The following is a 227,500-nucleotide window of genomic DNA, read 5'->3' as shown; positions in this document are numbered from 1 at the left end:
ACAGTCTCTGCAGACGTTTACTGTTTCATCCTTCTCAAAATTTACACCTTTATTTAAAAAAAAACCTTAAATATAAGCAAAACCTGCATATAACTTAAAACGCAGCTAAAAATGCTCACCAGGACTGTTGAAACAAAGGCAGGAAAACTTCTCAAAGTTTTTGGGGTTTTACCTTTGAAATCAATCACTTAACTTCCTGTTTGAAGCCCATTTCAAACAAAAGCATCGGTCAGGTTGCTTGTTAAACAAAATCATCAGTTTTCGTTTCATTTCTATTGGTCAGAAGAACCGTTCTGGATCTGATACCTTTTTTTAACATCAATCCTCATTTTTTTAAATGTGTTTTCAAGTCTTTCAAGCCATAAACCAGCCATAAACCGACCAATCAGATGCCTTAATGAAAGTAGGAGGAGCCTGCTTGGCCCCACATTCAGCGTTCTATGTTTGATTGACAGATTTGGTGTAGCTTTTCAAGTGGTAGGGGTGTGGCCTTCTAACTAGCTTCCTCTGATTGGCGAGAGTGGTTACCATAGAAACGTTGACTCAGACCAACTTGGGACAATCACTGCTTACTGATCACTGCTTCCAACATGACAGAGTCCGTATTTTTTTAAAAATGGCATCTAAGTTGACTAAATTTGGTTGGAGCTAAAAGCAAAGCATTTTTTTATGGATGACGTCACGCAGACTCACTCCAGTTCATCCTATGGGTTCCTTCACTTTCTGGTTTGGGGAAAATCCGGCTTCAGTTCTGCCCAAAAGAAACGAAGGAGCTGCGTCACACACCTGCCGCTCTTTTACATAAAGTCACAGGGCTGAATTTTTGCTTCAGCTCCATATTTGTTGCTGTTTTTTAAAAAAAGATGCTTTATCGTCATTGTTGCAGAAACTGTAAGAAAGCGGCTTGGCATCATTCTTAATAGCAGTAAATATAGATCAGAAAAAGAAAAAAAAGACAGAGAGATTCAGCATCACCAGCCATGTTCTAAAGGAACAGGAAGTGAATATGCAGTTACATTTCAAAATAAGAGTTTGGGACAAACAACTGCCTAAAGAGTTGCTGGTTCAAGTTCTTGCACCAAACTGTTCTGTCCGTTTTTTTAATGATCAATCAAAGTCAACGTTCGCTGATCACTTAGAGTCCAGAAAACCCCCACAGACTTTAAATTAGAATCTGTGGCTCCAATTTCTGAGGAGTTCTGATTGGTCAAAACGGTTCTGTGGGGGTTGGAGAGTGAAACCCACCGACTGTTGAGCTCCACAACTGGCTTTTCTTCTTCTTCTGTGTTTCTCATCGTGCACAAAGGTTGAGTTTCTTGGCATCTGGAAGACTTATTCTATTTTTATTTTTATTTTCAAATAGACAAAGTCACAGTGGAAGAGTTATTCTAATATATCTCATTATACCATCTATAATGACAATAAAAACGTTCTATTCTATTTTATTCTTCGTTTTAACTCATGCAAATGGCTTTATCACAGTGAAACATTTCTAAAAAGAAGATTTTAAGTCCAGATTTCATCCAAAGGTTTTCATTATAGTTTCCTCTTTATCATTGGGAGTCTTTGAAAACTACATTTTTCTGCTGTAACCCTTGTGCTATACTAGGCACTTTACCATTGGGAGTTGGGTCATCTAGACCCACTAGACAGAGCTCTGAACCTTTTTTCTTCAATGATTTGTGATCTTCACTGGTGTCCATGGATTACATGAAATCCTCTCCACCTTTATCCACCTTTGTCATGGTAGGGAGAACATATCAATGGAAGGGAGGGGGGGGTTTATCTGGACTCCATAGGATAGCACAAGGGTTAAAAATGGTTGAAGCTTTTGAATCCAAGAACACGTCTTTAAAACTCTCCTTCTTGGTCGGATTTTTACCATTTCTGTAATCTGTGGAGCCACATGTAGGAACTTTCCCATTTTCCTCCTGATTTTCTCTCCAGAGGGTTGAGCCGAGAATCCTAAACACAACTCCATCACTGTGGCGACCTCCAAGGAATTCTGTCTGGGAATACGGATATTTCCAAAGAGTTTCTAGGAGAAATAAAACGTTTTCCTCCACGCGTGAGAAGATCCAAACTCAGACAGTCGTATGCAACAAACCCCAAAAAGCCTGAGATAACGCGGAGAGTCGGCAGGTCAAGATGCAAACTAAAAATAAAAGTGATTAATGTGTAACGTTAATGTTGCCCAGCTGTGACCTCCAGGTCACATTACATTAGTGCTCAGCTGTGAAAAGCAGGTTGTTAGTTTGATTACTTCACATAAACCTCGGATAGGAGCACAAGCACACAATGAGGATTAGTGGGCCTTCATCCACTTTAGCACGAGCGGCTGAACAGCCTGCAGCGCCACCTGCATGTCATTCCACGTCAACGCAGCCTCCAAACCGCAGAGGATGAGCTTTGTGCTGCAAAAAGAAAATATCTTCCGGAAACTGAAAATAAAAAATTTAGGTCTCAGTTCACTCCTGAATTTTTTGAAATAAACCAAAACATCTAAAGAATTATGACGTGAATAAATTTCTAAAGCTTAAAATTTTTCTTTTTTTTAAGTTTAGGGATTACAACATAAAATATCTACAAATATTAATAGATACCTACACATTTTTCTTGGTTGATCTCAATTTGTCCCACAGTTCAGAGTTTGGACAATATGACGATAAAATCCTAATAACCACTCGAATATTTTTTGTTTTTCTGCCAAGTTTATGAAATAATCTGCAGAATCGCTCTTCTTCTTGCGATTGAATTCTTGTTGGGATTCTGCTCAGTGGCTGACGTGACTAAAACGTGTGAAAGTTCAGAGATGCCTCTGGTCACTTCCTCAGCGACGCTCCTGAACCATCAAAGCCTCCTCAGGAGCCAGGTGACCTTCAGACCAGGTCACCTTTCTTTCAGCCGCCTCCCCAGTCCAGTCCATGCGTGTCTCGCCCTGTAGAGACGAGCATTTTACATGAATCAAATAGAATTGATGAGATCGTGTCTCCTGTTGTTCTCACTTCCTTTTGCACATAGTGCCTACTATCCAACTGGGTCAGGACCCAGGGCCGTTTGACCTAATGTGACCCCTCCTTCAAGGCTCCTCTGACCTTCACCTCCTACCAGACTTCATCTGGATTCCATCTGCCTTTTTTGGATCATTTGAATCTCTACATGGAAACATTCGAGACTACAAGAAAAAACAAAAGCAGAAGCTTCCAGAATGGCTTCCATATAAAACAAAAGTATAGTTTACATGTCCTTTCTTTGCATTTTCCCATATTTCAATGCAATAGATCAGGTATGGAATTATCAAGGAGTTCTATAACAATGCACTGGTATCAGTTGACCATTTCATTTTTTACAGTGCGGCAGTCAATTTTGCTGTTTTTGTCAAACTGTAGTTAATTTGATATTTCTAGGAAAGATGATCATTAATAAATACACCCAAAAACTCAATTGCTGTTACTCTTTTGGTAGTAATACCATCAATGTCATCTGTATTGCTTAATATCATGCAGCAGGAGGGGCAAAACTTCCAGACATTTCCACAGACTGTGCTCAGACAAAGCCACAAACGGAAGCGTTTGGCGCCCCCTGTAGGTTGATGTGAGGACTTCACTCAGGTCAGACGCAGTTTTAGTCGAAGGCGTTTAGTGACTTAAAACACACAGACTGTGGAGAAAAATCACTTCATTTATCTGGAATTTCAGACTAAGTCTCTGTCGTTTATCCTTATAGATCTGTTTTTCTCTCATGCGTCCCATCGGACCTGTAGTTCTTTGACGATCACACACTTCCTGAAGGTTTCTGGTCCCATGTTTGGATTCCACAGATCCTCCTGAAGCATCTTCTTTTTTTAGGTCTCAGTCTGCTCTGCTCGTTGCTACAGATTTATGCTTGGTATCATCGCTTTCACAGACAAGTTTGGGAGATATTTGTTCCTTTTTTTTTTATTGGTGCCACGGAGAAGTGAGCAGAGGAACTGAGAAGAGGATTGAGGTTAAACAGGACGGAGCAGCAGAGCCTTGAGCGAGAAGATGAGCCTTCAAGCTCTGAATTGGTTGGTCGGTTTGCTTTCCTTGTTTATTATTCTTATTCAGACCTGGAATATGCTGCCTCTAGGAATAATGGTATAATAAGAAGGCATAGTAGTTTTTAAGCTAATCCTAAGAAGTCAACGATTCATAATAAAACTACATTCAATAACTGATTTATCTCTTAATTTGTCTCATATGTTTTACTGCTTCGCCTCGAATGTTTCTCTGGAATTTTGAAGACTATAGTTATGCTAGGTGTTCATGTAATCCTTATGCAAACTCTGTCATAATGTACGTATTCTTGGAAGTGGGCCCCAGGAAGAATGCAATTTTACATTTGCAAAGACTAATGGGGATCCTTAAATAAACCATTAAAGAAATACCACATAAAATGCGTAAAATGTATTCAGCTGTGAACATTTTACTTGGTAAAAAGCTAAAGTTTGACTGTCGTTGAAGTCTGAAGACTAAAAGGACGTTTTCTGCACATGAATTTAAATTCTGTTTCTGTGTTAACAGGCGCCTGAGGAAGAAAGTCTCTAAAACGTCTAATGTTCTCAGCACAGACTCGTCTGTGGATTTCAACAGCCCTCTCTGTCACTCTAGAGCCGGCTGTGGTGCAGCGGTAGAGCGTTTCACCCACAAAGCTCCTGGGGTTTGAACGTTGATGTCATGTTCTGTGGTCCATCTCTTCACATGTACTGCCTAATCACACAAAGTTTCGGTCCGTTGAGAATTACGCAGTTTACGCATATTTTATTACGTGAATCTTACGCAATTACGCGTGTTTTTTTTGCGAGATGCATACACAAATTAGTGTCTTTCCATGACCGTTGCACGTATGTCTACTAAACATACGCATGCACCTATGATGTATGACATTTATATCACACATACGCCGCACGTCACAGTCAAATTGTGTAACTGTCGCACAAATCACTATTGAACTGGATATAAACAGAACAATAATTACGCACGGTTCATGTTCTATGTTTAATTCAATTTTCTTTATTTAAATAGCGACCCCGAATGGGACCAAACGGCCTACAAGATGAATGACTGTATTTGTACAGCCCAGTGTTACAACAATAGTTGTTGGTTTACGTGTTCTTTGCGTGGTTTATTCGTACTTCTTCTGTGGTTTTAATGTGGTTCATTTGTGATACATCTGTCAGAATTTCACGTAAAGACCACGAATTTTCAAACTTTTTCCACGTATGACGGATTTTCGTGACATCTTCAAATGTGAGTAGCAGCTGTGTGACACGGCCGTAACCCTTGTGCTATCCTGGGCACTTTGACGTTGGGAGTTGGGTCATCTAGACCCACTAGACAGTGCTCTGAACCTTTTTTCTTCATTGATTTGTGATCTTCACTGGTGTCCATGGATTACATGAAATCCTCTTCACCTTTGTCCTGTAGGGATAACATATCAATGTAAGGGTAGGGTCATTTTGACCCCACAAGACAGCACAATGGTTAATTCACAGCCCAGCTGCTCAGTTTTTTCCCAGGTATTTTTGACCCGTTTCCTGTCCCTGATTCCAGTTTAGTCCGTCTCCCTGGTGTTTTGGTCGGCCTTATTGGCTTCAGAATCTTAGACTTCAGATTTGTTTACCTTCTCTTGTGGACCATCTTCAACCAGGCATTGGATCTCCATTGCTGCTCTTCCTCCTCCCTCCTCTGAGTTGCTGAGGAGGCTGACCTCTTCTTACTCCCTTTTCCACTGAGATCTCCGTCTCCTAACAGTGTTCTCAGCATAAGAGGGGTCAGGGTGATCTTAAAACTGGACTTTTTTTTTTAATGGTTTCAGGTTCCCCCTATTCAACTGGTGGTGCAGAGAACTGTTCACTCCTTCGTCTCAAACATATCTGTTCATTCCTCTATCAGAACATTACCATTGTAAGACAGCAGGGCCACAATCAGAGTGTTAATGGGACGGACTGTGAAGCTTTGGGCCTTAAAGGAAGGTAGAAAAGTGCTAAACCAGAAGACTTCCTTCCATGTCTATCTGAAGTGAGAGCAAACATCCACTTCCTCTCAAATGAGTCTCTCCAGTTATACATCAAAATGTTTATAGTGTCTATAGCAGTAGCATACTTATCCGACTGAAGTAACAGAAACTCCGACTGTTTTATTTTAATTTGAGGATATCCATCTTCAGAACTTGTGAATCCCTATCAGGGTCACATGGTTGCTGGAGCCTATCCCAGACGGGCTCACCCGTCTGTCACAGGGCCACACACTCACATGCACACCTAGGGGCAATTCAGAGACACCAATGAACCCATGAAGCATGTTTTTGGACTCTTTTGGAGAAAACCAACGCCTGCACGAGGAGAACATGCAAACTCTGGGCAGAAAGGATTTAAACCAGAGCCTTCTCCCTGCCAGAGTGCTAACCACTACACCACATAAGCACTATAAAATATCATAAATTTCATCTCAGCTTCAATCTGTATTGAGGGGAAAGTTGGTTTCAAATAAGTTTAGGAGAAATTAAAAGAGGAAACGTGTGTCTGATCATAATCCACCCATTAGTCAGCATGAAATCCCACTTTTCTAATGAATTAATTGATTAGTTAAATTAAGTCGATTTGAAGAGAACGTGGATCCCAAAGCAGCTGAAACTAACACAATTCCTGTTTCTTTGTGTTGTTGTTTTGTGTTTGTTGTTGTGTTCTGTGGGGAAATGCCATCAGCAGCACAGAGTCACCGCGAGGCTGAGGCGGGAACCCAGTCTGGGATGTTAAAGCGCCACTGCTGAATTTATGGCTCTCATCATTGGTGCTCATGGAGCGGCGTTACGGGCGGAGCGGGTGGGGCCTGGCTGGGAACCGGGGAGGCAGACGGCGCTCGCTGACCGGAGACTCCTCTGTTTTTGAGTCCGGGAGCCGGAAACCAGACCGCATGTCTGACCCGGGGCCGGCCTGCCGCCGCCGGGAGCGAACCGCAGTCGTTTGTCCGATCATTCACACATGGATGCTGCCCGGTGGTAGGAGAGCGGGAGGGGGGAGGGAGGGAGTCGCCTCCGATCCTTTTTGCGCTCGCAGACCGCGCGCGCGGCAGCAGCGGTTTGGCCCTTTCTTTATCACCGGAGCCACATCCCCGCGGTGAGCTATGTGAACGCAGATCGACGCTAATCCGGATCCGCTGTCGAATAATTATGAACAACGCGCAAGATATGTCGCCCGACTTTGTGTTGATGCGCCTGGTTTCCGCGGCCGAGGACGACCGCTTGGACGCAGAAAACGGGAATGTGCCGCCGGGAGGAGTCGTGTCGGGGCTGGGGAAGGAGGTCCTGGCTCACAGCGGCGTCAAGGCGGGCTTGGACATCGGCCGAGACCCCGCGGGCCTCGAGCATCCCAGCGGATTCCTGAACAAAGCTCCGCCGAGCGGCGACGGCACGGCTGCACCTGACGCCGGGGGCACGGAGGGCCGAGCCCCGCTGTCCGCGGCTCCTCCTCAGCAGAGCTCCGTGGAGGCCCAGGGCTTCGACTTCGCCCCCAGCTCCGGCCTGCGGCCTCAGCTGCTCGTTTTCTCCAACATCATTCGGAACGGGGAGGGCATTTTGGAGCTGAATCCGCCGCGGGATGCGCTGGAGCAGAGCGCGGGCTCCGGCCCGGCCGCCAACAACAACCCCCGCAGCCTGACGGACGCGCAGCAGCGGCAGCAGGACCCGCAGGACCCCGGATGGAGAGCCCCGCCGCCGCTCTCCGTTCCGGCCGAGGGACCGGGAGCCACGGAGCTGTGCCGCCGGCATCGGCTCCTCGCCTCCCCGCCGGAGTGGCCCGTTCTGTCGGACAGGTCCACCCCGCTCACCGTGGTGAGCTCCGCGTGGGGATGCGGCGCGGCGGACCGGGACGGGGCCGTGTTCGAGCTGGCGCGGAGGTTCGGGGAGCTGGGAGTCGGCGCGGTCCCCAAGATGCTGTTCAAGGCGGGGGAGCTCCCGCAGTGCTCGTGTCAGGGCGCGCACAGGTCGGGGGCGGCGGGGGTGCCGCCCGGAGACGACCCCACGGAGACCAGCGATGCCCTGCTGGTGCTGGAGGGGCTGGGCAGCGGGGACGGGCTGGGCATGGACGGCTGCCCGGAGGACCAGGCGGAGGACGAGGACGGACGCCGAGACTTTCTCCTCCACCGGAAGCGCGAGGTGGTCCAGAAGATGACCGGAGCCTTCTCCATCAGCAGCTTCCAGGTGGAGCTGAGGAGGCAGGTGGAGGAGCCCGCCCCGGAGGCGGGGGCGGCGGCTCAGGTGTGCGCGGCGCACCACCCCGCCCCCGTCCGGACCCCCCCCTGGGCCGCGAGCCCGAACCCGAGCCAGGCGTCGACGCCGGGCAGGCGGCCCGAGCGGTGCGCCAGCGCGCCGCGGACTCCGACGCTGAAAGTCCCGGGGAAGTCCAAAAAGGGCTCGCTGAAGCTGCGGCTCAGTAAACTGTTCCGGACTAAGAGCTGCAGCGGCTCCAGCCACCTCCTGGACAAGAGGCCGTCCGTGGCCTACTCGGTGTCCTCCGCTGGGAGTCTGGTGGACATGGCGGGTTCCCCCTGCGGAGAGCACGACCCAGACAGGTGGGACACTCAGAGGACACCCCCAAAACGAGCCTATCACTAATGCATGTCACAGTGAAATATCTGCTCTCACTCATTGGTTGAATGCTCCGTTGTTTTTCCTGTTTCTCTTTCTTTATTCTAGTATCATCCGCCATTTTTTTTCTTTTTCTTTTGGTGCTTAACTCCTTCTACAATTTTTCAGCTATTTTAACATCCAACTACTCAAATGTTCAGCTCTTTCAGCTTTTTCCAGCTGTGACTTTTGGTCCTTCAAATCCTTGAACTTTTCAAGATATTCCAGGATTTCCAGGATTCTTTGCCTCCATTGAAATTCATGGGGAATCCTGGATGCAGAAGCTCGCGGGTTCGAGACCCGGCTCTGGCATTTTTCACAAACTCATATATTTTTGTTATTGTACTGTTTTCACTTTACTTATGGTCAACTTTGATCATTTCTTTCTTTATTTTGTGCCAATTATTACCCTTTAAGTTTCATTTTCATTCAGTAATACAGCATCAATCCTGCATGTTCTTCTGGAAACGCAGCTCCTTCTAGTTAGACAATAGATTTCAGGTGAGTTTCTGACGAGTCGATGCTTCTGAGCTCCTCTTCTATCTACTTTCCAAACATTTTCGTGCTGTCAGATGTAGGGAGTTTTTAGACCTTTGTGGTCTGTCCTCCTGTTAAGCAGCACACCGACAGAAGGCTGCGATTAAAAAAACATTTCTTCAAAAGCCTCCAGAGTCAGAACTTAAGAGCTTCAGCCAAACAGACGCTGCAGGATTGATGCGTATCCTCCCAGGCTCTGCTGCTGCTGCACTAACGCTCCTGCTGTCTTCTCACATTCTTCTTCTTCATCTTCTGGATGTCTCTCCTGCAGCCACATCCATCCCAGACTGACCAGGGCCCAAAGTGCCTTCAACCCTGCCTCCCTCTCAGCCTCCCTCTCTGCTTTCACCGGTAAGAGCCGCTCCAGCTTCCCCTCTGCACTAAAACCTGTGGCTGATGCATGAAAACTTTGAAGAAGTTGATCAGATCAGCTCAGTTCAAGAGAAGGAAACAGAAGGTCTGACAGTCGCTGAGCTGCAGGAAACGATTGAGACTCAAACCAAAGATGAGAGGAGCAGATAAAAACGTACTTAAACATTAAAAAGGAAACAAACGCTCAGAATGGGATGATGTAATTACACAAGAGTGTCTAAAGTGAACAGAATTTAAAAACGTGAACCAAATGTCCACATCTGAGATGGACGTAAGAGACGTCAGATATGTCCGTTGGTGGGAAAGTTGTCCAACTATTTAATGACTTTAGTCCAAACTTGAAAAAGTATCAAAAAGATTCTGAGGAATTTCTGTCAACAGTGGACAGAAACCTGTTTCTGTTCCTCATTACTTACTCTCAGGAATTAAGGTGCAAGTTTCAGGACTCGGTCCGGACCAACAGGCTTTTCCAGTCTGAACACATCCTTAGATTCACCGCTGCTCACAGAGAGGAATTCGGTTTCCTCTTCATCGGGAGGATGAGTGTGCTGTTGGGACACGGAGCTCTGCTCTCACAGACTCTAGTCCTTCAGCTGGACTTTCACGGCCTTTGCAGGCTTGTTCTCAGCGACACATATCTGTTCTTGGGACGGCTGAACAGCGTCCAGGAGTTTTCCAGGAGCTTTTCTCTCTCATTCCAGTTTGTCAGGACTGTAAGACACGTTGAGACTCTTGGCGGACTTCGGTTATCTCTGTTTTTTGGTGATGAGGAGTCATGATTATTGCTTCATGAGCTTGAAGTTTCAGACTCGAGTTCTTCCATTCATCGTTAAAATGACTGTCATCTTTTTTTGGGCAGGGGTTTCACAGAGTTTCAGGAGTTTATTTCCTTCTGATTTCCTGCAGATGTGACTCAGAATTTCCCTGTTCACTTCCTCTGGAGGTAACAGTTCTTTTAGCATCATGTTTCTTAAAGTTCCGGTCAGTTGCCAGACCTTCTCTGCTATTCTAAAGATACGTTGTTTTTTTTTAATGAACCTGCTGTGAGCTCTTCAGACTTTTCAGTCTGATTCAGAGCAACCGTCCAAATTCTGGAGTAGCTAACAGTTTGGGTGTCCAAACATTAACGCCTTTGTCACCTCTGCCCTTACGGGTGGACAGTTACGCGGTTTTCTGCAAGTGCAAAATGGTCAAACATGTATGAAATATCAAGGTCGCCGATCGCTCGTTGACCCTGTAGAGAGAAAATGTTCGTGCACAGTATGGATGGAAGGCAGGCGTGTCGCACGTATGGATATTTCATCTTTTCAGCCCAAATCTGCGGACTGTGATGTGCGCATACGGCGCACTTCTCACGCTCAAATTGCGTAATTGTCCCACGAATCAACATTGAATTGGATTTAAACAGCACAATAATCAGGCGTGGTTCATGTTTTACGTTCAATTCGATTCAACTTTATTTAATTTTATTTATTTATATAGCGACTCCGAAAGGGACCAAACGGCTTAGAAGATGAATGAATGTCCTTAAACAGCCCAATGCTACAACAATAGTTTAGGTGTTGTTTGCGTGGTTCATTCGTACTTCTTCGGTGGTTTTAATGTGGTTCATTTGTGATGCATCTGTGAGGATTTCACGCAAAGACCACGTATTTTCACACTTTTTCCACATACGGTATGTATGTTCACGTATGACGGAGTTTCCTGTCCCTGATTACAGTTTTATTTCTGATAATGCACACCTTGAAGGCCATTAACCCGCCTATATAAAGAAATAAATATTCAACCAGTTTTCTGTACTTTATTCTTGGTATTTCTTTGGTTTGGATCGCTTTTTTTCACAAAATGTGGACGATTTGTGGTGCGGCGCGTTGTCACGGTAGCTTGCCAGCGCGGACCTCAACAAAGGAAAGAGATACATGTGCTTACTTTACTTAACCCATCACGATGGGTTAAGTAAAGCATCAGCTCAGAGAGAAACAGAAAGTTCCCCTCTAACCGCTTGTTTTTGTCCAGACGATGAAGCTAAAGTTTGTTTTGTGAGAAGCCGGCGCAGTGATACATGTGACCGGAACTACTTTTTTTCTGATTGGCTGCTAGGTGTGCATTAAAAAAGTGAAAAAGAAGTTCCGGTCACGTAATTTAAATGTTCTGTATCTCTGTATCATCTGGACAAAAACAAGCAGTTGAACTCATCGTGACCATCAACATAGATGTTGCTCTCCTTTGCTACTGCACCCGAGGTAAAGGGGCACCACGTAACAAATAGTCCGCTTTTTGTGAAAAAAGGCGATCCAAACCGTAAAAATAACAAGAATAAATGACTACAAACTGGTTGAAAATGTATTTCTTTTGTAAGTGACCATGGTATAGGCGGGTTAATGGCCTTCAAAGTGTGCATTATCAGAAATGAACTCACAAGGGGGAAGCCTGAACCGCGGTTCAGGCTTCCCCCTTGTGAGTTCATTTCTGACAATGCACACTTTGTCATACCACACGCGTGACGATGGTATGTTCCATTTCCACCTTGAGGTGGCCGTACGACCCTCATGCATGCGTGCATGTGACTCAGGCTTCAGGAGTGGACTCACAGTTTCTTTTCTTCAAATCCTCTCCATGCGGAGAGTCTGCAGCTTTTGATCCAAACTTTTTGGTGATGAAGTTCAAAGCCCTTTCTGTTAGCGTTCATTAAAATAATATTCCAGTGTGGGATCACATTCAAAAAGGTGTAAATAATTGTTTGTCTGCTGCAGGAGTTTGTGATTTTATTCCCCCTGCTGTGGTTAAATCCTGACTAAAAAAACCACACAAAAACAAATCCAGAAGCTTTTTTTTTCTTCTTCCAGTTTTGCGGAGCTTCTTTAGGAGAAGTGGCAGCTGGACTCAAAGGCAGGACAGCAGATTGAAAGTGAAAAATAAAAGCCCCAGCTGTTTTCCTGGCAGAGGTGGAGAAGTCAGAGGTGGGCGGCAGATGGAAAGCCGTGCCGCGTTTTTTATTCATGCAGCAGATTTCAGCTTGGAGACGTCTCCGTGGGGCTTCACAGTCTTTCAAACACAGATGACAGATAAGCAGCAGAAGAACTTGATGGACGTATGAAACGGTTCAGGTTGGATCTGAAACCAAACCGGCTGCAGTCGGTGGACGGTTCTCTTTAGTGGCGTTTTGCTCTTAGCGTCTGATTTGGCTTCCTCTGATGCCAGAAACCGACTGCTGAACGCCGTTTTGGTAAACAGAGAACCTGCAGCGTCTCAATTAACTTGGGATTGGATGTGTTTCTTTATTGCAGTCATTTGTGCTGATTAGCTGGGTGTAATTCTCCATAAACATCCTGCTTGGTGCACTTTCAGAAAATCTCTGCATAGAAAATAGGATTTTTTTCCATTTTTCCCCTGCAGTTTACGTTGTGGTTTTGCTTTTCATCAATTCAAAAAAAAAATCTGTTTCTGGCTTCAGGTGAGACCGTTTCTTTGGTGGACGTGGATATTTCTCGGCGAGGGACGATCACGCCACACCCTCCGACTCCTCCCCCTCCTCCACGCCGAAGTCTCAGCCTGTTGGGTACTTTTTTTCCGTCCTGATTGAATGTACATGTCCGCGTTTTTGTCATTCCAGCGCAAACATCCCGACAGGAAGCGGTTTCCTTCACCATTCTGCTCCGTTCAGACGCAGACACGTTTTAGGAATCTGCTGTAATCTGATTGGTGGAGACCAAACTTCATTTAAACCTGGAGGATTCAACGACAGAGAGATGAAAAAGAGAAAATCTAGCTTCTCTTAGAGAATTGGTTTGAATAAATGTATGAGAGTGTGACGGGTTGAGCCCTGGGTTAAGGGCAGCAGAGGAATATGTAATGTTAAATTCCTGAAACTGTTTGTTTTCTGACCTTTTAAAGGCGCCTTCTCACTGTGAGTCCCACACATGATGTGGATGCCTCATGATGAATATTTACTGATATTTCAACAATAGGAATTCATCGTTTTGTTCTGCCGTCTTAGCTGCCATGTTCGTGTGTGTCAGAGGTTAAATAAATGTCTTTATGGTTCTGAAGCCGCTGGAAAGTGGATCGTTGGATCTCGACTGCATGCCAGTACTTTTACTTTGACAGTTTCAAACACATGTTGTGGTTAATTTAAAAAATAGGTTTTATGATTTAGGCTTAGTATTCACTGTTATTTGTGATCTGCGGTCTAAAAATGGATTTTTGTAGCTTTTTGTTGTAATTTTGTAAAACACAGATCCAACCCAAACAAAACAAAACCCCAAAATTAGAGATTTGGCCAAATTGTGGTGAAAGTGAGTGTCTGGATCCCCCGTAACCGGACGGTTTGGGTTCGGTTTGTCTGTCTGACGCTGATGCTGCTCAGAAATCCTCCTCTCCTGACTCCTTCCTTCTTTTGTCCCGTCTCTCCTCCGTCCCTCCTGTCATCCTCACAGACGACATAGCCGGGCCTCAGCCCGGCTCCTTCTTAGTGAGCGTCATGGGCGCCTCCCTGCAGTCCCTCCCCTTGCCTCTCCCGCCTCCCCCTCCTCCCTCCCACGCCACCATCCAGCACAGCCTCAGTCTCAATGGTAAGATGTGGGCTGATGTGTCAGAGTTGAGGGGATTTTTTTGGGGGGGGGGATAAACTCTAAAATTGTGATGTTTTTGTTGGTTAGAAACTCTTTTCTTGTGTCTTTTTTACGTCTCTGAATCAGACGCTTTCCTGCGAGCCCTCCCTCATTCCAACCCGTCGCCTGCTGACGCTCCACTTCCCGCCAGACAGGCTCCGCCTCCCGTCCTCTGTGCGCTGCGGCGGTCTGAAGCCAGCAACTTCACTGCCAGTCTAAGAGAGCTGGAAAAGGTAAAACAGTTGCTGCTCGTCATGTGTTGTAGTTTTTAGTCGGAGGATTTCACGTAACAGACCGTCTACTAATGATTATAATTTTATAATAAAAAGACTTAGATTCAAAAATGTTCTGATCTGTCTGTGAGCTGCTTGGACTTGATTTTGTGAAGGCATCAGCCAATCACAGTTCTTGGTGACAGTCAGCTCAGATGATTCTTTTTTCTGTCTGAGCTCAAAAACAAACCGCGTCAGGAGACTAAGCAGTCGGTCAGGGATGTTTTTGCTTTTAGCAAACGCCTCGGGGCTGATCAATAACCAAACTGTAAGAATTGAACAAAGTTCCTGGAAACGAGGCGAGTGAAGCTCTGGTTGCATTGAAGAGGAGCGGACACGGCGTGGGTGAAAACCAGAAATCCAGATGTTCGGTCAGAGCAGAACATCGCGATCCAGAAACGTCGCTTCTCAAAGTCAGCAATCCGCTCCAGTTGTGCCTTTTGTTTAAACAGATCTAGGGTTGATCCGCTTCACTTCACACAGAGTCTAACAGGATCGTTTAAATCTATAAAATAACACTTTTTGTTTAGTTTTGTTTGAGAAAAACTCTATAACTCCTTAAGCTCAAATAAAGAGTAAACCAAAGCCTTTTGTCTTTTTAAAAATCAGTTTGGAAAACACCAATCCTGTATAAAAAGGTCACCATAGCAACTATGGTGATCAGACTTTCACATGATGGGATAGATGGGTGGTCGGATGCTGTATTTTTCAATAGGTTGTGTGTTTTTATCCAGAATATTATCTTAACTTTGACAGGAACATTATTTTCATGCAGCAATAATCACTGACAGAAAGCCAGAATCAAGACTAAGATCAGTCTCTACCGAAAAGACGTAACTAACTATAAGAAACTGCTGAAATGTGCAAAAGCAGAAGCCAGGTCTGACAAACAGGAAAGAGTACAGACACACGGCTTCCCTTCAAAATAAAACAGGAAGTTAGTCTGAACTAACTCAACAAAAGAAAATAGCATTAGAAGTTAAAATGAGACAGAAATGAACTTTCAAACTCCTTCAGGAAGACAAAATAAAGTTTATATTTGGCCAAACAAAAATTTACAAAAACTGTATAACATTACAAAAAGAAATTAAATACATAAAGCCATTCTAAAAAGTTTAGTGTTTAGTTGACATTTGAAACTGTGAAAGTCTGGTGTCATGCACAGTTCTGCAGGAATATTATCCATAATGAGGCCGCCACCCCCCCCCCCCCCCCCCCCCCCCCAGTGTTTCTGTCCTGACCTGCAGGTACATTAACCCTTGTGCTGTCTTAAATGACCCCACCCTCACATTGACGTGTTCTCCCTACCATGACAAAGGTGGATAAAGGTGGAAAGATTTCATGTAATCCATGGACACCAGTGAAGATCACAAATCATTGAAGAAAAAAGGTTCAGCGCACTGTCTAGTGGGTCTAGATGACCCAACTCCCCATGTTAAAGTGCCTAGGATAGCACAAGGCTTAAGCAAATGTTGGCTGTCAGACCTTAAAAATCTAGAAAAGCTGAGGACAGTTAAAAGGAAACTGGGTCAAGAACCCATTATAATATATTATATTATATTATATTATATTATATTATATTATATTATATTATATTATATTATATTATATTATATTATATTATATTATATTATATTATATGTATTTATACTAACTTATATTTACATACATGTGATTTCTTTAAAAAAAAAAAAAAACAGGAAGTTAGTCCAAACTAACCCTGAAAAGAACTGAAAAGAGACTAAATAAATGTTCAAACCTTTCTCGCTGAACGATTGCTGGTCCGTCTGCAGTGCGGCTGGTACTGGGGTCCAATGAACTGGGAGGACGCCGAGATGAAGCTGAAGGGGAAACCGGACGGGTCCTTTCTGGTCCGGGACAGTTCAGACCCAAGATACATCCTGAGCCTCAGCTTCAGGTCGCAGGGAGTCACACATCACACTCGCATGGAGCACTACAGAGGTGAGAGGCGTTCACACACACACACACAAACACAAACACACCTGTTTTTAGTGTTACTAATGGAAAACCAGGTTTGCAGCACAGAGAAGGTAACCTGTTCATATGTAACATGATATAACTTGAGTTCATGATTGTTAGATGAACTAACTCCATGTTTTGGTTAATTTGAATGTGAAATAATATTTGATTGGTAACCGCAGAACTAGAATATGACCTTATGACCTTCAGTCATGTGGTCAATGGGCCGGTGTGAAGGGCAAAGCGGTGGCCCAGGATGCTTCCCAGCAGATTTTCTGTTAAAAAGCCGTCCTCCAGTTCCATCTGGATGAAGCCCGTCTGCTGGACTAATAAAACATGTAGTTGTAGAGTTAGACACGCTCATTCTTTTTTACATCGCCTGTCCGTCCTGGGGGAGGATCCCTCCTACATGTGGACACCCCTGTGGTTTCTTCTTTTTCCCCCCTGGAATCTGTTTTTTTAGGAGTTTTTCCATACGGAGGGTCTGAGATCAGGGATGCTCAGTTACGTTTCGTCAGTTTGACCTGGCAACCAGATGTTGTATTTTATATCTGATTTCATGTTTTGGACAATTAGTGACGCCCATTAAGACAACTGTGATGTAATATTGGACACTTTTAAACAGAAATGAATTGAAATAAAGAGCCGTGAAAGGTGGTCTGTTTTCAGGTGCTTCTCATGTAGCGCCTTAACATGACAGCAGTCAGACAAGCCGAAAGAAAACTTTAAAAACTTTAAAAATCAAAACAATGAAAAATTAAGATAGTAAAAATATAAAACAAAATAAAAACCAATCAAAGCCATGACTGGTGCCCCCTCACTGGCTTCTACACACCCCTCACTCAATTTCTGCACCTGCCACCCTCAGAGCTCCATGTGATACATGGAAATATATACACATTTAAATAAAATACGTTTATATTATTATACATTTAAACAAAAATCCGTCAAAAAACCTACAACATGTTTTTCAAAACAAAGGCTTTTCGATTGGATTTATCTCTAAAGTATTAATTTTATGTTTCGATTGCCTGGAGGTGACCAACAGATCTATGTTTTTAAAAGAAAAAATCAAAGTACGTTTTAGATTTCCTTGGCAACAAAGATTGTTTTTTGTAACCCAGAGCAGACAGCTGGTTCCAGTTGCAGTAGTAGTCCACAAAGCTAAACCCAGGTCAGGCAGGGGTCAGTGAGGAGCGTGACGAGCGTGGGAGCATCAGAGAGGATACTAGAGTCTAGTCAGGATCCAAACGAGAGTCGGGGCAGGCGGCGGGCAAACGGAGTCAGAGACAAAACGGAGTCAGGAAACAGAAGCTCAGGTCCAGAAGCAACGCTCAGTAATGCCGGCTGAGAGGCACAAACCATACGTTGCAGTGAGCGAGGCTCAGCGCAGAGCTGAAGGAGACGGGGAGTGACTGCAGATGAGAGTCAGGTATCCGGAAAATGTGGGCCGGGGTTGCTGGGAGATGAAATGAACTCAGAACTCTGAAGACGGTTCCCGCCGGTGACCGGAGGGGGAGACAGAGTCCTGACATCTGACACCCAACAAGGGAGAAACCACTACAACGACCTCGCCACGCTAACGCCATTCAAAATCTACAAACTTTAGAAACCAGTTTTATGTTTGTAGCTGGTGCTAAAGATGTTTTTTTTCTTTTTCAAGATGGTTGTCTCCTCCTGAGGTCAAAGGTCAATGAAGCTTCGGTTGTGGTTTTAGGCTTAACCTGACAGGATGTGTGTGAAAGTTCGTGGAGATTGCTTGGATAAACGTTTTCTTTTCCCAGACTGCGGAAAATGTGAAAATTACCAAATTTCACACTTTGCCACAAATGGCTGCTGAGTTTTAGGTCAACTGTGGCCATCCCATAATGATTTCAAATCTTTCTTTAAATACCCACGCACCTGCGCTTTGGTTACATTTTTTAATTTTTTGTTTTTTTGAGCCTCTCACCCTGGCCGTTAGAGACCTGACAAACCGAAGGTGACGGTGATGCTGGTTTCAGGAGGTTTAACGCGTTTTATCTGTCAGCGCTCACAGTTTATATCACTGTTGACGTTGATTTCAAGAGCTTAGTGGACAAAAAGGAGGGGGGGGGCTATTTTATTGTGCAATAAAATAGGAGGAAGACGGATTACGGAACACAAACGGAAGTTTTTATATGAATGAAACTGAATTTTCCCGCAGCAGCATTTGCAAACAGAAACGCGTGTTTCAGGATTTCACCACATTACACTAAAGAGCCCCCCCCCCCACACACACACACACACTCAGCTCCCCATGCTCCACTGTCAGCGCCTCATGCATGTAACTTGGCCTTGCATCATGTGCTCTGCGCGGGCATGCATTACCCGGGTGAGTCACGCTAAAACATTCGTGCAATAGGGCAGAAGAGGGGGGCACATAAAACGCCGCAGAGCTGCAGGTCACTCTGGAATCAAAGACGTCCGCAGACAAAAGCAGCTCTCCGTTTCCACGAGCGACCCTCAGGAGGTGAGCGGAAATGGGCCACGCGTCCTGCTTACTGAGCGACGGCAGCGTTTGTGAGGATCGTTCTGAACGTCCAACAGGGATGCGGTAGAGAGGCTGCCGGACGCAACCTGCAGGGACAGGAGGCCGCATGCGCACGCGAAGGGGATCGTCCCGCAGTCATGCAAAACTTGAAAATGAAAACAATAAATAGTTGCTCCATATAGTTCAAAAACTGTTTCTTTGCTTTCAAAAAATAATTTTGCCTCAAATGTTTTCGCATGCGTAGTGCCTCATCTCGCTTTTTTCCTATCTTTGATTTTGCTCTCATGAGTTTCAGTTTAGCGTAACAAAGCCGCCATCAAACAGCTGCTGATTGGTCCAGATTGGTCCAGATAAATTGTAAAGTTATCAGACGTTGTGCTCCTGCTCCCCAAAAGATCCCAGACCTCCCGGAAAGCTCCTGAACCACAGAACACTTTGGCTATAAAAAGTAGCAGCGTCACTGTTGCCGGGTAATTTTTACCCGATATAATATACTTAACAAAAACATACTTTTACTAATAAATACATCAAAACATGACAAAACGTGATAAAATTGAATGGGTTTCTTTTATTTTCAACTGTGGTCTGTGTAACAAAATGAAAAGGAAAAACACATGAAGTTCCTAAAAACAAACTCAAAAATCACATAATTATTTAGGAATTTGAGAGCAAATAATTCCTAAAACATAATAAAAGGAAACATGGTCTTTGGTCCTCCCAGTCCTGGCACGTGTGCGACGTCCCTGATGAAGGCACAGACTCCTCGACACGCGACGTATTGAAATGCATGTAAATAGTTCTTCTGGGGTGAAAATCCCCCGGCGATGGCGCTCTAGGGTTAAACAAACGAGTTCCTTTTTTAAAAAGAGTTTTTATTAACGGGGATTTATGGAAATGTTGTTTCTACATCTTTATTTTTGATCAGATAGAGATGCATAAATGCTGATAGGACACACTCGGTCCTAGGTGAGTGCGCGTCCCCACCCCGACCAACAGTAGCTGGGATAGGCTCCAGCAACCCTGCGACCCTGAAAGGGCTTCAGCGGGTTCTGACATTCATTATCTGTCACATTTTTACTCTTCTTTAACATGTATTAAGTATTTTTTCCACAGAAGTCGTCATTTAAATGGAAGTGAAGGCAGAATAATACATTTTAAATTCTTGAACGGCTAAACAAAAATTGTGTTTTTGCCTTAAAATTCAAGATGTTCCCTGCAACAAAATATAGATTTGATAAATTGATAATTGTTTTTGGGTTTTTTTACGTATCAGAAAAAGCACAATGAACTCGTCCCACATTTGACCGATATCAGCTCAGTGGTCTAGTGGGAGAGTGTCCACCCTGAGTCAAATCCACAGTGGGGTCATACCAAAGACTCCTCCCTGCCAGACATCTAGCTGGCTTAACAGAGACCATGCTTTACCTGCTGCTGATTACCTGGACCAGGTGTGTTTGACCAATGAGAAGCCTTAATGGCAGGTTAGTTTGAAAACATGCAGGGCAGCGGCCATCGTGGCCTGGGGTTTGACCCCTGTGGATTACGGTTGTTGGGACTGCAGCTCATCACTCCTCAGCGGAGGGGTCAAACTCAGAACACGAGACGCTGCATGACCGCTGATAAGCCCCCACTTGTGTGTCTCCAGGGACCTTCAGTTTGTGGTGCCACCCGAAGTTCGAGGACCGCTGCCACTCCGTGGTGGAGTTCATCGAGAGAGCCATCATGCACTCCAAGAACGGCAAATTCCTCTACTTCCTGCGCTCACGAGTCCCAGGTGTGTCACAGACGCCAATCACAGGAAAAAAGGCTGTAGGGGCGATAATGAGCTACATTTACTCAGTTACCTTTAATTAAGGAACTACTAACTTTTCCGTGTTATGTAATGACTACTTTGAAGACAGTTAATCTTATTTTAAGCAATATTTTCTAATGAAACACGTTTTTTGATGATAATTCACGTATAATTTAACAACTTTATCTTAAAATTTGTAATTCTAGTCTTATTTTAATTATATGGTCTAGGAATAAGGATAGAATGTGACAGTATGTGACAATGTAACGGATTTGTTCACTTATCACAAAATATTATCGTATATGTTTTTAGCTTATTTTTAGCAGGACATTGTTTCTTCAGTAGCGTTTCTTGAAGCTCTTATTAGAACACTTGAAGACGTGTAAATAAACACGGCAGATTGTGTTATTTGAAGCCGTTTACATGTACTCCAAGCATGAGAGGGAGGCGTGTCATGATCAGCATGATTGGCTTGAACCAGGTTTGACGGTAAAGTCTGAGTCTGCTCTGAATGCTGCGGAGCTGCAGCACTGCACACGCTCTGCCTTTTACCTTAACTTTTGACGCCGTTGTTTGAAAACATTCCACGTTTGCGCTGAAGCCGGAGAGGCGTAAAGTGTGGCTAATTCCAGCAGAACGAGCAAATGTCATGTTCATTTTTAGAGCCACAATGGCCTAAATTCACTGCATCTGCAGCTTCCCCCTCCACATTATTTAGCTCTAAAACGGGATTCTATTTTTGTGTTTGTGGCTCTCAGCTGCTGGGGGGGGGGACAGACGCTGCTTTCAAAGACTAGCAGAGAGAAAAAAAGGAAGATAAATCTATAAATGTGAGCAATAGTCAATTCCACTCTGCCTTTGATTCTTTTTCCTATAGCACGGCAGCAGGAACGATGGGTTGGCCGTGGGTTCACCGTGATGCCTGCGGCCCGGGGGGGGGGGCTCGCCGGCCGGGTGGGGATGTGTCAGCGAGTAAAGTGCCGCTCTTTGTTTCAGGGCTTCCACCCACTCCGGTCCAGCTGCTGTATCCCGTGTCTCGCTTCAGCAACGTGAAGTCGCTGCAGCACCTCTGCCGCTTCTGCATCCGACAGATCGTCCGCATCGACCACATCCAGGAGCTTCCACTGCCCAGGTGAACAGTCCAGGACTTCCTTTCATTATTGACACACTTCTCAGGGTCTTCCTGTATTTTTTTATTTTTTTCACATACCTGACATGTTTCAAACATGTCAGGTATGTGAAAAATAAACACACAACCATGTCTGATAACAGAAGTGCCTAAGAACAATCGACTGATTTGATTTACTGGTTTATTTCCAGCATTAATTGTCGACGATCAAGCAGGAATATTAAAGCCATTTCGGAAAAAAAGAAATGCAATTGTTTAAAAAAAAAGAACAAAAATGTTAGAAGAAGAAGATCATTACTCATAATATTAAATAAATATGTTTGCAGTCATCAAATCAAATCAAAGTTTACTTGCGGAGCACTTTTGTTACTCAAAGTTTTTTACATAAAAACATAATCCAATTTTTAAAAACTTAAACGCAAGAAATCTGTATAAACCCCATACGATGCCCACCATGAAATAAACATAACATATAGTGATTATTAACTCAATTTAAGTAGAATTTGATTTACTGCTTTAAAGGTAGTGGGGACAAGCAAACCTATGTGATGCCACCCCCACTGACTTATTTCCTGTGATATTTTTGCATAATTGTCATAACAATAAATGTCAGGGATTGAATCTGCTGGACCCACAAGCAGACCGGGACTAGGATTGAAGTTATGCGGTTCATTAAACGTAGAAATGAAGGACTGGGGGGGGGTCAGTGTTCGTGGATTGTAGATCAGGTGAAGCGGCCGAACCTGCAGGAGGACAGTCGGTCCAGAGTGTTCTTCCTGGGGGAGGATGATGGCGAGGAGGAGATGAATCCAGAAGGTCTTGACGTGGTTTGAAGAGACTTGGCTTGGCTTTAAGTGGCTTGGCTTGGCTTGGCTTGGCTCAGCAAGGGTTTAGCAGTGATTGAGAAGCAGAGGAAGCGACATGGATGGACTAATAAAGGTTGTCTGATTGGATGCAGAACAGGTGTGACTGTGGGCGACCCCGGCACCTGCCTGACAACAAAAGTGGTTTAAATCCTGTCAAACTGTTCACGTGAAACGTGCGCGCTCTCTGCTGCAGCCTGACTGTGAGAAATGAGGACAACCAGTGTGTATTTTTCGTCGACGTCCTACGGGCAGACGCTGCACACGCACCCCGTGGTCGAGGAGCCCCAACACGTCAAAGAGCGTGTGTTATTTAGGAGTCGCAGGGGGGTTAAGCTCCTCCCCTCGCCGCTCCACAGACCCCAACATCCAAAAACCTGCAGAACCTGTAACGGGTCACCCTCATGCGGGTCGATTCTGTCTGGCTCATTTAAGAAAGTCTGTTAACACTAAAGCATGCCTTACCAAAGAAATAAAAAATAACCTCAATCTTCTTTTCTCTACAAAAAAGAAAAAGAACCAAATGAAATTAGTTTGTTTCATTTTTTAAATTGTTTTGTTTCTCTGCATATTTTCTTCCATAAATATATATTTTTAATTAAATTAAAATGTGGAAAAACCTGATAATTTCAAGATATCTTAAATAAACCTTACCTACTAGCTGATGCATGTGTCTGCAAACAGGTGAACATTTGCATTAAATCCAACTGCTGCCTCTCTGGATCTGATGGTAAACCATAGAAAATTGTTCCTTTTGTTCTTCTGCAGACCCCTTATCTCTTACCTGAGTAAGTTTTATTACTACGACCCGGAGGAGGAGATGTACCTGTCCATCAAGAGCATCCGTGGGGTGGTGGGGGCAGAGCAGGAGGCGGAGCCTCAGACGTAGCAGCGGAGATCGCCTCAGCATCAAGTGAGTCAGTTCTTTCTGCGGTTTGGAACTATTTTAGGACTTAGAAGAAGGAACTTCTCATTTCCCCATTCAGTTTTTCTTTCAGTTGAAGAAGCTTTTAGCAGAAACAGAAACGCGTCAGAGTTCAGATGAGGCCATCTGCAGCTGAAAAGGATCCTGTTTCTGTTCAAAGTCAAAGCTGCAAAGTGTAGTTTAGCTCAATTCATTTTGAAATATCGTCAGGAATCGTTAGAAACCCCAGTTTCTGGTGACCTGTGTGCAGGTTTCACACGGGGGGCAGATCTGTTGGGGTCTGCCGCTGTTCCAGCATCAGCCAATCAGGGAGCGTTTCCTGTTGGACTGGGATGGAGCTCCTCTGTGCTGATTTGGACTCCTCAGAGGAGAGCTGTGTGTTTGCTGTTTGACGCTAACGCTGCTGCTGCTGCTGCTGCTGATGCAGAGGACTCACGCCGAGGAGCGCCTGCAGAGACGTCCTCACCCAAAAGAAAGACTCGGAGCCCGAATCACAAACTCAACTTTCCTATTTCCTGCTGGACTTCTAAAACACAACATGCTGGTCAGTTTGTACAACCGTTGTTTGCCAACATTTGTTTGTTTTTCCTTCCATTTTGTCATATTGGAGGACTTTGGATTGCAAGATGTCTGCAGCACAGATATACACCCAGAGGCGGCGAACTGCACTGAACGCAGAACCCCAGAATCTGAATTTTACAAGCAAAAACATGTTTGTTTTGTATTGAAGACATTGATGTGCAAAAGTTAGGATCCTTTAAATGTGTTTGTGCAAAAACTGCAGATAATTGACTTATACATTATATAGAGTTTAAAAATCAAACAGGTGGTGCTCACTTACAGCTCCTACCGCCTCAGTGATCTAATTATCAAGCACAGATCTCCATAAATGATTTGTCAGTTTGGCGTTCTGGAGGATCCAGCAGTTTTTTTTTTCCATCTAAAAAAATCATTGTCACCTATTTCCAAACATGCAGATGATTCTCAATCTTCCCAGGAGTAAAGGTTCGAACCAGATTAGCTCAGGATTTGCAACAGTCTGACAAAACAAAACAAGGCTGCAAATCAGACTCAAATTTGGCTCATGGAGGATCTTCAAGACACTAAATAAAAATAATTGAACCACAGAAAGAGAGAAAAAACAAAAATACACTTTAAGTGGTGAGTCTGAACAACAACAGGAGTTAAGAACATTTAAATTCGTCAGTTTCTCTTCACCATTTTAGATAAAAATGTTGAATTAGCTATCAAGCACGGCAGTGGAGGGTTGATAATATGGGCTTTTTGGAGCCACGGGTACGGTGGCCCTGAAGTGCAAATCAACAATCACCCAACTTAAAAACGTTTTAAAGATCACAACAACAATTCAAAAAAGAAAAACAAATACTAAAACATTACATTTACAAATTCAAAACAAAATTCCAGAAACCAAAATGTAAACAATTTTGACGAACAAAATAATTTGAAAACAAAATGTTAAAAAATGAAACAAAATAAGAAAAGTTGGTATAATGGGACATCGTGATTGGATGATGATACGTTTTTAAGAGGAGGTAAAGGATGGAGTAAAAAAATAATTACACAATCACCAAACCTTCCCGCTTACAAATTTTGTTTCATTGTTTAATGTTTTTATTTTAAGTTTTTTGGAAATTTCCTTTTGTTTTCTGAAATGTTTTTTTTTTAATGTTTTGGTTTCTGGTTTGGTTTTTTTAAATTTATTTATAAAATGTTGCTTTTTTATCACCATATTTTTTTGGAGTATAAGTTGCTTTTTTTTGCATAGTTTGGCCAGGGGTGCGACTCATACTCAGGGGCGACTTATTGTCCGAAAAATAAGATATTTGTTTATTATTTTTTAATTGTGATCTTTAATATGAATTATTTGTTGATGTGATTAGAACCCTGACAGGGGGCCATAATGACAGATCAATAATAGCAGCCATAAAAGACTCCTAATCATAAAAAGTGGATCAAAGAGCCGCTCCAAACTGGACAAGCGTTTATTTTTATTTTTTATCCATCATCAAATTGTTACATGAAAAGCTGTTTCTGATCTGAGGTATGTGTTAATTACTGGGCCTTAACTTTTGCACATAACTGAGAGTTCTGTCATCCTATACAGGAGATGCATCCATTTATTTTTTATCATCAGATTTTAAGAACAGTTCTTTTTTTTAAACCAAGTTTGACAAAATGTCAAAAGACAAAAACGCCAATTAAGACTCGATGAAACTGAACAAACAAACCAAAGACAAATCCTGTTTATGACCACAGAAAACTTTAATCTCTGGTGGGAGTTTATGTTTTTTGATTTCCCTTTTTTCATTTTGAACAATATTTTAGTTATGAATGTTATGGATATGTTATGGTTGCAGAAACCTCAGCGTCCCTTTCAGAGCACAGGTCAGTTTCTTGAAGCAGCACATTGTTGGTAGAGGGTCCAGGAGTGGCGCCCGGAGCCCAAAAGCTGACGAAGTTCAAAGGTCAAAAGATGCACAGAGTTTTTCATTTTCAGAATTGAGCTTGTCCGTAGTCATCAAACACTTTGCTACTATTACGGACAACTCAAAAACCAAAGTAAGGGGATGTGATTCAGCGTAGCGGTTACGTTGATATACCAGACCCATCAGGCATTTTGTGGCACCAGCACCAGATTTGCCATGGAAGGACCTCAGGACCCGCTCTTTCAGATTAAAAAACACGTTCGCCACGAAAAAAATCCAAATGAGCAAAAACGAGCAGCCACATGGACCGAATCTGAGAACTGGGGTGAGCGAGTGTGACGTCACTCAAAGGCTTACTTAATGATGGAACGATGTCAGTTCGGTCGTCACGTTTTTGCCGATCAGGGTGCCGCGGCGATTGGTCTAACCTGGACTGAGTCGACGTCGCTATGGCAACCACTCTCACCAATCAGGAGTGAGCTTGTTAGAAGGCCACACCCCTACCACTTGAAAACAGGGCAACAAAAAATATCTGTCAAACATTTAAAAACTGGATTGGGGGGGCCAGCAAGCTCCGCCTACGTTTATTGAGACATTTGATTGGTCAGTTTATAACCGGAATAACTTGAACTAAAGAAAAAATATCATGAAGAAAAAGAGAGGATGATCAAGAAGATTAAAAAAAAGGTATCAGATCCAGAATGGTTCTTCTGAGCAATAGAATCACAGCAGTTGATTTCTCTATAGAAGTCTGTAGGACTTTTGATGCTCAAAGCCACTTCCTGTTTGGAACACCAGGTGGGAGGGGCCACTCAGTCCAGTCCTTATTTAGAGTCAATATGGCAGCAAACAGATTTGATTTCTATTGGCCCCAACAATATTAGTGCATAAAATGCCTTTTTTTTTTTTACTTGAGGGGTACCTACAGAATACTAGGATGTATACATATATACTTTATATATTTTCCCATCTTGGATTTCCTCGTGGCAAATAGGATTTTCTAAAACCGGGGCCCATCAGCTACAGTCGATTTGGTGCTTGTACCACAAAATGGACTACTTAAGTAACTAGCCCCACTTTGCCCCCCCGCCCCCCCCCCCCCCCCCCCCCCCCCTGCGTGCACACCACCTCTCTGGGTGTATGTCCTCCGTGCTGCCCCCCTGCCCGTTTTCTTTGTAGAAATGCCCAGGTGTACTTTGCCCATTCTCAGTACCATGACGCTGGCCGCCGGCTCAGCGCTTTCCGTAGAAAAAAAGAGGAAAAATAAACGTCAGTGTGTGGCATATTCTTTTTATTCTAAGTATTTTTATTGTAAGATTGATGCAGATGATTATGTAAAAAAAAAACTGAACAGAAACAAAGTATGGAAAATTCAAATTTTATGAAGGAAACCTTTCTGATTTACCTCTTGTTCATGAAATAAAGGTCATTTCAGGGTTGAAACCAGGATGTATTTGAGCTGGAAATGAAATAAAAACATTGTGCTTAAAAAGCAAACATTTTTACACAATTCGTTGTTGTGTTGAATTTTCAAGAATAGTCAAGAATTTTTTCACACAGTACGTTTTTAACATACTCAAATAATGTTCATCCTCTGTAAACTTTAGATACTATGACTCTAAAAGTCAGAAAATACAACCTTGTAAATATTTTATATATAAAACTACACATACTTCTTTCAATAATATGAGTCTAAAGGCAGGAGATGAGCAAACGGGAAGACTTTTTTTCTATTTTCACGATCACTGTGAGCTTTGAGTAGCCGGTTTGGATTTTTTTCGTTATGTGATTGTGAGATTTTCTCGCAAAGTTTGGATTTTTTTTCTGGTTTGCAGTGTTGATTTAGTATGTCGCTAATCCACAATTTACCATTTAATTTACCAAGACGCCACTTAGCTTCACCTTGGACAGAAAAAACACTGAATGACTTTTGTATGTACAATTGGAGATAAATTCAGGCATGTAGGGGTTCACACAACGTCAAGAACAACGTCAACCGTAAAAAGGAACTGGAACGAGTGAGCGTGACGTCATCCATAGAAAATGTTTTGCTTTTGGCTCCAACGGCTCCATCGCCATTTCCTCGCAATGCAGATCCCGCCATGTTGGAACCAGATGTCATCAGTAAGCCGTCAGAGCTCCGAGTCAGTCTGAGTCACCGTTTCCACGGGAACCACTCCCACCAATCAGTGAGCGTGTTGGAATGCCACTCCCCTTACCTCTTGAAAGCGGGCAACACATAGGATTTGTCCTAATTCCCTGCTCCCTATAACAGCTAAAAGACTAGAAAGTGTGGCGTTCTGGATTTTAACAGCAAGAATATGACGTCACCGATTTAACGAAGTAAAAACCTGATAGATACAAACATTTTACGACAAATTTTCATGAATCTACTGTGTTTTGGTGATGAAAACTTTCATGTTTATCTTAAAAAAACACACATTTATACACATTTTTCCCCGGCAGAAAATTGTTTAGACACAATGCATTGTGGTCTATATTCACCAATGTGGTGTGCGTTGATGCTCACTGGCTTTTTTGCAGACTTCTGGGAAATTTTTTGGGCACTGGATTCAGGCAGCTTTAGAAAATGACGAACGCTCTAAATAGTGCACTATGTGGTGAGTAATGAAAGAATTTGGACATTTGGAGCTGTTATAGGCTCCAGCAGCCCTGTCAGCCGGAAAGGCAATCAGCGGGCTCTGAAAATGGATGGATGGCATAGTGACACCTATAGGATGAAATGATTCATCCTGCCGAACACGGCGTTCGCACTGATCTGCTTCACTTGTTTAAAACACACAGGCCAAATGAAGATGTGAAACTGGTCCTCGCCCCGTCAGACTCTGACTCACATCAGTTTTCTGGAGTGACAGGAACCTCCAAGTTCTGCTTCTAATGCCCAACAGGCTGGAACCGCTTTAAGTCACTACCTGTGATGTGTGTGAATCACGCGTGTCATGCATTCGTCTCACATGACCATCGGGTTCAGCGCCATGAACCTCCCGAATAATGTCTGTTGTGAGGCGCTTGATCAAAATCCATGACATCAACGGGTGACATTGACACCACACACAGCCATGACCTGTGACTTGTGAGGAAGGATGGACCAAAATGAGTCTATGCAATAACGAAGGAGACAAGTATGATCAAACAGAGGGCTGGTAGGAATCATGGGAATTACTGAGTCTTCACACACGACTTCATCATCCGTGTTTTGGTGAATACATGTTAATGCGGGGCAGACGGTTTGAAGACCTCCAGCATACTGGACTCCAAAGATTTTCACAGAAGATGCCGACATCCATCCATCATCCATCCATCCAGGCATCCATCCATGGATCCATCCTTCCATCCATCCATCCATCTATTTACTTCAACATAATTTGAAAGGATTTATACCGTTTGAAATGACTAACTGCCCAAAATGAGAAAAAAAAGTGCTGTTAAAGTGACATCATGGATCAATAAATGTCCAACTAAAAGCTAGTTTTGTTTTCTATTCTGCTGAGCAGAAGATGTGTGGATAAATGGTTTTGTTTAACCTTTTAGCTGCCAGAGGTTTATCTACAAGCACATTTGATCCTTAACATGAAATATTCAGTAAACTGTCTTTATAAACCAAAACACAAAGGGGGGAGAATGTGCAGCAAACACAGAGAGCCGCTCAGCAGGACTGCAGCAGTGACATGTTTTCTGTGGAGACGCTCCTCGCCGTCTGTGGGGGATTCTGCGCTTTCTGTCGTCAGCTATTCCCTTTGAAATGTCTGAGGCTGAAAACTCTCCAGCTGCTTTGCCGAAGCTCTCGGTTAAATTATGCAGCTCTTTGTTTCAGCGGCCCTCCGACGAGGAGCTCGGGGAGAAAGTGATAGATGGCAGCGTATCGGCATTTTGCACAGAACACTCCAGGTGAAGTGGTGGAACGGCTTTGGCTAAAAGCAGGACTTTAGAGGCCCAAAAACACGTCAGAACTCCTACAGAGAGGGATGACAGCACAGGAAACGAGATGTCTGTAAGGTCAAGAGCACAAAAAAAGTATCTGCATGGACTGTGGATGTGAACAGTCATGTGGAGTGAGCTAAAGAGAGAAGAGTCACCGTTGCCTGCATGTTGGCTGAAGGTTTCCGGAGGGCCGACTCTGCTGAAGCCGACGACAGATGGGACTGACAGCCATGACGGGAACATTTCCTCCACAGGGTGAAAGGCCTGCTGCTTCAGAGCCGGGATCACGTCAGCACAGCTCATTGGGTGGTTTAAAAAAAAAAGACAAGATTGTAAACTATTGCCTTGAAGGTGCTTTGTTTTTTTGTTTTTGTTTTTAGAGAAATTGCGAATGCGAATAAGTCCGTATTTTTTCAGGAAAGCAGCCAAAGTCAAGTCCAAGATCAGAGAAGAATTGAAAATGAAAACTTAGCATGGACATTTTTTTTCTTTTAAAGTGTTTCATAAGAAATCAGAGGGCTGTGACAACTTACACTCATAAGTTTAATATTTTAAAGGAATTGTCAGAACACTTTAACACTTTATGAGCCTTTTGGGTCCATTTCTTTCTGGCAACAACCCAGTTGGAGCCACAAAGACGGACTTCATCCTGTAGATTATTGAGATGTATTGATGTCGTTGTTACTATTATGATGGAAATCAATGAACTGTTCTATTTTGGCATAAATAAATGTTAAAAATACTAGTTGCCATCCAGCACCACCAGCAGGCCACGCCCACTATCAGCTCAATAGTGATCACCTGTGAGACTCAGCCAGGAACTTACTTAACTCAGCCAGCTTGTATTCTCTTCCCACTCCAACCTCTACCAGGAGAAGAAGCAGTCCCAGCCAAATGCTGCCACAGATCAGTCTATGTCCAGCTAAGTGGATGCGTCACAGACAGATGTTTTATTCTTATCTTCAACCAACAATGGATGATTTATCATTATTGTCTTTTGTTTCTGCATTTAATTACAGGCAAAATCCTCCCCAACTCATCAGCTCAACTCAAATAAATGAGATGCCTGTGGAGTTTTGGGAGTTCAGTGTTTGAATGTGCCCCCCACCTAAGATGTTCGATGACCCAAACCAACTAAACAGTTTTTTTTCATGAAACAGAAACATAACATGGGTTCTCTCTTCCTTAGCTTTTTTTTTTTTTTTGTCATTCTGGCCCGCAGCAGCAGTCACTGACTGCAAGGAAAACATTGTTTTCGCAGTTGGAACGATTTCGGCACCTTTCAGCGAAGATTTGACCCCCGCAGCAGTACGTGTCTTAGCAACGCCCAGCAACCGGCAGAGGTTCTGAATCCTCTCTGCTTCAAACTGCCGACCCTGGTTGCTGTGCTGCACCTCAGGGACCCCGTGCACCAGCACAAAGACAGCGGGCAACCGTCTCTGCAGTCTGGTTGGGCAGAGCATAAACATTCACAAATTTTGTGAAGTAATCCTCTACTACCAACACATATCGGTGGCCAACCCCAACAGGGACAGAGGGATGCGTTTGGGACGGCGCCTGCATCCTCCCGCAGTGGCAGGATGGCGCGTGCTCCATCACGTTATCAGGACTTTATTAGGATGTAACAACACAGGATTATGTCACAGTGATTTTTTATTTTATTTTGGTAAAGAAACTATTATTTATATGTTGTTTTGTTTTCCCTCCTTGAAAGATACTGTTGAATAATATCCTGTTGTTTGCAGGCAATGTTGTATTATTATTATTATGGCCCGCAGCACTCACAGAGTGCAAGGACCATATTGTAACTGCTACGAGGGTCGAACACTCAAAAAGGTCCAAAACGTCAAGAAAACGCGTCAAAACGCCAAAAAATGGGGTCAAAAGTCGCCCAAAGCACACAACAACACGACAATTGTGTAACGCAACAAAAATACACACACACACGCACAACACCATCGCACAAACGACAAAATTGTAGTCGCAAAAATGACGACAAAGACACAAAAAAGCCCCAAAAAGCCCTCAAAGAACGGGTTTAAAGCCAAAAAGACATGCCCAGCCTATAGTAAAAGACAGGCCGCATTGAAATACATAGGAAATCCTAACCGCAAAAACTTCTATATTGTTTCTGCTTCGTTTCATTTTTATTTTTATTTTTTTTTTTATTCTTCTTCTTTCTTTCTTCCACTTTCAGCGAAAATTTGACCCCCGCCCCATACCCGAAAACTCACCAAAATTGGCGCACACCGAGGATAAATTGAAAATGAATTTTCGGCAAAGAGAACGTCACCCCCCCCACGATGATGACATCACGGCGAGCGTTCCCGTAAAAAAAATGAAGGGGCCGAAAATCGCTTATGGGGCCAAAAAAAAATATTTCGAAATACAGTTACCAAACCAAAACACACGTGTTGGACATATCCCAAAGAAGTTATGAAATCATTATGGGATGGCCACACGACTTACGGCTTGGCGGCCATTTTGTGGCGAACTCAGTGAAATGGCGATTTTCGTGTTTTTTGACAATATGGGAAAACGACACTTTTGTTTGAGCGATTTTAGCGAAATTGCACACACAAGCCACCAGCTTGATTCTACAACTACCAGAGAAGTTTCCTTGACTTTTGACCTTGGGAAGGGGCAGCCATCTTGAATTTTCAAAAAAAGCACCTTCAGTAACGGTTACAAACGAAAACTCGTCCTAGGGATTTTTATCGATCTTTTTGAAACTTCTCGGGCATCAATGGCAAGCTACTGTGGACAAAATGTTGGAATTAGAAGTTGTAGAATTTGAAACGCGTGCGCGTGGCGAATTCGCAACCGTCGCCGTTTTAGCTAGCTCGCACATATTTTATCAGAATAGCCTGAAACTGAAATATGCGATACCCTGGTCCACACTGAACAAAATGATGTCACATACGACAAAATCCATAAAGGAATGTGGCCGTGGTAAACAAAAAACGATCGCAAAAAAAAGTGCTGACTCGGCAAAAAAAATTTTTTTCGGATTTTATTTTTAAGAATCGGCTAACGAAACCCAGATAACTTTGTCGGGTATATCCAAAGAAAGTTTTGAAATCATTACGTGATGGCGACACGACCTACGGTTTGGCGGCCATTTTGTGCCAAAATCGGCCATTTTGAGTTTTTCGCGTTTTTACACAATATGGAAAAAGGAACTTTTTTTTGAGCGATTTTCACGAAATGTGACTCGCATGTCCGTAGCATAAGTCTACAATCACCTCTGGAGTTTCGTCGACCTTTGACCTCGGGAAAAGGCGGCCATCTTGAATTTTCTATAAAAAACACCTTTGCCACTGGATTCAAACGTAAACTTGTCGTTGGAATTTTTATCGATCGTCTCGAAACTTTTTGGCCATCAATGGCAAGCTACTGTGGAAAAAATGTTGGAATTAGAAGTTGTAGATTTTGAACGGTGTGCGCTTGGCAAGCTAGCAAAGTGGCGCACTGTTATAACTCCCATGCATTTCAATACAATACAGTGAAAATTGAATGCATGCATTCATGCCTGAAACTGAATACATTGAAAAACACTGGATATGGACATATAAGGAATGTGGGCGTGGTTAGCATAAAACCACTGTTGCTAAGGACGACAAAAAGTTTACTTTTACCGATTTGTCCGAAACTGACGTCAATCTGTTCGTCTTCTCAAGGGGAACAAAACATAAAATGGTTGCTATGGAGATAAAATAAACAAAAAAGCCGCCATTTTGGAAAAAGTGGGTTTTTTATCAACTTATGGCATATAGCTCTCACCAATGGAGGAATGTGTTTTTCTGAGTCAGTTGATGATGCCGATCGCTATGCTAGCACTTTTAGCCACATTAGCATAGCTAGCATAGTTAGCATAATTAGCATTTTAGGCAATGTGTTTTTCTGAGTCAGTTGATGATGCTGATCGCAATGCTAGCACTTTTAGCCACATTAGCATAGCTAGCATAGTTAGCATAATTAGCATTTTTAGTAATGTGTTTTTCTGAGTAAGTTGATGATGCTGATCGCTATGCTAGCACTTTTAGCCACATTAGCATAGCTAGCATAGTTAGCATAATTAGCATTTTAGGTAATGTGTTTTTCTGAGTCAGTTGATGATGCTGATCGCTATGCTAGCACTTTTAGCCACATTAGCATAGCTAGCATAGTTAGCATAATTAGCATTTTTAATAATCTGTTTTCCTGAGTCAGTTGATGATGATGATCGCAATGCTAGCACTTTTAGCCAAATCAGCATAGCTAGCATAGTTAGCATAATTAGCAAAAGCCGTTTTGACTAGCCTTTATCAAAAGTGGGCAGTGAGGGAGGCGGTGGTGCGTAGAGTTGGGCGTGGAAGGCGGGTTGCGTCTGCGGGCCATACAACGCCGCTTGCGGCTTTAATTATTATTATTGTTTGTCCTCCTGTGGTGGGATATTTGCCTGTGGGTTTTGAAAACTCATGTAGTTCCTGTTTGGATGACTTTTGTTATCGCCATATGTAGAAATGAGGACATTTCTTTTGAAAGGGTGGACGTATGTAACAAACTTCTTGGGTCTTTTATTTTGGGAGAGGTGTGTCCCTCCCGGGTTACCGTAGAGACCAGAGGGGCGTTGCAAGTTTTGTGGATTTGGAGTTGAAGAAGAAGAATAAAGGAGTGGTGAGCAGATTCACCAAATGTGACCTCAGAGTGATAATTGAACCTTCCCCATCGCTATGCACACTAGCATATGCAGCTTTGACTAGCCTTCATTAACGGTGGGTGGTGAAGGCGGCGGTGGTGTGTCGAGGTCGGCGTGGAGGGCGACTAGAGCCAGCTCCTCAAAATACTCCTTCCATCTTTTCTGTACACTCTCCTAGGTTGTTAGCACCTTTCCATCTCTGTCCTTAATCACCCTTATCTGTTGCACGTCCTTCCCATCTCTGTCTCTCTGTCTGGCTAGCCTGTACAAGTCCTTCTCTCCTTCCTTTGTGTCTAACCTGTCATATAGCTCATCGTAAGCTTTCTGTTTGGCCTTTGCCACCTCTCTCTTCACTCTACGCTGCGCTTCCTTGTACTCCTGTCTACCTTCCTCAGTCCTTTCTACATCCCACTTCCTTTTAGCCAACCTCTTCCTCTGGACGCATTCCTGTACTTCCTCATTCCACCACCAAGTGTCTTTACCGTCTTTCCTCTTTCCAGATGACACACCTAGCACCTTCCTACCTGTTTCCCTGATAATCTCTGCTGTAGTTTCCCAGTCCTCTGGAAGCTCACCCTGACCACCCAGGACCTGTCTCAACTTCTGCCTAAATTCCTCACAAGTTTCTTCATTCTGTAGCTTCCACCACTTGGTCTTCTTTTCTGTTTTCCCCCCCTTTTTCTTCCTGACCTCCAGAGTCATCTTACACACCACCATGCGGTGCTGTCTGGCTACACTCTCTCCTACCACCACTTTGCAGTCATTAACCTCTCTCAAATGACCTCGTCTACATAGGATGTAGTCCACCTGAGTACTCCTACCTCCACTTCTGTATGTCACTCTATGTTCCTCTCTCTTCTGGAAGTAAGTGTTGACTACAGCCATTTCCATCCTCTTCGCAAAGTCCACCACCATCTGTCCCTCCAGATTCCTTTCCTTCACACCAAACCTGCCCATCACCTCCTCATCACCTCTGTTGCCCTCACCAACATGCCCATTAAAGTCTGCTCCAATAACAACTCTCTCTCCTCTGGGGATACTCTCTATGACCTCATCCAACTCACTCCAGAATCTCTCTTTCACTTCTAACTCACAGCCAACCTGTGGCGCATACCCACTGACTACATTCACCATCACCCCTTCAATTTCTAACTTTAGGCTCATCATCCTGTCTGAGACTCTTTCTGAGACTCTTCCCTTCTCTCTCTGGCCCCGGACCCTTCTGCCTCCCCTCTTTCTTCGACCAACAGTAGTCAAATTTCCACAGACACCCTGTAGGTTAACAGCATCGGTGGCGATCGTTGTTAACCCGGGCCTTGACCGATCCGGTATGTCTAAAGTGTTGTGGATGATTCGCATGCTTATTTTGGCAAATTTTACGCCGGATGCCCTTCCTGACGCAACCCTCTCTATTTATCCGGGCTTGGGACCGGCACAGAAGTAACTGGCTTGCAACATGTAATTAATGCTGATAAAAGTTGAGGAATGTGATTTAAACTGATCTTTGATTCATTTTAGCTACTAACTTATATCTATAGCCAAATTTTACATTTTATATTTGCACCACTACAAAGTATGTTTTATATGGTTTATGTATGGACAACTTTGAAAACATAAAAATGATGATGATTTTTAATTAAGTTTTCTGGAGGGTTCTCACAGTTTTTCTCAGTCGCTTTAGTACAATTCTCAGATCAGAATTGAAATTTGCAAATTCGTGTGTGCATTTCTCAAAACAATTTGTACAAACAGCAAAACACTATGGATTTCTTGCAAAAGCCTGTAACTTGCTCAAAATCTTTAGTTCATCTCTCAAAACTAAGTCTTTCTATCAAACATGTCAGTGCCATCAGAACGTCAAGTCCTTGTGTCGTTGTCTACGAACAAGACAGTCAAATGACTAAGTCATGTTGTCAATATAACTGTGTACTTTAGAGGGAGGTTCTGATGGAAACTATGGCTAAAGTTTGGATGACAATTATTGTAAAATGTAAGTTACATCTTTTCCAGGACTTCCGGGTCCGGAAGTTCAGAACCGGGAAAACGTCTACAGGCCCTCGGCGGTTCCTTTGAACATCTCTGCTTCATGACGTCATTTCACAACCAATCAATCAATACCACTGGAGTATTGATATTGATCGATGACGTCCAGAAACATCAGAATTCCTCTCGTTTGCGCAGCTACCGCTGGTCGAACTGCGACTCTGTGAAGGAGCCGTCAGCACGCATGCGCGAGCAGGAAGCGGTTCTGTGGAGGAGCCGTCAGTACGCATGCGCCAGCAGGAAGAGGCTCTGTGGACGAGCCGTCAGCACGCATGCGCGAAAATTAAGCGCTTCATAAATCCATAAAATCATAACGTTTGCGACGCAGCACGTGACACACCGTCAGAAAATGTCACATTAGGTCATTCAGACAGATGACGGCATATTGCGTCATTACCACGATTGTTTAGCAGGTCATCATGATTTTTTAGCAGGTCATTCAGCGTCAGATGAGAGCATGTGACGTCATCTAATGTTGTCAGCAACATTGTTTAATATAACCACCTGAACTCACAGAGACACCGAGGGAAACGACGGAAAGAGATTTTAAAAAAGAGCAGAAGTGGCAAGAGAGACACAAAGCATCAAAAGAACGATTCCAGAAATTCTAAAAGAAAGTTTGAAAATGTCTCTGAAAGAAATCAGCCAAAGTACAGAGACAATCCTGACCCAGAACTCCATCATGGTCAGCCAAATGGAGAAGATTGGCAAAAATCTGTCTAACATGAAGGATCTGGAGAGCACCCGCAAGAACCTGAAGAGGGAGAGGAAAGCTGCTGCTCAGAGAAACAAAGAGCTGCTGAAATCCCTGCAGACCCTGAACACACAAGTTCAGCAGCAGATGAAGATCCAGGAGAAATGTGAGGCAGAAAGACAGACAATCGCTGCCTTCTCTGAGAACATCCGTGAAAGCAAAGAGGAAATGGTGGCTCTGAGGTCCAAACTCTGGCTGGACGAAGAGCTGAAACTAGAGCAGGAGCGGGTGAAACAGGAGAGGAAGATCATGGAGAAGAAGTCTGCAGTTCTGAAAGCCGAGCTGCAGAAGCTGCAGAAAAAGGTCGGCCACCAAGCCGTCCTGGAAATGGACTACAAACTGGAGTTCAACCATTTCCACGCTCTGGAAGAGGAGACCGCCGCTCTGAAAACGGAGCTTCAGAAGCTGCAGACAGAAATCCTGGAGCGAGACCAAATGAGAGAAGAGTTCCCCGCCATGGTTGAAGAACAATACCGTTTGGAGGAACTCAAGAAAGAGCTGCAGGCAGAGCTGTCCCAGCTGAGAGAGCAGCCCAACGACGCCATCCAGCTCCGCATGCTGCACCAGAGACTCAGCCTGGAGCTGATGCAGCTCAGAAAAGAAACCAAAGACCTGCAGAGGAGACGGGAAGGAGTCCAACGCTCCTCTGAGGAGGTGGAGGAGCTGCAGTCTGCATGTCAGAATCTCCAAACTAAAACCAGGAAGGCGTTCCAGATCAACTCTGACCTCACAGAGGAAATCACCAGACTGGAAAATGAAATCTCACAGCTGAAAATTCAAGAAGCTAGAGGTCAGGAGTGGACTGAAGAGTACAACAAGCAAAAGGCTGAAGCAGATGTTCTTCAGCTGGACTACCAAGAACTCCAGAAAACCAAGGAGCAGCTGACAAAGTCCATCAAGAACATGAAAGCTCTGCAGTCTGCATGTCAGAAACATCAAGCCAAAAACAAGAAGGCGGTCCAGATCAACTCTGACCTCTCAGAGGAAATCTCCAGACTGGAAAATGAAATCAGTCATCATTTGGATTTGGAGGACAGAGTCTGTGCCGCCAGAGAGGAAAGAGAGAGGATGGAGAAGGAAACTGTCATCCTTCAAGGAAAAATCCAAGACCTGCACCTCCAGATGCAGCAGTTCCAGCAGCAAACGGAGGTTCTGCAGGAGGAACGTCAGACGCTGCAGGACCGACGCCACCAAAGAGACCAGATGAGGGAGGAGTACTCCAGAATGCTGGAGGACATCTGCTGCCTGCAGAACCAGCAGGCAGGTCTGGACACGGAAATCTCACGCCTGAAAGTGGAAGAGATTGAAGCTCAGGAGTGGATGGAAGAGTTCAAGAAGCAAAAGGCTGCAGCAGATGTTCTTCAGCTGGAGAACCAGGACCTCCAGAAAACCAAGGAGGACCTGACAGAGTCCATCAGGAACATCCTCACAGACCAGGAGGAAGCAAGCCTGCACGAGCCTTCATCCTCCTCTTCATCAGGCATCCAAAATGATGAGGACATCAGTTCTGATGAAGAGCTCCAGAATACTTCAGATGATGAACAGTCTGTGAATTCCATTAAAGGAGCAGTCTCCATCAAAGAAATGAAAGGTTTTGTCTCTTCACTGACTGAGGAAAATCAAGAGAAACATGAGGATGATGAGGAATGTGAGGAAGAGGAGGAGGAAGATGACAAAGTCAGTTCTGATGAAGAGCTCCGGAACACATCAGACGATGAAGAGTCTGTAAATTCCATTAAAGAAACAGTCTCCATCACTGAAATAAAAGCTTTTGTCTCTTCACTGACGGAGGAAGATCAAGAGAAAAATGAGGAAGATGGTGAGGAGTGTGAGAACATTAGTTCTGATGAAGAGCTCCAGAATCCTTCAGATGATGAAGAGCTCCAGAACACATCAGACGATGAAGAGTCTGTAAATTCCATTAAAGGAGCAGTCTCCATCAAAGAAATGAAAGTTTCTGTCTCTTCACTGACTGAGGAAGATCAAGAGAAACATGAGGAAGATGAGGAATGTGAGGAGGAGGAGTATGAGGAAGAGCTCCAGAATCCTTCAGATGATGAGGAATATGAGGAAGAGTGTGAGGAGGAATATGAAGGGGATGAGGAAGAATATGAGGACAACAGTTCCGATGAAGAGCTCCTGAATCCTTCAGATGATGAAGAGTCTGTGAATTCCATTAAAGGAGCAGTCTCCATCAAAGAAATGAAAGTTTCTGTCTCTTCACTGACTGAGGAAGATCAAGAGAAACATGAGGATGATGAGGAATGTGAGGAGGAGGAGTATGAGGAAGAATGTGGCGAGGATGATGAGGATTGTTCCGATTTTGATGAGGAGTGGTCCGACTTTGAGGATCAGGTTGAGGATCTCCTGGTTCTGTAAGGGTTTAGGTTATATTATTAGATTGCTAGTAGGAAATAAAACATTAGAGACATTTTAGATTATTAGAAAAAAAAATAGAGACATTTTTAGATAACCAGTAGGAAATAAGAAATTAGAGACATTTATAGAATATTAAGAAATAAATATGCAGGAATGTACAGGGTGCATTCAGCCTCTAAGTTTAGTTATTAATTCCAAACAGGATCAATTTCTAAACAGTTTTTATGATATAGTTAAAAAAATACCTTTTTGTTCATTTAAATCTTTTTGATTTCTTTTTTTTTTTAAATCCATTTGGGACTTTAAACCAGATCCTCTTCCAGGGAACCTTCAACCCAACCTATTTAACTAAAAATGCCGTCACTATGGTAACCGGCAAACACACTGAAGGTTCTTGTTGAATGGAAGTCACAGCAGTCTTTCCCGCTCTAATGCTCTTTGGATCAGCGCTGTGGCTTCACTGGAAGAGGATCCAGTTAGCACGGGTTCTCTCCGGGCGCTCCGGCTTCCCCAGATCTAAAAAGAATTGAATACGTTTGAGAAAATGTAAATGTAAAAAAGTAAAGCAAGGCATGAAGCGCTGGCTGCTTTATCGCTGCACCACCACACACCTCTGCTGGAATGAGTGAATAGCCTGATACATCATTTGCAAAGTTATGACTGATTTCTGAATCAGGTGTTTTGGTTGTAACAGCATGTTATGAGGACAAAAAAATATATTTATTTTTTTATTGTCAGCAACAAAGATAGCTTGCTTTGATATGTTTTATATATTATCAATCAGTCAATCAATCCAATAAATAAATGTAAATAAACGAAAAGAAGAATAAGAGTAAATAAAAAGGACGCACTAACTACAATAATGTCACTGAAAGTCAGCAAAAGAAAGAAACCGAACCCACACTTACTGCTGGAAAAAAAAAAGTGCTGCTGTTTTAACCACCAGACTACAGCAAACATAACAGCACGTCACCCATATGTGACGCAGAAAAACAGCGTTTTGGATGCACAGCTTTGAACGCATTTAATGCTGCTTTTTACGCCCGTCCTGACTGTGTCAATTATGTGCTACTTTTAAGAAGTGCGTAAAAAAATGGCGCTTTTGATGGCCAAAACCCTGTTCTTTACATTACCTCTGGCTTGCTGTAGATTGCGATTGCATTTACTTGTGGGGCACAGATGAGAAAGCGCTGAAACCAGGCCAGTGCAGACGGAACAGAACGCGATCACGTCTGCGCAGACTGTGCATTCGTGTCACATTTGTACTCCATCAATTAATATTTATCTTATGAAGGATCTGCTATACTTTTTTAGGATTTTTTTTAATCTTAGTATTAAAGTTTGTATTGTTTGTTTATGTTGTAATTAGGCCTGCACAACATATCGCAAATTTATCATTATCGCGAGATCAATCTGTGCAATATGCAAAAAACGGCGAAAATTGCAAGAAATGGTTACCTTAAATGTGCTAAAAAAATCTCATGGCAGCTTGAAGGATTTGACGAGTCAAATAAATCCATTTATGCTTTTGACCAATCGGATGGACGCCTCCACGTTGTTGACCAATCAGATGGAGCTCTTTTATGTTAGATGCTCGCCTCCTATGCAGACGAGGGTCATCTGGAGTGTAATTTTTAAACTGTTCCAGTGAAATGGAAATATGTTTTTGGTTGTTTTGCTATTTGTGTAAATACCGCAAGTTATATCGTCATCGCAATATTGATCACTTAAATCGTATATGGCAAGTTTTCCTCATATCGTGCAGCCCTGGTTATGGCCCGCCACGGCACTCACTACACCTAATTCAACAAGGACCAGATTGTTTTCGCAGTTGGAAAGATTTCGGCGCCTTTCGGCGAAAATGTGACCCCTGCCGCATGCTCGAAAACTCACCAAAATGTGCACACACCTAGGATAAATTGAAAATGAAATTTCCTCAAAGTCAACGTCACCCCCCCCCCCCCCCCCCCCCCCCCCCCCCCCCCGAAGACGTTGACATCACGGCAAGCGATCCCGTAAAAAAAAATGAATGGGCCGAAAATCGCGTTTGGGGCCGAAAAAAACTATTTCAAAATACAGTTACGAAACCAAAACACACATGTTGGGGATATCCCAAGGAAGTTTTGAAATCAATATGGGACGGCCACACGACCTACGGCTTGGCGGCCATTTTGTGGCCAACTCTGAGAATTGGCGATTTTGGTGTTTTTCCACAATATGGGAAAACGACACTTTTGTTTGAGCGATTTTCACAAAATTGCACACACTTGCTGCCAGCTCCAGTCTACAAACACCACAGACATGTCGTTGACCTTTGACCTTTGGAAAAGGCCGCCATCTTGCATTTTGAAAAAAAAAGTACTTTTAGTACCAGATACAAACCGTAACTCGTCCTCAGGAATTAATCGATCGTCTCGAAACTTCTTGGGCATCAATGGCAAGCTACTGTGGACAAAATGTTGGAATTGGAAGTTGTGGATTTTGAACGGCGTGAGCAGGGCGAATTCGCAACTGTTGCGATCATAGCTAGCACATTTATTATCCTAATGTCATGAAAATGAAAGATGCGATTCCCTGGCCCACGCTGAACAAAACGATGTAACATACGACAAGATCGATAAAGGAATGTGGAAGTGGTAAACAAAAAACTGTCGCAAAAAAAGTGCTGATTCGACAAAAAAAAAATTTTTGAATTTTTTTTTTTTACAATCCGCTAATGAAACTGATATGACCTTGTCGGGAATATCCAAACAAAGTATTAAAATCATTACGAGGTGGCGACATGACCTACGGTTGGCAGCCATTTTGTGCCAATATCTGCGATTTCGCAATTTTCGCGTTTTTACACAGTATGGAAAAATTAACTTTTTTTTTGCAATTTTCACGACATTTCACACAAATGTTGCTAACGTAAGTCTACAACCGCCTATAAAAGCTTCGTCGACCTTTAACTTCGGGAAAAGGCTTCACCGACCTTTGACTTCGGGAAAAGTCCATCTTCATTACAGGATACAAACCTAAACTTTTCAGTTGGGATTTTTATCAATCGGCTCAAAACTTCTGGGGCATCAATGGCAAGCTACTGTGGACAAAATGTTGGAATTAGAAGTTTTAGATTTTGAACAGCGTGCACATGGCGAGCTAGCAAATGTGGTGCACTGTTCTAACTCCCATGTCTTTCAATGGAATTCTGTGAAATTCGAATGCATGCATCCATGGCTGGAACTGAACATAATGAAAAACACTGGATATAGACATATAAGGAATGTGGGCACGGTTAGCAATAAATCTCTGTTGCTAAGGAAACTCAAAAGTGTTCTCTTTCCAATTCATTTGAAACTGACACTGATCTGTTTGTTATCGCCAGGCGACCAAAACATAAAATGGTTGCTATGGAGATGAAATATTTTCTTTACATGAAAGGTGCCTTAAAAATAAAATTAATTTGAATTTAAGAAGAAATTAGCCTTTTTTTCAAATTATTTGATGACTTGACAGACTTTCACATGACTTCCTTTCAAAATAAAAGAACGTTGTGTCATATAGAATCATCTCAATGCAACTTAGTAGTCCATGGTGTAATGTTTGTTGCAACTCTGCCAGAAATATGTGATAACTGCACTGAACAGAGACACGAAAGCAACACTTTTGTTTTTGCTCCCATGAGATGAGAATATCTGAAACATTTTCCACGAACAAAACAACCATTTCTCTCAAATAGTGTTCGTGAATCTGTCTAAATCTGCGACAGTGATCACTTCTCCATTGCCGAGATCTCCCCTGCCCTTTATTAAAAATTAAAGGACAGGGGAGGCTTCTTTAACTGAACATTACAGCTGTCGGCCTTTTCTTGTTTGGACTGCCCCTCAAAACCCATATTGGACGCTAAAAATGTCAGTAAATGCGTGTTCTCGCTGTTAATAGGGCGCTTACTTGCTTGCGGTTTATTGTCTAAGCACCGCCCCGTTGGAGCATTCTCCTTATCCCATTGGCCGAAGTTTCATCCATCGACCACTGTAAATATGTCCCGCATTAAGATTGGCTGAATTTGGTGTCAATCTTACCAATCCCTAAAGCCGATTGGTCGTCTTAGACGTCACTCAACCCACCATTGTACGTGGATTGGTGTAGCATCGCGGGCGTATTCCTCGGTGGGCTCGGTCTTCAAGGCTCACGGAGAGCGAATGTCGTCATGAGCGGTGGGTAGGAATTAAAACGTTGATGTTTATATTACATTCTACTTCGTTAAACATTGTATTTTATGCAAAGAGATAAGCACTGGACATATATGTGCACGTATACGTGTGTTGCAGGGGAGCTCGGATGGTCGAGCTCACCAAAATAAGCGATGCACTTCCGGAAAAGGGCTGCCTTTTGCTGTAACGTTATCAAAGAGTTTGACTTGCTAGCTGTTCATTAGCTAGCTGTGTTTTTTTTCTCTCTTTCCACTTGTTTCCCCCCTGACTAGTTATGCACCCTCACTAACACTATAACCCAGCAAACACATGGTTTTATTTTTTATTTTTTTCTGCAAGTTTGGATCCAGTTAGGACAGAACTGAGGGCAAAATCTGGTTGAACTACTAGTCTGTAAAAATGTTGCTCGGTTTTGGTCAGTTTCTTAGCTAACTGGCTAGCTAGCTAGCGTTAGCGGTTTGCCTGGAACTTAGTTTGTTTCTGGTGGTGACGTAGGGATGGTGGAAACAAACACGTTGCATTATTATTCCGCATACGCGGGGCCCGAAATTGCATCACGGTGACGGGGAAAACCACCGAGCAGGGTCCGGTATCCCGGTGTGGAAAGTTTCAGGTGAAGGAGTGTAGTAGTGAGGCAGGCAGCTCTTTGGACAACAGGTCCTGGTTGTGATGCAGTGCAAACACATCTATTGGTATCATTTGTGTTAATAAAGTTGGCAGATAGTGCAGTTGTGTTGATTGACCTATATGTGTATTTTTATTTATCTTCCTGCAGTTTTCATCGCTGTGGAAAAGCAGCCGAGTTAGAGGTGTGTGTATAATAATACATTTTAAGTTTGCATATTAGTACAATATATTTTTCATTTTTAAACTAAGTTCTGCTTCTACCTCATTCAGCGTAAAGCAACTCTTTGTTTTCCTTCAGGGTCTAACCATGCTCTTCTTATTACTTTCAGAGTTATCTGTATCCCTATATATGATAATATATTACTTTTGACACTTTAAAGAAGGATTTTTTTATGAAATATAAGTTATTTTCGGAGTTCATTTTCCTACCTAAAGTAAGATGACTGGATATCTGAGGCTCTGCCTTTCGTGACATCATCCTAGAGGCGGCCTTGGTGGCGTGTCCGTTTCTCCCACAATAACAAACAATATCCGAGCTTTTGCAAAGATGGATTTGCAGATTGTTCATGTAAAAGGAAAGTGTTTGGCCGATCACCACTAGCCCCACGGAGAAAGTTAAATATTGATTTTGCATGAAATAAGCCCTTTAACTCATTGCTTAGCGATTATCTGGACATTCGTTTATTGTTCCGTTGTGTATTGTGGATTACTAGTTTTGTTGGTGTGTTCATTAGAACAAGGGGAGGACTGTGTTGCCACGTGAAACTCTGAAGGATTATGGTCTCTCAGGAGGAGCACAGTTCTGATTTTCTGAATTTCTCTGACGTGAAGCGAGTCTGTGTCATACTAAACTCATAGAGGCATCAGATGCCAACACAATAACTTGTTTAAAAATAACTTCCAATAAACATACCACATTCTGAATTTTCCTAAAAGCTGAAATGTCAAGGAAAAACACGTTTTTCATGAAATTTCTGGCGCTCTGTGATGCTGTGAGAGATGCGAGTCCTGCTGTTTGCAGTGATTTCACCTTCTTATTCATCCATTCATCTCTCCAAACAGCTTTTAGGTCTGGGCTGAAGCGGGCCTTCATTCATCAACAGAACTCTCCAACCTGTTTACATCTGGATTTTACCCAGAGCCATACGTCCTCTTCTTCTTTTCCTTTGAACCGCTGGAAAGCTTTTGCTGTGAGACAGAAAGCTTCACCTCTGACAGAAAAAACACGTATAAAAATCAAAGATGACACTCAGGAACGGATGATGGACTAAATGCTCAAACCAGGAGAACAATGCAACCAAATGTGAACATAACTTCAATTTGTTTGTAGATTTTTAAAAAATCTAATTGTTTTTTTTTAAATCTGCATAACAAATACATTTCTGTTGGAACTTTCTGCACATTTTTTTATCATTTTGCAAAGGGAAGCAAATATAAATCGATATATTTTTATGAGAAACAGGATATAAAGTGAAAAAGAATAGAGAAAGAAAGTTCTCTTTTTATTCAGCTGTTTGTTTTGAAGCTGAAGAAACAGATAAACAAGTGACCTTAAGGTCAGAAGTCCTCCTTTGTATCCTCGTATTGATTCCTATAGAACAGACACCAGTTTTCAAAGTGCTGCATTAGATTAAGGATAAAAGGGGAAAAAAAGAGTTAAATCCAAAACCAATTTATAGCAACATAAATAGATTTATTTTACTTAAAAAGATTTTTTTAAATGCATTAAAGGGCAGCAGAGGCCTTATTTGAAAGGCTTTCATCTCTACTTTTAAGATGCACCTTAACGATTATGTCTTAACACGTCTTCTTCTTGACTTCTTTATTTTGTTTCTTTTAACTTGAAACTTTTAGCTTTTTTTGTGCCTGCAAGTTTGATCAAAACATTGTTCATTTTTGTCTGTTCATTTCCATTTGAAAGGCATTTTGGCCTTTCTTTAAATGCCAGAACAGAAACCTCCTAAAGCTGTGTCAGAGTTTGTTGATTTGGGACCTCCAGCCTTGACTTCTGCTCAGATCTTCAGTAGCAGCGCCGCCGCTGAATGTGAGAACGTTTGGCTGAAGCTCGGAGAGTTTTGACCTTCCAGTAGCTTCTGGAGTTTTGAAAATAAGACGCAACCAGTCTTTATTCATTTTGATGCGCTGTTTTTGGTTTCAGATAAAGAAGGAAGTATGGCCACCACTGTTGCTGTCAGCCCCAGTGAATACCTTCAGCCCTCCTCTGCTTCCACGCAAGTGAGTAACAGTCGCTGCTAAACACTTAGATTCATCTCAGTTTTTGGTTGGGAACCTTTCCAGTGGACATTGTTCTGCTATTTTGTCACATTTGGTTCAAACTAAGGTTTTGCCATTAGCTGAATGTGGCGAGTTACTGCTGTCTACTGATTTATTGAAATCGTTTTACAAACAATCTGACCATTTCTGTGAGTTTATTATGCTCCGTCACAGAAGACAAGGTCCAAATGATCTCATGACATCAGCACTTTTCAGGATCTCCTAATCTCTCCGGACCCCACTGGGCCTTTTTTCCACATCTTCCCTTAGATCCTCCGTTAGATCTTCTTTCTTAGCTGCAGCAGCACTGCAGTGCTGGTTAAAGCTCCGCTCACATCCGGTCTTTATTGAGTCTCATGCTTTTCCCTGTGGAGAACCACAGAATCCGTTAGGTTCTACTGGACCAGAGGTTCCCAGCACAAACCTCCATCCACACTGGCTCGTGTGGTTTCTGCCCTTTTGCATAAGCAGCTTAAACAGCTTGTTTGGTGAGGATCATTCAGCAGTGAGCCGTCTCTAATTTCTGAATGTGGATCAGTTTCAACATGTCCGTTTTTGTCCTAAAAAGAGCTTTCTTTGATTTTACAAACATTATCTGGAAATGAGTCATTGACGTTTCCCGTCAGTGAAGGATTATTTAACGACTTTTTTAGGATATATTCAGAAGTTTGAGAAGTTTTTATTTTCACGTGTCTCAAAGGTTTTTCTCCAAAAACTTTTTCTGACCACCATGAAGTGTCAGTTTTCCCCCATTCTGTTTGTTTTTCCCTTTTTAGCACTAGCTTTACTCTGTTATTGTTGCTGATTTCAGTCTGGAAACTAGAGAAATTCAAAAGTATCAACGTTTTTATATCTGATCAATAATATTGTTTGTTTGTTTGTTTGTTTTTGTCAGAAATCTTGAAGTGAGATATTTTCTGTGGATTCAAGCAGAAATCCTGTCAGCTCCTTTCTTTACTTGGATCATCCAATACAGATTCATCAAATCTATGAATGATGTAAAAACTCACAATTCTGAGGCACGGCGCACATTTTGTGCATTTTCCACGTGTTATACCTCATTCATTTGTGTTTCTTGTGTTCGTCATCCGTCGAGGCTTTCAGCCATCTGCTCTAGACGTTACTTCAGTTTTGAGCTGTCAAAACTTTGGTTGGTTGAGAAAATATGCAGTTTACGAGTATTTTACGTAGTTTATGCACAATTATTACGTTAATCTTAAGCAATTGCGAGTATTTTTTTGTGAGATCCATACACAAATGTGTGTCTTTCCACGACTGTTCCACGTTTGTCTTACAGACTTTTCACGCACAAACCATCAAAGTATAACTTTTAGATCGCATATTCGGCGCACATGTCACGTTCAAATGATACAATTGACCCACAAATCACTAATGAATTGCATATAAACAGCGCAATAATCACACACAATAATCCAATTTTCATCCATGCCATATGTGTAAAACATACATAGTTGCTGTTTGACGGCCTGAAGTCACATAAACTGTTAACTTACCTCCAGAACTGCACATGAAATCACATCTGGGCAGTTTGAAACACCATCGTCAGACACGTCTGTTTGAAAAAGCTTGTAATACTCAGTCGTCCATGGCAGCTTTTCTTCTCCTACTAGTTCATGTAGTTTATTTCCCTGTATAGTTTTATGCTGTAATTTTAATACTTGTTCATAATTTGCTCTAAGTTTTTTTTTTTTTTTTTTTTTTTTTTATTTTCTTTTTTTTTTTTTTTTTTATTGTGTAGTACTTTGGTGCCCTGATGATGTTTTTAAACCTGTATAAGATAAGATAAGAGGATGTCTTAACAGAGGACATGAAGTTGGCTAATGTTAGGGTAGAAGATGTCCATGATAGAGTGAGGTGGAAAAGGATGATTCGCTGTGGCGACCCCTGATGGGAAAAGCCGAAAGAGAAAGAAGATAAGATAAGATAAGACTTTATTTATCCCACAATGGGGAAAATCTTTTGTCAGCAGCAGCAGTGACATTCAGTACAGTTCAGCAGTGTAATAATAAAGTTCATTCATTCATTTTTGTTTAGTCTAAATTACTTAAATTTACTTTACACCAAACAGGTTTTGGATTGTTTTTTTTTTGAGAAAACAAAGCGATCAGTTTATCTTCTTGTTCATGATCTGATCATCTTAGCCTCCCTAGAAGGATCTCAGTTCAGCATCGTTTCCGTTTTTTTGGTCAGAACATGAATTTGATCGTTTTTCAGGTGTAAAGACAAAACACATAAAGGTAGTGTGATCCAGATTGGTCCAGGTTTAAATGTAGAAAACTCTCATCCTGTTGCTTGAGGACCAAAGAGGAGCACAAAGGTGTTACAGGTGGAGTAACACCTTTGTGCTTTTATTTCAGCCGCTTGGCTTTTATTTTGAAACTGTTTTTCACGGAGGTGTTTGTTTCTCACAGCAGGACACCCAGCCGTCCCCTCTGGCCCTGCTGGCGGCCACCTGCAGTAAAATCGGCCCTCCCGCCGCTCAGGCCCCCGTCACCTCTCCGCCGGCGCAGCCGCAACCCCGCAGGCTCCTCCCCATAAAGCCGGCCCCCATAGCCCCAGCTCCTCCCAAAAACATGGGCTTCCTGTCAGCTAAGGGGAATGTGATCCAGCTCCCCGCCGGCCTGGGCTCCAGCGCTCCCGGCAGCCCCATCGTCCTCACAATCCAGCAGAGTCCTTCCCGCTCCAGCGCCTCCGGCCCGGCTAACATCCAGTACCAGGTGGTGCCGCAGATCCAGGGACCGCAGACTATCCAGATGATGCCACAGGGGGGTCAGATCCAACTCATTCCAGGCACCAACCAGGCCATCATCACCGCTCCTATGACCGTGCCGGCTCCGGCCGCCGCCGCTCCGGTCACGCCGCAGAAGACGGTAGCCATCAAGCCGTCTCTGAAGGCGAAAAAGGCCGCTTCTGCGACGGTGGTGCAGCTGCCCGGCGGCCATACGCTTCCGCTCAACGTGGCCACCGGCGAGGTGGGCGTGGCGCCCATCCTCACAGAGACGCAGGCTTCCCTCACGGCTCCCGAGAAGGGCCGACGGGGCCGGAAGAGGAAGGTGGTTCTGCCGGCCGAGCCTCCGCCCCCCGCCCCCACGCAGGCGGCCTCCCCGACTCCGGACCAAATGGAGACCATACTGATCGAGGCTGGTGACAACATCATTCAGGTGCGTCTGCGATGCAGCAGAAGATGAACTTCACTGGGGGAGGGCATCGTTTGGGTTTTATTTGGTGCTAAACATCTAAAACAGTCCCGACGCAGGTTTAGAAAACTTGATGGTGGTAAAAAAGATTCATAGATGCAGAGATTTTCACTTAAATTAGCAGTTATCTACGCGCCGAACTGAGAGGACCGGAGGAAGTCACAAGGAACGTTGTGCCGTCTGCTGCAGGATGCTGGTTTCAGGAAGACTTGTTGGATCTGGATCTGGATCTGGGATGTTTCTGTCTTTGCAGGCGGGAAACAACCTACTGATTGTCCAGAGTCCCGGTCAGCCGGCTGTGGTGCAGCAGGTTCAGCTGGTCCAGCCCAAAGCCGACTCGCAGCTGGTCCAGATTCCCCAGCAGGCCTTGAAGGTGGTTCAAGCTGCTTCGGCCACTCTGCCCCCCGTCCCACAAAGACAGCCGGTCTCTCCAAACCTGCAAACCTCTCCAACAGAGCCGACGCCCACACAGGTATCTGCCAAAAGTCAGTCCAGAGCTGCCTTTTCTCTGAATCTGATGGTCAAACGTATTTATATCATTAAAGACGTACACTTGGGGTCGCCTCAGGACGACATGAAATTATGGAAGTGACTATTCGCACGCCATTTCTAAAATACGTGTGGCCAGCGCTGCACTTTTATTTTGGTGTGTGTTCTGAACCGTGTGGCTACTGACCAGCCATGAACTTTTGCTCCCCCAGTAATCAAACGTCACACTCAGAAGGTTTTCTATCAACTTCCCGGTTAACTTCAGCAGTAAACAAAACATAAACATCACTGTTGTTTTGGATCATTTAACACCAAATCCTGAACATGTTTTCCACCGTTTTTCCATCCTCAAAGTTCCGATTGATCGGATAGATCGACGACAAGAAGATGCAGCTGCAGCAGCTACATAGAAATAGAACAACTAGAAAACCCTCACAGTCCTTTACACTAAACTTACTACAGTGTTTTTAACAGAAAACATGATTTGCAAATTAAATATTTTCATCTTTAGTGGAAAAACCAAAAAAAAAACTCCCCAAACTTTAGATGATCATTTTACCGACGTGTTTCGGTACGACTTCTCCACCACGCTGGCAGTCACGTCACATGACATCACAGTATTGAGAGCTTTTCCTAACGTTCGTACTTTCATATCAGTTCTTCTTTATGTCAAATTGTCGACCACTGTATATCTGCCTTTAGTTTGTCAGCCGGCATTTGTTAGAGACGATTGGAAACTCCCAGGCAGAACGGCGACGGCTAACGGGTTCATCTTGCGGTGAAGTTGGGTCACAAAATGCAGAAAACAACACTAGATGAACCTTTCAAGATTCATTGAAAGGATGAGAAAACATTGTATGATGTTCTGATTATCTCTGGCTGTGAGCGTTTCTTTTTCTCTTTGAAGCATCAAAAATCCTCTTGGCTTTCACGCGGATCGCCTTCCCTGAGACACGCCCACCTTTCCGCCTTTGCTCAATAATTCACGCTCAAAGCAGTTTGTTAATTCGTTGCTCGCCGTCTTTGCCTCTCCACCAGGAAATCGTCGTCTCAACATCATCCATCTGCTCACGCCGCTCTTAAGAAACGCCCCTTAATGCCGTGCAGATTCCTCACCAGAACGTTCTTCGGCGGCTGCCGCCTCACGGAATTTAAACGCTAAACCGAATGACCGTGTCTCAGGCGTCGCCACACTGACTCGCAGCACAAACGGCACAGACACCCGGCGTCTGCACGAGAGCGCGTGGGAGGTGTGTTTTCATGACGCCCGGCCACGACTAGAGACCGGCGTCTGAAGTAACGAGCACCTCCGGCGTAAAATCACACCCGACACCCACACTTTATTTTGAAAATGTATTTTCTACTCTACTTTTTGTAAAAAAAGAAAAGTCAGCCATCGTTGAGGATGCAAATATTTATGCTCCTTCATCACCTTGAAGTCGCTTTTTGATTTATTTTTGTTAAATGACAATTTTGAAGAAGTTCTGGTTAAAAACAACAAATCAGGTCAAACTTTTTTTTTAAAAGTTTCCATTCATAAATATATAGTTCTCTGCAGTTTAAAGCTTTTTTATTTATTCCTTTTAGCTGCAAACATACATGACATTTCTGTTGGAAAAAGCTGTAACAACAGTTTCAATGATGCATTAAAAAAAAGGAATTTTAATGGTTAAACTCCAAATCTCATTTTTAGATTTCACCTCACGTGTCTTTATTCAGATCATCTTTAAGACAGCGACGGGCGAGTGGCAGTCCGTTCAGCTCCAGGAGTCCGTTTCCACGGTAACCACCCCAACCACCTCGGTGGCCCCCGCCATCACCTCCCCGTCAGCCAACGCCAAGAAGCCGGGGGGGAAAAAGGAGAGGACGTTGGCGAAGATCGCCCCGGCGGGTGGAATGATCACCTTCAACGCGTCCCAGCTCCCGTCGGCGGCACAGGCGGTCCAGACCATCAGCATCAACGGGGTCCAGGTCCAGGGGGTTCCCGTCACCATCACCAACACGGGAGGTGAGCGCCCACGGGGGCTCCGCCCCTCACCGCCTCCGGCTGGTCGGAGACACGCTTTTAGACTCAGCCGCTTGAATGCTCGTCGTGAGGCCGGCGTTTGGAGAAAATCGGGCGTGTCTTTTGTGATTCTTGAAGCACCGTTTATAAACCGGAACAGTTTCAAAAGTACCGGTTCAACACGGGATAAAATCCAAACAATATCTGCAGTTTAGAACATATTTGACTGATGGAAAAACGTCTAACGCTCTTGTTTCACGCCTTCTGTCGCTGACGTTTGCCGTTAAGTTCTGTCCATTCTCTTTATCTCAGTGTCTTCATTTAAGTGTGAGCCGTTTGTGCTGTTTTATTGTGAAAAGCCCACCACCGTTGGTTTCCTGTCAGCTGACACTTTGCTAATTGAAAAAAAAATATTTGCAGTATTTTACCTCTAGATATAAACTATTAGATAGCGAGCTTTACGGTTGTATTTGGAGAAAAACTGGTAATATTTTGAATACATTGATCCAAAGATTGTGGTTAGAAGATATTCATGAGCAGGACGGTTACGGTTTCTCCAGCTGGTTACTGGTTATGAGACGCCGCTTTCCCCCCAAACACGCCGAGGGACGTGAAAAGGAGAATTTAAGTGCTGCAGCATCACCCGTTCGGCTAAAACGCCCCGGAAATGCTCCTTGACTGCAACCGGTGTTCATTTCTGCCCCCGTCAGGCCAGCAGCACCTGACGGTTCAGACCATGCAGGGCGGGGGGCTGCAGCTGGCGCCCACCCAGGGTCAGTCGGCCATCCAGGTAGAACAGACCTTCACGCTGGAGCTGCCCAGTCAACCCGGGGAGAAAAAGCGGCGCATGGCCTGCACCTGCCCCAACTGCAAAGACGCAGACAAAAGGTGAGTCTGCGCAGCCGAGGACACCGCAGGTCTGCGGTTTGAAAGGTTCCTCAACTGCAGCAAAACCCCAACCTTTAATTTAAGCGGGTTATGTGAGGATTTTTAACAGGATTCCTTTATAATTTATGCTTCTTAAATCCTTTTTGAAATATTTTTGGAGGATTTTCTTTTATTTACAGCTACACAAAAAATATGTATTGGTGTCCCAACAACACATGAAGAGAAGCAGAAGGAGCATCTTTCTGCCCTTTTAAACCAAAAAAGCATTTATTTTGTATTTTTCTTTGCAACATGTGCTACCTTGCATCTCAGCAGTGTAATATTTCAGCCACCATTGAGTTTGAAATGGGATTTTTCTGAGCAGATGTGATTTCTGTGCGTTTCCTCTGCAGGCCCGGCGAGGTGGGCAAACGGAGACACATCTGTCACGTTCCCGGCTGTGAGAAGACGTTCAGGAAAACGTCGCTGCTCCGAGCTCACGTCCGGCTGCACACGGGGGAGCGGCCCTTCGTCTGCAACTGGGTTTACTGCGGGAAGCGCTTCACGCGCAGCGACGAGCTGCAGCGGCACGCCAGGACGCACACAGGTGCGTACAAACACGCAAACGTTTTGAAGGCAGCAAACTACCGTGGTTTCCATCACCTGTTGCCGGGCAACATAAAAAACCTGCTTCCATCACTTTATTTAAAGAAAATAGTCAGCAAATATATAAAGACAGACTGTGGATATGGAAAATATCACGAAAAGTGACTAAGACGTTTAAATAAAAAAGACCCCGTCCTGTGTTGCATTTCTGCAACAAAGACACCTTGGGTCTTGTCTGGTGTGGTAGATCTACACCTTGGGTCTGGTCTGGTGTGGTAGATCTACACCTTGGGTCTGGTCTGGTGTGGTAGATCTACACCTTGGGTCTGGTCTGGTGTGGTAGATCTACACCTTGGGTCTGGTCTGGTGTGGTAGATCTGAGCCTCTATGGCTCTGGTGCTCTGGGCTTGTTCCTGAGCTGCCAGGATGAGTGCTTCGGTGCTGTCCTGTAGGCCAGCCCTTTCTAGCCATTGGTAGGACTTCTTGATATCAGCCACTTCAGTTATGGTCCGGTGGTACATCCCATGCAGGGGTTTGTCCTCCCATGAGGATCTGTCCTCCAGCACTGTATCCTCTGCTCTCCATTGCCTGAGACATTCACTGAGCACACTGTCAGTTGGGGCCTTGAGCTTGATGTACTCATGCATCTTGGATGTTTCATCCTGGATAGTGGCTTCTCGACTTGCACCCGTACGGGGGTCCACCTGTACAGGTGCTGTTACGAGGAGCACAGGTGTGTCTCGCAGCTGCCTTGAGGCTCGTACGGCCACCGTAAGTCTATCTGTAAGGCTGACGGAAGTTACACACACCTATGACGTACTGGTGATGCTGTCGGACGGCTCTAGTCAGTCAGGTGTGAGTACTGGCTCCATAATGACCACGCACAAGTGCTGCGCACCTGATCTATAAGGGCGCCTGTAGGATGTCCACACGGATCGACAACACGCCTGCGTCTTCTTCACTTGATATTTTGTGTGAGCCTCGTACAGCTTTGACCAACTGGAACGATTACGTTTGTCTTCCTTTCACCTGGCCTACTTTTGCAGATTTATGAAGCGATGTTCATCCGTTTTGCCGGCGCTTTGCCGAACCAAAGCCCGGCTCTCACGTTGCCTGTTGTCGTCCTCAGGAGACAAGCGCTTCGAGTGCAGCCAGTGTCAGAAACGCTTCATGAGGAGCGACCACCTGACGAAGCATTACAAGACTCACATAAACACCAAGAACCTGTGAGCCCGGCCCGGCTTCTACCGGAACAGAACTGTTACAGGAAAGCCGTGGGGGGGGGTTATGCCTGACTCAACCTGATGTGGAAAAACAAACTGGTATTTAAGCCCCCCGCTCCCCCTCTGCTGCTCCAGGACGCTGCTGTGGTGTACAAAGAAGTCCTTTTTCCAACGGATCCAGTCCTTCACATGGCTTTATCTTTCTTTTCTTTTCTTTGTGTTTTAATGTTCAGAACTGGCACGACTGTGTTTATGTTAATGAGGGGGCGTGGCTTCAAGCACTGATGCAGATCCCTCCATTAAAAAAAAAAGATCTATAACCTTGTGTGAAGGTGGGAAACGGAGGCGTCGGCGCTGGAGAATCCAGGACGGGTCCCAAACTCCGGCTTCAGTGGTTTGTTTAACTCCAAACTATAAAGACGCTAAAACAACAAAACATGCAGATTCAGATCCGGATTCTCCCTTTTCCACTGAATTTGAAACTAATTCTACAGATAAATAAATCACCGTTCTGCTGGATCCTCATCTTCACCTGCGATCATGGAAAAGTAACTCAAAGATCAGAAGCAAACGTTTTAAGCGGCTTTGGAGCTGAAGATGAGATGAACTCACATTCTTACTCCATGCAGTTTTTAGTTTTTGAGTTAAAATGGTTTTTATGACTAAGAACTCTTACAGAAACTTAATTGGAGAAAAAGAAATGAACTTTTTTGCACACATCCAATCTGAAAAGTTTCATGTTGAGTGGAATTCTGGGAGGTTTAGTTTATAACCTCTTCAGACTTCCATTTGAGCTGACAGGCACAGTCACAGGGCCCCAGAAAAAAAAACAAATTGGGTGATGTACCCCCAAAATGTGATGTCACGTGACACGTGGACGCCATCTGCAGAGGTTAAAGGTCAGAATCAGACTTTTAATAGCAGCTTTGGAGCTGAGGAGGAGATGAACTCACATTTTAAAACGGAGACCTACAATAGAAACAGGAAACCTGAACACCACCACACATCAGTTTCTGAGAAGCTTCCTGGTGAGTTGAATTCTGGGAAGTGTAGTATATTGAAGGTTTTCCATGATACTGTTTATAAAGTAACATTTTTCTGTGGGAAAGCTGCTAGCTGCATCAAACAGGTGTGCTTGGCGTCTAAAGTCGTTTGTACTGATATGTTTTCAATCTTTTGACTTGATTTACTTTCAGACTGTTGGAGGGAATTACCCTAAAACATTCGGGCCTCTTCAATAACCTGCGATGGCGTCTTAGGGCCACCATCACAGCTAAATAAGATGAACGGAGGAAAACCGTAACTATTTTACAAGAATAAAGTGGTAAACGTATGCTTCATAAAGTTGTAATTTTACAAGGAAAAAGTTTTGCTTTTTTGATAATAAAATGTTCAACAATCTCAATAAAGACCATCGGAAATTACCTGTTAAGTTGACGATGGAATCTCACTAAATGGAATTTACTTTTTATAGAATTTAATGACTTTATTTTGATCGAAGTACAACTTTATTTCGAAGCTTTGAAAGACTTTTTCCTTGCTGAACTGTAACTTTTAAAATCCTAAATATACAACTTTATTCTTGTAAAATGTTGACTTTTTCTCATATATATATATATATATATATATATATATATATATATATATATATATATATATATATGGTGACCCTAATGCTCTGTTGTAATAACCATATATGTATTTATTCACGTTTTTAAACTGGCAATGACTTTTTAGACTGTATGTTCTAGAAAGGAAGTATTTTCCATAAAAAATTACGGAAATGAGTTTGCTTTAAATGATGTACTGAAAAAACAAAGTTGTTAAGCAGCGTTTTCTTCTGGTTTAGTCGTACGTTGCTGTACACGAGTGAATGACTTATTATTTTGTCTATTTGACAATCATTTCACAAAATGCAAACAGAGGAAGAAAGTCTTTCTTTCTTTTTGTTGAAGCTTTGATGCAGAGTCGACTCCTGACAGGTTTCCATGTTGAATCACAGACCAGCAGCTTTGTGCTGTTGTGCAGCGTTCATTGTGTTTCTAACAGAAAACCCGCTGATCTCATCCGTGTTAGTCGCCTGAAGAACCTTTGAACAGACTTTTATTTTTGGGTGAAAGTTCCCCAAACTCCCTTTAAGCTCTGCAGCTCCCCGCTGCTCACGCTTTCAAGATGAAATTTACATTTCTGCATCTCCGTTCTTAGGTTTATGCTAGAAACGTATGACCAAAAACACAAACACACCCTTTTAAAGTGCTTTGTGAGCCCAGACGGCTCCTTTTTTTTGTTCTTTATTTGGATTAAAAAGACTGTCTGGAGACGTGCCACGGCATCGGGACGGAAAACAAATTCATATTTATGCTTTTCATGTTTGAAAATGTAAATAGTGTGTGTCAAGTGACACGGTGTATGTAGAATAAAGTTAATTAAGCTGCATAGATTTCAGGCTGGGCAGCCGGCCTCGAAGGAAAACACGTGTACAGTTTGTAAGAAATAAAATAATGTGACATTGTATAGCTTCATTCCTGCTTTCTATAAGGTGTCTTGACCTTTTTCTATTGGATGAAAGATGCCTTAGACAGCCACACCCAGTATTTAACAGTACCCCCCCCCCAGTCAAAGTGTTAACATTTGTAAGTTATGTTTTAAGCTTTTAACTTAAAACCTCACGTTCTACAGTTTGTAAAATTACCATGTAATTAGAAATGTGGGCTTTTACTTTTTTTCTTTCCCCAAATGAAGGCATTTCTAATGCTTGGCTTCTGTGTATTAAATGGTTCTGTTATATACTGTCACACAGCCCCCCCCCCGGTGATTATCAGGAGAAAACCTAAAACCAGCAGCCGATTTTATAAAAGACTTAAAGGTGCTAGAATAAGCTTCGCTCCTTTTCTACCATCACCTCCTCAATAAAAGACTCAAACCGTTTTCGTGGCCTTTTCATTTGTTTTTTTCTGATTCCAACGTAGCTGGAATGATGACTTAATGATGACTGTGAAGGATCTGGGCCCCCGCTCCTGACAGCAGGTTGTCCGGGTTCCCTCTGTACGTTTGAGGATGAGGAAGCGAGAATCCCCAGCTTTCGGTTCCAAAGGTGGAGGTATGTGTCGCCATGGCAACCCGTGCTCTGAACACAACCTGGTCTGGGGCAGGTGATGTTGGTGTTATGTTCGTGGATGAAGAAGCTCAGATCAAACTTTTTCCCGCCGTGAAAGGCTGATAAGTACGGAGCCCTCCACTGGTTTAAAAAAAAACAACAAACATCGGATTATTTATTTTGAACACTGAAGGGCTCCGTCGATAAGACCACGCTTCGATGTTTTTTTTTATTTTTTACCGTAGCGTTATCGTTTTACTAGACTCGTTCATTTTTTTGAAGCCGCTCATATTGAACGTCACACGTCGTACAGCAGCGCTGAGCACATTTTATGCATCGCCCTTCGTTTTTTTGGACAGCATAGGTGATGAACACGTGGGAAAGGCGACTGCGTGTAGGACAGCTGGGACAAGATGTCTACCAATCAAACTCCTCCTAGGAACGGTTTCCTGTCCATAGACCACTGAGGGTCATTAACCCTTGTGCTATCCTAGGCACTTTAACATTGGGAGTTGGGTCATCTAGACCCACTAGACAGTGCTCTGAACCTTTTTTCTTCAATGATTTGTGATCTTCACTGGTGTCCATGGATTACATGAAATTTTCCACCTCTATCCACCTTTGTCATGGTAGGGAGAACACGTCAATGGAAGGGGGGGGTCATCTAGACCCACTAGACAGTGCTCTGAACCTTTTTTCTTCAATGATTTGTGATCTTCACTGGTGTCCATGGATTACATGAAATCTTTCCACCTTTATCCACCTTTGTCATGGTAGGGAGAACACGTCAACGTAAGGGTGGGGGGGTCATAGGATAGCACAAGGGAGGAATTCCACAGAATAGCAGCTTTGTCCTATTATTTCATTTGACAGCACTGCTTTATCAAATATCCATACTGTTTACAGTCACATTCATTACAATGTTTCTAATCATATATCCTTCCATTTCAGGGTTCCCAAATGTGATTGATGGAACACACGTTCCTAGTACAACAATGTAGTAAACTTAAGTGTCCTAATCATACTGATTACTGTTCCCAGCTATCCAGGTCATAAGTGATGCCACCCACCTCATCACAAACATTGAAGCCAAATGGCCCGGATCTGTTTGTGATGCCAGAATTTATGGGGAGTCATTGTGCCTCAAATTTCACCAAAATTTCCCCGTCCTGGGGGAGGATCCCTCCTTCATGTGGACCCCCCTGAGGTTTCTCCCCCTTTTCCTCACTGAGAAGCAGTGTCTTAAGGACAGGGATGCCCATTTTTGTTCAGCTATTACCAATGAATTCACGTTTATTACACGGGTATGAAGCTCATTGAGACGACTGTTGTAAATGTTGGGCTATCTAAATAAATTGAATGTGTCGTTCTTAGCATCGCCACCACGAGAGGTGAGAGGGCCCCGCCCCCTCTCGATGAAGACGGCCAAGCGGACGCCCCATTGAACCCAGCTGACCACAGAGATGGCAGGGACATGATTATCCACAATTATATATATCAAATGAAATCAAGAGTCAAAGGCGGATTGTTCTCTTTATTTCTTTGTTTGCTGTAATAAAATAAAAATACAAATTTATTGCTTTATCCTCCATTCATCAGATGAAATATTCACCAAGTGTTTCTCACCTTAAGCTGACGCTCCAGCAATTCTATCTCTAGGCTGGTCTTTTTGGCATTGAGTTGTATTAGGTCCATCTCAAGGTCACATTTTTTTATTTGCCTTAGAAGATGGACTTTATGCAGCTCTGTGGTAGGCAGCTACAACGACAAAGCCATTCCACATCGTTGAATTAGACGTTTGCAAATGTTAAACGTGAGAAAAATTGTAGCTGCAGGGATGTTCTTACACTGCCGAGATTCATGGTGGAGGGACACCGACCCTCATCTGCACTTCCCGCCCCAGCAATATTCTGTAAAATTGCAATGGGGGCATCATGTACCTCCATGGGTCTCGAAGAGTCAAGTTCTCGTACAGCAAAAGCGGCCTCTTCTTCATCTTCATCCTGCAGTGTGAATATGTGAAGAAGATGCTTGATCCACCAAACAGAAAACTACAGATCTAAAATAATCACTTACAACTTTGACAGAGTGTAGTGATGCAGGAGGCTCCATTAATACGAACTGACCATCAGCATCTGCAATTAAACCAATAAGATACTTTCAGTATATACTTATACAGGAAAAGCAGTATACATCATCATACGCAGTAATATAAAGTAAAAATGCACAAAACATTGAAGTAATGACTAAGAGGCATTCCAAATAACTCCTTCATATGGTGATTTATTTATTGAAAGGTAAAATCGTCATGACTCATGATATATACCCACCTATACATTTGACTAAGGCCATTGTGTTTGTAGCAGAGTCTGATGAACTGCCCCCTGGAGTCCCATCAATGGCAGGTTCTCCTTTCAGGGGTAGATCCAGCTCCTCTGCCGGGGGGAGGGACAGAGGACCCCCACCTGCTCTAAGGGCCTCAGCTTTTTTTCTATTGGCTACATAAACAACCAGATTACATGAAATATTGACTTAAATATAAGTTGGTAAGTTGAGTTTGGATATTAAATGACCTTGTTGGAGAATGTTTTTATGTTTCATCTTGACTTGGCTCAGAGTTCTTCTGGTTCCAGGAGTATTACACCTGATAAAGCAAAACCACACATTACATATTTGTCCTTTTGTCCTAAAAACACTTTACATCCCAATGAAACAGGAAATCAGATCAGAGACTCACGCGTTGACTCTGTCCGTTATTTGTTGCCAAGCAGAAATTCTCTCTTTTGCTGATGCAGCCGTGTTACTTTTTTTGGTTAAGACGGGCTTATACTCCTCATACGCCGTCATTAACACTTCCAACTCCGTCTCACTGAAGTATGAAGCTCTCTTTTTGTCTCCACGTGTTTCCATTGTTGCTCCGGAAATCGGCAATTCGTTGAAAACGCCTTTTTGTGGCCGCCGTGCACGCGCGTTAACTCAGGGGTTGACCGCGAGGACGTTAATTGTCCGAACTGATAACCGCTGTCTTACACCGGAACCGACATACCCAGAGTAAGCTAGCTTAGGGTTACTTAACCGAGAGTTCCGGGTTAAAGTCAGGGTAAGTTAACCTTGCTTTCCGGAAAACCCCTGAGTTCGTAGGTTTTATTTTGAAAAGCTTGCTTTGCCTCGTCACCTGTAACGCTGTGACGTATTTCCTGTCAACAAAATCAGAGCCGGTAAAATTTCGAAGGTTGCTTTTCTTTTTAAACCTATACTTGTTGTTTTTTTATTTACATTTCTGACTAAAGCTGATTAATATTTACCTTTTTTTAAATATACATGAAATATCAATTTAATTATTGCCTCAGATTAACCGAGGAAGCAGTTTGTTCTATTTAGCTAACAAGTTAGCTAACTTGATTTGTTTACATGATCAGGTTGAGCTTACTCAGTTTGTTTTTGACAGCTTTGCTTATTTTGGGGGAATAATTGAAACCACACATTATAGCGTAAAAACATTTTAAAAACTCTTGAAGAAATCTTAGCACGAGCAGAGATTATCAGTTTTTAAACGGCAAACAAGTCATGAGTTTAGCAGAAGCTATTTTTTTCAACGAAAACCTTTAGTGTATCATTTTAACTGCTTATAAACACACAAAAAGTGAGCAATGAATAGACAATAGACAATGAAGAGACTGTGAATATTATGTACTATTTTACAAACGAGGAATTTTGGTCTTTATTGTTAATAAACTGTTCAAAATCTTCCTATTGTCTTCTGTCAACCAAATACAATTTTACACATTAGTACACATATTTGATACACGTGACTGTAATCCAGTTGTACGGCCAAACTTATCGTGATTCTTTTTCCTTTCATTTTACTCATTTTGCTCCAGCTGTGTCCAACAGTGTTTAAGGGGCTCAGTTTCACTCCGACATCGTTGAATCAAATCATGTTCCAGCTGATTTATGTCTTCTAGCTTCATGTTTACAACCTTTCTTCTGTTCCAGGTTAGGAGTTCTGGCTGTCCCTGAGGACGTTCCTCGCTGGATTTTCCTCCTCTGCTTCAGCCTGGGAGACCAAGGAGGAGTCGTCTCCTCATGACATGGTGGAAAAGCGCCGCTGCACGCCGTCAGAGTGAGTCCAGCCCCCTCCTCGTCGGCCTTGAGGACTCCCGGATTGTTCCTCCGCCTCTGCTGTCTCTGCTGTGTGAGGAACCCCCCCCCCCGGCGTGAGCTGCTGTCTTTCACCTCGGACTCTGAATCCAGATTCATCTGAACTTTTGCTTACCTGACCGTCAGACTCACCTGTGGATCTGGCAGCAAACCAACTTCCTCCAAACTGACAATAAAGACTAGAACTTTGTCCTGCGCATGTCTCAGCGTGGAACAAGTTAAAGGCGGCGAAACATCACTGGGTTTGCATGAGGAGGGGACCACCAGCATCAACACAGAGGACCGCCCCCAAAGCCAGAAAACCAACAACCTTCCTGATGTGCACAGCTGACGGGGAACACACTGGTAAATGTAAAAATCTATAGACTAGTAAGAAGGGAACGGTTTAAGAAGCTAATGTCGTGCAGTTTTCCAATTATTTAATCCTAACCTGTAATCTATTTTTATATTTAAATATTTTTAACCTAATAATTGCAGTCAGCCTTATTGTAATGTATTTTAATTTTAATTTGTGACTTTGTTTGGCACAGTGGAAGCTAAAAATACAACAAAAAAAGTGGCTTTGTGAAGTTTATTATTATTATATTATTATTATTATAGACTTCTAACTTTACTTTTACATCACCATGGGGGATTTTGTTGTATCTTAAACAATTTTAGAATAAAATAAAAGCAAGCAGACAGTAGAAAACACATGATGGATTTTTATAATTTTCTTTAACCACTTTGGTAAATTTGATCATTTTGAAGACTGGGATGAAGCGGCAGGGAAAGCGGGAATAATAAATAAATAATAAAGCGGGAAGGTAAGGAGGAAATGTAACAACGAGGAAGTGACAGCAGAGGGAAAACTCTTCAGACTTTGTTTCTTTAAAACCAACTTTTGCTTCATCATCTGGAGAAAAAAAAACACGGGAAGAGCTGAACTGTCCTGCTAAAAAGATGTTTTGTTTGTTTTTTTCATGACGATCACTTCCCTCAGAGAAGAAGTGGCGAGAGCAGGGCTGGAGCCGTTACCATGACAACGCCGAGCACCGCATTTTAAATAGTCCGCTTTTTGTGAAAAAGTATTTCAAATTAAAAATATAACAAGGATGAAGTTCTAATATTCAATTTTAAGTCATCATTTGAAAAGTATTTTTTTTCTTTTTCCATAAATAAAATGTTACGTTTAGATTTTTTTATTTTTTGAAACTTTTAAGGGACAATCAAACCTAACGTGTTTAACCAGAGAAATCGATATGGACACCGTTTCATCCCAGTCTAAAAGGATGACACACAAAGGAAAAAAACAACAGACTCAAACTTTCTCAAAATGCATAAATGTAATCCGATTACAACCTAAAGCCGGTATGAACAAAGAGTAGCTCTGCCATCTGGAAGAGTCGTGTTTGGGTTTTCCAGATGAAAAAAGGAAAAGAAAAAGTACAAAAACTCAGCCTGAACAGACGTCACTCTGCTCAAGGATCTCGCTGAATCTGCTTTTCTTTTTATTTTCAAAAGTTTTTTTTTCTCGTAAAGTTACGACTTATCACAAATGTGCTAGATTTATTTACGTTCTTTCACGGTGGTTCTTTGACTCCGTCGTAGGATTGAACGGGAATTCTGGGCTTTTGTTTGATCTTTTTCAGAAGGTTTTCAGTCCAATCGAAGGCGATGAAGGACTCGGCGCTGGCTGAGCTGCTGGCCTGCCTCTGCCAGACGGACACGGAGAACCCTCTTCCTCTGTGGCAGCATGGACTCATCGGCCCCTGCTTTAACCAGCTGGTCCTGGGGGCCCTCCCTCATGCTGGGATGGCGGTCGTCAGCGCCTACTATCTTGGCATTGCGAGGTAAAGTGAGGAACGTCAGCAGTTTCATGTTTCTCCGATGAGGTCACCCGTTGTGAACGTGTTGTCCTTCCTCTCAGATGCAGCGTCCCTCAGGCCTGTCCTCCGTGCGGTTGGACGCTCAGGATGGTCTCGGCGCTGCTGCTGGCGTTGCTCTCCGCTGCGGATGTCCTGCTGGCGTCCGTCCTCCAGCGGGGTCGCATGTACCTGGACGTCCTGACTGACGGCTGTGGAGTCCTGGCCTGGCTGCTCCACCTTGCCGCCCTGCAGGTCCTCCTGAACACGGCTCACAGGAGAACCAGAGGACCTCCTGTCCTGTTTTTCATGGTTCTTCTGTTGGTCCCTAACCTCGTCCTCACGTTGATGCTTTACTGTGACGATGAGGACTTTCTGAGTCTCACCAAACCTTTCAATCTGGCCAGATTTGTCCTGGCCTCCACCCGGGCACTGTTCTTTCTCCTTTACCTCCTGGCGTTTGCATTTCCGTGCGTCAGGGATGCCGGATACTCGCTGCATGTGGACGCTGAAGACGGCTCGGCAGTGGAGCCGGGGGGCAGCCGGCCGAGCACCGGGGAGATGGTGGCGGAGGACGGCAGTGGCTGCGTCTCGCGGCTCTTCTACCTTTGGCTGAGCCCTCTGCTGGCACGAGGCCGTCGAGGGGAGCTGAACAGACCGGCCGACGTTTACCACCTTCCGTGGAAACTACGGACCCGCGTGGTTTGCGGACACTTCCATCAGTGCTGGGAAGCCTGTCGGGGGGTCGGGATCAGGGACCGTGTGGACCAGTGGCCCAAACCGATTGCCAGAAACTTCAGGAAAGACGACCAAAGCTCCCAGTTCCAAGGGGTTCTGGAGCTGGAGGGGGATGTGGGATTTCTGCGCGTGTTGCACAAGGCCTTTGGTTTGAGGTTTTACCTCCTCGGTGTCCTGAAGGTGGCGGTGAACGTGTCGACCTTCGCAGGTCCGCTGCTCCTCAGCACTCTGGTGAACTTTGTGGAGGAAAAAGGAGCCCCGCTCCAGACTGGGGTTTTATGTGTTTTGGGACTTTTCCTCAGCGGCCTCTTAGGTTCTTTCCTCCAAAACATTTTTGTTTTTGAGGTTTGTAAGGTGGCGCTGTCGGCGCGCGCCGCTCTGGTGTCGGCGGTGTACGGGAAAGCCCTGCGGGTCAGCAGCTGCAGCCTGGCCGGCTTCAGTCTGGGCGAGGTGGTGAACCTGATGAGCACGGACACGGACCGCGTGGTCAACTTCTTCAACAGTTTCCACGAGCTGTGGAGCCTGCCCTTCCGCTTCGCCGTCACCCTGTACCTGCTCTACCTGCAGGTGGGCGTGGCTTTCCTCGGAGGACTCTGCGTGGTTCTGGTTCTGGTGCCTCTCAACAAGTTCCTGGCCTCCCGCATCCTTCGCAGCAACGAGCGCATGCTAGAGTGCAAAGACAACCGCGTCAAGGTGAGACTTTTATCAAGCAAACCGCATTTATGTGACCGTTTAAGACACAAAGGGCTTTGACCAAACCTCGATTAATATAAACAAAATAAGAGGAAAAAGAAGTCAAAACAGAGGAGATGAAATAAAAAACGGGAAAAGATCAAACTTTCATTTTACATTTTATTTTCTAAATTGTCCTCAGTTGATGACGGAGGTGTTGTTCGGCATTCGTGTCATCAAGTTCTATAACTGGGAGGCTCACTTCAGCCAGAAGGTCGCGGCCTGCCGCAGAGAAGAGCTGAGCCACCTGAGAACCCTGAAGTACCTGGACGCCGTCTGCGTGTACACCTGGGCCGCCCTGCCCGTGGTCATCTCCATCACCATCTTCCTGATCTATGTGCTGCTGGGGCACCAGCTGACCGCCGCCAAGGTACCGGCGTGCTGCGGCGGGTTTTCAGCAGAAATCGGTTTCTGTGTGTGAGAAAGAAACCTTCTGCACCCGAACGCCTCTTCAGACTGACGGGACCGAGAATCACGGATAACATTGAAGTTATTTTAGTCTCCAGAATTCTGGGAGATTTATTTCCAACATGCGAATCACAAAAATGAAGATCAAAAAATTCCTAACATCTGAGCTTAAACGACAACAGTCACAAATATATCAGATCAGAGCTGCATGAAGCAAATTCATTTAAAAAGTGGTTTTATCTCCATAGCAACCAGCTTAACTTATGGTCATCTTGCGGTGCCAAACAGGTCGATGTCACTTTTAGACGTTTGGATTTCCTCGGCGGCAGAGGTTTGGGATCATTTCGTTCGGCTTGAGTCAACGATCCACGTTTTACATTTTCCACCAGTGAAAAACATGCGAGCAACAGAACGCCACTATTGCGAGTTTCCCCCCCAAGTATCTTCCCATGATGCTCGAGGAGTCATGAGGCGGTGGATTGAAATCCCTAAAAGGGATTTAAATCTGTAGCAGGAAGTGGAAATGAAGCTGGTGACGCAGAAGCTCAGCGTTCTGCGTCACGGCCCTGAAGACGAAGCTCTCATTGTTGTTCCTGATGATGATGATGATGATGCCTCCTTCCCTGCAGGTGTTCACCACCATCGCCCTGGTGGGATTGTTGATCATTCCCCTCAACTCCTTCCCCTGGGTGCTCGGCAGCATTCTGGAGGCCAAGGTGTCTCTGGAACGGATCCAGCGCTTCTTCAAACTGACCAATCAGGATCTGCAGGCTCACTACGCCCTGGGTGTGTGGCAGCTTCATCGCTCTGGTGGTTTTTCCTGTTTTTGTTTACAACCTCTCAGAGCATAAACGCACGAACATTGACCTTTTTTTTTTTTTTTAAGAAATGTTTGCAAATCAGTCTCAAAGTTTAAGCAGAGCTTTTATTTTCGGCAGTTTTTACAGCAACCAGACGTGTGATTTATTTAAACGTTTCTAGCAGTAAACCTGTCAGAAACAATAAAGTTTCAGAAGCTTTTAGATTCAATTACCTTTAGTAACTTTGGAGTGAGAGGACTCTCTCCACAAAAGGCTGATTTTATTCTCAGACAAACATTTGTTTTTTCTAACTTATCAGGTTTTGGAACAGTAAACAGGGGGGTATTCCAGGAAGCATGTTTAAACTACCCCGACTTTAAGCCTGAACTCTGGCTGAAATCCGCCTGAACTTGCTTACTCTGGGTATGTCGGTTCCAAAAGACCGGATATGAGTTAGCGTAATTACGCTCCACTAACCCTGGGTTAATGCACGTGCACAGCAGGTACATAAAGACATTCTCAATGGATTGCCGATTTCCAGAGTCGCCATGGAAACACATGGAGAAAAAAAGAGAGCGCAATTCTTCAGTGAGACGGAGTCTGAGATTAATGACGGCGAATGAAGATTATATGTCCATCAAAAAAGTAACACGGCTGCATCATCAGCAAAAGACAGAGTTTCTGCTTGGAGAAAAAGAACAGACAAAGTAAACGCACAAGTTTCTGATCTTCTTTACATTTTCATTGTGACGCATACCGTATATTATATATATATATATATAACTTATCCAACTTAAATGAATTACTTCAATTGATAACAAGTAAATAAGTTAAATTTTTTCAACCTAATTCATTACGTCTACCCAACTCATTTTTTTTTAAAACTCAAATTTACATATTTATCTAACTAAATGTAATTTTACTGCAATTCAATTAAAGTTTTTCCATCTTAATTTATTATAATTCTTGAACTCTCATATGTCTAAATTTGAGCCTGCAGATATTCTCACTTTTATAATAATAAAAAAGAAGCAAAATGGATTCACTAAATGAAACACATCATCATTTACTATTTCTCCGACTTTAACATTAAACCATAGAGCACTAGTGGTGCTGAATATCTCCTCATCCTCTCCCTCCCTCTCACTCATGGTGCAGAAATAATTAAACATAACCGGACAAATAACTCGGTAAAACACAGTAAAACAACTAAACAACTAAACATATTTGGTCAAAAAGCCACGCTTTAAACCCAAATCCGTCCAGACAGGCAAAGGGAATGGTATCCCACAATCCCTTGCGGTGCCGATCTAACAGCAGCACCGAAGTTACACCTACTTAATTGAATTGATTTGAATGAAAGTAAAATAACTGTATGAAAACTACGTGTTATTTTTAAGCTGACTTAACAAAAAAATGATTTATCTTACCTGAAGTAAATAATTAAGTTAGATCAAAGTATAAATTTTATCTTTCCAACATCCATATGTGGTCTTATCACCCTCTCACGGTGGAAAAAGTATTATCTGAGCTTCTTCATCCACTAAATCATCTTCAAATGGACACGCCATGCTGCTGCACCTCTCTGTAAACAAACTAAGCTTCAACTAAACCTGCTCCCGACCAGGTTATGTTTAGAGCATGAGTTGCTATGGCAACTTGACCTACCCTGAAACATACCTCAATTTCTGGAACCGAAAGCTGAGATTATCAACTTCCTTAGCCTCAAACTTACCGTGAGAGCTAGCATAACCTGCTTTCTGAATACCCCCCTGGAGTCCAGCTTTAGTGTCTCCTGATGCCTCAGAGCTTCACAGTTGCCATAGCAACATGTCCTATACTGAAGTTTTTTGTATTCATTCTGTCCAAAATTTGTCAATTTTGATGAAATTTGGTCGTGTTTTTATGTAAATAAAAATTATTTTAATGATTTCAAAAGAGAAAAATCTGCATATCATGAGAGGAAAAAATACAAGTTTCTCTCAGACGAGGGAAATTGCAGGTCTTTCTGAAGTTGTGAGCCATTAAATCCGCTGAAAGGACGCCGCATCTTCACACAGTGTCTCCTGAAGACGCTCGGATCTCGGTTCTGCTGAACCAGGCCGGATTCTCCTGGACCGGACCCAACGGCGCCGCAGAGGGAGGAGCTGAACCTGCAGCTTCCAGAGGAAGTCTGCAGCTGCACAGTCTGAACCTCAGTGTGACAAAGGTACAGCGATCACAAACACACACGCCGCTTACACACAAAGTCCACGTCTTTATCACGAATTTAGAAGCTAAAGAAAAAGCAATCCCTTCTAGAACCAGAGACGGACACTCCTCAACATTTATGCAGTTTTCTGAATTAATAGAAATATATTTTCCTCCAGGTCACACTACATCGTTTACAGAATAAACTTTGTTGAAACTATCCATTCATAAAAATGTAGCTTTTCAATATTTCTAATATAATTGAGTTGCATAGAACAAACACAAGGACAGAGGTAAGCATGTGTGCCCTGTCTGGGCTACCCCACCTTGGTGGGACACAGCCTGGGTATATAGCTGGATAGAACAAATTTAAGTTCAGTAGCACATCCAAGTTCCTTTCAAAATAAAACCCATTCCGTGTCAAAAGAGATCCTCCCGATGCAGCAGATTTCTTTGAATTTCATTTCTTTTCATACATAAACATGATTACATTGGTGTAGAATCCAATTAGAAAAATATAAATACAAATCTATAGTTTGAAGAACAACTAGACACTACTGTTGTGCAACAGAAGATGAAAATAGAGGCTTTAAGCTCATTCTAACATCATTTTACTCAGTTATCTGACATGGAAACAACCAACAGAAATGACAAAACTTCATTGAAACAAATGAACCAGAACCATTATTTATTTAAAATAAGCAACCCTTGATAATGTAAAGGTTTTTATTTATTTATACGTTTCCACACTTGAAAATGAGACAAATTATAATATTTCTGACCAAATATTTATTTAAATATTACTTCACGATATCAATTCAACATCACTCACTGGAGACGTTTTATCTTAAATGTATTGATTGTTAAATCTAGAAGTGCGACTAAATCTTGACGTCAGTGACGACTGTTTCCCGTTCCTGTTGGATTTGATGTGAATCATCTTGTGTTTTTATCTGACATGGTGCTATAGAAACCAGCTGTGCTTACCTGTAGAGTGAGCGTCCACGCTGCTTTTCTGTGTCTGCTTCTTTCAGGGCTCTCTGGTCGTCGTGGTGGGAAAGGTCGGCTGTGGGAAGAGTTCCTTGCTTTCTGCTCTGACTGGAGAACTTCACCGGTACGCAGGAGTCTGTTTTCTTTAGCTGCTCAGCGTAGAGGATCTGACCGACTGCTGGGTTTGCCTGCCGTCCCTGCAGGCTGAGCGGCGTGCTGTTCGTTGCAAACAGAGAAGCTGGCTTCGGCCTGGCCGCTCAGGAACCTTGGATCCAGCACGCCACCGTCCGAGACAACATCCTGTTTGGAAAAGACTACGACGCCGTCTTCTACCAGGCTGTGATCGAGGCCTGCGCGCTGCAAGATGACCTCAGTGTATGAAATCCTTGATTCCCTGCAAAACAAAAAAGATCTCTCTAATTAAGTTGACTCCAAATGAGTGACTTTCTTCTTAGTAACCGCATGTTTCGTGTGAAATCGGTGGGAGAAAAATCAACCAAAAGGTTTATTAACTGCACTGAAAATCTTTCTGCATCTGCTAACATTTTCAAACTTATGTTTCCTGACTTAAACACTCAAACCAGCATTTTCCTTCATAGTAGAAACACATCCTGTGATGTGTTCATGGTCAAAGGAAATCTCTTTTCCTGGTTAATATGTGGCGTTTATTGTGCATCCTCAATGTCATATTAGTTGTGGCATCGTATGTTAAGTCTACCGAGTTAATCTGACGGAGAGTTTAACACATTTATTCAGATTCAATCCTGCTGGGTCTTGATTTGAAGAGTCTCTCCTCTGCAGCAGCTGTCAACCTCCGTAAAGAAATCCCTGTATGACTGGGATGGACGTGTGAATCTAGCCCCGCCCCCTTCTCTTCATTTTCCTTCGGGTTTCAGAAAGTGTTTTGACCCTTTAACAGTAAATAACCTCCAATCAGTCGTTGTGGTTTTCATTGGGAGGATGATTCACTCCCTGTTGGTTCCAGGCTCCTTCTGCCCTCTGAGGCTTTGTGCTGCTTGTGCTTTGCAGGAGAAAATTGGACTTTTGTCCTGCTATTTGCCTCAGCGACCTGCAGAGCAGGGCTCAGTCAGGATTGGGACGCTTCCTGGATCAGCTGTGGTTTAGAAAAGCTTTTCCTGACTCTCACAGAATCCCTCCCATGTGGGGCTTTCCTCACAGTCGGAGGCGCCTCGTTCTTCCTTTATTGTCTCCACATGAAGTCCTTTTTTTAGTTTTTTTTGTCTGTTTTGCTGCAGATTTTACCCAAAGGCGATAAGACGGAAGTGGGTGAGAACGGAGTGACTCTGAGCGGAGGACAGAAGGCTCGGCTGGCCCTCGCCAGAGCTGCTTACATGGTAATTCATTCATGCAAAATGACAAACGCTACTTATCTCTGTGAAACTGATCTTTTACTGAGCCTTTAGGAGGATGTTTGCTCAGTGTCGGTTCTGCTCTCCATCAGGACAAAGACATCTACCTCCTGGACGACCCGCTAGCCGCTGTAGACACGGACGTAGCCAAACACCTCATGAAGAAGTGCATCCTGGAGCTTCTGAAGGGGAAGACCAGAATCCTTTGCACCCACCGCATCGAGTTTGTGGACCAAGCGGACGTGGTGGTCCTCATGGACAACGGGACCATCATCCAAACGGGTATGGAGCTGCCTCAGAGAGCTGTAGTGATGCATTAAAATACATTTAAAAAGGTAATAACCCAAAGTGAAAAAACGTTTTTGTTGTTTTGTTTCTTTATTTTAAATATTAAGAAAACACAAAACAATAAAAATAAAAGAAACAGAAAAGGTCAAAGAACATATTTACTGTTACCTCATTAAATTATATATAAATATAAATACTTTATCTCATATGATAAAAATAAATGTGGTTTACGTTTGTAGATTTTTATTATGACACAATAAATGTTTCATTTGAACATTAATACTTCATAGCTCCTCTAAAATACTGAGTTGTATTTTTTACAATAAGGGTCGCTTTGTTAGTGATAATATATAATTAAGCATTAATTAACTATTAACAGCTACTTTGAAGCATTAATAATTTGCAGTTAATTAAGGTTTATTAACAGTCATAATGGATAATGAAGCATTAATAAAAGTGTCAGGTCCTAGACAATAAAGGAAAACCCTGAGGGAAACCACACCACAGGCAAAGGTTCAATTCCCGAGCACAGGAGCAGGAAGCACTGCAGAGACACTCCACCAGCCTTTTCCTCAAAGGTTAAAACATACAAGCAGAGGTCAAAAGGTAATTTGTCTATCAGTCAGATTAATTATAATTCATTATTCCTAGTTTGGGACAAGAGCAGGAAATAAAACAACTAAACTGTTGCTGAGGAGGTAAAAAGGAAGAAGACTGTAGTTTCTTTCACACAAGTGGAAATGTTTAGCATTAATTACATATTTGCAAAGCTCTAATGTCTAAAATAATGATTTACTTTGTTCAGAGTCCTGATGGTTTAATGTTCTGTTCTGAGCCTGACTTAACCCTTAAAAAAGTCTGCCTTAGTTCATAATTATGAATTGATTGATGGAGCCTTCTTATGAACAATTATCACTTTGGAAACTCCTAATAAACGCCAGACAACCTCATTTAAATATTTATAGTGAGTAGAGATGCCAGCCCTCGGTTCTGATCCGATCCAGACTTTGCTGGCCGTTCTTTTGGAACACAGAGTTAACACTTTGAGTTTGCTTTCAATCTAAAAAACTAAAATGACACAAACTCAAAAAATCAGCATTTCAAAGAGGAGAAAGTGAGAAGTTCAGCACGTTTCACACCAGAACCACAGGATCCCAAAGTCCAGATCCAGGATCAGGTTTTGCCTCTTACCTGTTTTTGAAACAGGAACTCCGGCAGAGATTCTTCCTTTAGTCGCGACGGCGGTGAAAACGAGGGCGAGCGAAGACGACGAGAAGAAAGGTAAGATCAAAGAAACGCTTTGGTTTTATTGACAGTCGTGTTGGTTGATCTGGGAAAGAACAGTCCAGAACCGGCGTTTGTGTCCGGATCTCTTCTGTCCACAGATGGCGTCAAACAGGACGAAGACGATGAGCTCAGCTCTCCACCTGATGTGCGCGTTGAGGATGACTCCGATCCTGTGGGCGGCGAGCAGAAGCAAGCGGGCGGGCTGGCGTGGAAGGTTTACCGAACCTACTGGACCTCCATGGGGGGGGTCCTGGCCTCCTCTGTCCTGTTATCTCTGCTCCTCATGCAAGGTCAGCCTCTAAACTGAACCTCACGGCTGAGAGGCTGAGCATTTTCTGCAGAACATCCATTATTAGAAAGTAATCGCAGCTTTTGGGAAGAAACGTTTGATGAAAACATTTGAAAAAGTCGTCATCCTTCGTGTTTTACTGTCGTTCCTGTGGTGGTTTTTTTCTTTTTTTCAGCCTCAAAGAACATCTCTGACTGGTGGCTCTCCTACTGGGTTTCTTCACTGCGAAGCAACGCTTCCAGCTGGATTAACGGCTCCTCTTCATCGGCCGTCACATCCCCTCATCTGCTGCTCTTCTCATCTGCTGGGCTGCTGTAAGTCAACCAATCAGCTGAAGCGATTCCACCCACATGTTCACCAGCTGACAGCGCTGGGAATCTGACTTTAGAGTTACTAGTTACTAGTTACATCCACCAAAAAAACTCAGTTACTGCATCTTTAAAGTAATTAGTTACTTAGAAAAATAACTCCAGTTCATGTTTTTTTAAACACAGCAATACGTTTAAAATAAATACAAATGAAATATTTTTAATCAGAATCATTACACAACAAAAAATGCAAGAAGCAATATTTAAATATCCATAATAAGCATGAGATACATGAAGAAAAAGAAAACTTTGCATTTAAATCAACATAAAGGTTTCAACATATTTTACCACGGCCACATTGCTGATGTTGTCTTATTGTGCGTCGCATCGTCTTGTTCACCTTTAGCCAACGATTCATGTTTAACATTTTCACAATAAATTCCATATAAAAATGTGCGAGCCACAGCGGGACGCCACTTATGCGACGCCGCCATGCTAACGCCGCTCTACAAACGTCTAATGCCAACATTTTATTCCGCCCCAAGTAGCTTTTCAATGAGACTCGAAGACTTGGGAGGCAATAGCCGGAAATCCCTATAGAGGAGTTTAAATTGTTTTTTTTAATTCAATGAAACTTTGGTTTCATGGCCACTAAGCTGTAGGTTCTGGGGACATCCCATAATGATTTCTAAACTGCCTTATCCCTGACATGTGCTTTAGTTTCGTTTGTTAATTTTGAAATATTCTTTTTAAACCTCATAAGATATTTTTCAACCCCGTTTTATTTTTCTGATGGTTTCTCCCGCTATGATGTCATCATTTTTTAGGCCCAAAATTCATTTTCAACAGGTACGAGGTGTGTGCACATTTTGGTGAGCTGTTGAACACGTGATGGGAGAAAGTTTTGCTCAAAGGTGAAGTCAGAAAGAGGAATTATGAAAACAACCTTGTCTGTCAGTCGTCCAGAACGTCTGAAGGTCAAAATAATCAGGAGGTTTTTTTCTCTTCTTTCATTTGGACAAAAAACAACAAGAAAGAGCTGCAAAGGTTTTTCCAAATGCAAACATAAAATGAGACATTTTCATAACATTTTTCTGAAATTTGTGTTAAAAACACAGAAGCTGCACTAGAAAAACATCCATTCTTTTTTAAAGCAGACATTTGTTAAAGAAACATGCAGATGCAAACATTTAAAATAAACTACATATTTAAATAAAACATCGACATCATGAAGCTTGAAGGTTAAATTTCCCATTTTCAAATCATAAATCGCCTTCTTTTAATGAGGCGTCTTTTCTTGTGCAGATCCGCTCCGCCTGTGCACGGTCCTCTCTCCAACGACACCAGCCGGGACGTCCGGTTCTTCCTGACCGTCTACGGTTCTGTTGCAGCAGCAAACACCGTCTTCACGGCGCTCAGAGCCTTCCTCTTCGCCTACGGAGTCGTCCGCGCCGCCTCCGTCATCCACGACAGACTGTTGGACCAGGTCCTTCAGGTGCGTCCACCTCAGAGCGCCACACTGAAGACGTGACTCGTCTTCATCTCTCCGTCACACAGACTGTAAAAACAACGGAGGTGTGACGTCACCCGTAGACAACGCCTTACCTCCGGCTCTCGCCTAATGAGGTCAAAACCCTCACCGTGGCTTCCTGATACGGGCGCCGCCATGTTGAAACCAGACGAGAGTGATTGGTCGAGTGTCAGAGCGGTCCGCCACATCCGCCAATGGCAGATTCAGAAACTGTGGCCTATAAATTAAGCCCCGTTTGGTCTGGTCCGGTATTTTGAGCTTTTCCATTATAAAATTGACCCATTGAGCCAGACCCAACCGTACCATTTTTGGAACCCCTGTTAGCTCTGGGTTGATAGAAAAATGGAACGGGCTGTTAGGGCGGGGCTACTGTTGAAACCCATTGATTGGCTGAAGATCATTAGACAGAATAAGGTGTTAGAATACTCCTGTAACCCTAACTGGGTCTAAGGTTGAGTGGAAACGCTCGCCTGGATTTCCTGGACCATTCTGAACCAGACCGGACCACTCAGCGGAAACGAAGCTTTAGGGTTCCCCAACCCTCCGGGCTGCGGACCGCTACTTCCTTAAAGCGGCTGCACCGACCGTTAAACTGAAACTCGCAAACTAGCAGAGCAAACGTATTTGGAAAGTTTCTTTTGGCAGAAAAGAAGAAACAGAAGAAAAGTCTTTGATTTCAAAATAAAAGGAATCTGCATTTACCTGACAAAAACTGTCTTTACTCCCAATGTGGATTTATTCTGACAGTTGTTCCCACAGACCATCATAATAATAATAATGCAGAATATTCAGACACCGGCTGGCTACTGTTACCAGGATGCTGCTAATAAAGTTGCGAGTGGGACTTTAAACTTGTTTTTGTCGGTTCAAACCCTCCGCTTTTGCTCTTTCAGGCCACGCTGACCTTCTTTGACACCACTCCGTTGGGGCGTGTCCTCAACCGCTTCTCCTCGGACTTGTACACGGTGGACGACAGCCTGCCGTTCAACCTGAACATCCTGCTGGCCACCGTCTTCGGGTTCCTGGGCTTGCTGGTGGTGGTCTGCTACGGCCTGCCGTGGGTCCTGGTTCCTCTGGTCCCGCTGGCTCTCATCTACCACCGCATTCAGAACTTCTACAGACACACCTCCAGGGAGCTGAAGCGCCTGTGCAGCCTCACCCTGTCGCCCGTCTACTCGCACTTCTCAGAGACCGTCACCGGGCTGGGGACCATCCGGGCCAGCGCCAGCTCTGCCAGGTCCAGACAACAACAGAAGTCTGTCACTACGAGCTCCTCAGTTCTGTAGAGGAAAAACGTTTCGTCTCCCTTCAGATTCGAAGAGGAAAGTGCTCGCTGTCTGGAGCAGAACCAAAGGTGCCTGTTTCTTAGCAACGCAGTCATGCAGTGGCTGCAGATCCGGCTGCAGCTGCTGGGCGTCGCCGTGGTGACGAGCCTGGCGGTGATCACCGTTCTCCAGCACCAGCTCAGCTCCGTGGACTCAGGTGAGGCTGGTTCTGGCGAGCGTGCCGGAAGCAGAGCGGCGACTGGTTGACCGTCTGTGCTCCTCCAGGTCTGGTGGGCTTGTCCCTGTCCTACGCGCTGTCCATCACCACTCTGCTGGCCGGCTTCATATCCAGCTTCACGCAGACGGAGATGCAGCTGGTCAGCGTGGAGCGGACCGAGGAGTACTCCTGCGGCCTGCAGACCGAGCCGCAGGGTCAGAACGCTCAGGTCAGACCAGCCACGCCCACTTTTCCCACAATGCCTTCTCTCACCACCTTTTTACAGAAGATGGGTTGTAGATCATCCACAGGGTTCTAACGGAGGCTTCCAATAGACAACAGTCACAACTTAGAGGTGAAACTGATGTAGTTTAGGGGTTCGTTCAGGTTGGAGAAAGAGAGCCAGAACTGTTTTAGTTCTATTTCAACCTAACAGGTTATTCCTTCTGCTGGGATCCAAAACGCTGCTGCTCTTGGAGAAAGCGCTGCTTGGATCAGAATCCTTTGGAGGATGATGGAACCTCCTTTTTGGAGGTTCTTTGATCCTGGAGGAGTCGCCTTGCTGGTCCAATTCTCAGCAAACTTACACTAACTGTTGGTCAGTTATTTCAAAGGCGCTTTGGAACAGAGTCAGTGCTGCTCCACATCAAAGAGGAGTCGGCGTAGACTCAGACGCCGCCTCAGACGCCGCCTCTCTGGGATCGAACGGTTATCCCGATGAGCTGTGCCGGAGACGGACCGGAGAGTCTCAGCTGACCCAGGAATGAGTTGGAAGAAGAGTCCAGAATAGTCCCAAGGGGTCCAAAGGAGACTAGTCCAGAAGGGTCTTAAGGAGTCGGGGGGGGGGGGGGGGGGGGGGGGGGGGGGGGGTCTATATGAGTGTTAAAGTCCAGAAGAGTCCATAAGATAGGACCCGATCCAAACCTGATCCAAACCAGTTCTGACTCCTTCTGTTAAAGTCGCTCCTGTCTCTCGCTCTGTCCTTAAACCAGGAAGTTCATGCAGCAAAGATCCCGCCCCCTCTGATGGGTGTGGTTTGAATTGATCATCAGGGCTGTTTTGTTACAAGGCTGACCCCCTGTCTATTTTCTTCCCCCGTAGCTGCCCCCCTCATGGCCTGAGCGGGGCATGGTGGAGTTTCGAGACGTGGTGCTGGCCTACAGGGAGGACCTCCCCAACGCTCTGGATGGCGTGAGCCTGCTGGTGCGGCCCGGTGAGAAAATCGGCATCGTGGGTCGCACCGGTTCTGGCAAGTCCACCATGTTTCTGGCTCTGTTCCGGATGGTGGAGATCAAGCAGGGCCAGATCCTCCTGGACCAGCTGGACGTTGCCACCGTGGGCTTAGCTCAGCTCAGGTGGGCCAGAGCAGCTGATGTGCTGAGCGTCAAACGTGTGTTGAGGTTTTTTTTTAAACTGTGTACCCTATTGCCCCCCCCCATAGGTCTAGGCTGGCCATCATTCCTCAGGATCCGTTCCTGTTCAGCGGAACCATCAGAGAGAACCTGGACCCGTGTGGGCGGCACCAGGACCAGCAGCTGCTGGACGTCCTGGACCAGTGTCACCTGGCCGCTGTGGTCGGCAGGATGGGTGAGTTTTGGTGTTGAGACATTCATGTGCAGTGATGATGATGATGAAGGTGAAGAAACAAAGAGTCAAAGCTGAAAACCCGAATGGAGGGAGGAGCAGAAAACTCAGAGGACCTTTCGTGAACAATACAACATCATCGGCCAATCAGAGCTCTTGATTTTCAGGGCCACGCCTTGACGTTTTTGACAGCCTAGTCTGAACTATAAGCAGGAAACTGTTCACCATTTAATGAGAGTTTTTTATGTAACTCTACACATTTTGGAGTCACAAAAACATTACCAAAAACTTGACTTTGGCACATTAAGCCAAAAGCCGTATTACTTACTGAGCCGGTCTGGAAAAACAACAACGGTTTCCTCTGGTTTTTTCCAAGGTTCTGCTTGGAGCGGATCCAGTTTGGATGAGAAAATGGTCACATCCATCCTCTTGGTTGATCTGTTCTCTGTCACCCACTGTGTGTGTGTTTGTATCTGGAGCCTAACGCTGACGCTGCAACAACCCAATTTCCCAAGCTGGGATCAATAAAGTATCTTATCTTGAGTGGAGAGAAATGGGTTTAAATTTGCCTCCTGGAGGATTGAGGACAGAAGAAAAAAGAAGAAAAATCACCAAAATCCAGCATGAAAGACATTTATGGCGTTTTAAAAACAGCGTCAGACTATAAAACAGATTTTCTGTTTTTAATGTAAAAAATCATGATTTAAAAAAAAATTAAAGTTCAGTTTTTGTTCTTTTTAATTCAGTAGTTTCATAAACTCGTTTCAACCCCAAAAAATGTTTTTAATGGGTTTTGATGGTTAATTGGATCAAGAATCACTTTCACAGTAATCATTAGGAAGCCAAGATTTCTTCTTAAGTATAAATGAGTCGCTGTGTGGACAGAATATAAAATATCATAATCTGGAAATGAGGAGTTCCACAGATCAAATAAAAAAGGAAGAAAAGTATCTTAAAAATGTGTCAGTGTTACTTCAAGTTGAATGTCCTACAACCAAATATATGTTTGCTAGATCTAGAAATGGTTTGTATTTTTGAGTTTTTGTGAACCTAATTTTGATTAGTGACAAAAACGAGTGTAATAAGTGAAAATGATTCATTTTAGACCAAAATGTGAACAAATTCAAGTTAATCCATTTAAGTAAATCCTCATCAAATCTAAAACTTCCTCTTAGAACATATAAATCTACATTTTGGTTTCTAAATAATGACATTGATGACATGAAAACAACATTTATTGAACTTTGAAATAACATTTTTAAAATTAGACCAAAAATTACAGTAAAATTCAAGTTTTTTTGTTTCTTAAATCCCTTTTTTTTTTTTTTGGCAAAAGTTTGGAGCAAAAGTACGACGGTTTTTCAGGGGAGTTTACAAATAATTATTTTTTAATTATGACTTTTGAATCGTAAATTCAAGAGAGATTTTTTTTCTCTTTCTCCTTTTTTTTTTTTGGGTGGCCCTAAAACTCTGTGTACAAAATGATTTTGAGTCATTTTAATAATAATTTCCTCATAATGAGACAAAAACATCCAGACGGTGCTGCTTAGAGAAAAGCTTAGAGAAGTAAAATTAAACTTCAAAGCTGGGAAATCATCTTTAATGTCTGCAAACAAGGATTGAAATCTCTGTTGGAGCCCAGCAGCCCTTCAGCTTTGGGTTTCTCCGTGTTTTCTCCTCTCCTCACATCGTCTTCTCTCTGCTCCGGCGTCCAGGCGGTCTGGAGGCGGATGTCGGGGAGCGAGGGAGACGCCTCTCTGCAGGACAGAGGCAGCTGCTGTGTTTGGCCCGAGCTTTACTCACCCAGGCTAAAGTGAGTCCCCCTTCAGACGGGACCTCCCCTCATCTCTGCAGGGTCTCTGGTTCAGGAAGACGTCCGTCCGTCCGGCTGTGGCTGCAGCACCGGCGCCGTTTTCCCATCAGGCCTTTCAGGACAGTTAGAGTGGAGAACGCTGTTTACGTCAGGGGGCAAAATTATCTTTTTACTGTTTTCTGTCCTCAGTGTTTGTGAAAACCTGCCTCCTTCACCATTTAGAGATAAATTTAGGAACATTTTTAGGTTTTTGATATACATTTAGTATCAAGCAGCTGAAAGAAATCCGGTTTGCTGCAGAAATTCCTTCATACGAGCTAGAAATATGAAAATAAACATCCATAAAACGGCATAGAGCTGAACCAGATTGTAAAACTAGACCTAATACAGAGATGTTTACGGCTGTAAAAACCTTCCCCACACACTTTATCCACCTTTCTCAGGTAGACGGGAGCATTTTCACTCTTTTCTCTCTCGTTTAAACTCTCAAAGCTCCGTAGAAAAATGCTCCAGGATTACAGAATAGAAAAACAAAGATCTGATCGCGATCAAACGTTCATGTGAATTTGTCAAACTAAATGATTCTGTGCAGGAATGACAGCGAAAGGCAAACCGCCATAAAGCCAGAGAACAGGTAAAGAAACGGCTTTAAACTCTAAAGTAACAATGTCAACCTGAGAGAAATATTAAAACTTAGAATTTAAAAAATTAAATTAAAAGAAGAGATTGAAACGTGAAAAAATGTAAAAACTTTTACAAGCAGAATTAATTTAAAATATGCTTCTAACTTAATAGCTTGCAGCTCTTTATCTGTTGAATTCTCCTCTGGTTTTATTTTTTAAATCCTTATTTGTGTCTCTGACCTGCTGCTGTGTGAAAACGGCTTCACAAAACAGTAAACTGAAAACGCTGTGACGCTGTCCAATTAAAAAAAAAAAACACTTTATAAACATTTATTTGATTTCCAGTTTGTAAAAACTGCAAAAACAAAACAACTTGTTTTTGATTTTAAGGAAAACAAGCAAAAAAATTAAATTCTTTAACTTTTATGAATAAAGTTCTGCTCCTAAAATGACTACATTGAAACAGTCATAAATGTTCAATATTTCTGTGCTTTTAAAATGTGTTTAAATATAATGATATATTTCTAGATTTAATAAAAAATCTAGAAATATATATTTTTTATTTGTTTAAATGTAAAAAAACTGCAAAAACTAAAGTTTCCTCTTGATCTCTGGTCTAAACCTATGACGTGAACATGTAATGCATGTTTGTCATGAATGATTTTCTGCATAAATAACGAGGCTTGTTTGTGTGCAGATCCTGTGCATCGATGAAGCCACGGCGTGCGTGGATCAGAGGACGGACACGCTGCTGCAGCGGACCATCAGGGAGAAGTTCCAGGACAGGACGGTGCTGACCATCGCCCACAGGTGAAGCTTTGACCCGCCCCGCCCCGCCCTGCAGCTGCACACCTGTTCTCTGGACATTTGAGGACAAACGCTTCTGTTCCAGGATCAACACCATCATGGACTGTGACCGGGTGCTGGTGATGCATGCTGGGAAGGTGAAGGACTTCGACACGCCCGCCGCTCTCGGCCAATCCGACACCTCGGTCTTCCACGGGCTGGTGGGAGAGCTCGGAGAATGAAGAGACCAAAAAAACCAAAAAACGGAGTCTTTCTTCTTTTTCCGGGTCCGGCTCAACGCCGTCACGCTTTGCACATTTATGTGGAATCCAGACCATAAGGTCAGAGGTGAAACCGATCCATGCTGCTTTGGTCCGCAGACTCTGGACGAGCCAGAAAACTGTCTTAAAGCTAAAATAAGTTTTTTTCTGTTTCAGCTCTGCTTCTGTTTTTCTGAATCACTGATCAGCTTTTGGTGGTGAAAACGAATGACGGTCAAAATGTGCTCTTCTATGTCTGATGATGCTGTTTTTTTTAGACAAAATCCAAAAACTTGTCGTTTTCTAGGACATAGTTTCTGCAGAGCAGCAGGAGTTCATTTGAAATCCACCTTTGAGGTTTGGGTGCGGAGCAACCCCGCCCCCCTTCCCCTTTTTTTTAAGCTTTATGTTCTTTATACGTGTCCTCCAGCATCACAAGAACAAGTTAGAAACACTGTTTTCATTGGCTTTAAATTCTCGTCGAGGATCCAGAGGAGGATTTTTTTTTTATCTGGTTTTTCTACAAACGGCAGAAGCTTTGATGAACCGGCTGCACGTAGTTCTGAAGACACGGCGATCAAATCAGCAGAAAAGCCTCTAAATGTCAGAAAAACTTCCATTCATGTGTTTGCTTTTGGGGTTTTGGGGTTTAAAAAACTGTAATTTTATAAATTATTTCCAAAGTGGAACCAAGAGTTTGTTTACATGTAAACACTGGAAGACGAAGTAAAAAACTCAAGTGTTGAGCCGGTGAGTTTGAAAAATGAAGATTTTTGACCCAAAAGTGAGAACCAACAGAACCGATGTGCGGATCAGTCGGGTTCCTCCTTAAACGGCAGAGCAGGAATCTGACCCAAAACAAAACAAGCCTCTGTGCTTCAGAACCGGCAGACGTTGGTTCTGGTTCCGATGTGAGAGACCTGATGAAAAGGGTTCTGGTCCACACGGATGATCAGGTGTGCGGGCAACACTTACCTGGGAGGCAAAAATGCCAGGGTGCATCATGGGAAAAAGCCATACAGGTGGTGGAAGTGTGATGATTTGGGTTGATCTTTATTTAAAAGACAACAAATCCATTTTAGATTTTTGTTTTTATTTTAATATAAAAATTCCTGTTTTCAATGCAAGTCTCACATTTGTGACGTTTACATCAACAGCTTTATGAAAACTAAACAAAAACAACCTTTTAGATGGAAATCTTTTTAAATCTAATTAAACCAGAATTTAGCTTCAAATGATTCGATTCTGTGTTATAGCAGAGATGCTAGCTCTATATGGCGCCTCATGCGGACCGTGTTCACTGAAACTGAATGTCTATTGGCTGTGAGCAGAATGATGTCAGAACGTTTGGTCCATGGAGACTCCATCCACTACAGAGCAAGCCGCCATATCCGGACTGAGCGTGACGTCGTCCGTAGAAAACGGTTTACCTCCAGCTCCAACCAAATGAAGTCAGTTCAGTCGCCATGTTGGAGCCAGACTCATCAGTGATGGTGATTGAAGGTCTGAATCCAGGTTTCTATGACAACCACTCTCACCAATCAGGAGTGATCTTATTGGGAGAACACACCCCTACCACGTAAACAGTGTATGTGGGGGGCAGCAGGCTCCACCTACTTTTATTGGGGCATCTGATTGGTCAGTTAATAACTGACATGACTTATCTGAGCAAGAATGTTTCTCTTGACCAACTGATTGACAGCTGTGTATTTCTCTATAAACGTCTATGGGATTTAGGTTTCTTGGAGCCACTTCCTGTTTAGAACGCCATTGGGGGGGTGGAGTCACTCAGTCCAGTTCTCTTATACAGTCAATGATTCCTACTGAATTATGCAAATGAGGCATTTCAAAATAAAACATGCTATGAACAATTGGACATAGATGTTATATCTGCTCTTTCTTCATAAACACAAGATGACAACAACAACAATTTGAATTGGCCTAATACGTTTCCATCACTGTAGTGTATTTATCAAATATTTTTTAATTAATAATTTGACTATTTGACCATTTGACTTTTTTAGACAGCCCTGAGTTAAAAAGTGTGCAAAGATCATTAATTTTATTATTTTTATAACTTTTTTCTAAATAAAGATTGTAAACTTGCTGCTTTTATTCAAATCAAAGAAAAATGTTGACACGATTCTGAAAAATGTACAAAGACATTTTTAAGTCTGTCATTCATCACGCATTGAAATTAACCAGCAAATGTGGAGAAGCTACCAAAATGAACCACATGCCTGTCCTGACCCGGGTCAGAGTTCAGGACTCTGAACTTCCTGAACAGAAAGACCAGAAGTCAAAGAAACATCTGGATTCTCCTCAGAACAACCAGAGTCCTGCTGAGGGAGCATCCCCAAACTCCTGCAGGATCCAGGTGATCCAGTCTGAAAACCAGCAGGACTTTGGAGCTACAGACAGATGCTGGAAAATCCACAGCGACGTCCACACAGGGATTTTTCCTTCAATGAAGAAGATTGTGGTTTAAATAGAGTTTAAATGTACTCCGAATACTTTGATGTGATCCTGAAATGCTGACAGGAAAAGACTCTTTGTTGTGACTGAAGTGAAACCTGTGGGATTAAATGAGAATGCGTCGTCTGTAAAGCCACTCTTTGTCTTTCATCTGCTCGACTCTCAAACCATCAAGCCGGCTTTGCTCGGACTGGTTGTCATGGAGACGGATGGTGTGGAGCTGCAGCTCTCGGTCCGGATTGTTCTGCTGTGAGTTCCAGCCCAGTTTCCCTCAGTGAGTCACTCCGGGAACGCCGGCCGCGCCCTCGGCCTCAGGTGGGGGTGTTTGGGTGTCACCGTTATGACTTCAGAGCGTTTGGTTCCCCTGCGGCCGTCTGCTGATGTTCTGACAGCTTTGTGTGTTTTTGTTGCTGCAGAGAAGTTTGTGCTTTTTCACAAAGAGAGATGCTGCTGTTCCACTTTCGCCTGTGTGTTGTTGTTTGTGCACAGGCATGTGGTAGTGAAGGTGTTTGTGCAGGAGGGTGTGTGTCTTGTGACTGTTGTTGTTGAGGTGAGGCGTTGGAAACCAGTTTTTCTGCTCCAGGTGAAGTACTCCTGCCTCTCCTCACTGACAGCCTGCAGAGCTTTCAGGACAGACGGCTCTGAACCTTCAGCGGCGCTGAAACCACGTCCTGATGGACCTGAGGTCAGTTTCCACGCTCACCTTCCAGCGACTCGGGCTCAGACCTTCATGCTTGAAGGGTTTTATCCTGCTCCTGTGGAAGCAGCGGCTTCACGGGTCACCTCCATGGTCTCCTCTCCACTCAGAGAAACTCCTCTGATTTTTCTTTCACTCTGCATGTTTGTGCTTCCTCTGCGCTCTGCGGAGCTCATGTTTGATTCTCTGTGCATGACACCAGAGCCGTGGCTTCATCTTTGGGGCGTTTAATGTTTAACTCTGTAAATCAGCGGCTGGAGGTGAACTGTAAAATCCACACAAGAAAGGAATCAAGATTGAGACTAAATGGATCTGTTTCTGATCCTCCAGGAGTCTTTCTCAGAGCAGGACCACACTGATACTTTGATGTTTACGGGAAACAAACTTTAGAAACACATTGTGATCCAAATCCTTCTTTTAAAGGGCTGGGTGCATGTGCGTTCTGGATTTGTGAATGTTTTTCCACTGCTCTGCTGTGATTCGCCTCTAAGGGGTCCGGGACGATGGGTTTAGCACGTTTTTGTTTGGAAACTCTTCATGAAGGATCAGGTTCATTATCTGAAAATGAAATTTGTGAAAAAGATTTGAAAATCTGGTTTATAAAAGCCAAAAAAAAATCAGAAAAATAACGTTTTCAAAAGCTAAAGATGGCAAAAAGTGATTCTTGAAAAAGTTAAAAAACTTTTGTTTCAAGAAAACAAATTGTCTTATTTTATAATTTAAAGGGAAAATAATCATAAAAACGTTTTTTTTCTTAATATTAGAAATTTAATCCCAATTGAAGAGTTTTTTTACTTATTTCTAGGGGTTTTTATGTAGGAGATGTTTCCCTTCATAATAACACAGATGTTTATCCCCATGTGCTATCCTATGGGGTCCAGATGACCCCCCCTTGGATTGATGTGTTCTCCCTACCATGACAAAGGTGGATAAAGGTGGAAAGATTTCATGTAATCCATGGACACCAGTGAAGATCACAAATCATTGAAGAAAAAAGGTTCAGAGCACTGTCTAGTGGGTCTAGATGACCCAACTCCCAACGTTAAAGTGCCTAGGATGGCACAAGGGTTACATAGACTCTTTGTTTTTGACTTTGGTGAATGCTAGAAAGTGTGGGAAGTTGTTAACTTGTTCTTGGTTGACACACAAAAGCGAAGCGCTCCTTCTCAGAACCCTGGAGGAACCTGTTCAGGTGTTTCCACTCTCAGGCTGAATACCTGACAGACGTGCTGACTCGGTTTCCAGGGCGTCGCTCGTCCAGACTGTACAGAACAAACAGGACCTGCTCCTCATCCCAGCTGCATATTTTCACGAAGCAGCGATAAATTCAGAACGAGTGTTTACCAAAGTGTTTTCTGAAGGAATTCCCTCCCTAAAGTCCTCCTGGTGTTTAGGAATAACTGGATTTTTTCTGAATTATGCTGATCTGACGTTATCTCGCAGAGATCTGCATCGAGACTATCTCTGCCGGAGTGCAGCTTCCTGCTGTCATTCTTTGAAAACCTTTGCCTGCAGGGAGCTGAGAAAGAACGCAGAGCGTCACATTTCTGAATCTGGTCAGATGACGGCCGTCCACGCCGTTTAACTCTCTCTTTGTCTCAGCCCAAAAACCTCCATGTGGAATCCTGTCTGCACGCATGAACGCCTTTTTCTGTTTGTCTGTAGGCTTCAAGAAAACATCTGATCTTCATCTTCATATTCATCAACCACAACAGTCATGGTAGTAATCACCTGTTTACAGTTTTCATTGTTTGTCCTGTGCACGTGTGCATCTACCTTCTCTGTATTTCTTGTCTCCATTAAGATGCTGTTTGTGGATTTAACAGAAAATGAAGCAGAAAAAAATCCTTTATCCTTAACTTTATCTCTCCAATCTTAATAAACATAAATACATATAGATTTATCAGCCTATAGTTGTCAATAGTTACTGCCTCTGCCATCAATCAGTCAAACAGCGTGTCACACTTCTACAAACGGCTGCATTGAACGTTCCACACCAGTTCCAAGCGTTGCATTATTTTACTTCAAATACGATTTTTAAACTTTGTGTTCAGCATTTCCAACATATTCAAAACCAAAAACTGAAAAATATTAATTTTAAAATGATCCCAGCACTTCAATGTTTACAACAAACTGAATTTCTTTTAAATATCAAATGTTCTAAAAGTTCATCCATGTTCCGGTTCGCTGTTCTGTTTGGGCTTTAAATGTCTTTCATCTTGAATTTATATGAAGGAAATCATTATTAATAATAATAATCTTGATTTAAATAAATGGTTTATATCATGCTATTGTTAATCCTTTCAGAGTGAACTACATCCATATATATGATCATATATTACCTTTGCCACAAAAAAGAATAATTTTTTTAACGAAATATGAGTTATTTCAGAAGTAAGACCATTTGATCTCTTAGGCTCCGCCTTTCTCTCCTTGTGGGTGCCGCCCATTTCATGACGTCATCCTAGAGCCGGCCTCTGCAGTGTGTCTGCGTTTCTCCCACGAAAACAAAAGACATCCAAACTTTTGCAAAGACGGACGTGCAGATTGTGCGTCTGACATGAGAGCGTTTTAGCCGATCACCACTAGCTCCAGGGAGAAAGTGGGCGTGTGTGTTAATCTGGGGGCGGAGCCTGTAGAGCAGGCTCTTCCTGGAAGGGGCTGTCCCTCAATTTGTGACATCATTTGTGACACCCACTCGATTTCTTGGATTGGGAGGGGCTGGTGTTCAGAGCGCAGGTTTTTAGAGAAACTCAGAAATGTGTTAACGGATCGAAATACCACTTTGGGTTGTACTTGTGAGGAATTAACATTATAATACACTTAAAAGCTACTCAAAAAGTTGATTTTGCTTGATATAGGTGCTTTAATGTCTTGTAAATATGTTCTAAATTTATACTTTTTTTATTTTAAAACTTGAATTCCAAAATTAACAATAGGAAATGTTGTTTATTGTGTATTTATATTTTATAGTTATATTATGTGTTTACATTAAGGAATCTAAATTTGTTGGTGCTTGCTGTCTGTTGGATTTTTAATTTTGGTTTATTGTTTTTTGATAAGAGAAGAAAATGTGAACCAAAAGGGGCAAAAACAAGTTTGTGTTGAACTGCTTTGTTTTTGTTACAGCTTTCTAGCAAACACTGAGGCGTTCTGTTGGTTTTATGTGCATCACCCCACACTTGCATAGGATAAGGCATTATTATTAAACTCTGAAATATTTTCATTGTGTTACAAAACCTGAAATGACCTGAAATCAAATGTTCTTGCAGCCACGGCACCGCAGGGGGAGGAGCCTCTCCGAGGCGCTGACCCTGGAGCAGCTGGAGGAGGGAGGGGTCTTTGTTTCCAGCATCAGCAACCCCAAACACAGCCAGGGCCTGAAGGAAGGTGAGCTTTTGTCCGGAAACATGGGCGTGTCCCTGCCGTCTGCTCACAGATGGGACTCGGGTCGACGACTAAACCTTCAAAGATCGAGGAGACGTCATTAAAACCTTTTCAACCATTCCAAAAACGGTCGTTTACAAATGAAAATGTTTTTATTTATTGTTCCTCTGTTTGATTCGATTTGCACCAAACAAAATTCCCAGCATGCACAGCGGCTTCGCCCTGATGCTTTCGTGCTTCTGTCAGTCAGTTGGCGGTCGTACTGTTGAAGTTCCTGCTCTGGAGGTTTGACTTAAGTCGGATGAATCGCCGTCCTCCGTGTGGAACCACATGTTTCGAATCCTTCCTGTTGTTTCACAAGGACACTTCTGAAACAATCAGACAACAAACTCACATCAGGAGCAAAACATCTTCTCTCATGTCGAGCCTGTGACATTTCATTCAACAGTTGGTCTATAAAGTGCCAGTTTACGACCGAAGTCATCTCGAACACATAATAATAAATCAAGTCAAAGTAAACTTTATTGTCAATATCTATAATGTTTTCACATACATAGAAATCTAAATTGCGTTTCTCTCAAGCTCCAGTCTAAACAGGGAATCTAGCTTCATAATACAAAATAAAATACAATAAGACGAAAAAAATAAAGTGACCATGAAAAGAGAAAAATAAAGTGACTGAATAAAATAATGAATAATAATAATGAATTGAATTTATCTGCATCTTACCAGACCCTCAACGTGCTTACAATGTATCTCCATTATTCATTCACTCTTCATCCATGTTTGGTGATAGTAACTACCGATGTAAGCACAGCTGCCCTGGGGCAGACTGACAGAGGCGTGGTTGCCAGTAAAACATCAGATGGAGTTTAATTGCTTGTAATACCAGTAATTCCAGTTCAGGCCAGATGATCTGAATTATATGATCTAATGACCTGCGTATCTGACAAACAGTTTACATGGAAGAGTTTTTGGCAGAATCAAGCAAAAAGGCAAATGTGTGTTTCATTGACTGTGTATGAGAACTGGATTGAGTGACCCCGCCCCCATGGCGTTCAGAAGAGGAAGTGGCCAAAAACCCCATTGACTTCTAAAGTGAAATAAACAGCTCTTACTCAGTCATTCTACTGGTCAGAACAACAAGAACCATGATCTGATACCTTTTTTAACATCTTCTTGATAGTACTTATTTTTTTAATGAAATCCTTCTGTAGTTCAACTTATTGTCTGACCAATCAGATGCCTCAAAGAAGGTGGAGCCTGAGGCCCCCAAGACCAACGTTCAGAAAGTTTGATTAACGATTTTGTGTAGCTTATTTCATAAACTGTATCCTCTGATCATTTCTGGTATGTTAGAACTTGTCCGTTTGATTCAGTTTGTCATTTTGTGAACTGCAGCTGTTTGAAAGTAAATACATTTGTTGAATTTTTTAGGGGATGAAATTATGGGTGCAACAATAAATTTTGATCAACTATCAAAAGAGGAAGTGTTGAAAGTACTGAAGCTAATGGAGCCGTTTGAAGACAAAATCCAAGTTCACACTCGAAGCAACTTAAGCAAGAGCCTTGGCAATCTGGATGAATGTACCAGGGACCCTGAGAAGGTAGGCGTCACACATCTGTACTGAAGTATCAGATATTTTCTGAGCTCCATTTGATGTTTCTGGTTTTACACACCAATCAACTGATTAAGGCTTGTGCTTTCAGATGCTCACCGATTCCTACAGCAAACTCTACAAGACAAAAATAAAGAAGTTTTTGAAGGACGACTTGCCCAGTGCCGAAGGCAGCATTGGGAGCGACGAGTCAACAGTTCCTGCTGCATCAAAGGTCAAACCCAAAAACTACACCGAACTTCCTCGTCTTGGAGTTGACTTTGGACTTGGAAAATCCAAGACTCCAAACAGAGATGCCAATGTTGATTCAACAGATGACACCAGCATGAACCTTCCATCGCCGAGTCTCGGCTTCAACGACGGCAGTCAAAGTTACATCAAAGAACCAAGATTGGAACTTAATACTCCAAAGACTTTTCCAGAAGGTCCTACAGTTAAGACTGTCAGTGATCCAGAAGTAGATCGAGATTTGGAAGTTGGAGTTCCCATGGTGGGGACAGACCTGAACAGAGGAGAGATCCCAACCACCAATGCTAACAGTCCCCAACTGAACATTGAAGGAACAAGCCCACTATCAAAAGTGCCCAAATTCAATTTCCCAAAGCTGTCTATCTCAGGACCTTCTCTTAATGGCCCTGAAGGTCAGATCAGTCTACCAGGTGTAGCAACTAAAGAGGAACCCTCAGGAAAACTCAGTCTCAAGAAGTCTAAACGGCTCAAACACCCAGATCTAAATTTGGACGATCCCTCCAGTTTTGTGGAGTTTTTACAAATAAAATCTGGAGATTTAGATTTGGATTCTCCATCAAATGGTCTCCCAAACCGGGAGTTTTCTTTCAAAACACAAGGGGATGTTAAAGGACCGGAAAAAAAAGCAACAGACCTATCCAGGATTAAAGGCCCATCTAAAAAATACAAGCCCCCTAAGTTTGAGATGCCCAAATTTGATTTGCCAGATATTCCAATTCCTGATTTAGAAGAAGACTTTAAGATGCTGAACACACCTGACAAAGGAATCGCCTACCCAGATGCTGAGTTAGACATTCAAGGTCCATCTGGAAAAGTCAGTCACCCAGATGTCAACCTGAAAATGCCAGAATTTCAAGGTCCAGACTGGGATGTCAATGGTCCTTCAGGCAAACTGAAAATGCCCAAAATGAATCTTTCAGGAACATTACCCAAAGGACCCAATCTGGATGCAGATCTGACATCACCAGATTTCAATCTAAAAGCTCCAAAGGTTAAGGGGGGAATAAATACCCCTGATGTAGACCTTCCAAACGTGGACCTTAAGAGTTCAAAGTTGAACATGAAAACACCAGATGTTGACATTGGTTCACCAAAAGGAAAGTTTAAATTTCCCAAAATGAAAATGCCCAATTTTAACCTCCCAACCTTTAAAGGTCCTGAAGTTGATGCCAAATTGGATCATCCAGACTTCAATGTAAATGGTCCCAACTTAAACGTCAGAGGTCCAAAAGCAGATCTAGATGCAGATGTTTCAGGTCCATCCGGGAAATTCAAAAAACCCAACTTTGACTTGCCTGAATTTGATGTCTCTGGACCCAAAGTAAAGGGTGGAATTGATGCCCCAGACACAAAACTGCCCAAGATGGACCCCAAGACTGCCAAACTGGACTTCAATGCCCCAGATGTCAACCTGAAAATGCCAGAACTTCAAGGTCCAGACTGGGATGTCAATGGTCCTTCAGGCAAACTGAAAATGCCCAAAATGAATCTTTCAGGAACGTTACCCAAAGGACCCAATCTGGATGCAGATCTGACATCACCAGATTTCAATCTAAAAGCTCCAAAGGTTAAGGGGGGAATAAATACCCCTGATGTAGACCTTCCAAACGTGGACCTTAAGAGTTCAAAGTTGAACATGAAAACACCAGATGTTGACATTGGTTCCCCAAAAGCAAAGTTTAAATTTCCCAAAATGAAAATGCCCAAATTCAACCTCCCAACCCATAAAAGTCCTGAAGTTGATGCCAAATTGGATCATCCAGACTTCAATGTAAATGGTCCCAACTTAAACCTCAGAGGTCCAAAAGCAGATCTAGATGCAGATGTTTCAGGTCCATCCGGGAAATTCAAAAAACCCAACTTTGACTTGCCTGAATTTGATGTCTCTGGACCCAAAGTAAAGGGTGGAATTGATGCCCCACACATAAAACTGCCCAAGATGGACCCCAAAACTCCCAAATTGGACCTCAATGCCCCAGATGTCAATCTGAAAATGCCAGAACTTCAAGGTCCAGACTGGGATGTCAATGGTCCTTCAGGCAAACTGAAAATGCCCAAAATGAATCTTTCAGGAACATTACCCAAAGGACCCAATCTGGATGCAGATCTGACATCACCAGATTTCAATCTAAAAGCTCCAAAGGTTAAGGGGGGAATAAATACCCCTGATGTAGACCTTCCAAACGTGGACCTTAAGAGTTCAAAGTTGAACATGAAAACACCAGATGTTGACATTGGTTCACCAAAAGGAAAGTTTAAATTTCCCAAAATGAAAATGCCCAATTTTAACCTCCCAACCTTTAAAGGTCCTGAAGTTGATGCCAAATTGGATCATCCAGACTTCAATGTAAATGGTCCCAACTTAAACGTCAGAGGTCCAAAAGCAGAACTAGATGCAGATGTTTCAGGTCCATCCGGGAAATTCAAAAAACCCAACTTTGACTTGCCTGATTTTGATGTCTCTGGACCCAAAGTAAAGGGTGGAATTGATGCCCCAGACACAAAACTGCCCAAGATGGACCCCAAGACTGCCAAACTGGACTTCAATGCCCCAGATGTCAACCTGAAAATGCCAGAACTTCAAGGTCCAGACTGGGATGTCAATGGTCCTTCAGGCAAACTGAAAATGCCCAAAATGAATCTTTCAGGAACGTTACCCAAAGGACCCAATCTGGATGCAGATCTGACATCACCAGATTTCAATCTAAAAGCTCCAAAGGTTAAGGGGGGAATAAATACCCCTGATGTAGACCTTCCAAACGTGGACCTTAAGAGTTCAAAGTTGAACATGAAAACACCAGATGTTGACATTGGTTCCCCAAAAGCAAAGTTTAAATTTCCCAAAATGAAAATGCCCAAATTCAACCTCCCAACCCATAAAAGTCCTGAAGTTGATGCCAAATTGGATCATCCAGACTTCAATGTAAATGGTCCCAACTTAAACCTCAGAGGTCCAAAAGCAGATCTAGATGCAGATGTTTCAGGTCCATCCGGGAAATTCAAAAAACCCAACTTTGACTTGCCTGAATTTGATGTCTCTGGACCCAAAGTAAAGGGTGGAATTGATGCCCCACACATAAAACTGCCCAAGATGGACCCCAAAACTCCCAAATTGGACCTCAATGCCCCAGATGTCAATCTGAAAATGCCAGAACTTCAAGGTCCAGACTGGGATGTCAATGGTCCTTCAGGCAAACTGAAAATGCCCAAAATGAATCTTTCAGGAACGTTACCCAAAGGACCCAATCTGGATGCAGATCTGACATCACCAGATTTCAATCTAAAAGCTCCAAAGGTTAAGGGGGGAATAAATACCCCTGATGTAGACCTTCCAAACGTGGACCTTAAGAGTACAAAGTTGGACATGAAAACACCAGATGGTAACATTGGTTCACCAAAAGCAAAATTTAAATTTCCCAAAATGAAAATGCCCAAATTCAACCTCCCAACCTTTAAAGGTCCTGAAGGTGATGCCAAATTGGATCATCCAGACTTCAATGTAAATGGTCCCAATTTAGACCTCAGAGGTCCAAAGGCAGATGTAGATGCAGATGTTTCAGGTCCATCCGGGAAATTCAAAAAACCCAACTTTGACTTGCCTGAATTTGATGTCTCTGGACCCAAAGTAAAGGGTGGAATTGATGCCCCAGACATAAAACTGCCCAAGATGGACCCCAAAACTCCCAAATTGGACCTCAATGCCCCAGATGTCAATCTGAAAATGCCAGAACTTCAAGGTCCAGACTGGGATGTCAATGGTCCTTCAGGCAAACTGAAAATGCCCAAAATGAATCTTTCAGGAACGTTACCCAAAGGACCCAATCTGGATGCAGATCTGACATCACCAGATTTCAATCTAAAAGCTCCAAAGGTTAAGGGGGGAATGAATACCCCTGATGTAGACCTTCCAAACGTGGACCTTAAGAGTTCAAAGTTGAACATGAAAACACCAGATGTTGACATTGGTTCCCCAAAAGCAAAGTTTAAATTTCCCAAAATGAAAATGCCCAAATTCAACCTCCCAACCCATAAAAGTCCTGAAGTTGATGCCAAATTGGATCATCCAGACTTCAATGTAAATGGTCCCAACTTAAACCTCAGAGGTCCAAAAGCAGATCTAGATGCAGATGTTTCAGGTCCATCCGGGAAATTCAAAAAACCCAACTTTGACTTGCCTGAATTTGATGTCTCTGGACCCAAAGTAAAGGGTGGAATTGATGCCCCAGACATAAAACTGCCCAAGATGGACCCCAAAACTCCCAAATTGGACCTCAATGTCCCAGATGTCAATCTGAAAATGCCAGAACTTCAAGGTCCCGACTGGGATGTCAATGGTCCTTCAGGCAAACTGAAAATGCCCAAAATGAATCTTTCAGGAACGTTACCTAAAGGACCCAATCTGGATGCAGATCTGACATCACCAGATTTCAATCTAAAAGCTCCAAAGGTTAAAGGGGGAATAAATACTCCTGATATGGACCTACATTTGGACCATAAAGGTCCAAATTTTGGTGCTAACCTTCCAGGTGTCAGCACTGCCTCCCCAAAAGCAAAACTAAAAATGCCTAAAGTTGGTTTATCTTCGATGAAGGGACAGGAGATTGATGGTAATTTCGACAGAGCAGGCTTACCAAATGCTGACATAAAACACTCCAAAAAAGGCTTTGAAGTTCCTGAAGTTGATTTTGGAAAGCCATCGCGGAAATTGAAAATGCCAGATATAGGATTTTCAAAACCAAAGTTTGATAGCCCAGATCTTGAACTAAACTCTCCAAGTCTTAAAGCCAAGATACCAAAAGAGTCAAACATGAAACTGAGTTCAGATTTTCAAACTCCAGATTTAAGCCTTAAAATTCCAAAAGGCTCCTCCGATTCCCCCAAGTTGGGTTTGCCAGATGTGGACTTCAAAGCTCCCAAAATGGACATCTCCACTCCAGATGTTGATGTTGGTGTTCCTGATATTCAGCCAAAAATGCCCAAAATGAAGTTGGTGAAGGACATGAATGGACCTGACATTACCGTTCCAAATTGGGATGTTTTTGAACCAAAGCTGAAAGGGCGTGGTGCCTTAGATCTACACGGCACTCAAGTCAAGGGTCCAAGATTAGACATTCAAGACAAACAACCTGATTTCCAGATGTGGGGTGATATGGGACAACCTAACATCAACTTTACTTCCTCCAAAATGAAAGATTTCAGAGGGCCAAACCCAGGTATGAACTTCCCATCTGCATATGTTCGTGGTTCTCAGCCTGACCTCAAACTGGCAGATAGAAAGTTCAAACTTCCCTCTTTTAAAATGCCTCAATATGGCGGCACAAATATTCACAACATGGGCTGTGACATTGACTTTGGGGAATCTCTTCAGCCAAAAACTCTTTCTCCTCCAAATGCAACACTTAACACGAGATCAGGGACCATGCAGGGAAATCTCACAGGTCCCAGGGTCACGCCGCCAAACATGGTCTATAACATGCCCAAAGCAGTGATTCCCAATTCACAGCCTCACTACAGATCCTCAGGTTTGGATCTAGACTATCCCCCAACGATTTTCCAAAGACCTCCCGACAAAATGTACCCAAATGTGAGCATGACGAGGCCTGGCCTGGACATAGATCCAGGCGTCAGGCTACGCACTGACAGAAAAGCTTCTAGAAGCAACGTCAGATCCAGTTATCCTGCAGCGAATGCTGCTCTACAGCCACACATGGACGGTAGACGTTTGGACCTCAACATCGATGATTTCACTGGAAAAGACCATGTGCTTCGAGCCAGGGGTTCAAATCTGGATCTCTACGGAAAACACGACTATGGACAGATGATCCCGACTTATGTGGACACAAGAGATTACAGAAAACCCAGAACCGTGCCAGACAGGGGTTTCGGTTTACCGGCTTTGTCTCAAAATTCACAAAAAGTACCACCTCACAGTTCAGATGGATACCTCGTCACTGTTTTCCCCAATCAAACTCCAAATTCAAAAATGCAAAACCTTAAATATAATTCCCCCAAAAGGCAAAGCTTTCTGCCGGGTACTCTGGATCTTGACGTTCCATATCAAAATAATCCAAAAGGCTCGACGTTCTTTTTCTCTAATGTTGTTTAATCATGGGAGCTTTGATGTTTGCTGTTTTTTTAGTCTCTGTTTTGAAATGGCTTTATTTATTGTGACTTTTTTCACTTTTATTGTGTAAATGTTCTCATATGTACGTAAAAATGTTTTAAAAAAACATTCATGCATGGAGACCAGTTCAGGTTTGGAGTGGGGCAGATTTTAAAAAAAAAGTCTGATTCTTGCACTTTTTCTATTAAAAAATGTATAAATTTAAACTTTTACATTATTTTTTATTTTTACAGGCGGTACATTTTTATTTTTGTATTCTGTAGTTAAAAGACAGAGGGAGACTAATTTTGGATTTTCTTTGCATTTTAATTGTTTGTGTTTTGCAAAAGATTACAGAAGGAAGTTGTTTTGTTTAATATTTGATTTGCAAGATATTCATGATTTCTTCCATTTTGGATCAATTTGCTCAGGTCTTTGAACTTTTACTGTACTGTTATATTTAAGATGCATTTTGTTTTACATTTGGACAAATTAAAAACTTTGTTCATTTACTTAAAAAATAATGTCTGGTGACATCTTAACTTTGTATGTTTGTCCCTGTAATTGTGGGCGTTTTGATAAAAGCTCTGCATGTATAATTTTGTTCTACTGCTCAGGAAAAAATACCATCTTTTACAATTAAAAAAAGTCTCTTGAAATGAATTATAAACATTGTTTCAATCTTTAGTTGTTGCGTAAAATGAATGTTTGGTTTGTGGCTATTTATTTATTTTTATGTTCATTTATTCATTAAATAGCCATCTACCTGATGCTGTGTTTGGTACTTCGGTATACTGTTCAATAAAGTAAAAAAATAAAAATAAAGGCTTCTCATAAAACCTGTGAAAACGGCGCCACCTGTTGATTGTAGTCAGTAAAATAAACAATGAAAAAAAACCATCAAGGTTCATAAACTGGCCTCCGGTCAGCAGATGGCGCCACCCGCAACGTTTATGACGTCATCAACATGCGCCATCAAGGCGCCACACACCACGGTGGATCCTTCACGACCTTTCACGCATTTTTTTGATAAACTTTGCGTTAAATGTTACTTTAAAAATAGTCAAACGTTTGTGTCACAGAGAAATTCATAGAAATGTTTCGGTTTTCAGTCGCAGTTTTTGGCAGAGGCGTCGCTAAAAGGGTGAGTTCAACGAAAAGAACCCGATCAGTTTTAGCAGGAAATCATCAGTCATTTTGATTTTAGGATAATTTAGGGCAACAATAGTCAGACAAGTATTCTTATTATCGCAGGAAAAAACATTGAAGAACTTCTAAGTTTGTTTCTTTTTGTCAAGAATGCACCAAAATATTGCTGGTCTTGCTTGTTTTTCATGTATTTTCTTCGACAACATATATATATATATATATATATATATATATATATATATATATATATATATATATATATATACACGATTGTAATGTGTATATCTTAATTCAATTCAATTTTTATTTATATAGCCCAAATTCACAGCAACTTATGTCTAATATTTGAAATTTTACTGTTGAAAAATGTAAGAAAATCATCAGAGCTGAGAGAAACAGGAACATGTGGTTCTACTGAGCTCTGACTGCGAGTTAATTTAGCTATAGTGCTAAAAAGAAATCTTGGATTGTTTCCATTCTCTGATATTAAGGTTGAATAGTACTGGCTTCTAGCTCTACGCAGAGCTTTTTTATAATTTAATAGGCTATGTTTCCAGATATCCAGAGACTGCTCTGAACCGGAGCGGCGCCATTCTCTTTCCAACTTACGGGTTTCTCGTTTAAGAGAACGAGTTTCAGCGTTAAACCACGGTGCTACTCGGTTTTGTCTGACAAACTTAGGTTTCAGGGGGGCAACAACATCGAGTGTACTCCTGAGGGCTTGTAAGGCATCATTAACAAAGTGGTCATTTATACTAGGACTGATACTATGGGAGCTGGACTCAGAGTATTTTCTCAGAATGTCACCAAGCACTGGCTGAACTGTGTGTTTAAACTCAGACACAGAACGGTCAGTTAAGATTCTTCTAAGCTGTTTCTTATTCACTGGGGCAGAAGGATGTTCCAGTGTAAGCTGGAAGGTAATCAGAAAGTGATCAGAAATGATGGGGTTAAGAGGAAGGACACTCAGCTGGCTGATCTCTATACCATGGGTTAGAACAAGGTCCAGGGAGTGCTTATGACAGTGAGTGGGTTCATTCACACTTTGGGTGAAACCAACATCATCTAATAAAGCTGCAAAAGCCTTTCCTAGACAGTCACTGGGGTCATCAACATGAATATTAAAATAATGTAATCATCTTACTTACTTTTTGGGATCAAATGAAGTTTGTCTTATTGTTTTATTTTGTTTTAGTGCAGTCTTGACTAAACAGACAGATTAAAATAATCTGAACGTGTCACATTATTTGTATTATTTTTATCTCTTTAAAAATCTACAGCTGATTTTCTCTCGTGATGTAAACTTGTTTTCTCATTTCTAACCGCCTGTTCTATTTAATTGAGCTGCATCTTAGTGATTTTTTTCAACAGGACTTTTTATAAATATTTCTTAAATATATTATTTCTATTCCTTGTTCATATAAAAAACAATCATTTGTATTTTCAGAATAAAAAAACTTAGAATGTAAAGAAATAAAATGACGACCATGATGTCATCCAGTCTTATATTTAATGCTTATTCTGTGTCTTACTTTATAGTTTATTAAATCTCCATCGCAGCCTTTTTGTAAACTGTTTTTTTTTGTTGCAATAACTTTATATGGAAGCATACGTGTCTCATATTTCAAAATAAAAGTCGATACCGGAAATGCTTTTCGTTTTCACAATAAAGCTGCGTTCGTTCGGGGGGGCAGTGGTGGAAATGCATCAAATGACTCAAAAATAAAATTAAAAGTCCATCCGCTAAAATACGTTTTCATTTTCTTCCTCATCATCCCCTCTTTGATCATGCAAAGACGGCATTTTTGTTTTCACATCCAGCTGCAAAAACTGTCACAGATCATTTCCGGTCAGCAGTTCTGGGAGGGGGGCGGGGCGATGACATCACTGCTCGCTCTTCTTCTTCTGTCACTACTGCGCGTGTTTGGCGCTGGAAAAAGAGGGACGAAGCAAGAATAGAAGAGTGTGGACCATGAGGTTGGGAAATGTCAGAAGCTGGAAGGTTCAGAGTAAAGTAGAAAATGAAAAAGCATTTTGAAGGATTGATTTTTATTTTTGAGTCATTTGATGCAGTTACATTGTGAAAATGAAAAGGCATTTGTGTAAATTCATTTTAATTGTTAAATTAGACATTCCTAGTTGAACTTTGCTACACATTTACTAGAGAACTTTTTGAATATGAAATGTGTCAAATACCATTTTCATTATCATTTTAATTAAGTGACAGAATAAGAAAAAAAAAGCCGTGTGGAGGATTGATTTTAGCTTTATCGCATAAAATTAAAAATCCTTTCCGGTATTGACCTTTTACTTTGAAATATGAGACACTTATGCTCCCAAAACTTTATTGCTTGGCTACTAAACCAAAAATGTGAATCCCAAACAGAAACTTTGTTTTTCTTTCCTCAGTTTTCCTCCTCTTTCCCAGCAGAGGGCGCTCTTCCTCCAAACTTGCAGCTGCCTGCAAACCTGGTGGATCCATCCAGACTGAGTGAGACCAGAACGTTCTGTCTTTAAAGTTGCAGCTCAAACACCAGAACCTTTCTGATCGACTTGGTCTCTGCAGAGCGCCCTCCTCCCCCGGCAGACTGCCCCCTGCCCCTCCTGAGGAGGTGTGAGGCTGTGGTCCCTGCTCACCTGAGCCCCATGCAGACGTGGGTGGAGAGTCTGCAGATGGAGGACGGCGAGCCGCTGGGGCGGGCGGAGCTCCACCCAGACGTCTTTGGAGTTTCTCCAAGGTAGAAACGGTTTTTTGGTTTGCTTTCCGGGCGTCAGCAGAAAGACGTGATCATATTTCTGTTTTTAGAATCGATATTCTGCACGACGTTGAAAAATGGCAGAGAAACTACAAAAGAATCGTAAGTTTATTGTTTTATTCCACATTAAAAATAGTAAATATTCCAATTTTTCCCTGTTTTTCTGTGTAATCTTGTCTGAAAAGTGGGTTTTAGTTCTTTTCTGCTGCAAGTTCTGACAGAAATCCTGTATCTTTGACTCGTTTTGTCAGAGCTACGCCCACACAAAGGTCAGGTCGGAGGTCAGGGGTGGGGGCAAGAAGCCGTGGAGACAGAAGGGGAGCGGACGAGCTCGCCACGGAAGCATCCGCTCACCGCTATGGAGAGGAGGTGACCGATCGCTCCTCACAGACCCTTCAACCACGCCGCCGTCCTCCCCCGCCGCTGACCCTTTGACTCCCCCGTGTGTTCCTCAGGTGGGGTGTCCCATGGGCCTCGAGGACCGACCAGCTACTACTACATGTTACCCATGAAGGTTCGAGTCCAGGGGCTCAAAGTGGCTCTGAGTTTTAAGATGGCTCAGGTAAAACAGACACTTCACCTTTTATGCACTAAATCCCCCCCAAAAATGCCCGCCCATGTTTTCTGTTTCTAATTTAAAGTCAAAATCCTGAGAGACTAAAAAAACCTTTTAACGATTTCATTTATGCGGAAAACAGCAGTTTCTGTCTGAACCAACAGATTTTTTTTCTTTCTCTTGAGACTTTTTGTTCTTTGCAGTTTAATCCTGCAGAATGATCTCAACACACCTCAGATAATCTCAGATAACACCCCAGAATCAAATATCAAAAGGTTTTTATTTCTGGGGCTTTTTGGTGGGCTCAAGGGCTCCACCTGCTGGCAGTAAGAAGACATTGCAGGATTAATTCATGAACCAGAAATGGATGGAAATCTTTTTATATCCCAACTACCAGAGAAAAAAAATAATCATTTTTTTTACAATCCTAAACTACAATTCCTAGAGCCCCGCCCCTTCACATTTGGTATCATTGAAAAGCCCCAAATGTCCTCTGTAAAACCAAACCGACTTCATTCTGGGAGAAATGGTCTAATCATAAAGGACTCGAACATCCTCTGGTCCCTGCAGGACTACCTTCACGTGGTGGACTCTCTCCACATCCCCACTCCAGACTCTCAGTACCTGCTGGACCTCATCCGGCGCCGGCACTGGGGGGAGTCGGTCCTCATCGTTGACGTGTGAGTATCGTCATGGCGTTTGCGGATGCGGCACCTCAACAGGGCTGATGTCGGGTTTCTCTGCTGCTTTCAGAGCTGAAGAGTTCCCTGAAAACATCCTGCAGGCCGCCAGCGACCTGAAGAAGGTGAACCTCATCCCGGCCATCGGTGAGTGGGCGGGGCTCCCGCTGACACCCACCGGATGATCTGGATGTTTGCTGATGATGTGTTGCTGTGACTCTCAGGGCTGAACGTGCACAGCATGCTGAAGCATGAAGCCGTCGTTCTGACGCTGGAGACCCTCAAGTTCCTGGAGGACAAGCTGCTGTGGCACGACCAGCGCTACACGCCGCTGTACCCGTTCAAGCTGCCCTACCGCGACTTTCCCTGAGACCCGAAACCCGGAGACGGGAATCTTATGAACAGTAAAAATTTATTAAAAAGATCCTAAAAACTGTGGGACAGCTGGAGGCTCATGGCTGGGAGCTGAACCGCTGGAGGTGGTTGGCCAGCTGGTTCCTGACCTCCCAGCGGAGCGCCGAGCGCTTCTTCTCCGTCGGCACGACGTAGGAGTTGGGCACAAAAACTCTGCGAGGTTTAGGCTGAAACGAGGAAGAGGAGGGGTGAGGGAGAAGTTTGTGGAGGAACCTGTTTCATGCACAAACTGCTGTGGAAAATGTTAGAAATAAACAAATCGGTTCCAAACAGAAAACCGTCTTCTTCTTCTGAGGATTTTCCTGCACAGGAACCTCAAAACTCATCTGTATGACCCATGAAAGCACCTTGAGAATACTTACAGGTGGAGGCTGATAGGCAAGCCGCTCCTGGAGAAGGGAAAAGTCTTTTACTTTGAAAAGCTCCACAGGAAGTAGTCTTTATTTTTTTGTGAAGCAGCATTTCTTACCCGTATCTCCCAGCGAAGAGCTTTCCTGTCCTTCTCTCCAGGAAGTTTGAACATCTCCCAGAGCTGTTTGTACTCAAAATACCTGCAGAGACATGAAAACGTTAAACGTCTGCTTTGAATCGTCAGATTCTTCCTCCTAACTGAAACATTTCTGATCCATGACATCACAAATGTTTACCTTTTAGGGAGTAAAAAAAGTAAACCCATATTCCAAGAATTTGGAATTTAAAATGTGTTTTTGTGTCATATTTTCACAATAAAGGTCTCAGAACCCTAATAACACTAAATATTAGGATGTGAATAAATGTGCAGGTTTCATACGTTCATATAAGGTGGTGGAGATTAATAGTGCGATTTCCAGGTCCTCGAGACGTTTGTAAAAAAATAAAACCCAAATCTGTAAAGTTGGTTCTGAACTTACTTTGCCACCGGGTCGGACTTTTTGAAGGCCTGCTGGTTCCTCACGGGTCGGATGACTGAAACGGAGGAATTGAGCACACGTGAAGAAACCGCGTGACGCGTCTCAGGAACTGAACTGCATGTCCGACTTACAGGACTTGGGTTTGGGTCGGAGGTCGCCCTCGCTGCGGGTTCGGGTCTGTTGGAGGGAAAAACAGCACCAGAACCGTCGCTTAGAGATGCGGCTTCATTCTGGGACGTGGAGGAAACGTCTGGAAGCTCACCATGGTTCTCCTGTAAGATTCAAAGGCGCTCGTTGAAACGCTGTCACTCTCCTCCGAGCGGGGGGAGGGGCTCCAATCGCTCTCCGACTCCAAGCGAAGATCCGCCAGGCGTTCCTCCAGACAGCTGGCTGCAGGAAAACATCCAACGTTTAGTCCTAAAGACGGTGAGGGTTGGAGAACCAAACCGCCGCCTGCAGAGGAAACCGTTTAGTTTCTAGAAAACAACTCAAAGCCTCAAAGAAACAAACTAGAAACGTTCAGGAGGTTTTAGCTTCTGAATCTGACGATGGCGGAGCTCCTGCAGATATTTCCTCCAGAGGTCAGAGAAGACCCGGAGGATCTCCGCTCACTAAAGTTTACCCTCCTCCTGCCGTTGCTCCTCCCACTTCTGTCCGTACGGCGTCCCGCTGAAATCCAGGTTACGTCTGGTGATGTCTCTGCTGCTCGAAGACTCATCTGGATCTTCAGCTTCTTCTCTGCTCAGCTCAGATCCTCTGCCCTTTTTCAGACAGACCTTGTCCTCCAGGCGCTCCTCGTTCTCCAGGCGCTCCTCGTTCTGGAGGAGCTGATGTTTTGGAGCGGCTCTGTGAAGCTCCTCTGATGGCATCCCTTCACGCTGGCGTTTCTCCTCCTCTTCCTCCGTCACGCAGATCTCCTCTCTGACGTCAAACTCCTCAGAGCTGATGAGAGACCGCCCCTCCTCATCTTCCTCATCTTCGTCCCTCGTTTCGGACGCATCTTCTCGGCTGGATCGCTCCTCTCTGCGGTCTCCTCCGTCCTGCTCCTCCGGTCTCCATGTTCCGTAGCCAGAGGTCATCAGGCTGACGGCGGCGCTGTCAGACCTGCTGACTTCATCGTCACCATCATCATCATCTTCAGAAGTTTCCAGAGCCTCAGCTTTGGATCTCCTTCGGTTCTTTGGCTCCTCTGAAGTCTTTGGAAATAATCCTCCGCTTTTGTCCAGAGGGTCTGAGCCGGCCATCCTCTCGATCTCCTCCTCTTCCTCGTCTCCTTCCCTCTGTTCTCCATCAGACCAAAAGGAGGAGCCGGCAGAACTGGCGTCTTCGTCGCTCTCGCCTTTACACATTCTGTACATGGCTCCTCTGCTGAGGAACTGTGAGATCAGTGAAGGCCGAGGACTTAAGGAGGGAGCTAAGAGGATTAGCCGACGCCCAAGAACATCACGGTGGAAACGGCTCCCCCTGCTGGTGACTGAGGCCTCTGCTGCCGCTTTCCCTCCAAAATCCTCCGTTCAAGGGAGGTTTGGGTGGAGAATCCTTCACGACTCCACGGAAAACCAACAAACAGAAACTACAAAAATCTGGAAAAGCAGCGACGGATTTAGGGTTTTCCTGGGAAAACATTTTTACTTTTATGCTCCTTTTTCTAAAAGCAGCAGAATTTAGGAATTGAGTGCAGAGAAGCAGCTCAGATGTGTTACGATTTAGCCCACATGAGCATGAAAGGCTTTCTGATTCTAAACTTTAAAAAGCATCTGAGGATTTCAACCCGTAACAGTTCAGATATATTCTTTTCCTGGCGTTTCTGAAAGAAGTCACACAAATACCTGAGTCTTCTTCGCTGTAGATCGACTCATCGCAGACCAAAGACTGACCTCCATGTTTTCTGGAAAATGACAAAAAGCACACAAGACACAAAATTCTGTGAGCCAGGAGTTTAGACCAAAGGTTACGCGGTAGAGTCGGGCTGTATTGTTAAAAACTAAACTGACTGAAGTAAATCGGCTTTTTAAAGTTTAAAGGTTGAGCAGTAAAAAGAACTTCCCTACAGTTTAAGAAACTTCACAGAAAAAAGTTCCTAAAACCTGAAAAAAGTATTTCCTTCCTGGAAAAATGGGTTTAATCCTCATAATCCAACATTTCTGCATCGCGTTGAACCTCTGGATTCAAAGAACTTTGTGTCAGAAGTCGAACCCTTCCAGCATTTTCCTTTTCCTGATGCTGCAGCTTCCGGGTGGAACCGACACCTCCGAGTTGGACCGATAGCTTCTGTCAGCGTCTGAGCTTTCCCTTTTTTAATTGATTTCATTTGACATCCCTGTGTTCCTGCTGTGAAACCTTTTTAACTGTAGATAAACGGAACTGCAGAAGAAGAGAACCGGACCCCGGCGGGACCAGAACCCACCTCAGAACCTTCCTTTTGATGAACCGTCCCCGCCGCGAGTCCCAACACGAGCTGTCGCTGTCGGACGCACGCGGGTCCGTCACGTCCTCGACATCCGGTTCCGCCTGCAGCCGGGTTGGGCCCCCCGCCGGGAGGCGGAGCTTTGGAGCCACAGAGTTTTGAGCGTAGGAGTCCAGAGGTTCCTGCTGGTATCCAGAACCTCTGGGCTGATGTGTGCCGAGCAGCTGCTTCACAGAAAACATCGTTCAGTTTTTATCCAAACTTCATGTTTGGGATTTTACAAAAAATTAAATAAATAAAAAAGTGTATCTTCACCTGTCTGTCGTGGTCGGAACTTCCTTCATGTAAGAAAAATCCTCCGGAGTTTCTAAAAAATTCCTTACTTACTGGGAGAAGAACAAAAACTCAGCTGAAGGTTTGACATAATTTCACGGATTCTTGTAAACAAACTTCAGACCTTTTTCTTTGGTGAAAGCCGGAGGACTCGACTGAGTTTGGTGGTTTGTCTGAGCGGAGGAGTCCGGGCTTTTCCACGAGCCACGCTGAATGACTTCCTCAAGGTCTGAAACAAAGGAAATGCAGCTTCTGCTAACAGGTTCTCCGTTTTAGGACAGAAATGAAGCACTGAACCGTTTTTGAAATGATGAGACGGCTGCGGAACAAACAGCAGCAGACACTTCAGATCAATTCTAACCCAAAACATTTGATCACCTTAATATAAAAACGAGGTCAGATTAATGTGTAAAACAACCCGACTATCAGTTAGGAGGAAAAGAAAGTCCTTTGACCCCCCCAGCAGCAGCAGCCCCCCCTATTCATTTATCTATTATGTTTCTGAATATTTTAGGTGTTTTGTTTTCATGTTCTGGACTTTAATCTTTAGACATAAATGTGTTTTTATACAAACATGCAATAAAGCTGGAAATCCAAATGTGGGACACAAAAAGAGACACAATGTCGTCAATTTTGGAAACTGTGGCCACGCCCACAACAAACAGCTGATTTGTGAGGGAGACTGCAGTCCATACATGTTAAAGAAACGCAAACATTTTTAGAAAAAGGACAAAAATCAGCAGGAATGTCTGACCTCTCTTAAATTCCTGCAGTCTGTGTTTGGGAATGTTCCTGTAGCCGAGGAGCGCCAGCTGCTCCCGGATTTCCTCCTCTGAGAAATCCATGCAGTCCATCATGTTCTGCTAAGGGGGGGGCACAAAATTAGGAGGTAGAAATAATAAATCACATCAAACCAATGTTTTCAAATATTAAAATAAAATAAAAAATATTCTAAATATGAAAAATTGAGAAGGTTAACTGAAGCCAAGTGTGATCAAGTCTGTGAATAAAACAGAAATACAAACTACCCAAAAAAGATAATATGAATAATAATATAACTATATAATAATAATAATGTTAATGTTAAATAATGTTTGAATCTGAACATGAGTGGAGAACATCTGTGAACGAAATACTGGATAAAAATAATCAAACAATCTTTGGAAACATTGACATAATATGGTTAAGAATAAATACGTTTCTCACATTTCCACATATTCATGCAGGACTTTTTAAACTATAGTAATATGATCTTAATAATAATGATTAAATATTGTATATTTTGCATGCGTATATTTATTTTATGCACCAAACACATCTATAAATGATGTAATGTTTCTGAATCTTTTACATGATAAACTGTATTGAGACAAAAAAAACAAGCAAAATGATGATTAGCTTGCTTTGTTTCCTGCTAACGGCTAATCTTCAGTCACAAACGGACGTAAAATGACCGGCGGATCTCTTACCGGCACGACGACGGCGTGCTTTAATCACCGGGAGTCCATAACGGCGAAACGGGACCACGCGGGACTGTTTTTTTGTTTTAATGTTTGCAGGTTCCGCCGAACAGCACCAAGACAACCGTTAACGAGCTTTAAAAGTGACGCCAGCAGAGGTAAACATCCGGCCTTCTTCTTCTTCGCTTCTCTGCGACGGAGGGCGTGGCTCACTGCCACCTCCTAGTGGAGCGGCCAGACATTACATGTACATTCAAATTAATATTCCTTTGCCTTTTGCTAATTATTTAGGCAGCTATTCTATACTCCGTCGTATATTAGCCTTTAGTTTTATTAAGAATGAAAAAATACAGACGAACAGGAGAGCAGATTGAAACAATTATACAGGAGTTACATCATTTATTTAGTTACGTAATCAAGGAAAGTGCAGTAAGATAAATTGTTTTTATAATTCTTTATAAGCATAGTTTTTTTTCTGTGATCCTCTGTGATCATTGTTTGCAGAATAAAAACAACATAACCTGCTTCTCTGGATTGAAACATTAAAACTGTTAATTTTGCATAAATCTCACCGTGTAGTTTTACTTTTTTGTGCTCGTCAAGATCCTTATTGGTTGTCATGGTGACAACTATCTGGACCAGTACCTCCGATGTACCTTCACGACTGAAAGCAGGTCATGCCCCCACCCCTGTGAACAGAGAACCCCTCCTCCTCGTAATCGGGTTCTGCCACATTCTCCTCCTCCTCCTCCTCCTGCAGGCAGTAGGGCTTTCAGTTGGGGAGACACTGGCAGGTGGAGAGTCCGAGGGCCCCCATCTGAACTAGGAAAGTTGGGATGTTTGTGTCTTCCGTGGAGCGCAGGAAGACCATGGCTCCCTCCAGGATCTGCAGAGTCTCTCTGCTGGTTCTTCTGTTGCAGGCGGTGCTGATTTGTTCGGCTCAGGTGAGAGAAATCTCTTCTGTTTTTTTCCTGAAAGAGCTAAGAGCCTGCTTATGGCTCTGAATAAGGATTAAATAATCTTATTTGAAACCTTGCTTGACAATATTTTCAAGTTTTCTTTCCAGTCTGGCCTCATTTTTCCTGCTTTTCTAGAGTAAAGTCGACACAACACCTGCAGAATACGCTCACCAGTCTGACCTAATATCACAATCTGCCTTTGATATTCACCTAGAAAAAGCCAATTAAATCACATTTTGACATTTAATCAAACAAGTAAAGGAAAAATGACTTTGTTAAGGTTATTCACTTCCATGAGATCAAAGGTTTCAGCTTTTAAAACCCTTATTTTTGGTGTTCAGTCACTTCATCTCAGTGTGCACACCTGGCAGAGGTAATCTGAACACATGTTTTTACTCAGGACGCATAAGAGGTTCATAATGGGGGTCCAGATTTGGTTTCTGGACCCACAAAGAGCCTCTGTGTGAGCTGCAGCGGCGGCGGCGGCGCTGCCCACAGACGGATTTCTGATGAAAACTGGGGAAAGCCGTTTTTTGTGTTTGTTTTAAAGAGAGGCCCAGTCGGACCCAGAGGCCCCCCAGGACCACCGGGTGTGGCTGGCGTGCCGGGAGTGGATGGAATCGACGTGAGTCTGACTCTGTGTCTGTCAGGATCAGTTTTCTGGAGGAACGTTTGTGTTTTACGCTTTTTTCGTGCGTACTTGAACGAGACGGTGTTTTTTCTGCACCGTGAAGGTCGTGACAGAGCTCGTTGTGTTTTCAGAGCTCGTTGTGTTTTCAGAGCTCATGTTGTCTTTTCTCACTGAAATCTCTGTGGTTCCTTCAGGGGGAGAGAGGAGTGGACTCCACGGTGACCGGTCCACCAGTGAGTCCATTGTGTCAAGAAGAGAACCTTCAACTGAAGCTGAAGTTCAAACCCATGAACTCAACAGAGCCTTCTGTTTTCAGGGTCTGGACGGAGACGACGGGAAAGACGGATCTCCTGGAAAGCCGGGTCTTCCGGGTGCAGATGTAGGTCAAACTGAAGGATGATGATGTTCCCTCTTCTTCCTCGGGGTGTTGAGCTGTGAAGGATCAGAGCTGCAGATACAGATCAGCTGTTGTGCGGACGGTTTGTCTTGGCCTCCCGTTGGAAAAACTGCAGAGGGAGAAAAAGATCCCTTGAATAAATCAATCGGGCTATTTGGAGGAGCGTCTAGAATGTCCTCCTGACAGGAACAGAGCTCTTTTTGTGCGGCGATGGCCGACAGGAAAGAGGTGGATGCTGGGAGAGGCGGCGGCGCTCACACTGCGTTTTCTGTCTGCCGCGGAGAAACTGTTGGCTCTGCTAAAGATCTGCAGCAAATTTATGAAACAACAGATGAGGTTCAACACATGGAAACAGACAAAGGATGAGCAGAACAAGGGACTTTTTATTTTTGCTGCATATTCTTAAAGAAACGACAACTTTATTTCTTTTTTGGTCCTTTTAGTCATAAAACAAACTTCAGTTAGAAAAGTAGAATTTATATGCAAAGATCAATGTAAAGGCTACTCCCAGTTAAATTTCTTTAAGAGGACCTGCATGAAGAATTCTGCAGGAACAAGTGATTCTTCTTAAGAAAGACTCTTTTTAAAGTTACTCTGATGAAACAAAAATGGTGTTTTTGGTGTTTTTAACATGTTCTTGTGGCATTTTTCTGATGATGGAAGACATCTCTAAAAAAAATTAGGCTTAAAATTGCATTTCTGAGGTTTTTTTATTCAAATGGTTGGAATCAGGAGCAGATGAAATGTGATGTAGGACCCTAAATGGGCGGGGCCACAGCCTCCTTGCTCCGCCCCCTTCTGATGCAGACAAACAGATCCATGAGCGTCTTTGTTTTTTCGGTCTGAGCTGGGATCTGGATCAGAACTGGACAGATGGATAGATCTGATGTTAGGTTGGGGGTGTGAGGGGCTGTAAGCCAGCAGGAGAGAGTGTAAACAGATGGATGATGGGAAGGGGGGGCGGGGTTGCTCTGCCCCAAAAGTCCCGCCCACAACTCAGAGGTGAAATTCTAATGAACTCCTGCCGCTCTGCAGAAACTATGTCCTAGAAGACGACAGCGGGTTTTTGATTTGGCCTAAAAACTGATCAAAAGATGATCGCAGTGGAACTTCAACACGTTGATTTCACTGATTATTGATCCAGAGACTCTGAAACACCAGTTTGACTAAACAAGAGCAAAAAAGAACTAAACGATGCTGCAAAACCCCAAAAGCTGTGATTCTGTGTTGAAGTTTAAGGAAAACTTTCTCACAGCAAAGTTGTTCCAGAACAAAAAGCGAAACTTCACCATAAACTTAAATTTAACCTTCAAAGTTTTGATTATGTCTTTGTTCCTGGCGTCCGTCTCCTCCTCATCGTTTTTCTGAAATAATTAGACAACTCAACGCTTTAAACCCGCTGACCTTTTCAGGTTAGTCGGTGCCGAACCGCCTCCCTCTGCTGGTTTTCACTCTGCAGCCTTTTCTCTGCTCCTTTGAGGAAAGCAACAGATTTCCTTCCTCCTGTCGTGATTGGCGAGCGTTGGCTTTGGCGTTCACGGCCCGCCACGGCTCTTCAGTCGGCTTCACGTGTGGACTTTGACTCACTGCGACGGCCTGATTAGCGTGATTAGCTGTGGATTAGCGTCCGCACTTGGACCACCGGGGCTGCCGCCGGACCCGCTTTCAGTCGAACTCGTTGGTCTTCAGCCGAGCAACACATTTTCTAACCATCATTGCTCCTCCGCCGTGCTTTACAGTGGATTTGAGGCTAGACTTGTTTGTTCAGACAGAGAGAGAGAGGTTTTCAGCATTTCACTTCAAATCACTTTAGTATTTCCTGGAAGAACATTAATAATATTTATCCGACGGGATTTATGAATGCTGGAAAATCCTTCATGAACTTTTTCCTCAGTCATGAGCAGCTTTTTAAAGCTCCAACAAAAACTTCATGGAATCCTTTGAGACTTTTTTCTTGTTTTCAAACGCAAAACAGACCAAAGTTAGTGATCATTCCGTCTTTTTTTTTTTTTACTTTTCATTTGGTTTTGTATTACAGGGACCCGTGGGACCTCCTGGAGATCCAGGTCCGGCTGGAAAGAAAGGGTCAAAAGTGAGTAATGTAGCAGAAACTCCGTCCACATCAGCGTTATGACTGGAGCTTTAGTTCATGCTTCTCTTCTCGACGGGGTTTCAGGGGGAACCTGGAGCTCAAGGACCTCCTGGAGAGCCTGTGAGTAAAAATGTGATGAGTTTTAAATCCTCCGTAACAGAGGAGAAGCATGAAGTGACTGAAAAAGACGGATTTGTCTTTCACAGGGGGTCGGACCCGATGGGCTCGATGTGAGTATTATTTTTTCAACTGAAGGTATCTTGGAGTTTTTCTTCATGGGGGGGTCAGGACAACCTGGAATAGCTGGCCTTGAAGCTTCTTCCTGTCTCTGAAGAAGAAACTACGACATTAGATGACCTCTCAGCGAAAAAACCTTGTGCCCCCACCCAAGTCCATGTCCTGAACCTGCTTCCCCACCTCCTTCAGCTCCTCTCTGGGGAGTTCACAGAGCAGCGAGGAGCTCAGATCCTCCAGCGTTTCCTGGATCTGCTTCCCGTTCGCTCTCACATCTCAGCAGGAGCAGGAGGTGGAGGAGGCGGCTGAGGAGGGACCTCCTCAGCCGCCTCCTCTCCAACGAGATCTTCTCTGTCCTGACTGAGATCATCGTCTGGGAGGGAGCTTCACCTTTGACTCAGCAGGGGGCCACGCCCACACGTCTGCGGAGCTCGCCATCCTCCATCGACCGTCAGAGAGGCGAGAACTTTATGCTTAAAACTCCAAAAAATCCAAACCCACGAAGAAGAGTCCAGCTGGAAATCTATCCCATTAAGCCTGAGATCCCACAAATGTCCTGCAGCGCCTCCTACAGGAGGAGCTGAGGCGGGTCAGAACGGCGAGGATGAGATGTGAAACAGTGTAGAAGACGGTTCTGTTTCTACTGCATGTCTCCCGTTTCCAGGGCATTCCGGGTACCGATGGGCTCCCAGGAGAAATGGGACGGGCCGGCCCCCCAGTGAGTGCATCAACCAGCACCTCCTCCTGATGGAGGTCTGCATCAGGAGGCCTTGATGGATAACATGTCTGCTCTGTCACAGGGAGCGAGGGGCAGGAGGGGTCAAGTCGGTCCTTCTGGTCTGGTTGGTCCTCGGGTAAAACGCCATTTTCTCACTTTGGACTTTCCTCTGTCCTTCATGCTTTAAGCTCCTCCCCTTTGTTTTCAGGGACCTCCTGCGGTCTATAACGGAGAATCCCCGGTGAGTGCGATTCCATTTATTTAAGTAAACAAATGTCGATCAGACGGCTGTTAGACAGGAAGGAGGAAACGTCACAAACTTCCTCCAAACAAATCTGAAGACTGAATGCTGATGAAGTGACTTTACAGACACTTTCTGTTCCTCAGGAGTTCATTTAGAAAAAGAAAAGCAGATTTTGCATAAAAGTGATTCAGAATCGGATTAAATCAAAGCAAATCACTTTTCATACACATGTGAAACCAAGTGCTTTACATAATTATAAAAAACATTTATCAACGTAAAAGCCATAAGTAAAAACAAAGACGCTGACACACACATATATAAATAAATCCATCAATTCATAAATCAAAGCTGAAATTCAGACCTTTCTTCTGAACTGCATCACTGCCTTTCTCTGCCAGAATCCACCATTTCAGCAGAAACTTTCTGTGTCTTCTGATCAGAACCAGTTTCCGTCTGAAATCTCTTTTCTGTGGCTCTGAAAGCGGAGACGCTTTGCTGAAGTGCAGCATCGTAATTATCTTCAAAACGATTCAAACAAATGTCTGCAGGGAGCTTCAGGTTCCCCTTTCAGAAAACCGAACCTACAGAGGAGGTTTTGCAGACGTCATGTTGAACCAGACGAACCCGGAGAACCCAAGAACCGTTCTAGTCTGGAATTTAAAGGTTTATGCTGAACCTCTTTTTTTGTTTAATATAAGTATCAGCTATTATGGGGGCCAAACATAAAAAAATGTCAAAAAAGTAGGTTAAAAAAAAGGCGGCCAACATGGACCCCACGGGTTCTCCAGGTTTTTCCAGAGGAGGATGGATCATCCGTGTTTAGTCCGTCCTAAAAAAGTCCAAAGTAGAAATGTCTGACGGACTCTGAGGTCGCTGTGATGGAGGAGGATCGGAGAATCCTGACGGGAGCCGCACGGATTCTGCCGAAGGATGTCGGAAAAGCTGTTCTGGTTCTGGAAAATCCGCCTTCCCACCCGGAGCTGGAGATGTTCTGGTTCTGGGTGGGAGGGGCGCCCTGAACCCAAACTGCTGCAGGGAGCTGAGCTGTGAGCTCAGAGGTTCTGCCCGAGAAAAAGCTGAAGACGGGGAGTTGATCCCCACACCTGAACGCATCCGGGCAGGAGAGGTCAAAGGTCAAATCCTCACAAGTTTAGGAGATTCGTTTTCCCTCCTGATTATTCCCACTTTTCTCTGAGTGAACCCCCCAAGAAAGTCCTGGAAGAACTCTTGCATGACTTGACGGGGGCTGCTGTGTCTTTCAGTGCCCCAGTGCCTGCACCTCAGGCCTGTCGGGATACTCTGGACTCCCCGGCATGAAGGTGGGTCCTCCTGAAAACTCCAAGCCCTTTTGCTCTTTTAGCTGCAAACGTGGGATCTTCTCGTTGGCAGGGCCACAAAGGAGCAAAGGGGGAATCCGGAGAGCCCGGACGTCAAGGGCACAAGGTGACCCCTGACCCCATTTACCAGGTCAACTGATCATCAGCTTCTCCTCATTACTGACCTTTTTATCTCCAACAGGGCGTGGAAGGTGAACAAGGACCACCCGGAGAGACTGGCACTCAAGGATTACCAGTAACAAACTTTACCAGAGTTTCTAAACGACCAGATTGTCTTTCAGGTTTCTCAGCAGATACTTTCATCCAGACAAACGTGTTGACTCTCCTCTTTCTGCTGAGTAATTTTAGGGTCCAGGGGGACCCAGAGGCCTTCCAGGAATAATGGGCTCCAAAGGTGACAGGGTAAGAGTTTTAGCCCAAACCGTTTCCACTTCAGATCCTGACAGAGGTTCTGCAGCCTTTAATACCGAAAGAGCTGTTTGGTCCAGTTTCTGACCGACCAGAACCCGGCGAGAACCGCAAAGTTCCGCCTCATTGTTTAGAAAATTACACTTTATGTTTTAGTGGTCATTTATTTTAAATATTTACAACAATTTAATTATAGCAGCTCTATACATTTCTATAGAACAAATGTAACTCTGTTTGCTTTTGACAGCAGAAAATCCAAGTTCCTTTCAAAATAAAAGACATCCTGTGTCGAATAGGCTCCTCCTCCTGCTGCAGCAGAATGAAACATTTCAAAAGGCCAATCAGACGGGGTTCTTCTCTATCATTATGACTTTGCTGCGCCGTCATCCTTTTTCTACCTTTGCTTTTGAATACATGCTGTTTTAAAAAGATTGCTTTTGTGTAGAAATATGCTGGGCGGGGCCACAAGCTTTCATGCTCCGCCCCTTTCTGATGCATCCACTGTCAGACAAACCGATCCTTCTTTGTTTTCCTCGTCTGAGCTGGAATCTGGATCAGAACTGAACGGCTGGATGGATCTGATATTTGTGACACCGCTAATGTTAGGTTGGGGGTGAGAGGGGCTGTTGGGGAGGCGGGGGAAACAGAGAGCTCTCAGCAACTGGGAGGGGGTTGCTTTGCACCTAATTCACTCAGAGGTGAATTTCTGATCAACTCCTGCCGCTCTGCAGAAACTATGTCCTAGAAAATCACACAGGTTTTTGGATTTTGGCCAGAAATGGCAGTACCATAATGACAAGACCACCGGGAACAGATCAAAAGATGATTGGAGCGGGACTTTAACTCAAACTATTTAACCCTTGTGCTATCCTGTGGGGTCAAGATGACCCCCCCCCCCTTCCATTGATGTGTTCTCCCTACCATGACAAAGGTGGATAAAGGTGGAAAGATTTCATGTAATCCATGGACACCAGTGAAGATCACAAATCATTGAAGAAAAAAGGTTCAGAGCACTGTCTAGTGGGTCTAGATGACCCAACTCCCAATGTTAAAGTGCCTAGGATAGACCAAGGGTCAAACAAAACTACAACCTTTATTTATTGAAATTGTCAAGATTTTTCTTCAGAGCCAAAGAACCACAATGGAGGGATAAAAAAACCAAAGTAGTTCCAGTTTCTAGATCTCGACAAAAGAAAGAGGTTAGACCTTGAAGTGATCAGAGGGCAGTTGAGGCAGGAACCGGGAACTGCCCTGGAGGGAACTGCCCTGTAGTGTGTACCACTTCATTTTAGCGGTCCAACAGATTCCAAACGATCAATATAAGAATCTATAACTACATAATGTCTATAAGTCATATTTTAAGAGCAGGAAGTAGTGAGGGTTTCAGCAAAAATGATGGCAGTTCCAACTGAGGTTCAGCTGACTTTTCAAAATAAAACCAACAATGACAAGAAGAAACGCCCCAAGAATAACCAGAAGACCCTTAAAAATCAATGAATGTGATGAAGTCTTTAGTAAATAAATAAATGCATTTAACGCATTTGGTTGTGTCTAAATTGATGTACAAAGTCAAGTCATTTTGAAGGAAAAAGAAAGAAAATGAACTAAGTTTAACCCTTTAACTTCTGTTTCACAAACCAGCAAAATGGTTTCTGGACTTTCAAAGTAAAGTTCATGAAATGTAAACTTTATTCTTAACATATTTCTGAACATCTTATGTTAATATTTCTTTAAACGACACATTTTTTTCCCCAAAAAAGGAGATGTTTGTCAGCTTATGCAGCTTTCTACCCCCTTTGCTGTCGCCTTAAACAGGGACCTCGGGGAAAACCTGGCGATGCGGGCCCTCGAGGCGTCCAGGGAGAACCGGTGAGCGCAGATCTTTGTACCCTCAGAGCTCCTTGACCCAGAGGGCTGATGGATGCTGACGTGTTTCAGGGGGATCCGGGTCAAAGAGGCGCCGTGGGCGAGGCCGGACCGTCAGGAGGGACCGTAAGAGGTTTTATTAAATCACACGTCAGGTCAGAGCTGCTTCTAGCGGATCAGAACCTGAAGCTAGAAAGGTTGATTTTGAATAAAGATGGAGAACTGGTGTCATTTATTCAATGTTTTTTAAAAAGAATTATAGAGCTGCTTCTAAACTTCCTTATCCTGCAGCCTTTTTTTGTTTTTGTCCATTTTATCTTCAAAGGGGGATCCAGGACCTGCAGGAATCAGAGGAGTTCCAGGTCCAAAAGGAGAACCGGTGAGACTCCCATCCTTTCACCAACATTTTGCATCAAGTTACTCACAGAAATACATCAGCTGTTTGCCATAAAATGCCATCAAGTCTTAGTCTGGATAAAGTTCTCCTTTTTTTTCCTCACAGGGTCTCCCGGGTCCTGATGGTCGTGAGGGAATACCGGGTCTTCCTGGATCCAAGGTAAGGTTCTGTTCAGCTGTGACGGGTTGTTACGGTGCACGGATCCTCAGAGCTGCAGGCTGCAGAAGCTCCTCCCACTAAATGTGAAGCCGTCTGCACCTGTGGGTCCAGGTGAGCGCGGCTCGGTCTGGAGGCCCAACATGACGGGAACCGAAGAAACCGAGTTTCTGAAGATGTTGAGAAGAACCTGGACTGGTTGGAAATGAACCAGAGTTCAGGAGGATTTGTTCGGGTTTTCGCCAGCAGAGTTTTGAGTTTTTAGCAGATCTTTGCTGCACTTTTGTTGTCAGATTTAACGATTGTACATTTCTGGAATTGTTCATTTTGAGTCCCGTTCACTAATACTAACAGATAAAAATGTCCCGTCCCACACAGCGCACCTGATCTGAGTCACAGAGGGATTCAAGTTTTAATATAACATTTAAAAACGAAACTTTTTATTTATTATTATATTTTTTTAAAAAAAAACTTTTTTTAATGACCTAAATTCTTCTTTCTGTTCTTTTCAGGGTATTGTGGGGAAAAGTGGAGCTCCAGGTGACCCCGGCCCTCAGGGTCTTCATGTGAGTGACCTCTGACCTCTGCTCCAGCCATCAGCTCTTCGTTCAGTTTGAGGCGTGACATGATTTTTTTTCTGCAGGGGGTGCCCGGTGGGTACGGCCAGAAAGGACACGGGGGCGTGAAGGTACGACTGCATCCTGCATCACTCATGAGTCAAAACGAACAAAAATGAAAAGAAATACCAGATAAATGAAACAAAACTACAACCCCCCCCAAAGAAAAAGACATTGAAAGAGCCTTTTCAACCGAAATCTCTCAAACAGAAGTGGCTAAAGGGATCAAAGCATGAGTGACAGGCGTGTTTTGGGATCCGCTGCTTTTCTCGCTGCAGTTTCTGATTTAAGCAAAGATTTTTAGACGCATCCAGATTTTCTGCTTTAAAAACGAGCGTCTTCCCAGTTTCCTGAAGGTAAGGATTGCAGACGGGCGTCAGTCCAGCAGCCTTTGAATCGTTCTTGGCCGTGATCTCCACACGCTGTCAGACAAAAACCGGCAAATTTTTCCTGCGTGTTTGGATCAGAAGGTGATGCTTTTGCCTTCAGGGTAACTCAGGAGATCCGGGAGTCGTGGGTTTGATGGGACCTCCAGGGAAACAGGTGAGTGACGGTTCCTTCAGAGGAAAGGAAAAGAACCCCAAGAATCCCAATGGAACATGCTGACAACTTGGAATGTTCCATTTGCCTCCAGGGGGAACGAGGAGATCAGGGAGAGGTGGGACCGGCTGGACCCAGAGGAGGACCCGTGAGTCACAAAGAAAACCCAAACTTCCTGATATTCCACCTCACTTCTAGATCCCAAAAAACTTTATCTATAAAAAAAAGTGAAACAGTTACAGTGACGATGTCATCCTATTCGCTTCAGTTTCTGCAGTTTCTATCAAACTTAGCAGACTTTCTGTTCCCGGTTTTAGGGCGAGCGTGGAGAGAGGGGAGCTGACGGACCTCCGGGACCACCTGGAGCCCGGGTAAGAGCTGCTAATCTGAGGGAAACCCCACCAGGAAACTCCCAGCACAATGTAAAAATGGAAACCCTCCAAAACAACAAATAAGCCTAAAACGTTTTCTTAAAAAAAAAAGAAAAAAACATGTCAGTGGGGGGAAAAAATGGTCATATCAGGAGTTCCTATTTTTATGAAAAACAAAATTCTGGTCACTAAGTCATGTTTTCTTAAACTAAGATTACTTTGCTGTTAAAAACTTTCTTAATAAGATTAATTTTCTAGAAACAAAGGTTAAACTTTCTTAAGATTCTGTTTTTGCTGTTCAAAGCGGCTGGAATGTGACAATTGGCAATTAATTAGAGCCAAAAAATTGAAGAGAAAATACAAAAAATTCAATAAAAAAATCGGATCAACTTCATTTTGCACCGAAACTCCAAACAAAATTGACTAAATATTTGACATATTTAGTGAACCTGTGGGCCTACTTTCAAAGTAGTAGTAGTTGAGATAATTACCAAAACACATCGTAAAAGTTCTCGATGGGAGAATTGGTTAACTCCTAAAAGAAACTGTGGTCCAAATACAAAACCCTGTGGAGCTCCAAACTCCACCTAAACTCACTCCAAACTGGTTCTGAGTCCCCGCCTAAACCCAGAACCAAAACTATTAGAATGACCAACTTAATTCAGTAGGAATGTGAATGCTTTCTTTTTTAAGATTTCCTTTCAAAACTAGTTTTATTTTGAAAAGAACTGAGGCACAATGAATTTAAACAAGCACTTTTTTTTTTAACTGCACCAAAGGAAAGTCGATCAAAAGAGGACGAATGTGTCTCGTACTTAAAGATCAATCAGAAGATTAAACGGGGATTCTGATTTCTGGTGTCTGATGATATAAAATTGAATAATTTGGGTTATTAAATATTGGGAAATGACTTTTTTTCCCACTTTTTAAAATAAAATTTCAACAAGAACTTGAAAAATCTAAATTGAGACAACAACTTTGTGACGTCTGACCAACGTCTGAGGCAGGAACGGCTGATGAGCGGCGGTTTTATCCACTGCATGAATGGCCTCCAGTTACTGTGTCTCTGTTTTTGCCAGAACTCTGGGGAGACTCGGGGCAGGAAAAGAGGTGGGGGGGGGGGGTCTGAAAGAAACCTCTGTTCCCCAGGAATGGAACGTTTGAGGGGGGGGTCTGGATGGTAGTGTGGCTATGGGGGGGGGGGTCTATAATCTCTGTTCGTAGGCAGTAAAAGTTCATTTTTTTATGAAAAAGGTCAGATTTGTGAGGAAAAAGATGTTTTGGGTTCTGGTTCTGAAGTGTGTTCTGTTTTCTGACGTCTGCGTTTTCAAAACAGGGAACAAAGGGGGATCCGGGTCTTCCAGGACTTCCTGGACCTGCTGGTTATCGAGGCGAGAAGGGGGACAGGGTAATCCACGCTAACCCTCGCCTTAAAGCAAAGCGGGAACTGAACAGACGAGTCGTCCTGACAGACGCTGTACCCCCGGCTCGCTGGGAAGCGTCCCACACTTCAGTGTTTCTGCAGTCAGGCTGACAGAGAAGGGAACACTGTCAGGAAATGTTTCAGGAGGATATTTGTGAGGTTGGAAACACAAAGATGAGTTAAACAAAGGCGGGTCCAAGTACTGAACCCTGTGGTGCTCCAAACTTCACCTCAAACGGAAGGAAATGTTTTCATTTAGTCAAACATCCTTTCCTGAAACCTACCAAAATAAAAGTCTTTTTATTTTATATATAGCGCCTATTATATAGGAGTTATATTTTTGGTGTTTTTTTTCAATTTAAGGTGAGGTTAGATTAAGTGGATAACGTGTGAAGGGATGACCTTATTTAATGCTTTTTTACGTTTCCCTATTTTTAATTTGTTAATTGGACAAAATATAATCAGCGACGTGTTCAAATGATAAAACTGAATGAGAAAGAATCCGAGCAGAGGAGTCAGGATTATTGACGGTCGATCATGGAGAAATAATTCTTCAGCTGTTTTCACCTTTGTGACGTCATTCTTGTGTTTTCAGGGGGCGGTTGGCGTTAACGGCCCAAAGGGAGAGCAGGTATGTTCATGGCGTTGTTGGTCCGCTCCAGCTGCTGTGGAGTCGCATCTCGTTAAAAAACCATAATGTGTTTTTATCAAAGGGGCCTCCAGGAGCTGAAGGAACGCCAGGAGACAGAGGAGACGTGGTGAGTGACACGCAGCCCGGACCATGACTCAGCGGTATTCCTGAGGAAAGATAAGAAACAGAAAAAAGTGTCCTGAAAACAAATGTGTTGCGTTCTTCTTCAGGGGGATCAAGGAGAACCAGGCGAGAAAGGATCGGTACGTAGAATGAACTGTACAGTGTGGCACTATGTAGTGCCCTGAAGTTTAAAAGCAATTTGGACGCCATGCTTAGGATTAACACTCTCTGGGCTTGCATGGGCTATCTATCTATCTATCTATCTATCTATCTATCTATCTATCTATCTATCTATCTATCTATCTATCTATCTATCTATCTATCTATCTATCTATCTATCTATCTATCTATCTATCTATCTATCTATCTATCTATCTATCTATCTATCTATCTATCTATCTATCTATCTATCTATCTATCTATCACTACTTTTATGACCTCATCGATTTCGCAAAGTTAAAATCTGATTGATATGCGCATTGACGATTATTTGAGTCCACTGTCTTCTGAAGATATTACTATATTAAAAAAATACACTTAAATACATTTCTTGGCAAAAAAAATTCAGATGCAATGCATTGTGGTCTATATTTGCCAATCTAGTGAGCATCGAGGCACACTGGTTTTCGCAGAGACTTCTGGGAAATTTCTAGGGCTCTGGATTTTGGAATTGTAGATTCAGACAGAACTACAAAATAGAGAAGCCACTATGTAGTGCGTTTCTGCTGCACTGCATTCTGGGTCGGTGTAAGCAGGTTTTATTTTGAAGGGTCAAAGGGGGAAGTGGTTTCTCTTCTCTTTGAGTTAATTAACCAGTTCTAATTGAACAGACTGGGTTGGTTCTGGTCAAAGCAGACGTGACCCAATTCACTGCATTCGGGAACAGAACACCAGTTAAAGCATATATATAAATAAGTAAACCGTTTCTGTTGTGTGATGATGCTTTGGGGTCACGTAGTAGTTGCTCCCGGGTCAACTGTGACCCAGGGCCTCCTTCTACCCACAACCTGTGGGAGTAACTCCCCACTTTTGTTGTTTTTTTTCTGTAAGGGAATGTTTTCATACTATTGTGACGTCCTCTGAGGTTTTGTTTCATCTTTTTGTGTCTCATCATCATCATCATCATCATCATCATCATCATGTTGTCGCTGAGCGCAGACGGGCCCCCCAGGAGAGACGGGAAACAAAGGAGCTGAAGGCAGCCGAGGAGTGCCGGGCAAAGAGGGCAAGTCGGGTCCACCGGGTCCGCGGGGCATGCAGGGGGACATGGGGGTCCCAGGCCTGCCTGGTGTGCAGGGGCCGGCGGTGAGACGGTTCATCTTTGTTCAGAGCGTCCTTCAGAACCGGAGGACCAACAATAAAAGGCTCACGGTCCCCTTTCTGTGCAGGGAAAACCCCCGTCGGACTCCCACATCAAACGGGTCTGTATGCGGGTCATGCAGGGTGAGTCCCACCCCTCAGGTCCGTTTGGATCCTCTAATCCGTTTCCAGCGTGACCTGCATGTCCCTCTGTGTCCCAGAACACTTGGCCCAGCTGGCTGCAAGTCTCACCAGACCAGAATCCGGCATCGCTGGAATCCCAGGTCCTCCGGGTCCTCCTGGACCCCCAGGCCCCACCGGGGAAAACGGTTTTCCTGGTCACATCGGATCGAGAGGCCTGCCGGGTCTGAAGGGCCCACCTGGGTTACTGGGTCAGAAGGGACCCAAAGGTGAGATCTGGAGAAGGAGGACCGTCGCAGCCGTCAGTGTGTGACTGTAAAGATATAGAAGCAAACGCCATTTTACACATTACTTACGTTGAATTAGGATTAATTACCTCATTGGAATAGGTGGAATTGAACTGGATTACATTCATTGAAAACTATTTTTAATGTTTTTATTGCATTTTCTTTATATTTTTTTGTTAATTGTTGCTTTAAAAGCAACTAAACAAAATTAATTTCTTTCATAAATTAGGTCAGAAATGTTTGTTTGAACCACGTCGGCCCCTGATTTCCCAAATATGTTTAAAAAGCTAAAACATGTTCTTGAGTAGAAAATAGAAATAGATCCAAAACTTTGTTTTTATGGTAAATTAACCCAAAATCTGTTTTTAACAGAAGAAAACAGATAAATCTTCTTTTTCTGTCCCTTCAGTGGCGCATTACTGCCCCCTGCAGGCCAAAGACAGGAAGTGTTCGCACTAGAATAAAACCAGAGAAGCCAAATCTGTAAAAATGTCAAACTTCAGCAAACTATTCAGATATTTTTTTCTGTCGGGCAACAGCTTTATGAGTGCATACATTTGGGAAAAAAATAATGCAGATTAAATTGCATTAAATATGATCATTCTGATTATTTTATATATATATATTTTTTCTTTCCAGGTGACCAGGGGGACAAAGGAGACCGAGGACCCACAGAGAGGGGACCCAAAGGAGAACCAGGGGTACCAGGTCTACCAGGTAAACGTCTGACTCAGGTTTCAGTTTTTAAAAGTAAAAGACCAAAACTTGTGACTTTAAGGAACTAAATCCTTATTTTTCTTTTACCTGGGAGGACCCACCGGGTCAAATGTGGCCGTTTGATGTTTATATTTTATTTTATTTTAAACTGCTGATAACTGCTGTTGCCCAGAATGAAAAAAAGAATTAGTTCTTAAATGAACTTTAAAATCTCAGAAGAAAATGGTTCCTTACTACTAAAGTTGGGGCGACCTTCATGGCTGATCATTTATTGTTTATGAAATTATAAATAAGAATAACACATTTTAGCTGAAAAGTGTCTTTGGAATCATCAAAAAAAAGAAAAAGATAAAACGAACATTAAAAAACCTGAAAAACCGAAGCAATGCAGAAACATTTGATGGAAGAATCAGAGAACCGTCTGATCGGAATGGAACAATTTGATTGGACGACAGGAAGTGACAGAGAGACAGAAATTTCTATTTTTTTTTAATTACTTAATTTATTTATTTATTCGTTTTTTTAATTATTTTATTTATTTATTTATTTTATTAAAAGTGTTTGTATAAATTTATTAACAGAGTAACAGATAAATGGAAAGATTTTTTTATTAATTAATTAATGTATTTATTACGTATTTCTTATTCTATTTTCATTTATTTATTTTGTTGCTTTTATATTTTTTATATAAACTTTATTAACAGGGTGACAGAAAGATTTTTACTTTTTAAATTATTTTATTCCTTTTTTGTTTTCTATTTTAATTTTTTATATTTTGTATTTATTTATTTATATCCATCACCTTTAATAACGCATATTGCACATCCAAAATACCCAACATTAACACTCATTTTCCCATTTGGGACGGGAGGCGGGTGGGGGTCTGAGAAAGGAGGTGGGGGTCAGACAGGTGTGGAGTGGGGAGGTGAAGACCTACAGGAGCAACAGATTTCTGAGGTGACCCGGAGGTCAGGGCGTGGTCTCAGGATGGGGGGGTGATGGCGTTGCGTTTCGGCTGATTCACGTCTTTCTGAATCGTGATGATGTCGCCGTTCCTCCTGCAGGTGAGCCCGGCCGGCCGGCTTACGGCGCCCACGGCCGCGACGGGGAGCCGGGGCCTCGTGGCGTCCCCGGCATCAACGGCGTGCCCGGGCCTCCTGGCCCCCCGGGTCAAAACGGTTACTGTGAGTCGTCGCAGTGCATCCTGGCCATGGTGGCGTCGCCGGTCTCTGCCAAGGACTCCGGCATGAAGGGCCCCAACGAGATGTGAGGGGGCCACAGTGGCAGAAGAGAGTAGAAGAGCCCCGAACCCCCCAGACCGGGTTTGTATGTTTGGCTTAAAGATCTCTGTGGATCGACATGGACGCCAAACACCGGTCACGCTTTTGGAGACAATTTCAATTTGAATCACGGAATGTTTATCATGAAAGCAACCAGCTCCTGTTTTCTCATGACGTTTCTGTAAATGTGTCAATATGCAAATGACCCTTCCACCTCCACATTACACAGGACACGTCTGACCCATCCTGGACCGGCTCTGTGTGACTGATTATTTATTCTATCCAGTTTTGACGTCTTCAAGTTGTACAAAGGAGGGAATAAAAACATTTTGATAATCTCTGGCATGTTTTATCCAAAGACCCCAAAAACGAGACGAGATCTGACTGATGGATGTAAAACTGAGAGTTTAGTGTTACACAGGATGTTTATTCGAGTCCTTTTATCTGCAGATCTTAAACCTTAAATTTGATAATTGACAGTTTTCTTTACATTCTTCACAAAATATTTGAAGACTTCTGTGTTTCTTTGACAACATTTATGTTTCACACTTTAATCTCCTCCAACTTTCCAACATAAATGTGCGTTAAGGCGGACCAACGGATGAACCTGCCTTAACTGAAATGTAGTTTGACTTTAACTTTCCCCTTCGTTGTTGAATAAAAGTTCCTCAAGTTCACCTCAGTTGTGTAGAGTTTGGACTCACACCAGGTGACCCTCAGGTTCAGGTTCTGAAGACTCTGGCGCCCCTCAGATACGTGCCAGGACTCGAGCAGCAGGATGTCAATCACATGATGACATGATATTGAGGGATTCTTCCTTGCTTATAGGTCAGAGGTCAAACAGTTCTGGTCCGTCCGTCTTCACGTTTTATTTGACCAGTTCAGAGCTGCTGGTTCAAATTCCAAACCGTTACTGAGCTCAGGAAACTCCTCGTTTGGTTTCGTGATGATATAGATGATCTGGACTGGGCAGCAGAGACGGGCTTAAGGGGGGGTAATGGTGGTGTTGGGGGCGGGTCTTTCCACGACTCGTCCTGCAAGTCTGGACCGAGTCTCTCTGACCTAAACTCGCCGCGCCTCAAACCTGTTCCCCATCGCTGACGATGTCTCGGTGTGAAACTATCAAACTCCAGTGTACTCCAAAGACAGACCATAATGAAAAGTAGGAGGGAACACTTCAAACCATGGACTGTAAATCATAACTGGACCGAGTCGGTGTGACGTCAGCCACAGAAAACGGTTTACTTCCATCTCCAACCAGATTCAGTCGCCATCCTTTTTGCGGTATGGACGCCGCCACGTTGGAGCCAGACGTCGTTGGTAAGCAGTGATTGGTCCAAACTGGTCTGAGTCAACGTTTCTATGGCAACCACTTTCACCTATCAGGAGACAGTGGAAGGCCACACGCCTACCACTCGAAAGTGGGCAACACCAACTTTGCCAAACATTTCAAACATTGGATGTGGCCCCACCCACTTTTATTCCGGCATCTGATTGGTCAGTTCATAACTTGAATAATTTAAAAAATATTATGGAAAAAAAAAGATTCTCAAGAAGATCCATAACGTTTATTCTGACGGAGTAACAGCTGTTTATTTCTCTATGGAAGTCAATGGGACTTCGGCTTTTTGGAGCCACTTTCTGTTTGGAAGGCCAGGCGGGGGAGGGGCCACTCAGTCCAGTTCCCTCATACAGTCAATGCTTCAGGCTCAGAAACTTTTTAAAGTACCCATGAGCCTTTCTTTGCTTTATAGGTGAATGTTAGACTCATTGAAAGCCTAAAGACCACCTCCTGTTCTAACCTCCATCTGCTGAACCCCGGGTCGTTGAGTTGTGGGTTCCACCTGAAACCGGACCGGTTCGGACACCCAACGGGAACCGGACTGTTCCTGCTATACAGCAGACGAAGCGTTTGAACATCCAACCCGGCGGACGGATGTTTTCAAAGTCTTGGTGGTCAGCGCCGTGTGGCTGAGATCGGTTCCGCAGTGATCTAGTCGATGTTGGTTAGAACCCAGAGCCAGTTTGGTTTCACCATGAAAACAGGACAAAACCCAAAAATGGAAGGACTGCAGAGATGTTTTCATCCTGATCTTAGGACTGAATAGGTAACAACAGGAACCTGCTGGTTTTTCCAGAATAACAGACATCCGTTAATCCTCCCCACCAAATAATCAGCCTGCTAACATAAGATCATGGCGTCTACCGTCGTCCAAAACTGTTGCTCAACAGCAAAAGGCGACAAAAACAGACGCGGGTTTCCTTTTCAGTGCTTCCTTTAATGAACTCTCACAAGTTGGTGAACAGGTACAACTTTGTCGCTCACTGTACTAAATCACACATCCATTGATAGTATAAATAGCCAACCTAATGGTAATAGTACACATTAGCAAATACATAAAATCATCAAGTATCCAAGTCTTAAGTTACAGACACCAAATAAAAAGGCATACAAAATGCTGCAGATGTTGGAAGTCCAGTTAGAAGCAAAAAAACAAAAAGATCACATTTTGGACGTGGCAGTTTAATTGGTAAACACAAGGTTTGATAAAAAAAAGAAAAAAGAGGAAAAACGAAAAAACTTGCAACAGTTAAGCCTCTGATATTAAAACGAGCTTCTGAAAGGGCATCAATGTAAAGACTTCCTGCTCAGGATGAAGGCAACGGCTGAGGATTTAGCTCCAAGTAGAAAATGAAACCGTTTCGTTTTTCCCCCAAAATGCCGCCTGGAGGGGCTCCTGCCTCGGTTGCCTCGTTTCACTTCGATTGTAAGGCATTTCTGGAGGATAAATCTGATTTGGAGGAAGGCAGACCTCTTTCTGGTCACTAACTGAAGCTTTGACCTTTGACCTTTCAGGTGAGACCAGGGGGGAGGGGGGTCTTTGGGATCTAATTGCAAACGACAGTTTTCCAACATCTGACGAGGATACGCGACTCATTCCCTTGGTTTTTATTCTCCTTGCCGGGCGCTTGAAAACAAAAACACACATCGCTCACACAACTTTTTACCGTTAAGACGTTTCATTTCGGGGAGGGGGGGGGGGGGCAGCCAGATCACCAAGAACAGTTTCTCAAAGTAAGAGAACACAATAAAGGGAATAAAGAGAAGCCTGCCAGGTGATCAGCTAACAGAGGTGGGAGGAGCTGGTCGGCCCGGCGCGGCGCAGGGCGGGGCGGCGTTTGGCTCTACTGGATGCAGCAGTTATTGCGGTGGCCGTTGGAGTCTTTGAAGCGCAGGCGCATCTTTGGACGATATTTCTCCAGGTAGAAGAGCTGCTTGCTGTTGAACGCCCCCCGACGCTTCCTGGAGAACACGGGGGAACAAGTCAGAAGGGGGAAAACAGGCAGGAAACATGGAGGACGGGGGGAGAAACTCACTGTCGGATGAACTGGACCGCGTCTTCATATTTCATTCCACATTCGATCAATGCGAGCGCCACCAGAACCGGAGCTCTGTCCAAACAGAAACACGTTTCAGTAGAAAGTAAAAGTGAAATCTGTGAGCAGAGAACAGGAGAAATGCTGAGTCTAGCTATGTAACAACACACTGATCCAGGACCAGCAGTCATGTGACCCCCCCCCCCCCCTTTAGCATGTCTACCATAGAATTAACGTAGTAGGATAGTGAAGACCCCCCAGCAGTCACCTCCCCAGCCCTGCCACACAGTGGACAGCGATGCAGCAGCCAGGCTCCTCCCTGAACTTCAGCTTCAGCAGGTTCAGCCAGTCGTCCACAATCTGGTTGGAGGGAGGGGCTCCGTCGTCAAACGGCCAATCCTGAAGCAGAGGAAGAGGAAAATGACGTCATCGTTTCTTGGAAACCAAAACAAAGACGTGTGAGGGCTGGCACAGCTGCAGGGAAACGGAAATGTTGATGCAGGGGGGGGGGCCTGGGGAGTGTTTCTGCTTCACGTGCCGCTGAGCACAGAGGCGTGTAACCCCCCCGACAGGAAATGATGGGGTGTAAACTTATGGACCAGTTTGTGAAAAGAGGATAAATTTAAACCTTTGGGTTTCATCTGCACCAAAACATCAGAACCAGAGCTGGGTTTGAACTGACCAGAACTTGGATTCCCTCCTTCACCACCAGGGCGGCGTCGTAGGTGGCTTCACAGACTCTCACCACAGTGGTGACTCCGTATTTCTTCAGTTCCTACAACAACAAGAGTCGGTGAGCAGAAAAATGGTTGTTGAGAAGCAAAGGAGACTTTTCTAAAATGAGGCTCACCTCTATAAACTTGTTCAGCGTGGCGTTGGTGGGATTGTGGGTAATGAGGAACCTCATGTTCTTGTAGGTGATCTCAACGGGGGCGGGTCTGTTCATTCGAGCCATCGTGAGAGCGTAACAACGTACAGATATACCAAAAGCCAAAGGTTTTCCACGGAGTAGAAAGACTTGTAAACAGTTTGAGTTGGAGGGAATGTCAAACAAACGTCCAGAGAGCTCCGTGAAGCCCGCTAACAAAAACCCTCCAAACTTCTCTGAGGTTGGCAAAGACGGAAATTTAAAAAATGAACGAGAATCAAAAACTCAAAAACAACCGGCAATGAGAACGAGCTGGCAGCCAGGAAGGAGCAGGTAATTGAAAAAGTAACGTAAACCTCTCCTCTGAAGTAAAACTAAAGAAAAAGGAAGTAAAAAGGCTGGTTCCACCTTGATTCTGGCCAGGTGGAAGCCGACGAGGGCAGTGTGCAACGGCTGAAGTTACCCCATCCAGGCCAAGTGATCGCTGGTTCTGGGAGGTGCCCCGGTCCTGCCAACCTTCCGGGGTTCCTCCTGTGGCTCAAGTGCGTGGGATGGATGGCGAGTTTGCGCGTTCACTCGTCTGCATAGGCAGCGTGCTGAGCCTGGCAGTAGTCTCCACTGCCCTTCAGAAACTCCATAAATGTGTGACCCAGAACACCACAGAACTGCTGCAGAACACAGGAGAGGACACACAGGCGCCGCCGCGTCAGCCACAAACACCAGTCACGTAAACACATTCAGCTCACGTTTCCTCTTTTTGGAGGATCCAGGTTGGCGCCAAGTGTGGCAGAGGCGCCGCCATCCCCATGTGAGCGTGGAACTGAAGCCCTTTGGAGCTTCATGAAGGTGGAAAAGTGCTCGACAGCGCTAACATGGTTTGTTTATAAGCAACAGTGCATTTTGTTCTGCATCCTGATTGGCTGGAGGCCATGCATGTTGTGTAAACTGTACAGGAAACGTTCGTCATGTCGTTTTGACATAAATCTTTGATCACAAGGCGAGCGGATCTTTGCTTTCATTCTCTAACGCTGGAATTATTTTTCTATGCAAGCCTTATAACCCTTTAACACCTGTAATGTCGCCGGGGACGGCCGTATGGCTGATCGGAACTCGGACCGTTTACAAGTCACCGGGAATCAAAGGACTCGGGTGAGGAGAGAAGCGACGTTGCATTTGGTGTTTGTGTGTTTTATGTGTGTCGCACAAAGCCAGCTTCAGAACCCGCTGGGATTCTGTAAATTGTTTAAACGGTTAGGCTGAAAAACACGGCCTTTGTTTAATTTCAGATAAATACAGCAAGTTGCAGAAAACCTGACGTGAAGCATGAGGTGAACGGAGCAGAAGTGTTGTAAAAGCCACCAATCACGTTCATGTGTTCACTGGCTAAACAAAGAAACACATTCAACACATGAAGGCAGCTTTACGGCAGTTTTACAAGATGTTTGGTTGGATTTTCCCCTGAAGAACCACGCAGAGACGTGGCTGCAGAGCCAAGTTCAGCTTTCAAGCGTAGAATGTGTGCGGATCCAAACGTTCTGGCCCCGAGCGGAACAGAGCGTTCGGCGGGTTTCTGCTGAGGCCAGGACAGCCTGACATGAGCACACGGCGTGCACACGGCGTGCTCAGGATCCTGGTTACAGCGTTCTGACACATTCTGAGTGGAAAGAAACAAACACCAAAAAATATCACCAGTCATTTCTGCTGCAGGGCTGACATTTTGACCCTGAAAAGGTTATTTTTTAGAGGTAATTGTTAACGGAAGAACTCTACAGATGAGTGAACACAGCAGCTGCTTTTCTTCTCAGGGTAATCGCTGTTCCTGTTGGAAACTAAGCGGACACGTCAACCAACCCATCAGCTAAATTATTCTATTCACTTAAGCGTATTAAAAACCATCAAAAGTGCTGGGGGGTAATAAAAATTAAAGCATCTGGCCCCTTTTCTCCCTGATTTGTGTTTATTTAGAGTCATTTGACTCTACGGGTGCCTGAAGGTCTCATTTCCAGTTGGACTCGCTTCAGCTCAGTAGTTCTAAGTTTGGGGCCAACGCTTTGTTCACTCGGCTCTTCAAGCGTCCTTCTGCTCCGAGGCTGTGGTTAAGGCGGAGCCCCAAGATGCCATCCACCCATTGGCTGAGAACAAAACGACTGGGTCCAGTGCATCATGGGAATCAGACGTGTGTAAACACACTGTGGTTTGTGGCTTTTGCAGGGTGTGATTCCCTGCAGCTCTTCAGTCTGTTTCTTCAGAGCAGCGGTGCAGAATCCGCTTGGACGGGCTTTCTGAACCACAACCATCTGAACGCTGTTTTTGAGGTGGAGCTAGAAATGGAAAACACAGACTGGAAAGGTTTGACCGTCAACCAATGGTTGCCCTCTACCATCCAGCTCCCCCTGTTAAATGATCCAGTTTATTGTCAGTGCAACAACCGGGATTTGGTCAACATTACATGTTGCAGCAACACAAGACAGAAGTCCTCAAAGTGTGTCATCCAGACTAAAGGTGAACTGTTCCACTCAGTCCCAGCCGGACCAGACTGAACCGGTCTCCGTGGACAAAAGCTTCTGATCGCCAAACTGCATGGAAGTTCCAACAACACGAGCACCAAGCCAGCCGATAAAGGAGACACAGAGCGCCCTGGATGAAATATTAAATCTAGAAAGAGTGTTGCTGCAGGTTCCCTGTGAACTCGTTCTAGGGTGTAGAATGTTCTGGTATTCCAGGTGATAAATGCCCCCCTCCCTCCTTTGCTATCAAACAGGGGGTTTTCTGGAAAGAAGCAAAGATCAAAGCGGACCCGACCGCCGGAAAAGAACCACCAAGCAGCTGCTCCTCTGTCCAAAACAAGAACAAATTCACTTTGAAAATGTTTGATTTTATTGGATAAACTCCTCCAAAGAAAATAAATGTATAGATCAAAATAATGAATTTTGCATTATCTAAAGTTAATTAATTTTTACACTCAGTCAAACCTGTGGTGAGAACGCACCTTAGGTAACTTAAAGTGCTTTTCCTGAAACCTCAGCCGGAATTTTCCCAGAATTCCCTCTGTGAATAAGAGGAAATCTTTGCTTTTTTAGATCACTTTAACGGCCTCACGTGACCACATGCTGTGTTTTCTCTCTCTCTCTCCCTCTCTTCTACGCAGAGCTGACATGGCGCGCGGGGCTGTTCGGTGAAGACAGGTGGGGCTTCTGCTGCTTCCAGCAAACCGCACCTTCAGTTCGCAGAAAGCGGCCAGCACCTCTGCCGCAGCTCTTTTCCCCCGCGAGGCCCTTGGCCCCTTTTTGCCTCCGAAAAGCCCCGGTCTAAATCCGTGACCGGTAACCAGCTGGAGGAGTTTCCCACAAATCTGAGAACTACGGCCTAAGCTGTCCAAGTATGCCGGCATAATCCGCTACTTTCCGGCTCAAACAGCCTATCGCAGAAAATGTTCCGGCGCGCGACCAAAACGCCTGGATCATTCCAAAAGAACTAAAGTGTGGGGGGAGGGTTTCGACGATAAACGAGCGTTAATGGAGCCGTTTTTCTTTTTGTTCCTGAAGCCGGTTTCACGTCTGTCGGTTCAGCCGCGTCCTTTGTGTCGGACAGACTGAGACGCCGCCATCACTGCGCGTTCGAGGCCTAAAAGACGCCGGACTCACCGCAAGCTCCGCGTCAGGGCGGAAAATGCGACGGCCCGCGTCGTGCCGCGAGGACACTCGGCGGCCCCTCCGTCGGGCGAGATGCTAGAAACGTCCGCGAGCGGTTTTCACTTCAACCCGCGGCCATTTTAAAAGACCAAATCCTTCGAGGCCAAGCCCGAGCTGCGCATCTAAATGCCGCTTCCCGTCCGCCGCCACCACACCGCCCTCCGAGTTCCCCCGCGAAAAAAAACAACAACAAAAAACGCTGTAAAAGACGAATTAACATCTACGTGTTTGGGCAGACAGTTCCTGAGCACTCAATGCGGTTTTTATCCAGAGGTTTCACCGAAAAACGTGAAGGCCAGCTGCTTGGTACCGATAAGGTCCTAATTTACATCAGTCAGAAGCCGGAGAGGAACTGAAGAAACAAAATGGCAGCCAAGCGACAGAAAGGATGGTTTAATAAAGACGTGATACTTACTGGGATATGCTTACTCATTGAAGATTGTAGCTTAATCATACAGCCGGTCCCCAGAAACTGGTAAACGCGAGAAACGGTTCTCCACCATACAGATCGGTGTGGTCTCTCCGAGCTGAGCCGAAGTCTGAGGATGCGCCAGAGACGCTGACACGAACAGAGCCGACTGAGCGGCGAGCGACACTTCCGTTCTGACCTGTCAAAATAAAACTCGCTCTGCCGTGAATGCGGGGGTGGTGCTACAGGTCGTTAAGGGAGTTAGAGATAATAGAATGGTAGAAGCTTTGTGCCTGACAAAGATAATAAAATATCTCACATGTTACAATACTTATAAATATTAAAATTGGTACATCTTGACTCATTCTCAAAAAAATGGGTTAAATCCAAATGACTGTAATAATCCTCTAGGGGATTTGAAGATCTGGTTAATCTTAAGAGACCAGACCATTGTAAATATATTGTAAAGGTGAGATGATCAGAATACAAATAATCAAATTTGGTGAGAAGTACACATAATGGGCATTTGAGGATTATTCAAAAGGTTTGTGAATGTCAGTCAACATCTGCATTAAAGACACGGAGTAAAAAAAAGACGTTTTTAACATGTTCTTTTTTGCCATTATGGAGGACAAATGCATACTAAATTCAGTAATTTATTCAAATCGTTAATCCAGAGCAAATGAAATAAATGTCATTTGTAACACCTGCAGCCCTGCAGAAACTAGGTCCATGAAAGCAACACTTTTATTTTAGTTGAAAAAGTCCCAATCCTAAAAAAACAGACGATTTGGAAAACGATTGGAGTGGGACTTCAATAATCCCTGAATGGAAACTAAGCTATTTTATATTGTTTATCTACTTGTTGACCTCCTGAAACACATGTAAATGTTTGAAACGGAGCCAACTTTAGAGTCAGCGTTATATCATTATTCTGCCGTCATTAAAGCCTTTTTTTCTCTTTAAAACTATAAAATAATATTAAAAGCTCAGTAAGATACATCATATTCCTTTAAGCGGCTAGTTGTAAAATATAACGTTTGTGTTTTATCTACTTTGATTTAATTTTGTTGCTGATTTCTGGAAGGTACAACTCTTATTTTGAAGATGCATTTTCCTGCTTCCGGTTTCTCCTGGATTTTAACGTGACTTTGATGGAAGCCTGGAAACCCCACCCTGAAAATGTGTGGCGTTATGTCCGGACATCTCTCAGCCTCAAGGCGCCAGATCAGGCGCTGATCATGGTTGCCAGGTCCGTCTATTTTAAGCAAATCTGCTCTCAATTTTTCAAAGCTCATCAAACGAATTTGGCAGTCTGGTTATAGTATTTTTCCCCCCAGTTTTTTGCTTGTTTGAGGCTTCAACAGAAATGTGTCAAAAGAAAAGTATATATGTATACATGGTTCCGGTGCTTTTGGGGGTCTGTCCTGACCCCCTCCTCCTCCTCCTCCTCCACCCGTCTTCATCCTCCCAGTGTCCTGATTACACGGTACAGCAGAAAGTTGGTGTTGAGCGTTCCCCCGTGTGATGCAAAAACTGTATTTGAGGAGGAAGCTCCGCCACGTCAGGCCTCCGGAGTTATCTAACCCAAATGCAGCAGAATCTGCGCTGGAGTTCATAACAAACTGCAAACAAAAGAATCCCTGCAGCACGGCTGGAGTTTGCAGAGCCACGGGGGCACGTGCACGCACACGCAGGCACGCACGCGCTGCACACGTAGAACTGTTCAAGTGGGCATTTACTATGTTTTCAGTTTTTGAGTGTCAGGGGAACGTCTTTCATTCTTCATCCCTGCACAGAATCCCCTGTAATGCAGGTCAAAGGTCGTCTCTGCCCGCTGCAGACTCGGTCTTTGCATGCATGTGGAAGCCAGCACATCTCCACACAGACTTTCATCGTTTGGATCTAATCCTGAAGTCACATGAGCGACCTTCTCCACATGACTGTACATCTCAGTCTCGTGAACCTCCAGAAAAAAAAAAAAAAAAAACAGCCCAGAGACTTTGAACTGCAACCTGGTTTGACGGAGCCGCAGGGAAGCAGCAAAGTGGGTCAAAAGAAACCGACTGACCTTTCTGCCCCACATCAGGGTGGAAACGCTGTCACCACTATAAACCCACAGGTAGAAACCAGTTACATTTACTCAATTACATTCACTAAAGTAACTTAAAAAAGTCGTTTACAGGACCTTAAGGCCACTGCAAACATTTGGCACGGAGGAGAATTGGTCATAAGAAGTGAGAAAATTTGTGGTCTTATTGTGAAATTTTCCCAGATAGATCACAGATGAACCCCATTAAAACCACGAAAGAAGTAGGAATAAACCACACAAGAAACACGTAAACCAACGCAGAAGGTGAACCGTGTGATTATTCACGCTTCTATGCAGTGATTCGAGTGTCAACGACCTCATTTGAACGTGATCTGTGCGCCGTATACGTGATTAAGTTATACATCGGTGGTTCACGCGTGAAAAGTCCGTTAGACATACGTGGAACGGTCGCGGAAAGACAACATTTAAATATGCATCTTGGAAAAATCACACAATTGTGTAAAATTTAGGTAATTGCGTATAAACTACGTAAAATACGCCTAAACTGCGTAATTCTCAACGGACCACAAATCTTGAAATGTTCAACATCGACAAACGCAAGAAACACGTATGAATTACTGATCTGGGTGTTAAACTGGACACCAGATAAGCTCAGTGGTGAAGTCAAGCTTTTTTCATCTTCGCCAACTTGCCAAGGTAAAACCTTTTTTAACAGCTGCACATTTGGAAACAGTAAATCAGGCGTTCATCACGTCCCGGCTGGATTACTGTCATTCTCTGTATGTTGGACTCAGCCAGTCGTCTCTCTCACGTCTCCAACTGTTCCAAATGCAGCTGCCCGTCTTCTGGTTGGAGGACGTAGGAGAGTCCGCATCACGCCAATTTTAGCATGGCTGCACTGGCTGCCTGTGCATGTTAGAGTTCACTTTAAGATTCTTTGACTTGTTTTTAAATCTTTACATGGTCTGTCCCCGCTGTACCTCTCTGAACTTCTCTCTCCTTACTCGCCAGCCCGGTGCCTCAGATCAGCTGCTTCTGGAGGTACCGAGGTCCAGATGAAGCTCAGAGGGGACAGAGCTTTTGCTGTCGCTGCTCCAAAACCGTGGAACTCTCTGCCACTGTCCATCAGAGAAGCTCCATCACTGCCCATTTTTATTTTAATTCAACATGAGACTTCTGTTATTGCTGTGTTGCTGTACTGGTTTGATTGTTTTTATCTCTCTATTTTTAATCTTGTTTTAGTGTTTGTTTTCTTCATTTCTCGTGTTCAGCACTTTGTGTCGGCTGCTGCTGATTGAAAGTGCTCCATATTAAAGAGGAGTTGAGTTGATGTCACAAAGGTATCTGCATTTCCTGGGAGGAGAATGAGCAACATGTACGTGTGACACGGCCAAAATGTTTCCTTTAGTTCGTTTTACTGATTACTTTGCTCATTTATCTCTGAGAAGAAACAAGAAATTGTTTTTCTAAAATTCCACATCTTTATTAGATCCAAGTGAGCCGCTGCTAGTAGTCAACACTTTTATAAAAAAAATACAATAAACTTACTAAACCATAAAACAGTGTGTTTTAATTTATTCAAAAAACCTTAAATTCTTAAAAATGCCCAATCATAATTTTCATTTATATTTTTACTGGACAGATTCCATAAATGATAAACCATAAATCAATGTCTGATCATACAGGTTCACCCGATAACTAACTACTTTTGGACTTTTCATCAAATAATGGTTTGAACAAACTCTCCTCTTCTTCAGGCATAAATTTAAGTGACCTGTACTTTATCCACCTCTTCGTGCTTCTTGGAGACTAGAAACATGTTGGGAAAAAAGTGAAAACCTGTCGGATCAACCAGGTTAACGAGTTCATGCCTGGATTATCTCAGACGTGTGGAGACTCAAACCGATAATGTGACCATTTTCGTTCTCGTTAGGTTCAGATAAAGGTCATTTAAACGACAGTTTTTAAACCAACCAAACCCCATACCATGATATGCCACCTCCAAGCTCCACCATTCAGGCGCTTTCAGCTCATGTTGGTCCAGAAAGTGTCTTATTTTGAAAAACAGTTTTAACAAGCTTCTTTCCCAGACCTAAACTCTTCTCCTCTAGGGTTCATCACTCCTTCCTGCTCCTTCATTCACGCGTTCCCTACGTTCATGTTTGGTCTTCAGCCAGAAGAACGTGGTTCAGTCCACGGATGGACTAGAGTTCTGCTGTTTCTGACCCGTGGTTGAACATTTTTTGGATGTTCCCATCCTGTGGAGCAACAACCTCATTGTTGGGTTTCCATGATTTGGAGCGATCTGAGCGCCACATCCTTCTGGAAGCAGAGGCGCTGAGCTCGGCACTCTGCCTGCGGGCGACACAAAGGCGGCGCTGAATGGTCCGGCCCTGCAGCCAATCAGCTCAGAGCAGCAGGAGCGGATCGCCCTCTGCGAGCGGTCGGCGGGGGCCACTGTCCAGCTGGACTCCAGCAGCTGTTGGGGAGGGGAGGGGGGGGCCTGAAAGAATTTTCTAATTGTACCAATTGTCTATAAAAATTAATGTGCGAGTTAAAATCCCTCCTCATGAGTTCAAAGACAGAAATGAAAGACTCTGAAGACTCCAAGGTAAAAGTTCATAACTCGACCCGCTTCTGCTAAATAACAAGGTTAAACTGATGGTACGTGTGGATGTTTGTTCAACGGTTTGGTTCATCATTTCTTCCCTGCGTGTGAAGCCGTTCTTACCGTCCCACGCCTGCTTTCCAGGACGACCTGCGAAGACCTAAAGACCAAACGGACGGGACGGCGATGAGCAGAAACGACCAGAAGGGAGTGAGGCTGACGGGGAGGTACTGGAGCCAAACGGAAGGAGGTCCGTCCATCGTCCACACTCCCATCGGCTCCCAGATCCCCCCACACCCCTCCACAGTCGTCGCCATTGGACCTCAGCTCCAAAGATCTCCGCTTGATGAGCCAAAGGCGGATGGAGAGGCTTGGACGAGGGACACGCCCTCTCAGACCAGGGCGTCCTTTGGGGAAACGGGTTTTCCTCGGCAGACGGTGCCGGAGCTCAAGTCCATCTTGAGAGGCGGTCCTTTGTTCTGCATCAGCGGAGGAGATGATGGGGAACCAGGAAGTCCCTGTCAGGACTGGAGCAGCAGTGGTGGTGGAGGTCCGGGTGGTGGTCAGGACAGAGCTTTCAGTACCTTCAAACCCCAAAGGGATGCTTCCAGAAGAGGGGCCAGGTCCAGAGGCATCACATCTATTCAGCTCCCCCCCAGCGTGGATTCATCCAGCTCGTTCAGGTCTGCCACCCACACAAATAGGAGTCCGGGAGTCAGGACCGACGCACATTCAAGCGGCAGCTCCTGGGGGGCAGACACTGGAGGTTCTCACTCAGGTTGGTGGAGCAGAAGCTGAAAGATCTGGTCTGAATACAAATGAAAAAGTTCTTGAACATTTTCCAAACCCGATGTGTTGCACTGATGACGTTCTGACTGATGGATTTCTGATCTTCCTAGAAGGTCGTTTTGGTAGCTTTGCTCCCGATTAGTTCTGGAGTTTCAGATTTGTTCGAGTGGTGTTCAAGATGTTTCCCCCTGTGCTGAACAGAAAACGACATCACGACCATCGCGTTCTCTGGAGACCAGTGGTTCATGGCGTCCATGGAGCAGATCAAGCAGCAGATCGCCCGAGAAAACATCAACTTTGTCCGCTTCGAGGCCACGGACCTCCACGGCGTGTCGAGGTCCAAGACCGTGCCTGTCCGCCACTTCCACGTAGGAACTCAGCCGGATTTTTGGGGGACGTTTGCGGTACTGTCATGACCCGGCGGCTCTCTGCTTTCATTTGTAGGAGAAGGCGGTTTACGGCGTACCCATGCCACGGAGCTACCTGGAGCTGACGCTGAGCCCCAAGAGCAACGAGGTGGACCACGCCAGCACCGCCAACTTCAGCAGCGATGTCCTCCTGATCCCTGACCTCTCCACCTTCAAGCTCTTGCCCTGGGCCGAGCAGACGGCGCGGGTCATCTGTGACCCGTGCACCGTGACAGGAAGTCCCCTCTGGACGTCTCCTCGCCTCATCGCCAAGCAGCTCCTCGGCCAGCTCCAGAGCCTGGGATTCTCCCTGCACTCGTCCTTCACGTACGAATGCTGCGTCTTGGGAGCGCCGGAGCGGATCGGGCCGAAGACGCTCCTCTTCCCCGCCACCACCCTTCTCAGCAACCATGACCTGCCCTTCTTTCAGCAGCTGGTGGACAGCATGTACTGCATGGGTGCCGACATTGACAGCATAGCGTCCGCCAGCGGCCCTGGCCAGATGGAGATCAACCTGAGGCCAGAGTTTGGGATTTCTGCCGCCGACAGCGCGTTCACCTTCCGCACAGGCATCAAGGAAATGGCTCGCAAACTCAGCTACATAGCCAGCTTCTTCACCGATGACGGCCTCTACAACGCCGGCGTGCTCTCCCACAGCCTGTGGGACGCCAACGGCCGACGGAGCCTCTTCCACGGCGGCGAGAAGCCCGGCGAGCTGTCTGAGATTGGTAGAAAGTGGCTGGCGGGGCTCCTGACCCACTCGGCCGCCTTGAGCTGCCTGATGTCGCCGGGCCTCGGCTGCAGGAACCACATGGCCAAGACGATCAAGGACCCCAAACGCCTCCTCTACGCCACCTGCGGCTGCAACGACAACAGCAGCTCCTTTAACATCAAGAGCCACGGCGGGAGGGAGACGCACGTCGACAACAAGCTGGGGTCCGCCATGGCCAACCCCTACATCGTGCTGGCCGCCACCGTGGCCGCCGGGCTGGACGGAATCCGGAGGAACCTGACCGTCGAGAGCTCCCTGACCAAAGCTCCCAGCCAGCAGAAAGACTTCTCCATCCCCATAAAGATGGACGACGCTCTGGAGGCGCTGGAGGAGGACCACGTCATCCGCAGCGCGCTCGGAGAACCCTTCGTTCAGTATTTCATCGCCATGAAGAAGTTCGAGATCGAGACCCAGGAGCTGGACGACGAGAGGAACAAGTGTCTGGAGTATTTCATCTGACAGAGACGCCACTCCTTATTTTAGAAACCAGATTCTTTCACATTCTGTGAAATAAAGGACAATGAGCTCCAACCTGCGTGCTGAACTATTGGAGTGGTTTGGTGTCACTGAAGATTTCAAGAAATATTTACACTTTCATGCAAAAGTGCTCAATAAAAGTCTGTTTTTCATGGATTCCATTAAAAAAATGTTTTTTGTTCTAATATTTTTTTAAAACTACAAAAGCAAAGAATTACAAACTAACTATGTAACATCATCTGGTCATATAAACTATAGGATTAGCTGCCAATCAAAAAGCCACAAAGTGTCCAGGTAAAGGTCATGACCTTTTTAGACTATGTGCTCGTCATGACGTCACCAGTCTGTTCTGTTCTTCCTACAGACTTTATCCACAAACATTACAGAGAAAACCGTCGGGGAAATATTAAACATTGACCAGGATGAACCGTTTGTTTTTGTCTTTGGTGATGCAGACAACAGTTTGATGTGAAGCTGCAGAGGCAGGCAGGGACCGTCACTAAAGTACAAGAAAACACCCCAAACAAACGGGTTTCTCCATAACTCACCATAAATGATCTGTAAATTATCACAAGAACTCATTATTGTTCAAACAAACTCCACAGAAATCCCTAATACCATGAAAACCATCACTCTCTCTTAGAGTGAACCAGCAAATTTGAGGAATGCAAGTTATAGACGTGTCCTTAGGACTACAACTGTTGTAGTCCTAAAAACATTAGAGCCAATAGACCTTTTTCGCAAAAACCGGAAACACGTCAGCAACGTGTAAACTTAGTTCCGGTTTGTGCTTCGCTGGCGGAGAATGGCAGAGCCTAGAGTGTTTTCGAAGAGTCTGAGTTGTGTTCCGAAGGTCATCAGCGCCGATGTGATGAATAGTGTGAAGATGCATTCGTCCACTAAAGGAAACAAATTGGACAAGGGATATAATTTCGTCCACGAAGAGTTTATCCACCATTACCAAGGTAAGCTTCAGCTAGCTTAGCCATAGCCGCATCACCGGTAACTCTGTGTGTTTGTTTACGTCAAGTCCTGGTGTTATTTGTAATATAAGGTATAACACATCGCAGTGAATATGTTGTGTGTATGTTTAAGTGAAAAGGCATGAGATTAACATGACACCCAAAAATTTGGTGAAGCTGTAAATAAGAAATGTTAAGTTGCCCGTTTGCGTGTTCATTTATTTTTGCTGCAGTTGCGGCACTTTCTTCACTTACTATTAGTATTATTTTTCTGAAAGTAGGGTGACCAGACGTCCTCTTTTCCTGGACATGTCCTCTTTTTTGATACTTATATAATAAAATAACATTGAACATAGATGAAATGCAATCATATTTGCTTTATGTACGCAGCTCTGAACACCAATTACTCTCGATGAAATATCTCACAAACTCACTTCACTCCTCTTTTTTACTAACTCAAATCTGGTCACCTACTGAAAGTTATAGTTTCGTGGTTACATTGATGTAGCAACATAAGTATGTCTTAATTGTAACCTATTTAATTTATTGTGGTTAGATATCACTGGATGCAGAAAGTGCCAACCTGAAAGCTTTCTCCTGCAGTTGTGCAGCTGGTAAAGGATTCTGCAATGACATCCTTTTGCCATCCTGTTCCAGACCGCACATTATTCACAGCTGGGTCTGCAGGCTGCTCCCCCCCCCTGGCCTGCACCAGTGGCTTGCAAAGATGGCACAGACCAAGAGCACAGGTGGGTTTGTGATCAAATTATCATTATGATTTAAGAATGGATGTGTATCCATAACAACTCTAAATTATTATAAAAACACCCCAGTAGTGACTACAGACTAATTGCTTTTTGCCTTTTATTTATAAGGGAATCCATCCTGAACCGGTTAGTGAGCTGATGGTGCAAAAACCCAAAACAGTTGGCAGGGACGGTCTGAGGTCCACACTGTACAAGACATATACAGGTGATTAACTTAACTTTTTGTTGCTTTGTGAGAGCAGGTTAATTTTTTTTAATGTTATGACTAACCAAATTATGGTTACAGCAGATATAATGAATTAAATTTAAATGTAGTTATGCACTTATGTCTAACTTTTGTGTGTTGTGTTTCTCTTGTGTAGGACCACAGCCAGATCCATATATGATGGCATCTGGAAGCAGATTATGCCAGGTGCAGCCCCAACCTCTCATGGGTGTGTTGGATGGGGTTTCTGAGATGGAATGAAAGAGAACTTGGATATATATTATAGCAAATGCATGAATGCATACCTTAAATTACACTTATCTTGTCTTTAACAATCAGTTCAGCCTTCTGCCTTACTGTTGATGATCTGTAATGTTCTTTTTTATTGTAAATCTTTGATGTTATTTGTGTTGTGATTAATCAGTTGTTGTTACGCATACCAAAAAATTAAATGAGGCACAATTTTGACCAGAATTGTTTTATTTGTTCATCTAATTTTTTTGTGAAGTCAAAGTCACATTTCAACAGAAAAATATTACGAATATAACAATTGTATTTAATTAGATTTTAAGAATATGTGGAAACACTAAATTTTTCCATACTATTTGCACATTATACATTATTTACATACCAAACATTAATTCACTCTTCAACACAAAAAAGTCCTTGACAATTTGCCAAAACACGGCATTTAAGCCAGATCTGATTTACACTGCCCATCAGTGTGAGCGGCACGGGAGAGTCCCTGATGTGAAAGGACTTTATCCTACCGATCACTCTTTCCACCATAATTCTGAGGTGGGTAATGGCTTGGGTTCGTTCTGTTTCCTCGTTGCTGATGGAGCTGAAAGCTTAAAAGGTGGAGTGATGAGCTTAGATCCATTGTCAGTTAGGAGGTCTTGAATGAGGAACTCTTTGTCCGTCATGACATCGTCTCCTGGGGCTCCAGCAAAGGAACTTGGCTTCTAAGTCATGGATGTAATCCAAAGTCTCATCCAGAGCACCTGTGAAGATAAAGAAATTAAAAATCAGTCTTAATATATTTATTGTACCTTTTAACACAACACAGTAATCATGTTTTGAAAAGTATGTTAAGTATTTAATTACAAATACGTTTCATTTATTTTTGTTAATGACAAAATACCCAAAATTAATTAAATACATGTAATTAAAATGGGGAGAGCGTGAACAGCTTTTATTATAAACATTCATTTGTTCAGGTAGAAATACATTTATCCAATAACGTTACACATAGTTGACCAACATTAACCAAACACATTATGAACAATCTTACCTGCAGGTGGGTGTGTCACGTAGATCCATCTTTACTGCCTTAGCTTAGCCACCGTGTCGCTAGCTTCACAGCACAGCTTCATAGACTGACGTTTGAGGTTCTATACTGACTCCCTTCTCCAAGGAGCAGTAAAGTTTTTCCAAGGGAAAATACTCGGGACGACACCACTCTTCAGGCGACGAACGACGCAGCCGCACCACAATCCGGAGCGAAATGCCGGCAGCAGACGGTGCTACCTGTGTTTACATTAAAACTATGCCCTTCGTCTCTTCGGATCGTCTGTATTCATTCGGGTTTCAGATTTGGATCCACAGGAAAATAATGAAATGAGAGGCCGGGCTGTTTTTGGTTGGAAGACGAACAGCCTGGAACACAACAGAGACTGCAACTCTTCGACTCTGCCATTCTTCATATGTGCCGCTATGCTAACAGGAAGTTGTTTTACACGTCATTGACGTATTTCCGGTCGAAAAATGCGGAAGTGTGAAAAAGGTCTATTCAGAAAAAATAGAGCAAAAAACAAAAGATTTTTATCTCCAATGACAAAAGTAATTTAAAATAATGAAAAACACAATCTGAAAACAATTTATCAGTAAAAAACTGATTTCAAATAATATCTTGAAAAACGAAAAAAAAAATTGAAAAAAAATCTCTAGAAAAAAAATAATCTTATAACTCATAGAAACAGACCGCCACATCGTGACCACCGCCTCATCGTGACCACCGCCTCATCGTGACCACCGCCTCATCGTGACCACCGCCACATCGTGACCACCGCCACATCGTGAGCGTCCTGGTATTGAAGGAGGAGGAACAAAACAGACTGGTGATGTGGCGACGAGCTCATAAACACACAGGATCATCATGTTCGTGACACTTTGTGGAATTTTCTACTTGAAACCGCAGCTCATCCCATAGTTTTCCGGAGCCCTCCATGTTTGGAGTTCTTTCCTCTTGAAAAACACTTTTTTGTTTTATTAAATTCAAATCCCTTCCATACTTTTTTAAGGGAACACTTTCAGAATCCAAAGTCATTGACTGTCAGCTGTTTTGAAGGTTTTCCCAAACAGGGGAACTTCAAAATAAAAGCTTTAAAAATAAATAACAGAAAATAAAAATAAAAAGAATCTGAATATTTTCTGGGCAGATTTCTTTCTCCTGGCAATAACAGAATAGACTTCAAAGAGAAATGTTAGGTTTAATTTTTTCTTTGCAGCATGGAAGAACGAGGATTAAAAGCTCCAGGAGAGACCAGGGAGATGTGAAGAAACCATGTGATCAACTTTACAGGCCCCCCCTCCCATGAAAATGCTGTTTATGGTGCTGTTAACATTTTGTGTTTCTTTATTCACATTGTGAATCTGGAGTAGATGAAAAAATGTCGTTAGTGACGTAGAAAACATACTGGGCGGGGCCCCAAGCTCAGTGCTCCGCCCCTTTCCGATGCAGACAAATGGATCCATGAACGTCTTTGTTTTCCTGGTCTGATTTGGAACCTGGATCAGAACCGGACGGCAGGACAGATCAGATACTGCTGTAAGCTAGTGGGCAAAACAGAGAGCTCTCAGTTGTGGGTGCCAATGGTCCCGCCCACAACTCAGAAGTGAATTTCTGATGAACTCCTGCCGCCCTACAGAAACTATGTCCTAGAAAACGACTCAGATTTTAAGAGTTTGGCTAAAAACGGCAACATCAGAATGAGGAGGCGGGACGTCCGCAGGAGGCGGGATGTCCGCAGGAGGCGGGACGTCCGCAGGAGGCGGGACGTCCGCAGGAGGCGGGACGTCCGCAGGAGGCGGGACGCCCGCAGGAGGCGGGACGCCCGCAGGAGGCGGGACGCCCGCAGGAGGCGGGACGCCCGCAGGAGGCGGGACGTCCGCAGGAGGCGGGACGCCTGCAGGAGGCGGGACGTCCGCAGGAGGCGGGACGCCCGCAGGAGGCGGGACGCCCGCAGGAGGCGGGACGCCCGCAGGAGGCGGGACGCCCGCAGGAGGCGGGGCGCCTGCAGGAGGCGGGACGTCTGCAGGAACGTCTGAAAGACGTTCAGAAAACGTCGTCCTAACGTATTTGCTCCCCTTTTGTAGGATTCCTCGGCCGTAAACGTGTTGATAGAGAGATAATGTTTGTGTGAAAATAGGGGAGTCGAGCTGCTTTCTTTCACATTTTCCTGGTAGTACGTAAAGATTCTGAGGCCAGAGCGAAGCCGCTGCAGCTTCTTCACTTGTGCTTGTGGATCAGATGTCCCACCCGCTGCATGAACCTCCCCAGCTTGTTGTCGCCTTGCATCTGATTGGCCGTCAGACCGGCGTCCGGTCTGCTCAAGGACGAGCTCTTGCTTTTCTCCGCCCTCCTGGAGGGTTTGCCCGAACGGGAAGTTCTGCTGCCGAGCAGATCCTGGTGGGGGCCGAGACCCCGCTCTCGTTTGCTCTGAGAGGCGGGGGCTCCTTCTGCGTTCGGGGAGCTCCTCCAGTCTTGGGGGGGTTCTGCTGCCAGGTGGGTCTTCCTTTTGCTGGAACGCTGAGGTGAGAGTTTGGACAGCGGAGATCTGGGTTTCTCAGGTTTGGATGGTAAACTGAGGGAGGGCTGAGACCTGGAGAGTCCTGGAGAATGTTCCTTCTTAGGGGTTTGACCTGCTGTGGGTGAGAAGAGGCCGTCTGCCCCTAAACCCGGGTTCAGACTCTCAGTCCTGGAGCTCAGTTCATTGTCCTCAAGCTCTAAATGGGCTTTGGTTCTGGCAAAAGTCTTCCTCTGAACATCTCGGCCCTCCCGCTCTTCCTCTGTCTGACCTTCATCCATGAGACTCGTGCTCTTTGGAGATTTCCTTCCTTCTCCTGGATCTGCTGGTTCTGCGCTGTGGTCCATACTTTGAATGGACTCTGGCCCGGCTCGGTCCCGGTCTGGGTCTGCAGGGAGGCTCTCCTCTGCTCCTTCTAGCTCCTGGTTTTTCTCTCGGTCCTGACCGTTGGGGTGGCTGCTCGGTCCCTCTTTTTCTTCGGGGATCTCGAACAGAGACTTCTTTCCTCGGGGGTGTTGGACGCTCAGACCGGCGTAGGGGGGCCGCAGCTCAGCGTCTGCTTTGGAGGAAGCTGGACGGTTCCAGCTGTGGAGCTGTGGATCAGTGGCCGTCTTCAGATCGTGGTGGGAGGAGGAGCGGCGTCCGTCTGCACCCGTCCTTGGCTCAGCCGTTTGGGGGTCCGGCTCTAAAGTTGTGACGCTGTTTCTCAGATCCGGACCCTTGGAGGAGGACATGGCGGAGCGTACGGACCTCAAAGACTCCTGACTCTGCCTGAAGTTCTCCTGCAGACTGCGCCTCTTCTGTCTGACCCCCTCCATGGTGGACAAGATCTCCCTGGACCTTTGGTGAACCCACTGGGACTGGAACTCATTCAGGCCCCCGTGTGGGGTCGCCACTGGAGACGCTGCACCGTGACGGCCCTCCGAAGGCCCGTCCTCCCTATACGGTCTGTGGAGAGACGACTCGGAGTTGAACGGCATCAGGTTCGGGTGCGCGCCGTGGCGTGCTTGGTGCCGGCGGGGCTGCAGGGACGGCCTGTCAGGAGGAACTCCCAGGTCTTTGGTCCCCATCCTCAGTCTGGTCATGGAGTTCATCTTCTGAAGCTCCCCCCCATAGCTGTGTCCTCTCAGCAGGCCGTCAGCGTCGGGATAGTGGGACTGGTGCAGCTTCTCCTGCACGCTCAGGCCTCTGTTCAGCGCGGCGGCGTCATGGAAGCCCCCGTTCTGAGGACCCCTCACCAGCCCCCGGGAGGGCATCCTGTTCAGGGACAGCAGGCTGGACGTCTGCATTCCCGCTCGTCTCCGGTGTGGGACAGGAAACGCCTCCGGGGTCAAGGCCGCGGGGACGACGGAGCGGGCGTACAGTCTTCTGAACTCTTCATCAAAAGAGGAGACCAGCAGACCGCTGATCACCAGGACCATGCTGAGGTTGATCTTCTCAAACGACCACGAGTAGCTTGAAGAGGAAGAAACACAAACGTCCCGTTCAAAAAGGTTTGATGTTTGAGCTCTTTGGCATCACGCCGCCCCCTGCTGGTCATCTGACACATCATCATCTGAAACCTGACTATGGCGTGGAGAACGTCTCACCTGTAGGTTCCGTACAGAACCGTCCTGCCGTCCACCAGCATGAACTTCTGCTCCAAACCTCCGTGGAACCTCATCCCGGACTGGCACTGGTACGGCAGACCCCGGACGGTCCGGACGCACACGTTCTGAGGGACAAACGGAGCAGAACCAGAGGTGAAACTTTACCAGAGGAGGAACAGACTCCTGCAGGAGCGCCGGCGCGTCACTGGAGCTGGACTTTCAGGTAGAACCTGTCGGAGGCATTCCTCGTCACGCTATCGAAGAGTCAGGAATGAGACCGGACCGGAAACGCTGAAGCAGATCAGGACAAGTTGTGCCAGCACCAAACAGAGGAGCAGGGGGGCCCGTGACACCCCATAATAGACCCCTAAGGCCCCTTAGTGGGATGACCCAAACTCATTACATTTGGGGGGTAAATATTATTATCATGGAGAATGATGAAAACTACAATTTAAAAAAAGAAGTGTTAAAATGACAATAGAATGTTTACAAACATGTTTTTATTTGTTCCCCACCAATAATTTACGTCCCATTTTAATCATTTTAATGCACAATAAATCCATATCGATCCATAAGGTTTGAAGCTTTCAGAGTTCTGTTCTCCCTGAAGAAACTCTCCGAAAGTTGCAGAAACCTTTTGATGCTGGGTTCTGGTTCTGGAGGGGGCAGCTCCTCCAGAACCAGAACCCAGCAGACGTCTCAACGCCTGAAGCCGTCGTCACGGCAGAGAAAACCGCAGCCGAACAGGAAAATCCAGCCGGACGGACTCAGCTGCTGCTGCAGATTCAGTGTGTGTGTGTGTGTGTGAGTGTGTGCTCTGAACAAGACACCCCCCCCCAAAAAAATCTAAAAAGCGGCGGGGCGGGGCCTAACTGTCAACAAAGTCACCAAACAGAAAGCAGGAAGTTGTGGTTTGGATGCAAAACGCATGAAAACTTTTCTAACGTCTGCTTTTACTTTGAAAGGCTCCTTCTGTTTTCTGTTTGGGATCCTAGAATTCCTGCTGTTTTCCTCAGAAATCACTGGGATGTCAGGAAAACGGACGGACCCGGGGGTCCCGGCCTCACCTTGATGTCGAGGATGTTGATGCCCACGTTGCAGGACATCTGGAGGAAGCCGCTGACCTGCAGGTCGTCCAGGAGGATGTAGACGGCCACGCCCCGCAGCGCCGCGTGCAGGACGTCCCTGAAGATGTCCACGTCGGTGAAGACGTCCATGGCGATGGCGACGACCTGAACGCAGCAGAGCATCAGTTAAACCTGAAAATGTGCTGAATTCTTCACACAAAACGGATGTGGAGCGACCACAAAAAAAGAGAAGAAAAACCGAAAATCTTTTTGTCTTTTGTGTTGTTGATCAGATAAATGGATGTTGAATGAATAAATACTTGGTCTTTTCCTCAACGACCCCCCCCCCGATGGACATGCTTGTTTGTGGGGTTTCTAACACGTGAAATCTCATCTCAAAACGACGTGTCTGAACATTTGTTCACATCGTTGTGAATCAGGCGCAGATGAAAAAATGATTGGGTGTGTTTCCTTAGAGAATACTCCATTCTCATGCCTCCACTTGCAGACAACTCTGAGGTGAATTCCTGTTGAACTCCTGCCGCTCTGCAGAAACTAGGTCCTAGAAAACGGATTGTGGGGACTAAACGATGATTGGACTTCAGCAGGATAGATCTCAGTTTTCCTGACTCAGACATTGTGGTTACAGGAGGACTCATCTTCACCTCCTCTCTGGGGTGAGGAGCCTCCTCATGCTGAGGCCTGCCTGGAGGAGGAACGCTTCAGTTGAGGTGGTTTTCCCTTAAATTGGTGTTTTTGTTTGTAGAGTTCGTGCTGCGACACGATCTCTGCGCCTTTCCTCTAAATCCCGCTGAGCTTCGGTCGGTCGGTCTCAGCAGAACTTCCTGCTGGTTTCTGCGTGGAGGTTCTGGATGAAGATGAGCTTTCAGATTTGCAGCATCTTCGTCATGCGCTCACACAGGAACTCAGATGTTTCTGCTCGTTCATCGTCTGCTCTAAATGTCCTCGTGCTCCTTCACCGCCAAAGCCAGACGCTGATGGGAGCCTGCAGACGCCTTTTTGAGGCCTTGGTGGGATTACGGGTGAAGGCTTCTTCCCTCCAGGCTGCGTCTCCTGCTGAGGCATCTGCATTCTTCTCTTTGCTCCTGAGAAACTTGAAGATGTTCCCCCATCCTGACCTCAGAGCATCTTTGTGGGTTTGGAGCAGAACTGCTGTTCCTCCTGAGGGTTTAGATCTTTCCTGCGATGGATCGATTTGTGGATCCCTGAACTTCCTGCTTGGATCAACAGGAGCTCAGATCTCCATGTGATCCAGCAGCTCGCCTCACGCAGCCTGAAGAAACGTTTATGGAACGCTGAACGTTCCAGAAAGCAGAAGACTTTTTATGTGTTCTGGTTTCGCTCGTTCACATCTGTTCACACTGATCCTGGATCCCGATCAGGTTTCAGATCAGAAAAGCTTCAGTCGTGTTTCCTGTTTGGGTAAAACTGATGCTGTGATGAAGCCGAGCCGTAGTTTGATTGCTTTCCCAATAAAAATAAACTCTTTTCAGCATCATTTTTAGATAAAATATCAGTGAGGCGACTTTTTTTAAATGAGTAAATATTTGTGAGAGAGGAGGAGTAGTTTTAGCTCCTGTTACCATAGTAACGAACCACCATGACAGCTTTTGAGGGGTTTTATTCGGGGCTGCAGAGGCACAGCAGGACCTGACCTTCTCACCTCACGGGCCTCCTGGATCTGACTCCGCACCACCTCCTTGATGGTGGGCGTGTTCCGCCGCGGCGGGTGGTACAGCAGGCTGATGCTGGTGTCCTTCTCCTGCTGACGGACATCTGGCCACCCCAGCTGCAGGTCCGGCACCTCCTCGTCCGACAGCGTTGGGAAGTAGGTTGAGGAGCAGACGCCCTCCGGGCCCCGTTCCCAGTCAGAATCGTCCAGAACCAGTGACCTGGCGTTGTCTGAAATGAAGCGGATCTCCTCCTCTGAGAGGAAGCTGTGGACCTGCTCGGCCCGGAGGTACTCCCTGTAGGCCTCCTTGCCCCCGCAGAGCAGAGCGTAGATGGCCAGGCGGTATTCCTCCCTGTAGTGCGGCTGGACGAGGGGCGGGGGGCCGTCGTCTTTGAGGGAGGACAGCATGGACAGGCTGGACTCCATGGATGACGTCCTCCGAGGGGACCTCCTCTTTACCTGCAGTGGAACACAGCGTCACACCTGAGATCCACCTGTCTTCCTGCATCCACAGCGACTCTATTTGTCCTCCAGAGAAAAAATGTCCAGTTTTAAATCCACCAGAACTACAAATCCCAGAGCCCCGCCCCTTTCCATATATTATTAAGAAGCCCAAATGTGGTCAATAGATCCCAAAACGGGCTTCATTCAGTAGAATGCTGAGGTCAGGAGCTATTCAGGTATAGAAATGTCATCTACAGAGAACAGATCTGAACTCAGAGGAGGACATGAACATTTAAATGTGTTCACAGAGGATGAACGTGGGGTGGAAACATCCTGAGAGGGAAAACAAAGAAAACTCACTTCATAACTGGAGGAGAATTCCTGGTTTTCCTGGGAAGTCCTGGAACTGGAGTGTCTCCTGGAACCGACCAACTGAAACTCCTCCACGGAGAGCCGCCGCTCCAACTGAAAACCGGTTGCACCAAAGCTGCAGACCTGAACTTCTTGTGCAAATGAACAGCCTGTTGTACCTGCCCCGTTCACACCTCTGACAGATACCTGCAGAGGCCCCGCCCACCTGAGCTCACCTGAGTTTCAGGAGCTGCCTTGTTTTTCCATCTGTCACTCAGTTTTAACTCAGAAGCAGCCAAAGACAAAGAGGAGGTCTCCAAAGAAAACTTTATTGGCATCAAACAGCAGTGACAGTAAACTACAGACAGGTGGACCCCTGACAGACAGGAAGTGAACGTTTCTGCTCTCAGGAACAGCCGGATGGCGGAACGCGATCGATTCTCCTGACAGTCCGGAGGTTTCAAAATAAAACCTGGTTTTACGGCGCCACTTTTCTTGAAAGTATCGACGGCAGACCGGATCCAAACCAAACGTTTCCGGGAGGTGAAGGGAGAGCACGCTCAGGTGAAAGTCCAGGACTGATCTGCTGTGACCCCCCAGCAGTAAAGGTCACTCCACTGCGCGGCACAGTGGAAGGCTCAGCTTTAAACATCATCCTAACTTCCTACGACACAAACATGGATCAAAGCGGATCAGCTGAGCGACAGCTGAGACTTTGGGGGGGTTAAAGGAACGCCCCCCCCCGGTTTCAGACGCCGCTTTCAACCCCTCCCCCTCACTTCCTGGGTGGGGTGGGAGACTTCATGAACCTGGGTGGGGTCGGAGACTTGACGCTGCGAGGTGGGGTGGGGGACTTTGGGGTGGGGGTTGGGGACTTGGGGACTGGGGTTGAAGCTGGGGTGGAGGCAGGGGTGGGGGTCTTGAAGGACTGTGCCAGGGTCTGGGGTTTGGGTGGGGTGGGGGTCTGGGTCTTGGGAGGAGGGGCCGGGGACTTGGGGGCGGCGGCTGGGGGCGGCGCCGCCGCTTTGGGCTGTCCCAGTTTGGGCTCGGGGAGGGGCTCTCCGTGGCGGTACACGCTGACGGTGATCTCCACGAACTCGCCGCCGTACTTGTTCCGCACGTTGATGCTGTACTTGCCCGAGTCCTCCGGGGTCACCTTGGTGATGACCAGACTGGCAAACTTGCCGCCGTCAAAGGTGACCTTGGTGTGCTCGGTGGAGGTGACTTCCTGCTCGTTCTTGAACCAGGTGACCTCCGGAGTCGGCTCGCCCCACACGGTGCAGGTCAGGCTCAGGGACTGGAGGGTGGGGGGCAACATGTACAAGTCACTTCACTGGTGCAACTCCCTCCTCCCCCAAACAGCCAAGTTAGCTCTCATTATAAAAAAAATCTTAGCAGAATTTCACGTTTTTCATCTGAACAATTTGTACTTTTAACAACAAAAAAAATTTCAATTTTTTTCCAAACTCAGTTTTTCTGCCTAAATTAAATGTTTCCTGAAGATTTAGTTAAAATTAGAGCCTCCATAAAAGAAGAAAAAAAAACAGAAAAGATGAAAATAACGTAAACGGAGAGAAAAAAAAATTCTACAAGAATAAAGTCGTACAATATAAGAAAAAATAGGAATTTTTTAATGAGAATTAAATTGTAAAAATATGAGGAGAAAGTTAACTTTTACTAGAAAGAAGTCGTACAGTTTTTTATGAGAATGAAGCAGAAAACTTGTTACAAAAATTAAGTATTTATGAGAAAAATACTGAGATTTAGAGATTAAAGTCCTAAAATGTTTATAACTTTATTCTTGTAAAAAGAAAGTTGTAAGAAAGTCAAAGTTTTACAAGAATAACGTCAGTTAATGATAGAAACAAATAAATAATTGAGAACAAACAAAATTTTATAAGACAAAATTGTGACGCTTTGGCGGCGTTTCCATCAGGAAGACGGCGTCACTTGTGGGCACGCCGGGTTGCCGCCGTCATCGGTTAACTTCACTCTAATCCAGCAGCTAAATTCTCCCATTTCCCTCATTTCCTCCTGTTTCTCTTCAGGAATTCAGTCAGATGCAACAAACGTGATGCCATAAAACCATCCCTCCTACCTTCTGCTCCATGATGGTGACCACATCAGGAAGACCTCCAACCACCCGGCCGCGGTCTGAGGACAGAACAGATCTCCGTGGTCAACATCTGAACCTGAAGCTATTTGTTCTCAGCTTGTTCTCCTGGTCGACGCTGAAAGGTCAAACGAAAACTTACTTTTCTCAGCAAAGGCAGCGGCCCTAAAAGAGAAGAAAGGAGCTGCCGTTAAAAAAACCTCAGAGAGGAACGTCTTCCTGCAGGAATGAGCTGCTGGGAACTTACTTCAGTCTCAGGTATTCCTCGTAGGCGTCGGTGTACGCTGCAGAAACATCACTTCTTTAGAGAAATGTTGGTAAACAAACAGGTCTGAGAGACAAACCGGCCCTGACCTTGTCCGGAGAGGTCAAACGTCCGGGTGTAGGTGGAGACTCCGTCGGAAATCTCGATGGAGTAGTGACCTTTCTCCTTGTCGGAGGGATCGCAGATCTGCATCCAGGCCATCTCTGTGGTGCCGCCGATCCTCATCTTCTCAGAGGAGGCGATCTTACTCTCCCTGGGAGAACCAGAGGGAGACGTGGAGAGCTTCATCAGGAACCAAACAGCCGAGCGGCACCAGAACGCTCAGCTGCTGCAGAGTCTCCCTGTTAGACCTCAGCCGAGGAACCGGACAGACCGAGGAACCGGACAGACTGAAAACCGGACAGAACGAGGAACCGGACAGAAAGAGGAACCGGAAAGACCGAGGAACCGGACAGACCGAGGAACCGGACAGACCGAGGAACCGGACAAACATACAGAAAGAGGAACCGGAGAGACCGAGGTACCGGACAGACCGCGGAACTACACAGACCGAGGAACCGGACAGACCGAGGCACCGGACAAACCGACAAAACGAGGAACCGGAGAGACCGAGGTACCGGACAGACCGTGGAACTGGACAGACCGAGGAACCGGACAGACCGAGGAACTGGAGAGACTGAGGAACCGGACAAATTGAGGAACCGGACAGACCGAGGAACCGGACAGACCAAGGGACCGGACAGACTAAAAACCGGACAGACCGAAAACCAGACAGACTGAGGACCCGGACAAACCGAGTAACCGGACAAACATACAGAAAGAGAAACCGGAGAGACCGAGGTACCGGACAGACCGCGGAACTACACAGACCGAGGAACCGGACAGACCGAGGCACCGGACAAACCGACAAAACGAGGAACCGGAGAGACCGAGGTACCGGACAGACCGTGGAACTGGACAGACCGAGGAACCGGACAGACCGAGGAACTGGAGAGACTGAGGAACAGGATAGACCGCGGAACCGGACAGACCGCGGAACCGGACAGACCGCGGAACAGGACAGACCGAGGAACCGGACAGACCGAGGTACCGGACAGACCGAGGAACCGGACAGACCGAGGAACCGGACAGACCGAGGAACCGGACAGACCAAGGAACCGGATAGACCAAGGAACCGGACAGACCGAGGAACCGGACAGACCGAGGTACCGGATAGACCGAGGAACCGGACAGACCACGGAACCGGACAGACCGAGGAACCGGACAGACCGAGGAACTGGAGAGACCGAGGAACTGGAGAGACCGAGGAACAGGATAGACCGAGGAACCGGACAGACCGCGGAACCGGACAGACCGCGGAACAGGACAGACCGAGGTACCGGATAGACCGAGGAACCGGACAGGCCACGGAACCGGACAGACCGAGGAACCGGACAGACCGAGGAACCGGACAGACCGCGGAACCGGACAGACCGCGGAACAGGACAGACCGAGGAACAGGACAGACCGAGGAACCGGACAGACCGAGGAACCGGACAGACCGAGGAACCGGAAAGACTAAGGAACTGGACAGACCCCGGAACCGGACAGACCGAGGAACAGGACAGACCGAGGAACAGGACAGACCGAGGAACCGGACAACTGGACAGACCGAGGAACCGGACAGACCGCGGTTCCTCCTGTGTCCGGGACGCACAAAATCCACAAAGCGTAGGAAACATGGATGGTTGGAGACTGAAGAAGGAAAACGTGATGATGAAGCTAAGGCCAGAAAAAGCTGTGAGGCTGTTTTCCCCGTGACGTTCTCCACCTCATGCAGATCTTCCATCTGCACAGAAGTACAGGAGAAGAACCCAAAGGCTCTTCAGACTTCTGACCTTTTGAAAAGAGCTTCAGACTAAAAGCATGTGAAGAACAGCAGACACCGCCGTTCATCATCAAACACAGAGATGCTGCTATAAACGGATCCGATGCACCGTCACGATTCCCAAAGCTGTTGAATCAAAAGCGGGATGCTGTACTTGTGCTTCCAGACGCTCCTCATCTCCTCCGTGTAGTAGGTCATGTAGCACTGCAGCCGGATGCCCTCTGGAGTGCACTGCATCACCAGCTCGGAGGCCGACGCGCCTGGCGGGACAGCAAGCGGCAGACCGTCAGGTAACAAACTCACCTGTGCTGCAGTGACGCCGTTTCTACCGTCGATGTCAAACTCTGCACTGCACTGACGTCCAGAAAGGCCGTTTTAAGGCTGAATATTAAGTTAGAGGGAAGTTTAAACTGTGAAAATATTTTAAATTCAGTCATCCTCATTTCTATTATTATACAAAACTAACCATTTATACTACCAGCATCAAACTCCCATAACTAAACGAAAATTCCATCAAGTGTCCACCAGATGGTGCCGTTTCCTCCCAAATACATGTTTTTATTTATAAATTATAAACATTAAATAAATACACAGTTTTTGGGTAAATGACAGGACTTTTAGTTAAGTTTTTAAATTAAAATAACAATAATAAAAAACAATCACTCTAAAATTGATCAAGTTCAGCAGACTAAAGTTGTTGATTGATTTATTAAAATGATATTTAAATTGATTAAATATTACGACTAGGAATGGTTTTTGAGAAATTGACATTAAGGACATTTTTCTTCAATTTCCTTAGAAAAAAACAGCAGTTATTTACCAAAATAATGTTCCTGTTAATGTTTAACTTTATGTGACTGTTTTGAAAACAATAAGATTAATAAAATTTAAATAAATCGTTTTCTTTTGCCAAAAGTTGATGAAACTCACCGGCGATCTGAGCGATGGCGTTGATGATGTCATCAAACACTGCAGATAACAAAAACAGACTGGTGTGAGCCTCATCAATGCACAGAAAAGCGAGCGTCTGCAGGTTTACCTTTCCCTGAGATGTCAAACACCGAGGTGTCCTTTCCTCTGTCGTCACTGAGAACCGCCTTGTAGACTCCCTGATCCTTCCTGGAGAACTAAAACACACATTTGTCCACACACACTCAGCTTCTGGACGTCTAAGGAGGAAACCTCTGGCATGAACGGATTTTATTCTGAAGGGCATGAGGAAATCTCTGGCATGAACAGATTTTATTCTGAAAGGGCGTGAGGAAATCTCTGGCATGAACAGATTTTATTCTGAAAGGGCGTGAGGAAATCTCTGGCATGAACGGATTTTATTCTGAAAGGGCGTGCCGGAAGGTGAACAACATCCTGTCCGGCAGTCGTCCTGGACTGTTTTCGCAATTCTTCTTCCTTTCTGCACCTTGGAATGAAAAGTTCACCCCCAAACTCAAAAACTCACCTGAAGAACCCGGTGAAAATGACTTGTGGATTTAGTCGACGCCCCCTAAAAATTATGACATCACAGCGGGAGAAACCATCCAAGATGAATGGGGCCAAATTCTCTTAAGGGGCTCACGATAGAAGAATATCTCTTTTATGACGTTCTACAAATTTAAACTCCTTCACCTCCTTAAGCTACCTGGAAAAAAGATGTTTGAATTCAAAGTGGTCGATGGTGAATGGCGTCGGCGTGGCGAATTCACGGAAGTGCAGTTTCCCTGTTAGTCACATTTCTTTTTGATTTTTCTTTTACGTAAATCATGAATCGTTGGCCCAAGCAGAAGGAAACGGAATATCATACGATCTGAACGTGGTTAACGAAAACCTTCCGTTGTCAAGGAAATCCCAAAATTTACTTTTACAGATTCTTCTAAAAATCACAACGACCGATTCGTCGGCCCCAGACGACCAAAAATGGTTGCTATGGAGATAAACTGAGTGGGGGCCAGTGAGGGTGGATCAAGGGGGGCAGCGAGGACGGCTAGCACCTGCGCTTTAATTATTCATATTGTCTTTTTTCTAAATGGGATGATGACTCTGGTAAACATAAAAAACATCCCCATTCTGCGACGTTCGCTCCTCCAGAGTTCGATTCCCGCCCAGATGTCCGATAGGGACGGACGTCGGTACCTGGGGGAGAGGAAGAGCGCAGGCTCCGGACAGGACGTTGGGAGGGGTTTCTGGAACGATCTCGTCGTCTTCCTTGTACCAGTGGAAAGCCGTTTCCTTCTTCACGTTGGCAACCTGTCGATCGAGCAGCGTTCAGAAAAAAAACCTACAGAGATCCAGATCCACTAGAGGGTTTGGGGACCTTGCAGGCGAGCAGGACGGTGCAGTCCTCCGTGACGGTGAAGTACAAATATTCAGAGAAATGTGGGCCTGCAGTGAGGAGAAGACGGGACCTGAGCAGCCATCCTCAGGGAGCCGGACACGCCGGGATGACGGAGCGCACGTACCTTGCTTCCTGATGTGCTCTTTCCTTTGGAACTCCGCCTCCTTCAGAGCAGCTTTGAACACTGAAACACAGCAGATGTTCAGAAAGACTCAGATCTTCTCACACACTGGAGACGTACACGGAGTCGGCTTAGGTGGAGATTTGCTTTCACACTGCACTGTCGAGAGCAGATCTAACAAGACAGCTGCTGGGTTACACTGTAAAAAATGTGACTTTTTCCAACGTTTTCTTAGAGGGGCTGGGATTTATTTTAATGTCCAACTTGATCATCTTTCACTTTTTTTGGTTCACTGGACAATCTGGGTGCTTGTTGTGAAGGTTCTAAAAGAACGTTACCGTCTCCCACCAGAACCAGGGAGCTCTGGGTTTTGGCGTTCCCGTCATGGATCTGGACCGTGTAGGTGCCTTCGTTGGCTCGGGTGAAATGATCCACGGTCATCTGGATGACCCCCGACGCCACGTCGTGACTGATCTTCTGACCCTGACGGAAGAAGACGGACGTTCAGGGCGAGCTGAGGTCATTCTGTTCCTCCTCTGATCCGCATCTGAAAGTTCTGATCTTCAGAGGCGAACAAAACGTTTACAGCTGCAGGAGTTCCTGGGCAGAAGCAGGAAGTGACTTTGCACCTGCGACAGGTACGTTCACCAGAAAGGAACGAATATTCTTCAAGTTCATAACACATGATTGTGTGGAGGTCCCACACAAGACTGGATCAGAAGAAGACCCAGAACCATATAAGACCCTGCAGGCCGCACCTCCCCGCTGGTGACCTCCTTGTCGTTGACGATGAACCGGTAGGACACGGACGGGGACAGCTTGACGGCCTGCAGCCAGAAGCGCACGTGGCCTTTCTCCAGGATCTCGTAGTTCAGGCTGTGCTTCAGAGGAACGACTGTGCAGACGGGGACAGGCAGAGCTGAGGCTGTGGAACCAGCAGCCGGGGATCCGGATGCGAGGTTTCAAAGCTCACCTGGGTGTCTGATGGCGTAGCTGAGCTCCAGCATGGCGTTCAGAGCTGCAGGACAGGAAAACAAAGGTGAGCAACAAACGGCGGGAAGGCAGCCGCGGGGGAAGATCATGACCGACCGTCCTGCGTCAGAGTGTGGCTGGCGGAAACCCCGTCTGTGTCGGTCACCACCACCGAGTATCTGCCCAGATCCTCCGAGTCGGGGTTGGTGAAGGTCAGTCTGGAGCTGTGGAGCAAACGGTGACACTCAGCCTGCAGGACTCCTGGTTCTTCCCAGAACCTCCTGAGCCAGATCAGAGACAGAACCTGCAGTTTTCAGCCTCCAGAGGCAGAGCCTGCAGGTTCAGAACCTCCTGAGCCGGATCAGAGACAGAACCTCTGCTCTGGTTGAGGAGCACGACACTAAACTATTCTATTTTTGTTACCTTAGTAACTTTTCAGTGAAATAAACCGTAGCTAATATCTCCAATAAAACTAATAGTTTGACTCATAATCTACACATAATTTTGAGAAATATATCTTATATGTTTTATTATTATATTTATTAGAATCGTATTTTGATAAATTGGTTTAGAATAAGGGATAGATGTAGCGCTTAAAATAGGATATCTTTCAAAGGAACACATATCTTTTAACAACACACACTTATTTTTGACATATTTCTAATTATCAGAGCAATAAAACTAAATATGAGTGTTTATTATGACAGTGTTTTAGGGCCACTGTGAAAGAAAAAAATAAAAAAATAAGAAAAGTGGCAACATTATAAGAAAAAAGGTTCTGAGAAATGAAGCATTACATTTGTTTTTCCTTCCTCTCAATCTGACAACTTTATTTTCATAAAATTAGAACTTTTTTGCTATAGAACAAGTACATGAGTACAAATACCTTGGGGTCTTACTTGATGACTCCTTGACATTCAAGCCCCACATTGAAAATGTTGTGAAGAAACTAAAACTGAAATTGGGTTTTCTTTTTAGAAATAAGCTTTGCTTCTCTTTCAAAGTAAAAAAAAGGCTTGTGACAGCAACATTTCTATCTGTTTTAGACTACGGGGACCTTTTGTACATGAATGCTTCAACTCATTGTCTTTACAGATTAGACTCTGTGTATCATGCTGCTCTGAGGTTTATCACCAATTGTAGAGCATTAACACATCACTGTGAACTGTACTCTCGTGTGGGGTGGTCATCTCTGTCCACAAGAAGGCAAGGACACTGGTACATTTTTATTTACAAGGCCATGCTTGGACTGCTTCCCTCCTACATTGGAGATTTACTACAGAGGAGAAATGTTGATTCATATTCATTGCGTTCAAATGATCAACTGTTGCTCAATGTTCCATTTGTCCGCACAGAACTGGGAAAAAGATCTTTTTCTCACGCTGCTCCCACTTCATGGAACACACTGCAAAAAAACTGGAAGCTCCCTGATCTTATATTTTTAAATGATTTTAAAACCAGACTGAGAGCACTTGAGGTCAACTCCTTTAAATGTAACTGTTTTTATAATTGAATGTAATTTTATTTGTTGTCTGTGTTTGTAACTTTTTGCTGCCTCTTGGCCAGGACTCCCTTGCAAAAGAGGTTTTTAATCTCAATGGGACTTTCCTGGTTAAATAAAGGTTAAATAAAAAAATAAAAAATAAAATTTTTTCTCAGACTTTTACTACTTTTTTCTTGTAAACCTTTCACCTTCTCCTGACTGTATTCTCATACATTTGTTTCTTCTTCTTCTTCTCTTATGGTGCTGCTAATACTCTGTTGTAGTTTGTGGCTCGTTGTAAGATGACATTTTGTCCTAAATTTTGTTTTAACGCGTCTTCTACATTTCTTAACTCTCCCAACAAAAGACATTAACTTGACAGGAATCTGTGGAGAACCTACGTTCTGCCCTTTGCAGAGACGGCGACCCGCGGGCCGTCGGAGACGGGTTTGTAGTCCTTGGACCACACAAACTTGGAGGTCTCACAGATCTCACAGGCCTCGAATGACAGGAAGACGTCTCCGGTCTCCTCGTCCACTCCAGCCACGATCTCTTTAGATCCTGCAGGCAGGAACATTTCCGTTTAAGGCGGGAAGAGACAATAATCGGACATTTTTTTTAGGGTGTGCAATGAAACCACAAGGGGGCGCCATCCTGAGGTTTTTTTTGTCAAAAATCAGGTAAATGCAGAGTTGATATAAAAAACCAAATAAGTAATCAGAACCTTTCCCACATCGGTACTGTTGACCCACAGAAGAAGAAAAATGAAGGACCTGCAGCAGAACCTGGAAAGTGGGAACGTTGATGGACAGAAGAAAGGTGATAAGAATGTTCTGGAGGTGAAGAGAGGGTCAGAGAGGATGAGGAGTCTGAAGATGAAGGTGTGATATTCTCAGGAGCTACTGTGAGCTGGAAGAGGAGGAGAAATCCTGGAGGGAGGGGGATGAGGAGTCTCTCCAGACGGGGGAGAGAGATGATTGGAAGGACGTCATGAGGACGTGACGGCGGACTTTGCTGAAGGAACGGAAACATTAGTGGTGAAGATGTTCTTCCAGAAAAAAAGGAGGAACATGTGGAGATCAGAGTGGAGGGAGCAGAGCACAAGGTGTGAGGATGACTGTGGTGGTGAGGAAGATGAAGAGGTGGAAGATGAAAAAGGAAGAAAGCTTTCAGGGAGGAGGAACAGACGTTAGGAGGTTCAGAACACATCATGGAGACCAGAAGGTACCTGGTGTTTCACCTGGAATAAGGAGCTGATCAGGAGGTTCAGGCGGGGACAATCTGCTGCTCCGACCCTTTAGGCTGTTCGCATTGACAAACGGTCAGACCGCCGCGGCGTTCAGAGGTCTGCTTACCTGGAAGAGCTTTGGCGCAGACCGGCTCCGACAGCTGGGAAGCTCTTCCCACGCCGTTGGCGTTGACCGCCCGGACTCTGAACACGTAGCTTTCACCTTCCTGCAGCCCGGCCACCTGCAGCGGAGCGTGGAGACGCGGGTTTGGAGTTTGACACGCAGCTGGGAGAAGCGGTCTGAGCACCACGAGGGTCCCGTACCTGCAGGTAGCAATGGCTCACGGCGTCTGGGTTTAGGGTGACAAAGTCGGAGGAGCGGGCCTTGGCCATGTCAACGAAGTATCCGGTGACGGCAGAAGCTCCGGGGTAAACGGGAGCCTTCCACAGGAGGACCAGGGAGTCTCCACGCACCTCGCTGAAGCTCAGGTCGTAGGCCGGCCCTGCAACACCAAAAACCTGGTCAGGACATCCAGCTGCAGCTCCAGATGTGATTCAGCAGAACGCTTTCATGCAAAAGCTTCATAAAAGCAACAACCCCTCCCACCAGCAGAGGGGCAGATGAAGCTGTTTGGATTCAGGACCAGCAGATGCAGGTTTTGAACAGAAATGTTGCTCATCAAAGCAGCAAACAAACGTTTGACCTCATTTCCCGTCAAATCTACACTGTAAAAAACGAAGAACGTTCAGTTTGGAGAATTTGAGCGCAAAGATGGAAAACCAAAATCCGGATGCTGCAAAAACAGATCCAAGTTCATCTCCATCCTCAAAAAAAAGGAACCTGCAGAAAATTAGAAACTGCAGGAAAATGTCAGATTTTTCTCAAAACAGAAACTCTTCATGTTTGAGCTAAAATCCTCTTTAAAACTGCAGTGATTCATCATGTTTATTTTGGCTAATTGTTCCCCTTTAAGTTTCATTTTCACTCAGTAATATAGTATCAAACCCGACATTTTCCTCTGGAAGTGCCGCTCCTTCCAGTTTTTGGATTAAAACGTTTCATCTCTAAATGTTTGTTCTTTGTTAGATAACATAGAAAACGGTTTGATCTCCATCTTTGTGATTTTTTGCAGTAAAGAAATGAAAACACTTTACACTCAAGAGTTTTTTGTTTTTTTTAGCAGCTTAAAGTTTTTTTTGGAATTATTGTGTCATTTAAGGAGATACATAAAAAGCTGGGGTTGTACTAAAAAGATGGATGTCAAGCCAGGAAAACGGTTTTAAAGATATTGTAGTAGGTTTAGGGGATGTCATCTGGACTTGGTTTTAAAGTTAGAAGATGTTTCGCCTCTTATCCAAAAGGCTTTGTCAATTCTGAATTAGCTGGTCCAAGAGCTGGTATATATGCGCTCATGGGGGAGGAGTCAGACCTGAAACTGGATGTTATTGTCAACTTAGCCTCCATGGTTTCTGGTCGTTAAGAGTCCTTTGTCCTCAGCTGGGGGTTGGGGAGCCAGTGACTCCCTCCCCAAACTGGTCATCTCTTTCAGCCAGATGACATCCCCTAAACCTACTACAATGGAACCAACCTGGATGAATGAGAGTCTTCATAGACATGTTTTAAAGATAAATGAATGAAGCAGTAAAAACAGCTCAAAAAGCCCAAAAGGGTAAAAGGGAAAATGTAATATTTTTTGTTTTGTTTCATGTGATTTTTTATAAACATGTTTATTAATTGAATCTTAAATTACAAAAAAATGAAGCTTTACTGGAAGTTTCTGTTGGAAAAACCAAAACATCTCAGTGATTCTTGTGGTTTTCATGACAGATGAACAGAAATTTGTTGTGTTATTTTTGTGTGTGAAGACATTTGGTTTTGTTTTAACCCCTGGGTGGGCACAGCAATGGTGGTGGTGGTGGGGGGGTGTACCTGGCTCTGCCATAGTCCAGGCTTCACACTTCATGGGGTCACTGGGCGCTGAGGGAAGACCGACGCCTGCCAGGTTGGCAGCCTGGATCCTGAACTCATAGAAGGTTCCTTCTGTCAGATTCTCCACCTGGACATGAGACAGGGGGGGGGGGGGTCACCGACCTCCGGAGACCTGAAGGGCCGAGGGGTCCCGAGGGGGCGGGGGCTCACAGTGCAGGTCCTGTCGGTGACGGCGGACAGGTTGACCTCCTTCCACACCAGCGTGTCGGCGTCGCGCTTGTCGATGTAGTAGGCGTTAACCTTGGAGCCGCCGCAGTGTTTGGGGCTTTTCCAGGCCAGCGTCATGGAGGCGCCGTCGCAGCTCAGCATGGTGATTCCGTACGGAGCGCTGGGCGTGGCTGAAAGGAAGCGTCACGTTTGACACATTTCCACAGAAACACCTTCGTCCAGACCTGAAACTACATCTGCGCTCCTGTCAGGAGGCCTTTCATGCCTGGAGCCTAAATGTTCGGGCGTGAAGCAGGATTTGAGGTGCGTCCCGTGAGAACATGCCGCTCCGTGACGTCAACACAAAGGTTACTGTGGTTGTGTGTGTGAGTACGGGGGGAGGAAAAGCTCATTTTTACATACGTACCGTATTCCACCCCCCTGCCTAAACAGAACGATGGATTCTGTCAGCTGCTTCCAGAAACATTAAGAAAATCCTTTGCTTTAAATGTGGGAATGGGGGGGGGGGTCTCACCAAGGGCGGGCTCCACAGAGATGGGGGAGGACTCCTGCGACTCGTCGCTCAGGCCAAACACGTTGACCGCCTGAACGCGGAAAACGTAGGTCTCCCCCGGGATCAGACCGTGGACCACAAACCTGAGGAAACCACAGACGGCGCTCAGGCTTTTATTTTGGTAAACCCGTCTCCTCTTTTGGCGCCGACGTCTCACCTGTTTTGCTTGAAGGGTTTGTGGTTACACGCGAACCAGCTCTTGGATCCGGCGGCGCGGCCATCGATGTAATACCCCATGAGGTTTTTCAGGTGTTTGGGGGGGTCCCACTGCACGAACACAGAGGACTTTGTGTTCCTGGTGGCGACCACCTGTCCGGGGGCAGAGGGGACGCCTAGGAGGAAACGAACCCGTTAGAAACCGACCAATGAGAAGGACCAACTCTGCTTTCATGACCGGCGATCCTGTCGGGGTTGCTGGAGCCTATCCCTGCAGATGTCAGGCTCCAGTCACACTCGACGGTCATAAAACCAGAACATTTCAAACATATTCGACATATTTTAAAGCCGTTTCACTCTTTGCTGTGGCCCGCTCGGTTTGTGGGGAAACTGGGTTCTGCGGCGCCGCCACAAGATGGAGGAACTTCCTGTTTCCTTCAGGGCCCAAAACAAACTCCTGTGGTTTTGGTGCAGAAGCTGCGAAGAATCGGACTCTTGTATTGTGGAACATAAACGAGCCAATGTGTGTGAACATGCACGATCTTTGTGCGCTCACACAACCCGGGGGTGGGGGATGGGGGGGGGGGTGCAAAACAGTGAATTTAAGAATTTGTACATACCGATCGGCTGCTCTGTTCCTGAAACACACAATACCTCACTTCAGCCTCAGAGGAACATTTGAAAGGAAAAATACCACAAGTATGATGATTAAACCACCAAAAAATGTGTTTTAATGAGTAAATAAAAGTAAACTTCCAGGATCCAGATTCTTGAAAGACAAAGTTTTTGTCTCCAAAACGTCAAAGGACGTTTTGGAGACGTACTGCAAAAGAATCTGCTGGTTTTAGGACATTTTATGACTTTTAAGTTTGTGGCAAAAAATAAAATATCTTGGAAAAAAGTATAAATATGTAAAAGAAATGTCTCAAAATACAAACAGAATAAAATCTCAAAACCACCCAAAATTGATTATTGAAAAACATAATTTGCAAAAAAAAAAAATACAAAATGCAAAGAATAAAATCTCAGAAAGCAATTATTTTGAAAAGCAAAAACATCGAAAACTATCATAAACAATGACAAAGAAAAGATTAAAAGAGCAAAAAGTTTGTTTTTGCTCAACTAAGAAAATACAAAAAAAAAACTTGAAAAAAGAAAAATTAAAACAAAATGTGAGAATTAGACTGGGGAGGACGGGGACGGTTTTTGCTGTAAGCTGTTTTATTAAACAGCGCATTGTGTTCTGCGTCCTGATTGGCTGTTGATCTTGTCAATCAATCTCTTCTGTACAGAGACGCTAAACATGCAGCTTTGCAGTAACTTTAAGCTTCATCGCAATGAGATATTTTTCTTTTATTCAATACTTATTTTTCAATGAAGACAAAACTTTTTCTCTGTTTCTAACAGCAGATCAGCGTTTTGTTGTCGAGTTTGTGCTTCAACAATAAATTATCTCAGAATACAAAACTTTGTTGGAGGATATAATTTAAAACATAATTAAATATTATTTCTTTAAAAAGAAAAAACAGTTTGAAATAAAAAAAAATTCAAAAACCGAAAAAATTTCTAAACTACACAAATTTATCTGGACAAACAGGATTTTTTCCCTAAAAATCACAACAAATGAATATTTAAAAAAACAACAACAACATCTTTCCTCAAAGATAAATGTTTAAGAACTTAGAAAAAAATTATTTAGAAAAAAATGGTTATTTTAAAAAGTACGGAGCCCTCCAGGGGCCAGTGGTTAAAAAAATAAATATCTGATTTTTTATTTTTTACCCACTGGCCCCTGGAGGGCTCCATAAAAAAGCACTATAAAATAAGAATTTACAAAAATAAAAAATTTGAAAAACAAAAATTATTTTGAAAAACACTCAAAAGTGATCTTAGAAAAGAGCAGATTTGTTTTTTTTCCGGTTCTGTGGGACGTAGAGGATTCACAGGAAGTGCAGACCTGGGAGCAGGAAGCTCTTACCATCTTCCGGGACCTTCTGGACGGGCTCCGAGGGCGCCGAGGCCTCGCTGGAGCCGTACATGTTCACTGAAAACACGCGGAACTGGTACTTCTGCCCGTCCTGCAAATCAAAGACCGGGTAACGGGGGGAGCGCAGCTGGACTGCAGTGTTGATCCGCTGCCACGCCCCAGTGCCCGCTAAGCACTGCAGGAGAGCCGGGAGGGGGGGGGGCAAAGGCACAAGCATCTGTGACAACCTGAACCCAATCGGCCTCCATGTTGGTCACACAACAGGATCCACGTCCTGCGACATCTTTCAAAGGTCAGCAGGGGTCACGGAGGAAGACGCACCTTCTCGATGACGTACCACAGCGGGGCTCGTCCGCGCGGGCTGGGGGGCCTCCAGCTCAGCACCACGTATGATTTGAAAATCTCGGACGCGTGCACGTCGGTGGGCTCGCCCGGAATGGTTACGTAGCCTGGAGCGGGGTTCAGCGGAGGTCAAGGTTTGAGATGAAGACAGCAGCAGCTCCTGCAGAAGCCCCGCCCCCACAGAGCGCCTAAAACCGGGTGACTGTTACGCCGTATGAGGCAAAAGAGCAGGGGTGGGACGGCGGACTCCAGCAGAACCTTCAGAACACACGCGTGTGGGGGTTTGGGCTTCAGGCAGCTGTTAGCGGGTTAAAAGATGAAACTCGGACACTGAAGACGTTTTAACACAAAAGAACGCCGGTTTGAGGAGTGAAAGTTATGGAGGAATCTGCACCACAACCATTAGAGGGGTAAAGTGCAGAGAGCACAGGAAACCAGGGAATTAGGAGAATTTCAAAATAAAAGTGCATCACATCCTGAAAGGTTTTTAGATTCATTCATTCATCTTCTTCCGTTTTTGTGCCTTTCGGGGTCACCGGGCGGCTGGAGCCTATCCCACCCCCTCATGGTCGAAGGCGGGGGACTTCCTGGATAGGTCGCCAGTCTGTCACACACTCCCCAGCCGGGACTTGAACCGTCTCGCTGTGAGGCAAGACCGCTAACCACTGCACCACTTTAGAATCGAGGTGCAAAAATTGATGATTTTTTGGTTTGTTTCCTTCTTCTTGTGTTTGGAGTCTTTCTAGAAATGTGGAGCCACAGATGCAACAAGATCAAAGACTTGATTAAAAATAAACCCACGAGTAGAAAATAAGATATTTTTGAGTTTATTAAAAACATTAAAACTGTTCTGATCCTTGAACATTTACCCTTTAAGCCACTTCGTACATTTTTCACATTTTCCGCGTATAAAATGTCGGTCTTCTGCGATAAACGTCATTCATCGGTTTTGAGAAATTCAATTCAATTCAATTTAATTTTATTTTTTCAGCCCAAATTCCCAGTAACAGTCGTCTGGATGGGCTTCATATCGGTAATTGAAAAGGTAAAACCTAGAATCAAAAGTTCAAAGATTTTGGTCATCATATGTGGTTACGTACATTTTACGTAATTGTGTGTGTGATTTTTGCAGGATGCATGTGTAAATTTGTTGTTTTTACTGTGACGTGTCAGTCACTAAAACCAAACGCCAGCGGCTCCTAAAGAGGTTGTCCCGGTCTTGACGCTGCACAGAGGCTCCAGACCATCACACTCCCACCACCAGTTTTATGTTAAAGGTCACGTGTTTCTTTTCACGTCACATAAAAAAGCAGAAGTGAAGGGTTTTCAGATGAAAGAGGTTAATTTCTTCTACGGTTAGCCGGACGGCTGGGATGACGGACACACGTCAGCGCCAGAGGAGGACTTGGTTGCGGTTTAGGGGTTTTAGAGGGAAAACTGCTCTACTGTACCTTCCAGGTCATCATCCTTGATCACTATGTCATACTTCCCTTCGATTTTGATCACTGGTGCAGAAAAGACGCGTTAGAACTCTTCCGCGGCGGTCGGCGTTTACCTTCGTCGGTACCTTGCAGCCTCTCGCTCTCGGCGGCGTCCAGGGCGGTGACTTTCTCAGACTTGCGGGACGGCCGGCTGATGCCGACTTTGTTCACGGCTCGGACCCGGAAGTGGTAGGAGCGGCCCACGCTGAGGCCGTGCACCGGGTATTTACACACCTTCACCGGGGCGTCGTTGCACTGGACCCAAGTGTCGGAACCGACGTCACACCTGAACGGCAGAGGGAGACGCTTCAGGAAACCGTTTCACTTCAGGAAACGTAGAAAAGTTTGTGACAGGACGTTCGTCTTAAAGAAGATCAAAGGAAAGTGATTCATAAAACCTGCTGTTATTGAATTCACAAAAGTAAACATTAAAAACTATAAAATAAGGAATCAGAAAAAAAGGAAAAAAGTTTCTTCAATTTAAAGAAATGATTGTTTTTTAGGTTTCCAGAACTACGGTAGATCTTTGAAAAAATAGGTTCAACAACAACAACACTGAACTAGCTTCTACAGGAGGGGTGGGCAAACTACGGTCCGCGGGCTGGATCCGGCCCGCCTCCATGTTTGGTCCGGCCCACTGAACAATATCAGAGACCCGAGACGTGACATTTTTATCTCTCCTTCTGCAGTCTGAGAACCTGAAACCCTCTAAAATCTGTCAAACAGAACAGAAGACAGTCTTTCCTTTCTACGTCGCAGCTCATCTTTCCCGGTTTAGCTCGCTCTTTAAGAGCGATTATGCTGCCTTTTTCAAACAGCACACCCGGTTCTGTGTCCTGATTGGCTGGAGACGCTGTCAATCAATCTCCTCTGTGTCTCCTGTACAGAGAGGCGGAGCTCTTCAGATCTACAGAAATCTGTGATCGAAGATCAGATCTTTGTTTTCATTCTAAGATCCTGGTATGAAGGTTTGAGAATTTAAACCAGAGAAAAGGTGAAAATGTTCATGTTTGTCTGAGAAAAGTGTATTTAGGCAGTGAGGAGTTTTACTGCCATAAACCTCTGGAATCAGACTTCGTGGATTTCACCGATCACGGTTATTTTTAGAACACAACTCCTGCAATAAACGAGGGAACTCTGTTCTGGTGAGAACATAACGCAGAAATATGCCTAGCTGCAGCAGAAGACATAGAAATGAAATACAGCTGCTCAGTATTAGTGCAAACTGTGAGACGTGAGGAGCTGCAGCCCTCATAGTCTTTATTAGGATCATGACGAGAGAGGATCCATTATTTATTGGTTTTTCTTTTTAATGTATCTGTATATTTTCTTGTTCTTTTCCTGTTCTAGAGTCTGGAATCAAACCATCAACCCAAACTGTGAAGCAGCATCTCTTTATGTTGCTAGAGCTCGTTTTCCACACGGTAAAGCATCTTAAATTTATATGAAATGATAAAAATCCCACTGACCTAAACAAAACTTGAAAACATTTAGCTTTCTACGCTCAGAACCGTAATTTTTGTCAAAAATATTCGTTTTTAAAACCTAACAGCAAAAACGATGTGATATCCGTTAAAAGTTTCTCATTAAAACTGATCTTTTGTATAAAAGTTCATTTTTACCAGAATTTTTCAACAATTGTCTTTATTTAAGGGAGCTGTAATTTATTTTATTTAGTAATTTTACTGAATTCTGTGGTGATTTTACTAGATTTTTTCGTTTAACTGACGAGTTTTTATCTCTGACAGTAAAAGAAACCAAGTTCCTGTCAATAAGGCAGCGTGGCTTCTCCTCATCCTGAAGCCAGAACTCCACCTGTCATCTATTTAAAGACGCCTGAAGGGTCTCGACTGCGCTCACTGACCGGTCCACAAAGTATCCGGTGATTGGCGCCTCGTCGACGGTGTTGGGGGGTTTCCAAGCAACCAAGACGTAGTCAGAGTTGATGTCATAGGCCTTGACGCTCATTGGAGCTCCGGGAGCGCCGGCGGCAGACGGAGCAGCATCTGGGGAGTGGAGATGCGAGAATGTCAGCGTCCAACGTTCCTTCCATCGTCTGATGAGACCCTCAGTGACAATAATCAAAACCTAAAGCCAAAGTTCTCTGAACCTGGACTTGTCCAAAGCCCGGTTCATGTACTTTTCCAGGTTTTACTCCTGGTTCTTTAAAATACAAGCGTCTGGAAGAGAGAAGCTGCGTGTCCCACCGGAGACGAACAGGTAGGCGCTGTGCTCGGCGGTGCCGTCCTTGGTGAAGATGCGGAGCGTGTAGAGGCCCTCGTCGTCTTTGGCCAGGTCGGGCAGCGTCAGACTGGCCGCGCCCCCTCCCACGCTCATCTCCGCCAGCGGGCTTGGCTTCAGTAGTTTATCTTTCAGGATAAAAGCGGAGAAAAGGCGTGATCGGAGGCGACGCCGGCGGGGCTGTTGGGTGGACGGATGCGAGATCTCACCATCTCTGTACCACTGGGCCAGGGGGGGGATGTTGGGGAGGTCGGGGACCACCACCATGGTGCAGACCAGTTTGACGGAGCCGCCCTCCACGCCGAAGCTCACCGGGAAACGGTCGAGGAGGGTGACCTCCAGCTTGCTGGGATGGATCTCCGTCAGGTGAGGCACTAGACAGACGGGAAAAAGAGAAAAATCTTCTAATGCTGACAAACTATAAAAAGTGATAAAAAGTAGAGCCGTGAAGGGCGTTGTGTGACCTTTGACCCGGCCTCACACACACACACACTTTTACAAATTAATGTAGGAAAAAAATCCAGACTTTTTTCAGAATGGCGGCTTTTCTGTTGGCTTCATCTCCATGGCAACCATTTACTGTTTTGGTCGCCTGTGGATACCGAGCAGGTCGACAGCAATTTGAAAAGAGTCTGCAGACGTAGACGTTTGGATTTCCTTAGCGACCCGTGTTCTCTGCTGACCACGCCCACTTTCTTAATAGGATCCTTTCCTTTTATCCATTGTTTTGTCCAGCTCTGGCCAGTGCGTTAAATATTCACACTGAGTATTTACAGGATTGCGTTAAAAAATGTGCGAGTAACCGGAGAACGTTTTTGTGAGGCCGCCGCTCAAAATCTACGACTTGTAATTGCAACACGGTTCTCCAGCTTCCAAGCTGCGCCCGAGAATTTGGGAGTCGACAGATGAGAATCCCTAAGACGAGTTTATGCCTATGCTTCACCTTTTTCCTCCTTAACTGAACTAAGATCTTTGTTTGTACAGCATGTCCTGTTCATAATAGGGGAGTACACAGATCTTCTCTCATCACTCCCTAAAAGGAGGCGGCCCTCCTGTGGCTGCTGCTCACCTAGGCCGAGCTGGCAGGCCTCCCCGGATCCGGCTGGTCCTGTGAAGAAGGCGGAGCCTCTGTGAGAAAGGATGGACGGCGTCGGATGGACGTGTCGGCGGGCGGCAGTCCCACTTACGCTTTACGATGACTGTGGCCTTGCTGGTGGCCGTGCCGTGCTGGTTGGTCGCCACGGCGCTGTACTCGGCGGTATCACTCACAACACACCTGCGGGGGGGAAGCCACAATGCAGGACTTTGAGGAACAGTGACACCAAGGTTTGAACCCGATACCCAGTTTGTCTCTGGATGAAGGCTTTTATTCAAATATCACACGTTGGGACCGTTTGGTTGATCTTTCTAGTGACGGCAGAAGCTCTGCAGCAGAAGGCTGGACTCCTGCAGGAGGTGCAGGGACGGGTCGACGTGGAGCTGCAGGGAGCTTTGAGGCTCCAAACCGGCAGCTGCCAGATCGTTCAGACATTGTTCAGATCAGAGACCGAAAGCTGAAAGTCGACCTTGGAGTCACGCTGCAGGGGCGGAGCTTGAGGGTGAGAATAGAAGGAAGAAATGCGACCAGCAGTTATTTTAGGAGGATCTCTTCTTCAGCTGGAGCGCAGGCTTCACTCTATCTTCAATAAACAAATCTGATTGGTGATCAGGAACCGGTAGATCCTACTTCTTTTTTTTTTTTTCATTCAAGACGTTACGTGACGGAAAGATAAGGATTCATCTCTGGGGAGGCGGGGCAGAGAAAGAGACGGCGCAGGCTGTGGGAGGAATTCGAGGCTCGGATGACGCAAAGGTCAGCACTTCCAGGGGAACAGCTGAGGAGCCTTGAAGATGACGGAGGGGGAAACATCCCCCCCCCCCCAGCAGAGACAGCTGAGCGAAGCCGACGAAGAAGAAAGACGTCTGTCAGAGCGACTCCATCATGAAGCTTCACACTCCAACTTTAGGTGAAAACAAACTATTTTAAGAGACGTTCCTATGTAAAAAAATGAGATTTTTCAATGAAAAAGACCAATTATTTGATAAAAAAGAAAATAAAATATGACAAAGATTTACTTTAAAAGGAAATTTCTCTCTTTATGTAGAATAAAATCATGTTTTTTATTTCTTACTGATTTAAAATGAGGTATCTTTAGAAAAACTGTTTGAAGAAAACATCAACTTGAACAAATATTTGAAAAAATGCAAATATGTCAATTAATGATTAAAATCAATGTGTGCATTTCTTCATCTGCTTATAATTTTCTAATCAATTCTAAACAAAGTTTGACCTATGTATTTGTTTCTTTGTTTGAAATTTACCCAGAATTTTGATCAAAGATAATCAGCAGCCTTAAGAATAAAAACATCAAAGGTTGAACTTGATACATAAAACTGGTCAACAATAAAGAATTTGAACCAAAAACAAAACATCAAATTTAAAATCTGTCATTATTGCTGTTATTACTTTAAAAAAAAAACTGAAGTACAGATGATAAACTGTAAATTTGTACTAAACCATTGACTGTATAAGAGAGCTGGACTGAGTGACTCCGCCCACCTGGCCTTCCAAACAGGAAGTACTCACTGAAATCCCATAGACTTCTATAGAGAAACAAACAGCTGTTCCATCCTCTGGATCTGATAACTTTTTTTTTTCATCTTGAAAATTTTCTTTTTATGAACAATATTTTTCTGTAGTTCAAGTTATTCAAATTATAAACTGACCAATCAGATGACAGTAGGTGGAGCCTGCTGGCCTCCACGTCCAACGTTCAAACCATTTGACAGACTTTATGTAGCCCACTTTAAAGTGGTGGGGATGTGGACTTCCAACAAGCTCGCTCCTGATTGGCCAGAGCAGTAACCATAGAAACGGAGACTTAAACCGACTCAGATCAATCGCTGCTTACTGACCAAGTCTGGCTCCAACATGGTGGCGTCAGTATTGACTTCATTTGGTTGGAGCCAGAAATAATCCCATTTCTTACCATAATGTGTGTGTGTGCGTGTGTGAGTGCGTGTGCGCGTGGGAGGGGGGGTCTGGGAATTGTATGGGTTTTTGACAAAAAAAAATTCAAACGTTTTTTTAAATTTCATTGCTTTTATGTGAAGCACTTTGAGTAGCGCGAGTTGGAAAAGTGCTACACAAATCAGGTTTGATCTGACTTGATGACGTTGGACTCAGTCCAGTTCTCCGATACAGTCAATGGTTCCAAAGCTCACTGCTGAATATTTTGGGAGAGCTCTCCAAACATCTTTGTTTTCATCACACGTGCTCATAAATCTGCTGGGGTCAAATACCTGCTGATGATCAAACTGTGGACTCCATACTTGCTCTCAATCTTGTACTTTCCTGGGGCGCTCAGCGGATCGACCGGCACTCCCCCTTTATACCTGCGGACGGTCAGAACCGGCCGTCAAACATCTCGTCTTCTCACACAACAAGGGCAGAGGTTCCTGAAAGGGAGAAGAAACCGTCCTGACCATTTGACGATGGGCCTGGGGTTTCCCTCCACGGTGCAGAAGAGCTTGACGGGCGTTTTCTCCCACACGGTGTGGGACCGCAGGGCCACCAGGAAGTCTGGCGCCTTCGGGAAGTCCTCTAGCTCCTCTGCCTTCTTCATCATCCTGTCCTTCACCTGCCGGGACAGAAGCTTTCCGAGTTGAACCTCGTCTGATTCTTCATCGAAAGAGCGGAACATCGTTTTTATACATTTAGGATATAGACGTCTCTCTAGAATGACGTGACGCAGAAATGGTGGATTTATTTCCATTTGTGTGAACATTAGCTAATTATGGCTCCAGCAGAATTGTCACAGACTCAATTAGTGTCAGGGGTTAGGATCAAAACATGAATGAATATATGAATTATGGGATGGCCACAGGATCTACAACTTTGTATCAAAGTATTTTCCCATTTTCGCACAATCTTGGAAGAGAAAACTCTCAACTTACAGGAACAGCTTAAGTCTACAACCCAAACCAAGCTTTTGTTGACCTTTAACCTCGGCAAAGAGGCCGCCGTCTTGACTAATAAAAAATAATATAATCACCTTTAGTACCTTCTACAAATGTAAACTCTTCCTGGGCATTTTGATCCATCTCCTCCTAACTCAGAGGCTACTAAATGTTGGTTTTAGCGTTTGAAGGTTTTACCGGCCTTAGCGTGGCCTTATTACCCTGTTGCTCGCACGCTTTCACTGCAGTGTTGTGAAAAGGCCTTTAATGAATCCTGACATTTAATATGAACACATCAGGAATTTGGCCGTGGATAAAAGAAACCTCCGTTGCCAAGGAAATCCAACAGTTCCCTTTTGCCACTTCTTCTATTAACATGTTAGAATTAAACTTAACAATAACAGTTAGTTGCTAGTAGGCTGTTCCAGCTCCTGCCTGCATCTCAACCCATCTACGACCCGACCCGACCTGATCCCTCAGCTTAACCCTAACCAGAAGCTGGGAAAAGTACGGTGCACTGGGGTTCTGTCCTCTCCTCTCCTCTATTCTTGATCATGTATTTATCATGTAGTTCTCTACGCCTTTGCTTGGTGCAGTGAGATTCCTGTACTGTCCCTGAAATCACCTCTGCGTCACCCGACTCCACCTGGATGAAGCTCATCTGCTGAACTATTCAAACATGTAGTTGTAGAGTCAGATAAGCTAATTCTCTATACGAGTTCCTGTAAATCACCTGTCCATCCTGGGGGAGGATCCCTCCTTCACGTGGACCCCCCTGAGGTTTCTTGGTGTTTTCCCAGAATCGTTTTTTTAGGGGTTTTTCTTTACCGCGAAGGGGGGTCCACGGGCAGGATGTTAGTTTAGTTTAGAGATCATCTATTGAATTCTACGACTTTATATTCTTTATGATTTCATGTTTATTATACAATTACCAGTAGGCCGCTGAGGCTGGGGGCGGTGAGGGTGGGGGCGCAGCGCCTACGCGCACAAAAAGCCACTGGACACGTTAATTATTATATTAATTGGTCCACAAATCAAAGGTTTGAAAAGGTTGAGGAAAAGTAGTGGAGGAGGTTTGATTGATGTCAAAATCAGATTTTTTCCTTTTTTAAGGGATTTTATGTTTTTAGAGAATTAGCAAATGTTTGGGGGAACATGAGAAAACCAGTAAAGTTCTCTTTGTTTAGAACCTCCTGGGACAAATGACACATCAGTTGCTCTTGAATTCTGTATTTTTTTCTGCCACACAAACATTAATAAAACCCTCAACAGAGGCGACGTTCCCTTGAGGACTTACTTCCTTCTGGATGGCGATGCTGTCCACTTGGGCCTTGGTGGCCATCCTCATCCTGTGGAGCTCCTCCTGGATGACGGACAGCCCCTTCCCAAAATTCGTAGCCACTCTCTGGTACTCCTCAGAGCCCTCGCCGGCCCTGGAGATGAAAGGTTCACAGAGGTCGTAAGCAGCCGCCGCTAAGGGGGCGGCACATCTTCACGGCGGGGACCCACCTCTGCCGAAACGCCGGTACGGTGTAGGCTGGTTCCGCCATCGCCTCTGTGGCCTGGGCCTGCTCCGACGTCACTGGTGTGGAGCTGGATTTCCTGTCCAGATGGGAGGCTGTGAGCGATCCTGCCAAGGTGCTTTTCAGGGTTTTAGTTTTGCAGAAGCAGCGTTTGCCTCAAAGAGCAGAGAAGCTGAGAGACAATACATTTATTGGCGGGGGGGGGGGGGGGGGGGGGCACGGCAACCGACAAACCAAAAAATGAAAAAGGTTCCTTCAAAATCAACAGAATACAGGTGGAACCTCAAGAAGAAGACGAACTGGGCTTGAAGCTGGAAGAGCCACTAAAAATGGGTCACAGAGAAACTCTGCAGCTCATGGCGGGGGTCTGATTCCCTGATGTGCTGCTCTTTTTTCCATCTGCTGCAGATGAGACTGAGGATGGAGACACCTGGATGTGCGACATTCCATCTCCTCGTTTGCCTCCTGTCCCGGAGCAGCGGTGAGCCGCAGACACAGCCGCAATCATTTGGTGGCTTAACCCCCAAACCCCCCTCCTAATGCTGAGTGTTAAGCAGGGAGGCTTTGGGTCCCATTATTAGCCTTTAGAATGACCCAAATGTGGATTTGACCCCCCCCCAGTCTCAGGGCGGACACTCTCCCACTGGGCCACTGAGCTGGTGCTAATGAGCCAGAGGAATTTTTGACGTGTTGATGTGAACGGCGTTCACCGAGACCACATCTGTGGATGATCGCCGGCAGCTTCAGCCTGAACTCATTAAAACACCCGATGATGGTCGTCAGCAGCAGGAAAAACAACCTGGAAAACAGGTACGCCGTTGAAAACACACCTGCTGGGTTTTAACCCCCAATGGTAGTCCAACACAACCAAAGTGTTTTCCTGACGTCGGTTAAATAAACACGAAACTAACAAATACTAATCAGATTTTAGCCCTATTGCTCTAAAAAGAGTATTTGAGCTGTAGTCGGAAAGATAAACCTTTTTACGTTGATCTAATTTAATTATTTAGTTTGGTGACAATAAATCATTTTTTTGAGTTCATTCAACTTAAAAATATCACGTAGTTGTCTGACATAGTTATTTTACTTTGGTGGGAAGCTGTCAATTTGTCATCATGACGTCATAACGTAAGGCAGCGCAAGGAATTGTGGGATACCATTTTCTTTGCCTGTCTGGGCAGATTGGGGTCTAAGTGTGAGTTTTTGTCCATGTGTTTTGTTGTCTAGCTGTCTAGCTGTTTTAACTAGTTATTTAAACTGTTATGTTTATTACTTCTGCACCATGAGTGAGAGGGAGGGAGAGGATGAAAACCAACCCGCTTGTGCAGAAAGAAACCATATGTCCCAATATTAAAGACAGAGTTAATGACATCTGAGCTGCTGCCCTGTTGTGGAAGACATTGCTGGGTCATTCATGTCTTTGATATGGAAATTACAAGGCCTGGTGGCCTAAACTTTAATGTATTTAAAATCAATAAAATCATGGTGAAAAAATAAAATTATTAAATAAGGGCCGACGCCAGGAATAGATTGTATTGAGTAAGATAAATTTATGATATTAAGTTAGATAATTTTGTCGATTTGAGTTGTATACACAAAAAAATTAAGTTAGATCAACATATTAAATTGAGTTGGACAAACTAAATTCAATTACCAATTGAAGTGATTTGTTCAAGTTGGACCAACTTTTTTCTTTTTAGAGTGTATAAAACTTTTGTATCATATTTGATCCACACCTTTCCCAGATCTATACCTCATTATACCCCATAATAACTGAATGTAAAGAGCCCTGTAGTTCCTCATCATTCCACTAGAGGCAGTAAAAGGCCTGTTCCTGTACATTTCGAAATGGCTGCTACCGTAAAATGTCACAAAAAAAACCCCGATTTGAACTCTTCTGGAGAACCTCAACCTCTTTAAGTTTTATGACTTTTTTAATCAAAATTTTATAAACTTTATTTTACATTTATTTTATTCTATTCTAGTCATTTATTTATCTTCAATATTATATAAGAGTATAAACTAATTCTTTATATTACAGTTCACCGTGTTAAAAACGTGTGGATCAAATGTGAGACGCTGGGTAAATAAGGTGCTTCTTTTTCTTGAAACACGATATTTTTTTAGCATCTTAAACTAACATTGTTGTGAACAAATCTGCATCTTATCAAAAACGTTTTTTTGTGGATTTCGCCAAAAAACATCTTCATTCCAGACAAAAACTGTATTTCCTGTCAATCTGTGGTGAACTTTCCATAGAGGTGAATGACGTCAGTACAGGTCAGGTTTAGGGTCTGGAGGACGTCTTCTGTTCTCTTTTCAGCAATAACCATAAAAATAGGAGTTAGAAACACTTCATTTCATGTCATTATTCGGAGCACAGAAAGCTTTCCTAAAGCCATGAAAGCGACATTTGCTGCGTCGCCTGCGAAGCAGCAAAGCATCAGCGGTTTGATCCAAACGAGATCTTCAGTCCATCAGACCCCCACCAGAGAAGTCGACTGCGCAGCCAGCAGGAAAGCAGACACAACCCCCCCGATCAGCCAACAGGTTCAGCTCTTCCAGGCAAAGCAGCAGGAGCTGAGCTCCACGAGGCAGCAGCCGCCTACCTTTCTGTCTGCTGCTGCTGCTGGACAGCATGTCTAGTGTGCTGATAAGCGTAATCAGTTTTGACGAGGCTCACATGCTTCTTCTTATACCAAGGTATGACTTTGGAAGCCATGACGGGAACGCTTCAAGGAGACCTGGCTAAAGGGCAGCAGAGGGAGACCAAACATGTCAGTGAGTCTCTGTTCAGCGATCACTGCTGCTGCTGCGGGAGATTCAGAACGTTTCTTCTCAGCCCTAAAACCTCTCCTGATCCTCCACCAATCAGAAGTGATTCCTCCTAAAAATAAAAGCATTCAGACTGAAATGAGACATTCTTGTTTCCCTTTTTCACAGCTTCCAGGGTTTCTTCTGGCGTTCAGCTATGAATAGCTTTGAGCAGCAGGACTGTGGATTCAGCAGTCTGAGGACCCCAATATCGCTTTATGAACAGCAGCTTTCAGGAAAACTCAATCACTCATTTATCTTCCAATTACGCTTCATGAACAAATTCCTAAACTCCCCTCTTTGTGGAAGCAGCTCCGGAGAATCCCGGAGTTCCGAACTCACCTCAGTGAGACACAAACCCACTTTTTCAGCAGCGGATTTCACCTGAAACAGGTCAGGCTCTCTCCCACACCCCACCCCTCCACCTTCTGAAGCCTTTACTCCACCTGAAGCAATGAAAACAACAATATTCGGAGGCTTACCTGAAGAGATGAAAGAGCGCAAAGCGGTGGCAGAGAGCAGCCTGGTGCCGCTTGGGAAGCACTTGCTGCTGGTAACAAAAATATTCCCGTGTCACCGGAGGAATGCCGTTCCCCTTCCACCCCATGTATGGATGCACTTCAGACTATATATAGCATTTAGCCCCAATTTTCATTCTCATTCTGCACTTTGGAGAAGAAGAGCAAACATCTGTGGCTGAAAATGCGGGGAATTATTTCAGGAATGCCTATTTGTTTCTTTTTTTATTTCAATATTTTTGACTAAAAATTCAGAGAAATATCAGGGAAAAAACGAAACACAGTGACAGGAGAATGAAAGACGCTCTCCTGCTAAAGCACAGCAACATTTTTGATAACAATACCTTTTTCATGGCTTCATTTCTGCTCTCTAGTTTGTTTTTTGCCAGAGTTTTTCTTCTGATACATTTAGGAAATGTGTCTTTTAATTTCACATCACAAATGTGGATTTGTGAAGCTAAAACGGTTTCTGTGGCCGATCCCAGAGCTCAGTGAGACCTTTTTAGGTTCCTGTCCTCCTCGGAACGACACTTTGAGGCAGCAGCAGGGTTATTTTTAACACCTTGGCGATACTCGAACGTCTTACTGTACGGGAGACGTTGAGGCTATTTTTAACCAACACAAGGTCATGAAACAAAAATAAAATAAAAATCACTGAAGAAGCATGAAGGAAACCCTCAAAGTCTGTCGATAAAACAGGAACTAAAATGTCAAAAGTGAATCCACAGATGCTGCTTCTGACGGATTTCTGTCATCTGGTGATCAGGTTCTTAACGTTCATTAAAGGAGATGGAGCAGCTGAATTAAGACTTTTCTCCTAAATGAACCTTAAAAGTCCAGAATTCCTCTGAAAACATGAAATGGATGAACGAGAATCTCCAACAAGAACGAGAAAATAGGGGAGATCAGAAATCAAACTGTGAATAACTGACAGATCATCCGTTCTGCCGGAGCTTCACCAACAGCCCCGTTCTGTTCCTCACATGTTGATGCTCTCCGCATTCAAACAGAGGAAGACCTGGACGGTTCATAGACAGCTACACAAAGGACTTCAGGGAATCGGTGTCGTATGGATGAAGATCGATGGGGAGGAGCATTCCTCCGCCGCAGTCCTGCTTCACCTCAGAGTGAGGTGGGGGGGCCTCCCAGGTGAGATGTTTCCTAATCAGAAGTAATGAAACAGACTGCATCATGAAGATGGTGCGTTTTCTTGCCAAATGCTGCCCCCTAGTGTCCGCTTCAGATAATATCCGCTGATCAAAACATCTACAGTCGACAGACATACAGACACACCAAATGCTGCTAAACTGCTTTTAGATCTTAGCTTCAGCTGTTTCTGTGATGAACTGAAATAGAATTCCAAGCCTTTCATACGGTTCAAAGGCTTTAATCGACAATTCCATGACATTTATGCAAAGGGTCAGTGTTTTCAGGACCTCTGCAGTTCCACTGGACGTGCTGTCAATCAACCTCTGAGCCAAATCCTGACTGACAGCAGCCCGTTCTTTCAGAATCTCTTCTTGGAGTTTGTCAGAATTAGTGGGTTTTTGTTGGTCCAGCCGCCTCTTCAGGATTGACCACACGTTCTCAATGGCATTAAGATCTGGGGAGTTTCCAGTCCGTGGACCCATAATGTCAACGTTTTGGTTCCAGAGCCACTCAGTCCTCGCTTTAGACTTATGGCGCGGTGCTCCACGGTGCTGTCAGATGCATTGCTGGTCACCAGACTGTTGGATTGTTGGAAGAAGCTACCGTTGGAGGGTCTTTTGGCACCATTCTGTATTCATGGAAGTGTTTTGGGGCTAAATTGTGGGTGAGCCCCCTCCCTTGGATGAGAAGCGACCCCACCCATGAATGGTCTCAGGATGCTTTACTGTTGGCGTGACACTGGACTGATGGTAGCGCTCACCTTTTCTTCTCCGGACAAGCCTTTTTCCAGATGCCCTGAACAATCGGAGGGAGGCTTCATGCCCCGGTCCTCAGTGGTCCATTCACCAGACTTTCTGCAGAAGACCCATCTGTCCCTGATGTTTATTTGGAGAGCAGTGGCTTCTGTGCTGCCCTTCTTGCCACCAGGCCATCGTCCAAAAGCCTCACTGTGATGCAGATGCGTCTCACCTGCCGGCTGCCGTTCCTGAGCAGCTCTGCACTGGTGGACCTCCCATCCAGAATCCTCTTTAGGGGACCATCCTGGACTTTCTTGCACTCCTCTTAACAAGAACTGAACTTCTTGATGGACTTCTCAAATGTTGATTAAGGTGCAGTCTCAGTAGCCACAATATCCTCTTCTTTGAAGCCATTTTTATGCAACGCAACGATGGCTGCACGTGTTTCTTTGCAGGTCACCATGGTTACCAATGACAGAACGCTGATTCCAAGCATCACCCTCCTTTTAACATGTCAGGTGTGCCATTCTAACCCAACCAGCCTGACAGAATCATCTTGAGCTCGTCAACATTCTCACCTGGGTAAAAAGACGATGACTGAAATGATCTCAGCATAGTCCTTAAAGAAGGACTCTGCAATTCATCTGATCACTCTTCGTCTGGAGTTTATGCTAATTACCATCATAAAAACTTAAGCACGAACTTTTCCAATTTCCAAAGTCGTTCTGAAAACTTTTAGTGCCGACTGTAGAAAGATTATGAAAGAGAGAAAACCTAATTAATTGTAAAAATAGGTAAAAATATTTTTACAATTCATAAAGTTACCGTATTAAGACGGCCCATATGTCATAGTATTAAATATTTACTCCAGTGAGTCAGCAGTTTTGGAAAACGTCGTCATGAAGCAGGACGATGGCGTTAGCTCGCTGAAACTTCAGACCCATGTTTAATATGTTCCTTCATCTGCTGCTGATTTACGTTTTAGTTTGTTAAATTCTAAATATTACTGACACGTTTGTCTTGGTTTGTGTTATTAGTTTTTCTTATTGATAAAGACTTCAGAAAATGAACTGACTTTGAAGTTTCGTTGAGTCCTTGAAACAATTGTTAAAACGGCTAAAAAGAAAATCCCATAAGTACAAACTGGTTTAAAGTGTGACTTAATACATTTAGTTATTCTTTTTTTTATTCATTTTAATCTTTAGGACAGCAGTTCTGGGTTAGAGTTTAGAATGATAAACATTTTCCTTTTATCTTCTGTAATTAGAAAGTCCAGCCTCTTTTCACAATCTTCTCCTGTTTGGATAATTGAACAGTTTTTTCATCAGCTGTGGCGTTGGTTCTGATGCTTGGGTCCAGAGCAACGTTCCAGGTGGGATGGAGGACGAAGCATCTTCTGAGCAGCTCGTCGGCCTGATTTTTTTAGCTTTTCCTGCCGTTTCCGGAGGTCATCCTTGTTTAGCGGCTGAAGCGGTCCTGAACAGCGACTGTTTTTTTACCGTATGGCCCGTCTCTTTTCTCATGTTACACTTCAAAACCACAAAGATTTAACAGTCAAATAGAAAAGAATCACTTGTATGAGGACTTATAGATCTGTATGATCTAGAACTTTAGCTGCTTCACTGCATTTCTGGACGAACAAACATGTTCTAAAAAAACACGCTGTGTTTGGACGCCTCCGTCAAATCAGAACGCCCGGTTCCTCTGAACCCAGAGTGGGAACATTTGGTCATGACGCGGCACCAGATCCGGTAAAAACCAAACCGTTCATTCCAGCCTTTCAGAAAGAAAAGTCCTGATTTGGGCTTGGGGGGAGCAGGAAATGGGGTATATGCTATATGTTTCTATGAACTGCTGAGGAGAGAAGTCCGTTCCTGGAACAGAGAAGGCGGGGGCCTGACGGCGGCCTGACGGCGGCCTGACGGCGGCCTGAAGGCTGCCGACGTTAACCTGAGTCAGAAATCCTGGCAAACAGGTTCCGATCTGGGAAGGACGGTGTCAACAGTGTTTGCCCCCTCCCTCACTAACCCACCGAGGTGCTCTGGTTCCTATTGGGGGTGGGCACAGGTCCACCTGTGAGGGTAAAGAGGGGGACCTGAAGGAGAGACACCCCCCATTCAAAAGAGCCGGCAAAGTTTAAAAAAGAGATTTATTAAAAACAAATATTCATCTTAGTATTTATTTATTTATGATCTGTTACTTTTGTAATGTTTTTAATCTTTAACGATTAAAAACAGAAAATCTTTTTTATGGAGATTTTGATAAAAACAATGTTGACAAACTTCTTGTGATTAAAAAAATACAGTTTCTTTCCTCTTATTTCTAGTTTCCTCTGATGCCCTGAAATAATCTGAAAGTATTAAATCACCGTGACGAAGCTTTAAAAGCTTCAATTCAAACAAATAACTGTGTGTGTGTGTGTGTGTGGGGGGGGGGGGTCGTCTATTTTTACTCTTCAAACTGGCCTTTTTTTAATTTATTGATCCAAAATGATGCAACCGGGCGCTATTCTGAGTTTGAAGGCCAGGAGCCGGTTCATGGGAGGAGATAACGAGGCGGTCGGCGGCAGAGAAGGTCACCCTGAAGCAGCCATGACACCAGGAAGGGCATTCTGCCCCCGAGGGGGGGGCGAGTCCTGCCCTGTCCCGTTTCAGCAGAGGGGGAAGAAGTGTGGGGTGACGAGCAGACATTGTGTGTTGAAGGATCAGCGGTGGGGTCAGCTGTGTGTGTGTGGGGGGGCGTCATAAAGTCAGCAGACGTGCGTCCTCGTGCGCAGAGCGTGCTGACGTAACACCTGGTGGGGGGTGGGGGGGGTGCCTGGTCACGCAGACAATTGTTGCTGAAGTGAAGCTGCTGCGTTCGGAGGAACGTTGTGATGTTTGCAGAGGAACCTGCAGAAACGATCCTCAAACCAACATCTTCAGATTAAAATGAAGAGATTAGGATTACAGCATCAGATCTGATCAGATCAGATGTGATCAGATCAGATGTGATCAGATCAGATCAGATCTTCATCAGCTCATCACCTCCAGACTTGGCAGAACTAGAAGATGAATTCTGTTAAAGTCAGAAACCTCTGCTGGTGTGTGGGGGAGGGGGGTGCTGCTGCAGGAGATAAGACGCCCCCCCCCGGTTGGGCAGCTAGCACTATTGGAGATGCAGTAGTTTGCAGATAGGGGGGGGGGGGGGGGAGATGCTGACAGCGCTGCAGTCAGACAGGAAAAGTGATGACATCACCACGTTCTGCCCCCCCCCCCCACACGCCTACCTCCAGGTACCGTGGCAACATGACAGACGTGCTGCTTGTGTGTGTATGGTGGGGGGGTTATCATTAAAATGCAGCTTCCTACTTGGACTCGCCCCCCTCTCCTCCCAGATACTCCTCCCCTCCTTCCTCTGCTTCAGACGGGTCAGCCAATCAGCAGCCGTGGTGGGGGCAGGGCATAAGAGAACCACCACTCGGATGGGGGCTGTCACATCTCCTGAGAGCTAACAGGAGCTAGCAGCTGAGAGGGAGGGGGCCTGCGTGTGTGTGTGTGCGCAGTCACTGCTGCCTGTCGCAGACTCACAGGCACGACCGCTGCCGCTTCAGACTTTTTCCTTCCAGCCCTCCCCAGCAGCTCGCCTCCCCCGCACCAGCAGACAGAGGGGTCAGACCGTAGGGGGGACAGGAGGAATCCGACGCCAGGCTTCCCGTTTGTCCTTGGCCGCTCCACCTCGCAGCAGCTGACAGCTCCTGGCGGACGTGCAGGCAGCATGATCGCCGCTCAGCTTCTGGCCTACTACTTCACCGAGTTGAAGGATGATCAGCTCAAAAGGGTGAGCGGCTCCTGACGGGCGCGGCGGCCGTCCCGGGGAGCGGCGTCAGGCCTCGGCCGTCCGGGGGCGTTTCACGGCGGGGAGGAGGATGAGGAGGATGCAGGGTTTGGAGGTTAAAAGGGGCGGAGGGATCTGTGGCCGATAATCTGGATTCTGCAGCTTCTTCCTGGGGTTAGCCGTGTTTGACACCTATGTCCTTGAGAGCGGCCGTGGTCACGGATGGAGTGCCCCCCCCCCCACCTCCGACGCACCACCACTGACAGCGCCTAACCGCTGTCAAAACCTGAAGCAGACAGGTGTCAAAGGGGGTGTGCGGTAAACTGATCCTCCTTTTTTTTCCTCCCCGCCCTGCTCCGTTTGTCCCGCTGTCTCCCGTTTCTTCCCGATTACTCGATTACTTCTTCCTCTGCGCCAGCGCCAACGTAAACGCGCTGAAACGGAAACCTGACCTTGTCTGCAGTGAGAACCCGTCATGTGGAAGCCGTGAAATACATCAGTAGAAGAAGAAACATCCCTGATTTTTTTTTTGGGGGGGGGGGGGGGGGGGACTTAATAGTAAAGGGGGCGTGGCCAGTTCATGACGTGATTCTAACAATGCGCCGCTGAAGTAGGTTAATGGGACTAGTATTGGTTAGTGCAGGGGGCTGAAAATGCTGTTGCCATGACAACCCCGTATAGATGACCTTCCTATGGCAACAAAGATGGATCATAAACATCTGAGATGGTAGTAAAGTTATTTTCCTGCTAAAGTCTATGAAATTATCTGAGGAAAACTCATTATGATGTGACGCTGTGTTGAAAAAATACATAAACCGCATAAAACTGATTTTCTTTGAGCATTTTTTTGTACATTTAGCTTAAAAAGCAGCTCGTTTCCTTTATTTTGGATAAAATAATTTATATTTTTATAAATTAAAGTTCCACCTACATTTGTTTTAAAGCACTAAAACACGAAATCGCTTAAAATAAATCTGTTTAAGAAAAGAGAAATAACAAATACATTTGTAAATAATCAAACCTTTAAATTAGAATAACATCAGGTTAGTATTTCTGCAGATTTATCAGGTTATTATTTAAGATTTATCAGAAAACGTAATATATTCTTCGCTTGTAAGCTCCGTTAAAGCTAAAGTCTGGTTAGTTGTCAAACGCCTCGGCGTTCTCTGCATTTGACCCCTCCCCTGGGGGAGCGGCGAGCCGCGGACGCAGCCGTGCTTAGAATCTGTTTGGTGGTTTAACCCCCCAATCTAACGCCTTCATGCCGAGCGTCAAGCAGGGAGGCATGGGTCCCGTTTTCGCAGTCGGCCGTGGATTTGAACTCACAACCTCCCAGTCTCAGGGCGGACACTCCACCACAAGGCCTTCAGATAGAAGTCAAATGAATTTGACAGTGACCCTATGAGTTGGAAGATGATTGACATGAGTGTTCTAAAAATCATATGATCATATGTTTAATCTGGGGGGGGGGGGGGGGGGGGGCTTTTGGCCCCGCCTTTGTGCGTCGGGCTGCTCTGTATTTTCACCGTCGTCTTGGCGACTTTAGCCTGATCAGTCCTGGTTCGGGTTGTGGGGTTGTGGGGGCCTTGGACTGGACCTGGGTATTCAGGGGGCTGGTCCTACGCTCCACATGGGGGGGTTGGGGTAAATATCAGGTTTTTTGGGGGGGAATCTTCCTTAATTAATGGAGGGGGGGGTCCTGCTATGTTGTCTGTCGTGGGCTCTGTGCAGGAAGGGGGGGGGGCTTCACACCTTTGCTTCCACATGCAGTTGCATCATGGGAGATTCAGACACACCTGTCTGCTCACCTCTGCACAAACACAGGTGTGTGTGTGAGGGAGATGCCTGCTTTGTGTAGGTCGTGCAGTTGTCTGTGTGTGCGTATTCATGTGTGTGTGTAGAACAGTGTGCAGTTACACATAAAAATATGAACGTTAACAACATTTATGCCACTTTCTTGTCTATTTCCATGTTTTTTAATTCTTGAACTATTTTAATTCTTTTTGTACTCTGCCCCTCCCCCCCTCCCTTTTTCTCCCATGTTTCTAAGCTCTTATTCTGAAAGTCAGGCCTTAAATGGGGGGTGGGCAGGACAACAATCATTTAATGCACACTGAGATCAATAACAGGATTTAGACAGAGGAAAAGGGTTCATGAAGAGGTCGTAAACACAAACACACAACCCTAAAAATGCAGAATAAAAGCCTTCCTGAAGAGTTTGAACGTCCCTGTTCTCTCCTAAAATCACTGTTGCCCAATCGGGCATCGAGAAGAAAAGGTTGGACTCTAAAAATAGTCCAGTTAAACAGAGTCGATAAACAGTCTTCGGGGCGGTTTGGGCCTTGGCGGACTGATTGCATAACTAACAAAGAGGATTGAGTGTAAATCCCTGCTGATTGTTGAAGACAAGTGTGGTTTCAATGTGAATATTCTCTATAATTGTTCCCATGAATCTAATGAAATCATTGAAATATAACAGAAAGGTTTGCAGACGAGCTCTCTGACCCGTGACCTCGCTCAGGGTCGCACACACTATGACATGTACATATAAACTATTGATCGTTCCCGTTTTAGCAGAGGACATGCCCGTTATGGAACTGTGTTACTGTGAGGTGATTCACCTGTTCTCTCTTAACCCCCTTGTGCTATCTTGTGGGGTCCAGATGACCCCCCCCCTTACGTTGACGTGTACTCCCTACCATGACAAAGGTGGAAAGATTTCATGTAATCCATGGACACCAGTGAAGATCACAAATCATTGAAGAAAAAAGGTTCAGAGGACTGTCTTGTCGGGTCACGTTAACAGTGGGAGGGGGGTCATCTGGACCCCACAAGATAGCACAAGGGTTAGAGACAAAACCGTTTCAGTGAAACTGACAGAAACAGAACCTGGTTGGTCTCTTTCCCTTCAATTTAGCGGGTCGTCCTCCAAAAAGCACCAAAAGATCGGTGGTCCGGCCAGTAACCCTGAAAAAATGTCTAACGTGACCATCGACATGGAATAGACTACAGGATCGGCCCCAGAACGTTCTGAAGTTAAACTCGCTCAGCTGGCATCTCCACTTTCCAATATGGCAGCCAACTTTACGTAGCGTAGCGACTCTATCCTATAGAACCCAACCATTCTTTTGAGCCCGCCCACAATCGCTGGAAGGGTAATTTGATTGGCTAGAACATGTACAACAAAACTGAATGGAGTGATTGACATGTCTGAAAACTCAAATAAGCTTTTAATATTTATTTTTTATGGTACTAGTAGGACCACAGATGTTGGTACCGGTACCAATTGGAAACCGAGGTTCAGTCCTCATCCCGCCTCCTGAGGGCTTTCAGGTGATGTTTAGGGTTCGGGTCACTTTTACCCTGAATGTGTTTCTGTCAGTTTCACTGAAACTGTTTCGTCTCTAACTCTTGTGCCATCTTGTGGGGTCCAGATGACCCCACTCCCACTGGCACGTTGACGTTGGGAGTGGGGTCATCTGGACCCCACAAGATGGCACAAGGGCTAAAGACCCCTAACGCAGAAAATGTGCTAAATTCTATTTTTTTCCCTTACATTCCTGTAGACGTCGGTGTACATTTGCAGATGTTCCACAGATATTCCTGCGGGGATTCTTAAATTCTAAGGCGCGCTAACGTTTGCCCCGCAGATCGACAAGTACCTGTACTCCATGCGTTTCTCCGATGACACGCTCAAAGACATCATGAACCGCTACCGCCGGGAGATGGAGAGCGGCCTGGGCCGGGACACCAACGCCACCGCCACGGTCAAGATGCTGCCGACCTTCGTCAGGTCCATCCCTGATGGATCAGGTAGGATGTGGGAGTGTGGCTCTGGTCACCAGTGGATGGATAACATTATGTAGATGCTCTACAGTCAGAGGAATTGAAGTTTCCACCTTCAGACCGGATTTACTGGCTGACAGGTCTCTGGAATGATCTGTAAACGGGTGAAAGCAACAAATACATCTGGATTTTTGGATGAAAACTAAACTTTATAGCGCCCGTCATCTAAACTTAGTTTTTAAACTAAGTCCAGATGACGGCCCCTAAGCCTACTACTATGATGGAATCAACCTGGATGAATGAGAGTCTTCATAGACAAACTTTATAGCCGTAAAACTAACTTCAATGATCAGAATAACTAAAACATCAATAAATACCGTATGTTGATAGAATTACTTTAATAACTTCAAGTACATTCCTTTCTTTCTGATTGCTTTTGTGTCATAGAAGCAGATTTTTCACCTAAAAATTAAAATTGAGCTAAAGAACAAAAATAAAACTAATAAACGTTTTTTTAAGTAAAAGCACAGAAACAATTATTTTAACTATTTGAAAGTAAAAAGAGCTCCAAGCTGCTCAACCAGATTTAGGTGACCAACTGCAGCCCTCTGGTTTTATAAATAGCTTCCAGTTTCAACAGCGGCGTTAACCGACCTGGCAAAGGTCAAAGTTAAAAATGACAAAGCCTTTGAAAAGCAGCACTGATGGACACAAAGAGAAAGGCGGTCAAACAAAAGATGACTTTCCCTCCAACGCAGTCCAGGAGTTCAGTCAAAAGTCCGTCTAACCCGACCCGACAGACGCCTGATCGCGGACCCCTGAGAACCTTTACAGTCAGGATTAGATGTTTGAAACGCGGCACCAAAACAGCCCACTTTGTCCAAAGATGCCAACTTTTTCCCGGATGGCTGTTTAATGTTTTAGACTGACTGCGATGCGGTGAAACCCGGGTTCTGGGAGGAACCAACGACTTCTCAGTTCAGGGCTAAGCTGTACGTGATTCAGGGAGACGCACTCGGTCCAAGTCGTCTCCTTCTGGACATGAGCGTGATGAAGAGCAGATTTGAAGACATTTCGTTTTCAACAACACTAAAATTGCTGCTGCAATAATTGACAAAGTCATTTTCTCTGAAAAATGTTTGAGCTGCTCTTCATAAACGATAAAACCTTAAGAGTGTCACTCCGACCATCTTTTGATCTTTTTTCAAAGCGTTCCCAGTGTTTTATCCATTATGATGATGCAGTTTTTAGTTCAAATTAAAAACACGTTGTTTTCTAGGACACAGTTTCTGCAGAGCGGTAGGAGTTCATAAGAGTTGTGGTACAGTCAGCCGTCCGGCGCAGACGAGGAAAACAGAGATGTTCATGGATCTATGTGTCTGCATCAGAATGGAGCAGAGCAGGAAGTTTGTGGCCCCGCCCAGCGGGTTATCTACATCATAAATACGATTTTTTTTCTGACAATTATTTCCTCGGCTCCTGATTCCCCACGACTTGAAAAAAGAAATGTATAGAAGAGAATTTTCATCTACGTCCTCCATTGTTAGAAAATGGTTCCAAGAAAATGTTAAAAAACACCAAAACAACCAATTTTATCACTTTGAAATTCAGCTGTAAAAGACAGAAACCTGAAGCTTCCTGCTTGTAATACAAACTAACAAACTAACAAATCCAAATCCAAAAATCTCAGGAAGTGAGACAGAAAAAGTCTGTTTTCAATGTATTCAAATGTTTTTCTTTTCCTATAGAGCTGCAGCCGACGTGGAAATCTAACCTGAGCTGTCGTACAGCCACTCCAGACCCTGATCATGTCCCCCCCTTGGGGAAAAAAACAAACAAAATGTCTTTAAGACAGCCTTATTATATCCCGTTACATCTGCCACATCCTAAGAGGTTTTTGCCTGAGCCAACAAGGTCCACTTTGATAAAAGCCCAGAGCGGCTGTGACAGAAAACCTCACATGCTTACGGTTCAGGAAGGAGCATCGGGTCATTGTATTGGCATGGATAACACCAAAATAGAGGCGGTAAAGTGAACACATGCTCTGCAGAGTGTCAGTAACGCTCGCGTGTCATTCCAGTCGGGTCAGGAGGATATACAGAGCAACAAACACTAGAGCCGTGGAGTCCAAACCGAGCAGAACTACTTCTTAGAAGGTGGTTCTGTCGTTCTGCTTTTGCTAACAAGCTGATTTTTTAGCTGTAAAGTGACTAAAACAGCAGTAATAAATAATCTTAACCCTTGATATATATTCAGACGCAGACTTTAGTCCTGTGCGCCCGTTTGATAAATCAGCACCAGCAATGGCCGCCTTCAATCACTTTAACCTAAAGCAGGGGTGTCCAAATCCAGGCCTCAAGGGCCGGCAACCTGCTGGTTTTCCAGAAACCCCGCCTCATCTGCTGCATATTACCTGGATCAGGTGTGTTTAGCCAATAAGGAGCTTCAACGGCAGGTTAATTGGAAAACATATTGGACACCGGCCCTTGAGGCCTGGAAGTGGACACCCCTGACCTAAAGACTCGAGTCTTTTTGGACGCGCCGAAAAGTCACTTTGATCATTTAGCCTAAACAGAAAACAGACCTCTGAGAATTTGTTTGTTTTGCCTGAAGTTTACACAATACAAAAAAGGTTCACAAAGGCTCGAACTCTGTTGGACAGAAAAGGGAGACTTCATCGCTCTGGACCTCGGCGGGTCAAACTTTCGGATTCTGAGGGTCAAAGTCACCCAGGACAAGAAGCAGCCGGTTCAGATGGAGAGCCAGGCGTATGATACACCTGACGACATCATCCACGGCAGCGGCACGCAGGTAAACACCGAACACTTCACACCGTTTCATCAGAAACAGAAAACAGAAATGGAACAAAGTCTTTCCATTCATATCTGAACATTACAGGAATCATCCAAACAGTCACTTTTTCCTTCAGTCTTTCTACTTTTTCACGTTTAAGATTTGAAATAATTTAAAATATAGTCTTTATTGGAAAGACTACGAAACATTGGTCTGGCGTGATCCATGCGTGATCTACGTCATTCATACGCGTTTCTTGCGTTCGTCATTTGTGAACAGATGTCCGTCGACGGTCTTTATGTGAATTCGGTTTTGAAATGTTCAAAGTTTTGGGTGGGTTGAGAATTACAGTTTATACGCACGTATCAACGATGTATAACTATTATATCACATATACAGCATACAGTTCACGTTCAAATTACGCAATTGATTCTCAAATCACTACTGAATTGCATATAAAAATTATTACAATCACACGGTCCATGTTCTTTACGTGTTCTTTGTTTGGTTTATTCGTACTTCTGTGGTTTTAACGTGGCTCATTCATAAAACATCTGTGAAAATTTAATGTAAAGACCACAACTTTTTCCATGTATATTCACGTATGACCAATCTTCATCTGTGTAAAATGTACGCCGCAGTGTTTGCGTGACATCATGGCTTTTAGGCCTTGGTTGGAACAATGAGTCTCACAGGGATTGACCTTCATGAAGGAGCTGACCATGTGAAAACACATAGGGGGGGGGGTCCACTACATTGTGAGACCTTGTAGGCTACCTGAGCTCCTCTGCTAAAGCTAGCATGTTTCAAAGTGCTGAAATTACATTTACAAACGCATTTAACACATTAGAAACAGCCTTGAGATCATTTTAACTTAGTAAAATCGGATTTCTAGGTGTTTTTTCACACTTTATGTGGAGTTTGTAATCCTCACAAGAATGCCTGTGCTTACCTCCCCTCTGGGGTCCACATGGAGACCGCGAAGAATGCCGCTAACCAACAGGAAGTAGCAGTGCAACCTTCAAAATAAAAGTCTCCACCCAAAACGCTTTATTCAAATCAACAAAACAACAACTTTGCACTAGACAATGAGTGTCACTGTATGATGTTCTGTGTGCGCAATGTTTGTAAATAAAGCTAAAAAACAAACAAAGATGACAAAGGAAATTTTGGTGAAAACAAAACATAAAGACCACATCGGCTCCATATCTCGATGGCCAAAATACAAAAGCTCCTATCTCAAAAATATCAATACTTTTCAGAAAACGTTGACTGTAAATGAGAAATGGACTGATTGAGTTTGATGTCATCCCTAAAAAATGATTCACTTCCAGCTCCAAACAAGAGAAGTCAATTCAGTTGCCATTTCTTTTTCACAATACGGATGCCGCCATGTTGGAGCCAGACACAGTCGATAAGCAGTGATTGGTCCAAGATAGTCCTAGTCAATGTTTCTATGGCAACCACTGTCACCAATCAGGAGTGAGCTTGTTGGCAGGCCACACCCCTTTCACTTAAAAGCAGACTAAAAAAATCTGTCAAAGGTTTTGGATGTTGGGACGTGGGGGTCAGCAGGCTCTGCCTACTTTTTTTTGAGACATCTGATTGGTCAGATTATAATTTGAAAAACTTGAACTACAGAAACAATATAAAAATTTGAGGATTATCAAGAACATGTTCAAAAGAAGGTATCTAGAGCAAGAATGGTTCTTCTGACCAATAGAATGAGTAGCAGCTGTTTATTTCTCAATAGAAGTCGATGGGATTTTGGCATTTTGGAGCCATCCAGTGGTTTATTGCATATTCTCTGTTGTAATAAAGTCTCTTCTGTGTCCAGCTCTTTGACCATGTTGCAGAGTGTTTGGGGGACTTCATGGAGAAGCAGAAAATCAAGGATAAGAAGCTTCCTGTGGGATTCACGTTCTCCTTCCCCTGCGCCCAAACCAAGCTGGATGAGGTAGCCCCTTCAGCGACTCTCACACCAACACAACATTCCTCACAGCTCAGGCTCGGAGTGTTTTCACCCAAACGGATTCATTTCACAGTGGAACGGTAACCAGCGCTTGTTTTACAGGCGGTCTTGTTGACTTGGACAAAGAAATTTAAAGCCAGCGGCGTGGAAGGCATGGATGTGGTGAAGCTTCTGAACAAGGCCATAAAGAAACGAGGAGTAAGTTTCTCCAAGAGTTGATCTGCAAAATGATCAGAAGTCAAAGCATTTTTGTTGTTAGTCCTTGTTTTTTTTAAGTCTGCGTCGTTGGATTGTTTTTGTTTTCTCAGGACTATCAGGCTGACATCATGGCAGTGGTCAATGACACAGTTGGAACTATGATGACATGTGGATTTGATGACCAAAGATGTGAAGTGGGAATAATTATAGGTATTTGTGTTTTTCTTACGTGATGGGACATTTAAAAAAAAGACATGAAAACAACAGACAAATCCTGCAACCCATCTGTTATCAGAAGCTAAAATCTGCTTTTCCCCATTTTTTCTCAGGTTAAAGACGTTGATTCTGTTGTCAAAGGTTACAACAAAAATGTGACTGCGTCTCCTTCCAGGAACGGGAACAAACGCCTGCTACATGGAGGAGCTGCGGCACATCGACCTGGTGGAAGGAGACGAAGGCCGCATGTGCATCAACACGGAGTGGGGCGCCTTTGGAGACGACGGCTCCCTGGAAGACCTTCGCACAGAGTTCGACCGTGAGATTGACCGAGGCTCCATGAACCCCGGGAAGCAACTGTGAGGGTTTAATCCATATAAAATAAAACACGAGTGTAGAAAAGAGGTTTTCTGAAGGGGGTTTGTGTCTCTGATAAGGTTCGAAAAGATGGTGAGCGGGATGTACATGGGGGAACTGGTTCGACTCATCTTGGTCAAGATGGCCAAAGAGGGGCTGCTTTTCGAGGGAAGAATCACCCCAGAGCTCCTGACCAGAGGGAAAATTGAGACTAAACACGTCTCTGCCATTGAAAAGTAAGTGCAGAGATGTGATGGTAAACTCGAGTTTGCAGGCGGTTTGGAAAAAAAACACTTTTCTTTGAGAAAAGACACACATGAAAGAGGATATCTGCCATTTCAGGTCTAAAGAAGGGCTGAAGAAATGCATGGAAATCCTGACGAGGCTCGGCGTGGAGCCGTCGGACGAGGACTGTCTGGCCGTGCAGCACGTCTGCACCATTGTGTCCTTCCGCTCGGCAAACCTGATTTCTGCAACCCTGGGAGCCATTCTGTGCCGCCTGAAGGACAACAAAGGAGTGGCACGCCTGCGCACGACCGTGGGCATCGACGGTTCGCTCTACAAGATGCATCCTCAGTGAGTTTTGAGCTTTAGGACCAAAGCCAGCTGGCTGGAAACGTTCAAATCCACTGACACGACCGATGACAGAAAGCTTCCGAGTAATGCAGATGAGCCACATCAGACATTTGTTCACAATGAAATCAGACTCTTCTGATCCTACGTCACATTTTGAGTTTGAACTGCAGCGTCCTGTTGTGATGCTTCCATCTGCCAAGTTCATCAGAAATCTGTTCAACACGGTTAAACTCTTTCTGATTTCACAGTCAGTCGTTTGAACTTCTGATCCCAAAAGGATGCTCTCCTCAGCCTCTCTTCTGCTCTGTGATCAGGTACGCTCGGCGGCTGCACAAGACCGTGCGCCGTCTGGTTCCGGACTCGGACGTGCGCTTCCTGCTGTCAGAGAGTGGGAGCGGGAAGGGCGCGGCCATGGTGACGGCGGTGGCCTACCGTCTGACGGAGCAAGCGCGGCAGATCCAGCAGACGTTGGCGGAGTTCAGGCTGAACAAGAGTCAGCTGCTGGAAGTGAAGAAACGCATGAAGGTGGAAATCGAGAGAGGCCTGAGGAAGGAGACCCACAAAGAAGCCACGGTCAAGATGCTGCCCACTTTTGTCCGAAGAACACCTGACGGAACAGGTGAGCAACAGGGAACAGTCAGAAGGAATGATCACCTTTCTGAGTTTGGATTTATTCATTTGTATATAGAAGTAAAATTGTAAAATGAGAAACAAAATTGTGAAAATATAAGAAAGAAGTCAAAATGTTAAAAAAAATTAAGTAGTGAAAGTATAAAAGTAAAATTACTATAGGCATAAAATTGTAAAATATCGAAAGGGAAAATGTAAAATTATGAGAAAAAAGTGAAATTTTACAAGAACAAAACCATACATATATTAGAAAAAGTCAAAATATTTACAAAAAAGTCGTAAAACTATAAGAAAGTCAAAATATGACGAGTAATATTTTAGTATACAAAGAGGTAGTGGTGAAATGAGAAAAATGTCATGTCAAATTTCACAATTTTACGTGAATCAAGTCACAATAATTAGAAAAAGTCAAAATTTTCCAAGAGTTAAACTGTAAAATTATGAGAAAAAAGTCAAAATTTATATTAAAAAAAATTGGAAAAGCAGATTCAGCAAGATTCTTGAGCAGTGTGACGTCCGTCCACCGTTTCTGAATGATCTTAACATAAATTAAATCAGTTTATTATTTATAGAGCACTCATACTAGGAGAGAAGTGCCGAACATAAAATCAAATCACTAAACAATCAAATACAATGAAGAAAAAATAAAACAATAAAAGTGATAATCGACTATTGTTTGATGGGCTTTGGTGGCACTTTAAAAGCTAAATGTGACAACTTATTTTGGAAAAAAAACATGACTTTTTATTGTAAAGTTTTTACTTTTCATATTTTTTTCTATGTAGTGGCCCAAATACTCGTTATATTAATGGGGATCTTAGAAGTTTGGATAACTTTGTTAACAAATTGAAGTCTTGCTTCTGTTTTGTTCTTTCAAATGAACAGAAAACGGAGACTTCCTTGCTCTGGACCTCGGTGGGACAAACTTCCGTGTGCTGCTGGTGAAGATCCGGAGTGGGAAGAGGCGATCGGTGGAGATGCACAACAAAATCTACGCCATCCCTATAGAGGTCATGCAGGGAACAGGAGAGGAGGTAACGGCTGCTTTAGTGACCTCCTTCCTCAGCAGAAATGTTTGTGTTTCCAGCAGTTTCAGCACAGGAAGTGATTGTTTTTTCCAGCTCTTTGACCACATCGTGCATTGCATTTCTGACTTCCTGGACTACATGGGGATGAAAAGCGCTCGGCTGCCTTTGGGCTTCACCTTCTCCTTCCCCTGCCATCAGACCAGCCTTGATGCAGTGAGTTCATATCAATTATTTACTCCTTTTATGAGGTTACATAAAGAAAAAAGGAGCATATTGGCATTACAAAAACCAACTCTAGAACAAGTCTGTTTCTATAAAGCTCCAACAGTTTTAGTTTTTTTAAATGAACCATTTTTATGTTTTCTGTTCACACGTCTGTGTTTCATTTCATAAACAAACATTTAAGCTTTTTGGTATTTTTAAAGGTAAGTAAACCACACCGTTTTCAAATATTTTTGGATGACAGGTTGGAAGAATAGCTTCTTTGTTTAAAAAGCTTCCTGATTGGGGTCCATCTCTCGCCTTCAGGGAATCCTGGTCAACTGGACGAAAGGCTTCAAGGCCACAGACTGTGAAGGTGAAGATGTGGTGGAGCTGCTCCGGGAGGCCATCAAGAGAAAAGAGGTGACGGTTCCCCATAAACGCAGCCATCTCCGTCACGCCAAAACGTGCATAACCTGCAAAATGCAAAGTCTTCTGCTGCTTCCAGGGAACACTCGGCTTTGCCCTCTTCAGCTGCCCCAGAACGCCACAGAGGGGCAGTTATAGTCACATGGGGCAAACGCGAGCCCGAGTTTGCCGGCGTAAACTATAGGATGACACATGACTATAGGATGCAGTCGAGGGATAATCCTGAAGTAATTTAAAAGAGAACTTGATTATGCTGTCGCGGCACAAACACATCTAATCCCCGCCCCCTCCCCTCCAACGCCTCACCTGCGGGGGAACAACACCACCTTACAGACGGAGAGAGGGTGGAAAATGCATTTTTATGATCTTTGCACGCATTCCTGACGCTAGCATCTGACACATTTACTTTTGTAGGTGGAGGATCCAGTAAGTATAAAGTGAGCGTAGATGCGTAAGCGAAAGGTAAAGCCTGGCGTCGTGTGTGCTTTCTGTTGTGACGGCATGCGGTGACGCCGCAGGATGGCGGCGCTCCTGAACATCTTTGTTTCATCCGTGTCTGCATTGAGCTGAGAGTGGCTTTGAGCAGCTGGCGAGGCGTCCGTCCACGCGTGCATTCAGCGCCGCCTGACATTGACATGTGAATCTAACACGGCTTTGACGCAGAGTGAGCTTCTGGTTCGGGAAGTCTTAACGGTGGCTGATGGGGTTTGGTGTTTGTTTACTGCGTCACCTGCTTCTGTTGTGTAAATGAACCGGACAGAATCAAACTCTGGTGACCTTTTAGGCTCCAGCTGTTGCTTTAGGTTTAGAGTGACTGAATACATATGCTGGGTTTTACCAAAAAGCCTGTTCACTGGTGTTCACTCTAAAACATTATTCTGTTTTACCCACAATGCCTCACCGTTATTAATCCGTTTGTTGGGCATCAACAGCTGCGTTTCCATTGACTAGGATATTGTGCAAATTGGATTTGCGACATTCAATTGGCCTCATGGAAACACGACAATTTGAAGGAAAAAAACATCCATTTATCAGAAAACAAAAATTGCATTTGGAGTTGGTGGTATTTGACATATGTCTCAAAGCTGCAATAGAAAACCTTATTTTTGGTTGAATGAGTCACATGACCAACAATCGGATGGCGATGCGTTTCTTGGTAGGAACTGGCGGCGGAGGTTCCACACCCAGCTCATCAGAAGCCTAGCGTGTCAAGCGGGATTGTTGCATCCACCAACCAGGATTTCCCAAAATCGCTTCATCTGTAGCCCCTCCCACGTGTCAGGAGCTCGCCGCTCCACGGCTCCTTTAATAGATGATGATTGGCGCTAGAGCTGTGACAGAAATGTGAATGCATCTGCTGTCAATCAATATTTCACGTCCATCACTGTGTTTTATGGCGCGAGTCGGTTTGTGTTTATTTACATTTATGATGTAATGGAAACAGTGTCATTGATAAATTGTGTTTTTCCGACATTTCTAGCATTTCGCTAAAGTTTTGCACGTATGTTTAATGACACACAGCCACTGACGGAGTCTTTCATGTTTTTGGACACAAATGTTTTCAGCCACAGAAGAAAAAAAGCTTTTAGAAACTAGAGCGAGTTTTATTTAGACCTAAAATTTCCTTCTCGTAAGATTTTTAAAAATATAATTAAAAATTGAAACCACTAAAATGATCTCTCTTCCAAAATATCATCTAAAAACAGATCATTCTGATAAGTGAACGAAAAAGATAAGCGTTTGGTCTGAAATGACTAAAAAATATTTAATTTGTTCTTAGAAATACACAACTTCAACAAAAACACAAACCGTTCTAAAATGTGTCAGTAAATGAATAAACACTGAACTGTTTATCGCTTCCCAGAGCAGCAAAAGTATTCAACCAGAGCAGTTTAGGGCAACAAATGATGAACAAAGACTTCCAAAATGAAGACAGAAGGTTCATCCAGTAAGTTAATTCAGTTCACATGCTTAGTTCCACGCAGAATGAGACTTTTTTTTTTCATTTAATGTATCATTTTATGTATTTATTTTTACAAATTGTTCTTGTAATCTGTTAGGTGTTGTCTTTTTTGAAAATATCTTAAAAACTCAAAGAAAAAAGAAGGTTCATCCATGAAAAGACTGAGAATGTGACGCCCACTTCAAGCTTTGAGACGTTTATAAGGAAGCGTTCCGACATGTTTGACCCAGACAGAGAAAACTACCAAACACTAACACATGCATGACCCGCTGCTGATAACACTGGAAGCTTCTAGAGCGTCATGAACCACGCTGGCTCCAGCATCTATAAAGTTCTCTACGTTAAAGTTGCATGTTTAGAAATGAGCTGAGACTAATGATGGTAACTGGACTCAAAGGCTCTAAACTTTTTTTTTTTTAAAAGGCTAAAATGTATAAAGGATCTGTTTTTTTGAGCTTTCAGACGTCATAGATGTAGAGTAAAATGATTCATTTCTAAGATGACTGTTTGCACCGTTTGCAGGAGTTCGAGCTGGACGTGGTTGCAATCGTGAACGACACCGTAGGAACCATGATGACCTGCGCTTATGAGGAGCCGACGTGTGAAGTGGGACTGATTGCAGGTAAATAAAAAAAACAAAAACAGCCTTCTGTTCCCACTGAACCTCTTTCATAGTTTGGTGTCCTGAACTAACCCGGTTTAGCTGCTTCTTGGTCTAAATGCTACGGCGGCGTGTCCTCACAGGGACAGGAAGTAACGCCTGCTACATGGAGGAGATGAAGAACATCGAGACTGTGCCGGGAACTGAGGGCCGTATGTGCGTCAACATGGAGTGGGGCGCTTTTGGAGACAACGGCTGCTTGGATGACATCAGGACCAAGTATGACCAGGCAGTGGATGAGAACTCGCTGAACGAAGGCAAACAAAGGTCAGGAGCTTCATTGACTCCCAGAGCTGTGTGATCTCAAGCCATCACTGCGTGAAGCTCGTAAAAGGACAAAAACCTCCAAAGTCCTGCCGTTCCCCATAGCTGATCTTTGTCTTTGGTGGGGCAGGTACGAGAAGATGTGCAGCGGCATGTATCTGGGAGAAATCGTCAGGCAGATATTGATCGATCTGACCAAGCGTGGGTTCCTCTTCCGTGGACAAATTTCAGAGACGCTCAAAACCAGAGGCATTTTTGAGACCAAGTTCCTGTCCCAAATCGAAAGGTGAGAGAAGGATTTAACTCCCTCGACTGATTCATTCAGCCTCATCCACTTACAAGCCAAGAGTCGTTCAGCAAAAACAACAAACACCACATTAAAAGTCCCAAACATCATGGAAATGTCGGAAACGACTGTGACGTTTTTAGCTAAAAAGTCCAACTGGAAGAACACACTGTTCAAAAAGAAATACAAACTCATCTGTTATGCAAAAACCAGAAATCTTCTCTAAACAGAATTGAACTCTCAAAGGGTTAAATCCTACAAACATCCCGGGCCCACAGTTCACTTCATCATTGGCAAAATTGTTTTTAACTGGTTTTTACACAACAAAACACATTTTTAAAGGAATAATTCTCTCAATAGGCTCCGTGCACAAAAGTAAGGAGTTCTACTTCCGCCGCCTTGAGTGTGAGGCCGACCATTTCCGGCTTGCGACTTCTATAGCAGCGACACGGCAGATTTTGATTGCGAAAGATGGCAAATTTCACCCGTTTTCTACAAACAAGGTCTCCCGAAAATCGACGTGCACGACATCTACGGGATTGTCGACCAGTGCGTGGTTACAGGCAAAATATCGTGTCGAAAATACCGAAAAGGAAATGTGTCCCGTTGTAAACAAACCTTTGCTGTCACATTTATGCAGCAGCTCGGTAATATACGAGGCGATCTTCCAAACGTGCTTTTATTAATTTTATGAATATTATGAAGTGCCTGTTCGCTCTCATTTTATATTTAATCATTGTGGTCAGTGCTTTATTTGTGGAAGAAGAACAGAACTGAAGAACAACCCAGTGTTAGGAGAGGCTAACAACACGGGCTAACAACATCAGCCTTTATTTGTCGGGGCACAATTAGAAGCACAATTCCATGTGTCGTGATTTTTTGAACAGTTTCTAAGGACTGAGCGGCATTTCTGCTCTGAAAAGCTCACACACTGCCCCGTGACGGCTGTGTAACTTACACAGCTTACACTGTAAGCTGGCCGCTCGAGCTCTGCTCTGTCCTCGCGAGTCTGGCAGCCGCTAACCCAGAGCGGCGGCTCGGCTCGCAGTCCGAATTCTCACACATAACAAAACGCACACGTAACAAAGCACCCTCCCCTCAAACACATTAATAAATCCAGCTGCTCTGCTCATTCAGAGAGGTTCACTCGGTCCACTGGCTCCGGAGCCCGAACGCAGAGCTCGGATGCCGGGTCCAGACGTCAGTGAGCACGCACCCCCCCCGCATCTCCCTCGTGAGGGGTGAAAGAGACGGGAGAGCCAGCGGGGCGAGAGCTGAGCGGGGCTTTACGCGGGGCGTCCGCAGAGCCGCTGGTCGGTCCCGTATGAGCTCACAAGCTTTCTCTCAGCGAAACACCGTTTATGCATGACGTAAACCCAGATCAATAGTGACACACGATCGGAATGACCGTTTACATGAACAACGATCGGTATACCCAGCTATCTCGATCGGAAAGAAATTTTGATCCGAACGAGTCTGACCGGGGCAAAGTATTCCGAACGGCGTGTTTACATGACGCATTTTCTTTCCGATTGCTGCAAATACGAAACACGACTAGTCTTGCTTGGGGTGAAGTCCTCCCGCCGTGTTCACCATCCATTCGGCTCTCTCACCGACACATCTACTGGAAAGCTATGAAAGCTTATGTTAGTACTGTTGTACTTTGACAAATTCGCACACGGGTACACAACAGTGTTGTGATGTCATTGTCACGCGTTGAAACACCAAACGCCTTTCTTTTACCCGAAATCCGCTCCTTTTTACTCAAAACTAGCAACTCAACAAAACTCCCCACAACAATAACACGACCAACAGGAAGTTGTCGGCCTCACACTCGAAACACGGAAGTTAACCGGAAGTTCTGTCGTGCACGTAGTCTATTTTGTCCTTGATGTTCACAAACACACAGCTAAGTGTGTGAGACGACGTTTAAAAATGATAAATTAATCAAACCAGCCGATATATTTCTTTATTTAGAAAACATATATCACTTCATCAAGTCTATAATCCTTTTTTATGATTCCTTTTTTCTTTAAGTTTCTAATGTAAGAATTCATGCGTCTATTCTTGAAACCACCAGTTGTGTGAAGTGTTTTTTAAATAAAGTTCCATTTGAATATAAATTCAACAGTGAATTGAACAGAACCAGTACTTCGGGATACCAACCAGGGTCATGATGGCTCTCTTCTTATAAATCAATGACCCTTCAGAGTCTACAGACCATCTCTTGTACGATGAAATAAAACCAACCCTAAATGATAATACAAACAAAAAATATAATTTATAAATCACCTACATAACGTTTACAAGAGTGTAAACACTGATGGCGGAACTCACCAGATTAGTTGGTAAATTAGGGCATCTAATAGTCAAAGAGGAAAGACATAATGGTTCAGTCCGTCTCAGCTAAACAGCTGAGACGGATCCGATTACTGTGCTGCTGTTGGCTGACCTCTGACCCCTCTGCTGCTCCCCAGCGATCGTCTGGCGCTGCTGCAGGTCAGGGCCATCCTGCAGCAGCTGGGACTCGACAGCACCTGTGACGACAGCATCATCGTCAAGGAAGTGTGCGGCACGGTGTCCCGGCGCGCCGCTCAGATATGCGGCGCCGGGATGGCGGCTGTGGTGGACAAAATCCGCGAGAATAGAGGACTGGACCACCTGGACGTCACCGTGGGTGTCGACGGCACCCTGTACAAGCTGCACCCACAGTAAGAAGCGGCACGGAGACGACTGCTGAGCCATCAAAGCATAGGACCTAAGCTGATAGCTGATCAAATAACCCCAATGAAAGCAGTTTAATGACCACCGATCCAGCTTTTGACATCAGTTGATTAACATTCATAATCACAAAGAGCCGACAGGGTCAAATATGGCCGCAGTTAATTGCTCCTATCCAAAATTTACAAATAATTAAAAAAAAAATCCCATTAAATTTAAAAACCCAGAAGAAAATTGTTCTTGGGTTCTCCAGGGTTAAATGAAATGTTTTAAGGAGGATAAAGCACACATCACGTACTGTTCTTTAGGCTTTAGTCTCAACCGTCCTTACGGGTCACAACCGTCCTTACGGGTGGCTACGCAGGCGAAAAACCCGTACGGGGAACGCAGGTGACCCACACAAAGCATCAAAGCCGTAGACGCTCAGTGAACCCGTAGAGAGAAAACGTTTATGCACATTTACTTTCTACGGGCATGCTGCAGGCGACAGGTCGTAGAGAACACGTATACAACATGCAAGGGCGACTGGGTAAAGATGCAGGCGTGTCGTCAACCCCCCCAAATCCTCCAGACTGCGCAAGAAGCCCGTTAGTGCTGTTCACGTGACACGTGCGCGCTCCTAGCGTGCAGCCTGACTGTTAGAAATGAGGAAATTAGACAGAGTGTAGTTTGTGTGGACATCCCACGGGCACTTGTGTATCACGTGCACACCCCGTGTGTGTGGGGAGACGAAACAACAGTATCCCCTGTACGTCATAAGCGCATCCATTATCCTTACGAATACTTCCTGATGCACTTACCACACCCACGACAATGGTACGTTCCGTCTTCACGACGTCCCTTGAGGCGGCCATACGAGCCTGAAAGGAGCTGAAAGACCTATATGTGCTTCCCTTGAGATGCAGCCGCTCCTCGGACCCGGAAAACCCAAAAAAAAAAAAAACACCAGAACCCACACAAGGTCAACTGTTGGCTGTTAGGGATTCTGGATCCCTAAAGGAGTTTGTTCAGTACAATTGAAGGAAATAATTATATGTATTTATTAAAGTTGGAAAAACATGTACAAACTTTAACAGCAGGATTTTCAGGCTCTGCATCAGTCTTTTATTTAAATAATTGTACTGTTCATTCACAGGTCAAGGTGAGAACGGCCTTTAAACATCTGCAGATGATTTAACTCGGCACGTAAAAGTGCATTTAGTTTTTTCCTCCAGTCTGAATAACTGAAGTGCTTCTCCTCGACTTTCTCCAGCTTCTCTCGGATCTTCCTGCAGACGGTAAAGGAACTTGCCCCTAAATGCGATGTCAACTTCCTGCTATCGGAGGACGGAAGCGGGAAAGGGGCTGCCCTCATCACCGCCGTGGGCTGCCGCCAGAGGGAGCTGGACGCCCAGAACCAGTGAGGGGGCTCCTCCTGCTGCTCCACCCTGACCTCCACCCACCGCACAGCCCAAATCGGTCTCCCGTTGGCAGCCGTGACTCCATTTCTGCGCCAGCTTCGGTCTAGCCACAGCCAGAGGCGCGCTGAAGAAAAATCATACTGAAGATGCAAATATCTGTTTATAGCACCAGAGGGTTTATTATTTCCATCTTTGTACATTTTCCTCAGAAGCTTGTCAATAACCCGCTCTATCTAATCTCCTTAGGTGTGCAATATTTGTGTATTGCTGATTTTATTTTTATATGGAGGTAAATATATGACTGTATTTATATAGCCGAAGCCAATTGGTTTCCCAAAGGTCATTTAGGATTTTGCACCGCAGACAAGGAAATGTTAGCCTTTTTATATGAGATCTGCAACGGTGGTGATCTCCAAACGGAGGAAGAGGAGGATCCTCCTCAGAGAACCTGAAGGGCTCGAAAGCCAAGAGTCACGGCTGTTCAAATCATGGTCATTTTGTGTGTGCGTCCGGTCACTACTAACCCTCGTTTGTGCAACCGTGTCACTGACATATTGATTTATTCCTGGAGAGTGGACCGGGGAGATTTAAAGGAAGTGTTAGCCAATCTTATTGCTCTTTGTGATTCTACTTTAGGTGTTGTGATGACTCCCACTTCTAAACACTGTTATGTGCAATGAATAAATGTTTGAGCCCCACGGGGAGGACGGGCACTGCGAGCGCTTCTGTGTGTCTGTGGATGAGTGTCCGACCGTGGCGACCTGTAGCTTTCGATGTCCAGAGCTCTGTGGAGACTGCATGCCTTACAACACGGAGGGTGCTGCATCCTTTTTCCTTTGTTAATTGTATTTTTACATCAGTATAGAGTTGTGATCAACAGTAACTCAAGTGGATTCATTAAACTACATTTTGTTGTGGAGTTCATTCTGTCTCTTTTTCCCTGCAAAGTTGGGACTCTGTGCCCGTGAATCTAAAGGTGGCGTTGGGTTTCCACCATAGTCCAGGAATGCGTTTATATTTACAGATAAAATCATGCCAGCATCAGTTTTTGGTCAGATTTCTGCTGCTTTAACAGAATAAATCCTATTAGCTATTTTTCATTTATAGACTAAAACATTTGAAAAGGTATCAGATAAATAAACAAATACTCGCAAAACAAAACACAAACATGTTTTTGAAAGAGTCATAACTTTGTTCCAGGTCTTAAAGCAGATATTTCATGAAACAACTTTGATAAATTAATGCCTATAAAGGTGTAAGATCCTTCTAAAAAATATACTTTTTAGCACTTGAGATTCTTTCTAAACATTTGGGTGTTTATTTTAGCACAATTCTTGCCTTGACGCTTTTCAGACCATACATTTGGTTTTTTTGCTGAGTTTACGCAAAAAAGATTTTCTTAAATGAACTTTGCACAGTCAGTGAAATGACCAAGCAAAGAAAATAAAAAATAAATAAATTAATTAATTTTATTGACAGGTGCCTCATCAGATGCATGAAGAAATATTTAAAGAGGACTTTAAATCTCAATTTGAGACTTAATTTCCATAATAAAGCATAAATACTGGTCAAATTGAAAAAAATTGGTAATACTTTGTCTTTTACTATTTGGTTTATTGCATCTCAATTTTTACTGAACATTTTTGAAAATATTTAGGGGGGAAAGGCCATAATAAGTCCAAATTATTGAGATCCTGCAAAATCAACCCCTTTTTTTTGAAACCTCTTTATTTGATTCTATTGGATTTTTAGTCATTTAAAAATTCCAGTTTTTTTAGTTTAACCCTTGTGCTATCCTAGATGACCCCCCCCCTTCCATTGACGTGTTCCCCCTACCATGACAAAGGTGGATAAAGGTGGAAAGATTTCATGTAATCCATTGACACCAGTGAAGATCACAAATCATTGAAGAAAAAAGGTTCAGAGCACTGTGTAGTGGGTCTAGATGACCCAACTCCCAACGTTAAAGTACCTAGGACAGCACATGGGTTACATGGTTGGACTACCCATCACATGCGTGAACTTTAGCCGACCTTCCGTCCAAACAGAGCAGAAGATGCTGGTGATGCTTCATTCTAGAGCAGAGGTCAGGCCGGTTGGTGTTTCAGCTCTGAAGCTGAAGAGGTTTGGCAGAAAAAAGTAAAAACAGATGAAGAACATTTTGTTTTTCAAGTTGTCTCCTTAAGGCCGTGTGACACAGCCGCTACGTACATTTTATGCATATTGCACGGATGAAAATTGGCCATAGGTGAATATACATAGAAAAAAAAGAGAAAAGTTGTGGTCTTTACATGAAATTTTCACAGGTGTGACACAAATGAACCACAACAAAACCACAGAAGAAGTGTGAATAAACCACGCAAAGAACATAACATAGAACATAAACCGTGGGCGATTATTGTGCTGTCTGTATGCAATTCATTGGTGATTTGTGTGTCAATTAAATCACACGTGTGCGGTATACACAACATAAAAGCTATTCATCGGTAGTACAAGCATGAAAAGTCCTTTAGACATACGTGGAACGGTCGTGGAAAGACACAAATCTGCAAACGCATCTCACAAAAATCACACACAATTGCGTAAGATTTGCAAAATAATTTAAACTACACACATACGCATAAACTGCATAATTCTCAATGGACCAACAGCTCAAACACTTATGGATGACGTATATCACGCCATGAAAGACTAACATTTTCTAAATTTGCCGCCCCTTTATGTGCAGGGGCGGAAAATGTGTCAAGAAAAAAAAAATGTGTGAAGCCAGTGAAGATCAATCTAATTTAGTATAAGAAAGTTTTCAAATTACATGAGTGAGTTTGTTGTCAAAATTAGCCTTTACAGCAAAATCTTAAATATTTTATCATACTTTTTGACCTATAGACCTCTGATATTCTTTCACTTTATGGAATGAAGTTTGCACACATTTTAATTCGTGATTGAGCATAAATTGTAAGAAGCGTTATTTTTACTGAACGCCTGAAGCTTTAATGAAAAGCCTGAAGTGGATTGACAGTGAAAGTGCGCAGTGGGAGCAGGAACAGAAACATCACGGGCGCTGAGGAGCGCGGTTCGCTTGTTCCTGCGGGGCTCTGCGGGAATGGGATGTGTTATGCGGGAGAAGAATCGCCTCCCCGCTTCTGCATGCGTGGGTCTGTGTGTGCGTGTGCGTGTGTTTGTTTGCAGCTCTCGTCGGGTCTGCTGCGTTTCATGAGGGCTTCCTGCCGCATCCGTCTGTATTGAGACGAGCTGTCACTGCCGACGCCGTGGGTAAGTTGGCGCATTTCGGCCCCACGCAGTGACAGCTCGACTGTGGCCCGCCGTGTTTCCCGTAACGACACGGTCCGGACGGAAACACAGAACCTCCTAGCCGCTGGCAAGCTAACTTTTATTTGTGTTTGGCCGTTTGCGCTAGCTTCCGAACTAGCTAGCCTAGCTAGCATTTCTTTTTTTCCCGTGGAGCGTGGGGGCGAGCTTTAAGGCTTTCGCCGCGGGGTTGGGCAAGCGGGGAGCGGTGCCGCTCACATTTCGAGACGTAAAAATATTTACCAGTTTTAAATATCTAACAGAATCCGGTTTGCGTGGGGAAACCTACACATTTTCAGTAAATTTTCTTCGAGACGGCGGTGGCTAGTCCTGAGAGCCTGATGCTAGCTAGCGTTAGCCTCTCCTCGGTAACCTGTTTGCTGGCCCAAATGTGGGTTAGTTAACATGTAACCAGACTAACCTGCGGGCATTGTACAGGAGGAGCTGCGGTTAGTCGGGATACCAGTTCAGTACACCCCCCCCGGTTCTCTCCGCCTCTTGTCAGTTTGGCTGTTAAATCGCCAGACACCCCCTGCTGTGCAGAACGGCCGAGTCGACTGACCCGAGGATCTCTCGGACAGGCTCGCGCCACCGCACGCGCGTTTGTCCGAAACAGGTGTCCCTGATGATGCACGCGACTAATTCGATTATTAACCCGTGTCTGCACGCGCCTTAACCCGAGTCCTATCTGGTTACAACAGTGGGATTTAAACAGGTTTTCGAATTAAGGAACAGATCACTTCTTAACCGAACCTGTTTTTGGTCAAATCTGGAAAAATGGAAGGAATTCTGGATTATTTTTCAATTAACTGACGAATATTTGTGAATCTGAGACAGTTGGTAAAATGCAAAAGTGAAATTAAAAACAAAAGAAAGTGGAAGATTTTATATTTGGACACTTTTTTCCTGCTTTCTGATCAGTTAAAGTATATTTTGATGAATGCTGTGCATTTGGGTGAAATTTGTTTCCATTTATTGTTTTTAATAGACGGTAAAGTTGTTGGGAACAGCTGCCACCCCTCCCATTCCATCGAAACCCCCCCCCCCCCACCCACCCACAGCAGAGCGGATAACCAGGGGCGGACTCATGCCGGCGTGAGCCGAAGCGACCCCGCTGTGGCCCATGCGCTGTGGCCCTTTCTCTCCCCGTCCTCTTCATCCCTCAAGCTGACGCAGAACCCCAGGCACCTGCCCCCCCTCCCCCACCCCCACTCCCACCCCGTCCCCAGCGACTCGCCCCCCCCGGCGATGGTGTCCGGCACAGAGACGGTGCACTACATCCACCTGCACAACTCCAGCCAGTCCGTGCTGGAGGCCCTGCGCACGCAGCGCCGCGAGGGCCTCTTCTGCGATGTGACCGTGCGGATACACGACGCCTCGCTGCGGGCCCACGCCTGCGTGCTGGCCGCCGGGAGCCCCTTCTTCCAGGACAAGCTGCTGCTGGGTCACTCCGAGATATCCGTGCCGCCCCTGGTGCCGGCCGAGACGGTGAAGCAGCTGGTGGATTTCATGTACAGCGGCTCGCTGGTGGTGCTGCAGTCGCAGGCCCTCTGCATCCTCACCGCCGCCAGCATCCTGCAGATCAAGACCGTCATCGACGAGTGCACCCAGATCATCTCCCAGAGGAAGGCGGCGGCAGGCGCCAGCGCGGCGGCTGCAGCGGCCGTCGCGGCGGCTGCGGCCGCGGGAGGGGGGATGCTTGGGGGTGTTCTCCCGAAGCAAGAGGAGCGCGGCGTGGGCAAAGGCAGGGAGAGCGGCGGCGGCGCCAGCGGGAGCTGCTCTGTTGGCAGCGCAGGCGGGGGTGGAGGCTTTGCCAACTTCTCCAACTTCATAGCCGAGTGTGGAGCCAACAACATGGGTGGGGGGTTGGGGGGCGAGGGTGGACCCATGGAGCAGAGCAGCACCGTAAACCTGATGCCTCTGGGCGACATGGGCCCCGGCTCCATGTGTGGGGGCGGTGACAGCGGCATGGGAGGAGCCCCCGGCCCCATCCTTATGAAGCAGAGCTCCAGCTGCACTCAAGACGTCAGGTACAAGCTCCGAGACCTGCTGGTGCAGACGGCCAACGGGGCCGGCGCCAGCAGCACGGGCAACCTGTCGACGGGCTGCAGCTCCGGCGTGGGCAGCGTGGACAGCATCGGCAGGGACAGCCTCCGCGGCAACGCCACCGACCTCTCCGACGACCTGGTGGGCATAGACAGGTACAGCGAGGAGGAGGACTTGGACGCCAGGGAGCGGGGAAGAGATGTAGACAGAGACAGGGGGGCGAGCCACAGCCGCAAGCAGAGGCAGCCGCTAAGACTCCAGGTAGGGGGATAAGGGGAAGGGTTGCTATGGTTACAGCTTTCAGGCATGCAGAGCTGCAACATTTTCCTTTCTTTTTATGCTTTTCCCTCTTCTCATGCTGCATTGGCGTATATCGCTGAGATGTTTCTGCACTTAGCACATTTGAATCTCTCTTCTCAACTTCCTCGGCATTTGCCGTGTTGACAATCCATGGACTTCTTCATCCTCACTGTAGGTTCTCCTCTTTATTCCAGCCTGCTGCTGCATCCACCTCGACGCTTTTGTCGTTCTGCCGGTTCGGCTTTCACGGCCGGAGGAGGGGGATTTTCCTCGGCCGAACTGACGCGGACCTCCGTCTCTTTCAGGTGCTGGGCGGAGAGGGGGTGGTGGTGAAGGACGAGGGGGCGCAGGATGCCGCCGCCGGGACCGTCTATTCCCTGGAGGACGGGAGACGCGATCAGGGGCAGGAGAGCGGCCAGGAGTCCATGGCGGGCTTCGGGCAGGTAGGACGACCGAACAAAACAAGACAGAAATGGGAAATCAGAAGCAAAGCTGACTTTTATTGAACAGTTTAATAATTGATCTTCAGAAGCACACCATGTTGTGGACCGTGATTAAACAGAAATATTCAGGGAGGATGGTTCTCTGGTTCTGAAGGATTTTCTGGTGTTGCCTTGATAATTGGCAGAGCTGTCACAAGTCCTGAAGTAAGTAGAGTGAGGAAACATGGTGGAGCAGATTTCTGCCGCAGCCTGCTGTTCACTGCAGACACAAGGAGCATCTGCCTCCCTGCGAAGAAAGGCTTCATTTTCCTCAGAAGTGCTGCACATCAGATCACGAACACAGCTTAGCTTCTTTCTTTGTCCTTATCGTTTGCAGGCAATCACAGCAGCTCTCACTTTCCTGTGATTTATTTTTCCTCTAATGACCTTCAATTCCTCTTAAAATACATTTCTAAAAGCGAATATTCATAGACATTCTCCTTAAAAAGGTCAACGCTAGCAGACAGAGAAATGCAGTGAATGTCTTCACCAAGCAAACGCACAATCCTGTACGTCTTTGTTTTCAATTGAAATGGAAAACAGAAAGAATAAACCGATGTCACAACAGGATCTGCACAATGTTGAGCATCCTTGCTGTGATTCAGCAAACACAGCTGGAGATGTTGGCGCTGTGATGCGCAGCAGCAAATGACATCGACGACCACGATTAAACCCCCGAAACATCCAATCCGATGATGCGCCCATGCGTTTTCAGCCCCATGACAGTCATTAGATAGAAGCTTTATTTATCTCAAAGATAAGTTTAGAATGAAGGAAAAGCTTCAAAGTTACCTGAAGCCGCACGGAAAAGGCCAAAAGCCTCTGAGACGCCTCCTGGAAGTAGTGCCGGGGTAAACCTGCAGCACGGGGAGAAGGCTTGGAGCACCTCTGTGCACCAACGGAGCCGAACTGCAGAGGCTTCAAGGAGGTTTCTGCATCCTTGGTGTCAAAAATCAGGTAAAAAGTGTCCAAAATCTCTAGTAAAATTCAATTTTTCGCCCCCACATTTAAAGTGCTCACTTTCTTTTGACACCATTCATGAAAAAGCTGCTATAGCAGGGGTCGGGAACCTTTTTGGCCGAGAGAGCCATAAACGCCACATATTTTTAATTGTAATTTCCAAAGAGCCATACAATAATGTGGTGTCCCTTTCCCACACTGAGGCACGGAGACTTAACCTCATTTAAGGTTCTTTGTTCTTGTTATTGCAGACCACGACAAACGCCGCACGATTAATTCAGCAACTCCTGAATCTCTCCTGCCGACACAACAGCGCGTCTCCCAACTTTATATTCCCCCCTCCCGCTCCAGCCCTCCCATTTCCCTTATTCGGCCCATAGCTGAACCCCATTGGTCTAAATTACCTAACAACAGGCTGAGCGACAGAACTGAGGGCCAATCAGATCTCTGCTTGATGCGTTTAATGATCTCCAGAACTTATAACGCAGCCCAACAGCCAAGTTAAACTCAGTCCGCAACAATATGTTTAAAACTAAATATACAAATGAATATGTGTGCATTTGATGTAATTTCAACATTTTTAAAGTACAATAAGTCTGTGGATTCTTTTTAATAACATTGTTATGCTGTTGCTAATAAACGATGAGTATTTCTCGTGGTAGTTCTGCTGATGGTCTAGTCTGGTTGATACGTGGTGAGTTTCTGCTTCACGCAGGCGTTGAGACTTTAAACGTGATCGTAGGTCTGAATGTTCTGTAGATGTGAGACAGACTGCTCACATGCAGACGGGGAGCCAAACACAAACACACACTCACACGCTGCAGTGAGTGACGGGCAGCGGGTTTTACGTTTTTACAATCCCTGCGCGATTCACCTGCTGCCTGTCCCCCCACCCTCTGCTTTCTTCCTCACACATCCCGTCCCCGCAACTGCATGCTCTTTTTCAGCGACGGGAGCGCGCAGTTTTAGGCACGGCAATTCACAGGTTTCCAGGTGGTACAAACTCTGTGAAATAATAGATAATAGTAAACTGACTTCTGGCATCGCATCGCGCCCGAGAAGGACTGGTCTAATGAAAAAAAAGTATAATTAAAGATTTGTCTGCGAGCCACATGTGACCATCAAAAGAGCCATATATGGCTCGCGAGCCATAGGTTCCCGACCCCTGTGCTATAGGAACGTACTTCAAAAAGTAACAGAAATATTTAACAAATAAAGCGTGTCGAACCCAATAGTTCTGAATATTGTAAATGATTCACAGTTAAAAAATAAAAGCGGCAGTGTTAAAATGCATATAAGACGGTAAAATCATAAAATCAAGTCCCCCTTTGATCATCTTCTGATCTAGTTTCAAAGTGTTCCCGGTGGTCTTTCAATCACAATGATGCAGTTTTTAGCCAAAATCTAAAAACGTGTCGTTTTCTAGGACATCGTTTCTGCAGAGCGGCAGGAGTTCATCAGAAATTCTCCTCTAAATTGTGGGCGGGACCAATGAGGTGTTTACTTTCTCTCCTGCAAGCTTACAGCCTCTCACAACCCCAGCTAACACTAGCGGGGTAACAACTATGGCGAGCATTATGGAAGCAGTCCAGCTGTAGAGTTGTTGGCGGGCCTGTTGGCTTGGAGCAACCCCGCCCCCCTTCACGTCCCCGTTGCTGTTAGCTCAGAGCAGGGAGCTTGCGAGGGGAATCCGGCGTTGGCGTGCAGCCGCCGCAAAGGCGCCATCCCCCCCGCGTCTGCACCCAAACCCCCCCCTGTGGTGTTTTTGTGAGGAGCTTATCTTCATCTTCATTCCTCGCTGTGAAACCAAAGCATTCATACGCCGGAAGCAAGAGATGCATTTGAGGCGCCGAAAGAAAAATCTGTGTTTTCTCCACTGACTCCGCCTAATAAAGAACAATGTGGTGAACGGAAATGAGCCAAAAAACAGAAATGACCAGGTAGTTGTTTGTTCATTTGTTTGTTTTTTTATACTTTCTTGTCCCGTCCAGCAGATGAGCAAACAGCCGAGAGCTGAAGGCCTCCTGTGGTACAGTAGGGCTTAATGAATCTCTGGACACAGGAGGTTGTATATTTATATAAACCTCTTTTGTATTTAACTTTATATTAATTGTATTTACATGCATTTCTTGTTGGAAAAGAAAAACGATCAGTTAGATGAGGACAGATGATCCACTGAGGAGCCGCTTTCTGTGTTTGGGTCTAAAGTTAAAATCTGTCAATGAAGTATTTCCACTCCTTTGTCTTCATAATATGAGCGATCCAATCAGATTACAAGATTCACGTCCAACTAAATATTTCTTCAGATCTTTAAGAATATGAAACAAAATGTAAAAAGAATGTTAAACAAAAAAGGAGGAGTGCAAAATCCTGTTTTTCTTAGTATTATAGCAAATGTTATTTAATCCTCCGTTGAAACAAAAAATACAGAAAATTCAATATTTTAAAGGCATAAAGTAACATTTAAGGTAAAAACTGGCTCATGGAAAATGGTTATTGCTGTGGAGAAACTCTTCATCTCAGAAAATGTTCGTCTCACGGTTGGACTGAATGAACCAGAACTTTGAGGCTGATGCTCCGGTTCTGTCTTCAATCTGGTTCAAATGAACCTGGTTTTAGTTTAAACACACACTTTTGCAGGTCTTCTTGTCCATCTTGTGGTGTATTCATCTTTTCTTTTTCAAAGGGTTTTGTTTTGCTGCAGGTTTTGTTTTGTTCCTTTATCAGTCCCCAGATTTGATCTGAGTGACCTCAAGCTTCTTTGTCAGTTTTCTTTTTTTAAATCCTTATTTTTCCTATAATTGCTGTTTAAAAATAAAAAGGCCAAGTGAGCACCAAGTCTTTGGGTTTTGGTCTCTTCTGCTGCAGAGCCGGACGGCTGGATCACATTACTGGCGGATCTTGTCAGCGTTTGCATTCCTGGATTTCAGAGATAAGGATTCAGGAAAGAAAATAAAGATTAGAGGAGTTGATTATTTGGCCCTGATTTAAGCCGATCTGTGTTTCTGAGCAGGATTCTTCTCTTCTTTTCATCCCTGCCGTGATGTTTTAGGACACACACTCCAATAAAACTCTCTTTCCGTCTTTCAAGGTTTTACTGGAAACTGACGGAAAAACGCCGCTTCGTTCTGCGTTTGTGCTTTCAGGATTTCTATGACGAGCAGGGCGTGTTTTCTGAGAGCTTCTGGCCGCAGAGCGACCCCCATCAGGCCATGGCCTACAACCCCAGAGGGCGCATCAACAAGCCGCTGACTCCGCCTCCAACCTCCCAGTCCATCAACAATCAGGTGGGTGCTCTGTGTCGCTCCACCTGATGGCGTCTCGTCTGCAAACACTTCATGACGTTTCCAGAAGCTCTGATTGAAAACAGTCGATCCGCTCGGAGGAATCGGCCGCTTGATAAAAGCTGTTTTCAGTCTTCGATTTCCGTCAACAAAGAACCGCCAGCCATGTGCGTTACAACTGTGTGGTGATTGGTTCAGCTGACGCAACCATAGAGGCGTTGTTCTCGTGATCCGCCGCCCCCAGCAGGACCTACGAGCGGGAACGCCTGTGGAACGGGAAGTTTGTCAGGGGTTCCTGCTGCAGTTTCCTCTGGGAAATGCAAACAAACACATCTATTTTATGGACGTCTCATGCGCGCTCCCATGCGCGCTCCCATGCGCGCTCACGTGCACTCAAGCTTCCCTCCCACTCAGCTCTCCCCAACCCTTTTTATTTTTACACATTGATGAAAAAAGAAAAACGTAATTACATGGTTTCTATTTTCCCCGCGGCCTGACACCGGCCAGCGCAAAAACATATTTCTCTCTTTCTTTCACCCGTTTTTTTATTATCTTATTCTGAAGGAAGTTTTATTTTGAAAAACTACAGGATTCCGGCCTTCACGTTAGTCCAGTGTTTTTCAACCAGTGTGCCGTGGAAAATTGCCCTCATTAACTGATCTAAAAACATTAACCATCTCCAGGAAATCAGCTCTTTGTTCATCCAAACAGGTCCTGATAAAACACTGATTAGTTCTGAATATAAAAGATCATAAAATACTTTTTTCTTTGTGTTTAGATCAAAACAGACTATGAGTTTCTGCTTTTTTTTTTTTTTTTTTTTGGGATGCTGGTGTGCCGCGGGATTTTTGTCAAGGTTAAAGTGTGCCGTGGCTCAAAAAAGGTTGAAAAACACTGCGTTAGTCTATAACTCTTCGTCTAAAGCGCTCGATCACACTGTCTTAATAAGTTTATAGGTCAGTCGCCTATTTCTGGTATGAGGACATTTTTAATCATTTCTGTTTTTCTATTTAGGGAAAAAATGTGTATTAATCTGTCGCACTTTAATAGTCGAATGGAACTGAAGTTATTGGCTTCCACTTTAACAGTTAAAGAAAAATCTATTTCACATCAATGGTTGCAGAAATGCTAAAATAAAATAATTAAAATTCTACTTCTGAGTCGGCTGATTTGGAATATCTGCTGATACCGAGTCCCGATCCAATACTAAAAATGTAATCAGCGACAGATCAAGTTTTTTTCCCCATTTTCTCTATTTATTAACCTTCTTTTGTCATTTAACACTTAAATTTTAGGATCTTCAGAACTATTGAACAGTTTTGACCATATATGATTCAAATCTCCATTAAAAATAAATGAAGAGTTTCTTCTTAAATTATTGTTGCATAAATATGATGAGGAGAATTGATGAGCAATGTTGGAAATCTAAAGGCCCGTACACACCGGGACGAATATTCGCCAGGCGTTATTCGCCAGCGTTTTTCGCCACGTCTTTTGTGTTCACATCCAGGCGATTTTCGCTGACGGTGAGCCGAGCGAACATGCAATTTCATTCCCTGACATTAGATGGCGCTTAATGTAAACAGAAATACTCCTGTACACAAGGTGGCGCTGCGCAACTTTACGCTTCTTAAAGTCGCTTTTCACTCAGAAGAAGAGAGCAAGTATTTTCGCGCTTGTCAGAATCATACAAAGAAAACATGAATATTTCAAGCACTAGTAGCTCCAACTGGTGCTTGGTTCGGGGATATTGTAGAATGTCCGTCATTATTTCTTCGCGGCAGTGTAGACGCTACTTGGCGTCTATTTTCTTCGCTGGTATGTGTGCTCAGCAAGGCAGTTTTGTGTTTGAGCGCCCCCAAGTTGTGTTTTACTGTAACTTCAGAAGCTCCAGACACGTGTGCAAAAGCGGCATTCTCATTGGTCGAATAGATTTCAACGCAACGCGTCGAAAAAAAAAAACGAACCCGAGGCGGGTTTTTTTTGACGCGTGGCGTTTTTTTCGCGTCGGTGTGCACACTCTCATTGGTGCCCTTTGTTTAGTCACGAGGCGTTAAAATTCGTCCCGGTGTGAACGGGCCTTTAGGCTGAATCTGAATTCCTCGCCTAGCCGTACATTTAGCCCTTTATGCGGAGAGTTGCAGAAAAATAGACCGTGTCCGAATTCCCACGCTAACCCCTACCTACTAGAAAACTAGACAGCGCCCTGGATTTGAAAAGCACTTCAGATGCCACGCAACAGCGGATATGACGTAATCAATTTCACAAAGTTAAAATCTCAGCGATTGAGGAATTCGGAAATGGCTATAGTGGCTTCAAATTTTGTCGACGCCACCCCTCAGTGACATCATCAATAGTTGCCGGTGAGCTACGCTAGCGCGCAGCTGCTGTATAACATTGGTTTTATAACTCTAAAAAAACCTGAAAACAACAAAAAGTCAATATTTACTCTATTCAATGTAAATGTAATGTTTACGTTTGTCCCCTTACGTCACTAGCGCGACACGGATCACGTCGTTAAGGCTCCTCTTTAAAAACTACTTTGAGACACCACTACACCTCCAAATGCCCCTACAGGTGGAGGCGGAGCCAGAGGCTTAACTGTCAGTTGCCTTTACGTGTTTTGAGGACATGCTAATAATTTAGGTTTTTCTATTAAGAAACAAACGTTTTTGCGACAGCTTTTTCATTTTTATTTATATTTATTTATCCACCACACTTTGAAAGTCAGACGAAGCTAGTTTTGGTGTCCAGTTATTCGCTTCCACTTTAATGGTAAATGGTAAATGGCGAATACTTATATAGCGCTTTTCTACCGTCCTCGAAAACCAAAGTGCTCTACAGTCACAGACCCATTCACACACTCTGGCAACCCCTTCCACCAGAGGCAAGGGGGGGTTCAGTGTCACTCTTGACACATGGCCGGGCAAAGCGGGAATTGGAACACTGGAGATGTCGCCGGTGGCCCCTGGATAACGCTCACATACCGTAACTTTGGGCGTTTCCTGATTCAGCTTGATTTCCTGCTGTTGCGTCTTCTGCAAGGCTGCTGTTCTCTGCTTCAGAAGCTGTTGGAGTGAAGTTCATTCCTGGACGGTTGAAGAGTTACGGTAATAGGAAGAGCTAAAGCTCGGGGGTTAAAGGGTTAATGAAGTTAGTTTTGAAAATCAGCAACTTGGTTTTGTTGAATCTTTAATTTCTATAAAATATTAACAGACAGATGATCTGTTTGCTAAATTACATTTTAATGTAAACAACTCGATTTTTCGGAAACGTCGCGCGTCGCTGCCCTAACGGTGTGTGTGTGTCGCTGCCCAAACGGTGTGTGTGTCGCTGCTCTAACGATGTGTGTGTCGCTGCACTAACGGTGTGTGTTGCTGCCCTAACGGTGTGTGTGTGTGTGTGTGTCGCTGCTCTAACGGTGTGTGTGTGTGTGTCGCTGCACTAACGGTGTGTGTCGCTGCCCTAACGGTTTGTGTGTCACTGCCCTAACGGTGTGTGTGTGTGTGTGTGTGTCGCTGCACTAACAGTGTGTGTCGCTGCCCTAACGGTGTGTGTGTGTGTGTGTGTGTGTCGCTGCTCTAACGGTGTGTGTGTGTCGCTGCTCTAACGGTGTGTGTGTCGCTGCCCAAACGGTGTGTGTGTCGCTGCTCTAACGGTGTGTGTGTGTGTGTGTGTGTGTCGCTGCTCTAACGGTGTGTGTGTGTCGCTGCTCTAACGGTGTGTGTGTGTCGCTGCCCAAACGGTGTGTGTGTCGCTGCCCTAACGGTGTGTGTGTGTCGCTGCTCTAACGGTGTGTGTGTCGCTGCCCAAACGGTGTGTGTGTCGCTGCCCAAACGGTGTGTGTGTCGCTGCCCAAACGGTGTGTGTGTCGCTGCCCTAACGGTGTGTGTGTGTCGCAGCTCTAACGGTGTGTGTGTGTCGCTGCCCAAACGGTGTGTGTGTCGCTGCCCTAACGGTGTGTGTGTGTCGCTGCTCTAACGGTGTGTGTGTCGCTGCCCAAACGGTGTGTGTGTCGCTGCCCAAACGGTGTGTGTGTCGCTGCCCTAACGGTGTGTGTGTGTCGCTGCTCTAACGGTGTGTGTGTGTCGCTGCCCAAACGGTGTGTGTGTCGCTGCCCAAACGGTGTGTGTGTCGCTGCCCAAACGGTGTGTGTGTGTCGCTGCTCTAACGGTGTGTGTGTGTCGCTGCCCAAACGGTGTGTGTGTCGCTGCCCAAACGGTGTGTGTGTCGCTGCCCAAACGGTGTGTGTGTGTCGCTGCTCTAACGGTGTGTGTGTGTCGCTGCCCAAACGGTGTGTGTGTCGCTGCCCAAACGGTGTGTGTGTCGCTGCCCTAACGGTGTGTGTGTGTCGCTGCTCTAACGGTGTGTGTGTCGCTGCCCTAACGGTGTGTGTGTGTCGCTGCCCAAACGGTGTGTGTGTCGCTGCTCTAACGATGTGTGTGTCGCTGCACTAACGGTGTGTGTTGCTGCCCTAACGGTGTGTGTGTGTGTGTGTGTCGCTGCTCTAACGGTGTGTGTGTGTGTGTCGCTGCACTAACGGTGTGTGTCGCTGCCCTAACGGTTTGTGTGTCACTGCCCTAACGGTGTGTGTGTGTGTGTGTGTGTCGCTGCACTAACAGTGTGTGTCGCTGCCCTAACGGTGTGTGTGTGTGTGTGTGTGTGTCGCTGCTCTAACGGTGTGTGTGTGTCGCTGCTCTAACGGTGTGTGTGTCGCTGCCCAAACGGTGTGTGTGTCGCTGCTCTAACGGTGTGTGTGTGTGTGTGTGTGTGTGTCGCTGCTCTAACGGTGTGTGTGTGTCGCTGCTCTAACGGTGTGTGTGTGTCGCTGCCCAAACGGTGTGTGTGTCGCTGCCCTAACGGTGTGTGTGTGTCGCTGCTCTAACGGTGTGTGTGTCGCTGCCCAAACGGTGTGTGTGTCGCTGCCCAAACGGTGTGTGTGTCGCTGCCCAAACGGTGTGTGTGTCGCTGCCCTAACGGTGTGTGTGTGTCGCAGCTCTAACGGTGTGTGTGTGTCGCTGCCCAAACGGTGTGTGTGTCGCTGCCCTAACGGTGTGTGTGTGTCGCTGCTCTAACGGTGTGTGTGTCGCTGCCCAAACGGTGTGTGTGTCGCTGCCCAAACGGTGTGTGTGTCGCTGCCCTAACGGTGTGTGTGTGTCGCTGCTCTAACGGTGTGTGTGTGTCGCTGCCCAAACGGTGTGTGTGTCGCTGCCCAAACGGTGTGTGTGTCGCTGCCCAAACGGTGTGTGTGTGTCGCTGCTCTAACGGTGTGTGTGTGTCGCTGCCCAAACGGTGTGTGTGTCGCTGCCCAAACGGTGTGTGTGTCGCTGCCCAAACGGTGTGTGTGTGTCGCTGCCCAAACGGTGTGTGTGTCGCTGCTCTAACGGTGTGTGTGTGTCGCTGCCCGAACAGTGTGTGAGTGTGTGTCGCTGCTCTAACGGTGTGTGTCGCTGCCCTAACGGTGGGTGTGTGTGTGTGTGTCGCTGCCCTAACGGTGTGTGTCGCTGCCCTAACGGTGTGTGTGTCGCTGCACTAACAGTGTGTGTTGCTGCACTAACGGTGTGTGTGTGTGTCGCTGCCCTAACGGTGTGTGTGTGTGTGTGTCTTGCTGCTCTAACGGTGTGTGTGTGTGTGTCGCTGCTCTAACGGTGTGTGTGTGTGTGTGTGTCGCTGCTCTAACGGTGTGTGTGTGTCGCTGCTCTAACGGTTTGTGTGTGTGTGTGTGTGTGTGTCGCTGCTCTAACGGTTTGTGTGTGTGTGTGTGTGTATGTCGCTGCTCTAACGGTGTGTGTGTGTGTGTCGCTGCCCTAACGGTGTGTGTGTGTCGCTGCTCTAACGGTGTGTGTGTGTGTGTGTGTGTGTGTCGCTGCTCTAACGGTGTGTGTGTCGCTGCCCAAACGGTGTGTGTGTCGCTGCTCTAACGGTGTGTGTGTGTGTGTGTCGCTGCCCTAACGGTGTGTGTGTGTCGCTGCTCTAACGGTGTGTGTGTCGCTGCCCAAACGGTGTGTGTGTCGCTGCCCTAACGGTGTGTGTGTGTCGCTGCTCTAACGGTGTGTGTGTCGCTGCCCAAACGGTGTGTGTGTCGCTGCCCTAACGGTGTGTGTGTGTCGCAGCTCTAACGGTGTGTGTGTGTCGCTGCCCAAACGGTGTGTGTGTCGCTGCCCAAACGGTGTGTGTGTGTCGCTGCTCTAACGGTGTGTGTGTGTCGCTGCCCAAACGGTGTGTGTGTCGCTGCCCAAACGGTGTGTGTGTGTCGCTGCCCAAACGGTGTGTGTCGCTGCTCTAACGGTGTGTGTGTCGCTGCCCGAACAGTGTGTGAGTGTGTGTCGCTGCTCTAACGGTGTGTGTCGCTGCCCTAACGGTGGGTGTGTGTGTGTGTGTCGCTGCCCTAACGGTGTGTGTCGCTGCCCTAACGGTGTGTGTGTCGCTGCACTAACAGTGTGTGTTGCTGCACTAACGGTGTGTGTGTGTGTCGCTGCCCTAACGGTGTGTGTGTGTGTGTCTTGCTGCTCTAACGGTGTGTGTGTGTGTGTCGCTGCTCTAACGGTGTGTGTGTGTGTGTGTCGCTGCTCTAACGGTGTGTGTGTGTCGCTGCTCTAACGGTTTGTGTGTGTGTGTGTGTGTGTGTGTGTCGCTGCTCTAACGGTGTGTGTGTCGCTGCTCTAACGGTGTGTGTGTGTGTGTGTGTGTGTGTGTCGCTGCCCTAACGGTGTGTGTGTGTCGCTGCTCTAACGGTGTGTGTGTGTGTCGCTGCTCTAACGGTCGGTGTGTGTGTCGCTGCTCTAACGGTGTGTGTGTGTGTGTGTCGCTGCTCTAACGGTGTGTGTGTGTGTGTCGGTGCCCTAACGGTGTGTGTGAGTCGCTGCTCTAACGGTGTGTGTGTGTGTGTCGCTGCTCTAACGGAGTGTGTGTGTGTGTGTGTGTGTCGCTGCTCTAACGGAGTGGGTGGGTGTGTGTGTGTGTGTGTGTGTGTGTGTGTGTGTTGCTGCTCTAACGGTGTGTGTGTGTGTCGCTGCTCTAACGGTGTGTGTGTGTGTCGCTGCTCTAACGGTGTGTGTGTGTGTGTCGCTGCTCTAACGGAGTGTGTGTGTGTGTGTGTCGCTGCCCTAACGGTGTGTGTGTGTGTCGCTGCCCTAACGGTGTGTGTGTGTGTGTGTGTCGCTGCTCTAACGGTGTGTGTGTGTGTGTGTGTGTCGCTGCTCTAACGGTGTGTGTGTGTGTGTCGCTGCTCTAACGGTGTGTGTGTGTGTGTCGCTGCTCTAACGGAGTGTGTGTGTGTGTGTGTGTGTCGCTGCTCTAACGGAGTGGGTGGGTGTGTGTGTGTGTGTGTGTGTGTGTGTGTGTGTGTTGCTGCTCTAACGGTGTGTGTGTGTGTCGCTGCTCTAACGGTGTGTGTGTGTGTCGCTGCTCTAACGGTGTGTGTGTGTGTGTCGCTGCTCTAACGGAGTGTGTGTGTGTGTGTGTCGCTGCCCTAACGGTGTGTGTGTGTGTCGCTGCCCTAACGGTGTGTGTGTGTGTGTGTGTCGCTGCTCTAACGGTGTGTGTGTGTGTGTGTGTGTCGCTGCCCTAACGGTGTGTGTGTGTGTGTCGCTGCCCTAACGGTGTGTGTGTGTGTGTGTGTCGCTGCTCTAACGGTGTGTGTGTGTGTGTGTGTGTCGCTGCCCTAACGGTGTGTGTGTCTCCTCAGCTGCTGTTCCAGTACCCGGTCAGCCAGTCGCAGCCGGCTCCCTTCTACGTGGGCGGGCCTCTAGGAGGGATCGACAGTATGGCGGTGACCGAGCCCGGCCAGCAAGCCCCGCCTCCGGCGCCGATGACCCCCGCCCCGCCTCCCTCCACCTCCTCCTGCTCGGCGGGGCCCTCTCCTTCTTCCCAGGGATCTGAGACCTCGTTCGACTGCACGCACTGTGGCAAATCCTTACGGTCCAGGAAGAACTACAGCAAGCACATGTTCATCCACTCTGGTGAGCTCCGGCCGTCCGCCGACCTCCAATTTCTGACTTCCTGTGCTCATGTCTTTGTGCGCCTGCCGCCCTCAGGTCAGAAACCTCATCAGTGCTCCATCTGCTGGCGCTCCTTCTCCCTGCGGGACTACCTCCTCAAGCACATGGTGGTGCACACCGGCGTCAGGGCCTTCCAGTGCACCATGTGCGGTAAGCGCTTCACTCAGAAAAGCTCGCTCAACGTGCACATGCGCACCCATCGTGCCGAGCGCACCTTCCAGTGCAACGTGTGCCACCGGGCCTTCACCCACCGCACCCTGCTGGAGCGCCACGCCCTGCAGCACGCCCACCACGGCCCCCAGACCCCGGGCCGCGGGGCCGACATGACCTCACCCAACAAGCACAGCCCTCCGACAATGGGGGGGCCCTCAGGGATGGCCGGCGCGGCCGGCATGGTCGGCAGCATGGCCAGCATGCCCAGCCACGGAGCTTCCTCCACCTAACGTCAGACGGGAACCGGGGGGGGGGGGAGGAAGTCCTCAGAGGCTCATTCCTTGAAGCGACACTTACTTGGTCCTAACAGCCTTGTTGATCTGTTTGTCTTTTTTCTGGCGGTCAGAACGTTTACAGGCCTCAATGTTTAAGCTTGACGCCGTTTTTCAGTCAGGGTTCCTGCACAGGCCTGGGGGGGCTTTTGATGTTGAAAAGTCTTTTCAAAATCATGGTTTAAAAAATATATATAAATATATATATATTTGGGATTTACAAAAAAAAAAAGAAGACATTATAATGTCGTATCCCAACTTTAAATTTCCTGTGTTGTGACGTTTGTTGCCGTGGCGACGGAAAGCGGTCCCAGAGCAACACGGGTAACGGTCACACACGTGGTTGAACAGCCATTTTCTATGTACATTTGTGGAGGAACCCTGTTTCAGAGAGCAGAGTGTCACCAAAGATGTAAGGAGGACTGAGCAGGTGAAGAGGGGGTTAAAGGGGCTGAAGAAATGTAAGTGGGGGGGGGCTAACGGGGTTTCATTCACCTTCAATCCAAGTCCAATCAAGTTAGGGTTAGGGATGGCTGACTGACATCACGAAGGAGAGACACCATGGTGATGCCACGCCCCCGCCACGCTGAGAGTCGACACCATAAGCCGCGGTTACATGTGCAAAATATCTTGGTCGGATTAGAATCCAACCGTGTACATGGGCCCAGAAAAACTATTTCTGATTATAACAAACGTTCACACAGTCACACTTTGGGTCAGAATAAATCACTCACACATTCGCAGTAGTGTTGAGGAAAGAGGAAATGAGTTCCGCCGAGCGGCTACATACGCTGTCAGCTTTGTAATATACGAGACGATCTTCTAGACGTACTTTTATTAATGTTACGGTTATTATGAAGCGCCTGTTCACTCATCATTTTAATCTGTATGGTAAGTGCTTTTTCTGTGGAAGAACGGAGCCGGAAGAAGCCAGGGTTAGGAGAGGCAACAACACGCGCTAACAACATTTAGCCATGGATGAACATAAAATCCATGCGGGAAATGCCTCAATCTGCATCTTGGCTGAACGTAAACATGTGGGAATAACATCAGCCTTTATTTTGTCAGGACACGACTGGAAACACAAATCCACGTGATTGTTTGAACAGTTTCTAAGGACTGAGCCACATTTCTGCTATGAAAAGCTCACACCGCCCCAAAGCCGCTGTGTGAGCTGGCGGTCCGCGCTCTGCCCGGAAACACACTTTTACCGGGAGACCCGGTTCTCCTGAGTCCGGTAGCTCGTTCACATAGAGCTGAGGTCACTTCCCTCAGTTTGTACTGGATCATCGCAGATGAGTCATTAGTTGGGAGATAAAATAAATGAAGTAATATGGTAAAATAAAGAATAATAATTATATAATAAAGAAAAATTAACCCCCCCCCAACGATATCATCGTCCATCCCGATGGTTTTCTGCAAACATCGTCAACTGCCAATTTAAGGGACATCGCCCAACACTTAACTCAGGTAAAAGTAAAACCTTCAGACACATTTCCATCCCTCACAGTCTCATGATGTTGTCCATTGACTGCATTTGAGAGCTGTTAGTGGCCCCGCCCCCCTGGCGTTTCAAACAGGACGTAAAATCCCATAGACTTTTATAGAGAAATAGACAGCGGTTCATTCTATTGGTCAGAACCACTCTTACCCTTTTTTTAATAGAATAGAATAGAAAAAGTTATTTAACATATAAACTGACCAATCACACGCCTCAATAAAAGTAGGTGGGGCCTGCTGCCGCCCACGTTCAAACAGATTTTGTGTAGCCCGCTACAAGGGGTGTGGTCTCCCAACAAGCTCACTCCTCATTGGTGAGAGTTGTTGCCATAGAAACCCCCGAGTGATTTAATCCAATTACTGCTCGCTGACGTCTGGCTCCAACATGGCGGCGATTGTAACGTGAAAAAGTAGCGACTGAATTGGATGACGTCACACTCAGTCAGTCCAGACCCCGGTTACAGTCGATGATATAGTCCCTGATTTAAAAAAAATATTTTCCATTCTGTTTTTCACTTGAAATCGTTACGTACATTTCCACCACCAAGTCCCTTTGTGCAGACAGCAGGTGGCGCTGCAGAGCTGGTTTTTTCTCAACAAATAACAAAGTTGTGAAACAGAAGATGAGGAAGGCGTCAGCACCGAAAAGATGTTTGTGATCTCAGCTACCTTTTCCTGATGAAAGAAAACCATAAAGAACTAATTTAGAAAAAGTCCATGAAAACAACAATATTGCTACATTCTTAGTTTTTGGTGCTTTGCTAGTGAAGCTGCTGGTATTTGGATTTTATCCTCTCTAAGTTTTGTTTAAATCGAATAAAGCTTTATGGTCCCTCCTGCTCTGATGGTTTGAACAAGACTCAAAAACTAAATGTCCTTTAAACCTCCGGTCAGGAAAACATGTGGCAGTTTGTTGACGTTCTGACGAGTTAGTTACCTGCAGATGTGGAACATTAAAAATTAAATTTTCATTTCTAAATCGAGTTTCTTTCACCGAACCTCACAGAGAGCGAAAATTATTTTTAAACTGATGGAAATAAATGAGAACGTTTAACATAAGACGATGCTAAAACAGCCGGTCGGTTCTTTCAATCTGCTAACTTTAGCCCACTTCCTTTTTATTTTGAATATTTTTTCATATATTTTCAGACTTAATTTATGACAACAAATATTTTTATGACACACAATAACTTTTCTAGGGCGTCTCCTCAAACGCTTCGACTCAAACTAACAGACTTTCAGAGCGACAGCCAAACACGGCGGTGGTAGTGTTATGGTCTGCTTCCTAGCTTTAAAATCTGAGCAACTCGCCACATTTATTCTACGTTTTAAGTAGATTATTGGCTCAGTGACACCATAATGGTCACCATGGTGACTTTTGAAAGAAATTCATATGAACACACATTAAGCCACTCATTAATACTTTATTCTTGTTACATTTGAATCGTTTTTCGGACTATGTGACAAGCGGTTTGGCGTGTTGCCGCGGTAACGGCTACAGACCCTGCAGCTCGCTCTGCGGCAGCTGGTTTGTGAGAGAAGAACGCCGTCTTTAGGGATCCAAAGCGTCGTATCGGAGGGAAAGTTCTCTTCTCCTCGCTTGTTTTTGTCCGCATGATGAAGCTGAAGTTTGTTTCTAAGCGACGCAGAACTTTGTGACCGGAGCTTCATTTGTAGGCGTGCGTCATCACGTTTTCATCCACACCCAGCAGCCAATCAGAACAGAGTATTAACTGGCTTAATTCTAGTCAGGATGCGGTGACCCCCACCAGCATCGCCACGCTGGAAAAGCCTCCAGGTTTGGCCGAAGAAAAGTGAAAACGAAGACGAGTGCGTTTCTGACAAAAGCCCCCACAGTTTCTGACGGCATTTTTTTCCTTCAGTTATTTATATCTTCATTAAAAAATGCAAACTGCTGAGCTTCTGGTAACCTATGCAGCAAACATGCAGCAGGAAACTTTATTTTAGTTTTTTTTTTTTAAACCTTTGGAATGAAACTAAAAGAGAGGCCGAAACCTTTTTTCGATCTAAATTCATCTGAACCATTTTGTGTAAAAGTAAAAAAACTATAAAGACAAATAGTGCGGCGAGCAGTGAGTCGGCACACGTTCACGCCAAACACGCCATCACTCAGTCTAAAGTAGCATTTAGACGGAAGAATCCGGTTCTTTATATGGCCATCCCAAATGAACTCAGTTATCGATGTTTCTCTGCTTTGACTCGTTTGGCGGTTCCACCTCTGAGCACATGCGTGAACGATCAGACGGTAGATCCAGGGTTTCCACGGCAACCATCATCTCCTCCCTCCAGACACCAGCAGCTTAACACAGTGCTTGCCAGGCCCCCCCTAGGAAAAAGAAAATGTTTCACGACCCATCTAACCCCCCCCCAACAAAAAGCAATATAAACCCACTTTAACAAATATTAACTTTATTTAGCCACAGAAACTCTGTTCTAGTGTAAAACAGAAAAGAAGCTTAAAGTGCCTGAAATTAAATAAATCTGTCAGTCCTTATTTAAAGTAGAAACATTTTGACCAACTGAACCATTTGATGCTGAGAAAAATAATTCAATTAATAAATAATATTCAATGTAAATTGGTCTGAAACATGAACACAGCAGCACCGATATATTTAACGTTGTTAGTGCTGTTTTTCTTTCTAAATGATGGATTGTTAATTAATGATGTCATAGAGTGCAGCTGTTTTCCTGCATTACCTGCTGTCTGTAAGTCAAATACTGACACCAACTAAACCTCAGGCAGACAAAGAAAACATTGATGGAAAATAAACGTCATCAAAATGTCTACAATAGTTCATAAAGAATGACATCACTAGCATTAGCTGAGTCATCTAAAGGCACGAGATGATGCCGGTGTTGCGCAATCCAGGCAGCGCTTGCAGCTCTCCGCGTGCCCCGTTTCACATGGCAGCCTGAGCCCACTACCCCTCCCCTCTCCTTCTCACACACGCGTGTGACAGGAGACGGGAACACGCAGCTGCAGGGACGGGAATTCAAGGTTTCAGGCTGTTACAATCTCTGTGATTTAACAGACTATAGGAACCGAATAGTGGTGCAGATTTTTTTCCCAAGCTCTGAGCCGCTGTCGCCACCGCCCCCATGTTAAATTTACACACCAGACAATTGCCTGTATTACCTGTGCCTAAAACCGCCACTATTTGAGAAGCACTGCAGTAACAGGAGGTTTGATGCTTCACACATCCTGCAGAAATAAGTCAAAGGGCCTGAACGTGTCGACTTTTGAAACCACTCTGGGTTCTTGGGCGTGGACGGGCTCGTCATCTTCATCAGGAGGAAGTCTCCAGAAAACGTTTGATGTTTTTAAGCTCTTCCTGACGATTTGAATTGAAGGTGAAAACGGATCCCGGAGCCGCTCGGCCGGGAAGCAGGTGACCCCTCAGGGTCACAGGTGACTTGGGGAGGGAGC

At 44.9% G+C, this 227,500-nt stretch overlaps 16 protein-coding genes across 35 annotated transcripts in view; 10 read left to right on the top strand and 6 right to left on the bottom strand.

The window, feature by feature from the left end:
- LOC101164127 (probable G-protein coupled receptor 179) overlaps positions 1-1,351 on the bottom strand; it is a 28,628-nt gene extending 27,277 nt beyond the window's left edge. The window contains exon 1 of one of the 3 annotated variants that reach the window (XM_023955709.1): positions 1-1,351. This exon is cut by the window's left edge and continues 2,075 nt beyond it. The gene's annotated coding sequence lies outside the window, so the exon portion shown is untranslated. The other 2 variants (XM_023955662.1, XM_023955698.1) reach the window with 2 other exon arrangements.
- Positions 1,352-5,387: 4,036 nt separating this feature from the next.
- socs7 (suppressor of cytokine signaling 7) lies at positions 5,388-24,544 on the top strand. Of its 2 annotated transcripts, XM_023956542.1 has the most exons (10): positions 5,389-8,591; positions 9,455-9,534; positions 13,010-13,114; positions 13,992-14,126; positions 14,253-14,398; positions 16,231-16,399; positions 20,575-20,703; positions 21,718-21,853; positions 23,482-23,626; positions 23,889-24,544. In XM_023956542.1, the coding sequence occupies exons 1-9, from the start codon at positions 7,192-7,194 to the stop codon at positions 23,600-23,602; spliced, it is 2,421 nt and encodes an 806-aa protein (XP_023812310.1). In that variant the 5' UTR covers positions 5,389-7,191; the 3' UTR covers positions 23,603-23,626; positions 23,889-24,544. The 2 variants fall into 2 exon arrangements, with proteins under 2 accessions (XP_023812324.1, XP_023812310.1); XM_023956556.1 differs by lacking the exon at positions 13,992-14,126 and having other exon boundaries at positions 5,388-8,591.
- A 12,319-nt stretch (positions 24,545-36,863) lies between these two features.
- On the top strand, positions 36,864-39,957 carry LOC105356822 (golgin subfamily A member 6-like protein 6). The gene has a single exon (XM_023956464.1). The coding sequence runs from the start codon at positions 37,377-37,379 to the stop codon at positions 39,882-39,884; it is 2,508 nt and encodes an 835-aa protein (XP_023812232.1). The 5' UTR covers positions 36,864-37,376; the 3' UTR covers positions 39,885-39,957.
- A 4,038-nt stretch (positions 39,958-43,995) lies between these two features.
- On the top strand, positions 43,996-58,317 carry sp2 (Sp2 transcription factor). Of its 5 annotated transcripts, none has more exons than XM_011492306.3 (8): positions 43,996-44,083; positions 46,866-46,942; positions 49,417-50,163; positions 50,453-50,671; positions 52,408-52,696; positions 53,404-53,581; positions 53,974-54,167; positions 55,296-58,317. In XM_011492306.3, the coding sequence occupies exons 1-8, from the start codon at positions 44,077-44,079 to the stop codon at positions 55,394-55,396; spliced, it is 1,812 nt and encodes a 603-aa protein (XP_011490608.1). In that variant the 5' UTR covers positions 43,996-44,076; the 3' UTR covers positions 55,397-58,317. The 5 variants fall into 5 exon arrangements, with proteins under 5 accessions (XP_011490608.1, XP_011490170.1, XP_023812988.1 ...); XM_011491868.3 differs by having other exon boundaries at positions 49,414-50,163; XM_023957220.1 differs by lacking the exon at positions 43,996-44,083 and adding an exon at positions 44,093-44,889 and having other exon boundaries at positions 49,414-50,163.
- A 1,689-nt stretch (positions 58,318-60,006) lies between these two features.
- On the bottom strand, positions 60,007-61,652 carry LOC101158414. 2 transcript variants are annotated; one of them, XM_004065482.4, is made up of 7 exons: positions 61,224-61,652; positions 61,060-61,130; positions 60,817-60,984; positions 60,563-60,621; positions 60,334-60,489; positions 60,113-60,244; positions 60,007-60,035 (listed from the first exon to the last, which is right to left on the bottom strand). In XM_004065482.4, the coding sequence occupies exons 1-7, from the start codon at positions 61,394-61,396 to the stop codon at positions 60,021-60,023; spliced, it is 774 nt and encodes a 257-aa protein (XP_004065530.2). In that variant the 5' UTR covers positions 61,397-61,652; the 3' UTR covers positions 60,007-60,020. The 2 variants fall into 2 exon arrangements, with proteins under 2 accessions (XP_004065530.2, XP_023814389.1); XM_023958621.1 differs by lacking the exon at positions 60,007-60,035 and having other exon boundaries at positions 60,053-60,244.
- Positions 61,653-61,656: 4 nt separating this feature from the next.
- On the top strand, positions 61,657-84,571 carry abcc10 (ATP binding cassette subfamily C member 10). 3 transcript variants are annotated; one of them, XM_023955872.1, is made up of 24 exons: positions 61,657-61,718; positions 62,483-62,609; positions 62,687-62,992; positions 64,279-64,479; positions 64,557-65,922; positions 66,104-66,331; positions 66,999-67,155; positions 69,230-69,378; positions 70,394-70,473; positions 70,553-70,724; positions 71,606-71,704; positions 71,812-72,001; positions 73,214-73,288; positions 73,393-73,584; positions 73,759-73,897; positions 75,197-75,386; positions 76,316-76,659; positions 76,735-76,904; positions 76,973-77,133; positions 78,006-78,259; positions 78,346-78,491; positions 80,204-80,301; positions 81,622-81,734; positions 81,817-84,571. In XM_023955872.1, exons 4-24 carry the CDS (start codon positions 64,304-64,306, stop codon positions 81,950-81,952), a joined length of 4,635 nt encoding a protein of 1,544 aa, XP_023811640.1. In that variant the 5' UTR covers positions 61,657-61,718; positions 62,483-62,609; positions 62,687-62,992; positions 64,279-64,303; the 3' UTR covers positions 81,953-84,571. The 3 variants fall into 3 exon arrangements, with proteins under 3 accessions (XP_023811640.1, XP_023811555.1, XP_023811590.1); XM_023955787.1 differs by having other exon boundaries at positions 66,999-67,179; XM_023955822.1 differs by having other exon boundaries at positions 61,681-61,704; positions 66,999-67,179.
- Positions 84,572-84,843: 272 nt separating this feature from the next.
- Positions 84,844-97,349, top strand: LOC105358319 (neuroblast differentiation-associated protein AHNAK). Its single transcript, XM_023955641.1, has 5 exons — positions 84,844-85,130; positions 86,808-86,862; positions 88,415-88,532; positions 89,967-90,136; positions 90,240-97,349. Exons 2-5 carry the CDS (start codon positions 86,860-86,862, stop codon positions 96,501-96,503), a joined length of 6,555 nt encoding a protein of 2,184 aa, XP_023811409.1. The 5' UTR covers positions 84,844-85,130; positions 86,808-86,859; the 3' UTR covers positions 96,504-97,349.
- Positions 97,350-97,437: 88 nt separating this feature from the next.
- On the top strand, positions 97,438-102,332 carry mrpl4 (mitochondrial ribosomal protein L4). The gene is made up of 9 exons (XM_004065481.2): positions 97,438-97,644; positions 100,059-100,140; positions 100,216-100,387; positions 100,456-100,507; positions 100,657-100,774; positions 100,861-100,967; positions 101,532-101,641; positions 101,715-101,788; positions 101,866-102,332. Exons 1-9 carry the CDS (start codon positions 97,597-97,599, stop codon positions 102,009-102,011), a joined length of 909 nt encoding a protein of 302 aa, XP_004065529.1. The 5' UTR covers positions 97,438-97,596; the 3' UTR covers positions 102,012-102,332.
- Positions 102,035-107,346, bottom strand: hyls1 (HYLS1, centriolar and ciliogenesis associated). 4 transcript variants are annotated; one of them, XM_011473733.2, is made up of 12 exons: positions 107,155-107,346; positions 106,440-106,548; positions 105,810-105,914; positions 105,668-105,738; positions 105,353-105,579; positions 104,775-104,833; positions 103,208-103,335; positions 103,077-103,122; positions 102,946-103,000; positions 102,525-102,606; positions 102,418-102,444; positions 102,035-102,222 (listed from the first exon to the last, which is right to left on the bottom strand). In XM_011473733.2, the coding sequence occupies exons 2-12, from the start codon at positions 106,540-106,542 to the stop codon at positions 102,094-102,096; spliced, it is 1,032 nt and encodes a 343-aa protein (XP_011472035.1). In that variant the 5' UTR covers positions 106,543-106,548; positions 107,155-107,346; the 3' UTR covers positions 102,035-102,093. The 4 variants fall into 4 exon arrangements, with proteins under 4 accessions (XP_011472035.1, XP_011472093.1, XP_011472155.1 ...); XM_011473791.2 differs by having other exon boundaries at positions 106,440-106,545; XM_011473853.3 differs by having other exon boundaries at positions 105,353-105,576; positions 107,155-107,345.
- Positions 107,347-107,826: 480 nt separating this feature from the next.
- Positions 107,827-124,690, top strand: LOC101163140 (collagen alpha-1(IX) chain). Its single transcript, XM_023956625.1, has 32 exons — positions 107,827-108,089; positions 108,655-108,729; positions 108,930-108,968; positions 109,052-109,114; positions 111,171-111,224; positions 111,309-111,344; positions 111,431-111,454; positions 112,123-112,176; positions 112,259-112,312; positions 112,385-112,417; positions 113,683-113,739; positions 113,810-113,863; positions 113,939-113,992; positions 114,106-114,159; positions 115,981-116,034; positions 116,104-116,157; positions 116,357-116,410; positions 116,534-116,587; positions 117,097-117,150; positions 117,228-117,272; positions 117,691-117,744; positions 117,836-117,889; positions 118,059-118,112; positions 119,449-119,520; positions 120,131-120,166; positions 120,249-120,293; positions 120,397-120,429; positions 121,448-121,594; positions 121,678-121,732; positions 121,810-121,998; positions 122,656-122,733; positions 123,798-124,690. The coding sequence occupies exons 1-32, from the start codon at positions 107,982-107,984 to the stop codon at positions 124,001-124,003; spliced, it is 2,097 nt and encodes a 698-aa protein (XP_023812393.1). The 5' UTR covers positions 107,827-107,981; the 3' UTR covers positions 124,004-124,690.
- A 1,581-nt stretch (positions 124,691-126,271) lies between these two features.
- On the bottom strand, positions 126,272-132,537 carry ptp4a1 (protein tyrosine phosphatase type IVA, member 1). The gene is made up of 6 exons (XM_004065479.4): positions 132,367-132,537; positions 128,242-128,927; positions 128,074-128,166; positions 127,660-127,790; positions 127,392-127,466; positions 126,272-127,317 (listed from the first exon to the last, which is right to left on the bottom strand). The coding sequence occupies exons 2-6, from the start codon at positions 128,344-128,346 to the stop codon at positions 127,200-127,202; spliced, it is 522 nt and encodes a 173-aa protein (XP_004065527.1). The 5' UTR covers positions 128,347-128,927; positions 132,367-132,537; the 3' UTR covers positions 126,272-127,199.
- Positions 132,538-135,153: 2,616 nt separating this feature from the next.
- Positions 135,154-139,651, top strand: lgsn (lengsin, lens protein with glutamine synthetase domain). 3 transcript variants are annotated; one of them, XM_020706599.2, is made up of 4 exons: positions 135,154-137,024; positions 137,166-137,799; positions 138,012-138,178; positions 138,255-139,651. In XM_020706599.2, exons 1-4 carry the CDS (start codon positions 136,959-136,961, stop codon positions 139,446-139,448), a joined length of 2,061 nt encoding a protein of 686 aa, XP_020562258.1. In that variant the 5' UTR covers positions 135,154-136,958; the 3' UTR covers positions 139,449-139,651. The 3 variants fall into 3 exon arrangements, with proteins under 3 accessions (XP_020562258.1, XP_023812522.1, XP_004065624.1); XM_023956754.1 differs by having other exon boundaries at positions 135,155-137,024; positions 137,135-137,799; XM_004065576.4 differs by having other exon boundaries at positions 135,155-137,077.
- A 4,238-nt stretch (positions 139,652-143,889) lies between these two features.
- LOC105356798 (protein FAM83B) lies at positions 143,890-150,003 on the bottom strand. Its single transcript, XM_023956505.1, has 4 exons — positions 149,550-150,003; positions 147,866-148,030; positions 146,799-146,923; positions 143,890-146,664 (listed from the first exon to the last, which is right to left on the bottom strand). The coding sequence occupies exons 1-4, from the start codon at positions 149,982-149,984 to the stop codon at positions 144,912-144,914; spliced, it is 2,478 nt and encodes an 825-aa protein (XP_023812273.1). The 5' UTR covers positions 149,985-150,003; the 3' UTR covers positions 143,890-144,911.
- Positions 150,004-150,662: 659 nt separating this feature from the next.
- On the bottom strand, positions 150,663-178,607 carry LOC101162657 (myomesin-2). Of its 4 annotated transcripts, XM_023955939.1 has the most exons (39): positions 178,468-178,581; positions 177,781-177,919; positions 175,158-175,250; positions 174,946-175,081; positions 173,175-173,329; positions 172,992-173,084; positions 170,837-170,925; positions 170,719-170,757; positions 169,859-170,023; positions 169,616-169,777; positions 169,273-169,414; positions 167,495-167,694; positions 167,379-167,432; positions 165,907-166,034; positions 165,577-165,760; positions 164,219-164,236; positions 163,600-163,774; positions 163,404-163,525; positions 163,296-163,313; positions 162,872-163,059; positions 162,662-162,788; positions 161,056-161,234; positions 160,859-160,973; positions 159,905-160,064; positions 158,138-158,244; positions 158,022-158,066; positions 157,807-157,943; positions 157,387-157,531; positions 157,052-157,111; positions 156,907-156,974; positions 156,726-156,839; positions 155,638-155,725; positions 155,529-155,567; positions 154,753-154,858; positions 152,821-152,984; positions 152,714-152,750; positions 152,609-152,631; positions 152,452-152,507; positions 151,129-151,650 (listed from the first exon to the last, which is right to left on the bottom strand). In XM_023955939.1, exons 2-39 carry the CDS (start codon positions 177,891-177,893, stop codon positions 151,129-151,131), a joined length of 4,566 nt encoding a protein of 1,521 aa, XP_023811707.1. In that variant the 5' UTR covers positions 177,894-177,919; positions 178,468-178,581. The 4 variants fall into 4 exon arrangements, with proteins under 4 accessions (XP_023811693.1, XP_023811739.1, XP_023811707.1 ...); XM_023955925.1 differs by lacking the exon at positions 177,781-177,919 and having other exon boundaries at positions 150,663-151,650; positions 178,468-178,607; XM_023955971.1 differs by lacking the exons at positions 163,296-163,313; positions 177,781-177,919 and having other exon boundaries at positions 150,663-151,650; positions 178,468-178,607.
- Positions 178,608-183,878: 5,271 nt separating this feature from the next.
- LOC101157032 (hexokinase-1) lies at positions 183,879-204,610 on the top strand. Of its 2 annotated transcripts, XM_020706576.2 has the most exons (19): positions 183,879-184,208; positions 187,856-188,018; positions 190,654-190,802; positions 192,622-192,741; positions 192,859-192,954; positions 193,065-193,164; positions 193,346-193,529; positions 193,608-193,763; positions 193,870-194,103; positions 194,418-194,722; positions 195,619-195,767; positions 195,855-195,974; positions 196,290-196,385; positions 196,806-196,817; positions 198,877-198,976; positions 199,099-199,282; positions 199,410-199,565; positions 202,043-202,276; positions 203,539-204,610. In XM_020706576.2, exons 1-19 carry the CDS (start codon positions 184,146-184,148, stop codon positions 203,687-203,689), a joined length of 2,772 nt encoding a protein of 923 aa, XP_020562235.1. In that variant the 5' UTR covers positions 183,879-184,145; the 3' UTR covers positions 203,690-204,610. The 2 variants fall into 2 exon arrangements, with proteins under 2 accessions (XP_020562235.1, XP_004065525.1); XM_004065477.4 differs by lacking the exon at positions 196,806-196,817 and having other exon boundaries at positions 183,880-184,208; positions 203,539-203,888.
- Positions 204,611-205,812: 1,202 nt separating this feature from the next.
- On the top strand, positions 205,813-222,784 carry LOC101162422 (zinc finger and BTB domain-containing protein 45). The gene is made up of 6 exons (XM_023956997.1): positions 205,813-206,959; positions 207,984-209,302; positions 209,647-209,784; positions 213,930-214,070; positions 221,755-222,028; positions 222,104-222,784. The coding sequence occupies exons 2-6, from the start codon at positions 208,244-208,246 to the stop codon at positions 222,508-222,510; spliced, it is 2,019 nt and encodes a 672-aa protein (XP_023812765.1). The 5' UTR covers positions 205,813-206,959; positions 207,984-208,243; the 3' UTR covers positions 222,511-222,784.
- Positions 222,785-227,500: the final 4,716 nt, after the last annotated feature.

This window comes from Oryzias latipes, chromosome 1 (genome assembly GCF_002234675.1).
Source record: "Oryzias latipes chromosome 1, ASM223467v1".
Classification (NCBI taxonomy): Eukaryota; Metazoa; Chordata; class Actinopteri; order Beloniformes; family Adrianichthyidae; genus Oryzias; species Oryzias latipes.
The sequence above is the reverse complement of the archived record's forward strand: the minus strand, read 5'-3'. Positions and strand labels throughout refer to the sequence as shown.

What these genes read in the sequence shown, in the direction of transcription:
- LOC105358319 (XM_023955641.1), top strand. An exon ending in CAGCCAGGGCCTGAAGGAAG is followed by an intron (nt 88,533 to 89,966) that starts GTGAGCTTTTGT and finishes TGAATTTTTTAG; the next exon opens with GGGATGAAATTATGGGTGCA. An exon ending in GTACCAGGGACCCTGAGAAG is followed by an intron (nt 90,137 to 90,239) that starts GTAGGCGTCACA and finishes TTGTGCTTTCAG; the next exon opens with ATGCTCACCGATTCCTACAG.
- hyls1 (XM_011473733.2), bottom strand. Translation starts at nt 106,542, where the DNA reads ATGATGGACTGCATGGATTTCTCAGAGGAGGAAATCCGGGAGCAGCTG. An exon ending in CCGACCCAAACCCAAGTCCT is followed by an intron (nt 103,001 to 103,076) that starts GTAAGTCGGACA and finishes CCTCCGTTTCAG; the next exon opens with TCATCCGACCCGTGAGGAAC. An exon ending in AAGTCCGACCCGGTGGCAAA is followed by an intron (nt 102,607 to 102,945) that starts GTAAGTTCAGAA and finishes ATGTCTCTGCAG; the next exon opens with GTATTTTGAGTACAAACAGC.
- LOC101158414 (XM_023958621.1), bottom strand. Translation starts at nt 61,396, where the DNA reads ATGGAAACACGTGGAGACAAAAAGAGAGCTTCATACTTCAGTGAGACG. An exon ending in ATAACGGACAGAGTCAACGC is followed by an intron (nt 61,131 to 61,223) that starts GTGAGTCTCTGA and finishes TTGCTTTATCAG; the next exon opens with GTGTAATACTCCTGGAACCA. An exon ending in GGCCTTAGTCAAATGTATAG is followed by an intron (nt 60,622 to 60,816) that starts GTGGGTATATAT and finishes GTTTAATTGCAG; the next exon opens with ATGCTGATGGTCAGTTCGTA.
- LOC101162422 (XM_023956997.1), top strand. Translation starts at nt 208,244, where the DNA reads ATGGTGTCCGGCACAGAGACGGTGCACTACATCCACCTGCACAACTCC. An exon ending in CCCAGTCCATCAACAATCAG is followed by an intron (nt 214,071 to 221,754) that starts GTGGGTGCTCTG and finishes GTGTCTCCTCAG; the next exon opens with CTGCTGTTCCAGTACCCGGT. An exon ending in GCACATGTTCATCCACTCTG is followed by an intron (nt 222,029 to 222,103) that starts GTGAGCTCCGGC and finishes TGCCGCCCTCAG; the next exon opens with GTCAGAAACCTCATCAGTGC.
- LOC101163140 (XM_023956625.1), top strand. Translation starts at nt 107,982, where the DNA reads ATGTTTGTGTCTTCCGTGGAGCGCAGGAAGACCATGGCTCCCTCCAGG. An exon ending in CTGGTCTGGTTGGTCCTCGG is followed by an intron (nt 112,313 to 112,384) that starts GTAAAACGCCAT and finishes CTTTGTTTTCAG; the next exon opens with GGACCTCCTGCGGTCTATAA. An exon ending in CCGGCCCTCAGGGTCTTCAT is followed by an intron (nt 117,151 to 117,227) that starts GTGAGTGACCTC and finishes TTTTTTCTGCAG; the next exon opens with GGGGTGCCCGGTGGGTACGG.
- lgsn (XM_020706599.2), top strand. Translation starts at nt 136,959, where the DNA reads ATGTGCGAGTTAAAATCCCTCCTCATGAGTTCAAAGACAGAAATGAAA. An exon ending in AAGACTCTGAAGACTCCAAG is followed by an intron (nt 137,025 to 137,165) that starts GTAAAAGTTCAT and finishes CCTGCTTTCCAG; the next exon opens with GACGACCTGCGAAGACCTAA. An exon ending in TGCCTGTCCGCCACTTCCAC is followed by an intron (nt 138,179 to 138,254) that starts GTAGGAACTCAG and finishes TTTCATTTGTAG; the next exon opens with GAGAAGGCGGTTTACGGCGT.
- LOC105356798 (XM_023956505.1), bottom strand. Translation starts at nt 149,984, where the DNA reads ATGGAGTCCAGCCTGTCCATGCTGTCCTCCCTCAAAGACGACGGCCCC. An exon ending in AGATCCAGGAGGCCCGTGAG is followed by an intron (nt 148,031 to 149,549) that starts GTGAGAAGGTCA and finishes TGCTGCGTTCAG; the next exon opens with GTCGTCGCCATCGCCATGGA. An exon ending in TCAACATCCTCGACATCAAG is followed by an intron (nt 146,924 to 147,865) that starts GTGAGGCCGGGA and finishes TTTGTCCCTCAG; the next exon opens with AACGTGTGCGTCCGGACCGT.
- socs7 (XM_023956542.1), top strand. Translation starts at nt 7,192, where the DNA reads ATGAACAACGCGCAAGATATGTCGCCCGACTTTGTGTTGATGCGCCTG. An exon ending in GGAGAGCACGACCCAGACAG is followed by an intron (nt 8,592 to 9,454) that starts GTGGGACACTCA and finishes TCTCTCCTGCAG; the next exon opens with CCACATCCATCCCAGACTGA. An exon ending in GTCTAAGAGAGCTGGAAAAG is followed by an intron (nt 14,399 to 16,230) that starts GTAAAACAGTTG and finishes GTCCGTCTGCAG; the next exon opens with TGCGGCTGGTACTGGGGTCC.
- LOC101162657 (XM_023955925.1), bottom strand. Translation starts at nt 178,592, where the DNA reads ATGGGGTGGAAGGGGAACGGCATTCCTCCGGTGACACGGGAATATTTT. An exon ending in TCACCGACAGGACCTGCACT is followed by an intron (nt 162,789 to 162,871) that starts GTGAGCCCCCGC and finishes TCTCATGTCCAG; the next exon opens with GTGGAGAATCTGACAGAAGG. An exon ending in CCTGGTTCTGGTGGGAGACG is followed by an intron (nt 157,112 to 157,386) that starts GTAACGTTCTTT and finishes GCTGTGTTTCAG; the next exon opens with TGTTCAAAGCTGCTCTGAAG.
- sp2 (XM_011490439.3), top strand. Translation starts at nt 46,649, where the DNA reads ATGCCAGAACAGAAACCTCCTAAAGCTGTGTCAGAGTTTGTTGATTTG. An exon ending in CTGGTGACAACATCATTCAG is followed by an intron (nt 50,164 to 50,452) that starts GTGCGTCTGCGA and finishes CTGTCTTTGCAG; the next exon opens with GCGGGAAACAACCTACTGAT. An exon ending in TGCAAAGACGCAGACAAAAG is followed by an intron (nt 53,582 to 53,973) that starts GTGAGTCTGCGC and finishes TTTCCTCTGCAG; the next exon opens with GCCCGGCGAGGTGGGCAAAC.
- LOC105356822 (XM_023956464.1), top strand. Translation starts at nt 37,377, where the DNA reads ATGTCTCTGAAAGAAATCAGCCAAAGTACAGAGACAATCCTGACCCAG.
- abcc10 (XM_023955787.1), top strand. Translation starts at nt 64,304, where the DNA reads ATGAAGGACTCGGCGCTGGCTGAGCTGCTGGCCTGCCTCTGCCAGACG. An exon ending in ATCTCTGCTCCTCATGCAAG is followed by an intron (nt 73,585 to 73,758) that starts GTCAGCCTCTAA and finishes TCTTTTTTTCAG; the next exon opens with CCTCAAAGAACATCTCTGAC. An exon ending in CGCTGTGGTCGGCAGGATGG is followed by an intron (nt 78,492 to 80,203) that starts GTGAGTTTTGGT and finishes TCCGGCGTCCAG; the next exon opens with GCGGTCTGGAGGCGGATGTC.
- LOC101157032 (XM_020706576.2), top strand. Translation starts at nt 184,146, where the DNA reads ATGATCGCCGCTCAGCTTCTGGCCTACTACTTCACCGAGTTGAAGGAT. An exon ending in CACGTCTCTGCCATTGAAAA is followed by an intron (nt 193,764 to 193,869) that starts GTAAGTGCAGAG and finishes CTGCCATTTCAG; the next exon opens with GTCTAAAGAAGGGCTGAAGA. An exon ending in TGCAGGGAACAGGAGAGGAG is followed by an intron (nt 195,768 to 195,854) that starts GTAACGGCTGCT and finishes TGTTTTTTCCAG; the next exon opens with CTCTTTGACCACATCGTGCA.
- ptp4a1 (XM_004065479.4), bottom strand. Translation starts at nt 128,346, where the DNA reads ATGGCTCGAATGAACAGACCCGCCCCCGTTGAGATCACCTACAAGAAC. An exon ending in AGGAGGGAATCCAAGTTCTG is followed by an intron (nt 127,791 to 128,073) that starts GTCAGTTCAAAC and finishes CCTCTGCTTCAG; the next exon opens with GATTGGCCGTTTGACGACGG. An exon ending in GCGGTCCAGTTCATCCGACA is followed by an intron (nt 127,318 to 127,391) that starts GTGAGTTTCTCC and finishes CGTGTTCTCCAG; the next exon opens with GAAGCGTCGGGGGGCGTTCA.
- mrpl4 (XM_004065481.2), top strand. Translation starts at nt 97,597, where the DNA reads ATGTTTCGGTTTTCAGTCGCAGTTTTTGGCAGAGGCGTCGCTAAAAGG. An exon ending in GTCTTTGGAGTTTCTCCAAG is followed by an intron (nt 100,388 to 100,455) that starts GTAGAAACGGTT and finishes TTCTGTTTTTAG; the next exon opens with AATCGATATTCTGCACGACG. An exon ending in CTCACCGCTATGGAGAGGAG is followed by an intron (nt 100,775 to 100,860) that starts GTGACCGATCGC and finishes TGTGTTCCTCAG; the next exon opens with GTGGGGTGTCCCATGGGCCT.